The sequence below is a fragment of the Myotis yumanensis genome, unplaced genomic scaffold, assembly GCF_028538775.1.
Source record: "Myotis yumanensis isolate MYYU_CA2020_CCGP unplaced genomic scaffold, mMyoYum1.0.hap1 SCAF_1, whole genome shotgun sequence".
NCBI lineage: Eukaryota > Metazoa > Chordata > Mammalia > Chiroptera > Vespertilionidae > Myotis > Myotis yumanensis.
This window is the reverse complement of record NW_027223752.1, coordinates 112,209,119-112,452,911: the sequence shown is the minus strand read 5'-3', so window position 1 is coordinate 112,452,911 and position 243,793 is coordinate 112,209,119. Positions and strand designations below refer to the sequence as shown.

General features: G+C 44.9%; 2 protein-coding genes and 1 pseudogene across 5 annotated transcripts; 1 reads left to right on the top strand and 2 right to left on the bottom strand.

Moving 5' to 3' along the window:
* Nucleotides 1–212: 212 nt before the first annotated feature.
* Nucleotides 213–99,529, top strand: TSPAN3 (tetraspanin 3). Of its 2 annotated transcripts, none has more exons than XM_070429740.1 (7): nt 213–462; nt 54,966–55,157; nt 55,386–55,460; nt 57,538–57,639; nt 58,586–58,738; nt 61,044–61,127; nt 66,481–66,640. In XM_070429740.1, the coding sequence occupies exons 1-7, from the start codon at nt 400–402 to the stop codon at nt 66,604–66,606; spliced, it is 795 nt and encodes a 264-aa protein (XP_070285841.1). In that variant the 5' UTR covers nt 213–399; the 3' UTR covers nt 66,607–66,640. The 2 variants fall into 2 exon arrangements, with proteins under 2 accessions (XP_070285841.1, XP_070285850.1); XM_070429749.1 differs by lacking the exon at nt 66,481–66,640 and adding an exon at nt 98,630–99,529 and having other exon boundaries at nt 218–462.
* Nucleotides 44,001–44,424, bottom strand: LOC138994883 (nuclear transport factor 2 pseudogene; annotated as a pseudogene).
* Nucleotides 99,530–106,234: 6,705 nt separating the features above from the next.
* On the bottom strand, nt 106,235–158,569 carry PSTPIP1 (proline-serine-threonine phosphatase interacting protein 1). 3 transcript variants are annotated; one of them, XM_070429709.1, is made up of 15 exons: nt 158,329–158,569; nt 136,575–136,675; nt 135,554–135,628; nt 128,965–128,999; nt 128,630–128,736; nt 126,135–126,197; nt 125,405–125,503; nt 124,397–124,442; nt 123,273–123,352; nt 122,586–122,684; nt 121,386–121,482; nt 120,785–120,875; nt 115,086–115,141; nt 114,749–114,900; nt 106,235–113,650 (listed from the first exon to the last, which is right to left on the bottom strand). In XM_070429709.1, exons 1-15 carry the CDS (start codon nt 158,362–158,364, stop codon nt 113,519–113,521), a joined length of 1,269 nt encoding a protein of 422 aa, XP_070285810.1. In that variant the 5' UTR covers nt 158,365–158,569; the 3' UTR covers nt 106,235–113,518. The 3 variants fall into 3 exon arrangements, with proteins under 3 accessions (XP_070285810.1, XP_070285820.1, XP_070285830.1); XM_070429719.1 differs by having other exon boundaries at nt 114,749–114,882; XM_070429729.1 differs by lacking the exons at nt 136,575–136,675; nt 158,329–158,569 and adding an exon at nt 131,567–131,673 and having other exon boundaries at nt 135,554–135,571.
* Between the last annotated feature and the right edge of the window lie 85,224 nt (nt 158,570–243,793).

Genomic DNA, 243,793 nt, shown 5'->3' with positions numbered 1-243,793 from the left:
GCTCTATGAGGAGAATTTCCTCCAATAAAATTTCCCTCATGAGCCATTTGCATCCAAGGGTGGCCAGAGGCCAAAAGTAGCTGAGTCTTTGGCTCCTTTAAGAGGCACGGCCTCGCTGTAGCCCGCCTAGGGAGTGAATGGCCTAAGCTTCCGGTCCGGTTCAACTCGGTTGCTAGGGAGCAGCGTGCCTCCCCCTCAGCTCCCCCCACTTCCCCACTGGAGCGGCTGCGCAGAGGAGCCAGGTGCTTGCTGGGGCCCGGGCTGTGCAAGGACGCCGGGGCTGGGGGCAGCCACAGTCAAGCCTGTGCAGATCCCAGCCGGGAGGCGCCCTCGCCATTGTGGCCTTGCTGGGTGGGCGCACCCGGCTCCCCAAGCAGGGCCCCAGCGATTGTCGGCACCATGGGTCAGTGCGGCATCACCTCCTCCAAGACTGTGCTGGTGTTTCTCAACCTTATCTTCTGGGTGAGCGGAGCTGGTGGGCGGAGAAGGGTGGGGGCGCCGGCGGTGAGGCCTGGGTTGAGGCGTCTTAGGGGTCCGGCGGGGACTGCAGCAGCGACTTGGGGTCGGGGGTGACGGGGCCTATGACAGAGGGACGGCTTTGTGAGATCCCTCCTAGGCCCTGTGCCTGGAGGGCGAGGAAGGGACCCTTAGGGGCTTCTGGCGGCCTCCGCGTTCGGGCCTTAGTGCTTGACTGTCTCTGGGCTGGGGGCTTCACGCGGAGGGGCTTGGCCCAGTCTCAGGTTCTTCCCCTGGAGCAGCCTGCTGGAAAGAGAGCTTTCGATGCAGATTCGTTCCGGACCTCAGGCTGTAAAGAGGATATTTATTCCCCAAAGGGCCAGGCTCCGCTTTCGTTGTCGGCCTAAGGCTTGTGAGCAAAGGGTGCACCTATGCGGGAACGCTGCCAACTCGGTGAGGACTTTGACTTAGAGCTCTTTGTGAATGGAGAACTGGTTGCCTGGTTAGCAGCCCCAAAACTGAATGGCTTCGATTTGATAAGTCAAATAATCCGTTGACCAAGAAATTAAAACGGTTTGGGTCATGGGTGTGGGGAGCCTGAGGTTATAAACCTCTCTTAAATATGATTCGGAAGTCACAAGATTTAAAAAGTGATGAGCTCACTTTCAATAAATGGTGGCTTGTGAGTTGTTGTTTTTTAAAAACACACCCAAAGAAAGGAGTGTTTATAGCCACTTCATCTTAGTTCAAGTTGTTATCTCACCAGGGACTTTTGTAATAACCTGTATTGCTACAATCAGTCTCTCTCTACCCTCTAATCCTCTGGACCTTGCACCCGGATAAATCTTATTAAGCATTCTTCCCTCATGTCACTTTATTTAAAAAACAAACAAAACCCCTTGAAAAATTAGCAGTGAAGTAAGGTTCAATCTCCTGGTATTACAGCTGATGTCCTTAGTCACCTTTCCTTCATCATGACTGGCCATATTCTTAAACACTTGCTGCCCTGGACAGACTTCTCTTTCCACAGTCCGAGGACACTCCTGGAACATTCTCACTTCCCATACTTTTGTATGTCCCCATTCAAATTCTCCTTGCCACACACATACCTATTTTGGAAAAAAATTCTTTTCTTCTTACAACTCTCATCTTCCCCTCCCCTCTCAAGGAGGAAACTTTTTATATCCCCACTAGTGCAGCACATATAATAAGGCACCTATACACACATGTGCAATGTCATAGTCTTTTCCAGTATTTATGGTGTGATGGAAAGAGTCCTGACTGATAGTACCTATTCAAAATCTCTCATGTGACATTGGGGTTTTCATGATTTTTTGTTGTTGACACTATTACAGATGTCCCCTTACCCAACTCCACCCACACCATTCCCCCTTCCCCATCACTACATTCATGTTTTCTTTTTTAATTAGTGTTTTTCATACATTAGTTTGAGTTACAAGCCTTTTTAAAAGGTATTTTCAGGAATCCCCAAATAATAAACACTCTATTATTAATAAGATACTTAGGGAGAGACTTCACTTTGTAACCTTTAGTTTCTTGTGATTTTTATGGGCATGACTATTTAATTTTGAAGAATAATCTATCAGATGAATTCTAGGCTATTTAAGCTCAGGGACTTGAATTGTTAATGTAATAAAATATTGGAAATACAGGAGCCATTTTCTTTAAATAAATAATTAGATTTTTATTTACTCTTAATTATCAGTTAATTCTAAGTGATTGCTCATGAATCTTTGGAAATTGTGTTAGCATATGTACTTTTGGTACTTTCTTCAGTGAAAAAGGTTATGTTGAACTTCAGTTGTGCATTTCTTAGTGGGTTATTCCAGGCCTAAAGTTAGACTATGTAGTAAAAATACCCTTTATCTAGGTTAGCAAGGATAGTCAAGCTTTTGTGAGCTGTGATAAGGAAGCTAAGCAGACATGCAAGGGAAAATATTGTGACATAGAGCAGATTAGTGCAACCTTATGAGAAAACAGTATTTTTAGGTCTGTCTCCCACCAAATGTTTAGTTTAGGGACAGACATTGGAATCTGATGATGGTGGTAATGATAGCTAACATTTGAGTGCTTATTACACCTAGGCACTGTGCTAAGCACTTTACATGAAGTGTTCTCACATCACTTCAATCTGGCAGGAATATTATTATGCTTATTTTACAGATGAGGGCATTAAGGGTTACTGAGGGCATCAAGGGGTGACAGAGCCTGCGTTCAAACTCAAGTTGTTCTATACTTAGAGCCCTTAGTGTTAGAGCAAAGTGTGATTTCAAAAGTTTTAGAAAGGGAAAGTATCTCATTAGGCTATGTTAAAGTTACTTTCTCTAAAACATACTGATTTTAATTTTGTATAGAACCTATACCAGTATTTAAAATGCACTATTTAACTTGTCATTTAAAAAAAATTAGGCCATTATGAGGGAGTACATAAAACAGATGTTAACTGGTTCTCCCTAACAATTTGTAATGTATTCTTCAGTTTTAATAAGTGTATCCTTATATACTGGCTCCCTCCCTCCTTTTAAGGTCTTAATGAATAATTGGAAAAATAAATATTCCCTGCAAAGGGCTTATTAAAAGCTTATTTAGGTTGCCTTGGGAAACTTTTTAACTCTGTTGTACTGGCTCCTCACTATCAGGTGGTAATGGTGATTGTGGTTAAGTATTAAAGCTTAATTGCTTTGGCAAGATCTTTAAACTGCATTTTTAAAAAAAATATATATATTTTATTGATTTTTTTTTTTTTTTTTTTTACAGAGAGGAAGGGAGAGGGATAGAGAGTTAGAAACATCAATGAGAGAGAAACATGGATCAGCTGCCTCCTGCACCCCCCCTACTGGGGATGTGCCCACAACCAAGGTACATGCCCTTGACCAGAATTGAACCTGGGACCCTTCAGTCCACAGGCCGACGCTCTATCCACTGAGCCAAACCGGTCAGGGCGTAAACTGAATCTTTTAATATCTTGTTATCCTAGTTCATTTGGGAGTTGGTTCAGTGAGCTGTGATGTGGAAATAGTATGTTCCTGACATATGTAGGCTCCACACTACATTGACTTAGTCTACGGTATTTTGGACAGTGGAGTCTAAGAAAGTTACTGAGAAAGCCACACAATAAAAGGGGAAATAACTGTTCCTAAAACCTCAAGGTTGTCTAATGGAAACAGAGTTCCTCATTATATTCCAGAATATTAGTGCTTGTGGCATGAAAGATAATTTTGGATAAGGGAAAGGATATACAACTTAGATCTCTGTTTTTATGGAGTGGCATAGCTTTAAAATGTAAGTATATTAGTGCTAGACCCACGATGGTTTATGTAGGATGATTAGTAGTGTTTGGTACATGATTAAATATTGAATGCTATTGTAACAGTTATTAACTACACCTTTGTACCAAGGTCATACTGGATTATTACTAGGGTAGGTCACTTGCTCTGACCCAGGAGGCTTCATCTAAAACAAGTTTAAATCAGTACTTTTTAATGTTCAGGTTTTTATTCTGGTAAAGTTATTTGAATACTTAATCATGTTCCGTGTTATAAAAATTACCTTAATTTATTCTACCCTGTGTGAAAAACCAATGGGCTAGTATTAATTTTGCTCATAAGTGTCTTATACTGTATAGGGACTGCAAGAGAAAGCTTTGTCCATGCTTGTAGAATTTATACTCTGGCACATCTATTTAGGCTATTGTTTTTCATCTGTATAAGAGGTGATAGTAACAAGAAAACACCTATGGAGTAGGAAGTACCACAGGAAGGTCAGACACCTTTTAAATGCCTTTAGGAACAACTTTAGAATGTGGCACCTTCACTAATTATCATTTGCTCATATGAAATACTCTATACATACAAATAGTATTTGGAAGCTATATATAACCTTTAAAATTTATCTCATTTAAAAAGAGCTTTTCATATCATACTTCCTTCTGATACATATAATTCAGGAAAATTGTTTTGCTAAACAAATATAACAAATATTTGAGCTCCTAGTTTGTGCTTGTATTATTGATAAAATGGTGAAAAAGATAGTGAAGATCTTGGACTTATAGAACTTCTTTATGGAGGAGTAAGACAGATAACTAAAAATAAGCAAGAAAAGTGATGTGGTATGCAGAGGGTTAAAAAACAGGGTTATGTGATAGAGTGCCTTAGGTTGGTAGAGAAGGTTTTTTCAAAGAGATGAGATTTAATCTGGAGTATAAAAAGGAGCTGGTTTTGGGGTGATTTCGGGAAAATGGGGGGAATTCAAGACAGAACAGTCTATAGACCCTAAGGCAAGAATATACTTGATATGTTCAAAAAGAAGGTTTAATTATGTCTTCATGCTTTTGTTTAAAACATTTTTATAATGAAATATTTCAAAGACAACTTTTTATTAAATATATTTTTATTGACTTCAGAGAGGAAGGGGGAAGGAGAGATAGAAACACCAGTGATGAGAGAATCATTGATTGGCTGCCTCATACATACCCCCTACTGGAGATTGAGCCCATAACCTGGGCATGTGCCCTGACCAGGAATTGAATGGTGACCTTGTTGGTTCATAGCTTGATACTCAACCACTGAATTACACTGACCAGGTTCAAGGAAGCTTCTTTTCACAAATCTCCTTATACATATTTTGTGTTTCCTACACATTTGACTTGGGAATATGATACTTTAAACTGGAACCTTCATTTGATACCCTGGAAGTTGTTTCTATTCCTCTTGCATGTCTATCATTATGAACTAGAGGCCTGGTTCATGAAATTCATGCACTCAGGGGGGTGAGTCCCTTAGCCCAGATTGCGAGAAGGCGCAGGTCAGGCCGAGGGAGCCCACTGATGTACTATTAGGGCTAGGGAAGGACATGGGAGGTTGGCCAGCCAGGGAGGGATAGTGGGAGGGTCCCAGGACATGTCCAACCCATCTTGCTCAGTCCCAATCAGCTGGACCCCAGCAGCAAGCTAACCCACAGGTCGGAGCGTTTGCACTCTGGTGGTCAGTGCACGTCATAGCGAGCGGTTGAGCGGCCTTAACATATCATTAGCATATTATGCTTTGATTGGTTGAATGGCCGACCGGATGACCAGACACTTTGCATATTAGGCTTTTATTATATAGGATGGTTACTTTGACAGAGATTGTGTCATTGGAATGTACACATTTTTTTTTGTATGTACAGATTTTTTTTTGGAATGTACAGATTTTTTTTTTCCATAGCTATTTGTCAGTCACTAGAAGAAAAGCTAACATTGACAGTAAGCAAGTCATGGTACATAATAGGAAACATGTTTTTAACTTTTCTCTGACAGTTAAGAAAAGGAATGTTTCCAGTCTTACTAAGTTCTCAGTTATCTGTCCACTGACCAAGTGTCTTGTGGCTCTGAATAATCATTAACTGAAAGAACTCATAGCATTGGGAACTTGGAATCAGCTAGGAGACCATATGCAGAAAAGCTATCTTAATAACAATTTAAGGAATAGGTTAATAGCTTTTTAGAATATTTATTATGCTTTGAAATATTTAATAAATTTTATTCCATAAATTCCAACTCAGGTTAGGATTCTGCAGAAATGTATACTTGCACCAAACAAGTATACTCTAAGAATTATTCACTCAATTAATGCTTGTTCATATGCTTTATCCTTTTCTGAGGTATATTAAGAGCAAAAAGACATAGTTCCTGCTTTCCAAAAGCTCATGGGAAGAAGGGGAAGACAGACAGGCAAAATCTAATACTTCATTAAATTTAATTTGTAGGTACATCTTCCACCCCACCCCACTCCGCAGATCATACCTATGGACAGTTTCAATGTAATAATCACTTTAAATGTAAATGGATTAATGAAAAATATTTTCATTTCCTTCTCCCCTCAATCCTTAATAACTTGGTAGAATCAATATATGAGAAAAATATTTGCATTGATACATTTGTTTTTTTTTTTAAAATATATTTTATTGATTTTTTTACAGAGAAGAAGGGAGAGGGATAGAGAGTTAGAAACATCGATGAGAAAGAAACATCGATTCAGCTGCCTCCTGCACGCCCCCTACTGGGGATGTGCCCACAACCCAGGTACATGCCCTTGACCGGAATTGAACCCGGGACCCTTCAGTCCGCAGGCCGATGCTCTATCCGTTGAGCCAAACCAGCCAGGGCTATTTGTTTTTGATTTACTGAAGGGTTGGGCGGGAGAGCAGGGAGGACGGGATAGTAAATGCCAATATATTGTATTTTTGTTGCTACTACTGATTAAACACATAACCCAAGCCTGAACACACTCTAATATTATAAAGTTTAAGCACCCCAAGCTCCAATAGTAACAATGGATTCTTGTTACAGTTAGAGTAGGGTATGGAGACAGAGGGTCTCAAAAACAAACAAACAAACAAAAAACACAAAAAACCTGCAAAACTGCATGTTTAAATTCCACGCTTCTCAGATGATCCCTAGAGCCCTGCATCCTGAAAATAGCCAATTACCACACTGCTATAATAATTTGACTGTGATCTGATCTCCAATTTTAATGCCACCTGAACGTTTGGGTCTTCCAACTGTTAGGTATAAATTGGATTAAGTAGAACAACTTTGTTAACTGGATAATCAATTACTATAAAAAACAAATAGAGAAAAAGTGAAAACAGAGCAGAATTAAGGAACATGACCTAGGGGATATTATCAAAGTAATAGAGGTATAAAAGGATTAAAATATATCTTTTTAAAGAGTGATAGCAATACCTACAAGACACCTGTGGCATAAGGTCACAGTACCAACATTGGGAGACATAGCAAATGTACCTAATACACAGAAAAAAAAATACAGAGAGGCAGCCAAGATGGAGACACAAAGAAACAGACCTCAAATGAAAGAACAGGAGAAATCCCCAGAAAAAGAACTAAATGAACTAGAGGCAAGCAATCTATCAGAGACAGAGTTCAAAACAATGGTTATAAGGATGCTCAAAGAATGTAGGGGAAGAATAGATGGACTCAGTGAGAACTTAGATAGCATAAAAAAGGACATAGAAACCATAGTAAAGAATAAGTCAGAAATAAAAAATACAGTATCTGAAATGAAGAATAAATTGGAAGGAATCAACAGGTTAGATGAAGCAGAGGATCGAAGCAGCAATTAGGGGGACAAGGTTGCAGAAAATAGCCAAGCAGAGCAGCAAAAAGAAAAAAGAATTTAAAAAAATGAGGATAGTTTAAGGGACCTCTGGGACAACCTCAACTGTAACAACATCCACATCATAGGGGTACCAAAAGGAGAAAAGACAGAGCAATGAACTAATAACCTATTTGAAGAAATAATGACAAAAACTTCCTAACCAGTGAAGGAAAAATACATACAAGTCCAGGAAAAGTAGAGAGGCACAAAAAAGATGAATGTAAAGAGGCCCATACTAAGACAAATCATAATTAAAATGGCAAAAGTTAAAAACAGAGAGACTTTTAAAAGTGGCAAAAGAAAGACAGTTATCTATAAGGGAACTTCCTTAAGACTGTCAGCTGATTTCTCAGTGGAAAAATTTCAGGCCAGATGGGATTGGCATGAAATATTAAAAATTATGAAAAGCAAGAACTTATAACCAAGACTACTCTACCAAGAAAGGCTATCATTTAAAAATGAAGTAGACAATAAAATTGAAGGGGAAATAAAGTGCTTCCCAGACAAGAAAACACTAAAAGAATTCATTACCACCAAACCAGTATTGTAAGAAATGTTAAAGTTTTTTTAAGAAGAAAGAGAAAACAAGAGCATACTTATAAATTAAACTATATACTCACACACACACACACACACACACATACATACATACAGCCTGAGCAACCATTACGACCGAACAATCAAAACAACCGGTTGACCAGTTACTATGATGCGCACTGACCACCAGGGGGCAGACGCTCCACATAGGAGCTGCCCCCTGTTGGTCCATGTACTCCCACAGGGGGAGCACCGCTCAGCCAGAAGCTGGGCTCATGGCTGGCAGGCACACTTGCAGCAGCAGGAGCCTCTCCTGACTCTGTGGCAGTGCTACCAAGCAGCGGCAGTAGGTGCAGTGGGCTGGGATGAGTGCGAGCAGTGCAGCGCCCGCTTGGGCTCCTCCCTGACTCCATGCTGCTTGGAACACTGCTACATCCCTCGAGGGGTCCCGGATTGCAAGAGGGCACAGGCCAGGCTGAGTGACCCCCTCCCCCAACATGCACAAATCCGTGCACCGGGCCTCTAGTATAGAATAAAGTGGCAGTAAGTGTGTACCTATCAATAATCACTTTAAATGTAAATGGATTAAAAACTTAAATAAAAAGACATAAAGTAGGTGAGTCGATAAGAAAACATGATCCATATGTATAATCTCTAGAAAAGACCAACCTCAGAAAAAAGTAAAGGGATGAAAATAGATATTCATGCAAATGGAAATGAAAAAAACAAACAAACTGGGGTGGCTATAATAGACAGAGAAGGATATTACATAATGATAAAGGGATCAATTCAACAAGAGGCTATAACCTTTGTAAATATTTATGCAGCCAATGTAGCAGCACCTAAATACATAAAGCAAATATTGATGGATGTAAATGGCGAGATAGACACTAATACAGTTGGAGTAGGGGATTTTTAACACCCATTGACATCAATGAATAGATCTTTTTTTTTTTTTTTAAATATATTTTATTGATTTTTTACAGAGAGGAAGGGAGAGAGATAGAGAGTTAGAAACATCGATGAGAGAGAAACATCGATCAGCCGCCTCCTGCACATCCCCCACTGGGAATGTGCCCGCAACCCAGGTACATGCCCTTGACCGGAATCAAACCTGGGACCCTTCAGTCCGCAGGCCGATGCTCTATCCACTGAGCCAAACCGGTTTTGGCAATGAATAGATCTTCCAGACAGAAAAACACCAAGGAAACAGTGGCTTAAATTACACACTAATTCACTTGTATTTAATTGATATTTTCAGAGCATTTTACTCCAAAGCAGCAGATTATACATTCTCTTAACTGCACATGAAACATATTTCAGGATAAACACAGGATAGGCTGCAAACAAGTCTCAATAAATTTAAGAAGATTGAAATCACATCAAGCATGCTTTCCAAACACAGTGGTATGAAACTAGAAATTAATTACAAGGAAAAAACTGAAATTCACACAAACACAAGGAGGCTAAATGACCTTGAGATAAGTGAAAATGAGAACACAACAACACAAAATCTGTGGGATACAATAAAAGCAGTCCTAAGAGGGAAATTCATAGTAATACATTCCACCTCAAGAAACAAGAAAAATCTCAAACATTCTAACCTTACACCTAAAGAAATTATAGAAAGAACAACAAACAAAGCCCTAAGTGAGTAGACGGGAGAAAATAATAATGATTAGAACAGAGATAAATGAAACAGAGTCTACAAAAACAATACAAAAGACCAGTGAAACCAAGAGCTGGTTCTTTGAAAATATAAATAAGATTTATAAATCTTTTTTTAAAAAATATAGTTTATTGATTTTTTACAGAGAGGAAGGGAGAGGGATAGAGAGTTAGATACATCGACGAGAGAGAAACATCGATCAGCTGCCTCCTGCACACTCCCCACTGGGGATGTGCCCGCAACCAAGGTACATGTCCTTGACCGGAATCGAACCTGGGACCCTTAAGTCCGCAGGCAGATGTTCTATCCACTGAGCCAAACCAGTTAGGGCAAGATTTATAAACCTTTAACTAGACCAGTGATGGCGAACCTTTTGAGCTCGGCATGTCAGCATTTTGAAAAACCCTAACTTAACTCTGATGCCGTGTCACATATAGAAATTTTTTGAGATTTGCAACCATAGTAAAACAAAGATTTATATTTTTGATATTTATTTTATATATTTAAATGCCATTTAACAAAGAAAAATCAACCAAAAAAATGAGTTTGCGTGTCACCTCTGACATGCGTGTCATAGGTTCGCCATCACTGAACTAGACTCAGGAAAAATAAAAAAAAGAGAGGACCCAAATCCGAAATGAAAGAAGAGAAGTAACAATGACACCATAGAAATATAAAGGATTATAAAAAAATATTACAGATAACTATGTGCCCAAAATTGGGTGATTTGGAAGATATGGATAAATTTCAAGAAACATACAATCTTCCAAAACTGAAAGAAGAAGAAACAGAAAATCTGAACTGACTGATTACAACTAATAAAATTGAAACAGTAAAACAAACCAAAACACACATCCCAACAAACAAATGTTATAGACCAGATGGCTTCACAGTGAATTTTACCAAGCATTTAAAGAAAAATAACATCCATCCTTCTCAAACCATTCCTAAAAATTCCACAGGAGGGAAGACTCCAAGCTCATTTTATGAAGTCAGCATTACCCTAAATCCAAAATCAGATAAAGACACTACAAGGAAATAAAATTACAGGCCAATATCCCTGATGAATATAGATGCTAAATTCCTCAACAGAATATTAGCAAATCAAATTGAGCACTACATTAAAAATATCATACAACATGATCAAGTGGGATTTATTCTGGGAATGCAAGGTTGGTACAATATCAGCAAATCAATAATGTGATAGACCACATAAACAAAATGAAGGATAAAAATTATATGATCAGTAGATGCAGAAAAATAATTTGATAACATTTGGCACTCATTTATGATAAAAACTCAGCAAAGTGGGAGTAGAGGGAATATGCCTCAACATATTAAAGGCCATATATGGCAGACCCATAGCTAACGTCATACTCAATGGGGAAAAACTAAAAGCATTTCCTTTTTTAAAAAAAATTTTTTATTGATTTCAGAGGAAGGGAGAGGGAGAGAGAGATAGAAACATCAATGATGTGAGAGAATCATTGATTTGCTATCTTCTGTGTGCCCCTTATTGGAGATTGAACCCATAGCTCAGGCATGTGCCCTCGACCAGAATCGAACCAGGAATCTTCCAGTCTGCAGGCTGACACTCTATCAACTGAACCAAACCACCTAGAGCTAAAAACATTTCCTTTAATACCAAGAACAAGACGGGGAAGTTGACTTTCAATATTATTTAACACTAGGGTCCCGGTGCACAAAGATTTGTGCATGGGGGGTGGGTCCCTCAACCTGACCTGCACCCTCTCCAATCTGGGAGCCCTCAGGAGAGCCCTCTCCAATCCGAGAGTTTCTGTCTTTGCAATCATGTGAGCGAAATGTCTGAGACCCCAACCCAGTTTGGTTTTGTGCTCACAGAGTAGTAGAGCTCTATTTTTTTTTTTTTTTGCTCCATTGGTGGAGATTTCCTAGAAGTTGCAGGATATCTTCCTTTTAATTTTTCCTCGACACTCTGACTTTACTTATGTCTCTCACCTTTGCTCTCCCTCCATCCCCAACCTGCAACAGTAACTTGCTCCAGGCACACTTTGCTCTAGTGTCTAGGACAGCCGTGGGCAAACTATGGCCTGCGGGCTGGATCCGGCCCATTTGAAATGAATAAAACTAAAAAAAAAAAAAAAAAAAAAAGACCGTACCCTTTTATGTAATGATGTTTACTTTGAATTTATATTAGTTCACACAAACACTCTATCCATGCTTTTGTTCCGGCCCTCCGGTCCAGTTTAAGAACCCATTGTGGCCCTCGAGTCAAAAAGTTTGCCCACCCCTGGTCTAGGAGAACCCACAACGCGTCTGCCACCAGAACTATGATTCTCAGAATTCCTGGTGCCCCCCTGCGCTCTTGGATTTTGCTTCCTGTCCAGGGGCTGCTGAAACGAAAAGGACTGGGAACTTCAACTGCCCCCAGGTTGGGCTGACAGGACCACACACTCCAGTGGTGTCCCCAGGACCCAGGCTTCTCGGTGCCTGCGTGGGTAGGCCCAGAGCAGCCAGGGGGATGAGAACGCCCCCGTCCCGCCCCACTCACTGGCCACTTGGTACGTGCATGCTGCCCACAGGGCAGCCACAGTGATGCGGAGGGCGTTCCCGCCCCGCCCCTGGCTGCTTGGCGCCTGCGCGCATAGGTCCAGAGTGGCCGGTGGTCGTCCGGGGCCCAAGCTGCTCTGGGCCTATGTGCGGGCCTACAGGCTCAGGGGCCTGAGTCCCGAGGATGCCCATCCCTGGGACCCAGACTGCTTGGTGCTGGCGTGCACGCAAGAGACCGCCCTGCCCCAGGCCACTCAGCACCTGCATATGCAAATTAACCCGCCACCTTTGTTGGGTTAATTTGCATACTCACTCCTGATTGGCTGGTGGGTGTCACAAAGGCACAGTCAATTTACATCTTTCTCTTTTATTAGTGTAGATAGTATTGGAAATCCTAGTTACAGAAATCAGACAAGAAGAAAAGGCATCCAAATTGGAAAGGAAGAAGTAAAACTGTCATTATTTGCGGATGACATGATATATATAGAGAACCCCAAAGATTCTACCAAAAACTAGAAGAACTGATAAATGAATTTAGTAATTCAGAATACAAAATATTCAGAAATTATTTGCATTTTTACACACTAATGAACTATCAGAAAGGGAAACTAAGAAAATAATCCCATTTACAATTATAACAACAGCAAACATACCTAGGAAGAAATTGAACAAAGATGATAAAAGACTTGTATTTGGAAAATTAAAGAAACTGAAGAAGGAAATTGAAGAAGATACAAAACAATGGAAGCATATACTATGCTCATGGATAGAAGGAATTAACATCATTAAAATGTCCATACTATCCAAAGCAATTTATAGATTCAATGCAATTTCTGCCAAAATACCAATGCCATATTTCACAGAGCTAGAACAAATGATTAAAAAAATTTATATACAACCACAAAAGACCTCGAATAGCAACAGCAGTCTTGATTAAAAAACAACAAAATTGTAGGTATCACAGTACCTGATATCAAACTATACTACAAAGCTATAGTAATCAGAACAGCATGGTACTGGCATAAAAACAGGCAATAGATCAATGGAACAGAAATGAGAGTCCAGAAATAAACCTACACCTTAATGGTCATTAATATTTGACAAAGGAGGCAAGAACATACAATGCGATAAAGACATTGTATTCAATAAATGGTGTTTGGTAACTTGGACAGATACGCCATATACAAGAATAAATTAAAAATGGATTAAAGACTTAAAAGTTAGACTCACAGCCATACAAATCCTAGAAGAAAACATAGGTAGTAAAATCTCAGACATTTCTTGTAGCAATTTTTTTTTTCTGATCTATTGCATCAGGCAAGGGAAACAAAAGAAAAAATAAATGGGACTACATCAAAATAAAAAGTTTCTGTACAGCAAAGTAAATCATTAATAAAACAAAGAGACAACCTACTGAATGGGAAAAGATATTTGCCAATGTTATATCCAAAAGGGGTTAATATCCAAAATTTATAAAGAGCTCCTACATCTCAATACCAAAAAGAAAAAAAAAAGCAATCCAAGTAAAAAATGGGAAGAGGACTTGAATAGACACTTCTCAAAGATATATACAGATTGCCTATAGACATATGAAAAGATGCTCAATGTGACTAATCATCAGAAAAATGCAAATTAAAATCACAGTGAGATATCACCTTACATCTGTCAAAATGACTATCATCAGTATATCAACAAACAACAAGTGCTGGTGAGGATGTGGAGAAAAGGGAACCCTCATACACTGTTGATGGGAAGGCAGATTGGTGCAGCCTCTATGGAAAACATTATATAGAACTGCATATGATTGAGCAATTCCACTTTTGAGAATATATTCGAAGAAACCCAAGACACTAATTTAAAAGAACATATCTATGGAGTCAAGACAGTCTCTTCAATAAATGGTGTTGGGAAAATTGGACAGATAAATGCAAAAAGATGAAACTAGACCACCAACTCACACCATACACAAAAAGAAACTCAAAATGGATAAAAGACTTAAACGTAAGACAGGAAACCATAAAAATACTAGAGGAATCCACAGGCAGCGAAATTGCAAACATATGCTGAAGGAATTTCTTCTCTGATACTGCTCCTAGGGCAATGGAAACTAAAGAGGAAATAAACAAATGGTACTACATCAAAATAAAAAGCTCTTGCACAGCAAAGGAAACTATGAACAAAACAACAAGAAGACCCACTGCATGGGAGAACATATTTGCTAATGATATCACTGATAAGAGTTTAATCTCCAACATTTACAGGGAACTCATGCAACTTAACAATAGGAAGATAAACAATCCAATAAAAAAATGGGCAATGGACCTAAATAGACACTTTTCAAAAGAGGACATACAGAAGGCTGAAAGACATATGAAAACATGCTCAAAGTCACCAATTATACGAGAGATGCAAATCAAAATGACAATGTGGTATCATCTCAACACCCGCCAGAATGGCTATCATCAACAAATCAACAAACGTGTTGGAGAGGATGTGGAGAAAAAGGAATCCTTCTGCACTGCTGGTGGGAATGCAGACTGGTGCAGCCACTGTGGAGAACAGTATGGAGTTTCCTCAAAAAACTAAAAATGGAACTCCCATTTGACCCAGTGATCCCACTTCTAGGAATATATCTCAAGGAAACAGAAACATCAATCAGAAAGGATATATGCACCCCTGTGTTCATAACAGCTCAATTCACCATAGCTAAGATTTGGTAACAGCCTAAGTGCCCATCAGCAGATGAGTGGATTAGAAAACTGTGGTACATCTACACAATGGAATACTACGCTGCGGTAAAAAAGAAGGAACTCTTGCCATTTGCAACAGAATGGATGGAACTGGAGAGCATTATGCTAAGTGAAATAAGCCAGTCAGAGAAAGATAAATACCACATGATCTCACTCGTTTGTGGAATATAGAGAACAACGTAGACTGATGAACAGGGACAGATCCAAAGACAGAGAAACAGCGATCAGACTATTAATCCCCAGAGGGAAAGTAGGGGACGGTGGGGGTAAGGGGAAGAGATCAACTAAAGGACTTTTATGCATGCATATAAGCCAAACCAATGGACACGGACAACAGGGGGATGAGAGCATGAGTGTGGGGCAGGGTGGGGGGGAAGTTGGGGGTTAATGGGAGGATGAGGACACATTTGTAATACCTTAACCAATAAAGAAATTAAAGATTAAGAAAAAGAAAAAAAATACAAATAAAAAAATAAAGTTAAGCTGTTTAAATTTAAAAAAATAAATAAGTAAAAGAACATATATATTTCTTTGTTAATTGTAGTGATATTTACAATAGCTACGATATGGAAGCAACCCAAGTTCCCATCAGTGGATGAATGATAAACATGCTGTGGTACATATATACAATGGAATATCAGTTAGCCGCAAAAAAGATTGAAATCTTACCATTTGCAATGGCATGGATGGACCTAGAGGGTATTATGCTAAGTAAAAAAAGTCAGTTATAGAAATACTAGGGGCCCGATGCACAATATTCATGCACTGGGGGGGGCTGTCCCTCAGCCCAGCCTGCCCCCTCTCACATACTGGGAGCCCTCAGGGGATGTCCTAGTGACGGTTTAGGCCTGCTCCCTGCTCCCCTTGGGGATAGGGCCTAAGCTGCAGTCTGGCCTCCCTTTGTGGGAAGTGACCGGGCTGATCAGGGGAAGGCACCAGCCCCATCACCCCGCTGTTGCAGCCACTGCCAGTCAGGGCAGCCAGCAAGGTTTTTTCATCAACACAGACTTCAGTCCCTTCACCATGAAAAAATGACAAGTTTCTTTAGGCATTTTCAAGATGTGTCTTTCATATAATAATAATTTCTTTATTATTATTTTTTTATCCTCACCTGAGGATATGTTTCCATTGATTTTTAGAGAATGTGGAAGAGAAAGGGAAAGACAGAGAGAAACATCAAAGTGAAAGGAACACTTTGATTGGTTGCCTCCTTCATGATTCCTGACGTGGGCCCCGGCCAGAGAGGAGCCTGCAACCTAGGTACATGCCCTTGGTCAGAATTGAACTCAGACCCTGCCATCGGCAGGCCAAGGCATTATCCACTGAGCCAAACTGGCTAGGGCAAGACATGACATTTCTTAGCCCTCCAGCAGCAGACCTTCGTTTTTTTCACCAGGAGTGTGGTGAAAAACCCTAGATCACCTTTTTGGATTCTTATTACCCAAGTTACTAAGAATATTACCAGTGGCATACAGAGAGCTTAACCAATGAGCGGTCAGAAAAGGTGTTTCCTCTGTAGTTCACACCAATCGCCGGCTTGCCCCGCCCCTCCGGCCCCAGGCCTGACGCCTCTGGCTCAGGCATCAGGCCTGGGCAGGGGACCCCCATCTCCCTCCCATCACCGGCTCCGCCCTTGCTCAGGCTTGACGCCTCGCCAGAGGCATCAACCCCCATCACCCTTTGATCACCGGATCGGCCCCTCACCCAGGCCTGATGCCTCGGCCAGAGGTGTCAGGCCTGGGCAGGGGGCCCCCAGACCCCTCCAATTGCTGGCTCCGCCCCCTGCCCAGGCCTGACACCTCTGGCCCAGGCTTTAGGCCTGGGCAGGGGACCCCCATTCCCCCCCCATCACCGGCTCTGCCCCGGCCCAGGACTGACGCCTCTGGCCCAGGTGTCAGGCCTGGGCAGGGGATCCCCATCTCCCTCTATTCGCTAGCTCGGCCCCTCGCCCAGGCCTGACACCTTGGCCAGAGGCGTTGACCCCCATCACCCTCCAATCGCTGGATCAGCCCCTCGCCTAGGCCTGACACCTTGGCCAGAGGCATCAGGCATGGGCAAGGGACCCCCATCTCCCCCCACCGATCACTGGCTCCGCCCTCGCCCAGGCTGACGCCTCAGCCAGAGGCGTTGACCCCCATCACCCTCCGATCACTGGATCAGCCCCTTGCCCAGGCCTGACGCCTCTGCCAGAGGCATCAGGCCTGGGCAGGGGACCTCCATCTCCCCCTGATCACCGGCTTCTGGGGCTTCTAGGGCTGGCCTGCGGCTTGGGATGGCAGCTCGTGCTGGCGGCTGCGCTATCCTGCCCTGCCTGCAGTATGCAAATTAGCCGCCATCTTTGTTGGAAGTTAATTTGCATATTGTGCTGATTAGCCAATGGGAGGCATAGCAAAGGTACAGTCAATTACCATGTTTGTCTATTATTAGATAGGATTATAGGACACCAGGAACACCAGAAAAGATGTTATCGGATAGCCCCCTGACTTGAAGGGAGAGGGCTGTCTCCTCCTCAGTTCTGTCAGTCTTGTAGGAAAGATTTCAAACAAGTGACAGTGGACACAGCATTGTAGTAAAGCAAGCTAATTTATTAAAGAAGCAAGGCAAGCAATTTTTATCAAAATATACCTAGTATAAAGCACAGGTGGGCATTCAGCTAATCTGAGTGTGCCACTCGGTGAAGTTGCAGAGGTTGTGTTCTGTCTACAGGTTTCAAGGTTCCTTTGCAGAATATCTTGGGCACAGAGTAGATTTCAAAGTTCCCCTTTTACTTTGTTGTGGCTTTTTCCAGAATTTATAAGAACATCTAGTAAGTCCCAAGACTGCTGACTTCTTTGTTTAGTGGGTGAGATAAAAATCTCCTTTCTTCCTTCCCCCTTCCCAATTTAGTAGTTCCAGGTTGATTTAAGTTATGTATTCTCTGGTTAGAGTGGAGAGGTATTTAATAACCATTTGTTTCCAAGTGTCCTTGGTTGGGGAAGATAAGGTCTTTCTGCAAGCTGGCTGCTAGCTGCCCAATCTGTTTGGCTTTGTTTAATTTTCTTGACTTAGTTTCCCTATTCCACTTGCCCAAGAATTTTCCTAGCTTCTTACTATCTTGTTACAGAAAGACAAGTACCATATGATTTCACTTATATGTGGAAGCTAAAGAACAAAATAAATGAACAAATAAAATTGAAACAGACTCATAGATACTGAAAACAGTCTGATGGTTACCAGAGGGGAGGCAGTTTAGGGGACTGGATGAAAAAGGGAAAGGGATTAAGAAGTATAACTTCTTAGTTACAAAATAGTCACAGGTATGTAAAGTATAGGGAATATAGTCAATAATATAATAACTGTGTATGGCCATGTGAGTACTAGAAATGTTGGGGGAGCATGTTGTGAAGTATATGATTGTCTGACCACTGTGCTGTATACCTGAAACTAATACAAAATAATATTGAATGTAAGCTGTAATTTTAAAAATTAAAGGAAAAACAACAGCTGCCTGGGTTCAGGATAGAATAGGCAGAGAGCTACATTTAGCTATGGATTAAGTTTTCCCAGGGGTAAAGTTTTCCCAGGGAAATACAACTAAGTTATGGGGACAAAGGAATTGAGGGTTTATATAAGGGTGTGCTTTTAAAGAGAGACCACAGAATCTAATACAGGTAAAGGGGGAGATGAACACATGAGAGAACTGGTGCATTCTCCTCTTGGAAGTATGCCCAGGCTTTTCCCTTCTCCCTCTTCTTACCCCACACTCATGCATCTCCTAAACTCCAAGGGACTTCATGAGACTTGCAAGAAGAGGCAGCAGCAGTTTCTCCCAGGCTAACCCCTTGAACCTGTCTCTAAGGCCCCCTTTTCTCTGACTCTCCAGGGGGCTGACAGCAGCCCTGCCTTTGCTCTCACTTGTTACCCATAACATTTCTAGTCTCTCTTTCTTGCTTCTACCCTTGGTTCTTCCTTGTTTCACTGTCCCCAGCTTTAATAAATATACTCTCAAAATCACACACACACACACACACACACACACACACACACACGAAAAGAAAACACGAGGGAACTGAGGGGCACTTTGAAGGGATTAGGGGTCAGTGGTTTGTAGGTCCTGGTCGAGGTAGAAGAATCATTGGAATGTTAGAGACTCATGATCAAACAGTGGGATGTTTGAAATTGATAGTACAAAGGCTGGTAATTTTTGGTACTGACAAGATCAAAGATTTGACTTTTACAGTGGGTGGCTATGGTAGATTTCAGGGTCTGTGGTAGAGTTGGTCACAGGCTATCAGATGTCAGTATCCAAAGATGGTTTTAGTCTCAGCATGAAATAAGATATCAAAAGTCTTTGAGAGGTACATTCATTAGATCACTCCTTTCTTTTTCTTTCTTTTTTTTTTTAAATTAAATCTTTATTGTTCAGGTTATTACAGTTGTTCCTCTTTTCCCCCCCATAGCTCCCCTCCACCCGGTTCCCACCCCCCCTCCGCCCTCACTCCCCCCACTGTCCTCATCCATAGGTGCACAATTTTTGTTCAGTCTCTTCCCGCATCCCCCACACCCTTCCCCCCCCCCCCAAGAATAGTCAGTCCACTCCCTTTCTATGCCCCTGATTCTATTATAATCACCAGTTTATTCTGTTCATCAGATTATTTGTTGTATGTGTGTTTCCCCCATGTCCCACGTGGTTTAGGGTTCAGGATCTGGAAGAGGAGCCGCACACAAATGAAAGAGAAGAGACAAGAGATAATTTGGAAATATTGGGGGGCCAGGCGGGCAGGTCCAACTCAAGGGGAAGGACCTCCACTGGTGCCCAGGCCTTGCCAGCCTTTTATTCAGCTTTGGTTAAACATAAAGCCCTGGAAGATGGCGGCATAGGTAAACACCGGAGACTGCCGCCGTGGACAACCACTTCAAAAATACAACTAAAAGTCGGACCGGACATCAACCAGAACCACGGGAAGGCTGGCTGAGGAGAGTCTCTTCAACTAGAAGCAAAAACAACAGCATTCCGACGCTCAGCGGAGGCGCAGTGTGGAAAATTTAAAGGTACGGCGGTGCGGTGGTGAGGGTGCGCGCGCAAAGCGGGCTGGCGGCTGAGGGCGCGATTGTCGTTTTCACTCAGGAGTGAGTCTCAGACTCTGGGCTACAGATCTGGGCGAGTCTCTAGGGACCCAGACTCAAACGGGAGAAGCGGGACTGTCTGGCTACGGTCCCTCCGAGGTTTGCAGCGATTGCTGGGACAAAGAGGCAGAGCCCCTGGGGACGGACTGAGAGCGGCCATAGCTGCTCCCTCCCCCCCGCCCTGTTGAGCCCGCCCCGCCCAAACCCTGCGCAGAGCCATTTGCCGATCGCCTCAGGCAAGGGCTGGACTAGCACCTCCCCTGAGGACTGAAGTTTTCCCACAGCTGATTTCCACCGCCAGTCGGCCTGGTGGTCAAATCCCTCTAGTGTTAACTACAACAATTAAGGCTTGGCTAGAACAAGACTGCGCACAGAGACCACAAGGGGGTGCACCAAGAAAGCATAAAAGATGCGGAGACAAAAAAACATGACAGAAATGGAGGATATGGAGCTAAGAATCGCAATTTTGAGGGCTTGCCATAAATTTGTGCAGAGCCTCACGAAAACTAATGAGACCCTCGATGCTACGATAAAGAAATTAGAAAGTAAGCATACACGGACTGAAATAAAGAACATTATACCCAATAGCAGACCAGAGGAGCACAAGAATCAAACCAAAGATTCGACAAAAAACACCCAATTGGAAAAGCATAATGAAAAAAGAATCCGAAAGTGTGAAGATAGTGTAAGGAGCCTCTGGGACAGCTTTAAGCGGACTAATATCAGAGTCATTGGAGTCCCAGAAGATGAGAGACAGCAAGATATTGAAAACCTATTTCAAGAAATAATGGCAGAAAACTTCCCCCACCTGGAGAAAGAAATGGACTTACAGGTCCAAGAAGCGCAGAGAACCCCAAACAAAAGGAATCCAAAGAGGACCACACCAAGACACATCATCATTAAAATGCCAAGAGCAAAAGACAAAGAGAAAATCTTAAAAGCAGCAAGAGAAAGAGGCTCAATTACCTACAAGGGAATACCCATACGACTGTCAGCTGATTTCTCAACAGAAACTTTGCAGGCCAGAAGGGAATGGCAAGAAATATTCAAAGTGCTGAATACCAAGAACCTACAACCAAGATTACTTTATCCAGCAAAGCTATCATTCAGAATTGAAGGTCAGATAAAGAGCTTCACAGATAAGGAAAAACTAAAGGAGTTCATCACCGCCAAACCAGTATTATATGAAATGCTGAAAGGTATCCTTTAAGAAGAGGAAGAAGAAGAAAAAGGTAAAGATACAAATTATGAACAACAAATATGCATCTATCAACAAATGAATCTAAGAATCAAGTGAATAAATAACCTGATGTACAGAATGCACTGGTGACTATAATGAATCAGGGACATAGAAAGGGAATGGACTGACTATTCTTGGGGGGGAAAGGGGAATGGGAGATTCGGGAAGAGACTGGACAAAAATCATGCACCTATGGATGAACTCAGTGGGTGGGGAGTGAGGGTGGAGGGTGGGGTGGGAGCTGGAAGGAGGGGAGTTATGGGGGGAAAAAAGAGGAACAAATGTAATAATCTGAACAATAAAGATTAAAAAAAAAAAAACATAAAGCCCTTAGGCAGGTAATAGCAGTAGTGGACAGGCTATCTTAAAGGTAAGTAAATACTAGAAGGATTTACTCTGAGGCTATTTGGTCAGGAAATAGCTTGAGCCCCCATTGTCAGGACTAGACAATTGGTGCATAACTCAGGCCCTGCCGTGGGTACAAGGGTCACCAGCCTTCTGGGATCCTTGTTTGCACTTCTCTGCTAGTGAAGACAATGGGTGGCGTCCTGGATCTCTCGCAATTATTTTTTCACTTGATTTTTAGATTCACTTGTTGATGTGTATTTGTTGTTCATAATTTGTATCTTTATCTTTTTCTTCCTCTTCCTTTTCTTAAAGGATATCTTTCAGCATTTCATATAATACTGGTTTAGTGGTGATGAACTCCTTTAGCTTTTCCTTATCTGTGAAGCTCTTTATCTGACCTTCAATTCTGAATGATAGCTTTGCTGGATAAAGTAATCTTGGTTGTAGGTTCTTGGTATTCATCACTTTGAATATTTCTTGCCACTCTCTTCTGGCCTGCAAAGTTTCTGTTGAGAAATCAGCTGACAGTCGTATGGGTACTCCCAGGTAACTGACTGTCTTTCTCTTGCTGCTTTTAAGATTCTCTCTTTGTCTTTTGCTCTTGGCATTTTAATTATGATGTGTCTTGGTGTAGTCCTCTTTGGATTCCTTTTGTTTGGGGTTCTCTGTGCTTCCTGGACTTCTAAGTCTATTTCTTTCACCAGGTAGGGGAAGTTTTCTGTCACTATTTCTTCAAATAGGTTTTCAATATCTTGCTCTCTCTCTTCTTCTGACACCCCCATAATTCGGATGTTGGTACGTTTGAAGTTGTCCCAGAGGCTCCTTACACTATCTTGGTATTTTCGGATTCTTTTTTCATTTTGCTTTTCCAGTTGGGTGTTTTTTGCTTCTTCGTATTTCAATTCTTTGACTTGATTCTTGCGATCCTCTAGTCTGCTGTTGGGAGTCTGTATAATATTCTTTATTTCAGTCAGTGTATGCTTAATTTCTAGTTGGTCCTTTATCACAACATCGAGGGTCTCACTAGATTTCTTGAGGGTCTCATTAAGTTTATCAGTGGTTTCTAGAAAATTCTTGAAAAACCTTGAAAGTGTGGTTTTGAACTCTATATCCAGTAGTTTGCTTTCCTCCATTTCTGTCATTTGTGTCCTGTTTCTTTGTCTCCGCATTTTTTTATGCTTTGCTGTGTTGATAGAGTGGCTTTTTGTGCTAGGTGTCCTATAGGGCCCAGTGGCTCAGCCTCCCCAATTACCTGAGGTAGACACTCTAGGTGCACCCCCTTGTGGGCTTTGTGCACAGTCTTGTTGTAGTTAAGCCTTTATTGTTGTAGGTAACACTGGGAGGAATTGACCTCCAGGCCAATTGGCTGTGAGAGTCAGCTGTGTCTGCAGTGGGAGAACTTCTGTGCTGGAGACACCCCTCCGGGGCAAGACTTGCTTCAATGGGGCTTTGGTGCTCACTGAGTCTTCCCCCTGAGTGTGTCCTTTATGGATCCGAGGAGCTGCAATCTGGCTGGTCCCACTCTGACCACTGGGCACACTGGCTCCTGGATCTCTAAGGAGGTGCTAATCTAGCCTCTGCCTGAGGCTATCCAGCAGGAGCCAGCTGTGAAGCAATGCAAGTTGCCCTGGGGCCTTGGGCCAGCTACAGTTTGTTAGGTAATTATCAGATTGCAAAACGCCAGGTTTTTCATATGCAAAAGCCTCCGTGGGCAGTTTGGGCGGGGTGGGTTCCCAGGGGATCAACAGGGTGGAGCTAGTAGTCATGGATGCTCTCAGTCCTGCCCTCAGAGGCCCTGCTTCTCAGTGTCCCGGCAATCGCTGCAAGCACCCCAGAGAAAAAGCTGCCCTCAAGTTCCGACCGATGCCTGACAGTCCAGTTTCTCCCGTATGAGTCTGGGTCCCCAGAGACTCACCCGGAACTGGAGTTCAGAGCTTGAGACTGCCTCCCGATTGAAAAAGACAACCGTGTCCTCAGCTGCCAGCCCTCTTCCGCATGCACCTCTGTACCTCTGTATTTTACTTCCGCACCGCACCTCCTCTGAGTCTTGGTATGCTTTTCTCTTTCCTTCTAGTTGTAGAATTTCCACTCAGCCAGCCTTCCTGTGGTTCTGGATGATGTCCGTTCCGTCTTTTAGTTGTATTTTTGAAGTGGTTGTGTGAGGCAGCAATCTCCAGTGTTTACCTATGCCGCCATCTTGGTTTCTCCTAGATCACTCCTTTCTGCTGCAGAGTAAGCATTGTTAAAGTCTCCCCTCCTGTATCTTCCATCATCATGTGTAATCAATAAATGATTTCATATCCTCTTTAAAAATGTCTTTGAGGGAATGAGAAAGAAAGAAAGCTTATCTACAAATTCTAGTAAAGATCTTTGGGTTTGATTTACTGGCACATGGAACTAAGAAAGAAGTCAGTTAATTGCTACAAAGTTTTTTTTTGTTTGTTTTTTTGTTTTCTGGTTATAATTTATATGTTTTATTGATTTTTTACAGAGAGGAAGGGAGAGGGATAGTCAGAAACATTGATTAGAGAGAAACACCAATCAGCTGCCTCCTGCACTCCCTCTAATGGGGGTGTGCCTGCAACCAAGGTACATGCCCTTGACTAGAATCAAACCCGGGACCCTTCAGTCTGTAGGCTGATGCTCTATCCACTGTAGCTACAAAGTTTTTGAGGTATTTGTACTGCCAAAGAATTCATGAGCTAACCTGAAAGGCCTTTGTCTGTTAATATAATATTTGAGGTGTTAAAACTTGCACAATAGCAAAGTAGTTTCAAAGCTATATGGCTCAGAGAGGGCATATTTCCAGTGCTCAGCAATAGTGTGGCCTAAAGGCTAATGAACAGCAAATAACCACCCAGGTGATCAAGAGCAAAGGACTATAGGATGCAAAGGATTAGAGTGTTTCTCACAAAGAACAAAATCCAGGCCAAAAAAAGGAGGTCTCCAGTGCCATGCACCAGATACTGCTATGTATTTACCACCCCTCCCTTTCTGAATGGGAGTTTGTATTCTAATATTCTTAGTCCAATTCCCCATTGTGCATTTAGGAAAAAAAAAAAGAATAATAGCAATAATGGCAATAATGACAGTGATTTTGATAATGATGTCAGTAGTAGGTTTTTTTTTTTTTTTTTTTTTACTTGTTTCCTTGAAAGGTAAAATTTCTGGGGGGAAAAGATAGTGTATATTGAAAGAATCAGAATTGTGTTAGATAATTAGAAAACAGCTAAAGATGTATCAAAGCCAGATAGACCCAAGAAAAGTGATAAATGGAGCAGTTTGGCAGAGGGTCCTGATATTTGGGATTAAGCAGATGCCTATTTTATGTTGATGGTTAAGGACAGACATATGAGTTTATTGTGAGAGAATAACAAGGTCTCAATGTCAGACATAATTTTAAACATTACTGATTATGCAAGTGATATATTTATTTTTTTCATAACTTAGAGAATACTCTATTAGTTTCTGTAATCAAACCCATGTAGATTAAGACCTTACATATTTAACACAGTGTGTTACCCCTGTACAAATGGAAAAAATTATGTTGACATTTCTAGACCGATATGGCTGTTAATTCCTGCATAATGCCAACCCAACACCGTACAGCTGGGATAGTTTTAACAAAGTTGACAGCACAGCTAACGTTTCCAAAAATTCAGATTATTTACCTTTTAAAGAAGACATTAAAAAGTAGTAAAAAAAACCCCCACCACATTACTATAATTACACCACCCAGAGATAAACATTATTATTTTGGTGGTGTTTTGAAATGACTGTATGTGATGATATATGGGTACGGCGCGGACACTCCTTGGTGACCAGCACAGGCACAGCGACCACGCCATCTTGGGAAACAGAGCTGCTTGAGACTAGGATCCTGGCCTCAGCACCACCCAGTCTGATCTAACATACCACAAACATTGTTTTTCCTTTTTTAAAATAATTTTTTATTTTTCAGTTACAGTTGACATACAATATTAGTTTCAGGTATGCAATGTAGTGATTAGACTTATATAACTTACAAAGTGATCACCTTGATAAATCTAGTACCCATCTGAAACCATAGTTATTATAATTATTTTTTGGCTATATTCCCTTTGCTGTACTTTATATCACTGTGACTATTTTGTAACTACCAATTTGTACCTCTTAATTCCTTTCCCCTTTTCACCCATCCTCTTAAGCCTCATACCATCTGGGAATCATCAAAATGTTCTCCATATCCATGAGTTTGTGTCTGTTGTGGTTTTTGTCTACTATGTTGTTTTAGATACCACATGTAAGTGAAGTCATGTGGTATTTATCTTTCCTTGTTATTTCACTTAGCATCATACCCTTTGGGTCCATCCATGTTGCAGATGTCAAGATTTCATTATTTTTTGATGTCTGAGTCATATTCCATTGTATGTACCACTTCTTCTATAGCCATTCATCTATGGATAGAACTTATGTTGTTTCCATATCTTGGTTATTGTAAAAAACATTGCAGTGGGCAAATATCAAATCATTGGTATGTAGGAGGTGCGGAAAATGGCGACCAGCAGGAAGGTAAGGAGGGAGAGAGTGTGAGAGCGCAAGGAAGTGATAGAGGAGTGTGTGGACGTGTGTGGTGTGTGTGTATGAGCTAGGCACAATTAGATTCTGCAGGTCTTCTAAGGGGCTGCTAAACCGGGCAGTCTTAGGCGGCGGAGTCCCACTCCCGGCGCGGACACTCCTTGGTGACCAGCACAGGCACAGCGACCACGCCATCTTGGGAAACAGAGCTGCTTGAGACTAGGATCCTGGCCTCAGCACCACCCAGTCTGATCTCAGACACATACCAGGACCCTGCAGGCACTGGGGACAGAGACCTGTGACCACAGCTACAGACCTGCGGACACCAAAAGTTCAGAGATCCCCGCGGCAGATCCCTGAGTAACAGAGCCCATCCCCCCTTCCCGCAGGCTCGCGGGCAGCTCCAGAGTAACTAACTGATAGACCCACCCCTTGCCGGGGTCTCAGTGCTGCAGGAACTTTGGCCTGGAAGTGCGCGAGCACCTTGGAACTGATCCTTAGCGCACTGCCTGCTTTGGAGCCCTGGGCTGGGAGCAAACGTGCTAACGGGAATTTGTCCGCGTAGCACATGCCCAGGGAACCCGTTTCTCGAGGCAGGAGGCAGCACCAAGCACCAGTGACTTGACTGTGTTTCTTTTTTTTTTTTTTTTTAATTTTAATAATTTTTATTTCTTAAAGTATTACAAAGAGTATTACATATGTCTCCTTTTTCCCCCCCCTTGACATTCCCCCGGCCCCTACCCCCCGCCCCCCCGGCCCCGGGTCTTGTGTCCATTGGTTAATCTTATATGCATGCATATAAGTCCTTCAGTTGGTCTCTTAATCCCCCCCCCCCCCCCAACCCTCCCCAGGCTTCCCACTGTAGTTTAACATTCTGTTCAATGTTGCTCTGCTTCTGTATCTACCCCTCTTCATCAGTCCATACTGGTCCCCTTTATTTGTCCCAACCTCACTGGAGTAGTCTCAACCTCACCAGGGCCGTCTGAGCCTCACCAGGGCCGTTTCAACCTCACCGGGGCCGTCCCTACCACACCGGGGCCGTTTCAACCTGACCGGGCTTGTCCCTACCACACCGGGGCCGTTTCAACCTGACCGGGGTTGTCCCTACCTCACGGGGGCCGTTTCAACCTCACCGGGGTCGTCCCTACCTCACGGGGGCCGTTGACTGTGTTTCTTATCACCTGCGCCGGAGACCCTGATTCCCTGTGCATTTATACTAAGAGCCAGTGAATCCAATTCCTGGTGCAAGGGCACACAGGGACCCTGATTCTCAAGGTGAGTTCGCGCGAAGCAACAGAGACTCTGATACTGGTCTCTTGGGGAACTCTGACTCCTGGCGCATGCTAGGGGGCTCTGGTTTTCAACACGGTGCAGGCAGGGTCCCTGATTCTAAGGGAACGTATGAGGCCACATTGAGCACTGGCAACACTGACTCAGACCGAGCCTGGTTCCCACCAACCAACAAGAACCACACATCTTAGTGTCAGAGCTCTTCAGTGACACTAGGGTGGTGGGAGGCTCCCACTGCACACGGCCCAGGCCCACGCAACTCGACGTTTGAACCATCGGGAGATAATCAGAATGAAGAGACGACAACACCCAGAGGAAAGACAATGAGTAATCACCAAGAAAGGAAATTAATGAAGTTGAAGCATGCAACATGACAGAAAAAGAATTCAGAATAATGGTTGTACAATTCATTCACCGGGTGGATGAGAAAATCAACAACCTATGCAAGAATCAGGAAGAAATGAAAAGTGATATAGCTACAATCAAAAACACCATGGAAAGTTTCAACAGCAGACTAGAAGAAGCAGAGGACCGAATTAGTGAGTTAGAAGATAAGGCAGAGAAACAAGCTCAATCTGAACAGCAACTGGAGAAAAAAATTAAAAAACAGGAGGAGAGCCTAAGGGAGCTTCAGGACAACATGAAACGAAGAAACATACGCATAATAGGGCTGCCAGAAGGACAAGAAGAGCAGCAAGTTTTAGAAAATCTATTTGAAGAAATAATGACAGAAAACTTCCCAGATATGGGGAAGAAAAAAGTTACATAAGTACAGAGAGTCCCAGGCAAGATGAACCCCAAAAGACCCACACCAAGACACCTTATAATAATGATGGCACATGTACAAGACAAAGAGAGAATTGTAAGGCTGCAAGAGAGAAACAGAGAGTTACCTACAAAGGATCCCCCATCAGATTATCAAATGATTTCTCAACAGAAACACATCAGGCCAGAAAAGAATGGACAGAAATTTACAAAGTGATGCAAAGCAAAGGACTGAATCCAAGAATACTCTATCCAGCAAGGCTATCATTCAAAATTGAAGGGGAAATAAGAAGCTTCACAGACAAAAAAAGGCTAAGGAAGTTTATCACCACCAAGCCAGCAATGCAAGAAATGCTAAAGGGACTGGTGTAAAAAGAAGAAATAAAAAGCCCAGAAAGAAAACAGCCACAAAAAAATAGAAATGGCTACAAACAAGTGCCTTTCAATAATAACTTTAAACGTAAATGGACTAAATGGCCCAATCAAAAGACATCAAGTGGCTGAATGGATCAAAAAACATGACCCATACATTTGACTGTCTACAAGAGACCCACCTCATTAGAAGGGACTCACACAGACTGAAAGTGAAGGGATGGAAAAATATCTTTCAGGCAAATGGAAATGAAAAAAAAGCTGGTTTAGCAATAGTTATATCGGACAAAATAGACCTCAAAGTGAAGACCATAACAAGAGATAAGGAAGGCCACTTCATAATACTAAAGGGATCAATACAACAAGAGGATATAACCCTGGTAAACATATATGCACCCAATGCAGGAGCACCCACATACATAAGAAAACTCCTGGAAGATATCAGGGGAGAAATCGACAACAATACAATCATAGTAGGGGACTTTAATACACCACTGACATCACTGGATAAATCCGCTAGACAAAAAATCAGCAAAGAAACAGCAATCCTAAATGACTCACTAGATCAGATGGACTTAATTGACATCTTCAGAACACTTCACCCCAAAGCCACAAAATATACGTTCTTCTCAAGTGCTCATGGGACATATTCAAAAATAGACCATATATTGGGTCACAAACAAAGTCTCCCCAAATTCAAGAAGATTGAAATCATACCAAGCATCTTCTCAGACCGCAAAGGCATAATATTAGAAATAAACTACAAGAAAAAAAACCCAAAATACTCAAACACTTGGAAGCTGAATAGCATGTTATTAAATATTGATTGGGTTACCAATGAGATCAAAGGAGAAATTAAAAACATCCTGGAAACTAACGACAATGAAAACACAACAATCCAAAACCTATGGGACACAATGAAAGCAGTCCTGAGAGGGAAGTTTATAGCTCTACAGGCCTACCTCAACAAACAAGAAAAAATGGTAGTAAATCATCTAAATCTACAGCTCAAAGAATTTGAAAGAGAGCAACAAGAAAACCCCAGAGTGAGCAGAAGGAAGGAGATAATAAAGATTAGAGCAGAAATAAATGACATAGAGACCAAAAAAACAATACAGAAAATCAATGAAACCAAGAGCTGGTTCTTTGAAAGGATAAACAAGATTGACAAACTTTTAGCCAGGCTCACCAAGAAGCTAAGAGAGAGGACCCAAATAAACAAAATCAGAAATGATAGAGGCGAAATAACAACAGACCCCACAGAAATACAAATGATTGTTAAAAAAATACTATGAACAACTTTACTCCAACAAACTAGACAACCTGGAGGAAATTGACATAGTTCTAGAAAAATACAACATTCCAAAACTTAATCAGGAAGAATCTAAAAATCTCAACAGGCCAAAAACTATGGAAGAAATTGAAGCAGTCATCAAAAAGCTTCCAGCAAACAAAAGCCCAGGACCATACGGCTTCAGAGGGGAGTTTTTTTTTTTTTTTAATATATATTTTATTGATTTTTTACAGAGAGGAAGGGAGAGAGATAGAGAGTTAGAAACATCGATAAGAGAGAAACATCGATCAGCTGCCTCCTGCACATCTCCTACTGGGGATGTGCCCACAACCCAGGTACATGCCCTTGACCGGAATCGAACCTGGGACCTTTCAGTCTGCAGGCCGACGCTCTATCCACTGAGCCAAACCGGTTTCGGCTCAGAGGGGAGTTTTACCAAACATTCAAGGAAGAACTAAAACCTATCCTCCTCAGACTACTACAAAAAATTCCAGAGGAAGGAACACTTCCAAGCTCATTCTATGAAGCCAGCATCACCCTAATACCAAAACCAGGTAAAGACAACACAATGAAAGAGAATTACAGGCCAATATCCCTAATGAACATAGATGCCAAAATGCTCAACAAAATCTTAGCAAATCGGATCCAGCAGTACATCAGAAAGATCATACACCATGACCAAGTAGGATTTATCCCAGGGATGCAAGGATGGTACAATATCTGCAAATCAATAAACGTGATACATTACATAAACAAATTGAAGGAAAAAAAAAGCACATAGTCATATCAATTGATGCGGAAAAAGTGTTTGACAAAATTCAACACCCATTTTTGATAAAAACTCTCAGCAAGGTGGGAATAGAAGGATCATACCTCAACTTAATAAAAGCCATATATGACAAACCCACAGCCAGCATCATACTCAATGGACAAAAACTAACACCATTTCCCCTAAGAACAGGAACAAGACAGGGATGCCCCCTCTCATCACTCCTGTTCAACATAGTACTGGAAGTATTTGCCATTGCAATTAGAGAAGAATAAGAAATAAAAGGCATCCAAATTGGAAAAGAAGTAAAACTGTCCTTATTTGCAGATGACATGATATTATACTTAAAAAACCCTAAAGACTCCATCAAAAAACTATAAGACTTAATAAAAGAATTCGGCAATGTAGCAGGATACAGAATTAATGCGAAGAAATCTATGGCATTTCTATACACCGATAGTGAACTTGCAGAAAGAGAGACTAAAAAAGCAATCCCATTTACCATCGCACCAAAAAAATTAAGCTACCTAGGAATAAACTTAACTAAAGAGGTAAAAGACCTCTACTCAGAAAACTACATGACGTTGAAAAAAGAGATAGAGGAAGACATAAAGAGATGGAAGAACATACCATGTTCTTGGTTTGGTAGAATCAATATCATCAAAATGTACATACTACCCAAAGCAATCTATAGATTCAATGCACTTCCCATTAAAATACCATCGGCATATTTCACAGACCTAGAACGAACTCTCCAAAAATTCATCTGGAATAAAAAACGACCGCAAATAGCTGCAGCAATCCTTAGAAAGAACAAAGTATATGGGATCTCAATACCAGATATCAAGCTGTATTATAAAGCCACTGTTCTCAAAACTGCCTGGTACTGGCACAAGAACAGACATATAGATCAATGGAATAGAATAGAGAATCCAGAAATCAGCCCGAACCAATATGCTCAATTAATATTTGACAAAGGAGGCAAGAACATACAATGAAGTCAAGATAGTCTCTTCAATAAATGGTGTTGGGAAAATTGGACAGATACATGCAAGAAAATGAAACTAGACCACCAACTTACACCATACACAAAAATAAACTCAAAATGGATAAAGGACTTAAATATACGACGGGAAACCATAAAAATACTAGAAGAATCCAAAGGCAACAAAATCTCAGACATATGCCGAAGCAACTTCTCCTCCGATACAGATCCTAGGGCATTGGAAACTAAAGAGAAAATAAACAAATGGGACTACATCAAAATAAAAAGTTTCTGCACAGCAAAAGAAACCATCAACAAAACAACAAGAAAGCCCACTACATGGGAGAACATATTTGCCAACATTATATCTGATAAGGGCCTAATCTCCAACATTTATAGGGAACTCATACAACTTAACAAAAGGAAGATAAACAATCCAATCAAAAAATGGGCAAAGGACCTAAATAGACACCTTTTAAAAGAGGACATTCAGAAAGCCAAGAGACATATGAAAACATGCTCAAAGTCGCTAATCATCCGAGAGATGCAAAACAAAACAACAATGAGGTACCATCTCACACCTGACAGAATGGCTATCATCAACAAATCAACAAACGACAAGTGCTGGCGAAGATGTGGAGAAAAAGGAACCCTCGTGCACTGCTGGTGGGAATGCAGACTGGTGCAGCCACTATGGAAGACAGTATCGAGTTTCCTCAAGAAACTAAAAATGGAACTCCCATTTGACCCTGTGATCCCACTTCTAGGAATATATCCCAAGAAACCAGAAACACCAATCTGAAAGGATATATGCACCCCTATGTTCATAGCAGCACAATTCACCATAGCTAAGATTTGGAAACAGCCTAAGTGCCCATCAGTAGATGAATGTATTAGAAAACTGGTACATCTACACGATGGAATACTATGCTGCTGTAAGAAAGAAGGAACTCTTACCATTTGCAACAGCATGAATGGAACTGGAGAGCATTATGCTAAGTGAAATAAGCCAGTCAATGAAGGAAAAATACCACATGATCTCACTCATTCATGGATAATAGAGTCCATTATAAACTTTTGAACAATAATAGATACAGAGACAGAGTTGCCTCAAAAGACTGTTAAACTACAGCAGGAAGGCCGGGAAGGGTGGGGGTGGCAGGAGGCGGGGGGGGTAAGAGATCAACCAAAGGACTTGTATGCATGCATATAAGCATAACCAATGGACTAAGACACTGGAGGGTAGGGGAGGCCAGGGGATTGTCAAGGGTGGTGGGGTGGGGGGGGGGGGGAAGGAGACATATGTAATACTCTTTGTAATAATTTAAGCAATAAAAAAAATTATTAAAAAAAACATTTCAGTGAACATAGCGATGCATGTCTTTTCGAATTATTGTTTTAGGTTTCTTTAAATAAATGTCCAGAAATAGAATTGCTGGGTCCTTCTTTGTCTCTTACTGTAGCCTTTGTTTTAAAGTCTACTTTGACCTGAGTATTGCTACCCTAGCTTTTTAAAAATTATTATTTTCACTTGCATGAAATCTCTTTCTCCATCCCTTACTTTCAGTTTGTATGTGTCTTTTGATCTAAAGTGGGTGTCTTCTATGCAGCATATGTAAGGGTCTTTCTTTTCTCTCCATTTAGTCATTGTATGTCTTTGATTGGAGCATTTAATCTATTTACATTTAAAATAATTGTTAATAGATATGTTGTCATTCTTATTTTTTTTAAATATATATTTTATTGATTTTTTACAGAGAGGAAGGGAGAGGGATAGAGAGTTAGAAACATCCATGAGAGAGAAGCATCGATCAGCTGCCTCCTGCACACCCCCTACTGGGAATGTGCCTGCAACCAAGGTACATGCCCTTAACCGGAATCGAACCTGGTACCCTTCAGTCCACAGGCCCATGCACTATCCACTGAGCCAAACTAGTCAGGGCTGTCATTCTTATTTTATTATTATATTTTTATCTCTTATTTTTTTCCTTTTAAGGAAGTCCTTGTACATTTCTTTTTTTGTGTGTGTTCATGCATTACTTTTTAAAAAAATTTCTTTATTGATTAAGGTATTTTATTTGGGCCCTTATCTCCCCACTGCCCCCCTACTCTCCTACTCCCCACCCCCCGGTTGTCTGTGTCCATTGGTTAGGCTTATATGCATGCACACAAGTCCTTTGGTTGATCTCTCCCCCTTACCACACCCTCCCTTAACTTCCCTCTGAGGTTTGAGGGTCTGATCGATGCTTTTCTGTTTCTGGATCTATTTTTGTTCATCAGTTTATGTTGTTCATTGTATTCCATAAATGAGTGAGATCATGTGATGTTTATCTTTCTCTGACTGGCTTATTTCACTTAACATAATGCTCTCCAGTTCCATCCATGCTGTTGCAAATGGTAAGAACTCCTTTTTTACACCAGCATAGTATTCCATTGTGTAGATGTACCACGGTTTTTTAATCCACTCATCTGCTGATAGGCACTTAGGCTGTTTCCAAATCTTAGCTATGGTGAATTGTGCTGCTATCAACTTAGGGGTGCATATATCCTTTCTAATTGGTGTTTCCAATTTCTTGGGATATATTCCAAAAAGTGGGATCATAGGGTCAAATGGGAGTTCCATTTTTAGTTTTTTGAGGAAACTCCATACTGTTCTCCACAGTGGCTGCACCAGTCTGCATTCCCACCAGCAGTGCAGGAGGGTTCCTTTTTCTCCGCATCCTCACCGGCACTTGTCGTTTGTTGATTTGTTGTTGATAACCATTCTGACAGGTGATAGATGGTACCGCATTGTTGTTTTGATTTACATCTCTTGTATAATTAGTGACTTTGAGAATGTTTTCATATGTCTCTTGGCCTTCTGTATTCTTTCGAAAAATATCTATTCCATTGCCCATTTTTTGATTGGGTTGTTTATCTTCCTTTTGTTAAGTTGTATGAGTTCCCTGTTGGAGATTAAAGCCTTATCAATGACAACATTGGCAAAGATGTTCTCCCCTGTAGTGGGCTTTCTTGTTTTGTTGATGGTTTCTTTTGCTGTGCAAAAGATTTTTATTTTGATGTAGTCCCATTTGTTTATTTTCTCTTTAGTTTCCATTGCACTAGGAACAGTATCAGTGAAGAAGTTGCTTCGGCATATGTCTGAAGTTTTGCTCCCTGTGGATTCCTCTAGTATTTTCATGGTTTCCTGTCTTATGTTTATGCCCTTTATCCATTTGAGTTTATTTTTGTGTATGGTATAAGTTAGTGGTCTAGTTTCATTTTTTTGCATGTATCTGTCCAATTTTCCGAACACCATTTATTGATGTGACTGTCTTGACTCCATTGTACGTTCATGCTTCCATTGTCAAATATTAATTGAGCATAGTGGTTTGGGTTGATTTTTGGGTTCTCTATTCTATTCCATTGATCTATATGTCTGTTCCTGTGCCAGTACCAGGCAGTTTTGAGAACAGTGGCTTTGTAATACAGCTTGATATCTCGCATTGAGATCCCATCTACTTTGTTCTTCTTTCTCAGGATTGCTGCAGCTATTCGGTATCTTTTTAAATTCCAGATGAATTTTTGGAGAGTTCGTTCTAGATCTGTGAAATATGCCATTGGTATTTTAATGAGGAGTGAATTGAATCTGTAGATTGCTTTGGGTAGTATGGACATTTTAATGATGTTGATTCTACCGATCCATGAACATGGTATGTTCTTCCATCTGTTTATTCCTTCCTCTATGTCTTTTTTCATTGTCCTGTAGTTTTCCACATATAGGTCTTTTACCTCCTTTGTTAAGTTTATTCCTAGGTATCTTAATATTTTTGGTGCGATGGTAAATGGGATTGCTCTTTTAGTCTCTCTCTATAAGTTCACTATTGGTATATAGAAATGGCATAGATTTCTTGGCATTAATTTTGTATCCTGCTACATTGCCAAATTCATTTAATTAAGTCTAATAATTTTTTGATAGAGTCTTTAGGGTTTTTCTATGTACAGTATCATGTTTTCTGCGAATACGGACAGTTTTATTTCTTCTTTTCCAATTTGGATGCCTTTCATTTCTTCTTGTCTGATTGCAATGGTTAGTACTTCCAGTACTATGTTGAACAGGAGTGGTGAGAGTGGGCATCCCTGTCTTGTTCCTGTTCTTATGGGAAATGGTTTTAGTTTTTGCCCATTGAGTATGATGTTGGCTGTGGGTTTGTCATATATAGCTTTTATTATGTTGAGGTATGATCGTTCTATTCCCACCTTGCTGAGCGTTTTTATCAAGAAAGGTTGTTGGATTTTGTCAAATGCTTTTTCTGCATCAATTGATGTGACTATGTGATTTTTATCTTTCAATTTTTTTAATGTGATGTATCATGTTTATTGTTTTGTGGATATTGTACCATCCTTGCCTCCCTGGGATAAATCCTACTTGGTCATGGTGTATGATCTTTCTGAGGTACTGCTGGATCTGATTTGCTAAGATTTTGTTGAGCATTTTGGCATCTATGTTCATGAGGGATATTAGCCTGTAATTCTCTTTCATTGTGTTGTCTTTATCTAGTTTTGGTATTAGGTTGATGCTGGCTTCATACACTTGGAAGTGTTTCTTTCTCTTGAATTTTTTGCAATAGTCTGAGGAGGATAGGTTTTAGTTCTTCCTTGAATGTTTGGTAAAACTCCCCTGAGAAGCAGTCTGGCCCCAGGATTTTGTTTGTGGAAGCTTTTAAAAAAAATATATGTACATTTTTATTGATTTTTTACAGAGAGAAAGGTAGAGTTATAGAGAGTTAGAAACATCAATGTTAGAGAAACATTGATCAGCTGCCTCCTCCACACCGCCTACTGGGGATGTGCTCACAACCAAGGTACATGCCCGTGACCTTAATCGAACCTGGGACCCTTCACTCCGCAGGCCGACGCTCTATCCACTGAGCCAAATCAGTTAGGACTGTGGAAACTTTTTTGACTGCTTCAATTTCTTCCATAGATATCGGCCTATTGAGATTTTTAAATTCTTCCTGATTGAGTTTTGGAAGGTTGTATTTTTCTAGGAGTATGTCCATTTCCTCCATGTTATCTAGTTTGTTGGAATAGAGTTGTTCATAGTATTTTTTAACAATCCTTTATATTTCTGTGGGGTCTGTTGTTATTTCACCTCTTTAATTTCTCATTTTGTTTATTTGAGTCCTCTAATTTGCTTCTTGGTGAGCCTGGCTAGAGGTTCATCAGTCTTGTTTAACCTTTCAAAGAACCAGCTCTTCGTTTGTATTGTTTTTTTGGTCTCTATGTCATTCATTTCTGCTCTGATCTTTATTATATCCTTCCTTCTGCTCAGTCTGGGGTTTTCTTGTTGCTCTCTTTCTAATTCTTTAAGTTGTAGAGTTAGGTGATTTACTACCATTTTTTCTTGTTTCTTGAGGTAGGCCTGTAGAATTATAAAGTTCCCTCCCAGGAATGCTTTCATTGTGTTCCATAGATTTTGGATTGTTATGTTTTATTGTCATTAGTTGCCAGGATGTCCTTAATTTCTTCTTTGATATCTTTGGTAACGCAATCACTGTTTAAGAGCATGCTATTCAGCTTCCAACTGTTTAAATTTTTTGGATTGTTTTTATTGTAGTTTATTTCTAACAATATGCAATTGTGGTCTTAGAAGATGCTTGATATGATTTCAATCTTCTTGAATTTGGGGAGACTTTGTTTGTCACCCAATATGTGATCTATTTTTGACAACGTCCCATGTGCACTTGAGAAGAACGCATATTCTATGGTTTTGGGGTGAAATGTTCTGAAGATGTCAATTAAGTCCATCTGATGTAGTGAGTCATTTAGGACTGCTGTTTCTTTGCTGATCTTTTGTCTAGAGCAGTGGTTCTCAGCCTGTGGATCGCGACCCTTTTCGCGGGCGAACGACCCTTTCACAGGAGTCGCCTAAGACCATCCTGCATATCAGATATTGACATTATGATTCAGAACAGTAGCAACATTACAGTTATGAAGTAGCAATGAAAATAATTTCATGGTTGGGTCACAACATGAGGAAATGTATTTAAAGGGCCTGAAGGTTGAGAACCACTGGTCTAGAGGATTTATCCAGCAATGTCAGTGCAGTATTAAAGTCCCCTTTCATGTTTGTATTGTTGTCAATCTCTCCCTTAATATCTTCCAGAAATTGTTTTTTTTTTTTATTTTTTTAATGTATTTCAGTGTTCCTGCATTGGGTGTGTATATGGTTATCAGGGTTATATGCTCTTGTTGTAGCCATTCCTTTAGTATTATGAAGTGGCCTTCCTTATCTATTGTTATGGCCTTCACTTTGAGGTCTATGTTGTTGGATATAAGTATTGCTATCCCAACTTTTTTCATTTCCATTTGCCTAAAATATATTTTTCCATCCCTTCACTTTCAGTCTGTGTGAGTCCCTTATTCTGAGGTGGGTCTCTTGTAGACAGTAAAATGTATGGGTCATGTTTTTTTATCCATTCAGCCACTCGATGTCTTTTGATTGGAGCATTTAGTCCATTTACATTTAAAGTTATTACTTATAGGTACTTTTTTGTAGCTATTTTTATTTTTTTACCGGTATTCTTTCTTAGCTTTATATTTCTTCTTTTTACAACAGTCCCTTTAACATGTCTTGCATTACTGGCTTGGTAGTGATAAACTTCCTTAGCCTTTTTTTTGTCTTTGAAGCTTCTTATTTCCCCTTCAATTTTGAATGATAGCCTTGCTGGATAGAGTATTCTTGGAATGAATCCCGTGCTTTGCATCACTTTGTAAATTTCCGTCCATTCTTTTCTGGTCTGATGTGTTTCTGTTGAGAAATCATTTGATAATCTAATGGGAGAGCCCTTGTACATAACTTTCTGTCTCTCTCTTGCAGCCTTTAAGATTTTCTCTTTGTCTTGAACATTTGCCATTCTAATTATCATGTATCTTTGTGTGGGTCTTTTTGGGTTCATCTTGTTTGGGCCTCTCTGTGCTTGTGTGACTTTTTTCTTTCCCACCTTAGGGAAGTTTTCTGACTTTATTTCTTCAAATAGGTTTTCCAACCCTTGTTCCTCTTCCTGTTGTTCTGTAACCCCTATTATTCGTATGTCGCTTTGTTTCATGTTGTCCTATAGCTCCCTTAGGCTCTCCTCCTGTCTTTTAATTTTTTCTCCAATAGCAGTTCAGTTTGGGTATGTTTTGCTTTCCTGTCTTGTAGTTCGCTAATACTGTTCTCCCCTTCTCCTAGTCTACTGTTGAAAGTTTCCATGGTGTTTTATATTGCAGCTATATCACTCTTCATTTCTTCTTGACTCTTACATAAGTTTTTGATTTTTTCATCCACCTAGTTTATGAACTGCATGCCCCTTATTCTGAATTCTTTTTTTTGACATATTGCATGCCTCTGTTTCCCTTCGCTACTTTTCTGGTGATTTCTCCTTTTCTTTCATTTGGGGGTTTCTTTGTGTACCCATTTTGACCTTTCTGATGGATCTAGATGTTGAGTCGTGTGGGGGCTACTCCTTGGGTGGCAGTGGCTCCTCGGGCTGCTGTTGCTCCTTGCATAGCCACGGCAGCGGCTGCTCCTCAGTTGGCAGCGGCTCCTCTGGTGGGTGCTGTTCACAGCAGTGGTGGCTCCACTGGCTGGTGGGGGGAGACTACTCACACACCTGCTGCTCCTTGGATGGGGGTGGGCTGATCATGAGGCTGCTGCTCCTCGGATGGGGGCGGGATGCACGTGGCTGCTGCTCCTCAGATGGGTGTGTGCTGCTTGCGTGGCTGCTGCTCCATGGATGTGGGCTGGCTGTGTGTGACCGTTGCTTCTTGGATGGGGTGGGCTGCTCGTGAGGCTGCTGCTCCTTGGACGGGGGCAGGTTGCTCACAGGGCTGCTGCTCCTCATATGTGGGAGGGCTGCTCTTGCAGCTGCTGCTCCTAGGATGGGGGCAGGCTGCTCGCATATCTGCTACTCCTCAGACAGGGGATGGGCTGTATGTGCAGCTGCTGCTCCTCGGACAGGAGTTAGCTGCACATATTGCTGTTGCTCCTTGGACAGGAAGAGGCCTCTCACCTGGCTGATGCTCGTTGGATGGGTGCGGGCTGTGTGTAGCTGCTGCTCTTTGGACGGGGGCCGCCTGCTCACACAGTTGCTGCTCCTTGAACGGGGGCAGGCTGCTCTTGTGGCTGCTTTTCTTCGTATGGGGGCAGGTTGCTTGCACAGCTGGTGCTCCTCAGACATGTACAGGGTGCAGTCTTCGTGGGCTGCTGCTCCTCAGTTGTGGGCTGGCTGCTCATGCGTCTGCTGCTCCTTGGATGGATGCAGGCTGCTCATGTGGTTGCTGCTCCTCGGATGGGGGAGTGGGCCGCTCACACAGCTGCTACTGCTTGGACAGGGGCAGGCCACGTGAGGCTGCTGCTCTTTGGCCTGGAGCGGGCTGCTCACGGTACTGCTGCTTCTTAAACAGGAGCGGGCTGCTCACTTGTCTGCTGCTTGCGTGGTTGCAGTACCCTGGGCTTTCTCCAGAGGTCCTCTGCCCTTTCCAGCTACAAATTGTCTCACCAGCTGAGTCTCCTTCGCCAATTTGGGGTGGATGTTAATCGTTTCAGCTGCTCATTCTATCTGCTCTGGGACAAGTCTTGGGACACGCCCTTCTATTCCACCGCCATTTTTCCCTCTCCTAACATTTCTTATAATATCGGTATAGTGGCAATGAACTCTTTTAGCTTTCTTTTGTCCGGGAAACTCTTTATTTCTCCTTGAAAGTGGCCTTGGTGGTAGACTAAGTTTGGTTGTAAGTCTTTGCTTTTCATCACTTTAAATATTTTGTGCCAGTCATGTCTGGTCTGAAATATTTTTGTTGGGAAATCAGCTGGAAGTATTATGAGAGCTCCTTTGTAGTTAACTGCCTTTCTCTTGCTGCTTTTAAGATTTCCTCTTTGTCTTTAACCTTTGCTGTTTCAGTTATGCTGTGTCTTGGTGTATGTTTCTTTTGGTTAATCTTCTGTGCTTTCCGGGCTTGTATGTCTATTTCTTTCACCAGGTTAGGGAAGTATTTGTCATTATTCCAATTGATTTTAAATTTTTTTTCTCTCTTCTCTTTCTGGTATCCCTATGATGTGAATGCTGGTACACTTGATGTTGTCTCAGAGGCTTCTTAAACTATGATCATTATTTTGATTATTATTATTATTATTTTTTGCTGTCCTGATTAGGTGTTTTCTACTACCTTGTCTTCCAAATGACTGATTCTGTCATCTGCTTCATATAATCTACTGTTGATTCCCTCTAATGTATTCTTCATTTCTGTTATTGTATTCGTCATTTCTGTCTGGTTGTCTTTATTTTTCTATCTCCCTTTATATATTGCCCATTTTTTCTTTGAAGTTCTGTCTGAGATAATTGAGCATCCTTATAACTAGTGTTTTGAACTGCATTAGGTAGATTACTTGTCTCCATTTTGTTTTAATTTTTTTTTTCTGTAGTTTTGTTCTATTTTTCATTTTGGACATGTGTCTGTCTCCTTATTTTGGCTGCCTTCCTGTGTTTGTTTTTATGAATTAGATAGAGGTGCTATGATTCCTAGTCTTAGTAAAGTGCCCTGATGTAGTAGGTGTCCTGTGGGGTCCATTGGCACAATCTTTCTAGTCACCCGAGGCAGGAGCTTCAGGTGTGTAGGTTATGTGTAATCTCCTGTCATAGTTGAGCCTGATTGCTGTTGGCAAGTCATTGGGAAAGATGGACCCTCAGGCTGATTAGTTGTGTGGCTCAGCAGTGACTACAGTGGAGTAGCTACTGTCAGGGCCTGACCCTGTGGAAGAAGATTTTGCTGTATCAGGACTCTGGTGCCTGCTGAGACTGCCCTTTGGGTGTGTTGTTTGTGGAGGTGTTGGGTATGTGGTGTTCTCTGAAGCTGGCCACCAGGTTTATTGGTTCTGGGCCTCTTACGAGGGGCGTGGTCCTAGCCAAGGTCAACTGCTGCCTGTACCCTGCCTTGTGCAACTTGGTATGAGCAACAAAGTGACCTACAGAAGGTTGCCACTTGGGCTGGGCTTGGAGGTTCCTTTGGGAAGCTAATCTGTGAACTGAAGCCTGCTGCCACTAGTGCTGGGCTTGAGTCTGCTTAGCAAGAAGTATGGGAAACCCCAAAGCTAGATGGTGCTTATTTGGAGTATATGAACCTTTGAGAGATTTTGAAATTCTACAGCATGAGCTAAGACAGGCCTTTTGTATGGAAAAGCCACTGGAAGCAGGTTGGTGGGCCTCTGAGTTGGTTAGGATAGGGTCTTGGGGAATCACCAGGGGCCCAATTCAATCAGAAGGGGTTTTAAAGTAAGCTCCATGCAGGACTCAGTTCTCTCTCCACATGTGGTCTCAGTAAAGCTGGGGCTGACATTTCCCACTCTACCTGTGCTCCCAGTTCTCTGCAGTGTGGGTAAAAAATCCACGATATGCCCTGCCATCAACACCACAGGGTGGAGCAGTTCTTGTGGCTCCATAAGTGGGAGGAGAGACCTCACTGGATGTGGGAGAATCCATCTCCAGGTGGGAGAATCTTCTCCCCCTTCCTCACCCCACACAGTTCATTCACTCTCTGGGGCTCTATAGAAAGCCTTTCAGGAAAACAGAGGGTCACTCAAAGTCACTGCTGGGTACAATCCTCAGCCCCCCACCCCTTTTTTTTTGGAGCCAAACACTGCAGCACAGCCTTTACCCATAGTCAGAGCCCAGGGTGAATGACTTCCTCTAGGGCTGCCAACAATAGCTGTGCTCTTTGACTGAGAAGGTGAAGACCCAGCCTCCCAGGCAGACAGAGTTCCCCTGGATCTCTTTGCCCGATGCTATTCAGGCTCTTCTTCCTGTCTCTGCTGCTCTGGGTTTGGGATCCCTGTACGGGGATGGGAGTCCATACTTCCAAGGTGAGGGAGCTTTGCAGCCAATATCACTCGGGCCTCTCAGCTGAGCACTAGCTCCATGGGGGCTCCACCTTTCTACAACTCTCCATCTCTTAACAGTCTCTATATTGTTTCTTCAGTGCTCCTTAGGCAAAATATGTCCAATCAGCTATACTTCTCTTATTTTTTCAAGCTGAGTGTGCAGTAATTTTAGCTGTAAAATATTATTAGGCTGCAATTCCAGGGGTAAGCTGCCACTGTAAAATATTATTATTGCCCCTCCTTCTATATTCTTTCTGATTGGTGTTTCGGGATTCCTAAGATATATTCCTGGAAGTGGAATCATTGGGTCAAAAGGCAATTCCATTTTAAATTTTTTGAGGAAACTTCATACTCTTCCATAGTGGCTGCACCAATCTGTATTCCCACCAGCAGTGTACTAGGGTTGTCTTTTCTCCACATCTATGCCAGCTCTTGTTTGTTGATTTATTGATGGTAGCCAATGTGGCAGGTATGAGGTGGTACCTCATTGTCGTTTTAATTTGCATTTCTCAAATGATTAGTGACCTTGAGCATTTTTCATGTCTGTTGACCATCTGTATATCCTGTTTGAATTGTTTGTCTTCCTTTTGTTGAGTTGTATGAGTTCTTTATATATTTTGGAAATTAATCCCTTATCCGAAGTAATATTGGCAAGGCATTGGGAGGGGTGGACCCTAGGGCTGATTGGTTGTGTGGCCCAGCAGTGACTGCAGTGGGTTCTCTTTTCATTTTGATGATACTTTCTTTTATTGTGTATATGCTTTTTAGTGTGATATAGTCCCATTTGTTTATTTTTTGTTGTTTCTCTTGCCCTATAAGAAGTATCAGTGAAAATTCTGCTACATGAGATATCTGAGATTTTACTGCCTATGTTTTCTTTTTTTATTAAGAAAATTTTTGTGTTTTTATTGTATCATGAGGCATCTGAACAAGTCAATGTCTGGACAGTGAGGCAGCTGCTTTCTCCTTGTTACTAGAGCAACTTGTCATTAGATTTTTTTTAAAAAAGACAACCTTTTGCATTCTTAAGTCTTTCCAAGGCATGCATTGGCACAACACAAACTTCTCCTGTCAGATGTAACTAGTCTAGCGTCCAAACATCATGCACAATACCTAGATAGCAGCAGTGCACTGTGCCCACTCCCACCTCAGTCCTGCGCATTTGTGTATGCTATTTGGAGCATCTGGAGGAGTGTGAATAGTATCTGGAAGAGGGAGGAGGAAACAGCATGAGTGCCTGACTGGGAGGAGGTCAACCGAAGTTGTGCAGGGCCAGCCTGAACATGTCATTGGTGCAAACTCAAACATCGTTGATGTTCTTCAATAAGAACATTTGATGGAACCCCATGATGGGCTTTTCATCGGCCTTAAGCTGGACCACAACCATGCTGAGGAGTAGCTATCTGGTGTGGGCTGATGGTCCTGCACTGTGATGCTTGGATTTTCTGGAACTGAAGGCTAGACAACTTCTCCACAGTGGCAGCTTTCCCCTGGAATTGCTGTTCTTCCTATGTAAGGAATGATGCGTCCATGTAAATTGCGCCTAGTTGGGTTCTGTCGTTATCAAATAACTGGTAGTAATGTTGAATGAAGCTGGATCCAATCTGATCCCAAATTGGCTTGTCTCCCACTCTGGAGCTCACCCAGCCTCTGCTAGTGCTCCAAATTCTCTGCATTGTGGGTCCAAAATCTACAGTTTGCATCTATTAAAATAATCATGTGATTTTAATCCTTCATTTTGTTTATATGATGTAACACATTTATTGATTTGCAAATGTTGTACCAGCCTTGTATCCCTGGAATAAATCCAACTTGGTCATTGTGTATGATCTTTTTAATGTATTGCTGGATCCTATTTGCTAATATTTTGTTGAGGATTTTAGCATATATGTTCATCAGGGGTATTGGCCTGTAATTTTCTTTCTTTGTATTGTCTTTATCTGGTTTTAGAATTATGATGATCATGCTTACCTCATCAAAATGGATTGGAAGTCTTATTTATTCTTTAATTTTCTCGAATAGTTTGAAGAGGATTGGTGTTAGTTCTTTAAATGTTTGCTAAAACTTGCCTGTGAAGCCATCCTATCCATGACTTTTGTTTACTGGGAGATTTTTTTTTATTATTATTATTGCTTCAATTTCATCAGTTGTTATCTGTCTATTCAGGCTTTCTGATTCTTCCTGATTGAGTTTTGGAAGATGATATGTTTCTAGGAATTTGCACATTTTATCCAAGTTGTCCAATTTGTTGGCATATCATATTTTCTAACAATCCTTTGTATTTCTGTGATGCCAGTTGTTATTTCACTTCTTTCATTTTTTTATTTTATGTATTTGGGTCCTCTCTCTGTTTTTTGACGAGTCTAGCCTTGTTTGTCCTTTTTAGTTCCTTTAGGCTTATGGTTAGATTTTTTGTTTTTTGGAGATGTTTCTTGTTTTTTTGAGGTAGGAATATATTGCTATGAACTTCTCTTTTAGGATAGCTTTCACTGTGTCCTATAGATTTTGTGTTATTGTGTATTTATTTTGATTTGTCTCAAGGTATATTTTATATCATTATTAACCCATTCATTGCTTACTCACATGTTATTTACCCTTATGTATGTGTTTGTTTTTGCCTTGTAATTGATTTCTAGTTTTAGACATTTTTTGTTAGAGAAGATGCTTGCTATGATTTGTGTACTTAAATCTATTGATACTTGTTTTGTGTCCTAACATGTGGTTGGTTTTGGAAAATGTTCCATGTGCATTTGAAAGGAATGTATGTTGTGCTGTTTTGGTGTGAATGCTCTGAAAATATCACTTAAAATATATCCAATTTAATGTATCATTTAAATCTGCTATTTTCTTATTTATGTTCTGTTTTGAAGATTATCCAGTGCTGTCAGTAGGGTGTTAAAGTTCTCTACTCTGTATTAGTGTCTATCTCTCCATTTATGTCCACAAATATTTGCTTTATTTATCTAGGGGGCATATGTCTTCCAAGGTTTGTATCCTCTTGTTGGATTGATCCAACATTATCTTTATGCAGTGTTCTTCTTTTTCTCTTATTATAACCATTGTTTTAAAGTTTGTTGTATGAAATATCCTTTTATCCCTCTACTTTTAGTTTGTGTGTTTCTGAAGTGGATCTCTTGTAGACAGCATATATATGGGTCTTGTTTTCTTATCCATTCAGGTACCCTATGTTTTTGTTTGCAGGATTTAATTCATTTACATTGAAAGTGATTAAGGATAGGTACGTATCTATTGCCATTTTATTATTTATATTTGTTCCTTTACCTCCTCCCTTAAAAAAAAGTTTCTTTAATATATATTGTAATACTGGTTTGTTGGTGATCCACTCCTTTAACTTTTTCTTGTCTGGGAAGCTTTTTATCTCGCCTTCCATTTTAATGACAACCTTGCTGGTTATCATTAGTTTTTGTTATAGGTCCTTCCTTTTCATCATTTTGAATATTTTGTGCCAATCACTTTTGGCCTGGCAGTTTCTGTTGTGAAATGAACTGACAGTCTATGGGAGTTCCCTTGTAGGTAACTGTCTTTCTCTTGCTGCTTTTAAGATTCTCTTTTTGTCTTTAATTTTTTCATCACTTTAATTATGATGTGTCTTTGTATGGGCCTGATTAGATCATCTTATTTAGGGTCTCTGCACCTCCTGCACTTGGAAATTTATTTCTTTCACCAGCATATGGAAGTTTTCATTCATAATTTTTTCAAATATGTTCTAAATCTCTTGTTTTTCTCTCTTCTGCTTCTGGTAGCCCTATGATGTGAATATTGTTATGCTTGATGTCATCCCAGAGGTCCTTTAAGCTACCCTCATTTATTATTACTTTTTCCTTTTCTGATTTGGTGTTGTCTGCTACCTTGTCTTCCAAATTACTAATTCGATCCTCTACTCATCAATCAGCCTCTGAAAGAGCCTTGGGCATCACGAGTTGGATGTGGTGGAATCTCAGGGAGTCAGCAGGGTGGAGTGAGTGGTGGTCACCATATTCATGCAGATTTAGATTTGGTGTCAGTGCTGAGCTTGACGCCAGTCAGCAAGCATCTGATGGTATACCAAGGCTAACTGTCACTTGCATATGGAACTTTTTGGTGGGATAGGGTTTTGGGGAGTTGTCAGGATGAATTGAGTGGTGTTCACCTGGCTAAAGGAGATTCAGATTTGGCTGAATTGGAGAGAGTGCTAAACACAGGAAAAATGGTGCCTATTGGCCATGAGGGAGGAGGGCTCAACACAGGGACAATAGCGGCCATCCCTCCAGCACTTGCCCTGAGCCACACAACTCAGTTTCTCCCTACAAGTATCTGGCATCCCCTGAGTCATTGTCCCTATACCAAAGTCCAAGGTGAGTGTCTGCGAGCAAGAGTTTGTGTGCAGGCTCTTTAAGAGGATAGCTGGGTTTCCAGTCTTCACCCAGAGGGACAAAATCCCCACTGATTTTTAAAAAATATATTTTTATTGACTTCAGAGAGGAAGGGAGAGGGAGAGAGAGATAGAAACATCAATGATGAGAATCATTGATCACCTGCCTCCTCTACGACCCCCCACTGGGGATCGAGCCTGCATATGCCTTGACTGGGAATCAAACTGCGACCTCTTGGTTCATAGGTCAACACTCAACCACTGAGCTATGACAGCCAAGCCCCACTGATTTTTATGGCCAGATGTTGTGGGGACTTCTCTTCCTGGCACTTGTGGCTCCTCAGGGGACACCTTTGCAGCTGAGATATCCCTCTGGTTTCTCAACTGCCTCACATGTGTGTGGGGTTGGCCCATTTTGTCTCTCTGCCCCTTCTACTAGTCTTAATATGACTTATGTCTATTCTTAGTTACAGGATTTTTGTTTAGCTAGTCTTCAAATGGTTCTCTAGGTTGGTTGTTCTATAATTTAGTTGTAATTTTGATGTGGTCATGGCCTGCACCTATTCCTTCATCTTGACTGGAAACTAAAAATAATATATTTTTTAAAATTGCCTCCATTATTATAGTTGTCTTAAAAAAAAGTCTATGTTATTTAAAAAACATGTTACTTTCTCAACTTTACATAAATGTAGCCTTTTTCTACCAGATCTGATAATGATTCTAATGACCTAGTGTAAGAAAATTTACTGACGATGCCCAAGTTTACTGAGTGCCATAGACTAGACCAGTGATGGCGAACCTTTTGAGCTCGGCGTGTCAGCATTTTGAAAAACCCTAACTTAACTCTGGTGCCATGTCACATATAGAAATTTTTTGATATTTGCAACCATAGTAAAACAAAGATTTATATTTTTGATATTTATTTTATATATTTAAATGCTATTTAACAAACAAAAATCAACCAAAAAAATGAGTTCGCGTGTCACCTCTGACACGCGTATCATAGGTTCACCATCACTGGACTAGACCTAAGAAATAAACTGAGTTTTCAGGTTGAAAGGAATTATTTTGCAGTGTCATTGTGGAGACTATTTTGTAGTTTGAAAATTAATGATTTGGGTGTTAAATTTTAAAGGATGGTGAAGTAATTCTTTTTCTGTGAAAATCTCAAAGTGCTCTAATTATAACTCATTAAGCCAAATGTTTTAATACTTAGCCTCACACTGTATTTGGTTATTCACATATAAGTATTGGACTGTCAGCATTGAGTTGGTACATAATAATAGCAAAATCACCCTAGCTGGTTTGACTCAGTTGATAGAGCGTCGGCCTGCAAACTGAAAGGCCCCAGGTTTGATTCCGGTCAAAGGCACATGCCTGGGTTGTGGGCTCGATCCCCAGTGGGGGACTTGCACGAGGCAGCTGATTCATGATTCTCTCTCATCCTGGATGTTTTTATCTCTCTCTCCCTCTTCCTTCCTCTCTGAAATCAATAAAAATATATATTTTTAAAAATGGCAAAATCAACAATGCAAGAGGAGGATGTATATAAAACTGCAGCTGGAGAACGGTGGCTAGAGCAGCAGCTGAAATAAGGCATATCTGTTCCCTGACTTACTGCAACATTTTCCCTACAGGTGCTCTATAACCTTGTTAGTCAAAGTGTTGTCCAAGAATTAGCAACATCAGCATCCCTGGGAACTTGCTGGAAATGCAGAATATCAGGCTTCAACCCCAGACCTACTAAATCAGTCTATCCTATATAATAAAAAGGTAATATGCAAATTGACCGGATGGCGAATGACCAGTCGCTATGATGTGCACTGACCACCAGGGGCCAGATGCTCAAAGCAGGAGCTGCCCTCAGCCTGCAGGCCATGATCACTCAATTGGGACCTGCTGGCCAACCTCTCAGTCCCTTCCCCTGGCCAGCAGGCTCTGATCTCCTGATAGCAAACAGGGAACTGTGAGTGGGTAGCAATGGAGGGCGGGGCCAAATGCCAGCAGCTGGGGAAGATGGCCCTGATCGCAGGCCAGGCCTAGGGACCATATTTGTGCACGAATTTCATGCGCCGGGCCTCTAGTTGTTTAATAAGATCCTCAGATGATTCCTATTCACAGTAGCTTGAGAAGAACTCTTCTAAAGACTAAAGAGACCCTAAGGGTTTGCAAAGTTTGCTATAACTGAGTCCTCTGGCTTTACCATTTCACAACCTTGACTAGGACAGCAAGTTTTTTGGTAATGGGTATCATGGTTACTAGGTATTATTATTTTTTCTTTTCCCAAAGAGATAGATATCTAATCTAATAAAAGAGAAACATGCAAATTGACCACACCTCCGCTACACCCAAGCCACGCCCACCAGCCAATCAAAGCGACTATATGCAAATTAACCCAACCAAGATGGCAATCGGCAGCCACGGAGCTGGAGCAAGCAGGAGGCTTGGTTGCCCCAGCAATGGAGGAAGCCAAGTTTCCCCCCTGCCCTGGCCGGCTGTGGCCTCCGCTCAAGGCAACAAAGTTTCAATTATAGGAGATAAATAAATTCCAGATACCTGCTTCTAGCCAGCCTCCACTGGGAGCTTGGGTGGCTGGGGGCTGTGGCCAGCCTGCAATCAGCCATCAGCCCCTCACCTAGGATGGCCATACCCTCATGGGGTGAGGGTCCCCGCTGGGGGCTTGGCCAGCCTACAAACAGCCATCAGCCACTTACCCAGGCTGGCCACACCCTCATGGGGTGAGGGTACCCACTGGGGGCCTTGGCCAGCCTGCAAACAGCTATTAGCCCCTCACCCAGACTGGCCAGGCACCCCAGCAGGAACCCCAACCCTAAAGGGGTGTGGCCAGTCTGAAAACGGCCCTCAGCCCCTCACCCAGGCTGGCCAGGCACTCCAGCAGGGACCCCCACCCAAAAGGGGATGTGGACAGCCTGAAAATGGCCCTCAGCCCCTCACACAGGCTGGCTAGGCACCCCAGCGGGACCCCCACCCTGATCCGGGGCACCCTTCAGGGCAAACCAGCCAGCCTCCACCCATGCATCAGGCCTCTATCCTATATAATAAAAGGGTAATATGCAAATTGACCCTAACAGCAGAATGACTGGGAATGACTGGTCACTATGACACACACTGACCACCAGGGGGCAGATGTTCAATGCAAGAGCTGCCCCCTGGTGGTCAGTGCGATCCCACAGGGGGAGCTCTGCTCAGCCACAAGCCAGGCTGACGGCTGCCAGTACAGTGGTGGTGGTGGGAGCCTTTCCCGCCTCCTCAGCAGTCCTAAGGATGTCTGACTGCAGCTTAGGCCTGCTCCCCACTGGTAAGTGGACATCCCCCGAGGGCTCCCGGGCTGCCATAGGGATGTCTGACTGCCAGCTTAGGCCCAGTCCCCTGGGGAGCGGGCCTAAGCCAGCAGGTGGACATCCCCCAAGGGGTCCCAGACTGTGAGAGGGCACAGGCCGGGCTGACGGACCCCCCTCCCCGAGTGCACAAATTTTTGTGCACCGGGCCTCTAGTCTACACTAATAAAAGAGAAACATGGTAATTGGCGTACGACCGCTACCCTTCCCATTGGCTAATTAGCGAGATATGCAAATTAATCACCAGCCAAGATGGCGGTTAACTGTCAACAAAGATGGCGGTTAATTTGCATATGTAGGCACAATGCAGGGAGGCAAAATGGAAAACACAAAAGAAGCCCCCTGGCACTCCCAGGGGGGAGCTAAGAGCCGGAGGGCAGGGCAAAGGCGGCCCCCAGGGCCGCATTTGCCCTGCCCCCCAGCCATGATCGAGAATCCTGGCCTTTGCCGCACTGGCCAGTGATAGCAGGAAGTAGGGGTGGAGCCAGCAATGGGAGCTGGGCAGGGGTGGAGCCCGGGATCTTGGGGTGGCTGCAGCCGCCCAGAGCCCACGGAGCCCACGATCAAGGAGCGGTTGCAGCTGGGTGGGGGGGCGGCTGCAGCTGGGGGTGTCCCCTGCCCAGCCTAACTCCTCGGCCAGAGGTGTTAGGCTGGGCAGGGGCAGCTGCAGCTGGGGGTCCCCACTGCCCCGGCCTCACGCCTCAGCCAGAGGAGTAAGGCCCCAGCAGGGGCGGAGCCCACCATCTGGGCCGCTGCATCTGGCGGTCCCCCTGCCTGGGTCTAATGCCTCGGCCAGAGGCGTTAGGCTGGGCAGGGGCGGCTGCAGCTGGGGGTCCCCGCTGCCCCGGCCTCACGCCTCAGCCAGAGGAGTAAGGCCCCGGCAGGGGCGGAGCCCACGATCGGGGGGCGGCTGCAGCTGGGGGGGGGTCCCCTGCCCAGCCTAATGCCTCGGCCAAAGGCGTTAGGCCCGGGAAGGGGCGGAGCTCACGATCGGGGGCAGCTGCAGCTGGGGGTTCCCCTGCCTGGGTCTAAGGCCTCGGCCAGAGGCGTTAGGCTGGGCAGGGGCAGCTGCAGCTGGGGTTCCCCACTGCCCGGGCTTCACGCTTCAGCCAGAGGCGTTAGGCTGGGCAGGGGCGGCTGCAGCTGGGGGTCCCCACTGCCCGGGCCTCACGCCTCAGCCAGAGGCGTAAGGCCCTGGCAGGGGCGGAGCCCACGATGGGGGTGGGGGGGGCGGCTGCAGCTTGGGCTCCCTGCTGCCCGGGCCTAATGCCTAGGCCAAAGGCTTTAGGCCCGGGAAGGGGCGGAGCTCACGATCAGGGGCAGCTGCAGCTGGGGGTTCCCCTGCCTGGGTCTAATGCCTCGGCCAGAGGCGTTAGGCTGGGCAGGGGTTGCTGCAGCTGGGGGTCCCCACTCCCGGGCCTCACGCCTCAGCCAGAGTAGTAAGGCCCAGGCAGGGGTGGAGCCCACGATCGCAGGAGGCTGCAACTGGGGGGGTCCCCTGCCCAGGCCTAACGCCTCGGCCAGAGGAGGTGTTAGGCCGGGGCAGGGGCAGCTGCAGCTGGGGGTCTCCACTGTCCGGGCCCAACGCCTTGGCCAGAGGCGTAAGGCTGGGCAGGGGTGGAGCCCATGATCTTGGGAGGCTGCAGTTGTGGGGGTCCCCTGCCCAGGCCTAATGCCTTGGCCAGAGGCATTAGGCCTGGGCAGGAGCAGTGCCAGCGATCATGGGGAGCAGGGGCACAGTCGCTGATGGTGGGAGCTTGGGGTCCCCTGCCCAGGCCTAATGCCTTGGCCACAGGCGTTAGGCCTAGGAAGGGGTGGAGCAGGAGGTCCCTTGGAGAGCTGTGGGTCCCCTGCCCAGGCCTAATGCCTGGGCGAGAGGCATTAGGGCGGAGCGGTCAATTGCAGGGAGCAGGGGCCGAGTTGATGATGGTGGGGAGCTGGGGGTCTCTTGCCCAGGCCTAATGCCTTGGCCAGAGGTGTTAGGCGTGAGCATGGGCAGAGCCAGTGATCGCGAGCAGGGGCGGCGTGGGCGATCGTAGGGAGCTGGGGGTCCCCTGCCCACCCTGATCTGGGACACCCTTCAGGGCAAACCAGCTGGCTCCCACCTGTGCACCAGGCTTCTATCCTATATAATAAAAGGGTAATGTGCACATGCAATTTTTTTCCCCAAATATATTTTATTGATTTTTTACAGAGAGGAAGGGAGAGGGATAGAGAGTTAGAAACATCGATGAGAGCGAAACTTCGATCAGCTGCCTCCTGCACACCCCCTACTGGGGATGTGTACGCAACCAGAGTACATGCCCTTGACGAGAATCGAACCTGAGACCCTTCACTCCGCAGGCCGATGCTCTATCCACTGAGCCAAACCCGTTAGGGCGGTAATGTGCAAATTGACCCTAACAGCAGAACGACTGGGAATGACTGGTCACTATGACACACACTGACCACCAGGGGGCAGATGCTCAATGCAGGAGCTGCCCCCTGGTAGTCAGTGCACTCCCACAGGGGGAGCTCTGCTCAGCCACAAGCCAGGCTGAAGGCATCACATTGGCGATGGTGGGAGCCTCTCCTGCCTCCTCAGCAGCTCTGTGGATATTCAACTGCAGCTTTGGCCCGTTGGCAAGTGGACATCCCCCAAGGGATGTATCACTGCCAGCTTAGGCACAATCCCCCGGGGAGCAGGCCTAAGCCAGCAGGTGGACATCCCCGGAGTTGTCCCAGACTGCGAGAGGGCACAGGCTGGGCTGAGGGACCCCCGAGTGCACAAATTTTTGTGCACGGGGCCTCTAGTCTATATATATAAAGAGCCAGGATCTGTAACGTCCAAAACAACCAAACCAATGACCGAATGCCAGGCTGCGTGTGCAGCAGGCTCGGGTGGGCAGGGACTGGTGAGCGGGCTGAATTGCAGACATTTCGGTCCCTCCCTCCCGCCAGCTCCTGTGGGCACCATGGTGACCCAGCACTGACTGCCGCTGCTGTGGGCATCGTGGCGACCCAGCACTGACTGCCGAGGGCTCTGGGCCCTGGGACGCCGTGGCACCATGGTGAGAGGGGGCTGTGGGCCCTGGACAGCTGCGGCATGGTGGAATTCTGGGTCTCACGCGATGGGGGGCTTGGCCAGCTTTCAAACTGGACTCTGACAGGAGGGAGGAGGGAGCCCCATTCCTTGCAGAATCGGCCATTGGATAGCTTGCTGTCAGCAGTCTGCCAGCCAGGAATCCCATTATCTGCACCCTGGACCCTGATGACCAGGCAGGGGAGAGCAGTTAGGTGTGAGATCAGGCCAGCAGGGGATGGCAGTTAGGGTCGATCTGACCAGCAGGGGAGGGCATTTCGGGCAACCAGGCCTGCAGGGGAGGGCAGTTAGGGACGACCAGGCCGGCAGGGGAGGGCAGTTAGCAGTGACCAGGCTGGCAGAGGAGGGCACTTGGGGGTGAGTGGGCTGGCAGGGAAGCAGTTAGGTGTCGATCAGGCTGGCAGGGGAGCAGTTAGCGGGTGATCAGGCTGGCAGGCAGGCTAGCAGTTGGGAGCCAGCAGTCCTGGATTGTGAGAGGGATTTCCCCCAAGGTGTCCCAGATTGGAGAGGGTGCAGGCCGGGCTGAGGGATAGCCTCCCCCCCCCCACCCCCCCGCACCAGTGCACTAATTTCATGCACGGGGCCTCTAGTCCTATATAATAAAAAGCTAATATGCAAATTGACTGAATGACAGAACGACCAGTTGCTTTGACACACACTGACCACCAGGGGACAGATGCTCAATGAATGAGCTGGCCCCTGGTGGTCAGTGAGCTCCCACAGGGAGAGCGCTGCTCAGCCAGAAGCTGGGCTCATGGCTGGCAAGCACAGCGGTGGTAGTGGCAGTCTCTCCTGCCTCCGCGGCAGCACTAAGGATGTTCAACTGACGGGCCTAAGCCATCAGTCGGACATCCCCCTGATGGCTCCCAGACTGTGAAATGGCACAGGCCGGGCTGAGGGACACCCCCCACTCTCCGCCCCCGAGTGAATGAATTTTGTGCGCTGGGCCTCTAGTAGGTTATAAATTCAGATTCTGGAGTCAGATTGCTGGGGTCACATCCTGGCCCTGCCACTTGTATCTAATTTCCTTTTTTATTGAGGGCACCTGTGATGAGCAAAGGTATCTCCCTTACCACCTCTTTGATTTGTATGGTACTGTAATTGAGCTACAAATAAACATTTGGGGTGTTTGTGAGATTCATTCCTGTCATCACTACTGGATTTGTGGTTTCTTGTCCCTAAGTGAAGCAGCAATGAATGAAAAGTAGCTGGAGTTTGGAAAACTTTTCAACTTAAGTAAAGAAATGTTCTTGCTAATGAATAATAGGAGACTTTTCAGCCTCTGAAAAAAAGTGTACAGATAGATTTAAAAGTGATGGGAAATCTCACTGAATTATAACCTACTGGAACATTTTACCAGCAGCCTTTAGAGACTTACCAGCATTCTGACCTTGTTTTTCACAGGGAGCAGCTGGCATTTTATGCTATGTGGGAGCCTATGTCTTCATCACTTATGATGACTATGACCACTTCTTTGAAGATGTGTACACTCTCATCCCTGCTGTAGTGATTATAGCTGTAGGAGCTTTGCTTTTCATTATTGGGCTAATTGGCTGCTGTGCCACAATCCGGGAAAGTCGCTGTGGATTGGCCACGGTAAGTTAGTGCTTCATTGACTATATGTGTCATCGTATTATGTGGGAATATTTCATTTGTGTTACTTGCTTTGAATTAAGCATGACACTGCATAGATTGGCTCCTATTGTTGGAATAGAATTAGCACTTGTCTTAAACTTGTAACTGTTATCTTAGATAATTGTTTAACAGGAGAGTATTTAGTGTTATTTTTATTTGTATTTAATTTTTGACTATGTTTCCTTGCAGTTTGTCATCATCCTACTCTTAGTTTTTGTCACAGAAGTTGTTGTAGTGGTTTTGGGATATGTTTACAGAGCAAAGGTATGTTGTCTACTATAATTTATATGCTTTAAAAGGTGGTTTAAGTATTTCAGGTGAAATAGACCAAATTCATTTTATCAAAGTAAACATTTTCTTTTGCCATACTTCAGTTTAGCCACTGCTTTAAACATCTAAAGTTAATATGTCAAGATTTCTAGTCTTGTTTTATATAGCAAAGTGTTGATTCTACTACTGTTCTAGTTTATACGTTTTCAGTTTTCTTTAAATTACTTCAGAATGAACTACAGATGAATAATTGGTCAACTAAGAAGTTTGTTCAAATTTCCTCAGCCCATAGATTCTCTATATAAGAAGGGAAATGCTAATTTCCTGATTTCTGTTTTGTTTTTCATTGCCTCTTTTAAAAATGCCTTAGAAAAAAAGATGGTTATGAGTTGTGATCCTACCTTCTACCTCATCCTAAGGAACAAGGTGTCCTGCCAACTCGAACACCAAGGCGGCTATTGCAGCCACTCCCTTCTTGTCCCTCTTTCCTTGTCATTTTCTTTTCTTTTCTTTCCTCTTTCCTTTCTACTTTGCCTGCTTTTGCTTTCCACTTATAGTACCATTTAAGGCTAAACAGACTTCTTTAAATTGATTAATTTGGGCATAACTTTAGAGCCATGGTATAGACTCATTGTAAGGTATGGTTTTAAATCAAAGGCATGATATTCCAATTTAATATTCAAATCATTGATACATAAGGTATTGAGCAACCATGACAAAAAAAAAGAATGCAGTGGATTATGCTCCTACCTATGATCTGGTTATCAATTTTATAGTATCCTGACATCACTGATAAAATTATCAAATAAGTTTAATAATCTTAAAAGGGTAAGGGGAATCAGGTACAAAATTTGTTAAGTGACACGTTAGTAATTAGTAGGAAAGTGTCATTTCTAAAGAATGATTTATTTACCTGCTGATTACTTTTTCATATTTGGCCAAGTTTAATAATTTGTCCCAAAAGTGTCTTGTGGTGGTTTTTTTTTTCATGTGTTTTTTTTTTTTTATTTTTAATTGATTTCAGAGAGAGATAGAAACATCAATGATAAGAGAGAATCATTGATCGGCTACCTCTTGCACACCCCCTACTATGGGTCAAGCCTACAATGCAGGGATCAAACTGATGAACTCAATGCTCAACCACTGAGCCACTCTGGCCAGGCATGTGGTGTTTTTTAAATTATTTTATTTTTACCTCCTTAAGGAAAGGAAAATGCCTAGGTCTTCTGAGACTACACTGAAAACTTATTTAAAAAGAAGGCAGCTCTAGCTGGTTTGACTCAGTGGATAAAGTGTTGACCTGCAGACTGAAGGGTTCCAGGTTCAATTCCAGTCAAAGGCACATGACTGGGTTGTGGGCTCAATCCGCAGTAGCAGGGGAGGGGAGCAGGAGGCAGCCAATCAATGATTCTCTTTCATCATTGATGTTTCTATCTCGCCCTCTCCCTTCCTCTCTGAAATCAATAAAAATATATTTTTTAAAAAGGCAGTCGCCCTGGCCAGTGAGGTCAATGGTTAGAGTGTCAGCCCACAAACTGGGAGGTCGCAGGTTCAATTCCTGGTAAAGGGCACATGACTGGAGTTGCAGGTTTGATTTGGGGTGTATGTGGGAGGCAACCAGTTGACGTGTCTCTCACATTGATGTCTCTGTCTCTCTCTCTCCCTCCTTCCCACACTCCCTCCCTCCTGCTCTTCCTTACTTCCACTCTCTAAATGGAAAAAATACCTTCAGGTGAGGATTAAAAAAAAAATGAAGGAGGATGAGGCAGTCTATTTATTATTTAGGACATCTATCTCAAGGCTCAACTGCTTTCTCCCTTTTGAGTGGATTGTTAGCCTGACATTTTGCACACAATCTTTTCTTTGAAGCTTAATCTATGTGATATAAAATGTCTGAATCTTTACCTGAATATGTATAGAACCAGGAAGGGAGAAAACTTTTTCTTATAAGAAATTTACAGAGATATCTGGCAATTTTGCAAATATGCTATGTATGCATCTTAGTTAGAGCCTTGACTAATATTATTTTTACTAGTATTTTAGAGGGGCCAAATTGTTTGTTTTGATTCAGGTGGAAAATGAGGTTGACCACAGCATTCAGAAAGTATATAAGACCTATAATGGAACCAACCCTGATGCTGCTAGCCGGGCTATTGATTATGTACAGAGACAGGTGAGCTCTCTTGAGGTGAATTTGTTTTTGAGGGCCAATCACTGTTGGGTCAATATGAAACTTACTCTGCTATTACTATGTAAATTAGTCATGTACTTTCACAGTCATGGTTAACTTTATGATGTGTTCAGTGTTTTTATCTTCACCCTTGAAAAGTTGTTTTCCACCATTACCTAGTCAAAGTCAGATAAAATGTATTTGACTTTTCCCCCCAAAATCTAATTAGCCAGAGAGGTGGTGATAGAAGAGAGGTATGTGCCACAGGGAAGGTGGGAGTCCAGATGAACTTAAGAAGAGGTGGGAGATCTTCTTATCTATCTTTTAACAGCAAGACCAGAAAAGGTAACTGAAAAAACAGTAAAAAAAAAAAAAGTATGGACAATTTGAAACATACATGGAAATAGAATAGTATAGTAGATCTTTATGCTCATAAACCCATCTCCAAAATTGTCAGTGTTTTGTTTGTTAATCTTGTTTCATCTATTACCCCCACATATCTTTTGCTAGATTATCTTAAAGCAAATCACAGACATTTTAGATAAAATATTTTAAACACTCTGTCATTGGAAATAGTATTTAACTCAGAACCAGGTATTTCACATGTAAGATAGGGAGATTTTTCTTAGCTATAAACTACCTCTTGTCAGCATTGTGCTCTTCATATTGACATTCTAGAGGCACTAGCCATATGCAGCTACTTAAATTAAAATAAAAAACTCAGTTCCTTAGTCACACCAGCCGCATTCTAAGTGCTCAGTAGCCTTATGTGGCTAGTGGCTGCCATGTTGGACATGCAGTCATAGAACATTTCTATCAATGCAAAAAGTTTTATTGGGATATCACTGTTCTAGAGTAACTTAAGGTTCTTCAGTGCACAGAACTCTAAAGTTCAACAAAGGTATATGTATTTTGTGAGGAGTAATATCTCTATTCTCTTTTCCAATAGCTGCACTGTTGTGGAATTCACAACTACTCAGACTGGGAAAATACAGATTGGTTCAAAGAAACCAAAAATCAGAGTGTCCCTCTTAGCTGTTGCAGGGAGACTGCCAGCAGCTGTAATGGCAGTCTGGCCCATCCCTCCAACCTCTACGCTGAGGTAAGTCAGTTCCTTGGCTAAAACTTAAATCTAGCCTGGTAACCTGTTTTTCTCTGAATCATCTCTACCTGGAACTTCTTTTCTACCTTGTTTTGCTTGTCTTTTTTTAAAAAGCCATCTTAACCATTTTAAAGTGCACAACTCAGTAGCATTGAATATATTCACCACTACCCATCTGCAGAACTCTTTCTCTTTTGCACACTGAAACTCTATGCCCATTAAATAACATTCCATTTTCTCTTCCCCCAGTCCCTGACAACCACCATTCTACTTTGTCTATGATTTTGATTACTTTAGGTACCTCATATAAGCAATCATACAAAACTTGTCATATTGTGCCTGGCTTATTTTTTTACTCACTATGTCTTCAAGATTCATCCATGTTGTAGCATGAGTCAGAATTTCATCCCTTTTTAAGGCTGAATAATATTCCATTGTATAGATAGACCACATTTTGCTTATCCACTCGTTCATGGATGGACACTTGGGTTGCTTTACCCTTTTGGCTATTGTGAATAATGTTGCTGTGAAAATAGATATGCAGATATTCTTTTGAGTCCCTGCTTTCAATTATTTTTTTTAAGGATTTAAATTATATTATGTACAGATTGTAGTTATAGCTTTTTAAATTTAAAATTTTTTTTCAATTATAGTTGACATACAATATTATATAGTTTCGGATGTATAGTATGGTGGACATTTATATAGCTTACAAAGTGATCTCCCCAATAAGCCTAATAACCAACTGACACCATATATAGTTATCACAATATTATCTATATATATAAAGAGCCAGGGTCCGTAACGTCCGCAACGACCAAGGCTCCACTGAACACTGGAAGTTGGTGCTGAGTTGCCGTGGTGACCCAGCACTGACTGCCAAGGGGGGTGTGGACAAGCCCGGAGAGAGGCCAGCAGAGAGAGAGGCAGGGTCTGATCCACAGCCTCCATGGCAGCTGTTGATCAGCCGTTGCCTCTCTCTTTCTCTCCGGGCTTTGCCAGCAGCCACACCTCTGTTTCTCTCCGGCCCTCCCTGAGGGCTGCTGATCAGCCCCGCCTCTTTGATCAGGCCCAGAGATAGGCCTGGAGATGCTGACTGGCATAGAAACTGACCAATCAGAACCAAATCTGGGTGAAGTGCTATGAGCCAATGGCTGGCTAGGAGGCGGAGCTTTTGACCTTGATTGGCATAGAAACCAACCAATCAGAACCTAATCTGGGTGAACTACGAAGGCAGAACCTAAGGTGGGGCCTGAGGAGGGGTTTTAAGGGCAACAGCTGTTTGGTGTAAGGTGTAAGAAAGCGGTTCAATTTTTTAATGACCGCTTTAGCAGTGTAGTGCATATGGCTGGCTATCAGTCCAGATATAGGGGTTATGTCTTTTTGTTTGCCAAGAACATCTCCTCCTGCTGAAAAAGGCTACCCCCTCACCATTTAAGGAATCTTATCCTATATAATCTATCTATACTAATAAAAGGGTAATATGCTAATTAGACCGGGTCAACTGGCCATCTTCTGGATGTCAGACTTCCTTCTGGACAAAGCCATGGTGGTGGGGGCTGAGGCAGAGGCAGTTAGGGGCCATCAGGCCATCAAGGGAGGGAAGTTGGGGGTGAGATCAGGCCGGCAGGGGGTTAGGGGCAATCAGGCCGGCAAGGGAGGGCAGTTGGGGCGAGATCAGGCTGGCAGAGGAGGGTAGTTAGGGGCGAGATCAGGCCGGCAGGGGAGGGCAGTTAGGGGCAATGAGGCAGGCAGAGGCAGTTAGGGCAATCAGGCTGGCAGAGGAGGGCAGTTGGGGGTGAGATCAGGCCAGCAGGGGAGGGCAGTTAGGGGTGATCAGGCAGGCAGGCAGGCAGAGGGGTTAGAGGTGATCAGGCAAGCAGGCAGAGGGGTTAGGGGCAATCAAGCAGGCAGGCAGAGGCAGTTAGGGGCAATCAGGCAGGCAGGCAGGCAAGTGAGCGGTTAGAAGCCAGCAGTCCCAGATTGCGGTTGGACATCCCCCAAGGGGTCCCTGATTGGAGAGTGTGCAGGCTGGGCCGAGGGAACCCTCTCCCCACCTTTGCACAAATCTCATGCACTGGGCCACTAGTTGACTATATTCCATATGCTGTAGTTTACATCTCCATGACTTTTGCTTCTCTTTTAGGCTATTTTATTTTACTGTAAATTATTTTTAAATGCATGGGTCTTCTTTTTCTGTCTTTTGGTTTTTGTCATTTCCATTTCTGCCAGTGGGTGGTAGTATGTGACCGTGTAGCTTTCAGTTTTAAAAGAGACATCTAATAAGGATGACTTTGTGTTTCAGGGGTGTGAGGCTCTAGTTGTGAAGAAGCTACAAGAAATCATGATGCATGTTATCTGGGCAGCACTGGCATTTGCAGCTATTCAGGTAAGCACAGCTAGCCAAGCAGTTATGATCAGAGTGTACTGATTCTCTGATGGTTTTAATCACTAAGTGAAAGTGATTGAGATACCAGGCACCAGTTTCCAACATCTTCTATTTCCATTTTTAGATCTAGACCCAGAATGGTTTCAAGAAACCAGAGGTCTGGATGGGGGGACCATTTGTGAGAGGACTCTGCCTTTTTTTCTTTTCTTAAAAAAAATACACACACACACACACACACACACACACACACATACATATACTAGAGGCCCGGTTTACAAAAAATTTGTGCACTCGGCTGGGGGTGGTCCCTCAGCCTGGCCTGCGCCCATTTGCAGTCCAGGACCCCTTGGGGGATGTCCACCTGTTGACTTAGGCCCACTCCCTGGGGGATCAGGCCTAAGCTTGCAGTCAGACATCCTTCTGGCAGCCAGAGAGTCCTCAGGGGATGTCCGACTAAAGGCTTAGGCCCCCAAGGGATCGGGCCTAAACTGTTAGTTGGACATTCTTAGTGCTGCCACGGAGGTGGGAGAGGCTCCTGCCACCACCTCTGCACTGGCCAGCCATGAGCCAGCTTCTGGCTGAGTGGCACTACTCCTCGGTCTGACCTAAACCCTAGAGATTAGTACTTCATTTTACAACTTTTTCTTGGTCTGAGCAGCAATCTCAGACCACACAGTCAGGTATGCAAGAAATGTTGCTTTCTTTATTGTTTAGTAACCAAACCTAACTTCAACTTCAGCCCCCATTCTGCCAAGTGAAAAAACAAAAACAAAATATTATTTAACTTAGGTTCCCCACCCCCTTCTCTGGAGTTGTACTTCCATGTCAGACAGTTTATATCTCAGGCAGAGGCACCAAAGAACTGAGCAGGGTCAAGGACATCTGGACCTCAGTCTTCTGTCTGGGCTGGCCCCCACCTAGCTGCCCTTGACCCTCACCTCAGAGCTCAAGTCCATGCTGATCCCTGGTATATTCTCCTCATCTGGGCCTTGAGGACACTTGAGTCCAATTCACTCTCTCCTTCCCTCCCTGCCACCTTCTCTCTCTCACACAAAGAGGTATTGGGATTTCTGGGGTGAGGTCCTCTGATACCTCCTCAGCCCCGTTGCACGGACACCATCTTGGTGCCTGGGTCACGGCCACAATGCTGTGTGGCTGCTCTCAGACCCTCCGTCTCCTGCTGCCTTAAGGAATGACTCAGCAGGAGGGGAGGGTCACAGTCCTTTTTACATGGCCACCAACAAACACTCAGTGTTCCTTCCCTCTAGTTCTCCTTCTCCTCCTCATCCCAGTCCAGGCACATCTATGTGCAGGGCAGGGGAGGGTGGGAGGCAGGGGTGTCTCTGACCCAGCATACAGGCTTCCAGATCCACTGCCCCCCCAGGAGGCTTTCCATGCTCTGGACCTCGACATCCAGAACCTGTCCTCTCTCAGCTGCAGGTCTTTGCCCGCAATGGTCAAGTCTGTTTAGAGCAATGGTTCTCAACCTTGGCTGCACATTAGAATCACCTGGAAATCTTTTTAAAATCCTGATTTCTGGGCCTCATCCTCCGGAAATTCTGTTCCTTTGTTTCTAGTGTTGTGGCCTCACCCCATAAAAAAGAAACAGAATTTCCAGAGGATGAGGCCCAGAAATCAGGATTTTAAAAAGATTCCTAGGTGATTCTAATGTGCAGCCAAGGTTGAGAACCACTGGTTTAGTGGCTTGAAGTCAAGAAGTGCCTCTTTGTTCTCTGCTTTCTGGAGGCGGTCAGCGTGGAACATTCCTGCCCTGGATTGGGGAGGGGTCTCTGGGTGTTAAGAGTACCAGGAGGGGGAGCACAGACTCCTCCTAGAGCTCTGAGATGGGAAAGGCAGCACCCCCTCACCTCTAACCCCAGGACGTTTCTTTAGAAGCAGAAGCCTTGTCCCATGCAGGGGCCTGTGCTGGCTGCCTCAGTTTCTCAGAGACAAAGAATTTGATGAACGTCTTTTCCCCATTGCAGTAGCTGCTTCATTTGTTCGTTCTCGCATTTTTCATTTTTCATTAGCTGCTAAATCGCCCCTGTGGCTGCAAACCTGTTGTGCCTGACTCAGCCAGCGGGGGACTATGGGAGCTGTGCAGGGACAGGGGAAGGGGGAGGGGGTCCCAGCCTGCAGGGAAGGTCAGTGGTGCCTGCCGGGCTGTCTCAGAGGATGTGGTTTAGGTTAGGTCCTGTCCTTTGGTGACTTTAGGAGGGGAAGCCATGTTCTCCGCTCCCCACTTTGACTCAGGGGTGGAGGTTCTCCTTGCTCTCTGGCCTCATAACTCAGTGGATCAGGGTGGGATGCGGCAGGCAGGAGGCTTCTGCAGCTGCACACGGGCGCCGGCCTGTGGCCCAGGACCCGGATTCAGGTCCTGGATGGCAGGCAGGCGGCTTCTGGGGTCGCACACGGGGGCCTGGATGGCGGCTCGCACCAGCTCGTGCTGTCCCGCCCTGCCTGCAGTATGCAAATTAGCCACCATCTTTGTTGGTGGTTAATTGCATAGCATGCTGATTAGCCAGTGGGAGGTGTAGCAAAGGTACGGTCAGTTACCATGTTTGTCTATTATTAGATAGGATACACACACACACACACACACACACACACTAGTAGCTCGGTGCATGAAATTTGTGCACATTAAAAGGGAATTAATTGCCCTAACCGGTTTGGCTCAGTGGATAGAGCATCGGCCTGCAGACTCAAGGGTCCCAGGTTCGATTCCGGTCAAGGAGCATGTACCTTGGTTGCGGGCACATCCCCAGTGGGGAGTATGCAGGAGGCAGCTGATCGATGTTTCTCTCTCATCGATGTTTCTAACTATCCCTTTCCCTTCCTCTCTGTAAAAAAATCAATAAAATATATTTTTTTAAAAAAGGGAATTAATTAGCAGAGATATTTTAATATTGCTATTTGCTCTTTCTGTATAATAGAAGTGTGAGATATGAAAGGAAATTAGTAAAATATATATGAAAATAATATATAAATTTATTAATAAATAGTAACAAAAGGATATAACAACAACAGATGCATGATATGAAAACAACAAAAACATGATCTGAAAACAACAAAAACATGATATGAAAATAACAGAAACATGATATAAAAACAAAAGTGATGCAAACAATGACTGATAAAGTGATTAAACTTATTCTAATATCTCCCTGTACACCACATTAAGAGTGAAAACACTTTCAGAGTGCTTGACTAATTTCCCTTGTGATGAAGTATTTAGAACTTTAACTGTAATGTCACATGCTCTTCAAACTCGAGAGAAAGCAAAGTATAACTGACCATGTGCGAAAATAGGTTCAGGTAGGAATATGCCTACTCTCTCTAGAGTTTGTCCATGTGATTTATTAATAGTCATCACAAATGCTGGCATCACGAGAAACCATCATCGAATCAATTTAAATGGGAGGCCAGTGTCAGATGGGGATAAATTAATTCTTGGAATCAGAACAACCTCTCGCTCTGCAGATCCTGTTAATACTTCAGCTTCGATAATGTTAGGTCGTAATCTTTTGATAATAAATCTGGTACCATTACAAAGACCCCAATTACTATTGAGATTTCTCAATAGCATGATGATTGCACCCACTTTCAATTTTAATTTATGACATGGCATTCCCGAAGGAGTAATACTATTAAGAAATTTGATGGGAAAATTTTCCTTTTGAGCATCATCTGTGGAATCAATGGAATCATCACTCAAATATGTGTGAAAATCTCCATCGAGTATATCCAAAATTTCTTCATTTACTTTTTGAACATGCTCATTTTTTGGACAAAGAATTGCACATTTAGATATATTTTTAATATTATCTATAGCAGTGGTTCTCAACCTTGGGTGCACATTAGAATCACCTGGGAATCTTTTTAAAATCCTGATTCCTGGGCCTCATCCTCGGGAAATTGTTTCTTTGTATGGGGTGGGGCCACAACATTAGTAACAAAGAAACAGAATGTCGGGAGGATGAGGCCCAGAATCAGGATTTTAAAAAGATTCTCAGGTGATTCTAATGTGCAGCCATGGTTGAGAACCGTTGATCTATAGATATAGTATTTCCAAAGGTAGCTTCAATAATAGATTCATTACAAATCATTTCACTTCCATGCTCTGCTCTGAGGGTGGGTTCCTGCCTGAAAACTCGCCCTGAGGGCTGGTTCCTGCCTGAAACCTCACCCTGAGAATGGATTCCTGCCTGAAACCTCACCCTCCAGGAAACAGCTGGGGGAGGGCACAGCCATTTCCAAGACAACCCCTGCAGGACTGACTTCCTTCCAGTTGGTCGCGGTTCTGGCCATGATGTTACACCCAGGGTTTTTATATAAGTAGATATTTAATTAATTTCAGAGAGGAAGGGAGAGGGAGAGAGAGATAGAAACATCAATGATGAGAGAGAGTCATTGATTAGCTGCCTCCTGCATGCCCCCTATTGGGGGCACATTGCACAACCCAGGCATGTGCCCTTAACCAGAATCGAACCTGGGACCCTTCACTCCTCAGGGTGACAGTCTATCCACCAAACCAAACCAAACCAAACCAGCTAGGGCTGCCTTATTTTCTTGACTTGATTAGTGAGTGAGCTGTTCAAAATACAAACTGTTGTGATAGTATATTCTTGGAGATATTTTAATAGAACTTTATAGAATTTTAAAAAATTATATTGCTTTACTTCAGTTTGGAAATAGCTTTATTTTAGTCTTTTAAAAATATTTTTCTCCTTTCAATTCTTGTTTTTCTGTCCTCAAGGGTTTTATATGTTTACTAGAGCCCCAGTGCACAAAATTTCTGCACTGGTAAGGTCCCTAGCAGCTGCTGGCTGCCGGCTGCTAGCCAGGTACTCCCTCCCTTCCCTTGGCCACCTGCCATGGTCGGGGCTTTGCTCCCTTCCCCCAGCCGCCTGCCGCCACTGGCCTGGGCCTCCCTCCCTTTCCCCCGGCTGGCCATGCCCCCTGGTTGAACTCCTGGATGAACTCCTGGTTGAGGGGACAATTTGCATACTATACTTTTATTATATAGGATATACATAAATCAAGAACTGGTTCTACAATTCTAGTTTCTTATACTAATAGGAACAATTATAATTTTTTACAGAAAAGGCCTTAAAATAAAACAGGTTCTAACCTCTTCTGTATTTGAAACTTAGTTTTGTTAGGTGCATCTGGAAATGTACAGACAGAGTAGAGTGCATTTATGCTTTGTGCATTTTCCTTTAGTGATAACGTTTTACCCAACTATAGTATATCACAACCTGGGTATTGGCATTGATACAATTACCAATTTTATTCAGATTTCTGATGTCTATGTGTATATATTCAGTTCTATACAATTTTATGACCTGTGTAGGTTCCTGTATCGAACACCACCAACCAAGATACTGAACAGATCCAATACCACAAGAATACCACCTGGTACCATTTGGTACCCTTCTGTAGCTGCATCCCTCTCCCTTTTGTGCCTTTGCCCAGTTAACCTGGCAACCACTAATCTGTTCTCCATTTCTAAAATTTTGTCATTTAAAAATGTTTTATAAATTAAATCATATCGTATATAACCTTTGGAGCTTGCTTTTTATTTATGTTTTTATTGTTGAGAGTAATACAGATGTTCCCCAATTCCTCCCCCACCTTCCTTAACTTCCTTCCTCTCATTCCTGCCCTACCCTGGACCTTCACCATACTATTGTCTGTATCCATTGGCTCTGCATATACGTATATAACTACTTTGGTTAATCTCTTCCCATCTCCTCCATCCTCCCACTGAGATATGTATCTATGCCTCTGGACCTGTTTTGTTTGTCAGTTTATTATGTTCATTAGATTCCATATATGAGTGAGATCATATATTTGTCTTTATCTGATTGGCTTATTTCACGCAGCATAATATTCTCCAGGTCCATCCATGCTGTCCCAAAGGGTGAGAAATTCTTCTTTTTTACAAGTGCATTGTGAAAATGTACCACAGTGTTTTTTTATCCACTCTTCTATTCATGGGCACTTGGGCTGGTTCCAGATCTTATCTATTGTAAATAACACTGCTATAAACATAGGGGTTGCATATGTATTCTTTATGTTTGGTGTTTCAGGATTCTTAGGATATATTCCCAAAAGTGGAATCACTGGTCATATGACAATTCCATTTTTAATTTTTTGAGGAAACTCCATACTGTTTTCCACAGTGGCTGCATTTCCACCAGCAATATACTAGGGTTCCTTTTTCTCCACATCCTTGACAGCACAAGTTGATTTATTGATGGTAGTCATTCTTGCAGGTGTGAGGTGATACCTCATGTTGTTTTAATTTGCATCTCTCTGGTGACTAGTGATGTTGCGCATTTTTCATGTTTATTGGCATCTGTATGTCCTCTTTGGAGAAGTGTCTATTGAGGTCACTCGTCTTTTAATTGGATTGTCTGTTTTCCTGGTGTTGAGTTGTATGAGTTTTTCATATATTTTGGAAATTAACCCTATATCAAATATATCCTTGGTGAATATGTTTTCCCATATAGTGGGTTCCCTTTGCATTTTGAGGATGGTTTCTTTTACTGTGCAGTAGCTTTTTATTTTTATGTAATCCCATTTGTTTATTTTTTTTCCTTAGTTTATCTTGCCCTAGGACAGTGGTCAGCAAACTGCAGCTCACCAGCCACATGCGGCTCTTTGGCCCCTTGAGTGGGGCTCTTCCACAAAATACCCACTTCTGCACATAGGCCACGAAGTTTCAATCGCACTGTATGTGCACGCCCACACGTGGTATTTTATGGAAGAGCCACACTCAAGGGGCCAAAGAGCCGCATGTGGCTCTCGAGCAGCAGTTTGCCGACCACTGCCCTAGGAGATGTATGGGAGATTTTGTTACATGAGATGTCTGAGATTTTACTGTCTATGTTTTCTTGTAGGATTTTTATGGTTTTTGTGTCTTACGTTTAAGTCTTTTATCTATTTTGACTTTTTTCTTGTGTATGGTGTAAATTGGTGCTCTAATTTCATTTTATTGCATGTACCAATCCAATTTTCCCAGCACCATTTATTGAAGAGATTGTCTTGACTCCATTATTTGCTCTGGCCTCCTTTGTCAAATATTAATTGAGCGTAATGGCTTGGATCGATTTCAGTGGTCTCTATTATAATCTATTGATCTATATGCCTGTTCCTGGGCCAGTATCAGGCTGTTTTTTTTAACAATAGCTTTGGAGTATAGTTTGGTATCTGGAATTGTGGTTCCTCCAACTTTCTTCTCCTTTTTCAAGATTGCTGTGGCTATTCAGAGTCTTTTTTGGTTCCATATAATTTTTTGGAATATTTGTTCTGTATCTGTGAAATATGCTGATGGTATTTGAATAGGAGTTGTGTTGAATCTATAGATTGCTTTGGGTAGTATGGACATTTTAATGATGTTAATTCTTACAATCCATGAACACAGAATATGCTTCCATTTGTTTGTATCTTCCTCTATTTCTTTTTTCAATGTCCTATAGTTTTCTTTCTTTTTTTTTAAATCTTTACTGCTGAAAGTATTATGTATGTCCCCTCCCACCCCACCTCCTTCTCCTGCCCAAGACCTTCGCCACCCTATTGTCTGTTTCCAAAGGTTATGCATATATGCATACAAATTCTTTGGTTGATCACCTCCCTCCCCCGCCTTCCCTCCGAGATTCCGCACTCTGTCCATGCTTCTGTGTTTCTGGATCCACTTCATCCATCAGTTTATTTTGTTATTTAGATTCCACATATGAGTGAGATCATGTGCTACTTGTCTTTCTCTGGCTTGCTTATTTCACTTTGCATAATACACTCCAGGTCCCTCCATGCTGTCTCAAAGGGTAAGAGATTCTTTTTTTTTTACTGTTGTGTAGTATTCCATGGTATGAATGTACCACAGCTTTTGTGTAAACACGTTTATTGATGGGCACTTGGGATATTTCCAGATCTTAGTTATTGTAAATTGTGCTGCTATGAACGTAGAGGTGCATACATTCTTTCTGACTGGTGCTTCAGGTTTCTTAGGATATATTCCTAGAAGTGGGATCACTGGGCCAAATGGCAGTTCCATATTTAATTTTTTGAGGAAACTCCATACTGTTTTCCATAATGGCTGCACCAGTTTGCATTCCCACCAGCAGTGTACTAGGGTTCCCTTTTTCCACATCCTCTCCAGCACTTGTCATTTGCTGATTTGTTGATGACAGCCATTCTGACAGGTGTGAGGTGATACCTCATTGTTGTTTTAATTTGCATCTCTCTGATGATCAGTGACTTTGAGCATTTTTCCATATGTTTCTTGGCCATCTGTATGTCCACTTTGGAGAAGTGTCTATTTAGGTTCTTTGCCCATATTTTAAATCAGATTGTTTCTCTTCCTTTTGTTAAGTTGAATGATGAGTTCCTTATATATTTTGGATATTAGCCGTTTATCAGATGTATCATTGTCAAATATGTTCTCCCATAAGGTGGGCTCCCTTTTTGTTTTGTTCATGGTTTCTTTTGCTGTGCATTAGCTTTTTATTTTGATGTAATCTCATTTGTTAATTTTCTCCTTAGTTTCCTTTGCTCTAGGACAGTGGTTCTCAATCTTCCTAATGCCACGACCCTTTAATACAGTTCCTCATGTTGTGGTGACCCCCAACCATAAAATTACTTTCGTTGCTACTTCATAACTAATTTTGCTACTGTTATGAATCGTAATTTAATATCTCATATGCTGGATGTATTTTCATTGTTACAAATTGAACATAATTAAAGCATTGTGATTAATCACAAAAACAATATGTAATTATATATGTGTTTTCTAATTGTCTTAGGCGACCCCTGTGAAAGGGTCGTTTGACCCCCAAAAGGGTCGCGACCCACAGGTTGAGAACTGCTGCTCTAGGAGATGTATCCGTAAACATATTGCTACAAAAGATTTCTGACATTTTGCTGCCTTTGGTTTCTTCTAGGATTTTTATGGTTTCCTGACTTAAATTGAAGTCTTTCATTCATTTTGAGTTTTATTCTTGTGTATGATGTATTTATTCTTGGTGGTCTAGTTTCATTTTTGTGTGTGTATCTGTCCAATTTTCCCAACACCATTTATTGAAGAGACTGTTTTTACTCCATTGTATGCTCCTGCCTTCTTTGTCAAATATTAATTGAGTGTAATCGCTTGGGTTGATTTCTAGGGTCTCTTTCGTGTTCCATTGATCTATATGCCTGTTCTTGGGCCAATACTCAAGGCTGTTTTGATTACAGTGGCTTTGTAGTATAACTTGAATCTGGTATTATGAGTCCTCCAACTTTGTTCTTCTTTCTCAAGGTTGCTGCAGCTATTCTGGGTCTTCTTTGGTTCCATATAAATTTTTGGAGTGTTTGGTGTAGGTCTGTGAAATATGATGCTGGTATTTTAATAGGGATTGCATTGAATCTGTAGATTGCTTTGGGTAATAAGGACATTTTAATGATGTTAATTCTACCGATCCACAAACACGGTATATTCTTCCACTTGTTTATATCTTTCTCTCTCTCTCTCTTTCTCTCTCTCTCTCTCTCTCCTCTCTCTCTATCTTTTTAATGTTCTGTAGTTTTCTGAGTACAAGTATTTTATAACTCCTTAGTTTAAGTTTATTCCTAAGTATCTTATTTTTTGTTGCAATGGTAAATGGGATTGTTTGTTTAGTTTCTTCTTCTGAGAATTCATTATTGGTGTATAAAAAAAGCCATTGATTTTTGAGTGTTGATTTTGTATCCTGCTACATTGTCAAATTCATTTATTAAATCTAGTAGTTTTCTGGTGGAGTCTTTAGGGTTTTATGTATACAATATCATGTCATCTGTGAATAATGACTGTCTTACTTCCACCATTCCAATTTGGATGCCTTTTATTTCTTTTTCTTATCCAATCACTATGGCTAGGATTTCCAGTACTATGTTGAATAAGAGTGGTGAAAGTGGACGTCCCTGTCTTGTTCTTGTTCTTACAGAAAATGGTTTTAGTTTTTGCCCATTGAGTATGATGTTAGTTGTAGGTTTGTCAAATGTAGCCTTTATTATTTTGAAATGTGCTCCCTCTAGTTCCACTTTGCTGAGAGTTTTTATAAAAAATATGTGTTGGATTTTGTCAAATGATCAGTTTTCATCTATTAGTATGATCATGTGATATTTGTCTTTCAGTTTGTTTATGTGATGTATCATGTTAATTGATTTGTGAGCATTATACCAGCCTTGAATCCCTGGAATAAATCCCATGTGGTTATGGTGTATGATCTTTTTAATACATTACTAGATCCGATCTGCTAATATTTTGTTGAGGATTTTAGCATGTATGTTTATCAGGGATATTGGCCTGTAATTCTCTTTGCTTGTAGTGTCTTTATCTGGTTTTGGAATTAGGGTAATACTGGCCTCATAAAAAGAGCTTGGAAGTATTCCTTCCTTTTGGATTTTTTGGAATAGTTTGAGGATGGTAGGTGTTAGTTCTTCTTTGAGTATTTAGTAAATCTCCCCTATGAAGCCATCCAGACCCGGGCTTTTGTTTGCTGGGAGTTTTTTGGTTACTGCTTCTATTTCATAAGTTTTTATTGACCTATTAAGATTTTCTGATTCTTTGTGATTCCATTTTGGAAGATTGTATTTTTCTACAAATTTGTCCATTTTATCCACATTGTCCAGCTTCTTGTTGGCATATAGTTGTTCCTAGTATAATCTTATAATCCTTTGTATTTCTGTGGAGTCAGTGGTTACTTCTTCACTTTTTTTTTTCTGATTTCATTTATTTGAGTCTTCTGTTTTTGTTTCTTGATGAGTCTGGCTAAAGTTTCATCAATCTTCTTTGATTTTTAAAAGAATCAGCTCTTGGTTTCATTGATTTAATGTTATTTTTTTAGTCTCCATGTAATTTATTAATGCTCCAATCTTTATTATTTTCCTTCCTTCTACTACCAGCTTTTCTTGTTCTCTTTCTGATTCTTTAAGTTGTAGGGTTAAATAGTTTATTGTTAATATTTCTTTTTCTTTTTCTTTTTTTGAGGCAGGCCTGTGATGTTACCTCAGAACTTCCCTATCAGGGCTGCTTTTGCTGTGTCCCAAAGATTTGGGGTTCTTGTGTGTTCATTTTCATTTGTTTCCAGGAAGTTTCTTTCTTTTTATTTATTTCTTAATCCCATTGATAACTTATTGTTTTTTTTTCCAGTTTTTTTTATTGATTAAGTTATTACATATGTGTCCTTATCCACACATTACCCCCCATCACCCTCACTAATGCCCTCACCCCCCTGTTGTCTGTGTCCATTAGTTAAGACTATATGCTACCATATAAGTCCTTTGGTTGATCTCTCCCCCTTACCCACACACTCCTCTACCTTCCCTCTGAGGTTTGACGGTCTGATTGATGCTTCTCTGTCTCTGGATCTGTTTTTGTTCATCAGTTTATATTGTTCATTATATTCCACAAATGAGTGAGATCATGTGATATTTATATTTCTCTGACTGGCTTATTTCACTTAGCATAATGCTCTCCAGTTCCATCCATGCTGCTGCAAATGGTAAGAACTCCTTCTTTTTTATCGCCCCGTAGTATTCCATTGTGTAGATGTACCACTGTTTTTTAATCTACTCATCTACTGATGGGCCCTTAGACTATTTCCAAATATTAGCTATGGTGAATTGTGCTGCTATGAACATAGGGGTGCATATATCCTTTCTGATTGGTGTTTCTAGTTCTTGGGATATATTCCTAGAAGTGGGATCACGGGTAAAATGGGAGTTCCATTTTTAGTTTTTTAAGGAAACTCCATACTGTTGTCCACAGTGGCTGCACCAGTCTGCATTCCCACCAGCAGTGCACAAGGGTTCCTTTTTCTCCACATCCTCGCCAGCACTTGTCGTTTGTTGATTTGTTGATGATAGCCATTCTGACAGGTGTGAGATGGTACCGCATTGTTGTTTTGATTTGCATCTCTTGCATGATTAGTGACTTTGAACATGTTTTCATATGTGTTTTGGCCTTTATTCTGTCTTCTTTCAAAAAGTATCTATTTAGTTCCGTTGACCATTTTTTAATTGGGTTGTTTATCTTCCTTTTGTTAAGTTGTATGAGTTCCCTGTATATGTTGGAGATTAAACCCTTATCGGAGATAACATTGGCAAATATGTTCTCCCATGCAGTGGGCTTTCTTTTTTTTATTAATTGTTTTTTTGCTTAAAATATTACAAAGAGTATTATATATGTCTCCTTTTTTTTCCTCCCCTTGACCTTCCCCTAGCCTCCCATACCCCCCAGTATCTTGTGTCCATTGGTTATGCTTTTATGCATGCATACAAGTCCTTTGGTTTATCTCTTACCCACCCCTCAAACCCTCCCCGGCCTTCGCGCTGTAGTTTGACAGTCTGTTCAGTGTTGCTCTGCCTCTGTATCTATTTTTGTTCATCAGTGTATAATGGTCTTAATTATCCATAAATGAATGAAATTATGTGGTATTTTTCTTTCATTGACTGGCTTATTTCACTTAGCATAATGCTCTCTGGTTCCATCCATGCTGTTGCAAATGGTAAGAATTCCTTCTCTTTTACAGCAGCATAGTATTCCATCATATAGATGTACCACAGTTTTCTAATCCATTCATCTGCTGATGGGCACTTAGGCTGTTTTCAGATCTTAGCTATGGTAAATTGTGCTGCTATGAACGTAGGGGTGCATATATCCTTTCTGATTGGTGTTTCTGTTTTCTTGAGATATATTCCTTGAAGTGGGATCTGTAGCTGGACATTTGTAAACAAGGATCTGAAGTCCTGCCAAGAAGAAGTGAATGTTCTATCAGGAGCACAGCGTGACTTGCAAGCGAGTCACACTGGGTCAGGATTGCACACAATCTTGAGTTCCAGGAACATTTACCTCCCGGAGAAAGGCTAAAATTAAATAGTCATGGGTGTAGAGCAGAAAGGGAGGGCACAGCTGCAAGTTGTCTTCAATACGCTATTGTAATAATATAGAACAAAACAAAATTTAGTTGATTAACTGCTGACACCCTAACCTTGTAGCGAACCCCAATAAAAGCGATGGTGAGAGTGCAGTTTGCTACATGCCTGAGCAAACTGTAGCCCTCTGTCCGGCATCAATCATCCTGTATGCTCGTCTTACCTCTGGGTCTTTGGTTCGTTAAACATCCCTCAACAGGGATCACTGGGTCAAATGGGAGTTCCATTTTTAACTTTTTGAGGAAACTCCATACTGTCTTCCACAGTGGCTGCACCAGTCTGCATTCCCACCAGCAGTGCAAGAGTGTTCCTTTTTCTCCACATCCTCTTCAGCACTTGTCGTTTGTTGATTTGTTGATAGCCATTCTGACAGGTGTGAGATGGTACCTCATTGTTGTTTTGATTTGCATCTCTCGAATGATTAGTGACTTTGAGCATGTTTTCATATGTCTCTTGGCTTTCTGAATGTCCTCTTTTGAAAAGTGTCTATTTAGGTCCTTTGCCCATTTTTTGATTGGGTTGTTTATCTTCCTTTTGTTAAGTTGTATGAGTTCCGTATAAATGTTGGAGATTAAACCCGTATCGGTGTAACATTGGCAAATATGTTCCCCCATGCAGTGGGCTTTCTTGTTGTTTAGTTGATGGTTTCTTTTGCTGTGCAGAAGCTTTTTATATTGATGTAGTCCCATTTGTTTATTTTCTCTTTAGTTTCCATTGCCCTAGGACAGGGATGGCGAACTTTTAGAGCTCGGTGTGTCAGCATTTTGAAAAACCCTAACTTAACTCTGGTGCTGTGTCACATATGGAAGTTTTTGATATTTGCAACCATAGTAAAACAAATATTTATATTTTTGATATTTATTTTATATATTTAAATGCCATTTAACAAATAAAAATCAACCAAAAAATGAGTTCGTGTGTCACCTCTGACACGCGTGTCATAGGTTCGCCATCACTGCCCTAGGAGCTCTATAGGTGAAGAAATTGCTTTGGCATATGTCTGAGATTTTGTTGCCTTTGGATTCCTCTAGTATTTTCATGGTTTCCCGTCTTAAATTTAAGTCCTTTATCCATTTTGAGTTTATTTTTATGTATGGTGCAAGTTGGTGGTCTAGTTTCATTTTTTTGCATGTGTCTGTCCAATTTTGCTAACATCATTTATTTAAGAGACTTTCTTGACTCCATTGCATGTTCTTGCCTCCTTTGTCAAATATTAATTGAGCATATTGATTCGGGTCGATTTCTGGGCTCTCTATTCTATTCCATTGATCTATATGTCTGTTCTTGTGCCAGTACCAGGCTGTTTTGAGAATAGTTGCTTTGTAATACAGCTTGATATCTGATATTGAGATCCCATCTACTTTGTTCTTCTTTCTCAGGATCGCTGCAGCTCTTCAGGGTCTTTTTTTATTCCAGATGAATTTTTGGAGAGTTCGTTCTTTGTCTGTGAAATATGCAGTTGGTATTTTAATGGGAAGTGCGTTGAATGTATAGATTGCTTTGGGTAGTATGGACATTTTAATGATGTTGATTCTACCAATCCGTGAATATGGTATGTTCTTCCATCTGTTTATGTCTTCCTCTATTTCTTTTTTCAACATCCCGTAGTTTTCTGAGTAGAGGTCTTTTACCTCTTTAGGTAAGTTTATTCCTAGGTATCTTAATTTTTTTGGTGTGATGGTAAATGGGATTGCTTTTTTAGTCTCTCTTTCTGTAAGTTCACTATTGGTGTATAGAAATGCCATAGATTTCTTGGTGTTAATTTTGTATTCTGCTACATTCCCGAATTCATTTATTAAGGCTAATAGTTTTTTGATGGAGTCTTTAGAGTTTTTTGTGTACAATATCATGTCATCTGTGAATAAGGACAGTTTTACTTCTTCTTTTCCAATTTGGATGCCTTTTATTTCTTCTTCTTTTCTAATTGCAATGGCTAATACTTTCAGTACTATGTCGAACAGGAGTGGTGAGAGTGGGCATCCCTGTCTTGTTCCTGTTCTTAGGGGAAATAGTTCTAGTTTTTGCCCATTGAGTATGATGTTGGCTGTGGGTTTATCATATATGGCTTTTATTATGTTGAGGTATGATCCTTCTATTCCCACCTTGCTGAGAGTTTTTATCAAAAATGGTTGTTGGATTTTGTCAAATTCTTTTTCTGCATCAATTGATATGACTATGTGGTTTTTTCTTTCCATTTGTTTATATGATGTATCACGTTTATTGATTTGCCGATATTGTACCATCCTTGCATTCCTGGGATAAATCCTACTTGGTCATGGTGTCTGATCTTTCTGATGCATTGCTGGATCTGATTTGCTAGAATTTTGTTGAGGATTTCGGCATCTATGTTCATGAGGAATATTGGCCTATAATTCTCTTTCATTGTGTTGTCTTTACCTGGTTTGGGTATTAGGGTGATGCTGGCTTCATAAAATGAGCTTGGAAGTGTTCCTTCCTCTTGAATTTTTTGGAATAGTCTGAGGAGGATAGGTTTTAGTTCTTCCTGGAATGTTTGGTAATACTCCCCTGTGAAGCCGTCTGGCCCTGGGCTTTTGTTTGCTGGAAGCTTTTTGATGACTGTTTCAATTTCTTCCATAGTTATTGGCCTATTGAAATATTTAAATTCTTCCTGATTGAGTTTTGGAAGGTTGTATTTTTCTAGGAATATGTCCATTTCCTCCAGGTTGTCTAGTTTGTTGGAGTAGAGTTGTTCATAGTATGTTTTAACAATCATTTGTATTTCTGTGGGGTCTGTTTTTATTTCACCTCTATCATTTCTGATTTTGTTTATTTGGGTCCTCTCTCTTTGCTTCTTGGTGAGCCTGGCTAGGGGTTCATCAATCTTGTTTATCCTTTCAAAGAACCAGCTCTTGGTTTCATTTTTTTATGTATTTTTTTTTTGGTGTCTATGTCATTTATTTCTGCTCTAATCTTTATTATCTCCTCCCTTCTCACTCTGGGCTTTTCTTGTTGCTTTCTTTCTAATTCTTTGAGATGTAGAGTTCGATAATTTACTACCATTTTTTCTTGTTTTTTGAGGTAGGCCTGTAGAGCTATAAACTTCCCTCTCAGGACTGCTTTCATTGTGTCCCATAGGTTTTGGATTGTTGTGTTTTCATTGTCATTAGTTTCCAGGATGTTTTTAATTTCTTCTTTGATCTCATTGGTAACCCGATCAATATTTAATAACATGCTATTCAGCTTCCAAGTGTTTGAGTGTTTTGGGTAGTTTTTATTTTAGTTTATTTCTAATATTATGCCATTGTGGTCTGAGAAGATGCTTGGTATGATTTCAATCTTCTTGAATTTGAGGAGACTTTGCTTGTGACCCATATGTGGTCTGTTTTTGAAAATGTCCCATATGCACTTGGGAAGAAAGTATATTCCGTGGCTTTGGGGTGAAATGTTCTGTAGATGTCAATTAAGTCCATCTGATCCAGTGAATTATTTAGGATTGCCGTTTCTTTGCTGATTTTTTGTCTAGAGGATTTATCTAATGTTGTCAGTGGTGTATTAAAGTCCCCTACTATGATTGTATTGTTGTCGATCTCTCCCTTGATATCTTCCAGGAGTTTTTTTTATGTATTTGTGTGCTCCTACATTGGGTGCATATATGTTTATCAGGGTTATATCCTCTTGTTGTATCGATTTCTTTAGTATTATGAAGTGGCCTTCCTTATCTCTTGTTATGGCCTTCACTTTGAGGTCTATTTCGTCAGATAGAAGTATTGCTACCTCAGTTTTTTTTTTCATTTCCATTGCCTGAAAGATATTTTTCCAAGCCTTCACTTTCAGTCTGTGTGATTCCCTTGTTCTGAGGTGAGTCTCTTGTAGACAGCATCTATATGGGTCATGTCTTTTTATTCATTCAGCCACTTGATGTCTTTTGATTGGAGCATTTAGCCCATTTACATTTCTTGTTATTATTGAAAGGTACTTGTTTGTAGCCATTTCTATTTTTTGTGGCTGTTTTCTTTCTTAGCTTTTTATTTCTTCTTTTTACACCAGTGCCTTTAGCATTTCTTGCATTGCTGTCTTCGTGGTGATAAACTCCCTTAGCCTTTTTTGTCTTTGAAGCTTCTTATTCCCCCTTCAGTTTTGAATGATAGCCTTGCTGGATAGAGCATTCTTGGATTGAGTCCCTTGCTTTGCATAACTTTGTAAATTCCATCCATTCTTTTCTGGCCTGATGTGTTTCTGTTGAGAAATCATTAGATAATCTAATGGGAGATCCCTTGTATGTAACTTTCCATCTCTCTTTTGCAACTTTTAGATTCTCTCTTTGTCCTGAACATTTGCCATGGTAATTATGATGTGTCTTTGTGTGGGTTTTTTGGGGTTCATCTTAATTGGGGCTCTCTGAGCTTGTGTGACTTTTTTCTTCCCCACCTCAGGGAAGTTTTCTGACATTATTTCTTCAAATAGGATTTCTAACTCTTGTTCCTCTTCCTGTTGTTCTGGCATTACTATTATTCGTATGTTGTTTCTTTTCATGTTGTCCCAAAGCTCCCTTAGGCTCTCCTCCTGTCTTTTAATTTTTTTCTCCAATTGCAGTTCACTTTGGGTGTGTTTTGCTTCCCTGTCTTCTAATTCACTAATTCGGTTCTCCGCTTCTCCTAGTCTACTTTTGAAACTTTCCATGGTGTTTTTTATTGCAGCTATATCACTCTTCATTTCTTCTTGATTCTTACATAGGTTATTGATTTTTTTCATCCATTTCTTCTTGATTCTTACATAAGTTGTTGATTTTTTTCATCCATTTCTTCTTGATTCTTGCATAAGTTGTTGATTTTTTTCTTCCATCCGGTTTATTCACTCTAGGACCCTTATTCTGAATTCTTTTTCTGACATGTTGCATGCCTCCGTTTTACTTAGCTGCTTTTCTGGCGATTCCTCCTTTTCTTTCCTTTGGGGGTTCTTTCTCTACCCATGTTTGATCTCACCAACAGATCTAGATGTTGAGTCATTCAGGGGCTGCTCCTTGGGTGGCAGTGACTTCTCGGGCTGCGGTTGCTCCTCGGGCAGTTGTGGTAGCAGCCGCTCCTCAGTTGGCAGTAGCTCCTCTGGTGGGTGCTCTTCACAGCCGTGGTGGCTCCTCTGGCTGATGCGGGGAGGCTTCCACACAGCTGCTGTTCCTCAGACAGAGGGTGTGCTGATCACGAGGCTGCTGTTCCTTGGATGGGGACGAGCTACACACGCAGTTGCTACTCCTTGAACTGAGGCGGACTGCTCACATGGCTGCTGTTTTTTGGATGGGGGCTGGCTGCATGCTGCTGTTGTTCATCTGATGTGGTGGGTTGCTTGTGGGGCTACTGCTCCTTGGACATGCACAGGTTGATTGCAAGGCTGCTGATCCTCGGACAGGGGTGGGCTGCTCTCGCGGCTGCTGCTCTTCGGACGGGTCAGGGTGCTCGCGTGGTTGCTGCTCTTCGGACGGGGGAGCAGACCGCTCACACAACTGCTGCTCCTTGGACAGGGGCAGGCCACATGAGGGTGCTGCTCTTAGGCCTGGGGCAGGCTGCTTGCAGGACTGATGCTCCTTAGACAGGAGTGTCTGCTGCTCACATGGTTGCAGTGCCCTGGACTAAAGCGTTGGGCTGGTCAGAGGGGAGCGTGCTTCAGAACTCACAGGAACCTGTGCCCGGGGTGGCTAGAGACTGGGTGACCGTGGGGCCACAGCCGAGGTAGCAGGTCCCTGGCAGGAGTGGCTGTAGAGTCCCAGGTGTTACCTGAGGGCACCCTGAGTGGATTTGAGGCTGGGCTCTCAGTTACATCAGCTCTCCCCTTCAAAAAGGCGAGGCCTCTGAAGAAGAGCTGGCCTCCTGGTCCTGTTTGCAATGGTAGCAGAGGCTGCCTAGTTAGGCTAGCCCAATTAGCCTGCCCCTGAAGGTCCTGCGGGGTTTAACTGTGCCTCATTCACTCACACAACCACACACTCCTCTTTTGCTCCCTCGCTGCGGCCTTCTTCCTGCCTCTGTAGCTGTGTCTAGGGTGTAGTTGACCTGTTCATTAATGAAGTTTCCTCTCCAGGTGTCTGGTTATGTGGCTTGTCCTCTAGCACTTTAGCCAGACAGGATAAAATTGACCTTAACAAGACATGACCCAAAGGGAACAAAGCATGATGTACTCACGACACCGATAACCCCAATATAAGTGACCACCTGAGAAAAGAGAATTAGGAGAGAGAAAAGAGAGCACAAATGATATCTAAGAGAGAAAAAAAAAGACAGGAGAGAAAAGAAAAAGGAGAATGTATATATATGTGTGTGTATATATATATATATAGAGAGAGAGAGAGAGAGAGAGAGAGAGAACACCACAGAACCAATAGATAAACCAAACAAATACAAACACCAAACACCCAGTAAAGAGGGTGGTGGCAGAATCTGTAGAGGCTGAGCTGATATACAGGAAATAAGGTTAAGAATTGGATAAATATGGGGAGGACCTCAATTCAGTATAGAGCAGCCGTGGGCAAACTACGGCCCGTGGGCCGGATCCGGCCCGTTTGAAATGAATAAAACTAAAAAAAAAAAAAGACCGTACCCTTTTATGTAATGATGTTTACTTTGAATTTATATTAGTTCACACAAACACTCCATCCATGCTTTTGTTCCGGCCCTCCGGTCCAGTTTAAGAACCCATTGTGGCCCTCGAGTCAAAAAGTTTGCCCACCCCTGGTATAGAGGAAGTAGAAAAGGGATGAGTGGATAAGAAGAGACAGAAGGGGAACAAAATAATATATTTACAAAAAATTGATTTAAAAAATGGTATAAAAATAGAAAATAGAAAGTAAAAATAAAATAAAATTTAATGATGAAAAAATAATGTGAAAAGAAGTAGAAAATAAAGCAACAAACAAGAAAAGGAAAACAAAAAGGCAAAAAAAAAAGGAAAACAAAGAAAAAAGCCAAAAAAAGCTAACAAAATAATAAAAAATAAAAATGAAAAATTGAAATGTCATTCCTTTGGCTGGCTTAAGATCCCAGTTTTCTGGAATGTCAGTGATTTTTTTTTCTGTTGCTGGGACTGAAGGCCTCTCTATAGGCCAGACCCTGTTAACTTCCAGGGACTAGTCAGATTTTTTTAATCCTTCGTACCATTCAGAGTGGAATCTGGGTGTGGCTATATTCCTTGCCTAGAGACTGGAGGGAAGGGTTATATTTTCAGGAGAAAATGGCTGCCCAGGTCCTGGGCTCAGGCATGACTCAGCACTCAACTTGCTGCCACCTCTCCTGGACCCCCTTCTCTCCCCAGCCTCTCCCCAGATTCCACTCGTCCGCACCTTCTCCCGCTCCTCAGCACAGGTAAGTGTCTGTATCCGAATTGTCCTATGAACAGGGTTCAGTGAAAAAAAAAAAAAAACCCCAAAAAACAAACAAAAAACGCAGGCTGCAGAAACGGGGAAGACTGAGTCTCTCTGAGATCCTTTTTTACCAGCACTGCATGGTCTGGTCAGCGCTTCAGGCTGCCCCCTCTGGGCTCAGTCTTCCGTAATTACAGAACCCAGATCTCCAATCCCCCGGAGTCAACAGTCCTGCGGATCTCCTTTCCCCAGTCAGAGGCTGTGCCTGTCCCAATGGACACGGCTGGGTGCCACGCAGTTTAGCTCTGACCCTCTGAACTCAGAGATCTGGCAAACTTTCCTGCCCAGATCCCTGGTTTTTACCTTTCCAGAGGAACTCTGCCCTTCCTGGCTGCAAACTGTCTCACCAGCTGAGTCTCCTTCGCCAATTCGGGGGGGGGGGGGGGGGGGATGTTATTCGTTTCAGCTGCTCATTCTCTTTGCTCTGGGACAAGACTTGGGATGTGTCTGCCTATTCTGCTGACATCTTGTCTCCTCCAGTGGGCTTTCTTGTTATTTTGTTGATGGTTTCTTTTGCTGTGCAAAAGCTTTTAATTTTGATGTAGTCCCATTTGTTTATTTTCTCTTTAGTTTCCATTGCCCTAGGAGCAGTATCAGTGAACAGATTGCTTCAGCATATGTCTGAGGTTTTGGTGCCTTTGGATTCCTCTAGTATTTTTATGGTTTCGTGTCTTATGATCAAGTCCTTTATCCATTTTGAGTTTATTTTTGTGTATGGTGTAAGTTGGTGGTCTAATTTCATTCCTTTTGCATGTATCTGTCCAATTTTCCCAACACCATTTATTGAAGAGGCTGTCTTGACTCCATTGTATGTTCTTGCCTCCTTTGTCAAACATTAATTGAACATAGTGGATTGGGTCGATTTCTGAGTTCTCTATTCTCTTTCATTGATCTATTAGAGGCCTGGTACACAAAAATTTGTGCACTCAGGGGGTCCCTCAGCCCGGCTTCTGCCCTCTCGCAGTCTGGGGCCCCTCGGGGGATGACCACCTGCTGGCTTAGGCCCACTCCCCAGGGGATTGGGCCTAAGCTGGCAGTCAGACATCCCTATGGCAGCCCGAGTGCCCTCGGGGGATGTCCACTTGCCAGCGGGGAGCAGGCCTAAGCTGAAGTCAGACATCCTTAGCACTGCTGAGGAGGTGGGAGAGGCTCCCACCACCACCGCTGTACTGGCAGCCGCCAGCCTGGCTTGTGGCTGAGCAGAGCTCCCCCTGTGGGAGCTCACAGACCACCAGGGGGCAGCTCTTGCATTGAGCGTCTGCCCACTGGTGGTCAGTGTGTGTCATAGTGACTAGTCATACCCAGTCATTCTGCTATTAGGATCAATTTGCATATTACCCTTTTATTATATAGAATAGAGGCCTGGTGCATGGGTGGGGGCCGGCTGGTTTGCTCTGAATAGTGTCCCGGATCAGGGTGGGGGTCCCGCTGGGGTGCCTAGCCAGCCTGGGTGAGTGGATGAGGGCCGTTTTCAGACTGGCCACACCCCCTTCAGGGTGGGATCCCCACTGGGGTGCCTAGTCAGCCTGGATGAGGGGTTGATGGCTGTTTGCAGATTGGCCACAGCCCCTTCAGGGTGGCAGTCCCCCCTGGAGTGCCTGGCCAGCCTGGGTGAGGGGCTGATGGCTTTTTGCAAGCTGGCTACAGCCCCTAGCCACCCAAGCTCCCAGTGGAGGCTGGCTGGAAGCCGGTATCTGGGATTTATTTAGCTTCTATAATTGAAACTTTGTATCCTTTAGCGGAGCCCACAGCCAGACAGAGTGGGTGGGAAGCTTGGCTTCCTCCATCGCCGGGGCAACCAAGTCTCCTGCTTGCTCCAGCTACGTGGCTGCCGGCCGCCATCTTGGTTGGGTTAATTTGCATATACTTGCTCTGATTGGCTGGTGGGTGTGGCTTGGACATAGCAAAGGTACAGTCAATTAGCATCTTTGTCTTTTATTAGTGTAGATATGTCTGTTCTTGTGCCAGTACCAGGCAGTTTTGAGAACAGTGGCTTTGTAATACAGCTTGATATCTGGTATTGATATCCCACCTCCTTTGTTCTTTCTCAGGATTGCTGCAGCTCTTCAGGGTCTTTTTTTATTCCAGATGAATTTTTGGAAAGTTTGTTCTAGGCCTGTGAAATATGCCACTAGTATTTTGATGGGGAGTGCATTGAATCTATAGATTGCTTTGGGTAGTATGGACATCTTGATAATGTTGATTCTACCAATCCTTGAACACAGTATGTTCTTCCCTCTGTTTATGACTTCCTCTGTCTCTTATTTCAGTGTCCTGTAGTTTTCTATGTATACGTCTTTTACCTCTTTAGTCAAGTTTATTCCTAGGTATCTTAATTTTTTTGGTGTGATGATAAATGGGATTGATTTTTTAGTCTCACTTTCTGTAAGTTCATTATTGGTGTATAGAAATGCCATAGATTTTTTGGCATTAATTTTGTATCCTGCTACACTGCCGAATTCGTTTATTAAGTCTAATAATTTTTTGATGGAGTCTTTCGGGTTTTCTATGTACAGTATCCTGTCATCTGCGAATAAGGACAATTTTACTTCTTCTTTTCCAGTTTGGATGCCTTTCATTTCTTCTTCTTGTCTGATCGCAATGGCTAGTACTTCCAGTACTATGTTGAACAGGAGTGGTGAGAGTGGGCATCCCTATCTTGTTCCTGTTCTTAGGGGAAATGGTGTTAGTTTTTGCCCATTGAGTATGATGTTGGCTGTGGGTTTGTCATATATGGCTTTTATTATGTTGAGGTATGATCCTTCTATTCCCATGTTGCTGAGCGTTTTTATCAAGAAACGTTGTTGGATTTTGTCAAATGCTTTTTCTGTGTCAATTGATATGACTATGTGATTTTTATCTCTCAATTTGTTTATGTGATGTATCACATTTATTGATTTGCAGATATTGTACCATCCTTGCTTCCCTGGGATAGTTCCTAGTTGATCGTGGTGTATGACCTTTTGATTTACTGCTGGATCCGATTTGCTAGAATTTTGTTGAGAATTTTGAGATCTATGTTCATGAGGGATATTGGCCTGTAATTCTCTTTCATTGTGTTGTCTTTACCTGGTTTGGGTATTAGGGTGATGCTGGCTTCATAGAATGTGCTTGGAAGTGTTCCTTCCTCTTGAATTTTTGGAGTAGTCTGAGGAGGATAGGTTTTATTTCTTCCTCGAATCTTTGGTAAAACTCTCCTGTGAAGCCATCTGACCCTGGGCTTTTGTTTGCTAAAGCTTTTTGATGACTGCTTCAATTTCTGCTATAGTTATCGGCCTATTGAGATTTTTAAAATCTTCCTGATTGAGTTTTTGAACGTTGTATTTTTCTAGGAATATGTCCATTTCCTCCAGGTTGTCTAGTTTGTTGGAGTAGAGTTGTCCATAGTATTTTTTAACAATCCTATGTATTTCTGTGGGGGTCTGTTGATATTTCTCTTCTTTCATTTCTGATTTTGTTTATTTGGGTCCTCTCTCTTTACTTCTTGGTGAGCCTGGCTGGAGGTTCATCAATCTTGTTTATCCTTTCAAAGAAACAGCTCTTAGTTTCATTGATCATTTATATTGTTTTTTTTGTCGCTATGTCATTCATTTCTGCTCTGATCTTTATTATATCCTTTCTTCTGCATACTGTAGGCTTTTCCTGTTGCTCTATTTCTAATTTTTTGAGTTGTAGAGTAAGATGAGTTATTACCTTTTTTTCTTTTTTTTGTTTTTTGAGGTAGGCCTTCAGAGCTATAAACTTTCCTCTCAGGACTGCTTTCATGTGTCCCATAGATTTTGGATTGTTGTGTTTTTATTGTCATTACTTTCCAGGATGTTTTTAATTTTTTCTTTGATCTCTTTGGTAACCCAATCATTGTTTAATAGAATGCTTCTCAACTTACAAGTGTTTGAAATTTTTGGGTTGTTTTTATTGTAGTTTATTTCTTATATTATGCCATTTTGATCTGAGAAAATGCTTGATATGATTCCAATCTTCTTGAATTTGGTAAGACTTTGCTTGTTACCCAGTATGTGCTCTACTTTTGAGATTGTCCCATGTGCACCTGAGAAGAACGTATATTCTATGGCTTTGGGGAGAAGTGTTCTGAAGATGTCAATTAAGTCTATTTGATCTAGTGCAATGATGGCGAACCTTTTGAGCTCGGCGTGTCAAAATTTTGAAAAACCCTAACTTAACTCTGGTGCCATGTCACATATAGAAATATTCATAATTGTTTTTGATATTTGGAAGTTTTGGAGCTCTGTAACCCAGCTGCAGCTTGTTAGGTTAGGCTTAAAAAGCACAGGTGATTCTTTTGTGCAGCTTGGCACAGCTTGGGTAGGGATGTAAATTCAGTGGGGCAGGGACTCAGAATCAGCAAGGCGGAGCAAACAGCAATGGCTATCGTCAGCTGTCTCCACCACTCCGCGTCTCTGCGTCCCGAGTCCCTCTGCATCCCCGAGTCCCACGCCCCCACAGCAACAATGATCCCTGTGAGCAGCTCTGGGAGAAAGCCACCCTCGCTTTCCAAACCGCTGCAAGACAGTCCAGTTTCTCCCCATAGGAGTCTAGAACCCCAGAGTCTCGCTGTAAATTACTTCAGTGCATTTGAGAGCTTATAACCCCTTCCGATTGAAAAAAAACACGCACCCAGGTGTATTCACCTCGAGCGCGCCTTTTTACCTCTGTTCTTGGCTTCTCTGCACCTCCTACCCGGTCTCAATGAGCTTTTTTCTTTCCTTCTAGTTGTAGAACTTCCATTTGGCCAGCTTTCCTGTGGTTCTGGATGATAGCTGCTTTGTCTTTTACTTGTAGTTTTGATGTTGTTGTGGGGGGCAGCATGTACAGGTTTATACCTTTTGCCACCATCTTGGTTCTCCTAAACTTAAAATTTTCAAGTGAGATATTGAAACTAAAACTTATAAGTATTTTCCTCAGATAAAAAAGTATTTCGAGAAGGCCACTACAATGAGTGTAATGGAGTCCATACTTATGTGCCAGAATATAGTAAACTCATTATTTGAACAGTTCAGTGAAAAATTCAACCAATTTAGAAGCCTAGAACAGACCATTAAAATAATTAAATATCCGGATGTAGTTGTTTACAGTACTTTGGAATTAAAGGATTTCCAATGGATGCAAATTGACAATTTAGAGATGCAACTTGCAGATTTTCAGGGTAACATTTGGACTCGTGTTTGTTGACTTAAGGTTGAAACTTGAAAATCTGGAATGAAATTGTTTGAATAATGAAGAGTGCAACTATGAACAAGAAATTTTGAGTGCTTGGAACAGAGTACCTGACACTTTTAGTGACATAAAAAATCTAGCGAGCCCTAGCTGGTTTGGCTCAGTGGATAGAGTGTCGGACTGCGGACTGAAGTGTCCCAGGTTCGATTCCGGTCAAGGGCATGTACATTGGTTGTGGGCACATCCCCAGTAGCGGGTGTGCAGGAGGCAGCTGATCGATACTTCTCTCTCATCGATGTTTCTAACTCTCTATCCCTCTCCCTTCCTCTCTGTAAAAAAATCAATAAAATATATTTTAAAAAAAATTCTAGCAATGGCTTTGCTAACAATTTTTCTTCAACATATTTTTGTGAGACTTTGTTCTCAGCACTAAATAATATTAAAATGAACAAAAGAAACCGGCTAACAGATGAAGTTAGTGGCGCTTGCTTGGCCTTGAAGTGCACCAAGTATGAACCTGCAATCGAAGAATTAGCAGACAAACCTCAGCACCAAAAAAGTCACTAATTTCTAGTTTTCGTACCATTTAATTATCATTGTTTTTATTTTTTTTCCTAAATGTACATTGCTTTTCTGTTTTTGTTCATTTTATAGATATTTTTGGTTGATTTTTCTTTGTTAAATGGTATTTAAATATATAAAATAAATATCAAAAATATAAATCTTTTTTTTTACTATGGTTGCAAATGTCAAAAAAAATTATGAATATTTCTGTATGTGACATGGCACTAGAGTTAAGTTAGGGTTTTTCAAAATTTTGACATGCCGAGCTCAAAAGGTTCGCCATCACTGCCCTAGGAGTTCTGACTCAGGAGTTGGGACCCTGGTTTATGCACTGTAGGACCCTTATTCTGAATTTTTTCTGACATATTGCTTGCCTCTGTTTCACTTAGCTGCTTTTGTGGCAATTCCTCCTTTTGTTTCCTTTTGGGGTTTCTTTGTCTACCCATTTTTGGTCTCACCAACTGATCTAGATGTCGAGTTGTGCAGGGTCTGATCCTTGGGTGGCCGTGGCTCCTTGGGCTGCAGTTGCTCCTCAGGTGGTCATGGTAGTGGATGCTCCTCTGTTTGCTGCGGCTCCTCTGATGGGTGCTATTCGCAGCAGTGGTGTCCCCTCTGGCTGGTAGGGGAGGCTCCTCGCACAGCTGCTGTTCCTTGGATAGGAGTAGGCTGATCATGAGTCTGCTGCTCCTCAGATAGGGGCAGGCTGGGTGTGGCTGCTGCTTCTTGGACAGGGGTGGGCTGTTCACTGGCTTTTGCTCCTCAGATGGGTGCGCACTGCTCACATGGCTGTTGTTCCTTGGATCGGGGCTGGCTGCATGCTGCTGCTGTTCCTTAGATGGGGTGGGCTGCTCATGAGGCTGCCACTCTTTGGACAGGGGCACACTGCTTACAGGGCTACTGCTCCTTGTACAGGTGTGGGCTTCTCGCGTAGCTGGTGCTCCTCAGATGGGAGACAGGCTGCTTGCATGGCTGCTGCTCCTTGGGCAGGAGTGAGCTGCACATGCAGCTGCTGCTCCTTGGATGGAGGCGGGATGCTCACCCAGCTGCTGCTCGTTGGACAGGTGCAGACTGCGTGTTGCTGCTGCTCCTTTGACCAGTGTGTGCTGTGCAGGGCTGCCGATCCTCAGATGTGGGCAGTCTGCTTGTGTGCCTGCTGCTCCTCAGACAGGGGCAAGCTTCATGTGCAGCTGCTGCTCCTTGGATGGGGCGGTCTCCTCGCTTGGCTGCTGCTCCTTGGAAGGGGGAAAGGCTGCTTGCATGGCTGCTGCTGCTCGGATGGGGGCAGGATGCTCATCCAGCTGCTCCTCGTCGGACAGGTGCAGGCTGCGTGTGTCTGTTGTTCCTCAGACCAGTGTGGACTGCACAGGGCTGCTGCCCCTCGGATTGGGCGATCTGCTCGTATCGCTGCTTTTCCTCGGGCTGGGGCAAGCTGTTCGGGTGGCTACTGCTCCTTGAATGGGGGCGGGCTGCTCATGGTGCTGCTGTTTCTTGTACGGGTGTGGGCTGCTCACACAGCTACTGCGCCTTGTATGGGGGCAGGCTGCTCGTGCAGCTGCTCCTCCTCAGATGGGCTTAGGTTTCTCACACACCTACTGCTCCTCAGACAGGTGCAGGGTGTGGGCTGCGCAGCTGCTGCTCCTCGGATGGGGGCGGGCTGCGTGGGGCTGCTGCTCCTCAATTGTGGGCAGGCTGCTCGTGCGGCTCCTGCTCCTCAGACAGGGCAGGCTGCTCACGTGGTTGCTGCTCCTCAGACGGGATAGTGGGCCGCTCACACAGATGCTGCTCCTTGGACAGGAGTGGGCTGCTCACGTGTTTGCTGCTCACGTGGTTGCAGTGCCCTGGGCTAAGGCGTTGGACCAGTCAGAGGGAAGCATGCTTCAGAACTCACAGGAGCTTTCGCCCAGGGTGGCTGGAGACTCGACCGTGGACCACAACCGAGGTAGTAGGTCCCTGGCAGGGGTGTCTATAGAGTTCCAGGTGTTATCTGTGGGCACCCTGGGTGGAGATGAGGCCTGGCTCCCAATTACAGCAGCTCTCCCCTTAAAAAGGCTAGGCCTCTGAGGACGAGCCGGCCTCCTGTTACTGTTTACAACAGTAGCAGAGGCTGCCTAATTAGGCGAGCCTGTTTAGCCTGCCCCTGAAGGTCCTGCGGGATCTAACTGTGCCTCACTCACATACACACACACACATCCCACATGACCACACACTCCTCTTTTGGACCCTCAGTGACTCACACTCTCTCCCTCACTGCCGCCTTCTTTTTGCCTCTGTAGTTGGGTCTGGGGTGTTATTGACCCATTCGTGGATGGAGTTTTCTCTCCAGGTGTCTTGTTATGAGGCTCACTCTCTAGCACCTGGCCAGACAGGATAAAATTCACCTCAACAAGACACAACACAAAGGGAACAAAGCACGAATGTACTCATGACAATAATAACCCCACTATAAGTGACCACCTGAGAAAAGAGAATTAGGGGCGAAAAAAGAGAGCATAAATGATATCAAAGAGAGAGAGAAAAAGATAAGAAAGAAAAGAAAAAAAGAAAAATGAGTATATATATATATATTGTATATATATGGAAAACATCACAGAACCAATAGATAAACAAACAAACAAACAAACAAAAAATACAAGCACCAAACCCCCAGCAAAGAGGGTGGGGTCAGAATCTGTAGAGGCTGAGCTTATATACAGAAGATAAGGTTAAGAATTGGATGAATATGAGGAGGATCTCAGTTCAGTATAGAGGAAGTAGAAAGGGAATGGGCGGATAAGAGAGAAGAGAACAAAAAGAAAATAAATTTACAAAAAATTTGATTTCAAAAATAGCAAATAAAAATAAAATAAAATAGAGTGACGGAAACATAATGTGAAAAGAAATAGAAAATAAAGCAACAAACAAAAACAGGAAAACAAAGGAAAGAAAGAGATAACAAAATAATAATATAAAAATAAAAACGAAAAAGTGAAGTAATCCTTTGGCTGGCTTAAGATCCCAGTCTTCTGTACTGTAGTGTTTCTCAGGTTCCGGTTGTTGGGATTGAAAGTCTCTCTTTAAACCAGTCCCTTTGGACTCTCAGGGACTATTTAGGTTTTTTCTCAATCCTTTGTACCATTCAGGGTGGAATCTGGGTGTGGCTGTATTAGTTGCCTGGATACTGGAGGAAGGGCTATCTCTTCAGGACAAAATGGCTGCCCAGGTCCCAGTCTCAGGTATGACTCAGCACCAAACTCGCTGCCACTTCTCCTGGAGCCCCCTCTCTCCCCAGATTCCACAAGTCCACAACTTCTTCCACACTCCAGCCTCGGGTAAGCGTCTGTATCCGAAAGGACCTATGAACTAGGCTCAATGAAGAAAGGCACAAGCCACAGAGGCCAGAGAGGCTGCACTTCTGCACGCCCCTCTCCTGCCGGCACTCTTCAGCCTTTACTGACTGTGGACCCACATCTAGAATCCCCTGCGAGGGGGGAAAGGCTGCGCCTCTGCACGCTTCTCTCTTGCTGGCACTCTTCAGCTTTTCCTGACTGTGGTCCCAGATCTAGAATCCCCTGCCAACCAGCAGTTTTGCGAACCTTCTTTCCACAGTCAGACACTGTGCTTGTCCCAAGGGAAGCGGCTCAAGCTGGTGCCATGTGGATTCCCTCTTACCCTCAGGGCTCAGAGGTCTGGCAGATTATCCTTCCCAGAGCCTTGATTTTACCTTTCTCCAGGGGTCCTCTGCTCTTTTCTGGCTGCAAACCATCTCCCAGCTGAGTCTCCTTTGCCAATTCAGGCTGGATGTTACTCGTTTCAGCTGCTCTGGGTCAAGGCTTGAGACACATCCATCTATACCACTGCCATTTTGTCTCCTTTATTATTGTTTAATAACATGCTATTTAGCCTTCAAGTGTTTGAATGTTTTTGAGTGTTTTTATTATTGTTGATTTCTAATTTAATTACACTGTGATCTGAGAATATGCTTAATATTAGTTCAGCCTTCTTCAACTTATAGAGACTTGTTTTGTGTCCTAATATGTGGTCTATCTTTGGGAATGACCCATGTGTGCTTGAGAAGAATGTATATTCTTCAGCTTTGGGGTGAAATATTTTATAAATGTGACTTAAATCCATTTGATCCAGTGTGTCCTTTAGAGTCACTGTTTCCTTGTTAATTTTTTTTCTGAAAGATCTATCAAGTAAAGTCAGTGAGGTGTTAAAATCCCCTACATAACTGTATTGCTGTTGACCTCTCCCTTAATGTATGCCCTCTAGAAGTTTTTTTTTTATATATTTAGGTGCTCCTATATTGGGTGAATATATGTTTACCAGGGTTATATCCTCCTGTTGGATATTTTGTAGGGATCTTTGTTGTCTCTTGTGACGACCTTCATTTTGAAGTCTGTTTTGTCCAATATGAGTATTGCTACCGCAGCTTTTTTTTTTTTTTAATTTCCTTTGCATGGAAAAAATTTTTCCATTCCTTCACTCTTATCCTCTTATTCTGATATGGGTCTCTTGTAGATAGCATATAGTTGGGTCATGTTTTTGTATCCATTCAACTACCCTATGTCTTTTGATTGCTGCATTTAATGCATTTACATTTAAGTTTATTCATAGGTATTTATTTATTGCCATTTTATTTCTGTATGCCTAGGTTTCTCTCTCTATTACTTCTCATTACAGCAATCCCTTTAGCATTTCTTATCATGCTGGTTTGGTGGTGATGCCTTTTTTCTTTTTTCTGGGAAGCTCTTTATTTCACCATGTGTTTTGCATGATTTCCTGGCTAGATATAGTAATCTTGGTTTCAGATCCTTGCTTTCCATGACCTTGAGTACTTCATGCCATTTCCTTCTGGCCTGTAGAGTTTCTGATGAGAAATCAAATGACAGCCTTATGGGAGCTTTTTTGTAGGTAACAATTTGCTTTTCTCTTGCTGCCTTTAAAATTCGCTCATTGTCTTTAAATTTTGATGTTTTAATTATGATGTGTCTAGGGGTGTGCTACTTTGTGTTCTTCTTGCTTGGGACTCCATGTGCCTCCTGGACTTGTGTGACTTTTTCCTTCACCAGGTTTTGGGAAGTTTTGTGCCATTATTTCTTCAAATATGTTCTCTATCCCTTGCCCCATTTCTTCTTCTCCTGGCACAACTACTATGTGAATATTGTTATGTTTCATGTTGTCCCACAGCTCCCTTATGCTGTCCTCCTTTTTTTAGGTTTTTTTTTTCGTTTTAGTTCTCTGATTGAGTGGTTTTTTTATACCTTGCCTTCTAATTCACTGATCCAATCTTCAGCTTCTCCTAACCTGTGTGTATTCCTTCCAATGTGTTTTTATTAGTGCTATGTCATTCTTTTTTTCTGACTGTTCTTTTTTCATAGTTACTATATCTTTTCTCATGCTATTGAGCATCTTTACTATCATTATTCTAACTTCTATATCAGATACATATCTTATGGCCATTTCATTTATCCTTCTGGAGAATTCTCTTGTTCTTTTTTTTTTGTCTCCTCATTTTGGCTGCCTATTTGGGGTTGTGACTATATATTAGGTAGATCTGCTATGCCTCTCAATGTCTAGTGCAGGACAGTGTCAAACAGTTTCTTACTAATTAGATCTGGCAAAGGCTCAGAGCCTTCAGGGACCACTTCTGCCTATAGACTGATTAGATTCAGCCTTGAGTAGCCCTCAGGTAATTGTCCAAAAGTGCAACATGAATTTTTCCAACAGGGTGGGGCAATTGCTTCTGCCTGGAGGCTAATTGTTATTCTCAGTCTTTTAATGGGCCTCAGAAATTCCACCATGGGGCAAGGTGTTTTCCAATAGAGTGGGTCAAATGTCTTCCCCCCAGGCAAAAGTGCTTCGATAGCAAATATATGCCTGAGAAAGATGACCTCCACAGAGTGAGAGAATGATTCAGCACGTGAAATCAGGGTGTCTGCCTTCTGAGCTCTAACCCAGGAGCCTCCAACCCTCTTAACTGCTCACACAGCTCCAGTCCATTCTGCCCTCCCTCTGCTGGAGCACAAGGTGAATGGCTGCACATGAAATACTTTGTGTTGGCCATTTAAGAGGGCGCCTGCATTTCCAGATTTTTTTTCCCTGGCAGTCAATAATCCTGCTGCTTTTCTCAGCCAGATGTTATGTGGGCACCTTTTTCAGTTCTGGTGTTCACTGCTGGGGGACCCAGTTTAGAGATTAGATCCCAGAGTTCTCAGTGGCAATCCCCCACAGCTGAGATATCTCTCCGGAACTTCAGCTGCTGTCTGTGGGAGCTCAGCCTGCCCTTTCGTGCCTCTGCCCTTCCTACCAGTTTCTATGCAGTATCCACTTTCTGTCCTTAGTTATCAGGGTTCTTTCCAGCTAGTCTTCAGTTGATTATTCAGGATGTTTTTTAGTTGTAATTCCAGTTTGTTCCTGAGAGCATGTCTGTGTACCATCCACTTACTCCACCACCACTGATAATTCCCTCAATGTCCTGTACTTTTCTGAGTACAGTTCTTTTACCTTCTTGGTTATGTTTATTCCCAGGTATCTTATTTGTTTTGTTGAAATGGTAAATGGGATTGTTTGTTTAGTTTCTCTTTCTGAGAGTTCATTATTCATGTATGAAAAAGCCATAGATTTTCGGATGTTAATTTAGTATCTTACTACTTTTCTGAATTCATTTGTTAGATCTAAATTTTTTTTATGGCACCTTTATGGTTTTCTATGTACAATACCATGTCATCTATGAATAATGACTGTTTTACTTTCTTCTTTTCAATTATGATTTTTTACTTTTTCTTGTCTGATCACTGTGGCTAGGACTTCCAGTACTATGTTGAATAAGAATGGTGAAAGTGGGCAACCCTCTCTTGTTCCTGTTCTTAGGTTAAACACTTTTAGTTTTGCCCATTGAGTATGATGTTTGCTGTAGGTTTGTCCTTTAAGGCCTTTATTATGTTGAGGTATGATCCTTTTATTCTGACTTTGCTGAAAGTTTTTATCAAAAATAGGTGCTAGATTTTGTTAAATGCTTTTTCTGCATCTATTGGTATGATCATGTGATTTTTATCTTTAATTTTGTTTATGTGATATGTCACATTTATTGATTTGTGAATATTGTACCAGTCTTGCATCCCTGGAATGAATTCCATTTGGTCATGGTGTATGATCTTTTTAATATATTGCTGGATCTAATTTTGCTAATGTTTTGTCAAAAATTTTAGCATATATGTTCAACAGGGATATTGGCCTATAATTTTCTCTCTTTTTAGTGTCTTTGTCTAGTTTTGGAATTATGATAATGTGGCCCCATAAAAATAGATCGGATGTCTTCTTTACTCCTCATTTTTTTTAGAATAGTTTGAGGAGGATAGGTGTTAGTTCTTCTTTGGATGTTTAGTAAAACTTCCTTGTCAAGCCACCCAGTCCAGGACTTTTGTTTGCTGGGAATTATTTTATTACTGATTCAATTTCATTAGTTTTTATCAGTCTATTCAGGTTTTCTGATTCTTCCTGGTTGAGTTTTGTAAGATTGTATAGATCTAGGAATTTGTCCACTTCACCCAGATTGTCCAATTTATTGGCATATAGTTGTTCATAGTATTTTCTTACAATCCTTTGTATTCAGTTGTTGCTTCACCTCTTTCATTTCTGATTTTATATGTTAGGGTCCTCTCTGTTTCTTGTTGAGTCTGGCTAAAGGTTCATAAATCTTGTGTATCTTTTCAAAGAATCAGCTCTGAGTTTCATTGATCTTTTATATTGTTTTATGTCTCTATGTCACTATTTCCTCTCTGATCTTTATTATTTCCTTTCTTGTACTTACTCTGGGCATTTTTTATTTTTCTCTTTGTAGTACTTTTAATTACAGGGTTAGATAGCTTATTAGAGCTTTTTCTTGTTTCTTGAAGTTGGCCTGTAATACTATGAACTCCCCTCCCACTACTGCTTTCACTTTGTTCTATATATTTGGTGTTGTTTTATGTTCATTATAATTTTTTTTCAGGAAGTTTTTTATTTCTTCCTTTATCTCATTGGTAACCTATTCATCCTATATAATAAAAGCCCAGCGACCAAAATGGTGGAATAACCAGAATGACCAGAGACCAGAATAACCATGGCCCCTTACCCCGGCTGGCCCTATCCCTCAGGGAGCAGTTAGGGATGATCAGGCAGCAGGCAGAGGTGGTTAGGGGTGATCAGGCAGGTGAGTGATTAGGGGCAATCAGGCAGGCAGACGAGTGGTTAGGGGTGATCAGGCAGGCAGGCAGGCAGAGTGGTTAGGGGCAATCAGACAGGCAGGCGAGTGCTTAGGGAGTGATGTGGCAGGCAGGCAAGTGATTAGGGGTGATGAGGCAGGCAGGCAAAGGCAGTTAGGGGCGATCAGGCAGGTAGGTGAGTGGTTAGGGGCAATGAGGCAGGCAAGTGAGTGGTTAGGGGTGATGAGGCAGGCAGGCGAGTGATTAGGGGTTATGAGACAGGCAGGCAAGCAGTTAGGAGCCAGTGGTCCCAGATTGCAAGAGAGTGAAGGCCGAGCTGAGGCCCACACCCCACGCCCCATGCATGAATTTCGTGCACCAGGCCTCTAGTTGTTTAATAACATGCTATTTAGCCTCCATGTCTTTGAATATGTTTTAGTGTTTTTATTTAGTTGATTTCTAGTTTCATGCCATTGTGATCCAAGAAGATGTGTGATATGATTTCAATTCTTCTTGAACTTGTAGAGACTTATTTTGTATCCTAACATGTGGTCTGTCTTTGAGAATGCCCATGTGCACTTGAGGAAAATGTATATTCTATAGTTTTGGGGTGAAATGTTATATAAATGTCAGTAAAATCCATCTGATCTCGTGTGTCATTTAAAGTTGCTATTTTCTTGTTGCTTGTAGCTTGCTTTTTAAAACATTAATCACTTGCTATAGCTGCATAGCATTTCATTTTGAAGGCATACTTTGTAATTTATCTACTCAATATTAATAGGCACTTATGTAATTCCTGCTGTCACAGAAATGCAAGTAGTGAATATCTTCTGCAGGTGTGTGCAAAGTCTACAGCAAAAATTGTAGGCATAAAATTAAAGAGCCAGAAAATTAGTAACTTTTTGTTAGGTATTTCCAAATTTTCTTAGATGAGAGTGTTTCCAGTGTACAGTTAAAATAAACTTGTATAACAATACCAATTTCCTCATAATGCCACCTACATAGTTTATCATAGAATGTTTTAATCCTTAATGGTTTTTGTAATTACCATTTACCTCTGTATTTAGTAACCATGCTTTATAGTTACTGAGTATTGTATTTGGGCTAAGTGTAGATTAATTTTCATAACTTGAATATTGTAGGGGAAAATTTCAGTGCAAGAAATAATACTGGAACTAAAATATTTGTAGATATTTCCAACAGTCTATTATTGGAAATTTTCAATAATCAGTGACATTTCTCTATAGCCAAAACTTTGGAAATGGGCCTGTAATACTTAGTGATGAGATTTGATGAGTCTTGCTAAAGGTTCATCAATTATTGTGGCCTGGCCCGGTGGCTCAGTTGGTTGGAGCATCATCCCATAAATAAAAGGTTGCAGGTTTGATTCCCAGTCAGAGTACATACCTAGATTGCAGGTTTGACCCCCAGTTGGTAATCTCTGTCTCTCTCTCTCTCTCTCTCTCTCTCTCTCTCTCTCTCTCTCTTTCCCTCCCTCTCTCCCTCTCTCCCTCCCACCCTCCCCCATCCCTACCTTATTCTCTCCCTCTCTTCCCCTTTCTCTCTCTCTGAAATCAATAAACATATCCTCGGGTGAGGATTTAAAAAAAAGTTATTGTGTAGGAGACTATATTAAACTAAAAAGCCTTTGCACAGCTAAAGAAACCATCAACAACAAAAAGGCAACTTACTGAATAAGTTGAATAGGAGAAAAGATTTATTGTATATAACTTAATGTTTTTAAACAAACTCCTTTCACAAGCATGAGTAGGGTCTTATCAAGCTTTTAAAATTGTTTTTAAACCAAAATAAGTTGACCTAATTGAAATAAAAGTGAGGAAAGAAATTATACTTGTTGCAGACCCCATTTTCAAAATGCTGACCGCTTCAGTAGAAGTTAACCAACTGAAAGGAATGTGGGATGTGAAGAGATAATTTTTCCCTAGCATATCAGTAATTTCTGAGGTTAACATTTTTATTGCTCAATTTGACATTGTCTAGGAATATAATTGTGTGATTTTATAGCAGTTCTAAGAATGTTTTGCTGTACTGTGAAGAGAAATATATTACTTTAGGAATTAGGCACTAAACATGTCTAGAATTGGCTTAAGATATTTGGAATACTTTCAATATCCAGTTTTAAAATGTCTTTAAGGTGATTTGTACTAGTAAGCACTCAGCAAATACTGATGTGATACTGATGGAAGCAATAAGTAGATATCCTGAATGGATAGAATGTGAGAGTCTGTTTATGGGTCAGGTACATTGTGTTGAAATTAGATTGACCCCGTGTGTACAGAGGGCCCTGCCTTTTAAAACCAAATAACTGAGACCTTTCAGTATCAATGAAAAATTAGAAAAGGAAATTAACTTACTCATATTTAGATCTTTTGTTAGTTTATATTTTGTAAAAAGTCACCTGCCTTATATTTTGTGAGGTTAAAATTCTAGAATAGTTTTCTGTTTAATCCAGTTTAGTCACCTTGCTTATCCAAAATAATGTGGCATGACTTTATTACTATTCCAATTTGCTACTACAGAAGGATTAGGGCTTATTAAAATAAAATGATGGAGTTGTGACCTTTACAAAGTAATATGTATGTAATACATCAGAGCCAAACCTGGATTTAAAAAATAAGAAATAATTGTGAATGAAACAAAATCTGCAAATTACATTTGGGGGGGGCGGGGAGTTCGCCATAGAGCTTTTGGGCTACACATGTACTGAATTTTGTGGGCTGTTATAAAGCCTGTCTCTTCCAAATCCATATGCCTGAAAAGACCACCATTAAATTTTCTCAACAAATAGCCTTGATCATTCTAGTTTCTAGAACTTTGCTATCCAGTGTGGTAACTAGTGGTCACATGTCTAAGTTTAACTTAATTTAAATAAAATAAAAAACAATTCTTTTGTTGCAGTGGCTAGTGGCTACCATATTTGACAGCTCAAATAGAGAAGGTTTCTATCATTGCACAAAGTTCTTTTGTACAGCATTGCTCTGGATTGGGAGTGGGGATGGCAGTAGGGAGAGCCTTGATTCTTGGCTAGCTTCACAAATTGTTCTTAGATGTAAATGAGGGAAGCTAAAACTTGGTACTTAGTTCCTGAAAAGATAATGTGTTTATTACATGTTGCTTCTCTTACTCTCGTTACTGCTTTTTTGATGATTTGAAGTCACTGGACTTTGAAACAGCTTCATTGCCAACAAAGAAATATATACTTGCCATATAAAAGTTCTCAGCTTTTCTTTTCCATTGTTTTTTTCTTCCCACAGCTGCTGGGCATGCTGTGTGCATGCATCGTATTGTGCAGAAGGAGTAGAGATCCAGCCTATGAGCTCCTCATCACTGGCGGAACCTATGCATAATAGAAAACTCAAGCCTGAGCTTTTTAGTCTTGTTCTAATTTGGAAGGTGAATTGAGCAGGTCTACTGCTGTTGGCCTCCACAGTTTATTTAGTTTAAGCACACATGTCAGACAGAGCAGCTTGGTACTTCATATGCCCACTTAACTTTCCTACCCATTTAAGACTTCCTTTTCCCCTGTTCTAACGGACTCTTCACATCGCCAAGTTTTTAAGTAAAGTGGTATATGTTCTAATTTCAGAGCTATTTGCAAGTTGTGTAGTGTGGTAGAATTAAAGGAGGATGTGGACTGCTTCTGTTACCTCCAGGCAGCAATGGGACTGCTGCTGAAGTACCACTGGGCCCTTGAAGTACCACAATGGACAACTCTTGGCCAAACGTTTTTTTGGGGGGAAGGGGGGGTTAACATCAGATGGTGCCCCTCATCAGTGTCCTTTTAAAAACTATATAGCCCAATAAGACAGCAACTATACAAAATGGCTAAAATAGATTTTAGAATTATACAATGTGTACCTTAGTTCATCTTCAAAATCAGATTGATCTTTGAAACTAGAGGTTTTTAATTAAAGCTGGCTTTATAGGAGGAGTATAAAGTATGCACTACTGTTTTAAAACAATTAGAGTGTGTGTGTGTGTGTGTGTGTGTGTGTGTGTATGTGTGAGTATGTGTTTGTATGATTGAGCCCATTCATTATAAGTCTAATTTTGTTAGAAATAATGTACCATGTAGACTAGCAAAATAGTATGTAGATGTGATCTCAGTTGTAAATAGAAAAATCTAATTCAATAAACTCTGTATTACCCCTTAACATGTAGTTATGTAGTTTTTAATTATTTGGGGGTATTTCAGTGATTTATATATTGGTGCCATCTACAGTTCATCATGATTTGCATGTGTTTTATTTATATCTCTTGCCAAATTCTAAAGGCCTTGGTATTCAAAATGCACAGATGCTTTTCAGTTTCATATATCTCACAAATATGGAGCATCTACTTGTGCATGGTGCTGGGGGTACAATAATTATGCTGTCCTTGCCTTCGAGGTATGTGGAGTCCTAGTATAGCAGACATACATAGAAGCAGATAATTTTCATACAATACAGTGATTGTAGTGACAAAAGAATGGAAACCTAAAAGAGGTGCCTAGAGAAGTCAGGGGCAACTTCCTAGAGAAGAGGTCCAAGCTCAGTAGCTGGATAGGCTTTGTGGGAGATGGTACCAGGAGTGTGAAGTGGGATGGAATGTACAGGGAGCTACCAGTAGCTCATTGTGCCTGGATCTTAAAATACAAGGCTGGAAAAAGGAGTTAAAGTGGCAAAGCCTGGGTCCTCTAGAGTCTTACATGACATCCTATGGAGAGTCAGACTTTACTTATGGGTATAGGCAGTATGTGTGATATGAGTGGACCTGTTTTAGAGACCCCTGTGGCTATGGCTGTGGTGGGGAGGACAGATTGGAGGGGATATGACTAGGCTTCAGTGAGGTGGATTGGATGGTTCAGTAGAGAGCTGAAGAGCATGGAGTAGGGCACTATTGGAGCAAGTGAGGGGCTGGGTTTAGGGAATTTGAGAGAGAATGGCAGAATTTTATCATTGGTTGGATGTGGGAGAGAGAGGAAGGAGTGGAAGGAAGGTGTCTAGGATGAGTCCCAGGTTTCTGGTTCAGCCAACTAAGGAAACAGAATTAGTCACAGAGGTAGGGAGCAAGAAAGGACCACATCTAGGAGTTCAAATTCAGTTTGAACCTATCAGTTTTGAGATACTGGAATATCATGCAAGTCTGTCCTGCCTGAAAAATAGAGATGTGAGAAAGGAGAGGAGAACAAACTAACTCCTGTTCACAAAGTGGAAGTTAAAACTTTCATGATTTCTGAGAACTATAGGAGATTTCATATGTTCCACTAACCCATCCCACCTCTTGCACAGTGGGTAAGAATATTTTGCTTATCTTCATGATCTTTTACAGCCACCTTCTGCACCCAGCCCTGTTTCTCCCCCTCCCCCTTCCAGGTTTCATTATGTACCATTCCATGGCTACCCTCTCACAGGGTGGAGCTGAGGTGAGCAGTATCTGGACTGTGATGTTGATTGCCCTCAGTGATTTCTGCATGACAGAACTGAGCCTCTAGAGTAGGAAAGTGCTTTGGGAAAATGTGCCAATTGCTAGCTCACTCCTTGAACTTGTCCAAGAGACTAATTCCATATATCCCTCATTCACTAATTCCACTCTGCTTGCCTGGTGAAAGAGCAGCTTCCTCCCCTGTGCTCTGAAAGTTACACCTAAATAGACCATGTTATCAGTGAAGTCAAAAAAGATGGTTACTTTGGGACCTGTTAAACCATTCTAGATTCTGCCAGCTTTAAGTTGTGCATAATTGCTAGCATAGTCCTGGAAATGTCTTTTTTCCTTTGTCTGGGAACCACTAAATGGGAATCTGTCCATGTTGGCCAGTTCCATACAAATTCAACTTCTACCTGCTTAATGTCTCCAGAGTTTCTGCCATGCCATACAGAGCTAAGACTACGAGTCTTCATTATCCTGACACCCTGTCCCACAGTGCTTATTCTTCAGAGGGTAGAAGAGCTACTTGCTGCGTATGAATTTAATGATCGAGCTCTCCCACTGTGTCAGTGTTTCCCACCCTTGTCTGTACTTTGGAGTCATCTGGGAAACAGAACTGCAGACGTCTGGGTACTTCCAGAACGCAATGAAGGCTGAGAACCATTGCTATATCCTATTGCCTTTTTTAAAAGGTTAATTTTCTTTGGAAATAACTTCAAACTTACAGAAAAGTTGCAAGAATAAGAATTGTGTATATAAAGCTTGAATTTCTTTTTCTTAGATTCACCTATTAACATTTTGCCCCATTTGATTTTGTCATTTGTGATCTTACATGTGCTCTCAGTCTCTCTTTGTACAAATCTCATGGTGCTTTATCCCTACTATTTGAGTGGGTATTTCCTAAAAATAGTCTCTAACAACTACGGTATAGTAATTTAGTACATTTAACACTGATACAATACTTTACCCTTCCTATTCCAATTGATGTCATAAAGTCCTTTATAGCATTTTTTTGCCTCCAGTTCTGGATTAGTTGTCATGTCTCTTTGTTCTTTAATCTGGAGCATTTCCATAGTTTTGTCCCTTATGACAGACCAAGATTTTCAACCTTTTTTATCTCATAGCACACATAAACTAATTACTAAAATTCTGTGGCACACCAAAAAATATACTATAAAAATAGGTATAATTTGGATTCATTCATACCAGATGGCTATTGTATTGGCTGTTGTCATTTTTTATTTGACAATTAAGGGAAAAAAGGTAAATGCCCTTGACCAAATAATCAGGTATTTGCATATTTTAAAAATTCTTATGGCACAGCAATTAAAAATAGCTGAGGTAGACATTTGGGAAGAACATAGTCCCTTATTTTAAATAAAACATACTTGGGGATTATCTCCTCTAATTAGATTAGATTAGGATTTACATTCCAGGTGGCTGGAATACTGTCTGTGACCCATCCACTTGGGGCAGGCATCAGTCACATCAGGAGATTACAGTGTTATCTGCCCTTCATGGTGCTGTTAATTTACATAACCATGATATATCATTGAGGGTCCAGTGAGGGGAAAATATTAATACAAGTACATTGTTAACTGCATAAAGATTGGTTAGCTACTAAAAGGGGTAAAAAACAAACAAACAAACAAAAAAACACACCTCTAAAGCAGCTTAGTAGAAAACAGCAACCACCCTGAGGGGCAAGGGAAGAGAGGGCTAGTAAGGAACTTGGAAACTCAAAGGAATGGCATGGAACATGCTGCCTGCCCTGTGCTGCAGAATAAATTCACTGGAAGTGCCTGCCACCGAGCTGCAAGAGTAGAGAACCCTGGTGTGGAGAAAACTGGGAACCCATGCCATACCGAGACACAAATGGTCTCCTCTAGCCTTGCCATCCCTACCAGAGGTCCCTGTTAGCCAGCTGCAAAAGAGAAATGGAGTTTGCAGGGTCCTGGCTTTGTTCAGTGTGGTAAGGAAGGGAAAAGAAGGGTGAATTTGGAGCTAGGAGGCAACAAATTAATACTTGGCACACCTGGTCACAGTGTTTTCTGCCTCCTCCATGGATAGTTACTATTTTCTCCCAGCTCATAAGCAATCTCTGGAGACATACTTTAAGATCATATAAATATCCTGTTCCTCGCCAAACATCTCCCGATATTTAGCAGATATTACTGGCTTCATTCAATCTTTACCAAGATAATTCCTGTTTTAGATTCCAGAAATTGTCTTATTCTCTTTTTAAATTTTTTCTAATTTTTTAACAAGAATAATCCTATATAATAAAGAGGTAACATGCAAATTGACCATCACTCCAACACACAAGATGGCTACCCCTATGTGGTCAAAGATGGCCGCCACAAGATGGTCAGCAGGAGAGGGCAGTTGAGAGGTTCCAGGCCTGCAAGGAAGGGCAGTTTGGGGTGATCAGGCCTGCAGGGGAGGGCAGTTGGGGGGACCAGGCCTGCAGGGGAGGGCAGTTGGGGGAGACCAGGCCTGCAGGGGAGGGTAATTAGGGGGGATCAGGCCTGCAGGGGGGGGGCAGTCGGGGTTGACCAGGCTGGCAGGGGAGGGCAGTTAGGGGTTGACCAGGCTGGCAAGGGAGGGCAGTTAGGGGTGACCGTTCCAGCAAGGGAGTGCAGTTGGGGGCGACCAGGCCTGTAGGGGAGGACAGTTAGGGGTGACCAAGTAGGCAGGGGAGGGCAGTTAGGGGCAACCAGGCTGGCAAGGGAGGGCAGTTAGGGGCAATCAGGCAGGCAGGCAAGCGAGTGGTTGGGAGCCAGCAGTCCTGGATTGTGAGAGGGATGTCTGACTGCCTGTTTAGGCCCGATCCCACCGGGTCCCAGATTGGAGAGGGTGCAGGCTGGGCTGAGGGACATCCCCTTTCCCCCAGTGCACAAATTTCGTGCACCAGGCCTCTAGTCCTATATAATAAAGAGCTAATATGCTAATTAGACCAAACAGCAGAACGACCATCTGGACAAGCTTCCAGATGAAGCCAGGGCTGCGAGGCCTGGCTGAAGCTATGAGGGGCTTTGAAGGCTGGCCGAGGCTGCGAGGGGCTGTGAGGGCTGGCTGAGGCTGTGAGGGGCTGTGATGGCCGGCCAGGGCTGCGAGGGATGGCCGAGGCAGCCGGGCTGCACGAGCCAAGCCCCTTTCATGAATTTCGTGCTTTGAGCTTCTAGTGGTACTTTAAAAACGTAAACTATTCAGATATCTATAAAGAAAAAAATATCCACAGGTAAGCACGTTTAGACATAGTGTATATCCTTCCAGACTACAATTGATCCCTGACAACACTGAACTGACCAGTCCCCTTATATGCAGATTATCCTATACAATAAAAGGGTAATGTGCAAATTGACCAAACGGTAGAATGACTGATAGCTATGATGCACACTGACCACCAGGGGACAGACGCTCAATGCAGGAGCTTCCCCCTTGTGGTCAGAGTGCTCCCACAGGGGAAGCGCTGCTCAGCCAGATGCCGGGCTCATGGCTGGCAAGTGCAGTGGTGGTGGCGGGAGCCTCTCCTGCCTCTGTGGCAGCACTAAGGATGTCCTGCTGTGGCTTAGGCCTTCACTCTAAGCTGTCAGTCAGACATCCCCCCAGGGCTCTTGGACTGTGAGAGGGTGAAGACTGGGCTGAGGGACCACCCCGTGAGTGCACAAATCTCGTGCACCGGGCCTCTGGTCTATATAATAAAAACCTAAGCGACCATTACGGCAGAACGACCAGAATGACCGATTCCTATGATGCTCACTGACCACCAGGGGCTGACGCTCAATGCAGGAGCTGGCCCCGGTGGTCAGTTCGCTCCCACAGGGGAGTGCCTCTCAGCCAGAAGCCGTGCTCACAGCTTACCACCCACCTGTTCACTGCTCCTTACTGCTCGCCACTCCTTACCGCTGCTGCAGAGGCTGGAGAGGCTCCTGCCACCACCGCTGCACTTGCCAGCTGTGAGCACGGCTTCTGGCTGAGAGGCACTCCCCTGTGGGAGCGAACTGACCACCGGGGCCAGCTCCAGACTGTGAGATGGCCCCCCCCCTCTCTCTCTCTCTCTCTCTCTATATATATATATCCTATATAATAAAAGCATAGTATGCAAATCGACCAAATGGCAGAACAACCAGTTGGTGGGGGGCGGGGACCAGTGAGCAGGTAGCACGAGGCTAGCCAAGGCATGTGCCAGCAGGCAGAGGGAGGGGATAGCGATGGGTGGGGGGGTGGCGGTGACCAGTGGCAGGGCAATGGGGGCCAGCACCATCCCCTGATCGCCTGCCCAGCTCCTTCCCAGCTCCCGTGGATGGCGATGGCTCTCTCCCGGCTCCTGCCGGCTTCCGTGGAAGCAGCGCGGCTCCCACCGGCTCCTGTGATGGACAGCGGGCGGACTACTGTGTGCAATTTTGCACATTGGGCCACTAGTCCTATCTAATAATAGACAAACATAGTAATTGACCACACCTTGGCTATGCCTCCCATTGGCTAATCAGCACGATATACAAATTAACCACCAACAAAGATGGCAGCTAATTTGCATACTGCAGGCAGGGTGGGACAGCACCATCCCGCCTGCCCTGCCGCCATCCGGGCCTGGTATCTGCGATGTGGGGCTGCGGGTGTCCGTGTGCGACCCGACCCAGGGCGTCCGGGCAGGGCAGCAGTGATCAGCCGGCACCCCCTGGGCGTCCCGTGTGTGACCTGCCTGGGGCGTCCTGTGTGCGACCTGAACCGGGGCAGCACCCCAACACCCGGATCGGCCCTGCCTTGTCTGCGACCCGGGGCAGTGCCCCAGCCCCCGGATCGGCCCTGCCGTGTGTGCGACCTGGGGAAGCGGGGCAGGGGCAGGCACCAAGGGATCAGACCTGCCATCTGCCACCCGGGGAGCAGGCCTAAGCCAGCAGATGGTTATCTTCCAAGGGGTCCCAGACTGTGAGAGGGCACAAGTGGGGCTGAGGAACACCCCCACCCTCCCTTGCCAGTGCACAAATTTTTGTGCACTGGGCCTCTAGTTTTATATAAGGGACTTAAGCAGCCATGGATTTTGGTGTTGCAGGAGTTCCTGGAACCAGTCTCCCATAGATACCAAGGGACTATAGTTAAGTTATGGAGTAGTCAAAAATTATATGTGGATTTTCTACTGTGGGTGGCTAGGGTCCATTTCTTTTAACTCCCCTGTTGTTGGAGGGTGAACTGTACTTTCTCTACATACAAAAACAGACTTGTGGTTGTGGTATTGCTTTACTATTACCTGAATCCTCTTTTACAAGGTTCACTTTTTCTCTTCACAACATATTTTGCTACTATTTCTGTCAGACTGTAGGATTTATCATTCCTTTTTGTTTACTAGATGGGTATATTAATACCATGAGTAACAAATGTACAATAGATAATCATTCAGGTTGATTTCAACTTTGCTGCAGTGAACACCTTCATACACATACTGTCAGGCATTTAAAATTTTAATGACATTTTTATTGAGGTGCATTCACATAGCATAAATTAACCATGTTAAAGTGAACAATTCAGTGTCATTTAGTACATTCATAGTGTTGTGCAACCACCTCTCCTATATAGTTTCAATTTGCACAGGGGTTTATTGCCCTCATTTTACTGATGATGAAACTTAGGTCCAGAGAAATTGTGACTTTCCTGAGGATACACAAAGAAGTATGAGCATGGATTCAGATCCTGATGTTTTGACTTCAGAGGCTATGCTTTCCCCTGCTCCATTCTGCCTTTGAGCAGCCCTCTATCAGGAAGAGGGCTGTGATTATTTATGCACCCAGTTACAGAGGCCAGCTCCCCCTTTATCTGGCACTATCTCCTCTGTTGGGAACACTGTCCATGCGATTGGTTCCCAGAAGCTGAGGTTGTGACCTGGTGCACAGAGAGAATGGAGAAAGCTGTAGAAACTGAATCTGACTTAGGTGTGTGTGTGTGTGTGTGTGTGTGTGTATGTGTGTTTTCTCTGGTATAAATTCTCTGATTACCTGAATGAATTGCAGACGGTGTTATGAAACACGCATTGCCCATCACCTCTGGAACTCATTAACACTGCTGGCACCTGCCAGATACGATAAATATCTAGGCCAAAGTCTTGTACCTGGGTAACATTTGTGCTCAGAGCAAGCATTTTCATAGCCAGGCCTTTATTCACTGACTTTTTTCTCTCTCGCCAGGGAGGTATAAGACCAAGCATTAGATTACATTTTTTTCTCTCCAAATATCCCTTTGTATAAACCTCAGATGGGTCAGGGACAGGTGTGGACATTTGGTCAATTCTTTCAGGATGTGCTTTATGAAAGAAATGACATTTCAGGAAGGATTTAAACCTCACTATGACTTTTTTTATTAGTTAAGGTATTACAAATGTGTCCTCATCCCCCCATTAACCCTCAACCTCCCCACTCTCGAACACTCATGCTCCCATTCCCCTGTTGTCCGTGTCCATTAGTTTGGCCTATATGAGTGTATACAAGTCCTTCGGTTGATCTCTTCCCCTTACCCTCTCCCTCCCCTACTTTCCTTCTGGGGATTGATAGCCTGATCGCTGTTTCTCAGTCTTTGGATCTGTCCCTTTTCATCAGTCTATGTTGTTCTCTATAATCCACAAATGAGTGAGATCATGTGGTATTTATCTTTCTCTGACTGGCTTATTTCATTAGCATAATGCTCTCCAGTTCCATCCATGCTGTTGCAAAAGGCAAGAGTTCCTTCTTTTTTACCACAGCATAATATTCCATTGTGTAGATGTACCACAGTTTTCTAATCCACTCATCTGCTGATGGGCACTTAGGCTGTTTCCAAATCTTAGCTATGGTGAATTGTGCTGCTATGAACATAGGGGTGCATATATCCCTTTCAGATTGGTGTTTCTGGTTTCTTGGGATATATTCCTAGTAGTGGGATCACTGGGTCAAATGGAAGTTCCATTTTTAGTTTTTTTGAGGAAGCTCCATACTGTTCTCCACAGTGGCTGCACCAGTCTGCATTCCCACCAGCAGTGCAGAAGGATTCCTTTTTCTCCACATCCTCTCCAACACTTGTTGTTTGTTGATTTGTTGATGATAGTCATTCTGACAGGTGTGAGATGATAATGCATTGTCGTTTTGATTTGCATCTCTTGTATAATTAGTGACTTTGAGCATGTTTTCATATGTCTTTCGGCCTTCTGTATGTCCTCTTTCGAAAACTGTCTATCTAGGTCTGTTGCCCATTTTTTGATTGGATTGTTTATCTTCCTTTTGTTAAGTTGCATGAGTTCCCTGTAAATGTTGGAGATTAAGCCCTTATCGGTGGTATCATTGGCAAATATGTTCTCCCATGTAGTGGGTCTTCTTGTTGTTTTGTTGATGGTTTCCTTTGCTGTGCAAAAGCTTTTTATTTTGATGTAGTCCCATTTGTTTATTTTCTCTTTAGTTTCCATTGCCCTAGGAGCAGTATCAGTGAAGAAATTCCTTCTGCATATGTTTGCGATTTCGCTGCCTGTGGATTCCTCCAGTATTTTTATAGTTTCCCGTCTTACGTTTAAGTCTTTTATCCATTTTGAGTTTATGTTTATCTATGGTGTGAGTTGGTGATCTAGTTTCATCTTTTTGCATCTATCTGTCCAATTTTCCCAACACCATTTATTGAAGAGACTGTCTTGACTCCATTGTATGCTCTTGCCTCCTTTGTCAAATATTAATTGGGCATAGTGGTTTGGGTCGATTTCTGGGTTCTCTATTCTATTCTATTGATCTATATGTCTGTTTTTGTGTCAGTACCAAGCTGTTTTAAGAACAGTGGCTTTGTAATACAGTTTGATATCTGGTATTGAGATCCCACCTACTTTGTTCTTCTTTCTCATGATTGCTGCAGCTATCCGAGGTCTTTTTTTATTCCAGATGAATTTTTAGAATGTTCGTTCTAGATCTGTGAAATATGCCATTGGTAATTTAATGGGGATTGCATTGAACCTATAGATTGCTTTGGGTACTATGGACATTTTGATGATGTTGATTCTACCAATCCATGAACACGGTATGTTCTTCCATCTAATTATGTCTTTCTCTATCTCTTTCTTCAGTGTCCTGTAGTTTTTCGCATATAAGTCTTTTACCTTCTTAGTTAAGTTTATTCCTAGGTATCTTAATTTTTTTGGTGCGGTGGTAAATGGGATTGCTTTTTTAGTTTCACTTTCTGTAAGTTCACTATTGGTGTAAAGAAATGCCATGGATTTCTTGGCATTAATTTTGTATCCTGCTACATTGCCGAATTCATTTATTAAGTCTAATAATTTTTTGATGGAGTCTTTAGGGTTCTCTATGTACAGTATCATGTCATCTGCAAATAAGGACAGTTTTACTTCTTCTTTTCCAATCTGGATGCCTTTTATTTATTCTTCTTGTCTGATTGCAACGGTTAGTACTTCCAGTACTATGTTGAACAGGAGTGGTGAGAGGGGGCATCCCTGTCTTGTTCCTGTTTTTAGGGGGAATGGTTTTAGTTTTTGCCCATTGATTATGATGTTGGCTGTGGGTTTGTCATATATGGCTTTTATTATATTGAAGTATGATCCCTCAATTCCTATCTTGCTGAGAGTTTTTATCAAGAAAGGGTGTTGGATTTTGTCAAATGCTTTTTCTGCATCAATTGATATGACTATGTGATTTTTATCTTTCAATTTTTTTATGTGATGTATCATGTTTATTGATTTGCGGATATTGTACCAGCCTTGCATCCCTGGGATAAATCCTACTTGGTCTTGGTGTATGATCTTTCTGATGTATTGCTGGATCTGATTTGCTAGGATTTTGTTGAGGATTTTGGCATCTATGTTCATGAGGGATATTGGCCTATAATTCTCTTTCATTGTGTTGTCTTTATCTGGTTTTGGTATGAGGGTGATGCTGGCTTCATAGAATGAGCTTGGAAGTGTTTCTTCCTCTTGGATTTTTTTGTAGTAGTCTGAAGAGGATAGGTTTTAGTTCTTCCTTGAATGTTTGGTAAAACTCCCCCTGTGAAGCCGTCTGGCCCCGGGCTTTTGTTTGCTGGAAGCTTTTTGATTACTGCTTCGATTTCCTCCTTAGTTATTGGCCTATTGAAATTTTTAGATTCTTCCTGATTGAGTTTTTGAATGTTGTATTTTTCTAGGAATATGTCCATTTCCTCCAGGTTGATAGTATTTTCTAAAAGTCCTTTGTATTTCTGTGGGGCCTGTTGTTATTTATCCTCTTTCATTTCTGATTTTGTTTATTTAGGTCCTCTCTCTTTGTTTCTTGGTGATCCTGGCTAGAGGTTTATCAATCTTGTTTATCCTTTCAAAGAACCAGCTCTTGGTTTTGTTGATCTTTTGTATTGTTTTTTTGGTCTCTATGTCGTTTATCTTCCGCTCTGATCTTTGTTATTTCCTTCCTTCTGCTTACACTGGGCTTTTCCTGTTGCTCTCTTTCTAACTCTTTGAGTTGTAGAGTTAGGTCATTTATTCTCATTGTTTCTTTTTTCTTGCAGTAGGCTTGTAGAGCTATGAACTTCCCTCTCAAGACTGCTTTCGCTGTGTCTCCTAGGTTTTGGATTGTTGTATTTTCATTGTCATTTGTGCCATGATGTTTTTTATTTCTTCTTTGATCTCTCTGGTAACCCAGTCATTGTTTAATAGCATGCTATTTAGTCTCCATTTGATTTTTTTGGATTGTTTTTGTTGTAGTTGATTTCCAGTTTTATGCCTTTGTGATCTGAGAAGATGCTTGATATGATTTCAATTTTCTTGAATTTAAAGAGACTTTGTCTGTGACCCAATATATGATCTATCTTTGAAGATGACCCGTGTGCACTTGAGAAGAATGTATATTTTGTGGCTTTGGGGTAAAATGTTCTGAAGAGGTCAATTAATTCCATCTGATCTAGTGAGTCATTTAGGATTGATGTTTCTTTGCTGATTTTTTGTTTAGAGGATTTGTCCAGTGGTGATAATGGGGTTTAAAGTCCCCTACTATGATTGTATTGCTGTCAATCTCTCCCTTGATCTCCTCCAGAAGATTTCTTACATATTTGGGTGCTCCTATATTGGGTGCATATATATTTACCAGAGTTATTTCTTCTTGTTGGATTGCTCCCTTTAGTATTATGAAGTGGCCTTCTTTATCTCTTTTTATGTCCTTCACTTTGAGATCTAATTTGTCAGATATAAGTATTGCTACCCTGGCTTTTTTTTTCACTTCCATTCGCCTGAAAAACCTTTTTCCATCCCTTCACCATCAGTCTATGTGCGTCTTTTTTTCTGAGGTGGGTTTCCTGTAGACAGCAGATATATGGGTCATGTTTTCTTATCCACTCAGTTACCCTATGTCTTTTGATTAGGGCATTTAATCCATTTACATTTAAAGTTATTATTGATAGAAACTTGTTAGTTGCCATTTTTGTTCTTTACTGCTGTGTTCCTTCTTTGTTTCCTATTTTTTTCTTTTTACAGCAGACCCTTTAGCATTTCTTGCATTGCTGGTTTGGTGGTAATATCACTATGATTTTTGTTTCAGAGACCCAAAGCCTTTTCCCACCCTGTCTGCCACACACCCTCTAGTGAAAGCAGTGGTAAGTGACAGTAGCAGAGGACTAGCCTGGTTCTGCTTCTAGGACCTACCATGGGGCAGTCTGTGCCTTTTCATCTCTACCTGGCCCCAGCTTGAATGCTTTGTTGACTTCTGAGGTGCCCACACACTTGAGACTGGGGTGAGAGGATATAATCCAAAGGCACATTTCCTCCTGAAAGAAGAAAGCCCACCCTCTCCTGTAGCATGATTGTTTGCTTAATCACACCCATTTTTTTGCTCAAGTCATGAAGATGAGGGCACAAAGATAGTCATCTGCTGTAAACATAAGAGTAGCCTCCTTTACCAGCTCCCTCCTTGCCTTCTTCCTAGGGCAGAGCTTGCCCCTGTGGCATCTGGAACTTGCCTGGGCATGTGGGATGATCCTTCATAAGGCTGCCAGGTAGATGGCCATCCAGGCAAAGCCAGGACCAGTAGGAAGCCACCGGTCCACTGCAGACTTCCATGGTTATCTTGATAACCCTGTCATCAGAGATGTTGAAGCCAACTGGGGTGCCCAGTGCCCAGTCTTCAGGAGTGACAGGGAGGGCATCATGAAGTAGGTTAGATTAGTCCTTTCAGAGTCTCTTCTAATTCTAAATCCTGAGGAGTTCCATTGATGACACTCACTCCCTTCTCTGTTACATACATGAACCTCCCTGCCCTTTGTGGGGTTACCAGAAGCAGGCAGGAATGGAAAAGAACCCTCCTTTCCTCTCTGGGAACAGCTTTCCTGTTTCCTTGGTTTATTTCAGGTCACCTGTTCCAGAAGCCTCATGACTACTCTACACATCCTGTATCATCACTAACTTTCTGGGCTATTTTGTCCCCTTCACTGAGTCAAGAGCTCTTTGAGTAAAGCAAGAGACTGAGGCTTTATTCATCTTGCTTTTGCAGGGGGCAGGCCACAAAGGTTTATGAATAAACAAGCAAAGTAACTTACAGTTCCAGAGAAAGATGGTCTATAGGGGACAATAACACCCTCAACAGTGTCTTTCAAGGTATGTCCAGTAGAGAGAACCACATGTGTCCCACCCCATTCCTTAAAGTCTCTCTGGCTCTGAGTTGGGGTGGGCTGCTGGACTATTGTGCTGGTAGAGTGTTGGGGCTCCCACAGGTTAGTGCAGGGGAGGCCCAGGACTGCAGAGCTACCAGTTCCCACAGGCTCTATCCGCACACCAATTCCTGAAGCCTTTGACATGGATGGAGGTCACCATGACTGGAGCATGACTTTGCCAGGTCTTGGCCAACAGTAGAAGTTATGTTTTGGGGGCCTGGGTCCAAAGAAAGAAAGGCCTGAGAGCATCAAGAACCAAAGAGGAGCATGCCCACCTCTGCCCTGGGTCAGCCTGCACAGGCTGTGAGCCCCTGTCTGGGCAGGATTGCCATGTTTGAGAGGGAGCAACACAGGCAGCACTGGCTTCCCTGGGCCCCAGCTGGGTCAGGGAGACAGTGAGGATCCCTTGAACTTTAACCCTCTAAGCCTGCCTTTCCAATTTCCCACCAAGGCCCTTCCACCTCCAGTGGTCCCATCTACTGTTTCCTACCCCAAACCGAGCATGGCTTGTCCCTTGAATGTTCCAGGCATTCCTGACTCCTCCTTGTGCTCACATATCTGTCTGGCCCTGATGATTTTCTCTTCTTTGTGTCCTGTCTGCTACTGCCCACCAGAGGCCCTGCTCCAGCCCCTCTGCTCCCAGGAAGCCTGGTTCCCCCATCCCAGCTCTCCTGAGCCCCTTTTTGCTCCTCCTCCCTCCTCCCTGATCCCCATGGTCTTCTCCCATTTGCCTGAGTGTGAAAGTATCTTTCTGGCAGTCTGGGAGTTTCCAGGGACTGTGATCAGGGCTCCTTTTCATCCCTAGCCAATCCTGGCAGAGCCTCACTAGAAGTGGGCAACTCTGCTCTCCCAAACTTCTCCCTTCACTCATTTGTCTCCTCTGAATTGAGCACTTGGACACGGGACAGGGTTAAGAGAGACATGGACCTCCACAGACCAAGGAGGAAGAATGTACTCCTTTATTCCCTGTATGAGAGACTGCTATGGGAGCAGCCAGCACTAATGGGGTAGGGGGGCTGGCTTGGTCTTGGAGACTCAGCCTTGCAGTGACAAAGACACTGCTGGCCCCACAGATAGGGCAGGTCCAGGTGGGGGCTGTTGCCCCTTCTTCAGAGCTTCTCCAGATAGGAACCAGGTACAAAGCCACGCTGCCCATTCTGTTCCACTGTCCACCAGCCATCCTCCCCTTCTAGGATGACCTCCAGGATGTCCCCAGCAGAGATGTCCAGCTCATCAGAATTCTTGGCAACAGAATGAAAATGCATCAAGCTTGGAGGGGCCTGTTGAGAGGGTCTGGTCGGGCAAACCCCCACCCCAAGCCATAAATTTGAGCTTGTTCCTATGTGGGCTGAGTTAGTTGAGACATGCCCATCCTCCTGGGGCTGTAGAATAAGGCCTCTCTCTTGGCTGGAGCAGCCCTTGGAGACATGGGGTGTGGGACATGGGACTCAGCCACCTGTCCACCCCAGCCTCCTGGTTTGTCATTGCAGGCCTCCCACAAACCCAGCTTCTTTCCTGTTGTCCCTTCTCTCAGTCTGCTTTAGGCACACAGTGACCTTAGTAAGTCAGGGGCGAGGTGTACTGGTCATGACCATGCCCAAGGGGTACCTTACACAGCCTTCCCTCTGCTGGTGAGCTCCCTTGAGTTTCCTCAGCTCTGCTTGCCCCTATCACAAACACACAATCCTTCTTCTGGCCTGTCTTCCCTGCCAGGGACAGGGTTTTGGGAATCAGTCCAGACTGATTCGGCAATCTACTATGCAGCCCACCCAGCCTGAGTGGGTGCTTGGCCTCAGTCCAGACTGATATGGGGTCTGTCTCTATATCCTTCACCCCAAAGCAGGGAACAGTTCAGACTCTATGGGGAACTCGGCACAGCTGCCCTGTGACTCCTTGACCCATCATCTCCTCATGGACCTCACAAAACCAAACCCAGCACAGTTGTGGGACTTATTCTGGCCATGTTTTTGGCACCCAATGCCATGGAGAACAGAGCCCTAACCTGAGGGTGCAGAGCTTGAACCTTTGACCATTTTCTGCAGGTAGCTCAAGTTCTGTCAATCTGACTGTACATGTGTACATGGATGCACACAAGTACACGTACAATGTCAGTATCTGGGCACCACGTGTGTGTGTGAGCAGATTCAGGGAGACACGGGCCCTGGTACCCTATTCATCAACATTCACTCAACAGATACTTACAGAGCCCCTCCTAAGTGCTGGGTGCTACTTTAAGAACAAACACACAGAGCATACTTAGAGTTCATGTACCTACGTATGAACTCACCCTTGGGTATCCCTGTGCCCTGCTGAGAAGGAGAGGAGGGCAAGGGCCTCACCTGGGCTTTGTAGTCGTAGACCACCCTGTAGTCCCGGGCTGGCAGGGTCGGGGGTCCTGGTGCCTCCTGCACTGCGACAGCAGCGTAGACACCCTCATTCTGATTGGGGGTGGGAGTCAGGGTGTCTGTGGAGGCTGAGAGCAGAGTGAGGCCTGGAGCCCACCCCTTTCATAGGACATTGGTCCCTGGAGGCCTCCCTGCATGGAGCGTCCCCAGAGTGGCTTAGCCTTTTTCTCCCCATAGTAGTTGGAGGGCCCGTCTGGGCATGTAAAAGTCCTCTCCTTCACCCCCAGATCACAGTTGTTTGGAGGTCCCCACATCACACCCAGCCAGTTACCTGCAGAGGCTGCCGACTGTGCAGTCTTGGGACTTCCATGTAGCAGTCCAGAGAATCTAAGGACAAGGAAGAAAGCAGGTAGGTCCTTCAGGGAGGGAATGAGGCAGGGAGCCCTCAGAGCTCTAGTGGTGGGGCTACTTCCAGCCTCCAGACTCAGGCATGAGGGTTCCCCAAAGGGTGGTCCCAGTGGCCTTTTCCCAGCAGCACCCTCTCAGAACCTCACACTGTAACCTCCTCTCAGCACCTAGCCCCAGCAGGTCCTTGCTCTAGCCTCCTCTGATGGGCAATAAGCCATCCCTCAGAGGCTGGCCAACTCACACCCACTATGATTATCATCTGCATGGGTCTACAGCCTGCCTCCCTGAGGCCCCATCCTGATCCAGCCCACCCAGCTACTCCCCATGCAAAGTGGTACTCACTGTACACGTGAGTTCTAGTACAAGGGGGAGGGGGGAACCTTTTCTTTTTTAAATTGATTTCAGAGAGGAAGGGTGAGTGAAAGAGAGAGCGATAGAAACATCAATGAAGAGAGATTAATTGATTGGCTGCCTCCTGAACGCCCCACTTGGGGAGCAAGTCTGCAACCTGGGCATGTGCCCTGACCTGGAATGGAGCTGTGACCTCCTGGTTCATAGATTACACGCAACCACTGAGCCACGCTGGTTGGGCCTTTTTTCTGCCAAGGGCCATTTGGATATTTATAGTATCATTCAAGGGCCATACAAAATTGTCAACTTAAAAACTAGCCTTCTATATTTGGTCAAACATTTAATTAACTCACCCCTAATGCCTTGACAGGGCCACACCAAATGATTTTGAGGGCCTTATATGGCCCACAGGCCGGACATTCTCCATCTCTGCAGTAGGCAGTGTTGGGCTAATTCACCACTCTCCTGTGCCTGGCTCAGCCCTGGACTGAGCTGGAGTTATGAAGGTTCAAAAAAGAAATGGAACAAGCAAGAGGCAGATACTGGGGTTACCCCATGAAGCTAACAGTGCTAAAGGATAAATAAGTAGAGGCTGATGCTATGTACCTGCCTCAGGAAAGGCTGCCTGGTGGAGTCAAATTTTGAAAGACTTAGCTTTAACAGGCAGAGACTGGAGTGCAAGGCATTGCCAGTGAACAGGAGAGGGGATGCAAAAGTGCAGAGCAGGGACTTGACAGGGGGAGAAGTTTGGGGAGTGGAGGCTGGAGAATCCAGTGCAGCGCTGTTCCCCCCTCCCACCCCCAAATTCCTCCCCCCCGCCCCCCCCCCCTTCCCCGGCCCCACACACAAACATGCAGGATTTGTGGAGTAATGGCTTGGGAGTAGACAGGCAGGCCCACCTGGCACACATTATAAGGCCTTTTGCTAACACAGGCTGTGCAGGCATAGCAACTATGGCACACTACTGTTCTATGGGTGGGAGTGAGGACACTAGGGGAGGGGAGAGAGGTTAAATCCAGCAGGGTAGTGGCTGGAAGGAGCAGAGCTCATTGAGGCTGGTGTGTGCCCTGCCTCACTGCCCTGCTTTCCCAGAGTTGTCTACACTTGCAACTCCAATTCCTCCCTTCACTCACTTCCCAGCCACTGCTCCCTGCTCCTCCCCACCCTGCCTACTTTTTGACTCTCCAGACAGCAGCCCCTCCCACATCCTACCTCTCCTCCACCCAGTGGGGCCCCCCTTTCTCTCTTTTATTTTAACGGAGCACTTCTTTCTGTCCTTTCTTTTTCAATTTTTAAATTACAGTTGACATACAGGTGTACAAATAGTGATTAGACATTTATATACCTTATGAAGTGATCACCCTGATAAGTCTAGTACCCATCTGGCACCATATATACGCATTACAATGCTATTGCCTGTAGTCCCTATGCTATACTTTACATCTCTGGTGAGTATTTTTATAACTGATAATGTGTGCTTCTTATTGCCTTCACCTTTTTCACTCACTCTCCCAACTCTCCTCCCATCAGACAACCATCAATTTGTTCTCTGTTTGTATGAGTTTGTTTTTGCTTTGTTTGTTCCTTTATTTTGTTCTTTAGAGTCCACATATAAGTGAAACTGTATAGTATTTGTCTTTCTCTGACTGACTTATTTCACTTAACATATGCCCTCTAAGTCCATCCATGTTGTCGCACATAGCTGCTGGAAGCTAATTCCAGCATGTCATAAATGCAAGAAGTTTCATCAAAAGGTTGATGGAACCTTGAGGATTGCCTGCTGGAAATAGCTAAGGGCATTTCCCCACACCTAAAGATTTGCATAGATGATTGCTTGCTGCCAGACAGCTGAGAGTATTTTAATTTACATGTTATTGCCTCGTACTGGCCAAACACATGAACAGCTGTAGGCAGTTCCCCCAATCTGACAGTGGATTCTGTATACTAACCCTTGCCTTTGATATGTATATCTACCTTGCTTTAGGACAATTTGTGTTAATAAAAAGCAAGGGGTCCTGAGACAAGGAGGACTTGGTTTCTTTAGCTAAGTCTGCTCCCCAAAATGCCTTTGAAAATTATGTTTTGTCTCTAGACCAGTGATGGCAAACCTATGACATGCGTGTCAGAGGTGACACGCGAACTCATTTTTTTGGTTGATTTTCTTTGTTAAATGGCATTTAAATATATAAAATAAATATCAAAAATATAAGTCTTTGTTTTACTATGGTTGCAAATATCAAAAAATTTCTATATGTGACACGGCACCAGAGTTAAGTTAGGGGTTTTTCAAAATGCTGACACGCTGAGCTCAAAAGGCTTGCCATCACTGCTCTAGACTCATAATAATTTACCACAGCCCCTTCTCCATGAACCCTTCCTGAACCCTTCTAGATGCTGGACAAGACCCCCAGCACATAGCAAGATTTCATTATTTTTATGGCCAAGTAATATTCCATTGTATCTAAATACTGCATCTTCTGTAGCCAATCATCTATTGGTGGGCGCTTAGGTTGCTTCCATATATTGGCTGTTGTAAATAATGCTTCAATGAACATAGGGGTGCAGATAACTTTTGAATTAGTGTTTTGGATTTCTTCAGATAAATAACCTAGAAGTGGAATTCCTGGGCCATATGGGTTCTATTTTTAGTTTTTTGAGGACACTCCATACTATTTTCTACAGTGGCTGCACTGACCTGCATTCCCACCAACAGTGCATGAGGGTTCCCTTTTCTTCACATCCTTAACAAAACTTGTTGATTATTAACATAACCATTCTGACAGGTGTGAGGTGGTATCTCATGTGGTTTCAATGTGCATTTCCCTGATGATTAGTGACATTGAGCATCTTTTCATATGAATATTGGCCATCTGTAGGTCCTCTTTGGAGAAATGTCCACTGCCCATTTTTAAATCAGATTGTTTGTGGTTTTGTTGTTGAACTCTGAGTTTTTTATATATTTTAGATATTAACTCCTTGTCAATAGGTTGTGTTTCCCTTTTGTTGATGATGTCCTTCATAGTACAAAAACTTTTAAGTTTGACATAGTTACATTTGTCTATTTTTGCTTTTGTTTCCCTTGCTCGAGGAGACATATTTAAAAAAAATATTGCTAAGACCAATGTCAAAGAGTTTATTGCTTATGTTTTCTTTTGGGAGTTTTATGGTTTCAGGTCTTACATATAAGTCTTTAATCTATTTTGAGTTTATTCTTGTATATGGTATAAGAAAGTGATTTAACTTCATTTTTTTGCATGTATCTGTCCAATTTTTCCCAACACCATTTATTGAATAAACTGTCTTTACCCCTTTATCTTTAATCTTGCCTCCTTTGTCATAGATTAATTAACCATACAGGCATGAGTTTATTTCTAGGCTCTCTATTCTGTTTCATTGACTTATGTGTCTGTTTTTATGCCACTACCATGCTGTTTTGTTCACTATAGCCTTACAGTATAGAGTGCTATCAGGTAATATGATACCTCCAATTTTGTTTTTCTTTCTTAAGATTGTTGTGGCTATTTGGGCTCTATATGGTTCCATATAAATTTCTGGATTATTTGTTCTAGTTCTGTAAAAAATGCCCTTGGTCTTTTGATAGGGATTGCATTGAATCTATAGATTGTTTTGGGTAGTATTGGCATTTTAATGATATTAATTCTTCATGAGCATGGTATATGCTTCCATTTATTTATGTCTTCTTCAATGTCTTATAGTTTTCTTAATATAGATTTTTTACCTACTTGCTTAAATTTATTCCTAGGTATTTTATTCTTTTTTATGCAATTATGTATGGATTTGTTTTCTTAATTTCTCTTTCATTATTGGTATACACAAAGGCAACCAAATTCTGAATATTAATTTTGTATCTTGCTATTTTACTGAATTCATTTATTAGATCTAACAGATTTTTGGGTGGAATCTTTGGGTTTCTCTCTACATAGTATCATGTCATCTGCAAATAATGATAGTTTTACTTCTTAATTTCCAATTTGGAATGTCTTTTATTTATATTTCTTGTCTGATTGCTGTGGCTAAGATTTCCAACACTATATTCAGTAATAGTCTGAGTGGGTATCTTTGTCATGTTTCATTTCTGTCCTTTGTTGACACTGTCCCAGGTAAGCTTTTTCATCCATTTTTTTTAAATGACCACCTATGATGGGATACAGGTCTTCACTGTGGGTGCAGGGAGACCTGAATACCCCAAGATTTTGGGTAACATTGTGAGGTTGTGAATGTCCTTTTTCTGGGGTCACTGCCTTGTCGAAGTTCTCAGAGGAGTGTGCTGTGCTCCCTGCTCTGAGCTGAGGTGGTTCTCATGAGCCTCTGCTTCCTGGGGGCTTCCTGCATGGGGCTCCTGAGGTCTTGGAAATGAGCAGTCCTCAGAGGGCTGGGAGCTCCATCGACAACCCCCACCCCAACCCCGCTCCAGCCCCTCCCCATTTCCCATGTCTACTTCCCAAAGGCAGGGCCTTCTCTGCACAAGGTTGGATGGAGAGAGGAGGTCATGACAGCCTCAGGCTGAGGGTTGGGTATAGGTACCATGTGAACCCCACAGATGCTCCTAGATGCCCATAGACAGGGTATATGGGCCCCTCCAGAATCTGGCTGCTGGGGGTGCTCTCTGAGCAGGCTAGGGTGCTACAGTTGCCTGTTATCCAAGGCCTAAAGCAACAGGATCCTTTGGTTCTGAGTCTGATCCCAACACTCATGGGCCCTAGACCTAAAGAAGGAGAGTGACTTGTGCAAGTGATACACTGAGACATGGCACTAGGATCTTATCACAGCTAGGCCAGGGAAGGGCTCCTGAAGAGCCTGGAGAATTTTCCAAAAGTACTGGCTATAAGGCCTGCTCCTATGCCCTGATCCTGCACCAGTGGGAGAGTGTCTTCACTGCAGCCTGACAGTTCAGGGCACCAACCCAAGCTAGCAGCAGGGTCCCCCACCAGAGAAAATGAAGTCAACCCAGAGGTTGAAGCTTAAGGTGTATGCTGGGACTCCCTGGAGCTCTCAGCATTCACTAATGAATAAGTTGGATGTGATTATTTGTTTAATGCCTGGGCCCCCTTGAGGTGAGGGTGTCATGAAGTCAGGTTGAAGCTGTCTTGTTCCCAGAGAGTACTCAGCACTTGAACACTGCATCAGGCACATAGTAGATGGTTAATAAATACATGTGAAACAGCCAGGTGCAGGAGGAGAGTCTGGACCTGCTTCTCCCCACTCCCCCCCTTGTATCCCCCCACCTCAGCATCAAAGTAGGTGTCTCACCTTTTTATCATGCCACAGGAAGGTTGTATGCCAGGGCTGCCAGATGATATGGTGACTTCCCGATCATAGTAGTTCTGGTAGGGTACTGGAGCTATAGGTAGTAAGCTGTGAGGTCCAGGGTGGCCGAGGGCAGGGCAGGAAAAACCTCTGCCACCTGATACCCCAACCTGTCCCCATCCAGAAAACCAGACTGGGGCCCCACTTTCCCATCCTTGGCCCTGGCCTGCCCTTGTATTTGAGGAACAGGCCTGTCTCACTTTCATGAGAGGCCCCACTGTGGGCACCACCAAGAATGAATATTCTGGACTCATAATTTAGTGGAACCAAACTGGCTGGGGTAGGGGCTCTGAAGAGGCTCTCCACATCCACTCCCTTTCTGAATATTATAGTGTTATTAAGCTCTGCTCATCCTCTGCCTTAGGGGACCATACTATCCTTGGCCCCTCCCTGAGATCTGGCCACATCTCCTCCACCCAGAAGGGATCTATGAACCACCAGAGTCCTGTCTTGGCAGTTGAGGCTCAGAGAATTTGGGCAAGGCTTCCTAGGGACAGGCAGGCCTGGACCCAGAGGCCATGCTGCCTGTGGGTCTCGGTCTTACCTGGGGGCTCAGTGCCTGTACTCTTGGCCTGGATGAAGCTGTTGATGTCGGCTTCCACACTGCAGCCTTCCAGCGTCACCCGAACCTCTTCGTAGAGCTAGAGGTGGGAAAGAACAGAGGCTGAGGGGCCAGGCTTCACCTCAACGTCCATCCTCATCACAGTCCTCTTTTTCTATGACTCTGAACTCTGGCCAGGGGCTTCCACCACCTCACAGGCCTTCTATGCACAGCTCAGTGCCTGAATTCAGAGGGGTCTTGAGGTGTATCTGTCCCAGGCCTTCCTGAGGGGTCAGAGCCCTGGCTGATAGCATCTCCTGGTTCCTGAGCACCTCCTAGGCACAAGACCCTATGCAAGGGACTTAACTCACTTCTGTCTTCTATGGTAGATATTATTCCCTCCATTTTAGAGATGAGGAAACTCAGAGAAGGAAAGTGACTTGCCCAATATCACAGAGCAAGAATTCAGTGCAGCTGAGCTTTATTCCAGTATGGCAGGATAAGAGCCCACCTTTCTTCCTCTGCCACAGGAGGCCACTCAGGTGGGTTCAAGTCATTTGGGTGGAGGGAGGGACCCAAAACCCTACAGCTCATGGCAGAGAGATCAGGTAAAGAACAGCAGTGAGCACCAGGGAGTCAGAGCTGTCTCAAGAGAGCTCATGGCTCTGGAGCTATATTAACAGTGGTCAGAGACCCTGGTAGAGAGGTATTGGCCCCTTTCTGCTGGGTAGGACCCACCCCAATCACCGAGCATCTTCATCTAGCTAAGTAAGGGAACCAGAATACCCAAGAGATGTCTGGGGGACAGAAAAGGGACTGGACCTCAGTTCCTACAAAGGGGAAGCCTAGAGCAGAGCAGCCCACCATCCTCCAGCCTTTCTGCAGACCTCTTTTCACCTCTCTTCTTAACAAGGGCAGAAAGAGCACATACTCAGAGTAGAGTCAAGACATTGGACTAGGGGTGAGGAAAGAAGGCAGATGCCAGGGTAACCACAAAAGCACAGTCTTCCAGGCAGCGAGACCATAACCCTGGGCAATACTGACTTCCATGTACTTGGGGTCCTGGGAGCACAGATTGAAGCCTAAGGTGTTTGCTGACAGACCCAGAGGGACCTGGGCATACTGTTGCCCAGAAGTTGCCCTTTCTTTATGCCCCTCCCCTACCAAATCACTCTGTACCCTCCCTGTCCTTGGCCCCCTGACCTCATCATCCTTGACGCATTGCATGGAGAGCTGGTTGCAGTGCACCCATAGGGCATTTCGGAGGATGGTCAGCCTGTCAAACTCTTGAAGCTGGAAGGCCTGGTTATGGGAGGGAGGGAGATGAGAAGTGAGAAGGGAGCTGCAGAGCCAGGCCAGGCTGGGCCCCACTCAACAGCTCAGCTGGGACTGACAAGCCAGACTCACTCTGCTGAAAGCCAAGTTTAACCAAAAAACCCTTCCTGGGGGTCTCCACCCCCACATCTGTGCCAGCACCTCAGGCTTTTGGTAAGGAGGTTGTGTTCCTTGTGGAGTTCCTGCCTCCATCCTCTTTCCAAGCCCTACCACACACTGGAAAGGCCCCAGGAAGATGTCATGAGAGAGGCAGTCCTGAGGGGCCCAAGGAAGCTATGGGTTTTGTCTGAGTCTCAGTTTTGGCTTCAACAAAAAGGGATGAAGGATGCCTGCCTGAAACAAAGGAAGCCAGTACATAAAGCCAGGCAGTGAGCTCCCTGGGTTAGGGACCCAGCAGGGGACTGGAGAGTGAATGCATGAGTGAATGAATGAAGGAATAAGGCCTTTCCCCCACCCCACTGCCTTATTTCCCCCCCCCCCCATGAAGTGGCTGGAGCAGGGACGAATGTCTTTCCTATTTTGTAGCTGGGGAAACTGAGGCCCAGGGTAACTCACCTCACAGGTGGTTTGATGTTCCTGCTCCCACTCGCCCCGCACCTTCTCCAGATGCTCAATGTTCTGTCTGTACACCCGCTCTAGAAACACAAGTAGCCCTCAGGGAGGCCAACAGCCTAGACACCTGCTTCCACTGCTCACCCCTTGGTTCCTGCAATGCTCCTGCTCAGAGTGCCCTCTTCCCCAAACAGACCTGCCCTGGCTGCTGGTTTCTCATTTGGACACTTGTCAGGGCCACCTACTATGGTACTGCTCCTTTTGGGGTGACTCTTAGCTCTCCGTTGTGCTCTGAGTTGCCCAAGTCTGGAGTGGAGCCCATATATCCAAAGCCAGAGTCCAGCTGTTTTGCCATTCCTGGGTCCCACCCTCTCACTTTCCAGATGAGAAACTGAGGGCGGTACTGAAGGAGAGTAGAGAGGAGTATGGTAGCTGTTGGGCTGGGGACCCAGCAGTCTTGGCCATGACCTGTCCCCAGAACTCTGGGGTTCACACATCCCCTAGCCATGGGAGCAGCTGGGTCCTGGGAGAGGCAGAGCAGAAGGGAGACACTTTTCAGGAGAAGGGAGCAGGGTAAAGTTTCTGACCTAAGAGGTATGCTGGTAGAGACAAGTGGCGTTGGGTTTTTGGCATCAGGTGAAAGACAGAGGAGACAGACCCAGAGAAGGCAGTGTGTGTGTGTGTGTGTGTGTGTGTGTGTGAGAGAGAGAGAGAGAGAGAGAGAGAGAGGAAAGAGATTTGAGTGGGTCTGTCTACCATGATGGTGACTGTGAAAGTACTGTGCTCTAGAGCCTGATGACTTTGGTTGGAATGTAGTCAACACCACTATTGACTCCGTGACCTTAGGCAAGTTACTTAACCTCTCTGTGCCTCATCTGTTAAAAAAAGGGGATAATAATAATAATATCAGTCACCTCATAGGATTGTTGTGCAAATTAGTTAAAACATGCAAAGCACCAAGAATAGTCTTGGCAATTGAGAGAACATGAATATGGAAGTGGGAGTGATGACTTATGACACTGTAGTCACCTGTGAGTTTGTACATCCCCAGGGTAGGAAAGTGTGCAGTGTTGGGAAGGTCTGTCCAATCCACCGCCTAGGTCTAAGGAGGCAGGTGGGCCACATACCTGCCTCCATGGCTGAGTCCTTGCACTGCTTGGCTTTATTCTGGCTCTGAGGAGGCAAAGGAAAAACAGTGCTGAGCCTCTGTCCTGGAGACCACCCAGCCCCAGCTTAGGACTCCCAGCCTCCTGGGTGACTGAAGTGCCTCTGTCACAACCCTCCCTGACCACCCAGGGGACACTCAGGAGCCAACTTGTGAACAAGTTCCATCATTTACTCCAGCTTCACCCCACAAAGGACCACAATAAAAAAGGTTTTAATAAAAAAGAAGTAAAAACAGAAACTTGCAGCCCATGAAAACTAGATATCAGGACCTAGAAAGAGAAATATAGATCAGGAGCCAGGACCTGAGGCTCCATGTGGCCAGTGCTGAATCTACTGGTTGGGACTTGGGCTCTGGTTCCCAACTTGCTGCCCCCAAATTCACCCCCAACCCCCTGCCCTCTCTGGGCCTCAGTTTTTATGTATATGCAATGGGCAAAAGGTGTTCTTGGGCTCTGGTAGCTCTGCTACCCCCACTCTGGCCCAGAGACCAGAGTAGTCATGAGCTTGGGCTCTGGATGACTTAGGTTTGGATCCTTTCTCTGTTGTTTCCTGGCCCTGAGACCTTGGACAAGCCACTCACCATCACTGGGCCTTAGTTTCCTTTCTGTGACATGGGCCCACTGTGCCCCTCTCCAAGGGTTATGAGAGTTAGCATCTGCTCTCATTGCCCTGTGATCTCTGGGCCTGGGCTGCAGAGGGCTTGCTTTGAAGAATTGGTCCTTGGGTGTAGCCAGGAGATGGCAAAAGGGGATCAAGCTGACCCTGTCAATTCATGCCCCGAGATTCTAGGAAACCCATTTTACAGATGGAAATGTGAGGTTCAGAGAGGGGTGGAAAGCTATTATGTTCCATATGCAGACCTTGCCTGGTTGCGGGGGGGGGGGGTGGTCCTACAGCACCCCTTCCCTGCCTTACTTACCCTGCCCCAGCTCTGGGAGACAGCATATGGCCTCAGTGGCCCCACAAACCTTTTCCACCTGTTTCTGTTGGCCATTGATGCTAATACGCTCGAAGGCCTGCTCGGCGTCATCTGCATCCCGGCACTTCTGCTCATATGTCTTCTTGGACTGGACATGTGTAAGGATGTGACTTGCGGGGGCCCAGAGTGAGGCTCCCTGAGCCCAGTCTCCCTTCTTCCTGTTGGGGGCTATGAATGGAGAGGGGGCCTCCTCCCCAGGGACAAGGATCTGAAGGTCCAGAATAAGAGGGAGAGGGAGTCTTGTTCCCATACCCCTACCCACTGGGGACATTGTAGCCCTGCCCAAGGCCCAGCCTTTTCAGAGGGGAGATCACATTAAACCACCAGTAAGTCCCTGAAAATACCATGCATCCTCATGATACTAGTAGCCTCTGCACATGCTATCCCCTCTCATGGAGCCTTTTTCTCCTCACCCAGTATCCTAAGAGACACAGCTCAGGGGTCCCTTCTCCCTCCACCCTTGAAGTCTACAGCTGACAGCATGGATCACACTGTGGGCCACTGTCTGACACTGACCACCTTCCTATCAGTCAAGAGTCTCCCATGAGCAGTGCCAGGGCTGATCCATGTGGGGCTTTGGTACCCAGTGCAGCCCTGAACACATGGATGTTCCTGGATAAAGATCTGAGGCAAGCCTTCTCCCAGGTGCCCATCCCAGGTCTCCTGGGGTCCACACTTTGGGCTCTGCATCCTTCATGGCCCAAGAGCCTTGCACCCACCTCCATGACCTTCTTATAGAGTGACAGCTTGCTCTTCTGAACACGGTCCATGACAGCCTCGTACTGCAGGGGACATGAAGCTCTTAGTCGAGGGAGGGGGGGGGGGCTGTGGCCTCTGGACAGTCCCCTAGGCCAAGAGGATGGGGCTCCCCTGGGATGAGGTGTAGCACTTTCCCCCCTCACCCAGCTCTGAAAGGCATAGTGACAAGATGTCCTCCCTCTCCTATTGCCTGTTCTTTTACAATTGCTGCTCAGAACAGAAAGCTAGAGAAGCCCAGGACATGTGTATGTCCACCGTGTCCTCTCATTGGCTGCAGACTCCAGCCAGGACTTGGTCTGTAGCTGGAGAATATCCAACTTACATGTGTATACATACATACATACACACACACACACACACACACACACACACATACACAGAGTCCTCACTCACAAGCCTCTGCACGCACTCACAGCTGTCACACACTGTGTACCCACGTTAGTTCCACATGACACACATGCAGAAGTACACACTAAAAGGCCCCCATGCTCCTACTGCTTCCACTGCTCCATTGCTCCCACTGCTCCTACTTGCACACACAGGCCTTCACATACACACTCACAGAGTGCCCATAGACACCATTCACAAGTATACACAAGCACACTCCTATGTTCCCCTTGTACAGGCCTATTCACACTTAGTCATGGCCACCGCAGGTACACAGGCCATTGCGCCCTCAACTCTCCTCCCAGGCAGCTTGTTCAAATAGAGAAGACAAAACTCAGCCTAGACAGAAAATTAGAATAAGCTGTGAGAAGAATCAGAAATGAAATGACTCTTGTGTTGGGGCTAGAGCCATTTTGTGTCTGAGGTCACAGTAGGGCATGTGCCAGTGGAGAGATCTCAGGCAAGCACCTGGTCACATATAAATACACTGAGACACACGAACATGCTCATAGGTGTGCACACATGTGTGCCTACACACCCACATACACACACACATACAGGCCCACATACACACATGCCCAAGCAAGCTTCCCCTAACACTATATCACAGCTCTCAACTTGTGGAGGTTCTGGCCGATCTGGGGAAGGTGTTGGTCTGTCCAAAACAGCTTTTGCAAGCATATAGACCTTCTGGCCACAGGAGAGCTTAAAGTAGCCAGCCTGGGGCCTCACTGTCACAGCAAGCTCTCTGCATGCTCTACAGGCAAGTCCCCTCTCCAAGAGGTCACCTGTTCCAGCATCTCAAGGTAGCACAGGCTTCTGGAGCTAGCTTTGGGGACCCACTGTCTGCTTAGGAACCCAAATTTAGAATCCCAAAAGCCTGAGACCTTGCCTGGCCAGATGGGTAGACAGGGAGGGCAGCCACATTGCATTTCTGTGGCCAGAGCCACTAACTAGAGCTGGTGCCCTATCTGTGAAGACTAATGGGGACCTGGTCTGGGATGGATCCCCAAAGCTTAGGCAGTGGGCATAAATGTCCCATCCTGCAAGAAGAAAACTGAGGCACAGAGAGGGGAAGTAGCTGGGTAAGGACACCCAAGCCCATCCTAGCCCCAACAATAAGCTGACACCTTTTTCTCCTTTACAGCTCAGTTATATGGACTTTTCCATTTTCATTTTTTTTGGATATTTCACAAGAATCCTTTCTCTCCAAATAAGAAATATTTCTGTGTGCTGATGTCTCCTTCCCTGTCCAGAGCAATACCCTTATCACTAAGACCCTAGAGTCTGAGCATGTGTCCTCACTTGTCCTCCCAGCAGGCCATATACTCAGCCAATCAGTCTCAGGTTTTGGGAGGGGAATCTGGGGCAAAGAGATCACCAAGCCCACCTCCCACTCCACCACTGCAGCTTTCCTGACACATTGCCTTCAACCTCTGCTTGCACATTTCCCATGAAAGAGCCTCACTTATTTTCCATGCAGTTCCTCCATCTAGAAATAGCCATGCCCTACACCTGGGTGAGTATTGTGGATGCTGAAATAAGCGTAACACCCCCTACTACCAGCAGGCTCTGTTTCCCCCCTCAGCCTTGGGCAGCCCTGCAGAGTGGCCAGTGACTGGTTCCAGGTCTGCTTTTCTCCCAGAAAAACAGCTTGGATCCTTGGGTTCAGGACCAATCTTTGGTGACTCCCCAATTTAGTTTTCTTTCTTTGGATAATTCCAAGCTGTCATTGTCCCTCTACAGTCTGCTGTGATAGGATGGTCAACAAGACTGATGTCTTCTCCTCTTTCTGATGGCTCAGGGAAGGACCCCCAGGGGGGCTCCTAGGCCTGTGAGCTGAGCCCTTCCCTTTTTTCTTCAAATCACCCTCACCCCCAAACCTGGGGTACTTCCCCCATACTCCATGGGACCACTGGCCCCAGGGACTTTATTTTGGTGGGAAGGCCCTAGGTCACTCACTCACATACACTGACGTAGGATCCATCTCCTCCCAACTCCAGAGTGAAGATGGCCACCTCCCACTTGGGGTCTTGGTGATGGAGGAACATCCCAGCACCTGCTTCACCTTTTTTCTCTGCTCCTTCTGCCTCTCTCGGAAGTCCTCAAGGCTGCGGAGCTCCTCGCGCAGGGCCAGGGCCAGCTGCATGTGGGAGTTGCCAATGTCTTCCATTTCTGAGGGCAGAGTATAGACGTTGGTCTCCCACATCAGACAGATGGGTGTCAGCCACATACACATTCACCCCACCTAAGCTAGTTTCTGTCATCCCAAATCCTCCGTTAGTCCCTCAGACCTGTGTGCAGCCTAAACTCCTCTCCTGGCCAGAATCCATCCACCTCTGTCTATGTTCCCAGAAGGTCCTGTTACCCTACAGCCTGGGGTAGAAGACAGTTGGGACTTACGCTGCTTCAGGGAGTCAAAGGAGGCCCTCAGGGAGCTGCAAAACAGAGAGGCCAGGGTCAGCAGGAGGATAATGCAGTGGAACCTGAAGTCCCACCAGGCCCCAGGAACTTTATTTTGGTGGGAAGGCCCTAGGTCACTCACTCACATACACTCCCAATGGAGCTGGGATTTCTAGAAGGCAAAGCTTTTTCTTTGGAAATTATAAAGCAATCAAATCTCCCCACTGGGGCAGAATGCTCCTGGCTTCTGCATGTCCTCAGGGCCCCTTTCCTCCCTCTTTGGAGCCCCTTTCCTGGCTGAGGTAGGAGAAGGCAGAGTTTAGACCTGGATTTAGGCAGGTGGCCTGGAGGATATTTTGGAGGAAGCTGGATGAGAGGGGGCAAACAGGGAAGGGGTGAAGGAGGAGAGAAATGGGGGGAGGGCAACAGGAAGAACAGGATGTGCAGGTGAGAACAGTGGGAGACTATTTCTGGCCCCTGGCTGGGGTGGCTCAGTGGACACTGGTGACACCTCTAAGGGGGACCCAGGAGGGAAGATAAGGAGTTTACTTCCCTGAGGTGTGCTGAACCTGAGGTGCCTGAGAGAAACCAGAAGAAGGAGTCATAAGGCAGCAGGGTGGGCAGCAGGGAGAGCAGGAAGGGAAGAGGCTGGCACCTGGCCTGGAAGGTAGGAGAAGACACCAGAGGGTAGGGGTTGCCAGACGGAGCAAATAAAAATACAGGACTACAATTAAATTTGGACTTAGATCAAACAACTAATACATTTTTAGTATGTATTCCCCATTAATATTTGAACGTACTTACATTTAAAAAGCTCTTGTTATTTATCTGAAATCCAAACTTAACTGGGAATACTTTATTTTATCTGGCAGCCCTGCTGAGGGGGCTTGTACACAGAACCATGAACCAAGTTGAGGCCTAAGCAAAGATGTTGGAGCCCAGCCAGGACTCAGTTCTGTTGGCTGATAGATAATGTGGCACCATGAGGCAGAGTGCTCTTTGGTTCAGAAACAGCATGGGTGGGCAGAGTGCCCATCAGCTTTCAGAGGGGTGAGCTCCCTGTTTTGTGCAGGAGAAGTGATTTGGAATCCCAGCATAGGAACCCAGCAGGCCCTGGATAGGGGCTCCTGTTCTGGATTCCCACATGCAGATGCTAGAGCCAGGCAACCTGGGTTCAGTCCAGGCTCTATGTAACCTTGGACAAGTTAATTATACTCTTTGTGTCTCAGTTCCCCTTTTGTAAAATGGGGATAATAATAACACAAACAGGATAATTGTGAGGATTAAATGAATTTATATGTACAAAGCATCTCTGTTGGGATCCAGATATTGTTGTGCAGCCCTTTCCTGAGTCCACAACTGCACACCCCCCAGTCCTGGGGGTCACCCAGGCCCCTGAACCTAACCTGAGCTATATCTCCAGTGTTCCATGTAAGAGTTTGTCCATTCCCAGGGGTAAAATTCTCTGCCTGTGTTTGTAGCCTCTTAATCAAGGAGGCAAAATCCACTGTGGCTTTCCCCTCACCAGGATGCCTGAGGAGCCACAGTGAGTGGAAGCAGATAGGGAAACTGAGGCCAGAGCATGGCAAGGCTTATTGGGGTCATGCAGAGGCAACAGGGACATGTTCTGTCCTGGATGCATCTGGCAGCTGCCCTTGGCCCAGCCTTTCTGCAGAGCAATGCGCAGGTCCCCTGGTAGCCACATGGCCACACAACATCTGCCCACGACACCCCAGGGCTCCTGCCCTCTTGCCTGCATCTCCTAGCAATCCATGCAAGGCAGGCTTCCAGGGGACTCCTTCATCCCATTGGACAGTCAGGGAAACTGAGGCCAAGCAGATGCAGCACCCTGGCAGGACCCACAGGGATCCCAGCCTAGAGAACTGTGGGGGGGTCTACTCAATGCCAGACCCCTAGCCCTAAACTAAGTGAATTTCAAAGTGTAATTTGCACATTGGCAGCATCAACATTATCTGGAGGTTTGTTGGAAATGCAGATCCTCAGGCTCCACCCCAGTCCTGAAATAGAAACTCACAGTGGGCCCAGCATATTGTATTAAGCCTCAGGTACTGCTGATGTCCATTCAAATGTGAGAGCTGCTGGCCTAAATTATTCAATTCTCACAACTCTCATCAGGGGAATGGCCTTAAACTCTTGCAGAGGATTTGGGGACCATTTGAAGTCTTTCTCTGCCCCATGAGACCCAGCAAAGATAGTTTCTCTTAGCTTTTCTATCATCCCCAGGTTCTTCCCCTTTGCCATTCAGAAAAACTGTTTCCAAGATCTTGAACTCACCTCTGTTGTGTCTTCTTTGCATGTCAAGGGCAGGAACCCCGGGCAGACCTCTACCCTCTGCTATTAGTCACTGCTATCCTTGTGTATATCTCATCCAGATGCCCCTTTTGACTTGGATCTCAGGATGCTCAGCCTGAAATTCTATGCTCAAACACAGCCTACATTTCCAATATAAATATTTTCTTTTGTAACCTTCCCACCATGTGGCATGACCCACCTCAGGCCCCTGCTTTGGCCTCCCTACCCACTGCCCACCGGCTCACCAGGAGGCTGCTGCCTCCCAGCTGATAGGAGTGGCTCCTCTCACCTCCCTGTGCTGGAGGCTGGGCCTGAAGTGAGTTGGTGTCAGAGGACCCCTTCTGGTAACAGGGCCCGCCTGTCTCCCTCCAACATCCTTAGTGATGTCTTCATTCTCTGAGCTCAGAGGAAGAGAAATTATGGAAACAACAGCAACAACAAAACCCTCTCCTGGTAGGAAAACCACAGCATTTTAGGCTATGACAAGTGGGGGTGATGTGGGAATGTAATGGTGTAAGTCCATCCTCCTTCAGGAGATGTCCTTGATTGAGGTAACCACAGAGGGGCTTACAAGGAAATTGGCTCCAACCCTGCCCACCTTGATTCTTTTTCATTTCCTGAACCTCTACCCTTTGCAGCTTCTGGAAGCACACGCCCAGTACCCAGGATGAGCAAGTGAGTGAGGAGGTGCAGCTTTTGGGGGGAGGTGATATTTCAGCCGAAGCTCAAAGTGCAGGTACACTGGAGAAGGAAGAGATAGGGGGCAACAGTCAGAGTAAAGGCCTGGCAGTTGGAAGGGAGAGTCCAGGTGAGCTTTCTGCAGGGCTAGAAGCAATAGTGATACAGTCCTCTGCCTTCCTAATGTTGTCTTTAAAATGCATTGAAAGGGCTTATGGGGTCTCTTGAGTGTGGGGACCAAGTCTTATTTGTGCATTCTCCATTGCCCAGTGGATGTTTGCTGATTTAATATGGGAAGGAGGTGAATGAGAAAAATCATTTGAAGACAGGAATAACCTCCCTTTAATGTATGTGGTTGATCCTCCAGACCCCAGTGAGGTTTCTGGCCAGTCTGAGGGCAGGGCTGACGCAGAAATGCTTCATTTTCAGGCAGCAGAGGCGAGGGAGGCCAATCAGCTCTGCCCTTTTGGCTCTCGCTGGGCTATTTCTGGGGTCACTTAACTTCCTGGCTTTGTTGTCTCTGTTTGCCTCCACCAAACCTGTGCATCCCCTGCCCTCTGCCTGCCCTCCAAGGGGCTGAGAATGAGCATCTTGTGGGACCTGGGGATCTTGGCCATGGGGAGGCTAAGGGCTCCCTCTACAGGAAGAGGTCCCAGCCCCCAAGCTAAATAGTCAAGCCACCTTTCCCAGAGGGGCTAACCCCAAATATACTTCCACAAATGTCCACAACACAGAAGTGACCCAGGCTGTCATTCACTCTTTCCACAAAGAGCCCTCCAGGTTGGTGTGGGAATGGGGTGATCTGATCAAAGCCAAGACCCTGATAGTTAGGCAAAGCTAGAGTGTCTGGGAGAATTTCCTGGAGGTGATAGGCATTAGAGGGTTCTAAAGGGAGGGAAGATGAAATCACTCTCAATGTACTAGACTCTGGCTTCAGGATGGTGGGGCCCTTTATTTTATTTATTTTTAAAATTTTTAATCCTCCTGACTTAGTGTGGGGAGATTCATAGTAGGTGCTCCATACATGCTTGCTGAATAAATGGATGGGTATGGGTACTTGCTCCATAGTTAGAGAAAGGAATAACGGAATGGTCTCACTAACCCTGGTACAGGCCATGCGATTCAACAGCAATACTTATTAAGAACCTATTGTGTGCTGGGAGCTGCATGGGGCATGGCTCTAAGGGAGGCAGCCAGTGAGCTGAGATTATTCCATTCCTGCCTCTGAATGTGCCTTGCACTTTCCCACCTCCAGCTTTTGTCCATGTCAGTCCTTTGGCAGAAAGACACCTCCGCTCCATTTCTACATCTCCCAGGGGGTTTCCTCCCTAGTCCACCCTGCTATGCCCCGCTCCTCTGGTCGCAGCAGGTTGATAGGGAGTTGGAGGCAGTGCTGGTTTGCACACACTACTCCCGGCCTGCTCTGGACCCTCCATGGCTGAGCTGTAAAGGCCCCTGCAGGTTTTGTTTCTGTCTCTCCTGCTGCAGGTTCAGCATACCCAGCCCAGGCTCCAGCTCCTCCCTGTGGGCAACAAGGCAGACCCAGGCTCTATTCCCTGCCCCAGCCTGGGGCTCCCATGTTGGATGAAGGCTTTCCCTCCAGGGGCTCACAGTTTCCAGCATTCTGGGCCAGAGAGGGGCTGGGTCCCAAAGAAATGGTTGAGGCTGCCCAGTCAGGCCTCTCAGCCCCAAACTAAGCAGGGTGACCCCAATTATCTGACTTATTGAACAGCCTGTGAAATTGTTAAGACCTCATATTTATTAGACATTCCCATGGGTTGCTGCTCTCTGCTCAACATTGTGACTGCCCAGAGCAAATCTTGAAAGTGACTGACCACGTTCATAGTCTAGAACCCAGGACTCAGAGTGGGAATGGCCATCCCAGGTTCACACATTAAATAAGGCAGGGCAGACCTCGCCCTACTCAGCCTCCTATGACCACACGGGAGATCAGGCCCTCAACATGGCTCTGGCCACTTCATAGTTCTAAAACCCAGACAAGATATTGTGTACCTCTCCATCCTTCCAACTGTCCACCCTGGCTCCACTTTCATTTTATGCTCCTCCTTAGTGGCTTCTTCTTCCTGTTTTAAATCCCCTGTGACTCACAGCTCCTTAGCCTTGGCTCCATCGTGACCCTGCCTGGAACACCCTTCCAACTCCTCTTTTTCTGGGAAAGTTTTCCTTTTACAGCTGGCCTAGGAAGCCAGGAGGCAGGCAGGGACTCCTTCCTGGTCATGCTTCCCCTAACTGGGACAGACAAAGAAGGGCCCCAAGAGATTTCATTCATTCATCACCATGTCCTCAGCCCTCCTCTGTGCCCAGCCTGTTTCCAACCTCGGCCCTGCCCCTGGAAGACCCTCAGCCCATGTTCCTGTTGATCTTCACAATAGTCCCCTAGATTGGGCAGATGAGAACCAAACTCAGAGAGGTTAAGCAACTTGCTCATAGCCACACAATTCACAAAAGCTGAGTGAGGACTAGAGCTCATGAATTCTTTCTTTGCATTCATGTTTTTTTGGTCCAATGCACAAACTGAGCATTTATCTCCTCTGGTTCATAACATTTTAAAATCTTTCTTTAGGTTTTCCCATGATTTTTCTGGATCCAGGTGGGAAGCAGGAACCAGCCAGGGTCCCCTAGATCTTTAGAAGACCTAGACTAGAGAGTGTTCAGGGCACTGAAATGGCTTTGGAGCTGACAGGTTTTGGGGTCACTTTCCTTGAGCAGAGCCAGGCACTCACATGCTTGATTTCCAGGGAGCAGGGGTTGCTATGGCAGCTGCAGGCTAAGGTCAGGTCTTGGGGCTCCTGGGTAGGAGAAGGACTCATCAGAGCCCTTTTAGAACTTAGAGTCCAGTGTTTTGTCTTTTAGGCTGGCTCAGTCCTCACCCTGGAGAAGAGTTCACATTTTCCCAAGGTAGCCCCTCCACTGTTAGAAAGTTCTCCTTCAGCCACTCTCAAATTATTACTCTTTCCCCATCTGCTCCTCTGCCCAGCTGTCTGCACACAGAGACCCAGGTTTCAAGGCTCAAAAGCCTGGCTGCTTCACCCCAGCAGCTGCCTTTATTGCCTCTCCTGGTAACTAGGCCTAAGCTGAGCCCCTGGACTCCTTTAATCCTTTGAGGAAGGTTGCATTATTATCCTGACTCACTGATAAGGAAACAGGCACAGAGAATGTCAGTGACCAGACCATGATTACACAGCTGGTGGGTGAGGAGCTGGTACTAGAGTGCATGTGTGTCCTCACCTTGCAGCCTAGGCTGAGCCAACACTGTAAGGGACTCAGCAGCTCTTGGAAGGCCTGTCACCTGCCCCTCAGGGCTCTAGGACTTTGGGGGAGGTTGTATGGCTATGCTGCAAGTGCCTGAGGACAGATGGCCCCTGCCCTCCTGCCCAAGATCTTCCCACCACCCAGACCACTGGATTTTCTCCCATACACAGAATCTGATCTCTCAATACCCAAGAGAGCTGTCCATCCCTGCCCTGGGAGCCACCCAGACCCTTCCTGGCCATGCCCAGTCCACCCTAAACCCTATCTAAATGCCCAGAAAGTGCCTGGTAATGGAGGAGGAAGCCCAGGCTCTGGGACCTCTTACTTGATCTCTGTCTGGCCACCTGCTTTCCGGGCGATCTGTACCAGCTCCTTCCCGTACCGCTCCTCTGCTTGGGCCCTGCAAGAACAAAGCATGGGCATTGCATCTCCTCCAGTTCTGTTGGCCATGGCTCCCTCAAATGTCTGCAGATCCCTCAAAAGTCTGCTACAGGACCAGAGAAGCCACCCTCTTAGCATCTGGGAGCAGGTTGGTTTTCCAGGCTCCTTCTTCAGAAAGTTAAGCCCCCAGCACTTTCTCCAAATCAGGGGTGGGGAACATCCAGCCTGCAGGCCATATCATTTGGTCTGGCCCTGCCAAGGCAACCGCAGGCAGGAGTCAGAATTCAATAAATCTAGAAGTTTTTTTCATAGCAATATAATTTTAAGTTGATAATTTTGTATGGCCTACAAATAATGTTATAAATATCCAAATGGCCTTTGGCAGAAAAAAGGTTCCCCACACCCATTCTAAATAAATGTTGGCCAAATATAGGTACATCTGAAGAGTCTTGGTATTATTTGCCCACTTGGGGAAGGCCCACATCTGGGGAAACACAGGAAAGCCACAGTCATGACTTTTTTTTGTAAGGAAAATAACTTTAATGTATAAAATATGCTATAATATAATATAGGAAAAGGCAATACGTTTTAAGAGAAATGGTCCAACTTTCTGAATATTTTTTTTATGTACTCATATTTTCAATATCAGGAAAAAATGGTTGTCATTTTATTTCTTTTTTTACTTTTATATTTTTATTGTTGACACTATTACAGATGTCCCCCATTTTCCCCATCCTTTGCCCACCGTCACCCACCTTTACCCACCTTGGCCTTCATCACACTGTTGTCTGTGTCCATGGGCTATACTTATATGTTCTTTGGCTAATCTCTTCACCTTCTTTATCACCACCACCCTCTTCCTGACAGCAGCTTGGCTGGGATGGGCAACCTCAGTCATTTTCCAGAACTAGGTGGAGGGTAGCCTCCCTCCTACACCTACCCTCGCCGACCCTGTTGGTGCTCACCTCTGCCTCAGAAGCTCTTCCATGTCCTTGCACATCTTCCTGCCATCCAGCAGCCGCTGCAGCAGCATCTCGTAGCCTGTGTGGGCTGTGAAGTCCCTGCACTGTCACACAGAACATAGGGATGTGAGAGGACCATACTAGAAAGTGCTGGGTGGAGAGCATAGCCTGGCAAGTACCCCTCTGACCACCTCCCCTTCTGCCTCTATCTCCCTCATTCAAAAGCTCTTAAGATTCAGGACCTGGCTTCAAACAGGCACACAGAAGGCCCCACCTCTCCCCATTGCTCCACATGTAAAGATACCAGGTATGTAAGTGAGACCTACCTGGAATCAGAGCTTACAGTCCAGGGAGCAACAACTCCCTAATGCAGGACAGCCATGGGAAGAGCCACTACCAAGGCCCCATGATGACAGCCTTTACAGGGTCCCCTGCACTGCTCGCTCCTGTCATTATTTCAATAACCCTATTATCTCAGCTGTGTATGAAAACTGAGTCACAGATGGGTGAAATGTGCCCAGGGTGACACAGCTTGAAAGTCATCTGGGTCAAGTCCATGCTCTTAACCTCTACACTATATGGTCTCTGCACTATATGGGCTGTCTGTATGGACTCAGGTAATCCTCTCATGCCCACCAAGTAAGGTAGGCTCTGAAGGTGACTTAAGTCAGGACTGGGCACACCGACACACATTTAGAACACAGGTAGGACATTTCACACATCTAGGACACGTAGGGCACATCTAGCACACCTAGCACATTTGGCACAAAACCTGGTTCACCCCAGGTCCACCTCTTAACCAGGACAGTTGAGGAAGTGCGTCTTGGAGAATTCAAGACACAGATCCTATTTTACCTTCCACCCAGCATTTGGTGGCTGTTTCTGAGCCATCTAATTCTCTTTTCTCATCCCTGGAGTGGACTCTGAACTTTTGGTGTAGGAAGTTGGGGAGGGAGGTCATATTCAAGGACTAGGAAGGGACAGAAGTTCTCCTAAGACATCTCTAGGTCTAGGGAGTGGTTCTTGGGGTCAGGCTGCCCCCTCAAAGCTCACTGACTGCCAGGGGAAGAGATGATGAAATGTCATACTGAAAACAGAGGCTTTTATGTCTCTGGCCCCAACATACATTCATATTATATATATGTTTTATTGTTGAGAGTATTACAGATGTCCTGCCCTTTGTTCCCCTCCTCGTTGCTCTCCTCCACCCAGATTCCACCTTACCCCAGGCCTTGACTACCCTATTGTCTGTGTCCTTGGGTAATGCATATTTGCATATAAGTCCTTTGGTTAATCTCTTCACACTACCCTGCCCCCTTCCCTCAGAGATTCATTACTCGATTCCATGTTTCTATGCCTCTGATTCTATTTTATTCATCAGTTTATTTTATCCATTAGATTCTTTGTTCGTTTATTTTGATTTTAGATTGAATTGTTTGTTTTTTTGTTTGTTTATTTATTTATTTATTGTTAATCCTCACCTGAGGATAGTTTTCCATTGATTTTTAAAGAGAGTGGAAGGGGGGAGGGAGACAGAGAGAGAAACACCAATGTGAGAGAGACACATCGATTGGTTGCCTCCTGCACATGCCCCAACCAAGGCCGGGGATGGAGCCTACACTGAGGTATGTGCCCTTGACCAGAATCGAACCCAGGACCCAGGAACCAAAATGGCTAGGGCTATCCATTTTTTTTAAAAAAAATTCTTTATTGATTAAGGTATTACTTATGTGTCTTTATCCCCCCATTCCCCCCTATACTCCCCCATGCCCTCACCACTCTGTTGTCTGTGTCCATTGGTTAGGCTTCTATGCATGCATACACATCCTTTGGTTGATCTCTCCCCCTTACCCCCACCCTCCCCTACCTCCCCTCTAAGGTTTGATGGTCTGATCGATGTTTCTCTGTCTCTGAATCTGTTTTTGTTCATCAGTTTATGTTGTTCATTATATTCCACAAATGAGTGAGATCGTGTGATATTTATCTTCCTCTCACTGGCTTATTTCACTCTCAGCATAATGCTCTCCAGTTCCATCCATGCTGCTGCAAATGGTAAGAACTCCTTCTTTTTAACCGCAGCGTAGTATTCTATTGTGTAGATGTACCACAGTTTTTTAATCCACTCATCTGCTGATGGGCACTTAGGCTGTTTCCAAATCTTAGTTATGGTGAATTGTGTCGCAATGAACATAGGGGTGCATATATCCTTTTTGATTGGTGTTTCTGGCTTCTTGGGATATATTCCTAGAAGTGGGATCACTGGGTCAAATGGAAGTTCCATTTTTAGTTTTTTAAGGAAACTCCATACTGTTCTCCACAGTGGCTGCACCAGTCTGCATTCCCACCAGCAGTGCATGAGGGTTTCTTTTCCTCCTCATCCTTGTCATTTGTTGATTTGTTGATGATAGCCATTCTGACAGGTGTGAGATGGTACCTCATTGTCATTTTGATTTGCATCTATTGGTTGATTAGTGACTTTGAGCATGTTTTCATATGTCTCTTGGCCTTCCTTCTGTCTTCTTTCGAAAAGTATCTATTTAGGTATGTTGCCCATTTTTTGATTGCGTTGTTTATCTTCCTTTTGTTAAGTTTCATGAGATCCCTGTAAATGTTGGAGATTAAACCCTTATCAGTGATAACATTGGCAAATATGTTCTCCCATGCAGTGGGCTTTCTTGTTTTGTTGATGGTTTCTTTTGCTGTGCAAAAGCTTTTTATTTTGATGTAGTCCCATTTGTTTATTTTCTCTTTAGTTTCCATTGCCCTAGGAACAGTATCAGTGAAGAAATTGCTTCAGCATATTTCTGAGATTTTGCTGCCTGTGGATTCCTCTGTTTGTGGTTTCCCATCTTATGTTTAAGTCCTTTATCCATTTTGAGTTTATTTTTGTGTATGGTGTAAGTTGGTGGTCTAGTTTCATCTTTTTGCATGTATCTGTCCAATTTTCCCAACACTATTTATTGAAGAGACTGTCTTGACTCCATTGTATGTTCATGCCTCCTTTGTCAAATACTAATTAAGCATAGTGGCCTGGGTCGATTTCTGGGTTCTCTATTCTATTCCATTGATCTATATGTCTGTTCCTGTGTCAGTACCAGGCGGTTTTGAGAACAGTGGCTTTGTAATACAGCTTGACATCTGGTATTGAGATCCCACCTACTTTGTTCTTCTTTCTCAGGATTGCTGCAGCTATTCGGGGTCTTTTTTTAAATTCCAGATGAGTTTTTGGAGAGTTCGTTCTAGGTCTGTGAAATATGCCATTGGTATTTTAATGGGGAGTGCATTGAACCTATAGATTGCTTTGGGTACTATGGATATTTGGATGATGTTGATTCTACCAATCCACGAACACAGTATGTTCTTCCATCTATATCTTTTTTTCAATGTCCTGTAGTTTTCCGCGTATAGGTCTGTTACTTCCTTAGTTAAGTGTTGATAGATATGTATTTATTGACATTTTATTATTCATATTTTTATCTTTCTCCTCCTCCTTCTTTTTTTAAAATATATTTTTAATTGACTTTTTACAGAGAGGAAGGTAGAGGGATAGAAAGTTAGAAGCATCAATGAGAGAGAAACATTGATCAGCTGCCTCCTGCACACTCCCCACTGGGTATGTGCCTGCAACCAAGGTACATGCCCTTGACCAGAATCGAACTCAGGACCCTTGAGTCCATCGGCCAAGGCTCTATCCACTGAGCCAAACCAGTCAGGGCTCCTCCTTCTTCTTGAAGACCCTTCAACATTTCATGTAATACTGGTTTAGTGGTGATGAACTCATTTAGTTTTCTGTTGTCTGTGAAGTTCTTTATTTGACTTTCAATTCTAAATGATAGGTTTGCTGGATAGAGTAATCTTGGTTGTAGGTCCTTACTTTTATCACTTTAAATATTTCTTGTCAATCCCTTCTGGCCTGCAGTTTCTGTTGAGAAATCAGCTGACAGTTGTATGGGTGCTCCCTTGTAGGTAACTGCTTTTCTCTTGCTGCTTTTAAGATTCTCTCTTTGTCTTTGGCATTTTAATTATGATGTGTCTTAATGTGAGCTTCTTTGGGTTCATCTTCTTTGGGACTCTCTGTGCTTCCTGGACCTGTATGTCTTTCTTTCACTATATAGGAGAAGTTTTTTATCATTATTTCTTCAAATAGGATTTCAATTTCTTCCTCCCTCACTTCTCCTTCTGGCACCCCCATGATGCAAATGTTGGTATGCTTGAAGTTGTCCCAGAGGCTCCTTACACTATTTTTATGTTCTTGGATTCTTTTTCTTTTTGCTCTTCTGATTGGGCGTTTTTTGCTTCCTCATATTTCAAGTCACTGATTTGATTCTGGGCATCCTCTACTCTACTTTTGATATCCTGTAAATTATTCTTCATTTCCATTAGTGTAGCCTTCATTGCTGACTGGTCCTTTTTCATGTCTTTGATGTTCTCACTATTTCCTTGAAATTCTCACTAAGTTCCTTGACATTCTCACTTAGTCCCTTGATGCTCTCATTAATTTCCTTGAGCAACCTTATAATCATTGGTTTGAGCTCTGTATCTAGTAATTTGCTTGCCTCCATTTCATTTAGGTCTTTTTGGAGATTTCTTTTGTTCTTTCATTTGTGACATGTTTCTTTGTCTCTGCATTTTGGCTGCTTCCCTATGTTTGTTTCTATGTATTAGGTAGAGCTGCCATGTCTCCTGGAATTGGTACTATGAGCTTGTGTAGTAGGTGTCCTATAGGGCCCAGTGGCTCAGCCTTCCCAGTCCCACCTTAGCTGGGCACTCTAGGTGTGCCCTTTGTAGGCTGTGTGCATTGTCCTGTTGTAGTTGAGCCTTGATTGCTCTTGGCATCATGGGGAGGAATTGACCCCCAGGCCAACTGGCTGTGAGGACCAGCATGTATACAGTGGGAAAGCTACAGTGCAAGAGATATCCCTATGTAGCAGGACTGGCTTCAGTGGGGTGTTGGCGCTTACCAAGTCCATCCTTTGAGTGTGTCACTCGTAGATGTGGTAGAGTTGTAATATGATGTGGTCTGAAGCTGTCCACTGGGTGCCCTGGCTCTGGGGCCTTCCAGGAAGTGCAAAGTCAGCCACTGCCTGTGCCCTGCCTGGAGCCAACCTGCAGATGGCTGCTACTTGTGTTGGACTTGGAGGATCCCAGAGAGGCCAAGCTGTGCACCTTAGCAAGCTGTTGCTAGTGCTGGGCCTGGGGCCACTTATTGAGAGGTCTGAGGCACACTGAGTCCAGCTGATGCTTGTTTGGGAGATTTTAGAAAAGTCTGAAGCCTGAGCCAGAATAGGCCATTTGTATGGAAAAGCCACTATAAACAGCTTGGGTGGGGCTGAAAATTGGGTGGGGTGGGATCTCAGGGAATCATCAAGGTGGGTTGAACAGTGTAGACCAGATTGATGGAGACTCAGATATGGTGCCTGCCAGTCAGCTCTGTTGGGGGGAGGTGCCAACACTTTTGTCTGGGAGAAAGCTGCCCCCCGAGTTCTTGCCCTCATGCCACACAAGTTAGTTTCTCCTTGTATGACCCTGGATCCTTTCAAACTGCTACCCTAGTGCTGGCGCTTAGAGTTTGAGTAAGTCTGTGCACTAGCCCTTTAAGAGGAATTGCCTGAGAGTCCAGCAGCCTCTGTGTCACTCAGCCACAATCCCTGCTGGTTTTTACAGCCTGAGATTATGGGGACTTCTCTTCCCAACAATGGACCCCTGGGCTGGGGATCTGGTGTGGGGCTGGGACCCCTTGCTCCTCATGGGGGGCCTCTGTGGCTAAGATATCCCTCCCAATTAAAAACACACCACGTGTGGGTGTCGGACCAGCCTGTTCCATGCCTCCACCCCTCCTGCCAGACTCGGTGTGGTTCCTTCTTTAATTCTATAGCTGTAGGGCTTCTATTCAGCCATATTTGAGGTGGTTATGAATGAAAGTTGTTCTGTATTTATTTATAATTTTGATGTGGTTTGGGGAGGCAGTGAGTACCAGCATTTACCTTGGTTTCTTGTCCATACATCCATTCTTGAGGAAGGGTCCAAAACCCTTGAGGGCACTCAGCCAGGTAATTGGAAATCAGGTCAAGATTCAGCACCTAGTGTCTTCTTTTCTTTCTTCAAAGACCCCAAGATAGCCTCAGAAACTGGGAAAAAGAGCTCCATTTCTCTGATCTCACACACCATATCCCCATCTCTCAGAGCTCAGAGAATCAAGGAAGCTTCCACACTCTCTTAGAGGTGGAAGTCTACTGTCTTAAAGTCAAAGCTGGTGGTACTCCTGAGGAAAGTCAGATGTAGTAGGAAAGGGTAGAGGTAGCCCTAGTTATACTAACTGGCCCTGTGTCAAACCCAGTCCACACTCAACAAACTCAGAATAGTGGTATCTTTAGGCCTGTAGTAATTAGGACCCCAAGCTTATTCTTTCTTCCGCATTCCTAGAAATTCCTTAGGCCTAGGCTCCACTGCCCACAGGGTGACAAGCAGGGTGTCTGGACCTTAATTGGCCACTCAGGGCACCAGAAGAAAGAAGTTGTACCCCAAACCCTCTGCAGTCCTAATCTGGGGCCTGGGACAGCTTCAGTGTCCAGGCTGATGTTTCTGGGCTGAGCTGGGCCAGACTTCCATTTCTGTGGCTTTCATGGACAGCAATTTGCCCACTAATTAGCAAGGAGACTATGGCTTCTTGCACCTCAGTCTCAGTCTCTTCCCTCCCTCGGGACCTACAGGGCAGAAGGAAAATTAATCTGGAGGCCTCCTGCCCTCTCCCCATGAGGATGTCACTCTAAGCTGGACATCAGCATTCAGGTCTGAACTCCACAGATCACCATAAGGGAGGCATCTTGTCTAATGCCCTCTCCCCAATCCTTGGGGAAACTGAGGTCCAAAGAAGTGAAGGGCCTAGCTGAGATCACACAGACAGAAGTAGGACAAGGGACCTATTATTACTCCACAATGTGTCTGGGAGTGATGGCAAGGAGTTGAACAGTGAACTCTGACAGGATTCTAGCCCTGCAATAAGACACTCTCCTCTTTCTTGCCAGTCCATGCTCAACTTGACTCTCCATAGGAATCCCTGTCCTTATTCTCAGAGTAGAAAGAGAAGCAAAACCAAACCTACATTGGCTGTTCTGGAGGAAGCAGAAGGCAGTAGGGGCCTTGCAGGTCGAGTCCCTAGGAGCTCATGTCCCCAAAGTGCCACAAGCTCAAGAATCTTGTTAATCGTCTGCTTGGAGCCAGAGGCACTAGCAGGTGGTACTAGCAGGTGATACTACCATCACAAATGACTAGCCTATTATAAGAAAGTGCCTGACTCCCCAGGAGCTGCAGCCTCCCTGAGACTGCACCCTCAGCTACCTCCTCCAGGAGGTGAGTTCTGATTCATTGTTCAGAGCTGGGAAGTATGCTGTTGAGGAAATAAATGTACCAATCATTCAATCAGTTAATCAGTTAATCAGTTGGTTCTCCAGGTCCACAGTGCAAGACCCAGCACCAGATCACTCCATCCATAGTCCACCCTGACTTTCTCTTCCTGTACCCTACCAACTTCACCCTCTAAATATCAAGAGCTCCTTACTCGTCCTCCTCACTTATGGGCTCAGGCTGACATTTATAGAATGCCAATGCAACCAGAAGGAAGGTCTCTTACTTCTTTCTTTCCACCCACTGCCTCTGTCACCTGAAACCTGCCCATGGCTTTGCCCTTTGTGAAATTTCTATTTGTGGAGTCCACCTGCCACACACTTTACCAAAAACATCACAGCCATTATCTAATTGAAAAAACACACCCAAGGAGGTAAGGATGGTGACGAGGAGGCCCAAAGAGGGGAGGTGACTACCCAAGGTCACTCACCTGATAAAGGTCAGAATCTGGGATACGAACTTAGGTTGGCCTATTCCCAAAGCTGCATGCCTACACCAGTCATTCAATCCCATGAACTGTTTTTTAAAAATTTGAAACATCAGAAAAACTGATTTAAAATTATTTTTGAAAATGATCATTCAAATTCCTCTTCAAATCAAAGCTGTACTTCAGGTTATTCAGTTGAGGAATGCTGTCTTGGAGAAGGGCTGTGCTGGCTCTTCAGACAAACCACTGACAACCAGCAAGTAGCCAGAAGCCCCATAATGTGGCATCTAGGGTAACCCACCTTGAGATAGGATGCCAGGTGGCCAACAGATGCAGTTCCCTCCTTTGAGAGGCTTGCTCAAGCCATATGTGAATACAGGACTGCCATCTATGCTCTGTGGGTGGCCACTCTGGGCCTCACATTCCCCATGGAGGGACCAGATCAGGGCTGCAGGCTATCTCTTGAGGCTTCCGGAGGAGGTACTCAGGAAAGCTCTGGGTAGGAGGAAGCATATTCCTGCCTTAGCCTTAAGACAGTGTAGGAAAGGCCTAAGTATTATCCTGTTCTGCTCAGGGACAGCCCACCTGCTTCCCACTCTAGGTGGATCTGGGTGTGAACCATTGTCTAGGCCTGTGAGGTGGCCATGACCCTGCCATGCTCCTATTGGGTAGAGAAACATTTTCTGTACCCCCCATCACTTCCTTCTTTTCCTGCCCATATCACTCTTGGTAGCTCCAGAGACCCGGGCTCTGAGGAAGTTATTTCCCTTCTTGGAATCTAGTTTCCTCATTGAAGAAGTGGTGTCAGAGGCCAATCTCTCTCCTGACCCTGACAGTCACCCCTCTAGAGCACAAACCCATCAGGACAGACTGGCTTCCAAGTCAGGGAGGGTGCCCAGGCTTTTTCTGACAGACTGGACAGAGTTCAGCAGACTAGATATGGATTCACATCCCATCTGGTGACCCTGGTTGTTCTCAACTTCTACTCTCTACTCCGACCCCCAATCCTGGAAAAATGGTCCTAATAATTACTACCACCTAGGGTTAATCTGAGAAGCCAATGAAATCAGGTGAGAATAGTGATCAGAACTTTCTCTGAGGCAGATACTGGCCTAAGATGATTAGCCCCATGTAATAGCTGAGGACTAGGGAACCCAGAGAGGTTACCTAACCTGCAGGGCACAGCTGAGATTTGAACCCAGCTCTCCCAGACCAAGATCTTGGCTCTTAACCTCCCATTCCTTTACCTCTCTTCAAAGCCCCAAGCTCAGTGACTGTTCTGCAAATGGTTGTCCCCATGCCCTGCCCCATCTCTGCCTGTTGCACCACCCCCACCAGACAGAGCCTTCCCCCAGTGTGGCCAGCACCATCTACCCACCACAGCCCACACACTATCCCCTACCAGAGGATCCATTTAAAAGGCTGCATACTCTTTTTCAAGTGCTCCTTTACATGGAATTTCAGAACATAAAGTACATCAGAGAATAGCTAAACCTCTAACCTTGGAGGGAGAAGCCTGAAATTTGGTTCTCATCTGCCAGGACTAAGATGGGTAGCGTTGATAAAGTCCCTTGCCCTCTCTGGGCCTTTCTGGCTATGAAATGGCTATAAGGGGAAGAGGTGACCTTCAATTGACCTTCTAGTAGGGAGTTTCATATGTGTATGCTGGCTTTTGGAAGCCATGGCAACCAGTGGCAGTGTCTTACTTAGAGAAATCTGAAGTCAGGAGATGGGCTGGAGCTGCCTGGAGGCTGAGGGAAGAGTGAGGCTGGGTGGCTGGCCTGTCCAGGGATTGGCACTGATATTTTACTTTGGAACTAAGTGGGGGCCACAGAAGGTAACTCAGAAGAGCATCCTGTAACTCTACCCTTGAGAACTGCCTGGCAGGGCGAGAGGAGGCACCAAAAGAAACTGTGTGGAGTGAACTGTTGGATATGATTATGAGGGGTCTAAGGCAGACAGCAGCAGAAAACGGGCAGATACTGCCGAGGGTACTACTCCAGGGGGGCGGGTTGGCAAAGAACCTACTAAGGTATCCAGAAGAGGAAGAGCTGATCTGTGGACACCTACCACCTACTACACTTTCACCAGTTACAACAGCACCAGGAAAACAAATCTTTCACCCTTTTAGAATCCTGTTCATGGAGATGTCAGGAGCAGCTGGAAGTGGGTGCTGGAATTAGCCTCCAGCATGCAGCAAGTATTCCAGCAAGTGGGTATGTGTAGAACATAGCAAGTGAAGAAATGGACCCTATTCTCTTTTCCCATCATAGGCTTCAAACACACAGATGAAGCCTGGGAAGCTTTAAACTGAATGAGAGTGAAATTCTGATCTTAGTTTGTTGAACTGGAGTAAGTTATATCTGAAAAGAACTAGAAAATCTCTAACACATGCCTCAGGGAGACTCTTGAGACAATGTGGCTTCCTGACTGTTGGCTTCTGAGGTGCCCCATGGAGGAAACCATACCATTTGCTTGCAGATTCAAAGGCTCATTACCCAGCACCTTTAAATAAACCAGACAGACTCATTCCCTCTACTTCTTATAATAGTTACAGAAATATGGAAACTGAGGCTCTGAGAGAGCAAGTCAATGAATAGCAACCAGGCTCTTTCCCCTGCCCCTCGCCTATTACCCCACAGTGGGTCTCGCCTTCACTGTTTTTATTCAGCAAACTGAGGAAGCCGAAGGACCAAACACTGCCCTGGATGGATGGATGGATGGATGGATGACGTAAGACTTCAGAAGAGTAGGCAAGCTGGTTCCTTACCCAGAGTATCCCAGGAGGAGGGTTGGATGAGGAGAGGATCCCAAGCCAAGGCCCTTGAGGAATCCTTGAGGAATAATGTAACCTGTAGATCTTTGTGGGGCCATTAGAAACAGAGGTTGTGTTCTTTTAAAAAAATTTTTTTTAAAAAATCGAAGAGCTTATAAATTCAAGAGCATGTCAGACATTAGAAAGATTTTGTACAAGAATGGTAGGGTGAAAGCAGGAAACAATTTTCCTTTCTTCTACTTTCCAAAGCCATTATTAGATCTCTCTTCCCCACTGCTCAGCATGTGTTAGAGCTTTTCTAGGGAGAGATCTGTGGATGATGTCCTTAGAGCCCTAGGCAAGACTCATGGGGATAGACAGGGAGGCCAACTCCAGTTCAATACAAGGAAGGGTTTCCCAAGAGCTTAAGTGACCCCAGTTATTGAATACAGGGCAAGCTGCCTCAATAGGTGACAAGCACCTCTTCACTAGTGGTCTGTGAGCAGTTGGAGGTTCCACAGAGAAGACCTGTCCTTGTACTAGGTGTTTTCGGTCTAAATGTGTTCTGACCCAAGGATTGGAAGGAACCATGAATAAACAGATAATTGTGAGATGATTTGCAGCTTTTCTAAGATAGTTCAGGATAGGTGTCACAGGGAGAGAATTGAGAAGGCATAGACAGACATTTATTTTTTAAGAACCAAATGTGATGTGGTTAGATGAGCTATTCTGGTTTTAGCTGGGCTGACAGGAGCTTGAGATTAGAAATGTATTTCCACTGACCACCTTCCCTCCCCCCAGTCTGACAGATGGCCCTGCAGGGCCTCCCAGGGCTCCTCACCAGAGTAACTGAGCAGCCCAGCTGGCTAGTTCCCTAACACATCTGGGTCCCCTTGCCTTGGGTCCTCGCTTGGTCCCAACATGCTGGGAAGCCTGCAGGCCTGTGTCTGACAGTACCTTGCAACCTTCTGGAGACCCTGTGAGACTCTGTGAACTTTCAGGGCCTCCCAGGAATCCCACATACCTAGATGAGGTTGGGGTGGGCAACACAAGCACCAAAAGAGGACCTACTGTGTGCATCTGGTGTCTCTTATCTCGGTAAGAGTGACTGAAGGGTGCTATTGTTTGAGGACACTGAGGATGAGAGAAGTTTTATAATTTTTCCAGGACCAAACAGCAATTTTATGGGTGTGCCAGACTTTAGACCAAAGTCTGTCTGGCTTAAAAGCTTTGTTCTTTTAAATAAGCCTCCTCCATTATCAGGAAGGCAAAGTCTCCACTATCACAGTCCCCTCTCCACCATCTCAAATCTTAAAGGCCCAGCTCAATATCCTACTTCTTCCTTCTGCTTTATGAAACCAAAATGTATTGAAAACATAGAACAAGGAGGGGTTGGGGTTGGGGGTGAGCACAAGTCCAGGCAGAGAAAATGAGCCCCTCAGGTTTAAGAGCCTGGAAGTGTGATGCTCAAAACTGTAAGTCTGAGTGAAAGGCAGCAATGAGAGATCTGAGGGGGTTGGACAGGTGTCTGAAGATGTGGCTTGAGGCCAGCTGAAGGAGAGTCCTGAGTCAGGCAGAAAAAGGTGTGGGGATTTCCTAGGAGCTTAATAGGAGCCAGGGCCAGGTTCAGGGAAGGGAACTGGGTAGGATGTGTACAGGGAGAGGCCAGTGTTCTTGATATCTTATCACCTCTAATTCACAGAGAAGTCCACTGTGCTGTTATTGTTCCATGTTACAGATGAACAACTGAGGCTCAGCAAAGTGAGTGAAGAGTGTTCAGTCATAAAAAGGAATGAAATTCTGACACATGCTAAAATATGAATGAACCTGAAAGACATTATGCTAAGTGAAGTAAACCAGATTCAAAAGGACAATTATTATATGAGGTTCCTACTTAGGCAAATTCATAGAGAAAGAAAGTAGAAAGAAGTAGGAGAAAAGGGAATGGAGATGGAGAATTATTGTTTAACTAGAGGCCCAGTGCATGAAATTTATGCACAAGTAGGGTCCCTAGGCCTGGCAGTGATCAGGGCCTTCCAGCTGCTGGCCCGGGCCTCCCTTCATCCTGTGCCACCACCTGGTGGTCAGCGCATGTCATAGAGAGCGATCAAACCCCTGGTCTCTCGGTCGAGCTCCCACAGGGACACTTGGCTTATTAGCCTTTTTTATGTATAGATGGGTACAGAGTTTCTGTTTGGGATGATGAAATGGTCCAGAAATAGATAGTGGTGATGCTTGTATAACATTGTGAATGTACTTTATGCTACTGAATTGCACACTTACAATGGTTAAAATGGTAAATTTTATGTTCTGTATATCTATAATAATAAAAGCATAATATGCTAATTAGACTGGATAGCCAAATGACCTTCTGGACATCATTCCAGATGTCCTTCCAGATGAAGCTGCAGCAGCAGGGATGGAGGCAAAGATGGTTAGGGGCAATCAAGCAGCAGGCAGGTGAGCAATTAGGGGAGATCAGACAGGCAGGCGAGCAGTTAGGAGCATCAGGCAGGCAGAGTTGTTAGGGGCATCAGGCAGGCAGGCAGAGGTGGTTAGGGGCTATCAGGCAGGAGGCAGAGGTGGTTGGGGTGATCAGACAGGTAGGCAGAGTGGTTAGGGGCAATGAGGCAGGCAGGCAAGCAGTTAGGAGCGTTCAGGCAGTCAGGCAGGTGAGTAGTTAGGGGCATCAGGCAGGCAGGCAGAGTGGTTAGGGGTGATCAGGAAGGCAGCCGAATGGTTAGGGGTGATTAGTCAGGCAGGTGAGTGGTTAGGGGCAATCAGGCAGACAAGCAGAGTGGTTAGGGATGATCAGGCAGGCAGGCAGGTGAGTGGTTAGAAGCCAGCAGTTCCGGATTGTCAGAGGGATCCCGGATTGTGAGAGGGTGCAGACCAGGCTGAGGACCCCCACCTCCAGTGCATGAATGTCGTGCACTGGGCCTCTAGTTTACTAAAATAAAAAAGTAATTGTATAAGATTATAAGGTTAAAAAAAACAAAACTAACCTCTACCCTCTACTCATTCACAAGGGAGTAAAATGGAGTCATGTAAATGGTAAAAGCCAGATGTCTGTTCCTTAGCAATGGCAGTGCATCCAGGATCACCACTGTTATCTACACCAATGATTCTCAACTCTGTCTCACTTTGGAAACACTGGAGAACTTTAAAAAATATTGATACTCAGTCCCCATCTCCAAATTCAGAGGTAATTGGCTTGGAGTGTGGCCTGGACATTGGGATTTTTTAAGAACTACAGTTCTACAAGATCTGGCTCCCTGTTACATTTCTGACCTGATCTCCAATTACTCTTCACCTCATCTCTCTACCCCAGTCACACAGGCCTCTTTGTTGTTCCTTGAAGCACTCTCCTGCCTCAGTTCATCACTTCCTCTTCTCATCTCCTGTATGGCTCAGCTTTTGTTTTTTCATTTCCATAGCTAGGAAGCCCTGAGCATCAACTGGCCACTCCATCCCCACCCTGACTGCTACTTGAGCTCCAGCTAGCACTTCCTGTTACCCAATAGTAGGTGGCCTGTCAACATCAGCAGAAGTGGCTGTCACTCATCTGCCTGTATGGTCATCAATTGCTCAGGGTTCTAAGTCTCAGCAAATCACAACACCCTCCCACTAACCCCAAAGGGCTCTCTGATCCAGGCCTGAGAAGATAGCAGCCAGGCCTGGCCCATTAGCCCCAAAATCCATCTGGGTGGCATCCCCAGGCACACATCCCCTTGGTTTTCTCTCTGTAAAATAGAAATAATACCAAACTCACAGGGCTGTTGTTGGAATTAAATGCATCTTGTCACTTGAAGCCATGGGGAGGGTCTCTAATGGTGAAATTTAATATGCAATGGTGAACAGAGTTGGAAAGGAATTCTGAGAATAGGAGAATCCACATATGAGGCTCACCCTATAGTGCAGGGGTCCTCAAACTTTTTAAACAGGGGGCCAGTTCACTGTCCCTCAGACCGTTGGAGGGCCAGACTATAGTTTAAAAAAAAAAACTATGAACAAATTCCTATGCACACAGTGGTGGCAAAAACACCCGGCGGGCCGGATAAATGTTTTCGGTGGGCCGCATGTGGCCCGAGGGCCGTAGTTTGAGGACCCCTGCTATAGTGCATATTCAATTATAAGTCTGGGTCCCTTGGGACCTGTTCTATGAAGGGCAGCAGAAGGTAGTCCCTTTAGCACTGCCCTGAGCCTCCCCATCTTCTTAGGTGAACATCACTCTGACATCCTACAGATATGGAAACTGAAGTTCAAACAGGGGAAATGATTCTCCAAGGCCCCCAGCAAGTGAGGGTGAGGGCCAGGTGAGGCTTCAAAGAAGCTTGTTCCCTTCTGAGCCTCAAGAAGGGGAATTACTGAACCTGTAAGGAAGGGATCTTCTGGAGCTATCACAGTGGGGAGCTCTGGTGTGAGCAGCCCACAAGGCACAGGGCACCACTGTCTCTTGCTGGAAGCCAAAAGCGGTTTTAGCTTCCACACCAAGTTCCTTTCATTGTGCAGTTCATAGTGTTAGTTAGGCTCTGGGTGAGGAGGGAGGGTATCCTGCCCACAACTTGTAGCCTTCAGCCCCCTTTGCAAGAGAGGAAACATCCACCACAGGAGAGGTTGCAAAAAGACAGAAAACAGTATCTCTGTCACCATCTAAGTCTTGTCAGGACTTTTCACAATCCAGCTGGGATCTTCCCTTCCTACTCTGAACAATCCTCTAGGCCAGAAAGCTGTCTCCCAAACCCACTGTGCCCACTCCCCCTCCACACCTTTGCCCATGTCATCCTTCCACCTGGAGTGTCACTTGTCCTCCTGCCATTTCCCAAATCCTCACCCACTCTTTGAAAGCCCAAGCAAGGCCCTTCCTTTCCTTTTCAGGGGCTACCTCAGTTGTGGATAGGTATTAGGAGCAGCAAGAAAAAGCCCCCAGGTTCCTGGAAATTACAGTGCAAAGAGGGTCATAGAGAAGCAGATCTTGTTTTCCACCAAAGATAAAATCAAAGGTATGGGCTACAATCTTGACCCAGGACACTACAGCCAGTAAATCCTATAGGTGACTGTCTGCAGGCATTGCAAAAGCAGAGCAAGCACAACCACACACCTCTGCAATCTACTATTACCATCAGGCAGTTGGCCACGTCCTGTGGAATGAGAACAGATGAGCCAAGTTCTCAGGTCCTCTGGCGGGGGGTGGGGGGATGGGAGGAGGATGAGGGGTGGGGAGGGGTTCATATACTACAAAGTGCACAGAGCATGTGAAAGAAGAATGCTATTGAACCACAATTTTTGCCTAAAATTAGCATCTCGGCCTTGCAAACAGGACTTTCTTAGTTTTGTTTTCAGATATTTTTTCTTTAATGACATATATTATCTGTGATCACTTGCATTAAATTAGAGGAAAAATGAAAAAAAAAAATCACCCTGCTTCCAAGACCATAGAAACCAATGCCATCCTTTTATCCTACAGGAGTTATAATTGAACCAAGAACAAACTAGCCAATTGCCTTGAATTCAGTTGCAGAGCATGATGGCATCTGACAGACCTTCATGAGAGCCCTTGCTTTGCCCTAGACATGTGATCATAGAATAGCCTTTGACCTGCCCATGGCTCTGTGTAGGAGATGGAAGGGCATTGACAACCCTTCGGTGCAGGGTGGGTTTGGATACATGTGGAGTGACTGCCACAGTACCTGGCTTTTATTAGGTACTCAGCAAACAGGCACTGTTGTTACTCCTCTGGGTTGATTTAAGTAGCTGGGACTTGGATAAAAATATATTCATGGAACTTGAAATAAATGTCTCCCTTTTCATTTTTATTTTAATTTAAAATTTTAACTAAGTAATACATTTACATAGTCTAAAAATTAAACAGTATAAAAAAGTGAAAGCACTCACTGCCACCAGCCCTGTTCCCCACCAATTTCTTTTCTTTCACTTCCCCAAAAGGTTATCACTTTAATTAGTTCTCTGTGCGTCATTCCAGAGATTCTCGTTGTTAAAACAAGCCTAAGCTAATATAAATGCTTATTTCCCCCAGTTTTCACAGCAGATTGAATACCAGACACACACACAGTTTGGCTCTGTGCTTTTTAGACAAAACACCATGTCTTGAAGAACTCTCCTAAGTAGTACAGAGAGAACTTCTGTCCTCTTTCTTTCTAACAGCCATGACCAGGGAGACACTGACAAGGCAGTTGGAAAGGTGGAATAGCCAGGCTTCCCTCTCTCGCCTCTAAGTCCCTATTGCTCCGGGAGGACCTGCTCCTCAGCCACTGGCCTCCTCAGCCTTCAAGGCCATAGGGCCTGCCCTACTGCAAGTCCTCGTGCAGTGTCTGAGTAGACTTTCATTCTCAGCAGAGCCCCTCTCAGCTTGGTCCTCCAGCTCCTATCCAGCCAGAGGAGTATGAGGGGTTCCAAAGGGTCTGCTAGTGCCAAATGCTAGAGAACCCCCACTTTCTTACTCAGGAATATCTCCTCTTCTGGGAATCTACCCAAGGAAGTAATCCTCAAATGCAAACTTTGATACACAAAGATCTACCCATTGCATCACTGTCTAGAATAATAAATAATTGGCAATAACCTAAATGTGCAACAATAGAGGATTGAATAAATAAATCATAGCATGTCCACCAAATCCACAAGCTGTAGGACTATACAGTCATTAGCAATGTTGTTTTGAAGACAAGGAAACCATATCCACAACCATATGTTCAAAATGGAATTATGTTGAAAGGGTGAGGGGGCAGGTCTTATAACAATGTGAATGTAATTACGGATCTGGACTGGTTAAGATGGTAAATTTTATGTTAGGTGTATTTTTCTATGATTAAAAATAAATTTTAAAATGCAAGAAAATTAGCTTGTACCTATGTTAAGAATCTTAGAGAAACACGGCAAAATATTACCAGCTATCTCTGTGTGATGAAACTACTAAGGCTGTTTTATTCCTGTTTTATTTTTTCTATTTTTCCACTTTCCTTTTAGGATCTTATATTTTTTGCTTTTAAGGTATGTTCATAGCTTTAAGTGTCCAGAACAGAACAGGTACCCAATGAACATCAACCTCTCCTGATTTTCCATGAAGTCCTGGGGCCACTATTGGCAGGTCCTGAGGTAATGGACAGGCAGCTTTAGAACAGGTCAAAAATGGGGTCCTTCTCTGTAGTCTCCTAAATGAGGAACCTCAGAATCTCAAAACTGGGAAGGGGAAGAAGCTACATCAGCTGAGTGGACACATGGGGGAGGGGTGGGCCCAGCCTCAGTCCCATGTGCTTCCCTTGTAATTCATGCCCCCATCCAGGGAGTAGTACTTTCCTCTGTCCTCTGTCTCTTGGGGTCCTCAGACCCTCCACGCTTGGCACAGAGCTTTCCAGATGAAGCTGGACACCAGCTTAAAAGGGGGGAGGTGTGACCACAAAGCAGAAGCAAAATTTCAGGCCTATTCTCAGTCCCCCGTGGTGGCTTCTGCCTAAAGGTGGGTAACAGTGGTGGTGAGAGGTTACTGTTGTAACTCTGGCCTAGCCTCCTCAGGTCCTTATTTTTCCTTTTAATAACCCCAAAAGTGGTAGGATGTAGATATCAATAAAACCTGGTCCAGGACTAGAGCTTTTCTCTTAAAACAATATCCAGTGACGTTTTTTGCAAAAAGTAGATATATAGGTCTGGGAGAGAGTGAGACAGTGGGAGGGATAAACATATCTCAGAAGCCCTGCTCCACTTGGTACACAAGGCCTGGCCCAGTTATCAGGGAACCTGAGTTTCCAGCACTGGATGGTGACTTCCTTGAGGGCAAGATGGTCTCATTCATCTGATTGGATGTAGGGGTAAGGCTGAGCAGTATAGTTTAAACCACCTAGTCAAGAACCCTGCTTAACAAATATTTGTAAATATAACTAAAGTGTAATGGAGGAGAAAATAGGTTCAGGAAGGCAGGTGGGACCATGTAGATTCATTTATTCTACAAACATTGACTGAGTATATACCCCACTTGTTAGCCCTGTGCTGAGGATGCAGACAGATGTTTCTTGCAATGCAGTTTGGTTGTCTGCTGGGAGCACAGCCACTGGAGAGGAGAGCTGTGTGTATGGGAGAGGTGAGGGGAAGCATCCTGTCTTCTCTAGGCTTCTATGCCCCTCTGACTTGGTGCTGAGGCAGGTTATTGGAGATCTAAGGCCTTCTCAGCTTGGGCATTTGTATTCTCAGCCTCAGCTTTGTTTCACTGACAGACCCTGCTCTGAGGCTCAGCCACAAACTTTGTGCAAAGCCATGATGCTCTTTATCCTGGTGTGTGTTTAATATAAATCAAATTATCCCTTTCCTCCCTACATGGCTAGCCCTACTCTCACGTCATTCCCACAGCAGCCTGCATCTGAATGCTCTGCCACAGATAAAAGAAGGCTATAAATACTGTGTGACAACACTGATAACTTTACAAATACAGGCCCACTGAGGGATAGAAATTTTCTACTCCTATGCTGAAATTTTCCACCACTTATGAGCCATTCTGTTTGCTTTTCATACTTTTTTTTGTCTCTTCTCTTGATATCAGGCTACCCGATATTTGTGTAACTATTTCTAAAAGTTCAGGTCCACCAATATTTATCAATCACCAATATATATCAGGTTCCATGGAGAACCCTACTAATTGCTACATATATCGGTTAAAAAAAATCACATGACTGATCTTGTAAAAATTATGGGTAAAATCAGAGTTTATAGGTCCTACTTAAAAGCTATGGGCCATCTAGTATAAGTAAAGTATATGGGCTTTAGTTTAAGCTCTTAGCTCCTTAAAAATGACTTTTGTTTCTCTCCTTACTATTAGCTAGTGCCAGAAACAGGGCTGGGGACACCTGTGTTCTAGAAAGTTGAGATTGCCAGATAATTAAAGTACTGTGGTGTTGGAAATGATTTTTCTAGGGCTTCCTACCACTATGAAAGACTAGTCATTTTTAGTATGCTGCCAAGCTGCAGGGTTTAATGGTATTGCCTTGGGCTGGGGTAGGGGGAAAATAGTAGAGGGGGCAGGCTGTGCTCTATCCCTAACATCCCGTGGCAGTTAGATCAGTATGCCTTTTGTGTTTTACAGATTTATGTATAAATGGAACTCCAAAATACTTCTATAAACCTTGTATTATCTCCCTACTTCTCTGAGAGGTAGGAAGGACAGATTTTTTTTGTCCATTTCACCAATGTGGCCCCAAAATTTAGTGATCTGCCATGTTGATAGAGAATAATGAAGCACCCTGGGTGAAAACCCGGGCACTGGAGCCAGCCTGTTGGGTTCAATCCAAGCTTTGTGATCTTGGGCAAGTTACTTAAGCTCTCTTAATTTTCCCCCAAGTAATGTGGAAAACAAAAACTACTTCATTTGTTTAAAAGAGTGAATTGACACATGTTTCTGTGAGTGTTAGATGTCCTCATGGTCTGAGGGTCAGGGAGTGGTGCTAGAATTCAAAGACCTGGGAACAATGAGGATGACAGTGAACTTTTGAGGCATTTGCCAGTGTCAGTCAGTATGACAGGCTTCCACAAATCACTTCTCTCTCAGATCTGGCCTTCCCCAGGGAAGCTGTACCCAAAGTCAGGCCCAGAGAGCCAGCAGTAGAGGACAGGAGGCACCTGGAGGCCATGAAGCTCACAGTGGCTCAGAGGTGCGGCAACTGCAGAGTGTGGCAGGATATGGCTCAGGAAGCTGCTTTCTTGCTGCTGATTCTGTTGCTGCTGCTACTGCCACACCCTGCTTCCTCATACACTATCTCTTACTGCCCAGATCTCCTTTCCCCAGCTCTGCCCTAGGGAAGGTGGGGCCAGGCACTCTGATGTGGGATAGATGTCCTGGAGGGAAAACAATCAGGGTATCCTGGCCACAGAGCAACCTGGATTTTCAGGCCTTACCCTTTTCCCCAACCTTATACTCCAAGTCAGAGCAATGATGTGGTGACTCACCACTCCCTGCCTCCCTCACTGTAGCCACCTATCCATCCCCTTTTGTAATCCCCAGCTGCCAACCTGGTGGTGGGATTGGCTAAGCCAGGTCTGTCTCCATTGACTCCTCTGGGTTGGTCCCACTCCTTCTTTGTAGAGACGGGGAAACAGAGGTCCAGAGAGGCACAGAGTGCCCTACCCAGGCAGCCCTCTATCCACTGTGTGGTCAGAGTAGGCACAAAACAGGTCACTCACATGCTGGTCACAGGTCCCAGAAAAGGACCCAGAGAGGGGAGGCTGTTGACTGAGGCAAAGGGCCATGGAGTCCTCTATGGGGCTGAAAGGGTGGCTCTTGGGACAATCACATTCCTCAGCTCTAACCAAAGAGGTCTCAGCTTTCCCCCTTGAGCACTGGGGACAGCCCGAAGTCCAGGAGCAGAGGAGAAAGCTGAAAAACAGCCAGAAAAATCAGAGGGCATTTGAGGCCCAAACGGCTTGCAGGCTATGTGGCCTGGGCCAAGCCACCAGCCGGGTGCCATTCTCTCATGGAAGAAAAGATTTGATTTACCTCTGCACTGAATTTAAGAAAGTGAGCAAGGAATTGACCAGCCCTCCTGCCTCTTCAAAAGGTCCCTAAGGACTGCAAGGAAGGGGGTTTAGGTGAGGGAAGAGAATTACTATTTGAATGCCAGCAACGTACTAGAGACTTTGTTACATTTGATTACCATGTTTAATCCTCCCAGTAGACTGGTATATTTATTAATATTAACCTCCACTATGTAGGTAGGGAAAATGAGGCTTAGAGAAGTAAAATAACTTATCTAGCCCTTAAATAGCAGAGTCAATATCCCAATTTGTTTGGTCCCCAAACCTGTGACCCATTCCCTTCTTTTCTTCATTTGGCCTCCTCAAATTCCCACCCACATATTGGACTCTCTTCTCAAAATATTCTGCTTTGGGGAGAGGGTCACTTGGAGGAGAAACCAGTCCTGGGGTACAGGGGATATCTCTCACCCACTGTCTTGAAGCTTGCAAAGAAATCATACCCCAGGCTGAGGACCCCCTTTATCTTCCAACTTAGAAGGGATGGTGGCCCAGGCTACCTTCACAAATACAAAATACAACCACTATTTTTATGAGAAAATCTTTCTCTTCCCTTGACCACATCCCAATCAACTACCTTGGGGAAATTTCAGCCAATCTTCCCATTCTACTTGTTTAACTCCCTGACAGTCTTCACTCACCCAAAAGGCATCTCTGAATTGAAGCTGGGGCATCATCCTCAGGCTTCCACGACAAAGATTTCTCTCCTCCCACAGACAGGGCTGAACGAGATCCAGGAACCAGGCACACTGTCCCAATCCTGACAGTGTTGACCCAGTCTTCCCCGACTTGGCTGATGCTGTCTGCAACACCTCAGAAGACACCCGCAAGCTAGAGATGAGCTGCCAGAGGGAGGAAAAGAGCTCAGTCTATTTTGTTTGGGGCTAGAATCAGCAGCAAAATGAGGAAGGAGCAGTGCCCAGTGATGTGAGGGCGGGTTCTGGTTTCCGGCCCAACCCCTTTCCAGCCCCATGGTGATGGAGGACACAGTCCAGGCTGCAGGACTTAGCAGGGATGCCAGCCCCAGGTGGGAGGCAGTGGCCAGGGGGAGAGGCAGGTAGGTACATAGGCTAGGTGGGCAGGCAGCCTGTGCAGAAAGGTTTGTGCAATCTCCCCTTAGGTGCAGGCATCAGGCCCCTCACCCACAGGAAGTAGAGCTGCTGTGCTCCTGTGTGCAGCTCCGCCTGCCACTTGCCTCCCTCCTGTTCTCCTCCACTTGCCGCCTTCTGATGTCCTAGTTGAGCCATTCTCAGAGGCCATAAACTTAGGGAGCCTGAAGTCACAGAAGGTGAGGGAAAGGAGGGGTCAGAAATCAGGGGTGCTGTTGCCCACCATCCCAGCCTCACTCCAGACCAGGTACATAAATGCTAGATTCTCCAGCCCTTACCAGCAAACCATTTGGGGGAGGAGGGCTTCCCTAGGACTAGCACATCACTATCATTCACCAAATCCTGGCTACATGGTGTCCCAATCCATATCCTACCCTCAAGGAGTCTGGGGGCAAATGCAACTGCATTCTAGGGGACCAGCTATAGGGACACCAAGGTGGGGTGAGTGGGTAACTAGCCAATGGAGAACAGCTTGAGGCTTTAAGGACACTGACCTTCTGCCCCCCAAGTCTCCAGATTAGACACTTTCTGGGGCAGGAAACCCCTCTAAAGATGTCTTCAGGCCAGAAGAATGTAGTTGAACCAAGAGAGACAGCATTATAAAGGTACAGATGTTGGAGTTCAAAAACTCAGATTGAGGCCCACTTTCTTTTTTGTCTGGGCCCTGGTTGAGGAAACTTAATTGACCCTCTAACATCTGCCACCCTCAATTTTTGGAAGGGAGAAGGTGTTGAGACCATTACTGGTGTTTCTGCTTTGGCTGGACATGTGCTGGGGCACTGTCAGATACCACCTTGAGAAGAGCCCTGGGCTGGAACCCCAGACACAGCCTCAGGAGCTATGGCTTGCCCACTAAGCAGAAGATGCTGGTGTGGGGCCTAAGCCCAGGGCCAGTTGGCAAGAAGGGATGAGTCAGCTTCTTCACAAATCAGCACCCTCATGGGTTAGGTTAGAGATGGGGGACACCCAAGCTTCTGAAATAGCCACCAAGAGAGACTAGATCTGGGAGAATTGCAAAGCAGCAAGATTGACCCTGGTAGCCCCCACCTCCAGAATCCTTCAGTTTGAGCTAATAAACATTTTCAGCATTGAAGGTACCCCAGTTGCTTGCAACTGAAGACAGCTGTGAACCCAGAGAGGTTAGACACCTACTAAGAAGGGCTCTTTATGAATAACTGGACTCAAATTTTAGAAAACAGAGCCCAGCAGCCGTTTCTGCACAGGGGCCTCTTACACAAACTGCACTTCACAAAGAAGCTTGCACTAGTCTGCCTGCCTACACTATGTTTCTACCATCTGAGCCAGCTCTTATAAAGGAGTTCCTGGAATCCCATTTCAACCAATATGACTGAGGCTTTCTCCATCCAATCAGAGCTGTGTAACTCTGACCAAACAGAGTGGCTCTATTCTGACCAATCAGGACAGTGCTTTTGGAGCAATCAAACTGTGAGGATTTGGAGTCCTCATTTACATGAGGATGAACCACTCAGGAACTAGGGGTGGGGACTCCTGCCATATAAGCCAGCTTCCCTCTGGCTCAGGGAGTGCACTTTCCCTTTCCACTGAAGACTGAGTTTCCCTAGCTGAGCTGAAACTCTGAATATGTCTCACCAGAGCAGAGCAGAGCTGCCTAGCTGAAGAGAGGCCTGCCTCTGGGATAGTCTCACAGCTGTGTTGTTTTCATAGCCACAGTGCCTCAAATTGAGCTGTTCCAACGCAGTGCTGTTTTCACAGCTATGCTGTATCACTGTTGAGCTGTTTGTACTGAATAAAATTTCTTTCTTCATCACATCCCAAATTGGGGAATCCTGTTGGTGTTTGAATTGGTGGGACCATTGGTTAACAGCTGCCATAATAGAAAAAAGAAAGCAACAGCTTGAAAGGATGGGTGTGGGGGAGAAATGATGTTGTGGTTGGGAGGTAGTTACACCCTGCCTTCCCACTCGGTGTCATTGTGTCCCACTGGGCCTCAGTTTCCCCATCTATAAAGTGAAGTAGTAAGGCAACTGCAGCAGTGTGGGTCTGATTCACTTATGAAACCTAAAAATTATGCAGCTTGCCTGACTCCCATACAGTTTATAGGTCTAAGTTGGGGCCTGACCTTAAGTTTTTCTACAGTTTCACCAGGCTCTGATAGGCTCATGTAGATGGTCTCTGAAGGCCCTTTCATCAGTGCAAGCCACCTCCCTTTGACCAGTGAGCTGGTGGTGAGGTAATTCTTAGTCCTCACTGAAGGAACCCTTCCCCCACATCCACTGGACCTATGTTTCAGTTACTCTGCTGACTGCCTATTCACCATGTTACACCTCTTTGGTGTCTACCCTAGCATCTAAAGACTGACTGTGCTTGGAAACTCAGAATCACACTCTTGTGGTTGAAAGTTAGTAAATCTGAAAGCTCCCTGTCAAATCAGAAGAGTTGTGTGCTCTATTTTTTTCAACCCTTTTTCCAGGGCAAACTGAAAAACAATCTATATCACATCCTGAGCACTGAGTGCCACGCCCTCGATATCAACCAAGGTCTGGGGCTGGGATGTCTCCTGGTGTCAGATTTACCATGTGGTAGCCCCACCCCCACCCCACATGGCCCCTGGTCTCTGCACTTCCTAGTCAGCTGAGATCAGAAGAGGTTGTATGTCCCTAAGAGATAGATGAGGCCTGGATGGGGCAGCCTGGGTGTGTGTGTTGGGGGTGGGGGTGGGGTGGGGGGCGTGAATTGGTGGGACATCAGAGAGGTAGAAGATCACCCCTCAGAAAAGAGAACTGTTCTTAGGCCTCCCTCTGTCATCAGACCCCCAGGGTTGAGAATTCAGTCCCCAAAATTACAGCTTTTTAATGAGTGTCCTAGCTGCTTCAAAACACAATGTGCCTCAGGCCAGTCTGTGGCTCCTCATTTAAAGGGAAACGCCCCCCATACACAGGCAGAGCCCCATACCATTTTGCAGGGTATTTGAAGAATTCAAGAAGCAGTAGGTCCAAGGATTGAATATAAAATGCAAAATCAGTTGTCACAATATCAATTGTCACAGCCTGGCAGGTTTTTGTGAAGATAGAAAGTATTGGGTACAAATAGCTCATCAGTGGTACAGCATAGCTGTGAAAACAGCACTGCTGTGGAATAGCTTAATAGTGCTGTAGCACAGCTGTGAAAACAGCATGGCCATGGAACAGTTCAATTTGAGGCACTGTGGCTATGAAAACAGCACAGCTGTGAGACTATCCCAGAGGCAGGCCTCTCTTCAGCTAGGCAGCTCTGCTCTGGTGAGACATATTCGGAGTTTCAGCTCAGCTAGGGAAACTCAGTCTTCAGTGGAAAGGGAAAGTGCACTCCCTGAGCCAGAGGGAAGCTGGCTTATATGGCAGCAGTCCTCACCCCTAGTCCCTGATTGGTCCATCCTCATGTAAATGAGGACTCCAAATCCTCACAGTTGCTCCAAAAGCACTGTTCTGATTGGTCAAAATAGAGCCACTCTGATTGGATGGGGAAAGTCTCAGTCATATTGGTTGAAATAGAATTCTAGGATCTCCTTTATGAGAGCTGGCTCAGACGGCAGAAACACAGTGCAGGCAGACTAGTGCAGGCTTCTCTGTAAAATGCTGTTTGTGTGAGAGACTCCTGTGCAGAAATGGCTTCTGGGTTCTGTCTTTTAAAATTTAAAAGACAGTCTTTTAAATTTTTAGAAGTCCTAGTTAGTCTAAGGAGTCCTTCTTAGTAGGTGTATTTTTTTACATTTAAGTATTTCATCCATTTTGAGTTTATTCTTGTGTATGGTGTAAGTTGGTGGTCTAGTTTCATTTTTTTTTGCATGTACCTGTCCAATTTTCCCAACACCACTTTTTGAAGAGACTCTCTTTACTCTATTGTATGCTCTTGCTTCCTTTGTCAAATATTAATTGAGCGTAATAGCTTGAGATGATTTGGGTCCTCTGTTCTGTTCCACTGATCTATATGCCTATTTTTGTGCCAGTACCAGGCTGTTTTGATTACAGTGGCTTATTTGGTAGAGCTGCTATGTCTCCTGGACTTGGTAGAGTGACCTGGTGTAGTAGATGTCTTATAGGGCCCAGTCACCTGAGCTGGGCACTCCATATGTGCCCCTGTGTGGGCTGTGTGCATTGTCTTACTGTAGTTGAGCCTTGATTGCTCTTGGCATCACTAGGAAGAATTGATCCCCAGACCAACTGGCTCTGAGGACCAGCTGTGACTACATCAAAAGAGCAGCTATACAGGTGTTAACTTGTATAAAGAGCAAGACTTGCTTCAGTGGGACTTTAGTGTTCACCAAGTCCACCCCTTGAGTGTTTCTTTTGTGGAGGTGGTAGGGTAACAATTTGGCATGATGTGGGGAGCCAATATAGGGTTAAGCCTCGGACTGACCTGTTGGCAAAGTCACAAACAGGTCTTCCAAGTCTTAAACAACCCAATCTGAGAGGTGGCTGCTGATTTACACGCACTATCATTTAAAAAATAAAAAATGGGGAATTTGTCAGAAGCCGGTCCATCCTTGCTGCTTGACACAGTCGCTGCAGGGAAGAAACATCTGCACAGCATATGTTTCAAGGGACCTGGGGTATATGGCATACTGTTCTTAATATGTTTGCTCCCCTTCTTAGTGCTATGTGTTTTAACCAAGGTCACCTCTCTGGGAAAGGATGTTTCCCCAGGTGGGGATTTTCCCCTGGAGTTAGGGATTAACAGGACTAAGTAAGGGAATCAGTAAAACCCCTTAACTAAGTGCCAGGTGGGTAGTTAATCACTTTAACTACAAACAATCACACTTAAGCTACATAATCTTTACTTAGGATAATCTCCTTCAGTTACTTCCTTGTAGCTTAGCAGAACAATAGAGTAGTGACCTTGGAATGGAGATAACAAATGCCCTAACCTTTGGAATAGAATGGATAGGATTAAAATCAAATGGTATAAATACAGATGTAACAGAAGAATAAAGGAGAACCTCGCTATGCTGATCAGCTGAACACTGTATCCATGTCCTTCATTCTTCGTCGACTCCGTCCACACCTTTGGGAACCCTGGACCTGCTGGGGCTGGACCCCAACAGCATGATCTGAAGCTGTCTACTGTGTGCACTAATTCTGGGTCCTCCCTGGAGGTGCAAAGTCAGCCACTGCCTGTGCTCTCCCTGAGTCCACTGAGCATGAGCTACTGAGTAATATGCAGATGGCTGCTACTTGTGATGGGTTAGGAGGTGCCCAAGGGAGGCCAACATGTGAACCTGCTAGTTCTGGTCCTGGAGCCACTTAGTAAGAGGTATAGAGCATGCTGAGGCCAGCTACTGCTTATTTGAGAGATTTTAGAAAAGTCTGAAACATGAGGCAAGAGAGGCCTATTGTATGGAAAAGCCACTAGAAATGGCTTGGGTGAGCCTGCAAGTTGGGTGAGACAGGGTCTAAGGGAATCACCAGGACTGGAGAACAGTGTGAGACAGGTTGATAGAAGCTCAGATATGGAGCCTTTCTGTTGCTGCTGTGACGGGGAGGGCTCAGCAAAGGAACAATGGCTTCTGCCAGCACTTCTGTCTCGGAGAAAGCTGCCCCCACCCCACAGCTCTTGTCCTATATAATAAGAGAGAAATATGCAAATTAAGCTGGGACATCATGACCAGCTCAGGAGGCTGTGTCACGACCAGCTCAGAGCACGCTCCCAGCCCCAGCGGACACACACCACACACTAGGGCTGGGGGTGGGTTCTGAGAAGCTGCGGCGCAGCTTGGAGCCTGTCCTCAGCCCCAGCACCACCCAGCTCTGAGGCCATTCCCACCAGGGTTTTGCAGGCAGGCACACCATGCAGCCTGCCCTGGGAGCAAGGCCCCGGTGGGAGTGCAGCATCACCCAGCTCCAAGGCCACTCCCGCCCAGGGGGGCGTGCTTCGAGCCACTGCAGCCAGTGAGCCTAAGCTGTCAGTAGGAATTCTCTGAGGACTCCCAGACTGTGAGAGGGGGCAGGCTGGGCCGAGGAACACCCACCCAGTGCACGAATTTCATGCACCGGACCTCAACTATATATATAATGACTGAGGCTTCCTGCCAAGATGGTGGCATAAATAGATGCAGTACTTGTATCTTCCCACAACCATATCACATTGCTGCTGCCCATCTGGAAGCAAAGATGAGGAAGGAATAAAAGGTAGAGAGTAGGCAGGATGATAGACACGGATGGGGGGATAGAAAGTAAATGAATCTTCTACTTTTTGAGTTATAAGCACAAGGGTAAGAGAAAAAAAATTTCCAATGATCTTCCTTTTGTTCCAGTTTCCCAATTACTGGTTTCCCTTCTTACTTTATCAAGGAATTTATTGAATTTAGAATTATCTTTTTCAGGATCTTTAAAAAAATTTTATTCATTGATTTCAGAGAGAGATGGAGGGAAACAGAGAAGGGAGCTACTCAGCCAAGGCTAGAATTATTGCTTTTTTCTTAAGGGAAGCAATTGCATAGGGCCATTTTACACTTTTGAATGTATTTACTGTTAGGTTTGACCAAATAATTGAATTGATATTCTTCCTCTGGGAACTGACCTTTAGGCCACTTCACAATGGACATTCCCTTTCACATTCCACTTGCTAAGACCATTATCTCTCTTCTTGGGACCTTCCCAGTATCTAGACCTACCCAGAGAATTCTCCACCCAGAAAAAGCCCACCTAGAATCCTTTAAAACCTCTGACTCCCCATCTCAGGGTCCTGGCACCATTTTGGGCTTCACCCCACCTGGTTTTCATGTAACCTACCATTAAATTCTTAATACCTACCACTTTGACCTTGTGTGTTTCTCCTTTGGTGACCTTAACATTTGGTGCCAAAATGGGGATGGGGAGCCATCACCCTGGCTTTGGTCACTTTGAGTTTGCTAGTTGGAGAGCAGTAGGTAGCAGCAGCTCAACCTGGGGTTACCTCCAAATCCTACTTGAGTGACTGGACTACTTAGGCTTCAATTAGTCCTCCCTCCCTTATGAACCATTCTGAACCAGCAAAGGAGGATGCCAGATCAGGAACCTGTCCTTCTCCATTGCTGACCCTCCATCCCACACCTGCCAATCTTCTCTAGGTGAGTGACGTTTCACAAATTCTCTTGTCTCAAGTCTTCTGCCCACTTACTCTCACTCTAAAAAGTCCCTTATCTCGAAAGTTCTAGTGTGAGGCCAGAAGACTTCAACCATTCAGCTTTGGGCCCTTCTGGATTGGGTACACCCAGGTGATTTGTTTAGCAGTGGGGACACCTGCCCTAAACAGTCAGCTTTGGATTTGTGATCTGTCACTCACCCTTCTCTCTTGTGAGCCACACTACATTCCCTCTGCACATTAATGGGGGAGATCATGCCCAAGCACCTCATTTACTTTTGTAACACTGTTTAGCCACAATATAAACTAAATAATAAGTCTCAATGGCCTGAAAATGGCACTTTCAATTTTAACACATTGCATGATTTAGATCAGAGGTCCTCAAACTACAGCCCGCAGGCCACATGCGGCCCACCGAAAACATTTATCTGGCCCGCCCGGGTGTTTTTGCCGCCTCTGCCTGTTGCTTAGCAGCTGACTCAACCCAGGCCCGCAGTGCGCATGTATGAAATGTGCGCTGCACTCTCCGACTCCCCTCCTTCTCTCTGTCTCTCGACTCCTCCTCTCAGTCTCAGAATGAAACATCTGAAATCTCCAACCAGATCTAGACTAACTGATGCACACTTGCATCACTTGTTATGACTAGCAGTGACAAATATGGAACTGGACATTGGCCATCTCATTAGCCAAAAGCAGGCCCATAGTTTCCATTGAAATACTGGTAAGTTTGTTGATTTAACTTTACTTGTCCTTGATTTTAAACATTGTATTTGTTCCCATTTTGTTTTTTTACTTCAAAATAAGATATGTGCAGTGTGCATAGGAATTTGTTCATAGTTTTTTTTTTAAACTATAGTCCGGCCCTCCAACGGTCTGAGGGACAGTGAACTGGCCCCCTGTTTAAAAAGTTTGAGGACCCCTGATTTAGATCATTGTTGTCACTGCAATGGAAAATGGTTAGAAATTCCCTATATCTGGGCCTTTTCACCCTCCAGTCTCAAACCTCTGTCAGTCCTGCTCTACCTATCAGATACTACTCGTTCACACAAATAGCATACCCCTAACACTTCTGATTCTGAATCTACTTTTGACCCAGCAGACCACCAACCTCTACCTCCTTAAGCGCCTCCTCCCTCCCCTGCAGTAGATTCCCAAAACCCAGGCCCTCCTAACCAGCAACCACCCTCCCCCCCATCACCTGGCTCCTGAGAGCCCAAATCCCAAGAATGAGAGCTCCAATACAGACTTTTCCCCACCTAACACTTGCTATGGGGCCACCCAAAGACTGCCTTCCTCAACAGCCACTCTATTCCCACACCGGTTCTACCCCTGAGGGAGGTAGCAGGTACTGTGAATACTGTCTGGGTACACATCCCATTTTCCATGTTCAACCTCGCACAGATTGAGAGGCGTCTCAGGTCTCAGGTCTTTTCCCACTGACCTGACCACCTTTATCAAGGAATTTGAGAACTGACCCAGTCCTGTGACTTGACCTAGCACGACATCTATGTTATTCTGTCCTCCCCTCTAACCCCAGAGGAGAAGGAGTGCATCTGAGTAGCAAGCAGCTCAGGAACATGCTAATGCCCTCCATAGACAGGATGTGGTGGTTAACCTGATTGGCACTGATGCGATTCCCTGAACTGATTGGAGATAAGACTATCACGTGGTGGTCAACTATGACAAACTTAGTAAATCACTCAGGGTCCTAATGAAAACCCAGCTAGCTCTCTTCTCCCACCTCAGGGAGGCTTTACAGAAATTTACCACCTTAGACCCCCACATCCTCAGAGGGAATGCCTTCTGAACACCCTTTTTATATCCCAAGCAGCCCCCAACATATACCACAAACTTTGAAAAATAGATACAGGTCCACAAACCCCTCAAAAAGACCTTGTTGATCTGGCCTTTCAGGTCTTTAATAATAGAGATGAGGAGACCCAAGTCCAAAAACAAAGGCAAGATCAGGCCAAGGCTGAGGCCCAGAAGGCGGCCTTCCAGCTCCTAGCCACTGCTCTCATGAACCCCAGACGAAGTACCTGTCTTCCAACCAAGGGTAAGTCAGGGGCTAAAACCTGCTCTGGGCCCATACTTCAAATGCAACAAGGAAGGACACTGGGCCAAGTCCTACCCAAACCCGAGACCCCCCACCTGGGCCCTGCCCAAGGTGTGGAAGGGAAGACCACTGGAAATCAGACTGTAGTCTGGCTTCTCCAGATTGGACCTCAGCAAAGCCACCATCTCAGACCTCCTGGGACTGGCCACTGAAGACTGAAGCTGCCCAGACCCTGACAAGGCCCCACAGACTTACATCACCAGGACAGAGCCTTGGGTAATGATTGTGGTGACAGATGAGCAGAATTCCTTTTAATTGACAGTAGGGACACTTATTCTGCCCTCCCTAAATTCCTTGGGACCCTTGTCCCCTTCTTAGTCTCTATTATGAAGGTTGATGGACTAGTCTCACAGCCATTAGCCACCTCACCTCTACACTGAATCTTACTAAATACCCCTTTTATCCACTCTTTTCTCGTTCTATCTCAGTGCCCAACCACCAGAGCTAATAGGCATCCCCTGATAAAGACCAGTTGTCCCAAACCACATTCATCTACCTTAGTTTCACTTTCACCCCACAAAGCTGAGCCATATATTAGACCGTAAATGCCTTACCTCCTCCATGACTGTCTCCTCCTCTAGATAAGAAATACTCTTTTTGTTCTCAGGCTCGCTGGGTACTTTTGCCTCTGGGTTCCCAACTTTAGTCTTCTCGCAAAGCCCCTCTATGACACAGCAAAGGGACCCCTCACTGAGTCTTTAGATCACAAAGATTCTCACCCCTTTAAGGCTCTGAAAACTGCTTCTCACCCCCCTTACCAAAGAACAACCTTCTTTACTGCAAAACTGCAAATGCTTACTATCAGAAGCTGAACTCATTATTACACAAACCTTAGCATGTTATCTCTAAGGAAAAATGTGGCAGTTTTAAATTCAAGTGGCTGGAGGCCTGGAAACTGCAGTCCCAGAACAGGCTGTGGGGCTTGTTCCCTTCTCCCCCGACCTTTTCTTCAGTTTCATAGGCCTATTCACAAATTTCCAAAGTCTTTGGTAACTTAAAGGCTTTGGAGCATTGCTGAGTTAAATGATAAACATCTAAATATTTTAAAATAACATAAAATACTCTAACATTGATTGCTAGACAAGTTTTAAACTCCCCTGCTCATAGCTTTGATTACACATGGTCTCTTGTACTTTGTTGAAGGTATCTTTTCTTGAAAGTAAGAGAGTGTTTAAAGTGTGTTCATAAATGTAAATACTGGTTGTTTACTTTTTGGCTATTTGTGAATGGATAGAAGGTTTATGAAAGTTGCAGAAAAGTTTGTCCAGTGAGTCATGACCTGATGACCCTGACTTCCAAAGGGACCCCTTTTCTCTTAGAAAGCTAAAGCAACCCTGCCCAGGCTCTCTCCTGTTACTTATGTCCTTAAATTGGAGCCTAGAATTCTTTATTTTTACTGCTCATTCACAGTCCTTGACACTATAATTAAAAGCCTCAACAGGTCTTCCTGCTTAGTATTTAGGAACTTCTCTTCCCTTTTCTAGCCTTCTTAAAAATCATACACTGCAAAGGACACCAAGTCAGAAATGATCCCATAATATGGGGAAATAACAGAACAGACCAGGAGGCCAAGGCAGCAGCTCAGAGGAAGCTTCCATCTCCCAAACTCTTAGTTATACCTCAAAAAACACCCAGAGGGACTTCAGTGCTATTAGTTCTTGGGGTCACTCAGGAAGATCCACGGTTAAAATTTCAGGGAAGTCCTAACTGGTTTTGCTCAATGGATAGAGCATCGGCCTGCGGACTCAAGGGTCCCAGGTTCGATTCCGGTCAAGGGCATGTACCTTGGTTGCAGGCACATCCCCAGTGGGGAGTGTGCAGGAGGCAGCTGAATCGTTGTTTCTCTCTCATCAATGTTTTGGACTCTCTATCCCTCTCCCTTCCTCTCTGTAAAAAATCAATAAAATATATTTTAAAAAAATTATTTTTCAGGGAAAGTAATCCTTCCCCAGAGACGGGCCTGCAATATCTTACAGGCCATGCATAATTCCATACACATAGGATACAGACTACTTTTACAATTCCTAAAACCCCTCATGACATGTCCTAGACCCCCTACTGCAAGATATCACCAAAACCTGTTCTATCTCCCCAAGAACAGGTTAGACCACTTTCTTTCCCCACTCATCAGGCAAGGGGCCAAATCCCTGGGCAAGACTGGCAAATTGACTTCACTCACATGCCCCTTATTAAAAGAACCAAAAATCTCTTAACCCTAGTAGGTACCTTCTCAGGCTGGGTAGAAGCTTCCCCCACTATATCTGAAAACTCTCTACTACTGCTCAAACTCTCATTTAGCATATCATTCCCAGATTCGTCCTCACCTCATTACAATCAGATAATGGACCTGCTTTCATATCTCAAATAACTCAACAGGTTATATCTCCTCTACTCTGAACATCCAGTGGATCTTATACACCCCTACTGGCCCCAACCTTCAGGCAAGGTAGAAAAAGTGAATCCCTTAATTAAGTCTCACCTAACTAAATTAACTCTTGAATCTAAAGAACCTTAAACTACTCTCCTACCTCTAGCCCTAAGTACATCAGGGCAACCCCCCGTGCACCCTCCTTTCTTAGTCCCTTTGAACTCATGTATGGAAGACCCTTCTTATTAGAAAACTTCCCTTCCACAGAGACCCCTCTAGGAGATTATGTCCCCATTTTAAATCTCATCTGACAGTTACTGAGAGAACATGCTGATCACATCCTCCCTCAACCTTTTACTGGAGACATCCTTCCCTACTCCTCTACAGCCAGGGACCTGGGTCCTCCTAAAGGAAAATCCATTTGTCAAATAATTTACATGGCAAGGCCCTTATCATGTACTCCTAACTACCCCAACTGTGCTAAACTATTGGGCATACCCCATGGTTCCACCTTTCCAGATTAAAACCCATCCCAGGAACACCTTTATCACATGAGCTAGAGTCCCCTAAGTATTATAGCCACCAGATCAGGCCCACCAAACTCCACCTTACCTACATCCCAGAAGAAGAGGACAAATGAGTGAACAATCCCGCATTTGTCCCCTATGTATTGACCCTAATAACTCTGACCTCCCTGAAAGCTTACCTCCTCTCCCAATGCAAACCCTCCAGGTCCTAGCTACTGCCCCCTCTCCCTTTGCATCAGGACTCTCACCTTTCTATGGGGCTCCCTTCTACAAGGGGACTTCAATTACCCATGGGATGATATTTCCTTCTTTCTAGATCCCAAACATACCCTTTCCACCCCTTGGAACAATCCCAACCTTGGAAATGGGGATTAGCTCTCCTTCTAATCCTATCCCAACCCTCCTCTCTTACACCCATAAAGAACTTTCTCACCTTCACTCATCTAGAACGAACACTTAACCTTACCCAGACCAATCCAGCCTTAGCCAGGGATTGCTGACTCTGCCTTTCTCTCTCTTCTTCAGTATATACCACTATCCCTATACCAATCAAGAGATGGAATCAGGCAAAAATAACTCTCACTTATAAAAAGGAAAAGGGAACTATATTTCTCAAAAAGGCAGACACCCTCTAGGTAATTATCCTACAGCCCAGGCAAATCAAGCCTCCCTTCTTTTCTGTACTTATATTCAATCTCTTGCTAAGGTAACTCCTTTCTCCATCCCAGTCACAGGTCTACAACAAGCATGTCAAACTCGCGGCCCACAGGCCACATGCAGTCCACAACAAATATTTTTGCAGCCCAGCCAATATAACTGTATGTAAGAAACGTTTTAATAAAAATTTCATAACTTAATTTTTACACTATCCTGTTGTACATAATTATTAATAATGAACTACGTTTGCTAGTGACTGATTACTATAATTATGTTGTATTCATTTCCCTTATGTGCCTTATGCATAGGTCCACCATTTCTCTCCACTAATACTAGCAGTGAATATTTTAGCAGCTGATTAGTCTTATAATGACTTTTTTGGTGTGTTCAATAGGAAATATTTTGCTTTCAGAGAACAAGAAAAATAGGTTTATTTGCGTTATGCTTATTAATTTGTGCAGTTATTCAGTGTCTGGTAAGTTAATGTTCAGGAAAAAATATTAATTTTTATTAAAATGTTCTATTATTTTATGTTAACAATTACTCATTTATTTCAGCTCTTTGTATTCAGCATGTCTCTATCGAAATAAACCTATGTTTCTATGAAAATTGAAGCTTTTGTTTTTTTTTTACGGCCCACATAAACTTAAACCTTGTTTATTTGGCCCATGTTAGCCTTTGAGTTTGACATGCTTACTTTACACACTCCACTAATTGCCCAAGCCCCTTTATGCTTTACAAGGTCATAGGGCAATATATCAATAGGCCATCTCCCATCATAAGCTTGCAACACCACAATTAACCTAGAACTACTGAATGGCCATTGGTCCCATGAAAGCCAATGGTTATTTCTTAACCAACCATTCAGGCCCGAGGCTTCAACTGCTCCTTTCCTTCCCTTTCTCTTTTCCTTTGGATAATGGCCCAATCTAGTGTTCCTGCCTACTTTCACTGCAATAGAATTTCAATCACTCATCTGTCACCCCTTCTTGGTAGAACCATGGTGATTACCCTCTTGGTTTGGATTGTGGAACCAGGATAAAGGAACCTCATACCCTTCAGTCCACCTCTTCTCCCTACATCTTTCAGCTCATCTGCATGATAAGGGACTCTTCTTCTGTGGGGAAAACACATACATTTGCCTCCCCACCAACTGGACAGGAACCTGTGCTCTCATCTATCTCTCACTCAATGTAGATCTAGCACCCAATAATCAGTCTTTACCTGTCCCCATAACCCATCATATCTGGTACAAAATGGCAGTCCTGATAATCCCTTTCATAACCCTCAGCATCACAGCAGGGTTTGGAACTGGCATAGGAGGCTTAATCACTGCTCTATCATACTTTGAAATCCTGTTTCAGGACCAACAAGAAAGCTCTGAATACCAAGGAAAGGGCAAAACTAGGAAAACAAGAACTTCACCCTCAGGTTAACCTATCCTCCTTTTCCATATCACTAGTCAGGCAACTTAGGCCCCTGATCTTTTCCTTACTAAAGATAACATCTACCTCCCAAGTCACACAACAGGATTGCTTTAGAGCCTTCACCAACCAGACTCTTGGGGAAATCATGCTGCTGCAACTCCTCACTCCAACCAGGAGTAATCTATACAGTGTTCCAGCTGACTACAATCAAAGTCCATCCCCTGTGATCTCAACATCCCCTCTCAGTAGGAAGTAACTACAGAAGATATGATCTTCATCCCTATTCCATAAACCAAAAAGGCTGGAATGTTAGGTTTGATCAAATACTTGAATGGATATCCTTCCCCTGGAAACTGACCTCTAAGTCACTTCACAATGGACATTCCCTTTCACTTAGACCACATTCCACTTACTAAGACCACATTCCATTTTCTTAGATCATAATCTTTCACCTTGGGACCTTCCCAAGATCTAGACCTGCCTAGAGAATTCTCCACCCAGAAAAAGCCTGCCTAGAATCCTTTAAACCTCTGACTCCCCATCCCTGGGGGCTGGCACCATTTAGGGGCTCAGCCCATCTGGTTTCCATATGACCTAATAAATTTATAATCCCCTACCACTTTGGTCTCATGCGTTCCTCCTTTGGCGACCCTAAACTTACAGTTCTTTAAGGTACCAGTTTTTTTTTAAAGCTTCCCATTGTTTCTGGGAGGTACAGGGTTTTTTTTGGTTGTTATTATAATTCAGCATGCAAATAAATAAGCTTTGGGGCCGGGGACGTCGCAAAGGAACCTCCTCATGGCCAAAAAAGCTTGAAATTATCTTGTGTAATTTAAAAAAAATCCTTACCCCAGGATATGTTTCCATTGATTTTGAGAGAGAGAGAGAGAGAGAGAGAGAGAGAGAGGGAGAAAGGGAGGGAGAGAGAGCAACATCTATCAGTTGCCTCCTGTACCAGGGATCAAACCCAAAACCTATATATATGCCTTGACTGGGAATTGAAACTGCAACCTTTTTTTCTTTGATGTATGGGACGATGCTCCAACCAACTGAGCCACCTGTCCAGGACCATCTTATGTGACTTTTGTCCAGAGGTCCAGCCAATTGCAATTCTCTAGACCATAATTCTGGTACATGCAATTAGCCAAAGTCTCAAACAGTGTCTGAATAGCATGTAAAAATTTAAAGCATAGGTTACCCATTTTTCACTTCCCCCTATTTGACCATTAGTGTGAACTTCCTCACAAACCTTGTGGACAAGGCCTAGTCCCAACCTGGAGCATATCATCTCCCCGCCTAGGTGCAAACCTGATGGAGGAAAGCCCTCCCTGGAGGATACCCTCCTAGGTGCCAAGCACAACTGAGGGATGCCCCTCCTAGGCACCAAACCAGAATCTATAGAAGAGCCCTCTCAATCCAAACATTTAAACCAAGATCACAGGTGAAGGTCCCCTATCTAAACAGAGTGAAGTCTCCACCATAAGCATGGGAGGTCTTGGATATAAGAGAACTTACCTGAGATCCTCAGTTGAACTTTGGAAGACAGGTTGATCACAGGGGGGTTTTCAGCTATCAGAGTTGGTTTCAGACCATCGCTTCAGGGCTCCATATAGGGCACCATGGAATTACAACCAATGGTCATTGGTGCCAATTAAAATGTCTACAGAAATCTCCAATGTGGGGTACAGTGAAGAAGGAAACTTTATGCAGTACAAACAGCATGGAACAGTTCAATTGTGATGCAGCATGGCTGTAAAAGGCATGCCTTTAGATAGGCAGCTGCACTTTGCTCTGTTCCAGTAGGGGGTCTTCAGTATTTCAGCTCTAAACTCAGAAATGCAGATTGGTAAATGCAGTCTTTGATGGAAAGTGCATTCCCCCATCTAGAGGGGAGCTGGTTTATATGAATAAAAGTCCCTGCCCCTGGTCACTGATTAAACTCCCCTCATGCAAATGAGGATTCCAAATCCTCAGAGTTTGATTGGCCCAAAGGCACTGTCTTGATTGGTCAGAATAGAGGCTCTCTGATTGGTCAGGGCTATACAGCTCTGATTGGATGAGGGAAAGTCTCAGTACTTTGGGTTGAAATAGAAATCCGGGAACTCCTTTATAAGTGTTATAGGCAGTTAGCAGACACGAGCAGAGCAAGGATCATGGGCCAGGTACAGAAACTCACCAGGGCAGAAAGCCCCAGATGCCTAGCAAGGGGCAAAACTAGGAAAACAAGAACTTCAACCCCAGGGTAACCTATCCTCTCCTAGCATATCACTTGTCATTCAGTTTGGACCCCTGATCTTACATATTGCTGGTCATATGGTTTAGACCCCCTGACCTTTTCCTCCCTAAAGATAACATCTAGGCCTCAGTTGTATTTCAGTTCCAGGCTCAGAAAATCAGCAAAACCAGATAAATGATGCTGTGGCTGCTTCAGGACCATTGACTAATAATGTTGCAGAAGACCAGAGAAAAACCAAGCAACGCTTCAGAGAAAAGGAGTGACACTATTTATTTACACTGCGGACTCAGGGAATAACTTTCCAAATCTGAGTAAAATAACATGCAGGGGGCTTCTCTTTTATATCTTTCTGGGGTCTTTGTCCTGAAAATATGGATTATGCTTCCATATTCCTTTTCATGAGCTTTGCAAGAAGGCCCCCAGGTGTTGGGGGTCTCCAGGCCATATCTGATGGCCTGGCCTGGCGCCAGCGTTAATAACAACCCCCTCTGGGGCAGTGCACTGTTCACAGTTTTATGGCCTCTGTATTTAGATAACAAGTTCTGCAAGATAAGTTTCTGGGAAAGAGGCAATTACTTAATTATAGGTTATCAAGAATGTACACTGGGCTTGCTGGCACAAACCCAGATTGCTAGCCCCCCCAAAAATCAAGGTTACATTAGAATTAGCCCTTTTTAGCCTTCTCAATAATGCCCTGCCCTGGTACCGACCAATCAGTGGAGACCATGGCCCTGAAAGAGCACACCTGGAAAGCTGCTGAATGTTCTATTGAGACTCTCCATTAGAACTCTCCTAAGATTTTCACATGCAAGAGAGAGATAAATAATCTCAGGATGAAGAACCCAGCAAGCACTCTCTCCCAGGGAAGCATGCCTGTGCCATTCTCTTCCCTCCTTCTCCCCACTAAGGGACCCCATGAGACTTGCAACCAGGGGAACAATGGGCAGTGCCAGCTTATCCCAGGCTAACTCCCTGAACCTGTCTCCAAGGCCTCCTTTTCTCTGACTTAGTGAACCAGAACAATCCAGCCTCAGCTCTCTTGTTACTTCTTCTATGTCCTTCCTTATTTCTCTATCCTAAATATATTTTTGCTGCAGCCAATAAATTCTTACTTACTTTACTACACTTGGTCTCTTGTTTGAAATCCTTCCTTCAAAAAACAAGAGCCAAAGTCTCGTCATCTCACTGGTAACATAAGGGCTGGCTCAGATGATAGAAATGCAGTACAGGCAATTTAGTACAAAGGCTTCTCTGTGAAGTGCAAGTTGGTGAGAGGCCACTATGCAAAAATGACTGCTAGGCTCTGCTTTTTAAATTTAAAACCAGTTTGCCACTGGGACCCCTTCTTAGGTGTCTTTTTATTCCCCCTCATGGTTTACACAGCTGTCTTTTAAAGGAGCTTCAAAACAATTTTCAGCATACTATCCCAGTGGGATTGGTTTTAATTTAGTTCATGGTTAGGCAAAGCTTGATTTCAACCCAGTTAGTGTTTAATTATCACAATGCACCTGGGATTCAGAGGCAGGAACCCTTGATGTCAGTCTTTACTGGGCCAGAAAATCACTAAGTTAAGATATGAGGAGGGGACCAGAGATGCAGACAAAGGAAACGATGTGTGCCAAGGCATGGAAGCAGGAAAGTCCCGGGCAAATCTGGGTGAGGGTGGGGGATGTGAGGATTAGACTTGGAGTTCTAAAGCAGGGTTAGAATCCGGTTCCAGTTTTACCTATACAGGATGCAGGTTCCTCATTAAGAAAACAGGGATGATGAGCCTAAGTATTTAACAGGGTTTCTCTAAACTTTAAAAATGTTTCTAACATGCTTAGCTCAGTGTTTGAGAACCTGAAAAGGCACCTAGCCCAGATCCCACACACAGCAAGCTTTTAACCCATGGTGATGATGCACTCTTAGACCTAGAACTGTTTCTACTGACAGCCCCCTTGCTCTTAGGACTTCAAATAGCAGAACCAAGTCAGTGGAGTGACTGGCAGCCTGAGCAGTGCAGGGAGCTTCACAATAGACTCTCATCAGGCCATGAGAGTCCACTTTCTCGAGGTATAGGTGCTCATCTTCCCAGTTTACTCCAAAGCCCAGCCCGCTTTGGATCATATGTAAGAGTCATGTTTTCTCATTTTTTTTGATAAATTTTTATTTTGATATAATTTTAAATTTAGAAAAAAGGCTACAAAATACTTCTTGTACCCTTTACCCAGGTTATTAGATGTTTAAATTTTATCCCAATTGCCTTATTGTTGTTTCTATTTTTACATATGTATATTAATTTCTTACATTACTTGAGTAAGTTTTTATCTCTTCACCCCTAAATTATGCAGTGTATTTTCCTAACAAGAACATTCTCTAAAATAACCAAAGCACAATTTTCAAAACTAAGAAATATAATTGATACAATGTTCTTGTCTAATTAGCACTCCACATTCAAATTAAATTCCATTTATTGTAATGTCTTTTAAGTCTATTTTTTCTCCTGGTTCCCTTTAATCTGTGACAGTTCCTCTGATTTTCCTGATTTTCATGACCCTGACACCTTAGGAAATTGTAGGCCAGTCATTTGTAGAATGTCTGTCCATTTGGGTTTGTGTCTATTCTTTTTCTCATAATTAGATTTTGATCATGCATTTTTGGCAGAAATACCACATAAGTGATTTTGTGTCCTTCTCAGTGTATCATATCAGGAAGCATGTGATGTCAACGTGTCCCATTATTGGTGATGTTAATTTTGATCACTCGATTGAAGTGGTGTCCACCAACTTTCTTCACTATAAATTATTGTTTCCCCCTATGATTGTTAAGCATTTTATAGGAAAATTCTTTGAGACTGGGTATCCTGCTCCTCATCTCACCTTCACCCACAAGTTTTGGCATCCACTGGTGATTTTTTTAAATCTCTATCATTCCATCTACATTTATTGGCATCCTATTGAAAGGAAGACTATTCCCTTCTCCTTATTTATTTATTTATTTACTTATTTATTTATTCATTTACTATATTAAGGAGGACTCCAGGAATTGCTATTTCATTCAATGGATTATAATCTGTTACTATTATATAATTTGATGCTCAAATTGTCCCAGATTTGGCCAGTGTGAGTCCCTTTAGAGAGGTCTCTGCTTCTTTTTATATATTCCCCATTATAGTTTGAGTACTTCCTGACTTTCTGGAACAAGATGTTTCAAGCTGATCTTGTATGTTACATGCCCCCACCTCTAGAATCAACGTTTTTTCAAGGATCCCTGGTTCCTTCAGTGGTGAGTTCAAGGATTTTGCTCTTAACTCATTGATTTTACCTCTTATCTCCCAGAAATGGTTGAAGTAGACTTTGAGGAGAGAGTCAAGGTAAGCCAAGAAGTTTTAGGTCATTGCTAATAATAATCCCCTAAGAGGTACCATGGTTTGGTGGGGCCTAGAGAAACATGGTTCTTTTATTATTATTACCACTACTAGAAGCCCATTGCAGGAAGATTCCTGCAAGAATAGGGCTTCTCTCCTGTCTTTACCGCTGCTACCCCGCCCATCTCTGCTGCTGCTACCCCGCCCATCTCTGCTGCTGCTACCCTGCCCATCTCTGCTGCTTCTCTCCTGCCCATCTCAGCTACCTGTGCTCCATTGCTTGGCTTCCTTCTACGGTGTCTTCAGTCTTTGCCCCCAGCCGGTATATGCAAATTAGCTGCCATCTTTATTGGTGGTTAATTTGCATATCATGCTGATTAGCCAATGGGAGGCATAGCGAAGGTATGGTCAATTACCATGTTTGTCTATTATTAGATAGGATCTACACTAATAAAAGATGAACATGCAAATTGACCATACCTTCGCTACGCCTTAAGCCACGCCCACCAGCCAATCAGAGCGACTATATCAAATTAACCCAACTAAGATGGCAGCTGGCAGCCACAGAACTGGAGAAAGCAGGAGGCTTGGTTGCCCCCATGATGGAGGAAGCCAAGCTTCTCGGCTGCCGCTGCCTGCTCTGAGCTCCACTCAAAGCAACAAAGTTTCAATTATAGAAAATAAGTAAACCCCAGATACCTGCTTTCAGCTGGCCGTGGCCATGGAGCTGGAGCCTTGGTTTGCCCCTAGCGATGCTTCCCTCCCACCCACCCTGGCCAGCTCTGAGCTCCACTCCAGGCTACAAAGTTTCAATTATAGAAGGTAAATAAATCCCAGAATAAAAAAAGAAAAGAAAAAAAGAAAAGGCTGGGAGCTTCCATTGCGAGGGGAGGTGGGGGGCTTGGCCAGCCTGAAAACGGCCCTCAGCCCCTCACCCAGACTGGCCAGGCACCCCAGTGGGGACCCCCCACCCTAAAGGGGGTGTGGTCAGCCTGGAAACAGCCATCAGTCCCTCACCCAGGCTGGCCAAACCTCCATGGGGTGAGGGTCTCCACTGGGGGGGGGGGGCTTGACCAGCTTACAAACAGCCATCAGCCCCTAACCCAGGCTGGCCAGGCACCCCAGTAGGGACCCCTACCTTGAAGAGGGTGTGACCAGCTGTGAACAGTCATCAGTCCCTCACCCAGGCTGGTCAGGCACCCCAGTGGGGACCCCCACAGTGAAGGGGGTGTGACCAACTGCAAACAGCCATCAGCCCCTCACCCAGGCTGGCCAGGCACCCCAGTGTGGACTCCCTCCCTGAAGGAGGTGTGACCAGCCTGCAAACAGCCATCAGCCCCTCGCCCAGGCTGGCCAGGCACCCCAGCGGGACCCCCACCCTGATCCAGGACACCCTTCAGGGCAAACTAGCTGGCCCCCACCTGTGCACCAGGCCTCTATCCTATATAATAAAAGGGTAATGTGCAAATTGACCCTAACAGCAGAACAACTGGGAATGACTGGTCACTATGACACATACTGACCACCAGGGGGCAGATGCTCAATGTAGGAGCTGCCCCCTGGTGGTCAGTGCGCTCCCACAGGGGGAGCTCTGCTCAGCCACAAGCCAGGCTGACGGCTGCCAGTACAGTGGTGGTGGTGGGAGCCTCTCCTGCCTCCTCAGCAGGGCTAAGGATGTCCAACTGCAGCTTAGGCCTGCTCCCCGCTGGCAAGTGGACATCCCCCAAGGGCGGGCTCCCGGGCTGCCAGAGGGATGTCTGACTTCCAGCTTAGGCCCAATCCCCCGGGGAGTGGGCTTAAGCCAGCAGGTGGTCATCCCCTGAGGGATCCCAGACTGCAAGAGGGCACAGGCCGGGCTGAGGGATTCCCCCCCCCCCCCCCGCCCCACAGGTGCACAAATTTTTGTGCACCGGGCCTCTAGTTTATAATAATAACCATTTCTATTCATTCAGTTACACAGAGTCCCTACTCTGTGCCAGGCTGGGAAGAGGAGGTCAACTTATGCAGGTATCACATGTCAGATTGAGGGTTTACACTTCAAGCTAAGGGCACTAAGAGGCCACTGAAGACCTTGGAGTCAGAGGGTCTCATTCCCCCTTCCCTTGAAGGCTCAGGACATGTCTCTTTCTAGGGCTGCCTCCTCATTCTCCAATGTCAAGTCCTCATAGCCTAATCACACAGAAATGAGAAAATAAGAGAAATTGTTCTTTGCCTTACACAAAACTGACATCCTCTTCCAGCAGAAAGCATATTACCAAGCTCATGAGTTGGCACAGGGGAGGGGACGGAAGTGGTGAGATATGACATCCTGGACATTTCAAAACTGCCATACCAGGAAATCAGGAACTAGCATGCTCATAGGCTCTGACTCTCCTGACAGAGACTTCCTTGGTACAAATACAACTATCTGTTACTTGATTTTATTTTCCTTATCTATAGTTTTTTTTCACAGCATCTGGACAAGGCACAGGTCTGTAAACTCTAAAATTTATCTCCCACAGGGCTGTCATGTAAAGTGGAGCAGGTGTTTCACTGCCCAAGATGTGGTAGATATTAAGGTGTGCTTTAAGGAAGAACCTGTTGCCCAGCTGCAGGGAGAGTGGTCAGCAGACAGTCTCCATCTGTCAGTTCCTTCAGACCTGCCTCTGCTGCAGAGAGCTGCCTTACCTGAGGTCACATGCTTCTTGGGGCAGTTTGAATCTGGTGATGATGGAAGCAGGAGTATAAAGTCCCCTCCATTTAGATTTGATGCTGGAAAATTCTAATGAGCAGTACTTGCTCTGGTGCTGGGTTAGCTCAGACTTGTTCGAGACTGAAGAACAAGTTGACTTCCTTCTGCCCAATTCTGCTTTCTTCCCCCTGGATCTCTACTAAACGTCATGCACTCTAAACTCTGTCTCAGTGTCTGTTCTTACTAGTGTCTGTTCTTGCAGAACCCCACCTACAATATAAGGGTATTCAGCCAATGGGATGCATGAGGGCTGAAAACCAGAGCTTGTTCCTTCAGCCAAGTGGTATGAAAGCAGGCACCATTTTCTAATTATCCTTGTGTCTGCCTTGGGGCTCCCCTGTCCATTCTGCTCTGGCTGTGGTTTCTCTACCTTCGCAAGACCATTCCCTCTGACTTCTGCCCTGCTCCTTTCCAATACTCTTCCAGAAAAGTCTTCCATTGTTCCAAGAGACCCACGGCAATTCTTATCTCCTGTCTGCAGCAGAGAAACTGTTTGGTAGTTATTTAAATGTACTCAAGACTAAATGGAAAGTTATTCATCTCTTCAGGGAAATGCCAGGCAAGAGGATGTCCAAGACAGAAGAAAACCAGACAAAAGTAAGGTTCTTGTCCAGGATTATGCAGTGAATTAGTTGTAGAACCAGGTGCGGGGAAGCCTGTAAGAGCCCCTGCTGCCTACTCTTGCCCTTGGGCCAGCCTCTGGATACCTGGTACCTGGATTCACTGTATATCCTGACATTAAATCAGTTTTTGCTTTTGGATCTTACTCACATTTGTCTTAACTTTTCCTGTGGGCTCATCCCCTCCCTCTCCTTCCCAGCTCCCTTTCTCAGGCTGCCTATAAATCACCTCCTCCGTCTGCTCTTCTCCTAGAGCCCTTTGTTTACTTTCTCTGTCCTCTGGCCTTAGCCTCTGCCCCTGCCGTGCTGTCTGTTGAGCTCCTAGGGCACATGTGGTTGGGTTGGTAAAGGCCTAAACCTGCAGCAGCAGCTTCCAGTCTTGACTAGGGAGTGATCATACTGTAGCAGTACCAGTTACTGTGCTCCTATTGTGAGCCAGGCACTGAGCTGAGTTTTATATTCACCATCTCTAATCCTCATAAAACTGCTTAAGGACAGTATTGTCACCCTTGTCATACTATGCTCAGGTAGGAGAACTGATGTGGCCAGGACTATGTGATTAGTAAATAAAGGAGCTGGGCCCTAGTCAGTTTTGCTGAGTGGTTAGAGCTTCGGACTGCAGACCAAAGGGTCTCAGGTTCAATTCTGGTCAAGGGCATGTACCTCAGTTGCAGGCTCCATCCTGGCCCAGGCCCTGATCAGAGTGCATGCAGGAGGCAACAAATCTATGTGTTTCTCTCACATAGATATTTCTCTCTCTCTTCCACTCTCTCTAAAAATCAATGGAAAAATATCCTCAGGTGAGGATACACCAAGAAAATCATTTCAGAAAGTCACTTGGCAGTAAGTGTCATATGTAATTGAGGAACTTTTTTAAATTGTTGATTTTAGGAAAAGAGGAAATGAGAGAGAGAGAGAGAGAGAGAGAGAGAGAGAGAGAGAGAAACATACATCAATATGTTGTTTCACTTATTTACACAATCATTTATGGATTCTTGTATGTGCCTTGACCAGATATCAAACTGGCAACCTTGGTGTATTGGGACAACACTCTAACCAACTGAACCACCTAGCTAGTGTGAGGTGCTATACTGGATCCAGGAATTCCGTGAATAGAAATCTACCCCAAGCAAACAACAAGATCTATGAGGAACAATTTATGTACAAAGATGCTCATAAGAGTATTATTTATAACTAGAGGCCCGGTGCACAAAAATTTGTGCACTCGGGGGGGAAGAGGGGGTCCCTCAGCCCGGCCTGTGCCCTCTCGCAGTCTGGGACCCCTCAGGAGATAATGACCTGCTGGCTTAGGCCTGCTCCTGGGTGGCAGAGAGCAGGCCCAATCCCTAGGTGCAGCCCCTGGTGGGGCTCAGAGCAGGGCTGATTGGGGAGTTGGGGCGCCGCCCTGTAATGCACAGAGCAGGGCGGATTGGGAGGTTGCGATGCCACCCTCAGTCATGCTCAGGATAGGGCTGATTGGGGGGTTGGGGCACCACCCCCTATCACACTCAAGGCAGGGTCAATAGGGAGGTTGCGGCGCCACCCCCTGTGATGCACAGAGCAGGGCCAATCAGGGGGTTGGGGCGCTGCCCCCTGTCACACACAGAGCAGGGCCAATCAGGGGGTTGGGGCAGTGCCCCCCCCCCCCCGCGTCACGTACAGAGCAGGGCCCATCAGGGGGTTGGGGAGCTCCCCCCTGTCACTCACAGAGTAGGGCCAATAGGGGAGTTAGGGCACCGCCCCCTGTCACACACACAACAGGGCGGATCAGGGGGTTGGGGTGCCGCCCTCTATCACCCACAGAGCAGGGCCCATCAGGGGGTTGGGGCGATGCCACTGTCACACTCAGGGCAGGGCCGATGGGGAGGTTATGGCTCTACCCCTTCACACACAGAGCAGGGCCTGTGGGGGGGGGGGGGTTGGGGCGCCACCCCCTGTCACACACAGAGCAGGGCTGATCAGGGGGTTGGGACGCCACACCCTGTCACACACAGAGCCGCAGGATGATCAGGGGGTTTGGGCGCTGCACCCTGTCATGCTGATCTGGTGCCAGGAGGCCTTGCGGCTCCGCTGATCCCGGTGCTGGGAGGCATATTACCCTTTTACTATATAGGATAGAGGCCTGGGGGGCGGCTGGTTTGCCCTGAAGGGTGTCCTGGATCAGGGTGGGGGTCCCCACTGGGGTGCCTGGCCAGTCTGGGTGAGGGGCTGAGGGCTGCTTTCAGGCTGGCGGGAAGCTCCCAACCACTCCTTTTTTTCTTTTCTTTTTTTCTTCTGGGCCAGCTTTAGCTCTGGCTCTAGCTCTGAGGCTTCCGCTGCTGGTTTGTTTGCCGTTCTATAATCGAAACAATGTATAACTTCAGCTCTGAGATCCCAGCTGGCTATATTTGTTAGAATGTTTCAAACTGCCAGCTCAGAGGCCGGGAAGTCAGGCGGGGAACGTTGCAGTCTACAGTCCCTGGAGGAAGCAAGCCTCACATTCGCTTCCAGCTGCCTGGCTGCCGGCCGCCATCTTGGCTGACAGTTAATTTGCATAAGGATACGCTGATTAGCCAATGGGAAGGGTAGTGGTCGTACGCCAATTACCATGTTTCTCTTTTATTAGTGTAGACTAGAGGCCCAGTATATAAGGCCTCCTCCTTCGTGCACGGGTGGAGTCCCTCAGGGTGGCCTGCGGGGATTGGGCCCCAGCTCGCGCCCCCAGCCTCTCAGCCCCGCAGCCCTGAAGCCCCACCTTGCACCCCCTGTGGCCTGGCACCGCCCCCTCACCTGCTCTACAATTCCACCTGTGGGAAGATCAGCTGGGGCCAGGGTCCACCCAGCTCCCTCAGTGCCTGGGAGCTGGGTGGGCCCTGGACCCTGCCAACACTGGTTGCCATCTGCAGGGCGGCTGGTGGGATGATTGGGCCCCTTGCTCATACCCTCCTTGGCCTGGCACCACCCGCTCTCCTGCTCCATCATCCCACTGCATCTCCACTGCCACCCGCTGCCAGCACCACATCCTGGAAACCCACCATTTTTCGCACAACCCCCTGGTGGTCAGCGCACATCATAGCGAGCGGTCGAACTTCTGGTTGAACTTTCAGTCCAACAATTTGCACATTAGGCTTTTATTATATAGAACTAGAGGCCCGGTGCACAAAAATTTGTGCACTCGGGGGGGAGGGGGCGTCCCTCAGCCCGGCCTATGCCCTCTCGCAGTCTGGGACCCCTCGGGAGATAACAACCTGCTGGCTTAGGCCTGCTCCCAGGTGGCAGAGGGCTGGCCCAATCCCTAGGTGCAACCCCTGGTCGGGCTCAGAGCAGGGCCAATTGGGGAGTTGGGGCACCGCCCCCTGTCATGCACAGAGCAGGGCGGATCGGGAGGTTGCGATGCCACCCCTAGTCATGCTCAGGGTAGGGCCGATTGGGGGGTTGGGGCACCGCCCCCTGTCACACTCAAGGCAGGGACAATGGGGAGGTTGCGACGCCACCCCCTGTCACGCACAGAGCAGGGCCGATCAGGGGGTTGGGGCGCTGCCCCCTGTCACTCACAGAGCAGGGCCCATCAGGGGGTTGAGGAGCTCCCCCCTGTCACTCACAGAGCAGGGCCGATCAGGGGGTTGGGGAGCCACCACTGTCACACTCAGGGCAGGGCCGATGGGGAGGTTATGGCTCTACCCTGTCACACACAGAGCAGGGCCCGTGGGGGTGGGGGGGCACCACACCCTGTCACACACAGAGCAGGGCCGATCAAGGGGTTGGGACGCCGCACCCTGTCACACACAGAGCCGAAGGGCGATCAGGGGGTTGGGAGCTCCCCCCTATCAGGCACAGAGCAGGGCTGATCAGGGGGGTGAGGCGCCTTCCCCTGTCACGAACAAAGCAGGACGGATAGGGAGGTTGTGGCCCCGCCCCCTATCACACACAGAGCCGCAGGGCGATCAGGGGGTTTGGGTGCTGCTCCCTGTCATGCTGATCCCAGTGCCAGGAGACCTCGCGGCTCCGCTGATCCCGGTGCTGGGAGGCATATTACCCTTTTACTATATAGGATAGAGGCCTGGTGCACAGGTGGGGGCTGGCTGGTTTGCCCTGAAGGGTGTCCTGGATCAGGGTGGGTGTCCCGCTTGGGTGCCTGGTCAGCCTGGGTGAGGGGCTGATGGCTGTTTGCAGCTGGTCACACCCCCTTCAGGGTGGGGGTCCCCACTGGGGTGCCTGGCCAGTCTGGGTGAGGGGCTGAGGGCCATTTTCAGGCTGGCGGGTGACTGAAGCTCCCAACCGCTCCTTTTTTTCTTTTTCTTTTTTATTCTGGGCCAGCTTTAGCTCTGAGGCTTGGCTCCAGCTCTGAGGCCTCAGCTGCTGAAAGCAGGTATCTGGTTTGTTTGGGTTCTATAATCGAAACACTGTTTCAACTCCAGCTCTGAGATCCCGGCTGACTGAAAGCAGGTTACTGGGGTTTTGTTTAGCTTCTATATTTGTAACAATGTTTCAAACTGCAAGCTCAGAGGCCAGCAGCAGCAGGCGGGGAACGTTGGCTTCCTCCGTCACTGGAGCAAGCAAGCCTCCCATTAGCTTCAAGCTGCCTGGCTGCCGGCCACTATCTTGGCTGGCAGTTAATTTGCATATCGCCCTGATTAGCCAATGGGAAGGGTAGCGGAGGTACGGCTAATTACCATGTTTCTCTTTTATTAGATAAGATAGGAAAAAACATGTCTAAAAGCAAGCTAAATGTCTAAACCTAATTAAATTATAGCATTGTTCTACTGAAAATATGCAGCAGCCATTGAAAATACTTAAAGAGCTTAATAATAACATGGAGAAAATGATTATGTCCTAATTTATACTAATAAAAGGGTAATATGCTAATTATACCAGGAAACCTTCTGGAGACCTTCCGGATGTCCTTCCAGACAAAGCCATGGTGGCAGGGCAGAGGCAGAGGCAGTTAGGGGCAATCAGGCTGGCAGGGGAGGGCACTTGGGGGCAAGCAGGCCAGCAGAGGGAGGCAGTTGGAGGTGATTAGGCTGACAGGGGTGGCAGTTGGGGGCGATCAGGCTAGCAGGGAAGGGCAGTTGGGGGAGATCAGGCCAGCAGAGGGGGGCAGTTAGGGGGGCAGTGGGGGTGAGCAGGCCAGCAGGGGGGACAGTTGGGGGTGAGAAGACTGGCAGGGGGCAGTTGGGGGCAAGCAGGCTGGCAGGGGGGCAGTGGGGGCGAGCAGGCTGGTGGGGGGGGCATTTGGGGGCAATCAGGCCAGCAGGCAGAATGGTTAGGGGCAATCAGGCAGGCGGGTGAGTGGTTAGGAGCCAGTGGTCCTGGATTGTGAGAGGGATATTCAACTGTCTGTTTAGTTGGGCATCCCCCAAGGGGTCCGAGATTGGAGAGGGTGCAGGCTGGGCTGAGGGACACCTCCCCCCCCCATGCACGAATTTCATGCACTAGGCCACTAGTACCAAATAAAAGTAGCAGGTTATAAAATTATAACATGCTCTGCAATTAAAATAAGAAAATGAGGAAGTTTAAGCATTTAGCACTCCATTTCCACAGTGTTCTCCTGCTTTGTGCACATGACTCCAGCAGTAATTTCCACTCTGATGGTGTCTCCTTATTTTGTCTCTTTACTCACTAGATTGTGAGCATTTCAGGTGGGGAGCAACTCGTCTTAGTCCTGTCTTATTGTTCTTGAGTAGACTCTCTATCCAGATCTGTGGAATGAATGAACAAATGAAGGAAAGGAAGGGTTGGGAAGGTTGGCCCAGGTCCCAAGCCACTTATCTCTTTGAATCAGTCTCCTGACTGGCAGGATCTTAGGTTTGTCACCTGTTGCCCCATGCCCAAAGATGACCTGATTCTTTCCTAAAGCCTTTGGCAGTTTTGTCATCTGAGAAACAGAAACTCTTTCTTGTGAGTAGTCCAGGATGTTGAGGAGTGAGTGTCTACATCACTCTGGGTGGGGAGAATGGATTACATGCCTGAGCTGCCACTCAGGAATAAATATACATTGTTCTCTTTAGTTCTCACAGCTCTAAAATGTTAGAATTGTAACCCTTCAATAACATTTACAGAAAATAAATCTTGGATTGTGATTTGCTCCAGCTCTTATAGCTAGTAAATGGTAGATCTGGGGATTCAACCTTCTCTGTCTCCAAAATCTACAGGACTATAAAAATGACCTTAGTTAAGTCCCTTCCCCTGGGTGAAACCTGACTTCCTCTCTGGTCAATGAGGCTTCTGCTTCTTCTCACCATCACAGATAATCCTTGATGATAAAATGCCCCCTAAAACTCTCCTCCCCAAGTCCCTGGAGACAGCCTGGAGTCTTGGGGACTGTCAGGCTGTAAAACAGCCAAGTGAAGTCAAGTCTGCTGACTCCTCACAGGCAGCCTTGGGCTAAAGAAGAGCTCTAGTCTCTCCTTAGACATTGGCAGAAATAGAGGAGCATAGGAGCATCTCACCCACATCCCTGGGCTGGCATATAAGTGTCATGGGGGGTTGGGGCGGTGTGGGGCTCACGCTGCCTTTTCTCAGCTTAGCTCTTGTGGCCAAGGGGCTTCAAAATACACAATCACCTCCCTCTGTCCCAAACACACAACCTTCCTGCAAGGGAAACAATGGTGATAATAGTTTATACCTGCTCAGAATCTCCCATCCACCTTAGCCAAACCAGAGCCTGTGTTTGTCCCATTTAAGTGACTCACGCATATTAACTCCTGCCACAAAAAGTGCACTGTGAAGTTGTGAAATGGGAAGATAGACTCTGCTCTTAAATGATTTATAGTTGGATGGAGCAGGAGAAGAAGGGTAAAGTCTCATGTAGGAGGTTAATACATGAGGGATGAAGATATAATAGTATAAGGGATGGAGCTTTTTAGGGCTCTGAATTCCAAGCTGCTGTGGTCAAGCTGCTTGTGGTTCCAAAGCCAGGAACCACCTGGCTCCATGTAGGCTTGTGTCTCCCCCATGCAGGTCAGCGAAGCTGTCTAGGAATGGCCAGCATAGGGTGAGATGCCTAAAATATCTGATGAATGAAAGGTTGACTGACTGAGTTGGTTTATTAACTTTATTAAGATGGAGAGGGGAGGCAGGAATAGCAGAGAAACAGCCTGAGCCAAAGTGTGGTATCAGGAATGAGCAAACACTATTTGACATCTGTGGGATCCACATCTGAAAGAAAGGAGAAAAAAGCTGAAAAAGTTTACTAGTAGTAGGGCCACATTTTTGAACTACTTTAAATGCCAGGTCAGGAAGTTTCAAAGATCCTTTGTAGATAAAAATTGCCATTATAAAACACATTTTCCGAATTTGGCAGCAAAACAGGGAATAATCAGAAAAACAATGGCAGCTGTGGTGGATAGGTGTGAAGTGTAGAGCTAGAGACACAGAGGCAGGTGAGGATTCTGAAGAGGTATGAGGAAGCTGGGCCAGGGCCAGGCTGAAATGCAAGTGGGTTCCTGGGCCTGGCTCCTGACACTGCCTTCCTCTGCTCCTAACAGCTAGGACTCGCTGCTGGCCAGCCTCAGCCTCACCCTATCCTGGGGGTAAGTCCTGACCCATAAAAGGATAAGAAGGATTTTATCAGCAACTCTCATGAGCTCTGGCTGTTGGTCACTTTCCTGAATGGATAAAAAACAGTAACAGGGAAGTGCCTAGCTTGGTACCCGGCACACAGTGGCATATGGCATATAGCCTGTGGGGCTAACTCTAGACCCTGCTGCACCCTTCAGACCCCATAAATGCTACTTCCTCTGAATAATGGACTGCACTGGCCCCAGTACACTGGAGCTATTTAGGGCTCTGAATTCCAAGCTCCTGTGGTCAAGCTGCTGTGGTTCCAAAGCCAGGAACCACCTGGCTCCATGTAGGCTTGTGTCTCCCCTGTCCTCCACCTTGTTGGCTCTGCATGCTGAACCACACAACACCCTAGCCTGGAATAGTAGGAAGAGGGATAAACCTGGGTGTGAATTCAGCTCTGTCCTTCACCAGCTGTGTGTTCTTGGCAAGTTAACCGCTTTTTGAGAATCATTTTCCTCATTTGTAGAAAAGGGCCAATACTCATGTAATATAATGTGAAATGGGATTTTTCTGTTATCTTAGAGTTTTGGCTAATGCCCAAAGGTGAAGATAAAAAATACCTTAGGAAACTCCCTGTGCTTGTAGAACCTACTAAGACAGGGCTCCAAATATGCCTTGCACTGTGACCCAGGACTTACCTCCAGCTTTATATAGAGTTTAGGGCAGAGAAGAGACTGTGAAAGAGGATGATTTTGAAGAAACTTTGGGGGAATGCTAATATTTCTCTTCCTCTTCCCTCCCTTCAAAAGGCTTGCTCAAAAGATCTTTCCATCCCTTTCTCATTCTCTCTCTCTCTCTCTCTCTCTCTCTCTCTCTCTCTCCACTTGTTAGCTTTGCTTTTGTTGGGGTTGGCTCTAGTCTCAGCAAGCTATTTCTATGTGACCACCCCTGGTTGTTCAAGGCTTAAACCCTCATTTAGCATCCTCAGGCAAAAAGGGATATGCTTCTTGTCCAAAGGCCCAGGCAAAGATTTTAGCCTGACTGCCCTTCCCCTGATTTGGGTCATGTGCCCATCGCTATGGCCAGGGTAGAATGGGGTGCCCTGATTGACCAGATCTGGATATCATATCCTCTCCAGGAGTCCATGTGGATCAAGAATAGAGAAGGGAACTAGAATGCTGTACAAAAAAGAGGGAAAGGGATTCTGGCCAGGGGAACCTCCCATAATTCACTGCCTCAGCCTCAGGAAAAATACTTTCTCAGCACTTTCTTTCCTGATCCACCATATCTAAAGTAGTGCCTTCCTCCTTGTTATTCTCAATCTCAACACCCTCCCAATTTCCATTTTTCATATTGCAATTTATAATTATGTATTTTACTTTCTGATTGTTTTTGTCCTCTGCTCTCCAATGTCAGCTCCATGAGAATAGTAACCACATATCTCTTTCTAACTTTTGTATACTGTAACTAGCATAGTGCTGGACATAAGAGATGCTTAAAGAATAGTTGTGGAATGAATGAGCAAATGTTACCCTCATACTGAGTTCCCTTTCTCCAGGCAGGAACCATGCTTATATCCTAAAGGTCTTCCACCCATTACCATCCTAGGCTGCCCCAGAGGCACTCACACCCCATGGGTTCCTACCCCTACACTCCTACCCCCATTCTCACTGGCCTTGCTCCATGCTGTTTTTAACTGACAAAGTCGTCCCCATGGGCCAAGGTCCAGAAAGCAAAGTCCTCCCTATGCCACCTTTCCACTATTTACTGTTTGGTGGTATCTATTATATACCAAAGTTTTGTTTGTGTATTCCTGAAAAAAGACCATCTCGGTGCCCAACCAAGAAAGTTCCCTGCTCTCCTGCTAGAGAGGAGAGGAGGCAAAAAATGAAACTGCAGGATTAGGTAGGGTCAGGTGGAAGGACTCAGCCTCTCTTGGCTTGTATTTGGAATGGTCTAGAGCAGTGGTTCTCAACCTTGGCTACACATTAGAATCACCTGAGAATGTTTTTAAAATCCTGATTTCTGGGTCTCATCCTCCGGAAATTCTGTTTCTTTGTTACTAATGTTGTGGCCCCAACCCATAACAAAGAAACAGAATTTTCGGAGGATGAGGCCCAGAGATCAGGATTTTAAAAAGATTCCCAGGTGATTCTAATGTGCAGCCAAGGTTGAGAACTACTGATTTAGATGAATAAGAGATACTCTTGGAACAAGGGGAGAAAGACAGTGTTAGTACAGAGTCAATTAAGGGAGCTCTCAGCCATGGAGGGGGGGCCCTGTCCTCCTTCACTGGGGAGTGAGACCTTCTCTCTATGGGAGGACCCTTGGGCAACAAGAGGGAAAGTCCCTGATCCCCTCCCCGTCGCACCAGGGAAGGAGCTCCCCCTCCCCCATGCCCCACTCACCACAGAGAGAGCTCAGGGCCAAGGAGGGAGCCTTGGTCCAGGGAGGTGATATCCTACTCCCTGTGCTGGGGAGGGAGCCCTCTTGGCCATGGAGAGAGCCCCAGCCCAGGAGGAAATTCTGGGCCATGAAGGCCATTGAGGAGGGCCCCTGGACGCTGCTACCCACAATGGGGAGTGAGCTCCCCTGACCATGGAAAGAGGCCCAACCCACAGAGATAGTGGAGGGCCATGGAGGGATCTGCAGCCACAAAGGGATTCACTATCCAACCTTGCAGGGGAAGGCACCCCTGACAATGGAGGGAGCCCCTGGCCTTGATGGAAGCCTTGCGACACAGATGGGGGTCCTCCATAATGGACAAGGAGCCTCCTTAGCCACTGAGGAAGCCCCAGGCATGGAAGGAGTCCCATGCCACAAAGGATGTGCTCCAATCCACCCACTGGGGAAGAAGTTTCCCTGTCCATGACGAAAGCCCTGGGGTAAGGAGGGAGGGCACCTTCCTGTCCTGCTGTGGAGGAAGTCTACCTGACAATGAAGGGAGTCCCTGACCATGGAATGTGGGGGCCCCTGACCCCCCCTCCGCCCCCATGCTAGGGAAGGACCCCCTGGCCTCATAAGAGGTTTGTGTTATGGAGGGGGCCCCATCCCCCTGTGCTGGGGAGGGAGCCTCCATGCCTATGAATGGAGCTCAGGCTACAAAGGGAGTCCTGAGCCACAGAGGGAGCCCCTGGACATGGAGGTTCCTTGCTGCTCTGCACTGAGGAGGAAACCACTCTGGCCATGGAGGATTGCCTTCACCCCCTAGAAATGAGGAGGGTTCCCCTAAACATAAAGGAAGCCCCAGTCTATGGAAAGGGTCCCCTGCCATCTAAAACAGGGGAGGGAGCCCCAGGTAATGGAGGTAGCCTCTGACTATGGAAGGATCCCCCAAGCTGATCACAGAGGGAGCCCCAGGCCACTGAGCACAGGCATAAGCTCCCCTCCCCCACTGGGAAGGAAGATCCCTGACCACCAAGGGAGACCCAAGCCATGGAGGGAGCCCCAGAGAGAGGTCCTGGCCAATAATGAGGAGGTATCCTTGTTGGCCTTGAAGGGAGCCATGGGCCATGGAAGGAGCCCTGGGCCATAGTTGTGGTGTGTTCCCATCTCCCCTCTAGAGGAGAGAACCCTGTGCTTTCTAGAGAGCTCCTGCCACCCCTCCATGGGGCGGGAATCCTTGTCCCTAGGGGGTGGTGCCGGGGTTCTTGATCAAGCATCTGGAAGGGTTCAGCAATCTGGAGAAGAGCTGTGTATAACTTAATAAAGAGTCCAGAGACAAAGCATAATTTTGAAAGGCATTTGGGAAGTCAGAGGAGCCTAGCTAAAGAAACTAAGTTTTCCTTGTCTCAGGACCCCTTGCTATTTATTAACACATGTTGTCCTAAGGCAAGGTGGAGATATACACTTCAAAGGGTATACACAGTCCATTGACAGATTTGAGGAAATGCGTCCGGCTGTTCAGGTGTTTGGCCAGTAGGAGGCAATAACATGTAGATTAAGATGCCCTGAGCTGTCTGGCAGCAAGCAATCATCCTTTTCAGGTTTGGGGAAATGCCCTTGCCACTCCAGATGATTCAGCCCTTGCTGACATGCTGGAATTGGCTTCCGGCAGGGTGGAGTTCTAGGCCATTGAAACAATGCCTCCTTTCCTTCTGCTAGACAGGGAGTTTCCCTGGCCATGAGGGAGTTCTGGACCACAAAATTGGGCCCCAATATTTACACTGGGGAGGGAGTATTGGGCTATGGAGGGGGTACTCCCACCTAGTGCTGGCCAGGAAGATGCCCAGGCCATTGAGGGACCCTTAGGTCATATAGGGGGATTCCTGCCTCCATTTTGGGGAAGGAGCCCTCCTTCGTAGGAGGGAGCCCTGTGCTATGGAAGGCACCCTTCACTGCATTTCACTGTGGACAGAGCCCTTCTCACTACAGAGGTTCCCAGGGCCATGGAGAGAATGCCCCTGTACCCTGGTAATCCCACCTCTCTCCCCTCACTGGGGAGAAAAACCCCTGGACAAGGAGGGAGCCCTGGGGCAAAAAGGGGAGCTGAGCTCACACCCTGGGGAGGGAGGCCCCTTGGCTATGGAGGGAATTCCAGCCCATAGAGGCCAGGACCTTAGAGGAAGGTTCCTCTTCCTCCCCCTTCCCCTCCCTCACCGCTGTGCTGAGGAGGAAGCCCCCAAGACTACTTTGGGAACCATATGCCATGTAGGATAAGCACCGCTCCCACACCTCCGCTGAGCCACCTGGGCTATTTTAGGAAACTGGACTTCCAGAAGGGGGTCCCTGCCTCCCATACTGTGGAAAATTCAACAGTCCAGATAGCACACTTCCCCCCTCCCCTACTGGGGAGGGTACCCCCTACTTTAGAAATCCCAAGCCATGGGGAGAGAGTTTCCATTTTGGGAAAGATGCCTCCTGGGAGGGTACCTGTGATCCATAGGTGTGGCTCCCACTCCACTACAAGGGGAGGAAGTCCCACCTTGCTACTTTGGGAACCCTATGCCCAGAGGGGGACTCTGCCCCTTGCCATGAGGAAGGAGACCCCAGACTACTTTGGGAACACCATGCTCCAAAAAGGGGGCCCATGCTTCCCCTCATAGGAGAGGGTGTCCCCAGAGCTACTTTGGGAGCCTAGTACCAGGGGAGTGGGCCCCTGCCCCATCCCCTCTTTCCCCCTGCCCTGAAGTAAAAGCCCTCCCCCACTACTATGGCAAATTGACAAGTCAGAGGGCCACCCCCTGCCAACTTGCCACCAAGGGAGCCCCAGAGAGAGATTCTAACCAGTAATGGCCACGGAGGTATCCTTGCTGGCCACAGAGGGAGGCCTGGGCCATGGTTGAGGGTTGGGTCCTCATCTCCCCTTCAGAGAAGAGAACCCTGTGCTTTCTAGAGAGCCCCTGCCACCCCTCCATGGGGAAGGAACCCACCACCTACTTTGGGAACCCTATGCCCCTGAGGCAGGGTTTTTACCACACCACAGCTAGGGAACTGCTCTCCCCCCACCCCTCACTACTTTGGAAGCCTTGCACTCAGGAGCAACCCCTGCCCCTGCCGCCCCATGCTGGGGACAATGACCTGGGGAAGGTGTGAGGGTGAGCTGGGGAAGGTGCCTCCCACATAACTTTTGTAATAGGCAGTTAAACAGATAAAACAGAGCAAGGGTAATGGGCCAGGTACAGAAGGTCACCAGGGCAGAAAGCCCTGGGTGTCTAGCAAGGGGCAAAACTGGGAAAGGAAGGACTTCACCCAAGGGTAACCTTTTCTCCCCTAATCAGGCAGTTTGGACACCTGACCTTTTCCTCACTAAAGATAACATTTAGGCTTCAGTTGTATTTCAGCTACAGTCTCAGAAAATCAGCAAAACTAGACAAGTGATGCTATGGCTGCCTTAGGACCAGTTGCATTGACTAATGATCTCCTGCCCTGGAGCTGACCAATCAGTAGAGACCATGACCTTGAAAGAGCATGCCTGGAAAGCTGATGCAGATTCTATCAAGACTGTTCCTGAGACCTCCCCTAAGATTCCCACCTGCAAGAGAGGGATAAATATTCTCAACAGAAAAGACCTAGCAACCTCTCCCTCCAGCAAGCATGCCCTTGCCATTCCCTTTCCACTCTCCTTCCTCCACAGACATGCATCTCTTAAACTCTATGGGACCCCAGGAGACTTGCAACCAGGGGTGCAATGGGCAACAGCAGCTTGTCCCGGGCTAACACCCTGAACCTGTCTCCAAAGCCTCTTTTTTCTAACTTCCCAGTGAGCCAACGCAGCCCAGCCTAGGCTCCTGGTGCTTCTTCTAAGCCAGTGGTTCTCAACCTGTGGGTCACGACCCCTTTGGCGGTTGAACGACCCTTTCACAAGGGTCGCCTAAGACCATCCTGCATATCAGATATTTACATTATGATTCATAACAGTAGCAACATTACAGTTATGAAGTAGCAATGAAAATAATTTTATGGTTGGGTCACAACTTGAGGAACTGTATTTAAAGGGCCAGAAGGTTGAGAACCACTATAAACCCTTCCTTGTTTCACTGTGTTTTTGCTGTGGCCTATAAATTCTTGCATGCTTTGCTGCATTTTGTCTCCTGATTGAGATCTTTCCTTCAAGAAGACAAGAACTGAGATCTCATCATCATCTTGCAGGTAACAGTTTAGGAACCCAGTGCTCCAGAGGGCCCCACCCCCATGTTGAAGAGGGTGACCCCAGTGCTACCTTTAAAACCCTGATAAAACTCTTACCCCCTTACTCGAGAGAGAAGGTCCTGCGCTGGGTGCTACTTTCTGTGTGCCCCAGAGAAGGGTCCTTCCCCAAACCTAGAACTAGGAAGTAAGACCGCACCACCCCTGTGCTACTTTGGGGTCACACAACACTCCCTTTGCCTCTCTCCCCTTACCCCTGCCTTCCTGCATAGAGGAACCTCCCATACCCCAGCACTAGGGAGGGAACCCTGAGATCTGGAGGGATGGCCCAAACATACCCTCTTGCATTGAGGAGAAAGTCTGAGTGGTACCCCTGCCAGGAGGGTGGTCAAATCTGCCTCTCCCATGATGGAGAAGGTACCTCCCTTGCTACTTCAGATACCTATGCTCCAGAGGGTGGAAGCCCACACTGGGGAGGCCTCAGAAGGCAAGCCCTTAGAAACCCCACCTTGAAGGGGAGTCTCCATCCAAAACACATAGGGCAAGAAGCACCCCTGTTACTATGTGAACCTTGTACTCCAGAGGGTGGGGCCTACCCCCACACATGGGAGGGAGCCCCCCTACATGCTACCTGGTGCTCTGGAGGGGGGCAGGGGCACAAACCCCAATGATGCAAAGGGACACCCTATACTACCTCTGCCGCAGAGTACTCTCCTCTGCCTCTCGCTGTGAAGGGAGCACCCCATGATACTTTGGGAACCTTGAGCCACAGAGGGTAGGCAGCCACTCTACTGCACTGAGGCTGGTGTCTTCTGTGCTATTTCCTAGAGAATGGGTCCCCACCACCTGTGCTGGGGAAATAGCCCCCTGGGGTACTTTGGGAGCCCTGTACCCCTGAGGGAGGTCCCAGAAACCCTGGGTTGGGGAAGACCCCCACATACTACCGTGGGGACCCTGTCTATAGAGGGGCCTCCATTCCTTTGTGCTGAGGAGGGAGCTCCTGGATCTGCTTTGGGAACCTCATGCCTTGGAGAAAGGCTTCTCCCTCCTCCATGTACCCCATTGCTGGGGAGGGTGCCTCCCTGTCTACTTTGGTAGCTTTCTACCCAGGAGCTGTCTCCCTTACCATTCTGAAAGGCAGCCCTTTTGTGCTATTTTGGGAACCCTCCAACTGAAGGGAAAGCCCCAACCCTCCACACTGGGGAGGGAACCCCCCATGCTACTTTGTGAACTCTACCTCTGGAAGGGAAGCCCCCACCTCCTAGTGCTGGGGAGGGTACCCCCTATGATGTTTTAGGAATTTCATGTCTGAGAGGCTCCACACCTCTGTGTTGGGGAGGCTAATCTCAATCTACTTTGGGTACCCCATGCCCAAGATGGGGGAGGGTCCCCTGCAAATGTTGCACTGGGAAAGGAACCCCATGTTCTACTTTGGGAACCTTATGCCCCCAAGGGAGGTGCCAGGACCCATAGCAGTGGGAACATAACCCCCACATCACTAGCTGGCTACTTTGGGAACACAGTGCTTAGGAGGGGGGAATCTTCACCTTCCCTAGCTGGGAAAGGAGCCTCCCCTATAACTGTGGGATGCCTGTTTCAATAGTGAGGACCACCACACTGTATGCTGGGGAGGGTTCCCTCATATCTACTTTGGGAACCTTGTGTGCTGAGGGTGAACCAACCTCTGCTCTCTACCCTGTGCTTCACCAAAGGGAATGCCTCTGCCCCTTCATGTTGGGAGTCCCCTGCCTTTGGGAACCCCATCTCTGGAGGTATGGAGGACTGTTCTGCCTCACCAAGCAAGGAAGGGTGCCCCTGGGCTACTTTGGGAAGCCCTAGGCTCTGGAGGAATGGCTCTAGCCTCCCAACCCCCAAGCAGTGGAGGGAGCCCCATGCACTACTTTGGGAAACCAAGATTCTAAGAAGGTCCCCCACCCCATGTGCATGGGAGGATGTCCCCTCTGCTACTTTGGAAACTCCAACCCAGAGAAGATCTCCCACCCCCACACTATGAAGGAAAACCATACTCTGGAAGAGGTCTCCTGCTGCCTCAGGCTGTAGAGGCTGGGGATAGCTTACTCCTTGCTACTTAGGGAACCTTATGCCCCAAAGAAGGTACCCTACCCAGTTAGGGTACTCCCTGCAGTACCTTGAAAACCCTGTACCCCAGAAAATGGGTCCACATCCATCTGTGCTGGGTAAGGTGCCCCCTGTGATACTTTGGGAACCCTGCACTCTGGCAAGGGAGCCATCTACCGTACAGAGAGAACCCAGCAATACAACAGGGATACTGGAAACCACTCATCCTGAAACAGGGCCCTGCTCGGCCTCCCAAACCCCCCTCCTGGGTTGGGAGTGTTTCCCTGTTGCTACTTGGGAGACCCATACCCCAAAGTGAGGTCCTTGAAACTATGCAATAAGGAGGCATCCCTTAACCTATGTTAGGAATCCTGCATTCCAGACATTATCCTTCCCTGGGTGTTACAGAGGAAACCCCTTACTCTAGAGGAGACCCAGCATCCTCTCCATGTTTGGGATGGTACATCCACGTTATTTGGGAACCCAGGCTGGAGAAGGGTCCATGAACCCTCCAGAGATGGGAGCCTGCATTCCTGAACTAGGTAGGGTGCCTCCCAGACCACTTTTAGAACCCCATGCTCAGAGGGAGGGGCTTTGCCCTCACCTCCCCACTGCCTTGCCCTAGCTGGGATAAAAAGCCTATGTGCTACTTTGGGAAACCCCCATCCCAACTGTGTTATGAAGGGAGCCCCAGTGCTATAGAGGGATCCTGGCATTCTGCAAGGGAGGGAGACCCCTTCACTACTTTGGGAACTTTGTGTGGGACACCTCATGCTAGGGAGAGAACCCCTGGTCTACTTTGGGAACTCTAGGCCCTGGAGGGGAACTTACCACAATCCTGCACTGGGAAGGGTACCCCCTATTTACTTTGGGAACCAAGCACCATCTATGGGAAGTCCCTGCCTCCTCCCTTGAGCTAGGAAGGGAGCCTCCCTGTCTGAATTTATACTAATAAAGGGTAATATGCTAATTAGACCAGACATCCTTCTGGACAAAGCCACAGTGGTGGAGGCCGAGGCAGAGGTGGTTAGGGGTGATCAAGCTGGCAGGGGAGGGCAGTTACAGGCAATCAGGCCAGCAGGGGAGCAGTTAGGGGACAATCAGGCTGGCAGGAGAGCAGTTATAGGAGAGTCATCAGGCCTGCAGGCAGAGGTGGTTAAGAATGATCAGACAGGCAGGCAGGTGAGCAGTTAGGAGCCAGTGGTCCCAGATTGGAGAGGGTGCAGGCTGTACTGAGGGACCCCCCCACCATGCACAAATTTCATGCACCGGGCCTCTAGTTTGAAATATAACCTCAGAGGGGTTGCAAAGGCCCCCTGATGCTGGGAATGGAGCCCAGGGGCTACTGAGGGAACTCTGTGATCTGGAGCAGTGGTCCCTCCTCCACATGCTGGGGAGAAAGACCCCCATGCAGTTTGGGAACCCTGGAGTGTGGGTGCCTGCCCCTTCTACCTCCAGCAAGGGAAGGTGCCCTCTGTGTTAATTTGGGAACCCTGTGCTTCAGAGGGAGGGGAGGCATCCCCCACCCCATGCTGGGGAGGGTACTCCCTGCACTATTTTGAAACCCATTGCCCCAGGGGGTGGGTTCCTATCCCTCCTGCTATGTAAGAATCCCCTCTTCCTATTTTGGGAACCCCATGCCCTTGAGCAGGGCTCTACCCACCTGCATTAAGGAGGGAGCTGGTAGGCTAAAGCAAACAACAGCATAAAAAAGAGACATTGTGGAAGGCCAATGGACTTTGATATTCAGCAGCTGAATATCAGCACTGCCCTGCTGTGATTGCAATGGCTCCAGGCTTTTTCCTGACCTGATAATCTTTACATTGTATACCAAACTTTACCTTTGATCTGCCTGTATGCATTGCTAAAAGGTAAATGTGTATTCAAAGTGAATAATCAGAGATGGGACCTGGTCTCAGTGTGCCTTTTCACAAAAGAGGTTTCCACCTGGCCCACCATGCCTTCCAAATTCATATTTTTTATATAGTGTGTTTATTGTGTTGTCAGTCCTCCTTCAAGTCATCCTGAACCCGCCACGAAGTTTGCGACAAGGGAGTCCCTTATACACTTTGGAAACTCTGCACCCTGGTGGGCTGCCAGATCCCCCACCCCTGCACCTTTGCCCTGGGGTTGTGTCTTCATCCTACTTTGGGAACCACGAGCCACCCTGTGCTGGGGAAATAACCCCTAAGAGTACTTTGGGAATCTGAGCCCCTGAAGGAGGTACCTGAAACTCTGCTTTAGGAAGGAACCTCCCTTGCCCTGGGGAAGGTGCTTTCCTATCTACTTTGGGTGCACCCCAGGGTCCTGCCCTCTGTACTGAGAAAGAGCCCCTTGTGCTAATTTTGGTACTCATTGCTCTGGACTGGAGCTTCTGCCTCCCCAACACTGGGGAGGGTACCCTCCACATTACTTTGAAAATTCCTGCAGGGAGTACCCCCATCCACATTTCCCCCTCCTGCTTCCCCACACTGGGGAGAGAGGCCCCATTTGTTCTACTTTGGAAACTGTGGCCCAGAGAGAAGGCACCTGTCCCCTTCATTGGAAAGAGTGCCCCCCTCCTCCATGATTCTTTGGGAACCCCATGCCACAGAGGGGTTTCCCATGCCACCTCCATTCTGAGGAGGGAAACTTGCTATCTACAGGAGTTGCCCCTGCATCCCTTGTTGGGGTGGAAGACCCTCATTCTACTTAGGGAAACTCTTGCCCTGGAATGTCTGGACTCTGGCCTTCTGAGTCTGGGGTCTGAGTTTCATCTTCAAGTTAAGGGTCTGGAATCTGGCTCTGGCTTCTAGTGTCTGGTATCTGGTGTCCGTGGCCTCAAATTTGCCTTTGGGTCTTGGGTCTGGAGACTGACTAGGCCTTCATGTCTGGAATCTGGTTTATGGGGTCTGAGGTCTGATTTGGGCATATGAAATCCTGGATTTGACTTTGAATCCAAGATCCAAAGTCCAGTTCTGGCATCTGGTGTCTGACATTTGGTATCCCAGGTCCATGGTCTGGTTTTGGGTCTAGAGTCCAAAGTCCAAGTCTAGTTCTGATGTATGGTGTCTGGCATCTGGTGTCTGGGGTATACGGTCCAGTTTTGAGTCCAATGTTCAGTGTCCAACTCTGGTGTCTTTTGTTTAATACATGGTATTCAGGGTTTAGTAACCGAATCCACCTCTGGCAACTGGTGTTTGACAACTGGATCCTAGATTCTTGCATTGGGTATGGGGTCCAGAGTCCAGGTCCATTATCTGGTGTCTGGCATCTAGCATTCTGGATCTGGTATTCAGCTTTGAGTTAAGAGTCCAGAGTCTGACTCTGGTATCTGCTGTCTTACACCTGGTGTCCTGGGGTGGTGTCTGGCTTGTGGTCCAGGGTATAGAGTTCAGCTTCAGCACCTGGGGTCTGGTTTTGGTTCCAGGATCCGGCCTCCAGTGCCTGGCATCTGGTGTCTGGCATTTGGCATCGGGGTTCATGGTATGGCTACATTTAGTTCTGGAGCAGAAAACCTCAGTTTAGCTTTGGTGTTCAGTCTCTGGCATCTGATGTCCAGGATCCAGAAAATAGCTCTCAAATCAGAGTCTGGCAACTAGTGTCTGGAGTCCTGGCTTTGGCTTTTGATACAACATCCAGAGTCCAGCTCTGGGGTAGGATGTTTGTCACATGGTGTCCTGGGGTGGTGTTGGCTTCTGGTCTTGGGTCCAGAATCTGGCTTCAGAATCTAGTGTCTGGCATTTGGTGTTTGTGGTCCAAGGTTTGACTTTGGGTCCTGGGTTCAGAGTCTAGCTCTGGCTTCTGCTGTCTGGAATCTGGCATCTGGGATTAGGAGTCTGGCTCTGGTGTCTAGTGTCTGGCATCTAGATTATAGGATCCAAAGTCTGGCTTCTGCATCTGCTGTCTAGCATATGGTGTTCGGGGTCTGGCTTCAGATCTGGGATCATTGTCTGTTTCTGGCATTTGGTGTTTGGCATTTGGCATTCAGGGTCCATGGTATGCCTTTGGGTCTGAGGTCCAAAGTCCAGGTTTAGCTCTGGTGTATGTTTAGCATATGGCATCCGGGGTCCAGAGTATATCTCCAGCACCTGGTGTCTTTCATCTGGTGTCCTGGGTATATAGGGTCTGCCTTTGGATCTGGTGTCCTGTGTCTGGCTCTGGCATCCTTTGCCTGGTATGTGACATTCAGCATCTGGGATCCAGCCTCAAGTCTGAGGTAAGGAATTCACCTCTGGCATATGGGATCTGGGGCCTGGAGTATAGCATCAGGTTAGGGGTACAAAGACCTGCTCTGGTGTCTGGCACATGGCATTCTGGGTCCAAAGTCTGGCATCCAAAGTCTGGCATCTGGAGTATGGGGTATAGTGTCCATCTTTGGTATCTGGTTTCTGGCATTTGGCTTCTATAGTCTGGGGTTTGGTTTCTTGTCCCTTGTCCAGAGTCTGGCTCCATCATCTAGTGTTTGGCATCTGGTGTTCTGGTTCCAGGGTCTAGCTTTGGGTTAGATGTATGGAGTCTGGCTCTTGTGTCTGCTGTCTGGCATGTGCCACCTGAAATCCTTGCTCCAGGTTTGGTTCTAGAGTCTGGAGTCCATCTCCAACATCTGGTGACTGCACCTGGCATCTAGGGCCTGGGATCTGAATTTGGAACTGGTGTCAGGCTCCAACATATTTTGTCTGGCATCTGGTGTTTGGCATCCAGGATCTGGTTTCAATATCCAGCATCTGATGTCTGGTATCTGTATCCAGGGTTTGACTTTGAGTCTAGGTACTTGAGTCTAGGTATCTAGCATCTGGCATCAGGGTCCAAGGTCCAGAGTCTAGGTCTGGCATTTAGTGCCTGGCATCTTGCATTTTGGGTCCAAGGTTCGGGTTTTTTTGGGGTTTACAGTCTGGTCTATTGCCTGGTACCAGGCATCCAATATCCTTGCTTTGGGTCTAGGGTCTGGAGTATAGCTCTGCCTACTGGTGTCTAGCATCTGGCATCTGGAGTTCGGGGTTTGGCTTTGGATTCAGGATCCAGAGTTCATCACTGGTGTCTGTTTTCTGGCACCTGGGGTTCTGAAGTGGTTTCCAGCTTCCAGTCCAGGGTCCAGGATTTAGCTCTGGCATCTGGTGTATTACATCTGGAGTCCAGGATCCGGAATCTAGCTTTGGACCCAGGTTCTGGCTCTGGTGTCTAGGGTCTGAAATCTGGCCACTGGTGTCCATTATCCTGCTTTGGTTTCAGGGTCTGGTGTCCCATCCGACAATTGGTATCTGGCATCTGACATCCAAATTTGGAGGTCAGCTTCAGTTCTGGGGTCAAGAGTCCAGCTTTGACTTCTAGTCTCAGTGTCTGGCTCTGGAATCTGGTCTCCGGGGTTCAGGGTCCAACTCCAGCATCTGAAGTCCGGTATCTGGTGTCTGTGGTCTGCTGTTCAGCTTTGGGTGTGGAGAGTGGTTTTGGGATCCTGAGAGTGGTTCTGGCGTCTGTTGTCTGACATCTGGTATCAGGAGTCTGAAATCTGGCTTCAGTATTGGGGTCCAGAGTCCAAGTCCTACATCTGGTGTCTAACATCTGGTTTCTGGGGCCTGGCTTCTGGTATAGTGTGTGGTGTCTGGCTCTGGATTTTGGTGTTTGGCATCTGACATCTGTGGCCTGAGGTATATTTTGGGTCCAACATCTGGAGTACAGTTTTGGTGTCTGGTGTCTAGATTCTGGCCTTTGTGATCTGGGATTTGTTCAGGTTCCAGATCTAGAGTCTGGATTCCATTTCTGGTGTCTGACATTTACTAGTGGATTATGAGGTCTGGGGTTTGACTTTGGGTCCAGAGTAAGGAATCCAGCTCTGGCATCTGTTATCAGGGGTCAAGTATCAGTTCTGGGGTCCAGAAACTGGCTTTGGCATTGTAAGCTGGCATCTGTAGTACAGGTTCTGGAGTCCAGAGTCTGGCTCTGGTGTATGTTTTATGGCATGTGGCATCTGGGTTCAGGGGTCTGGCTTTGGGTCTGGGGTTCAGAATCTGATGTCTGTGTCCAGAGTTCGACTCCAGTATCTGGTATCTGGCTTCTTCAGGGTTCAGAGTCCTGTTCTGGTGTCTGATTGATGACAGTTGGCATTTAGGTTATGAGGTCTGGCTTTGGATCTGTGGTCCAGAGTCCAGCTTCAGCATCTCGTGTATGATATCTTTGTCTGGAATCTGGGTTCCAGCTTTGGGTCTGGGTCCAAAGTCCATCTCCAACCTTGTTATCTGGCTTCTGGCATCAGGGATCCAATATCCAGCTCCAGCTACATTTTTTTATGGCATCTCGCATTTAGCGACCTAAGTCCAGGATCTGGTCTAGAGTCTGATGTCCAGTTCTGGTGTCTAGTGTCTGGCACTTGAGTTTGGGGTCTGGTCTTGTGTTTGGATCTGGAATCTGCCACCAGGGTGTGTTGACTAGCATCTGGCTTCTGGGGTCCAGTTTTGAGCCTGAGGTCTAGTGTCTGGCACTAGCATCTGCTGTCTGAAGCTTGGTATCTAGTGTTCAAGTTCTGGCTTCAATTATGGGGTCCAGAGTCCTGTTGTGGCATCTGGTTTCACATCTGGCATCCAGGTTCATGGACTGGCTTCAGGTCTGGGGTTTGGATTCTGTCTCTGGCATCTGTTTTCTTGCACATGGTGTCTTGGAGTGGTGCCTGGTGTCTGGTCTGGGGAGCAGAATATGGTTCCAGTATCTGGTATCTGGTGACCATGTTCCAGGTTTCTGCTTTTGTTTTCTAAGGTCCATTAGTTCCACATTGGCTTAAATTGTCTGGCTCCAGGCATTCAGGGTCCAAGGTCCAGCATTGGTTTTGAAGTACAGAGTCTGACCTTAGTGCCTGGTGTCTGAGGTCTGGTTTTAAATTTCAAATCCAGAGTCCAGCACTGGCATCTGGTGTCTATTACCTAGTGTCTGGGGTATGGTTCTTCCTCTGGTTCAGGCTTTGGAATCCATATCAGGCTTCTGGTGTCTGGCATCTGGCTTTCGGGGTCTGGGGTCTGACTCTGGTTCAGGTTTTGGAATTCAGATCCAGTATCTGGTGTTTAATATCATCAAGGTCTGAGGTCCAACTTAGGGTGTTGGGTCCAGAGCAGCCGTGGGCAAACTACAGCCCGCGGGCCGAATCCGGCCCGTTTGAAATGAATAAAACTAAAAAAAAAAAAGACCGTACCCTTTTATGTAATGATGTTTACTTTGAATTTATATTAGTTCATACAAACACTCCATCCATGCTTTTGTTCCAGCCCTCCGGTCCAGTTTAAGAACCCATTGTGGCCCTCGAGTCAAAAAGTTTGCCCACCCCTGGTCCAGAGTCTGGCTCTGGTGTCTGTTTTCTGGCATTCTGCCTCTGGAGTCCAGGCTCCTACTTTAGTTCCATGGTTTGAGTCTAACGCTTGCATATGTTGTCTGGAACATGGCATCCTGGGGTGGTGTTCAGTTTCTGTTTGGGGTACAGAATCTAGATCCATAATTTGGTATCTGGCATCTAAAATTCAGGGTTCAGCTTTGGGTCTAGAGTCCAGATTCAACATCTGTTGTTTAATATCTGCTAAATGGTATCCTGCTTTGGGTGTGGGGCTGGAGTTTTGGTCTAGTGTTTGGTGACTGGTATCTGGTGTCCTGCTTCCTAAATCCAACTTTGAATTGGAGATACAGAATCTGGTTTTGGTGTCTGGTGTCTGGCATCATGGTCTGGGGTCCAGGTTAGTGTCCCAGGTCTGAAATTCAGTTCTGCAGTCTTGTGTTTGGCATCTGGTGTTTGGGTTCAGAGGTTCAGCTTCAGTTCTGGGATCCAGAGACAACTCTGGTATCTATAGTCTGGTATCAGGTGTCCAGGTTTCAGCTTTGGTTCAGGGTCTAAAGTCAGGAGTTTGACTCTGGCATCTGATTTCTGGCATTTGGTCCATGTTTGAGATTCAGATCTGCAGTCCAAAGTTGAAGTCTAGCTCCTGAATATGGTATCTGGCATCTGGCATTTTGAGTTCAGAGTATGGCTTTGGCATCTGGTGTCCAGGGTCCTAGGTTAGGCTCCATGTCTGGCATCTGGAGTTCAGCTCCTGCATCTGGTACCTGGCATCTGACATATGGGGTCCTTGCTCCAGCACTGGGTCCTGGTTATGGAGTTTGACTCTGGTGTCAAAATTTCTGGCATTTGGCATCCAGAGTCCAGCTTCAGATCCTGGTCTGGAATCCTACTGCAGAGTCTGATATCTTGCATCTGGCATCCAAGGTTTTTGGTTCAAATTTAGTTTCTAGGTTAAACATATGGCTCTGGTGTCTGGCATCTAAAATTTGGGGTCTAGTTTCAGGTCCAGAGTTTGTAGTCTGGATTCAGCATCTGGTGTCTAGCATCTATGTTCTGGGTTAGTGTCTTGGGTCCAGAATTGGGCTCCAGCATCTTGTGTATGGCATCTGGCATCCATGTTCAAGTGTATGGCATTGGTTTCAGTGTCAGGAGTCTGGCTTTGGAGTCTGTTGTCTTGCATCTAGCATCCAGGGTCCTGCTTCAGGTCCAGGGTTCTCAGTCTTGTCCAGCATATGGTGTCTGGCATATGGCGTCCCAGGTCCAAAGTTTGGCTTTGAAATGGCCTGGCTTCTGGCTCTGGTACTTGTTGTCTGGTATCCATAGATTGGGCTCCTGTTGTGGTTCTGGGGCCCATAGTCTGGCTTTGGCCTCTGGTGTCTGGCATTTGGCTCCAGGGCTCTTGCTCTGGCTTTGGTCCAGGGTTTGGAGTCTGGTTCTAGCAGTCTGGTGTTTGTCATCTGGCTTCCGGGATCCTATTTGAATGGGAGCTTCTGTGAAAGTGCAGAATTGGATTTTGAAAGATGCTTGGTTTCTCTTAGGACCCAAAAGAGTGATTCAGACTCTCCTTAACTGAGTCCTGGGCTGGTTCCATGTCTGGGCTGGGACTTGTATCCCCTTGCTCTGAAGAACTGTGAAGAACCCAAATATGCAGTTCCATTCAAGATTCAGGCTTTCACAACAAGAATTTCTAGGTCTCTATTATTGGAATCATGTGAAATCAATCATGAAATTATCATTATCCCTAGATACTCTCAACTAAGTATAATGCACATGTATAGTAGGCACCCCTTCAGAAGGACTTGGGCTATGAGTCTCTATAGGCCTGTCCCTTGGCCTTCCAAATAACCTGGATATTATCCTTGGTTGGGGGTTTCACCTCACAATACAATTACATACCGGGGCTACAGAGGTGGAAATTGGCCCTAATTGACCAAGCTCTGCTGGGGTCCTGTGCCTCTCCAGCACCACAACTTCAGGAGTTTTCCATTTCAGATGTCCCCAGTATCACTAATCAAGCCTTCAGAGTTCCAGGGATATTTGGCTTGTGAGTAAATAGGTGAAGGATTGAACATTGGCATATTATTTCTCTCATTATGCTCAGAGAGTGACCTGCCACTCTTGCATTTAGTCTTTGACTAAGGTTGGGTCAAAGACTATTTCCCTTTGTCTTGGAGAACTGAAATAAATGGGCATATGCAGTTTAACTCCCAACCCAGGCCTTCAGCTGTAGCTCTCTAACAAGGATTTTCAGATGTCTATTCTTGGAGGATACTCTGCCAGCCTGTTCCCACTACAATGTGGAAATATTTTTGGCTTCTCCCAAGCCATTTCTCAGGGGAATAGGGATTGAAATTATGGAGATACCTTGGATCTTTCATGAACCCACACCAGTGAAAGGTGCCTCATGACCCTTGAACTCTCTTATTCCTGGCTACCCTGAGCTGCTTGGCATGCACATTAGGCATGTGTACAAAAGACTTTGAGTACCTGAAGCCCTCCAGGTCTGTGAGGCCATTATCACCCCAAATTCCCTGATTATTTTTTTAAATAAATTATTTTTTATTTTTCAATCACAGCTGACATACAATATTATGTTAGTTTCAGGTGTACATCCCAGTAATTAGACATTATAAAACTTAGAAGTGATCATCCCCCAAAATCTCATACCCATCGGATACCATGCATAGAATATTTTTTACTAAAAAAAAAAAGAATATTTTTTACTATATTTCCTCTGCTGTACTTTGCACCCCCATGGCTACACTATAACTACTAATCTGTACTTCTAAATTTCTTCATATTTTTCACCCATTTCTCCAACCTCCCTCCCATCTGGCAACCGTCAAAATGTTCTCTATATCTATGAGTCTGTTTCTGATCTGCGAGTTCATTTATTTTGATTTTTAGATTCAATTGTTGATAGATATTTATTTATTGCTATTGTGTTGTTTATATTTTTGATATTTCTTCCTCCTCTTCTTCTTCTTCCTCTTCCTCTCCTCCTCCCCCTCCTCCTCCTCCTCCTTCTCCTCCTCCTCCTTCTTCTTCTTCTCCTTCTTCTTCTCCTTCTTCTTCTTCTTCTTCTTCTTCTTCTTCTTCTTCTTCTTCTTCTTCTTCTTCTTCTTCTTCAAAAAGACTCTTTAACATTTCATGTAATACTGGATTGATGATGATAAACTCCTTTAGATTTTTCTTGTCTGGGAAGCTCTTTATCTGACCATCAATTCTAAAACTTTTCTGGGTAGAGTAATCTTGGTTGTAGGTCCTTCCTTTTCATCATTTTGAATATTTCTTGCCAATCCCTTCTGGCCTGCAAAGTTTCTGTTGAGAAATCAGCTGACATTTATATGGGCAGTTGTATCTCTCTCTTGCAGGTAACTAAATGCTTCTCTTTTGTTGTTTTTAATATTATCTCTTTGTCTTAAACCTTTGGCATTTTAATTATGAAGTGTCTTAGTGTGGGCTTCTTTGGGTTTATCTTGTTTGGGACTCTGTTTCCTCAACTTGTATGCATATTTCCTTCACCAGGTTAGGGAAGATTTCTGTCATTATTTTTTCAAATAGATTTTCAATTTCTTTCTTTTTTTATTATATTTTTTAATCTTTAATTTCTTTATTGGTTAAGGTATTACAAATGTGTCCTCATCCCCCCCATTAACCCCCAACTCCCCCCACCCCCACTCATGTTCTCATCCCCCTGTTGTCCATGTCCATTGGTTTGGCTTATATGCATGCATACAAGTCCTTTAGTTGATCTCTTCCCCTTACCCCCACCCTCCCCTACTTTCCCTCTGGGGATTGATAGTCTGATCGCTGTTTCTCTGTCTTAGGATCTTTCCCTGTTCATCAGTCTATGTTGTTTTCTATATTTCACAAATGAGTGAGATCATGTGGTATTTATCTTTCTCTGACTGGCTTATTTCACTTAGCATAATGCTCTCCAGTTCCATCCATGCTGTTGCAAATGGCAAGAGTTCCTTCTTTTTTACCCCAGCATAGTATTCCATTGTGTAGATGTACCACAGTTTTTAATCCACTCATCAGCACTTAGGCTGTTTCCAAATCTTAGCTATGGTGAATTGAGCTGCTATGAACATAGGGGTGCATATATCCTTTCTGATTGGTGTTTCTGGCTTCTTGGGATACATTCCTAGAAGTTGGATCACTGGGTCGAATGGGAGTTCCATTTTTAGATTTTTGAGGAAACTCCATACTGTTCTCCAGAGTGGCTGCACCAGTCTGCATTCCCACCAGCAGTGCAGAAGGATTCCTTTTTCTCCACATCCTCTCCAACACTTGTTGTTTGTTGATTTGTTCATGATAGCCATTCTGGCGGGTGTGAGATGATACTGCGTTGTCGTTTTGATTTGCATCTCTCGTATAATTGGTGACTTTGAGCATGTTTTCATATGTCTTTTGGCCTTCTGTATGTCCTCTTTCAAAAAATGTCTATTTAGGTCCATTGACAATTTTTTGATTGGATTGTTTATCTTCCTATTGTTAAGTTGCATGAGTTCCCTGTAAATGTTGGAGATTAAACCCTTATTGGTGATATCATTGGCAAATATGTCCTCCCATGCAGTGGGCCTTCTTGTTGTTTTGTTGATGTTTTCCTTTGCTGTGCAAATCTTTTTATTTTGATCTAGTCCCATTTGTTTATTTTCTCTTTAGTTTCCATTGCCCTAGGTAGGAGCAGTATCAGTGAAGAAATTCCTTCGGCATATGTCTGCGATTTCGCTGCCTATGGATTCCTCTAGTATTTTTATATTTCCCATCTTACATTTAAGTCTTTTATCCATTTTGAGTTTATTTTTGAGTATGTTGTAAGTTGGTGGTCTAGTTTCATCTTTTTGCATCTATCTGTCCAATTTTCCCAAAACCATGTATTGAAGAGACTGTCTTGACTCCATTGTATGCTCTTGCCTCCTTTGTCGAATATTAATTGGGCATAGTGGTTTGGGTCAATTTCTGGGTTCTCTATTCTATTCCATTGATCTACATGTCTGTTCTTGTGCCAGTACCAAGCTGTTTTAAGAACAGTGGCTTTGTAATACAGCTTGATATATGGTATTGAGATCCCACCTACTTCGTTCTTCTTTCTCAGGATGCTGAAGCTATTCAAGGTCTTTTTTTTTATTACAGATGAATTTTTGGTGAGTTCATTCTAGGGCTGTGAAATATGCCTTTGTTATTTTAATGGGGAGTGCATTGAATCTATAGATTGCTTTGGGTAGTATGGACATTTTGATGTTGTTGATTCTACCAATCCACGAACACGGTATGTTCTTCCATCTAATTATGTCTTCCTCTATCTCTTTTTTCAGTGTCCTGTAGTTTTTCGCATATAAGTCTTTTACCTCCTTAGTTAAGTTTATTCCTAGGTATCTTAATTTTTTTGGTGTGATAGTAAATGGGATTGCTTTTTTGGACTCACTTTCTCTAAGTTCACTTTAGGTGTAAAGAAATGCCATAGATTTCTTGGCATTAATTTTGTATCCTGCTACATTGCCGAATTCATTTATTAAGTCTAATAATTTTTTGATGGAGTCTTTAGGGTTCTCTATGTACAGTATCATGTCATCTGCAAATAAAGACAGTTTTACTTCTTCTTTTCCAATTTGGATGCCTTTTATTTCTTCTTCTTGTCTGATCGCAACAGCTAGTACTTCCAGTACTATGTTGAACAGGAGAGGTGAGAGGGGGAATCCCTGTCTTGTTCCTGTTCTTAGGGGAAATGGTTTTAGTTTTTGCCCATTGGTTATGATGTTGGCTGTGGGTTTGTCATATATGGATTTTATTATGTTAAGGTATGATCCTTCTATTCCCACCTTGCTGAGAGTTTTTTATCAAGAGAGGGTGTTGGATTTTGTCAAATGCTTTTTCTGCATCAATTGATATGACTATGTGGTTTTTATCTCTCAATTTTTTTATGTGATGTATTACGTTTATTGATTTGTGGATATTGTACCATACTTGCATCCCTGGGATAAAACCTACTTGGTCATGGTGTATGATCTTTCTGATGTACTGCTGGATCCGATTTGCTAAGATTTTGTTGAGGATTTTGGCATCTATGTTCATGAGGGATATTGGCCTATAATTCTCTTTCATTGTGTTGTCTTTATCTGGTTTTGGTATGAGGGTAATGCTGGCTTCATAGAATGAGCTTGGAAGTGTTCCTTCCTCTTGAATTTTTTGGAATAGTCTGAGGAGGATAGGTTTTAGTTCTTCCTGGAATGTTTGGTAAAACTCCCCTGTGAAGCCATCTGGCCCCGGGCTTTTGTTTGCTGGAAGCTTTTTGATTACTGCTTTGATTTCCTCCATAGTTATTGGCCTATTGAGATTTTTAGATTCTTCCTGATTAAGTTTTGGAAGGTTTTATTTTTCTAGGAATATGTCCATTTCCTCCAGGCTGATAGTTTTTTCTAACAGTCCTTTGTATTTCTGTGGGGTCTGTTGTTATTTCTCCTCTTTCATTTCTGATTTTGTTTATTTGGGTCCTCTCGTTTTCTTGGTGAGCCTGGCTAGAGGTTTATCAATCTTGTTTATCCTTTCAAAGAAACAGCTCTTGGTTTTGTTGATCTTTTGTATTGTTTTTTTTTTTTTGTCTCTATGTTGTTTATCTCCACTCTGATCTTTATTATTTCCTTCCTTCTGCTTACACTGGGCTTTTCTTGTTGCTCTCTTTCTAACTCTTTGAGTTGTAGGGTTAGGTAATTTATTCTCATTGTTTCTTGTTTCTTGCAATAGGCTGTAGAGCTATGAACTTCCCTCTCAAGACTGCTTTCGCTGTGTCCCATAGGTTTTGTTTTGTTTTTAAATTAAATCTTTATTTTTCAGATTATTACAGTTGTTCCTCCTCCCCCCCCCATAGCTCTCCTCCACCCAGTTCCCACCCCACCCTCTGCCCTTACCCCTCCCACTGTCCTCATCCATAGGTGTACGATTTTTGTCCAGTCTCTTCCTGCACCCCCACACCTGTTTCGACCCAAGAATTGTCAGTACACCCCCTTTCCATGCCCCTGGTTCTATTATATTCACCAGTTTACTCTGTTCATCAGATTTTTTATTCACTTGATTTTTAGATTCACTTGTTGATGGATATGTATTTGCTGTTCATAAGTTTTATCTTTACCTTTTTCTTCTTCCTCTTCTTAAAGGATACCTTTCAGCATTTCATATAATACTGGTTTGGTGGTGATGAACTCCTTTAGCTTTTTCTTATCTGTGAAGCTCTTTATCTGACATTCACTTCTGAATGATAGCTTTGCTGGATAAAGTAATCTTGGTTGAAGGTTCTTGGTATTCATCACTTTTAATATTTCTTGCCACTCTCTTCTGGCCTGCATAGTTTCTGTTGAGAAATCAGCTGACATTTGTATCGGTACCCCCTTGTAGGTAACTGAGTTTTTTCTCTTGCTGCTTTTAAGATTCTCTCTTTGTCTTTTGCTCTTGGCATTTTAATTATGATGTGTCTTGGTGTGGTCCTCTTTAGATTCCTTTTGTTTGGGGATCTCTGTGCTTCCTGGACTTGTAAGTCTATTTCTTTCACCAGGTAGGGGAAGTTTTCTGTCATTATTTCTTCAAATAGGTTTTGAATATCTTGCTTTCTCTCTTCTTCTGGCACCCCTATAATTCGGATGTTGGTATGCTTGAAGTTGTCCCAGAGGCTCCTTATACTATCTTCATATTTTTGGATTCTTTTTTCTTTTTTCTTTTCCGGTTGGGTATTTTTTGTTTCTTCATATTTCAAATCTTTGTCTTGATTCTGGGGATCCTCTTGTCTGCTCTTGGATCTCTGTATATTATTCTTTATTTCAGTCAGTGTATGCTTAATTTCTAGTTGGTCTGTTTTCATATCATCCAGGGTCTCACTAAATTTATTGGTGGTTTCCAGAAAATTCTTGAAAAACCTTATAACCGTGGTTTTGAACTCTATATCCAGTAGTTTGCTTTCCTCCATTTCTGTCATTTATGACCTGTTTTTTTGTCTCTGCATTTTTTATGCTTCCCTGTGTTGGTAGAGTGGCTTTTTGTGCTAGGTGTCCTATAGGGCCCAGTGGCTCAGCCTCCCCAGATACCTGAGGTGGACACTCTTGGTGCACCCCTTTGTGGGCTTTGTGCACAGTCTTGTTGTAGTCTTGTTGTAGTAAAGCCTTGATTGTTGTAGGTATCACTGGGAGGAATTGACCTTCAGGCCAATTGGCTGTGAGAATCAGCTGTGTCTATGGTGGGAGAACTTCTGTGCTGAAGACACCCTTCTGGGGCAAGAGTTGCTTCAGTGGGGCTTTGGTGCTCACTGAGTCTGCCCCCTGAGTGTGTCCCTTACGGATCTAAGGAGTTGTAATCTGGATGGTCCCACTCTGACCACTGGGTACACTGGCTCTTGGATTTAAGGAGGTGCTAATTTAACCTCTGCCTTAGGCTACCCAGCAGGAGCTATGAAGAGATCTGCAGATTCCCCTTCTTTTTTGGGTGTTTGGAGGTGCCCAGATGAGGCCCAGCTGTGAAGCAATGCAAGCTGCTGTGGGGCCTTGGGCCTTCTCTTGGAAGTTCTGGGTCTGTCTGGCCCAGCTGTAATTTGTTAGGTAATTTTCAGATTGCAAAGGGCCAGGGCATTCATATGCAAAAGCCTCTGAAGCAGCCTGGGTGGCGCGAGGTCTCAGGGAATCAACAGGGCGGAGCAAGCAGCTATGGCTGATCCTCAGCCCTGCCCTAAGGGGCCCCCTGTCTCAGTGTCCTGGTAATTGCTGCAAGCACCTTTGAGGGAAAGCCGCCCTCAAGTTCCAAGTTCTGCCCGCTGCCAGACAGTCCAGTTTCTCCACGTAGGAGTCCTGGGTCCCGAGAGACTTCCCGGAACTGGAGTTCAGAGCAGTCGGGAGTTTGTGGCTCCCTCCTGATTCAAACAGACAGCCGTGTCCTCAGGTGCCAGCCCTTTCCGCGTGCGCTCTAGCCTCTGTACCTCTGCACTTTACATCCACAGCTCCTCTGAGTCTCAGTGTGCTTTTCTCTTTCCTTCTAGTTGTAGAATTTCCACTCAGCCAGCCTTCCTGTAGTTCTGGATGATGTCCGTTTTGTCTTATTTTTGAAATTGTTGTGGGAGGCAGCAATTTCCGGTGTTTACCTATGCCGCCATCTTGGTTTCTCCCCCCATAGGTTTTGGATTGTTGTGTTTTCATTGTCATTTGTTGCCATAATGTTTTTTATTTCTTCTTTGATCTCTCTGGTAACCCAGTCATTGTTTAATAGCATGCTATTTAGTCTCCATGTGTTTGATTTTTTTGGATTGTTTTTATTGTAGTTGATTTCCAGTTTTATGCTATTGTGGTCTGAGAAGATGCTTGATATGATTCCAATCTTCTTGAATTTGAAGAGACTTTGCCTGTGACCCAATATATGGTCTATCTTTGAAAATGACCCATGTTCACTTGAGGAGAATGTATATTCTGTGGCTTTGGGATGAAATGTCCTGAAGATGTCAATTAATTCCCTCTGATCTAGTGTGTCATTTAGGATTGACTTTTCTTTGCTGATTTTTTGTTTAGAGGATTTGTCCAATGGTGATAGTGGGGTGTTAAACTCCCCTACTATGATTGTGTTGCTGTCAATCTCTCCCTTGACCTCCTCCAGAAGATTTCTTATGTATTTGGGTGCTCCTATATTGGGTACGTATATGTTTACCAGAATTATCTCTTCTTGTTGGATTGCTCCCTTTAGTATTATGAAGTGGCCTTCCTTATCTCTTTTTATGTCCTTCACTTTGCAATCTAATTTGTCAGATATAAGTATTGCTACTGCTGCTTTTTTTTCGCTTCCATTCCCCTGAAAAGCCTTTTTCCATCCCTTCACCATCAGTCTGTGTGCATCTTTTTTTCTGAAGTAGGTTTCCTGTAGACAGCAGATATATGGGTCATGTTTTCTTATCCATTCAGTTATCCTATGTCTTTTGATTGGGGCATTTAATTCATTCACATTTAAAGTTATTATTGATAGATACTTGTTTGTCGCCATTTTTATTCTTTACCCCTGTGTTACTTCTTCATTTCCTATTTTTTCTTTTTACAGCAGACCCTTTAGCATTTCTTGCATTGCTGGTTTGGTGGTAATAAACTCCTGTAGTCCTTTTTTGTCTGTGAAGCTCCTGATTTCACCCTCAATTTTGATTGATAGCCTTGCTGGGTATTGTATTCTTGGATTCAGACCCTTCCTTTGCATACTTTGTATATTTCATTCCATTCCCTTCTTGCCTGATGTGTTTCTGTTGGGGGATCCTTTGTAGGTAACTTTCTGTCTCTCCCTGGCTGCTTTTTTTTTTTTGTTAAAAAATATATTTTATTGATTTTTTACAGAGGGGAAGGGAGAGGGATAGAGAGTTAGAAACATCGATGAGAGAAAAACATCGATCAGCCGCCCCATGCACACCCCCCACCGGGAGTGTGCCCGCAACCAAGGCACATGCCCCCGACCGGAATCAAACCCGGAACCCCCCAGCTCACAGGCCGACGCTCCATCCACTGAGCCAAACCAGCTAGGGCCAGAATTCTATTTTCTCCAAAATTCACAGTTCAGATCAAAATTTCTTGTACGAAACTGTAATTCTTTTGTGTGCAAGCTTCTTTTCTTGTTAAATTACAATATGCTTAAGGACGTAGACCTCATTTTATGCTTGTTTTACATCACAAGGCAGCGAATGAGGACCAGGGGAGGCGATGCTTAAGCAACATAGGTTAGTATGGGCTTTGGTAAGAATCAGATCCGGCCCTAGCAGGTTTGGCTCAGTGGATAGAGCATCGGCCTGTGGACTGAAGGGTCCCAGATTCAACTCCGGTCAAGAGCACACGCCCGGGTTGCTGGCCCAATCCCCAGTGGGGGGCCTGCAGGAGGCAGCCAACCAGCGATTCTGTCTCATCATTGATGTTTCCCACTCTCCCTTCCTCTCTGAAATCAATAACTAAGTATGTAAAAGAATCAGATCTGTGTTCCAATTCTTAGTGGACACTTTCTAGTTGTGAAACCTTGGTTAAATAATTTTCCTTTAGGAGAAAATTTAAATCCTTTCAAGAAATACTTAAGCTGTGTCAAGTACATAAGAGAGCCCTAACCGGTTTGGCTCAGTGGATAGAGCGTCAGCCTGTGGACTGAAAGGTCCCAGGTTCGATTCTGGCCAAGGGCATGTACGTGGTTGCAGGCACACCCCCAGCAGGAGATGTGCAGGAGGCAGCCGGTCGATGTTCCCCTCCCATCGACGTTTCCAACTCTCTATCTCTCTCCCTTACTCTCTGTGAAAAATCAATAAAATATATATTTTTTTAAAAAGTACATAAGGGATTTGGCTGTGAACAAAGTTGGCAGTATTACAGGCCCAAAAGACAGAAATTTGAAAAAACGCGGAAGATCTCTGCCAAGCTTTGTGCATATTAAATGAGATAGACTTAAGCCATTACTTGGTTCAGTGCCTAGCACATAATTAACGCTCAGTAAGTACTAGAGACAACTTTGCAAAACGATGCAGACTGAAGTTTGGGTTTCACCTCCTTATCACGTGACGACCGCCTCTTACACAGTGGGCTCCCCAGGCCTTTTCACTCAGGACTCAACGAGCGTCTACAAGCGGGACCCAAAGCCCAGAGAGGCAGGCAAAGCGCTGGCCCACATGTAGCCCCTGCGCTGCCGCCTCTCACCTCCAGCAACCCGTTATCTCTAGGTCCGGACCTAGGGTGCCAGCGCCCGCCCTCCGCGGCCTGGCGGGAGCTCTCATTGGCTAGTATTCCTCGGAAACGCACGCCTTTCCTCGCCCCCTCACGTTGCTGTCCAATGCACGCCTATCTACTCCACCCCGCCCTCACTGCCCAGCCTCCCTGGCGAGTTCCCGCCATTGGTGGATGTCCCGGTGCGCGTGCGCGCTAGCTCCCGGACCCTGGCGAGCGAGTGGGGCGAGCGGGGCGAGCGGGGCGGGAGGAGGCCCACTGTGCTCCGCCCCGGTGAAAGGGTGGTGGCGCCACTGGGCGGGGCCGAGGTCAAGGGCTGGCCGCTGGGCTGCTCTGGGGCCTGTGAGCTGTTGCGGAGCTGTGTGCTGCTGAGGCAGAGCGGGCTCCGCCGCGCGCACTCCGCGCCCGCCCGCGCCCGCGCTGAGCTTCCGGCTCGGGCGGCTGCGCTGCTTGCCCTCCCTGGCTGCTTTTAAGATTCTTGTTTTGTTGTTGGTGTTTGCCAATTTAATTATAATGTGCCTTGGCATTGGTCTTTTGGGGTTCATTTTGTTTGGGACTCTGTGAGCTTTTTGGATTTGTGTGAGTTTTTTCTTCCCTAGATCAGGGAAGTTTTCTGTCATTATTTTTTCAAACACGTTTTCTATTTCTTGCTCAGTTTCCTCTCCCTCTGGCACCCCTATTATTCGGATGTTGTTTCATTTTGTGTTGTCCCAGAGTTCTCTTAGGCTCTCCTCCTGCTTTTAAATTTTTTTTCTAGAAGCTGCTCTGCTTGGGTATTTTTTCCTACCTTGTCTTCTAGCTCACTGATGCGGTCCTCTGCTTCTTCTAGTCTACTGTTGATGCTTTCTATTGAGTTCTTTATAGCAGTGATGTCATTTTTTATTTCTTCTTGGTTTTTCTTCATTTCCTCTTGGTTCTTACACATATTGTTGAATTTTTCTTCCATTCTTTTCATCCACCTTAGGGCCATTTCTCTGAATTCTTTCTCTGACAGGTTGCTTGCCCCCATTTTGTTTACTTCCTTTTCTGGTAATGCCTGTTTTTCTTTCATGCGCAGGCTGGTTCTTTGTTTCACCATGATCTCTCTTCTCCAGGTGTTTGGTTATGTAGTTCTCTCTCTGCTGCATTGATTTAAAGGTGACCATCCGAGCAAAGAAAATTAGGGGATAAGAAAGAAAGAAGAGAAAAAGAGAAAAGAGAAAAAAAAGTGTGCAAAAATGAAATTGGGAAAAGGGAGAGAAAAAAAAAGTAAGAGAGAAAAGAGAGAGAATGAAATAGAAGAGGGGAAGAGACTATTTATACGGGGAGAAAACTCCAATAGAACTGCCACTAATCCCAACCAATTCCAGCAACAGATCCCTGGAGATGAATGCAAACTACAAACAACCTATCAAGTGAGGCGAGGGAAAACAGAAGCACAAAAATAACCAGAGGAAAAAAAACCAACAGAAAAATAAAAAGCAAAAGCAAAACAATCTCACAGACAAGCATAAAAAACCCCAATATACTCAATAATCAAGCAAACAATAACAAAACAACAGAGAGAAAAAAAATTTGGATAGTGAAGAAAGATAAGAGAGAGGTGTATATGGATTTAGAGCAGGGGATTGGAAATTAGATATATAAGTAGGGTGAAATTTAGACAGGGGGTTAAAAAGAAGGAATAGGGAAAATCTAAAGCAGGAATAGGGTAAGAGAAACAGGACAACAAAAGGGGAAAAGTGAGGAAGAGAGTTCTGGCATAAAGGTAAAGTTGAGATAGAGAAAAATGATGCTAAAGGAACAATGAAAATAGAATGTAGAACACTAATCACAAAATAAAATAAAGAGAAAATAAAATGACACTTTAAAAAATGATAAAATGGTAGTAGTAAAATACTGGTTAAAAATAAAAATGTAGTAATTCAAAGGATAAAATCAGGTGGTGAAAAAAGAAAAAAATTGGTTTCTTAATTAAAAGGTGAAAAAAGAGTTTAAAAAAATAAAAATAATAATGTACAGTAGTGAAGTTCCTTCAGTTCTTCTACTCTTCTGTCTGGCATGCCTTAGTCCTGCCAGGTATTCAGGAGAGTGTTAAATTTCCCTGCGATACACTGTTTCTCCATGTTGTAAACCATGGTCCTGATTTTAAAGCAGGCCATATTTGTTTCCCAGACTGCCTTTATTTGTGTTTACAGAAGAGTCAGTTTTTGGTTCTGCCTCTCGGTGGCAGTGTGTCTGGATTGATTTCCGAGGCTATAAGTCCTCTCTATCCAGCAGTTAGGGTTTATTTTCTCTATTGTACTTAAAACTGGTTTGGGAATGTCCACTGCCCAGAGCTGGTTCTTTAATCGTTACTCCCCACTCTATTTCCCAGGTTCCACAAAAACAACTTTCCCCTACCGTCTCTGCGAGTGTCCCGAACTGGGCAATCCCATGCACTGGGTTTAATAATCAAACTCAAAGATTTAAGGGGAAGCGAATAAAACAAGAGCCTGAGAAGTTGCACGAATTCATAACCCTCTACCTTCCAGCAATGTGGGCAGTCTTCTCCGGGAGCCCTCTCTCCCCTGGCACCAAGCAGCCGGCACACTGGCAAGATCCGAGGTTGCCTTTTTGCATCCAGTCCAGCTATGGGCTTATTTTTAGAGTTCCCTTCTGCCAGCAGCCCTGTGGGAGCCCTTCCACATTCGCGGTTCATGCTGGCCCCAAAGTCTGTGGACTTTGTGGGGCACAGACCTCCCTGCGCACGTTCCTCTCCCCAACGTGAATTGCAAACTGCACCTTCAGGCAAATTCTGACCTTTCCATGAGGAGAAGCAGGGCTCCACGTAGTCGCGCTGTCCCAGATCTGCTGTTTCTGGGTTAGCAGCTGATCTCTGGATGCCGGGTCTTTGGATGTAAACACTTCCAGTAACAGCCACTCAAGATGGCGCAGTCTCTGAGGCTGAGCCGGCGCTCTGGGAGAGATTCCAGACAATGTCTCCAACCGTCCACTTTCTCTGGGAGTCCTCCGCCTTTCCTGGCTGCAAACTGCCTCTCAGCTGAATATCCTCTGCTTATTCGGGCTGTATGTTACCCGCTTCAGCTGCTCACCCTTATCTGCTCTGGGACAAGGCACGGGACACGTCTGTCTATACCTCCACCATTTTTTTCTTTTCTGTTGATTTGTTGATGATAGCCATTCTGACAGGTGTGAGATGGTCCACAATGGTTTTGATTTGCATCTCTCAGATGATTAGTGACTTTGAGCCTTTTATATATATATAGATATATTTTATTGATTTTTTTACAGAGAGGAAGGGAGAGGGATAGGGTTAGAAACATTGATGAGAGAGAAACATTGATCAGATACCTTCTGCACACCTACTACTAGGGATGTGCCCGCAACCAAGGTACATCCCCTTGACCAGAATCGAACCTGGGACCTTTCAGTCCACAGGCTGATGCTCTATCCACTGAGCCAAACCAGTTAGGGCAAAGGGATTGCTTTTTTAGTTTCTCTTTCTGTGAGTTCATTATTCTATACTAGAGGCCCAGTGCACGAATTCATACATGGGTGGGGTCCGGTTGGCCCACCTCTAATTGGGGTGGATTGGGGCCAGGCCTGTCGGGAGGAGGAGATGGTGGGAGGTTGGTCAGCCAGTCCACCCTGATCAGGGCTGATCAGGGCCAGGCTGGCTGGGGAAGGGGCTGTGAGCAATTGGCCAGCCGGCCTTGCCCCTGATTAGGGTGGGGGGCTGTTGGGGGTGGAGCCAGCTATGGAGAGGGACTGTGGGTGGTAGGCTGGCTGGCCCCAACCCCGAATGCCGTGAGAGGGATCAATTGTGGCTGGGGAAGGGGCTGTGGGAGGTTGGCCGGCCAGCCCCACCCATAATCAGGGTGGTGGGACCCATTGGGGGAGGGGCCAGCTAGAGGGAGTAGCTGCAGGAGGTTGGCTGGCCGGCCCCGCCGGATTGGGGAGCAATCAGGGGCGGGGCTGGCCAGAGGGAGGGCTAGTGGGAGGTTGGCCGGCAGCCTCACTCCCTGATCAGGGTAGGAAGACCAATCAGGGGCAGGGCAGCTGAGGGGAGGAACTGTGGGAGGTTGGCCAGCCGGCCTCACCCTGATTGGGCAGTTTTGCTGCAGTGGGCATGTTAGTGACCGATTGTTCTGGTTGTTACAGCTTTACAGTTGCTGGCTTTTTATATATATAAATAATAAAATCCTAATATGCAAATTGACCAAATGGCAGAATAACCGGTCACTATAATGTCCACTGACCACTAGGGGGCAGACGCTCATCGCAGGAGCTGCATCTTGGTGGTCAGTGAGTTCCCACAGGGGGAGTGCCACTCACCCAGAAGCCAGGCTCGCTGCTCCTTAGTGTTGCCTTGGAGGTGGGAGAGGCTCCCGCCACCACTGCTGCACTCAACATGGCTGGCGGGCTCATGGCTGGCAAGTGCAGTGGTGGTGGTGGGAGCCTCACTAGCCTCCATGGCAGTGCTAAGGACCCCTCTGGGGATGTTTGCCTGCTGGCTTAGGCAGACATCCCCCGAGGGGTCCCAGACTGTGAGAGGGCACAGGCCAGGCTGAGGGAACCCCACCCCCAGCCATGCACTGGGAACAAATATGCACTGGGCCTCTAGTTGGTGTATAAAAATGCTATAGATTTCTGGGTGTTAATTTTTTATCCTGCTACATTGCCGGATTCATTTATTAAATCTAGTAGTTTTTTATGTAGTGTTTAGGGTTTTCTATGTACAATATTATGTCATGTGACTAATGATAGGTTTACTACTTCTTTTCCAAATTGAAAGGCTTTTATTTCTTTTCTTTTTTTCTTTTTTTTTACTTCATCATAAATATATTTGTTGGTTCTGGAAATCTTTTTTTGGGGGGATGGATTTTTTTTTCTTTTATTTCTTCTTGTCTGATCGCTATGGCTAGCACTTCCAATACTATGTTAAACAGGAGTGGTGAAGTGGGCATCCCTGTCTTGTTCCTGTTCTTAGGAGAAATGGTCTTAGTATTTTCCCACTGAATATGATGTTGGCTGTAGGTTTGTCATATAAGGTTTTTATTATGTTGAGGTATATTCCCTATATTCCCATTTTACTGAAAGTATTTATCAAAAAAGCATCTTGGATTTTGTCAAATGCTTTTTCTGCATCAATTGATAGGATTATGTGATTTGTGTCTTTCAACTTGTTTATGTGATGTACCACGTTTATTGATTTGCGAATATTGTACCAGCCTTGCATCCCTGGAATAAACCTCACTTGGTCATTGTGTATGATCTTTTTAATGTATTGCTGGATGAGATTTGCTAATATCCTTTGAGAATTTTAGCATCTATATTCATCAGGGATATTGCCTGTAATTCTCTTTCTTTGTACTAGTAGTGTCTCTATCTGGTTTTGGAATTAGGGTAATGCTGGCTTTTAGAAAGAGTTTGGAAGTGTTCCTTTTGCTTGACTATTTTGAATAGTTTGAAGGGGATAGGTTTTAGTTCTTTTAATGTTTGGTAAAACTCCCCTGTGAAGCCCTCTGGACCAGGGCTTTTCTTAGCTGGAATATTTTGATGATTGCTTAAATTTTTTTACTACTGCTATAATTTCATCAGTAATTATCAGCCTATTCAGGTTTTCTTATTCTTCCTCATTGAGTTTGGTTGATTGTATTTTTCTATGAATATATCCATTTTGTCCAGGTTGTCCAGTTTTTTGGAGCACAGTTGTTCGTAGTATTTTTTTTTACAATCCTTTATATTTCTGTGTGGTTGGTTGTTATTTCAATTCTTTCATTTCTGATTTTGTTTACTTGGGTCCTCTCCTCTCTCTTTGTTTCTTGGTGAGCCTGGATAGAGATTCATCAAACTTATTTATCCTTTCAAAGAAACAGCTCTTGATTCTATTGATATTTTATATTGTTGTGTTGTTGGTTTTTTTGGGGGGTGGGGGTGGTCTATATGTCACTTATTTACACTCTGATCTTTATTATTTCCTTCCTTCTACTTACTGTGGGCTTTTATTGCTGCTCTCTTTCTAATTCTTTAAGTTGTAGGATTAGATAACTTATTTTGCAGTTTTTCTTGTTTTTTGAGGTAGGCCTGGAGTGCTATGAACTGCCCTCTCAGGACTGCTTTCAACTGTGTCCCATAGATTTTGAATTGTTGTATTTTCATTGTAATTTGTTTCCAGGTTTTTTAATTTCTTCTTTGATCTCTTTAGTAACCCAATCAATGTTTAATAACATGCTATTTAGCTTCCATGTGTTTTTATTGTAGTTGATTGCTAATTTTATGCCATTGTGATCTGAGAAGATGCTTGATATGATTTCAATCTTCTTAAATTTGTAGAGAATTAGCCTGTAGTCTATCTTTGAAAATGTGTACCTAAGAAGAATGTATATTCCATAGCTTTGGGGTGAAATGTTCTGAAGATGTCAATTAGTTCCATCTGATCTAGTGAGTCATCTAGGATTGCTGTTTCCTTACGTTTTTTTTTGTCTAGAAGATTTATCCAGTGATGTCAATGGAGTATTAAAGTCCCCTGCTATAATTGTATTACTGTCGATCTCTCCTTTGATATCTTTCAGAAGTGTTTATATGTATTTGGGTGCTCCTATATTGGGCACATATATGTTTACCAGAGTTGTATCCTCTTGTATCAATCCTTTTAGCATTATAAAGTGGCCTTCCTTATCTCTTGTTATAACCTTCACTTTGAGGTCTATTTAATCAGATATAAGTATTGCTACCCAATTTTTTTTTTCATTTCTATTGGCCTAAATATTTTTTCCCATCCCTTCACTTTCAGTCTGCATGAGTTCTTTGTTCTGGGGTAGGTCTCTTGTACACAGAATATATATGGGTCATGTTTTCTTATCCATTCATCCATCCTATGTCTTTTTATTGGAGCATTTAATCCATTTACATTTAAGGTTATCATTGATATGTACTTGTTTGTTGCCATTTTTATTCTTTATATCTGTGTTTCTCCTCTTTCTATTCCAACTTCTTACACTAGTCTCTTTAGGATGTCTCATATTGCTGGTTTGGTGGTAATAAACCCCCTTAGCCTGTTTTTTCTTTGAAGTTCCTGATTTCACCTTCAATTTTGAATGATATCTTGCTGAATAGAGTATTCTTGAATTCAGTCCCTTGCTTTTCATTACTTTGTAATTTTCGTTTCATTCCCTTCTTGCTTGATGTGTTCCTGTTGAAAAATAATTTGATAGTCTAATGAGAGTCCCTTGTAGGTAATTTTCTGTCTCTCTCTTGCAAACCTTAACATTTTTTCTTTGTCGTTAATGTTTGCCATTGTAATTACCACATGTCTTGGTATGGGTCTCTTTTGGTTCATCTTGTTTGGGACTCTCTCTCTGCTTGTGTGACTTTTTCCCCAAGTGTCAGGTGGAGCCAGAGCACTGCTCATCACTGCTGCTCTGAGTTTCTCTGAGTCCATATTTTCTTCTAAATTATCCTTGACTATGCCAACTATCAGGACAGGTTCCTTCTCAAATACTGCCCATTGCACTAACTGTTGGGTCTGGTCCCCTCTGCCTAGGGACTGGACCTTCTTGGATGCTGGGTCTTAGATGGAGAAGCCATGAGAAGTTGCAGGTATGTAAGAATGCATCTTTATTGCAGGAGCCAGTGTCCATATGGCCATCAAACAAAAACTGTCCTTCACAGCAATCTTGTATAGACAGCCACACACTGGCAGGTGAACAAAATACATCTTTCTCACAAAGCAACATCAGTCTTTGTACCCACAGTTATTATCTGAGAAGCTGCATGCTTCCCTCTAGACTCACCTCCTCACATAGTAGCAGCATCGAAGCTCTCTGCTTCAGCAGTTTCTCCTGTCTCTCCTGCCCAGCACACTGGCTGGTCTCTGTAGCCTCACATAGTAACCACCTCCAAGCTTTTCTCTCTCAGCACACTGTCTGGTTAATATGGTAGCTAGATCTGAACTCTCTATGAGCTCTTAGCCTTACATTGTAGCAGTACCAGCTCTCAGCTCCGTCTGAGCTCTCTAGCCTTAGCAATATAGTTTTAGAATTATTTACACAAAAGAGGCTAGTTGCCAACAGTGACATCAATCATTTGGGTTATAGAAGGGAACATTGTACCGTGAGATTGCTGTGGCCTTGCAGCTGTGTTCAGAGTGGTCTTGGCCATTCCAGCATATTAACAACAAGGCCTTTCACACTGTGAGTGGCCTTGGCTGTCTGGCAACTCTGGTATGGTCCTCACACTAAGTCAGGGGAGTTTTATGTCATTATTTCTTCAAGTAGTTTATCTATTCCTTGCTCAGCTTCTATTTCTGGCATCCCTGTTATGCAGATATTGCTTTGTTTCATGTTGTCCCAAATCTCCCTTAAACTATCCTCCTGCTTTTTATTTTTTTCCCAATTGCTGTTCAGATTGGGTGTTTTTTTTAACTTGTCTTCTAACTCACTGATTCAATCCTCAGCTTCTAGTCTACTGTTGAACATTCAATTGTGTTCTTTATTGCAGCTATGTCATTCTACATTTCCTCTGGATTCTTACACACGTTGGTGAATTTCTTATCCAGATGTTTGAGCATCCTTATAACCATTACTCTGAATTCTTTATCTGAAAAACTAGAGACCTGATACATGAAATTCATGCAAGGGGCTTGACCCTCACTGCCTCAGCCGGCCCTCACAGCCTTGGCTTCATCTGCAAGGTCATCCGGACAGTTGTTCTGCTGTTCAGTCTAATTAGCATATTAGCTCTTTATTATATAGGATTGCTTGCCTCCATTTCATGTGGTTCCTTTCCTACCTTGAGTCTTTTCTTTCCTTTGGGAATTGTTTTTGTCTCCCCATTTTTGTTGTTTCTTTGTATTTGTTTCTGTGTAATGTGAGTTGCTGTCACTTTCTGGCCCTGGGTAACCTGTGTGAGATCCGAGAAGTTGAAGTCCCTAGTGGTCCAGTGGTCTGGGACTCCTTAGCCCAGGAGCTGGGTCTGCTTTGAGTCTCACGCCTTTATTGTCTCTGCTCTGAGTTGTACTCCCTTCCCCCATGGATCTGGTGCCTTAGTTGTCCACTGCAGATGCTTGAGGTCGGTGGGGGTGCATGCACAGTTCCTCTGGTGTGCAACTCCCTGTGAGGTCCCAGAGTCCCCTGGCATGCAATTCACTGCACAGCCCTGGCACCTGAGACAGGGTGGTACCCTAGGACCCTCTAGCTCACACTGTCAGAGTGGTCCTGCCTAGGCAGGACACCAGGCCAGGTGCCCTTGCCTCACACCATCAGCATGGTCCTGGGGGTTGGACAGGTAGGAGTGAGGTGTCCCTCTGGCTTGCACTCACAGCATGGGGTCCTGGGGTGCATGGTCCTGGAGCATAGGGTCCTGGAGGCTGGGTGGGGAGGCATGGTGCAGGAGGTCTCTGGCATAAGCTCACTGTGGACATCTGGGAGTCCACAGGGAGGTAGTGTGCCACTCACTGCAGGAGCATGGTGGTGATCCCTTGAAAGTTATGGCTGGTGAGTGTCTCACTGCATGGGTTCGGGGTGGTGTCCAAGGGCAGTGTGGGTGTTGGTGTGGCCACTCTCCTGGCCTCTGCTGCTCCCCCCTTCAAGATGGTGTGGGCTCTGTTCTGGGAGTGCCTGTGGCAGTAGCAGGGACTCCTTTTCCAGGAGAGCCTGATCCACAAGTTCCCAAGATTCCTGCGAGTTCTAACTGTCCCTCACTCCCTCTTCTTCCCCAACACACAAACATACATGTCCACACACTTTCATCTCACTGCTTTACTCACTCTCTTTTCCTCACTGCCATCCTGCTGGCTTCCATGTTTGAAGATTGTTTCTTTAGTTTCTCTTTCTGAGAGTTCATCACGGGTATTGACCTGTAATTTTTTCTAACTTTGGAGTTAGGATAATGCCGGCCTTGTAAAAAGAACTTAGAAGTCTTCTCTCCTCTTAAATATTTTGGAATAGTTTGAGGAGGATAGGTGTCAATTATTATTTGTATGTTTTGTAAAACTTGGCTATGAAGCCATCCGGTCCAGAACTTTTGTTTGTTTGGAGCTATCTACACTAATAAAAGAGAAAGATGGTATGACTGCTACCCTTCCCATTGGCTAATCAGCATATCCTTATGCAAATTAACTGTCAGCCAAGATGGCGGCAGGCAGCCAGGTAGCTGGAAGCAAACATGAGGCTTGCTTGCTCCAGTGACTGCAGACTCCAATGTTCCCCACCTGACTTGTCGGCCTCTGAGCTGCAACTCTAAGAAACTTTGTAACAAATATAGAAGCTAAACAAAACCCCAGAAACCAGCTTTCAGCTGGCCGGGATCTCAGAGCTGGAGTTATACATTGTTTCGATTATAGAATGCAAACAAACCAGATACCTGCTTTCAGCAGGAAGCCTCAGAGCTAGAGCCAGAGCTAAAGCTGGCCCAGAATAAAAAAAAAGAAAAAGAAAAAGAAAAAAAGGAGCGGTTGGGAGCTTCAGTCAACTGCGAGCCTGAAAGCAGCCCTCAGCTCCTCACCCAGACTGGCCAGGCACCCCAGTGGGGACCCCCACCCTGAAGGGTGTGTGACCAGCTGCAAACAGCTATCATCACCTCATTCAGGCTGGCCAGGCACCCCACTGGGGACCCCCACCCTGATCCAGGACACCCTTCAGGGCAAACCAGCTGGCCCCCAGGCCTCTATCCTATATAGTAAAAGGGTAATATGCCTCCCAGCACCAGGATCAGCGGAGCCGCGAGGCCTCCTGGCACCAGATCAGCGTGACAGGGGGCAGCCCCCAAACCCCCTGATCGCCCTGCGGCTCTGTGTGTGACAGGGTGCGGCGCCCCAACCCCCCGCCCACAGGCCCTGCTCTGTGTGTGATAGGGTAGAGCCATAACCTCCCCATCGGCTCTGCCCTGAGTGTGAGAGTGGTGGCGCCCCAACCCCCTGATCGGCCCTGCTCTGTGGGTGATAGAAGGCGGTGCCCCAACCCCCCCCCCCCCCACACACACACACAGGCCCTGCTCTGTGTGTGATGGTGTAGAGCCATAACCTCCCCATCGGCCCTGCCCTGAGTGTGACAGTGGTGGCGCCCCAACCCCCTGATCCGCCCTGCTGTGTGTGTGACAGGGGGCAGTGCCCTAACTCCCCTATCAGCCCTACTCTGTGCGTGACAGGGGGGAGCTCCTCAACCCCCTGATCGGCCCTGCTCTGTGCATGACAGGGGGGAGCTCCCCAACCCCCTGATTGGCCCTGCTCTGTGCGTGACAGGATATGGAGCCCCAACCCCCCTGATGGGCCCTGCTCTGTGCGTGACAGGGGGCAGCGCCCCAAACCCCTGATTGGCCCTGCTCTGTGTGTCACAGGGGGTGGCACCTCAACCTCCCCATCGGCCCTGCCCTGAGTGTGACAGTGGTGGTGCCCCAACCCCCTGATCCGCCCTGCTGTGTGTGTGACAGGGGGCAGTGCCCTAACTCCCCTATCAGCCCTACTCTGTGCGTGACAGGGGGGAGCTCCTCAACCCCCTGATCGGCCCTGCTCTGTGCGTGACAGGATATGGAGCCCCAACCCCCCTGATGGGCCCTGCTCTGTGCGTGACAGGGGGCAGCGCCCCAACCCCCTGATTGGCCCTGCTCTGTGTGTCACAGGGGGTGGCACCGCAACCTCCCCATCGACCCTGCCTTGAGTGTGATAGGGGGTGGTGCCCCAAACCCCCAATCAGCCCTACCCTGAGTGTGACTGAGGGTGGCATCACAACCTCCCAATCCGCCCTGCTCTGTGCATGACAGGGGGCGGCGCCCCAACTCCCCAATCAGCCCTGCTCTGAGCCCGACTAGGGGCTGCACCTAGAGATTGGGCCTGCCCTCTGCCACCCAGGAGCAGGCCTAAGCCAGCAGGTCATTATCTCCTGAGGGGTCCCAGACTGCGAGAGGGCACAGGCCGGGTTGAGGGACCCCCCCTTCCCCCCGAGTGCACAAATTTTTGTGCACCGGGCCTCTAGTTATAATAATAATAATAATAATAATAATAATAATAATTGCTTCAATTTCATTAGTTGTATCAGCCTTTTCAGGTTTTCTGACTCCTTCTGACTGAATTTTGGAAAATTGTATGGTTCTAGGAATTTGTCCATTTAGACTAGATTGTCCAGTTTGTTGGCATATATTTGCTCAAAGGATTTTCTTACAATTGTTTGTATTTCTGTGTTGTCAGTTGTTACTTTGCCTCTTTCATTTCTAATTTTATTTATTTGAGTCTTCTATCTTTGTTTCTTTATAAGTCTGGCTAGAGACTCATCGGTCTTGTTTATCTTTTCAAAGAACCATCTTTTGTTTCATTGACCTTTTGTATTAGTTTCTATACTTTTTATACCTGCTCTGATCTTTATTATTTCTTTCATTCTATTTTGGGCTTTTCTTGTGATCTTGCTAATTATTTTAGTTGTAGGGTTAGAACAGATGTTTGACCCCTTTCTCATTTCTTAAATTAGGCCTGTAATGCTATGAACTTCCCTTTCAGGATGCTTTCACTGTCTCTCATAGATTTGGAGTTGTGTGTATATTTTTGTTTGTTTCCAGAGTTATTTTTATTTCTCCCTTAACTTTGGAGTAATATATTCATTGTTTAATAACATACTATAAGGTTAGCTTTAATATCTAAAGCTATTAGTGTCTGGGTCCTTCCATGCACATTGTAATCACCTGGAGCGTTATGATTAGGCTTATGATTAGGTAAAGGTAGTTTTATGTCAGGGTTAGCATTAGGATTAGGGTTAGGGTTAGGGCTATGGTTAGGATTCAGGTTATGGATGGATCTAAGGTTAGAGTTAGGGCTAGAGCTATGGTATGGTTAGGGTTCTGGGTAGGACTGGGGTTTGGGTTAGGGCCATATTTAGGGCTAGGGTTAGGGTTAGGGCTAGGTTTAGGATTAGGGCTAGGTTTAGGTTTAGGGTCAGGGATAGAGCCAGTGTTAGTGTGATGATTAGGGTTATGGTTGGGGTTATTGCTAGGGTTAGGTTTAAGATTAAGTTTAGGGTTTGGGTTAGGGCTAGTTCTAGAGTTAGGGTTCATGTTAAGGTTAGGGTTAGGCCTAAAGTTAGGCTTAGGGATAGGTTTGATGTTAGGACTAGAGTTGGGTTATCTTTAGCGCTATGTAACCTAGGGCTAGTGTTAGGGATAGGTCTAGGGTTAGGGCTGGTATTAAGGTTAGTGATAGGGCTAGAGTAGGTTAAGATTAGGTTTAGGGCTAGGTTTATGTTTATGTTTATGTTTATGTTGGGGTTTTGGCTAGAGTTAGCATTAGTGTTAGGGCTAAGGCTAGGTTTAGGGTGAGGGTTGGGACTAGGGTTAGAGTTAGGGTCAGGGTTAGGGTTAAGTGTAGAGTTAGGATAGGGTTCTGACTGGTTTTAGGGTTAGAATTAAGTTTAGTGTTAAGGTTAAGAGTAGGGTTAGGTTTAGAGTTAGGGCTAGGTTTTGAAATAGGGTCAGGGTTAGGGTTAGGGCATGTCTAGGGCTAGGGTTAGGGTTAGGGTTAGATTTGTCTTAGGGTTATGTTTAGAGTTTTTGTTAGGGCTAAGGGTAGGGTTAGAGTTAGGTCTAGGATTAGGGTTATGTCTAGGGTTTTGTTAGGGCTAGGGCTATGGTTATATTTCAGGTTTGGGTTAGGGTTAATGCTGGGGCTAGGTTTAGCTTTAGGGTTAGGGTCAAGGTTAGCTTTAGGACTAAGGCTAGGTTTAGGTTTTTGTTAGGGCTAGGGTTAACATTAGGGCTAGGATTAGGTCAAGGCTTAGGGTTAGAGTTAGTTTTAGAGCTAGGAATAGAGCTTGGGTTAGCATTAGGACTAGGTTATGGTTATGGTTAGGATTAGGGTTAGTTTTAGGGATAGCTTCTCAGTCCTTCCAGGCACATTGTAATCACCTGGAGTGTTAGAATTAGGGTTTGTGTTAGGTTAAGGTTAAGGGTTGGTGTTAGGTCTAGGGTTGAGTGTTAGATTTTGTGTTAGGGATAGGGCTTGGGTTAAGATTACATTTAGTGACATGTTTAGAGTCAGTGTTAGGGTTAGGGTTAGGGTTGGGGTTAGGATTAGGGCTAGGTTTAGGGTAAGGGTTAGGATGTGGGCTAAAGTTAGGACTAGGGTTAGGGTTAGGGCTAGGGTTAGTTTAGAGTTGGACTAGAGTTAGGGTAAAGGTAGGGTTAGCATTAAGTTTAGGGATTGGGTTAAAATTAGGGTTAGGGTTAGAGTTAGGGTTAGGTTTAGGGTTAGCTTTAGCATTAGGGCCAGGGTTAGGGTTGGTGTTATTGTTAGGGTTACGGCTAGGGTTTGGATTAGAGTTAGGATTAGGTTTAGGGTTAGGGTTAGGGCTACAGTTAGGGATATGGCTAGGGGTAGGTTTAGGGTAAGGCTAGGGTTAGGTTTAGGGTTAGAGTTAAGGTTTGGCTTAGGGCTAAAGTTTGGGTTAGGTTTAGGGCTAGTATTAGTGTTAAGGTCATGCCTAGTGTTATGGCTTGGTTGTGGGTTAGGGTTAGTGACAGGTTAGGTTTAGGTCTAGTGTTAACTAGGTTTAGGGTTAGTGTTAGGGTTAAGTCTAGGGTTAGTCTTGGGGTTAGGACTAGGGCTGAAAGTAGGGTTAGGATTTGTTTTAGGGATAACTTTGGGTTAGGGTTAGCATTAGGGTTAGGCTTAGGTTTATGGTTAGAGCTAGGTCTGGTTAATGGTAAGGGCTAGGATTTGCATTAAGATTAGGGTTAGGGCTAGGTTGAGGATTAGGGGTGGGGTAGGGGTAGGGTTAGGGCTAAGGTTAGGACAATGTTTAGGGCTAGTGTTTATGTTAGGGTTGGGCAAGCGTTTGGGTTAGGGATAGCATTAGAATTAAGTTTAGGGGTAGAGTTACGGTTAGGTTTGCTGTTACAGGTAGGGTTAGGTTTAGAGCTAGGATTAGTATTGGGATTAGGTTTAAGGATATGTTTATGTTTAGGGTTATGGTTTGTGTTAGACTTTGAGCTAGATTTAGTGTTAGTGTTAGGGCTAAGGCTATGGTTATGGTTAAGCTTAAGGCTAGGATTAGAGTTATTGTTAGCATTAGTTCTAGAGTTAGGTTTAATGTTAGGGCTAAAGCAAGGGTTAGGTTTAGGGTTTGGTATAGGTTTAGTGGTAGAGTTAAGGTTAGCTTTAGGGATAGCATATAGGTCTCTCCATGCACATTATAATCATCTGGAGCATTAGAATTAGCCTTAGGATTAGAGTTAGGTCTAGGGTTAGTGTTGGTGTTAGATTTGGGATTAGGGCTAGGGCTAAGGGTAGGATTAGAATTAGGGTTAGGCTTAGGTGAGTGTTAGAGCTATATCTAGTTAATGGTTAGGGTTAGGGCTCGCATTATGGTTAGGACTAGGGCGAGGGGTAGTGGTGGACTAGGGTTAGGGTAGAGCTAAGATTAGGACTAGGGTTAAGGCTAGTGTTTATGTTAGGGTTGGGCAAGTGTTTGGGTTAGGGATGGAGTTAGAATTAAATTTAAGGGTAGGGTTAAGGTTATGGTTAGGTTGAGGGCTAGGGTTAAGGTTAGGGTTAGGGCTACGGTTAGGGTTGGTGTTAGAGTTAGGGTTAGGGCAGTGATGACGAACCTTTTGAGCTCAGCGTGTCAAAATTTTGAAAGACCCTAACAACTCTGGTGCTGTGTCACATATAGAAATACTCATAATTTTTTTAATATTTGCAACCATAGTAAAAAAAGATTTATATTTTTGATATTTATTTTATATATTTAAATGCCATTTAACAAAGAAAAATCAACCAAAAATATCTATAAAATGAACAAAAACAGAAATACAATGTACATTTAGGAAAAAATAATAATAAAAACAATGATAATCAAATGGTACGAAAACTAGAAATTAGTGACTTTTTTGGTGCTGAAGTTTGTCTGCTAATTCTTCGATTGCAGGTTCATACTTGGTGCACTTCAAGGCCAAGCAAGCGCCACTAACTTCATCTGTTAGCCGGTTTCTTTTGTTCGTTTTAATATTATTTAATTCTGAGAACAAAGTCTCACAAAAATATGTTGATGAAAAAATTGTTAGCAAAGCCATCACTAGATTTTTTATGTAGCTAAAAGTGTCAGGTACTCTGTTCCAAGCACTCAAAATTTCTTGTTTGTAGTTGCACTCTTCTTCATTATTCAAACGATTTCATTCCAGATTTTCAAGTTTCGACCTTAAGTCGACAAACACATGAGTCCAAATGCTACCTTGAAAATCTGCAAGTTGCATCTCTAAATTGTCAATTTGCATCCATTGGAAATCCTTTAATTCCAAAGTACTGTAAACAACTACATCCAGATATTTAATTATTTTAATGGTCTGTTCTAGGCTTCTAAATTGGTCAAATCTTTCGCTGAACTGTTCAAATAACGAGTTTACTATATTCTGGTACATAAGTATGGACTCCATTATACTCGTTGTAGTGGCCTTCTCAAAATACTTTTTTATCTGAGGAAAATACTTATAAGTTTTAGTTTCAATATCTCGCTTGAAAATTTTAAGTTTACTTTCAAAGGATTTGATGTATCCAAACATAACGTCAGTACTTTTGCCAAAACCTTGTAACTTAAAGTTCAGTTCATTCATATGAACAGAGAGATCTGTAAAAAACATCAAATTGCTGACCCACTTATGATCATTGATCTGAGGAAAGTTTGCCAGATCCTTATTCTCAATAAATACCGTAATTTCTTCAAAGCACTCCACAAATCGCTCAAGTACTTTACCTCGACTCAGCCATCTCACATTATTGAACATCAGTAGTCCACTGTAGGTTGAATCAACTTCCTGTAAAAGTGCAGAAAATTCTCGCTTGTGAAGGGGTCGAGAAGCTATAAAATTCACAATTTTTGTTACAACTGACATTAAATCATTCAATTCTGAGAATCCCGATTTGGCACACAACACCTCCTGATGGATAATGCAATGAAAAGGTACAAGTGAATGTCTAATAGCTTCCATAAACAGTTTCCAGAATCCCACATTTTTCCCCACCATATTTGGTACCCCATCTGTCGTGACTGACACAATTTTAGAGATATCAATGTTTAGGTCACTGAATGTTTTTATAATAACCTTACATATTTCATTTCCTGATGTACTTATTGGCACTGATTCTAACTTTATCAACTCTTCTCTCATTGTGAGACCATCAGAATATCTAGCAATAATGGCCAACTGAGCATTTGATGTGACATCAGTAGTTTCATCAAGAGAAATCGAAAAATATTTACAACTATTTAAGTCTTTTTTAAATTGATGTTGTATGTTTTTGTTAAGATCCATTATTCTGTCTTTGATAGTATTTCTACTGAGTGGTAACTCAGAAATTCTTTTAATAATATCATCTTTATCTTTCATATCGTGAAATAGAGCTGGTGCACATCTTAGAAATGTTTCCTTAATAAATTCTCCGTCACTGAGGGCTTTTCCATGCTGAGCTATGGAGTGAGCAATACAGTAACTTGCGGATGTTAAATTTGTAGAGCATCTTAAAAATTTAATGATGGAATTTGATTGACTTTTATAGAGGTGTAGCTGCCTAGAAATGTATTCCTTCCTTTCATCGATACTTTTTTTCAAGAGCTGACAATGATTAGTTTCAAAATGTCTCTTTACATTCCTCGTTCTGCTTACTACCATTTCATTACACAGTATGCACAATGATCTGTTGTTTCTGTCAACAATCCCCCACATCTCGGTCCATATGTCTTGAAAGGGTCGGCTACTGCTTCTTCCACTTCCTTTATCATTCAATCTTGCTTTTTTATTTTTTTGATTCTCCATTACAAGGCTGCAAAATTAAATAAATATAAATCATGGCGTTTTTTATAAAAGGTTGATAGGTTTCTTACCTATTAACTTTTTGCAGCGTTGTTGCACTGACTCCTGGTGCAAAACAATTCAAAGATAGTATGTATAACCAACAAATATATGGTGCTGTAAGCAATTATCCGACACTCAGAATGTCTCGTCGAGCACTGTTGCACTGTATATCTTTTTCTTCTAACCCTCCCACTCCTGTCTCCTAATGAACATGGCGAGCAAGTGAGTCTGTTTGCTGAATGCACCCAAACACACGGGAAGCTTACCTGAGGCATATGATGACAATAACGAGGCCGTTTCCAGATTTGGGCATTTTGTCACTTGAGTAAAAATAAAATGTCATGAGTAAAGATTAATCTCTTTATAGTGCAATTCTTAACCTTTTTATATTAATGTCAATATTGGAACAATGTATCTTGGATGTTTTCACTATGTATCTTTGCTACGCAACACTGATGTACATGTTTACATCTGGTTTTAGAATTGCATTATTGATCATGAGTAACGTGAGTAATAATATTACTTGATTGATGCCCAACTCTGGCTGTTGCGAGAGACAAATATTTGAATTATGCCATTTTTTGTCTCTGTTGATGCGTGTCACCCAAAATGAGTTCACGTGTCACCTCTGACACACGTGTCATAGGTTTGCCATCACTGAGCTAGGGCTAAGGTTAGGATTAGGTTTAGGACTAAATTTAGGGTTAGGTTTAGGGATATGGTTAGGGTTAGCTTTAGGGTTAGGGCTAGGGTTAGGGCTAGGGTTATGGTTAGGGTATGGCTAGGGTTAGGGTTAGGGTTAGGGTTAGCTTTAGGAATAGCATATGGGTCCTTCCTTGCACATTGACATCACCTGGAAAGTTAGGGTTAGGTCTAGGGTTAGGTTTAGGGTTTGAGTTAGACTTAGGGTTAGCATCTGTGTCCTTGGCTGCACATTGGAATAACATGGACAGTTAGAATTAGGGTTAGGGATAGGGCTTAGTCTAGTATTTAGGTTAGATTTAGGGGTAGGACTAGGTTTAAGGTTAGGGCTCATACTAGGGTTAGGATTAAGCTTAAGGATATGGTTAGGGGTAGGGTTAGGGTTAGGACTAGGGTTAGCAAAAGTGTTAGCGTTAGGATTAGGGTTAGGGGTTGTGTTGGGGTTTGGGTGAGGATTAGGGTTAGGTTTAGTGTTAGAGCTAGTGTTAGGGTCAGGATTAGGTTTAGAACTAGGGTTAGGACTAGGGCCATGGTTAAGGTTAGGGTTAGAGTTAGCTTTAGGGCTAAGGCTAAAGTTAAGGTTAGGATTAGGTCTAGGACTACAGTAAGTATTAAGGTTATGGTTATGGTTAGGTTTAGGGTTATTTTTAGGACTAGGGTTAGAGCTAGCATTAGGTTTAGGACTAGGGTTAAGGTTAACTAGATTTAGAGTTAGGGCTAGGGCTAGGGGAATGGTTAGGATTAGATTTAGGGCTACATTTAGGTTAGGATTAGGGTTAGGCTTTGGTTAACGTTAGGGCTAGGTCTAGGTTATGGTTAGGCTTAGGGCTTGCCTTAGGTTTAGGGCTAGGTTGATGGTCAGGGTTGGGCTAGGGTTAGAATTAAGTTATGGAATAGAGTTATCATTTGTGTTAGGTTTAGATGTAGGGTAGTGTTAGGGTTAGGGCTAGTTTAGGGTTGGTGTTAGATTTAGTTTGGGGCTAGGGCTAAGTTTGGATTAGTTTTACGGCTAGGTTTCAGGTTAGAGTTAAGGCTAGGTTTAGGGTTAGGGTTTATGATATGGGCTGGATTTAGCTTTGCTGTTAGAGCTAAGGATAGAGTTAGAGTTAGGACTGGGGCTAGGATAATTGTGAGGGTTCAGATTAGGGCCAGGATTAGGGAATGAGCTACCTTTAGGGTTAGGGTTAGGATTTGGGCTAGAGTTAGGTTGAGTGTTAGGGCTAAGACTAGGATTAGAGTTAAGGTTTGGGTTTTGTTAGGGTTACAGTTAGGGTTAGGATTGGGACTAGGGTTTGGGTTAGGGCTAGGGTTCAGGATTGGGGTAGGGATTAGGGCTAGGATTAGGGTTAGGGTTAAGTGTATGAGTAGGTTTAGGTTTAGGGTTAGCTTTAGGGATATCATCTGGGTCCTTCCAGGCACATTGTAATCAGCTGGAGAGTTAGAGGTAGGCTTATGGTTATGGTTATGGTTATGGTTATGGTTATGGTTAGGGCTAGGGTTCAGGACAGGGTTAGTGTTAGGGCCTAGTTAGTTTTAATTTTATGGTTAGGGTTAGCTGTGAATTCCCTGTTTTGAAACAGATTCCTACATAGTTTCCAGGCTTTAGCAGTGTTTCACAAGTGTTTTCAAACTCTTTCCTAGAGATTTTACAATGCTGTGGCAGTAAATTCTAAGTGTATTGAAACAGATTTTTATATAGTTTGCCATTTGCACCTGTGATTTCCAAGTGTTTTCAAACTCTTTTCTACACTGTTTACACTTCTATATCTATGAATACAAGTGTTTTCAAGCACTGTCCTACAGTATCCATGTACTAGCAGTGTTTTCCAAGTGTTTTTGTTGCAGATAAGCTGCCAGGCAGCACGGGAGAATAATCAGCCAGGCACTCAGAGGATTCAGAAGAGGAGCCTTTAATGCAGAATTGCAGATGCACTAGTGCGGTGACTCAGGGGACTTAACCTCCAAAGCATGTGTGATGAATATGGAGGAAGCCTTCCTTTTATCCCCTTAATTTCTTTGTCCCCCTCCCAATATGAATCAGGCTCTTGGACTTTTCGTGGGCTTTGCAGCCCCCCATGGGTTGGGATGAGGGAAGTGAGATTACACCCAAAGTCCTGGCTTGGCTGGCACCAGTGCTGACAACCCCCTCTGGGGGTTGTATACGTTCATGTTTTATGGCCTCTGTAAAATGGGAGTATTCTGGGAAACAGGTTCTGCAAAACAGGAAAAGCATTACAGATAAGAATGGAGCTAATTATCTACTAGCAAGAATGTGTGTCAAAATACTGATTACTGGCACAGATTCAGATTGCTACCCCTCCCAATTGTCTTATATCCCCCTTCATTCCCCTGTCTTGACCCTCAAGCTAGCCTTAGCCTTGGGGATTATAGAAGACTCAGGAATTGGGGATAGGGTCACCGACCACTCTAGCTGCTTCCTGCTGCGGAGGAGCATCATTATGGGGGTTCAGTAGTTTGAGTCTTCTTCACCTTCCCCAAGAGGGTTGTAATTGTAGTTCAGTGTCCTGACTTGTAACACCATCTGGAGTTTGAAAGTTTCTAAGCAAGAGGAAATAAAGCAGGTGAGAAAGTTAAGGATGCAAGGACCAAATAACAGTGCAAGGCGAAGCATCAGGAGGGGGCCGGCTAACAGGAGTGCCCATGATGCCCAATTCCATATATTATTCTAGGAACTCCAAGATTCCAATAATTCCTGTCTTCTTTTTGAGGCCCGATCAGCTAGTTTCTGGGCCCCATCCCTTACAATGCTGGACTGGTTGGCATAAAAACAGAACTCTTCCTCAAGGAACATACATAATCCCCCTTTTTCTGCTGTTAGAAGGTCTAGTCCTCTTCAATTGTGGAGGGTAACTGCTGCCAGTGAGTCTATCTGATTTTGAATTGCAATAATACTCTTAGATATTTCCTCTAGCTGTATGCAAGGTCTTTGGGTAGGCTTTGATAATAGAAAAGGGAAGTTGCCAACCCCCCTATCCCAGTGCCCAGGCCTGTAGTTATTCCTAGTCTGACAAGGAGGGGGTAGGGGGTGATGGCCCTTCTGATTCAAGCATAGGCAGTGAATGGAACCTTAAAAGACTGATTGTTAGGGGCCATGTCTATTTCGGGGGCTAGGTAAACCAGAGCACAGGTCCCAGTCTAGTTGGCAGGTAGACAGAGATAGGTATTGGTGCCACAGAGGAAGAAAATTCCCTGTGTCTCCAGACAAAAGGTATTCTCAATAGTAAAGATGTGTGTGAGCTTGCCGTTCTGCAGTTCCCAGACAGAGAGAGTTCCTATCAACATTGCCCCTGTAAGGGGCCTTGGGGATTATTTGTTGTAGCCCGAGAGGTAGAGTTTACAAAGAAAATAAATTTCCTGTCAGTCTCGACCCAGAATTTAGAGTGTGTGAGCCTGTGGGAGGGAAGGCAATGGCATGAGGCCTGTCAGTTCAATGTGCAATCCTGCCATGGCTGAAACCTTGAGTAGCTGTGGGGTCTGCTTGAACAGAACTGAGAGGTGTCAGTGGTTGGGAAGACTGCTGAGATGATGGGCCCTGTTGAAAATCTAACAGGGTTCCAAAAGGGAGCTGTTTGGGTGACAACATAGTTAGCCCAATTAGAAGCAGTTTTAAGGTCGAGAGTAAATTTGCAGAGGTGTTGATCAAGATGACCCAAAACATTTTTTTCAGGGAGTTCTCTTCTGATGCAAAGGGGTGACTGAAATACTAAGGCAGAGTTAGTGGTTACTGGTCCAAGGATAGGAACCTTGTTGGATCGGTGTGGTGTTATATCATTTAAATAAGTTTGGAGCAACTGAATGGCCCTGTCTGTAAGTGTTCTTTTTGTCATCTCTGTGATTTGGAAGTCATAGAGTTCATCGAGGCACATAAGTTGGAATGGAGGTCCTCTGTGTACCTTATAATGGAAGGACAGGCTAGAATCAGACCATGTGTGCAGGGAGGTGGGGGCTGCCATGTAACTCATAGATGAGAGGAGAAGGCAGAGCCAGCAGTCTTTAGCCAGCCCAGTGTTGGTCAGGTTGAGGAGGCGATGAGTTAAGTTGAGGCTTTGTGAGAGAGAGTGAGAACTTAGAAGATCCTTGAGAGGCAGAGTGTAGACTTGAGAGTGGTCAAGAATAAGAGAGTTTAGTAACAGTAAAAGAACCAGCCTCATCTTGGTTGGGGACAGCAATAAATTCCTTTACTGTGGAGGAGGTAGTAATTTATAGTGTTCATGTGTCCCAGCAGGGGAAGAAGAGTTCTCCTCCTGGTACTAGTCTAGGGTTCTGGCGACACTCATCAAAAGACATTAGAAAGATAAAAACAATGATTATCCAGAAATACCAGAGCATATTACTTTTAAGGATAGATAAGAAAGAAATGTTAATGTAAGGAAGAATTCAGCAGGGTGTTATCTAAATTCCTTGGAACAGGTCGATCAGCCAAGTCCACCATCTTCTTGAGGGTGATATGTATGGGGTGTTTCTGGTCAGAGGTCACCTTCCACTCAGGCTGGGCATCACTCCACTGGTGGACTGTTTTCACTCTGGAGTGGTGGATCCAGGTGTTCAGTCCTGCAACCCTGAGAGCTGTAGGGGTGGTTAGTATGACTGGATAGGGTCCCTTCCAAGTTGGCTTAAGGGGCTCTTTTTTCCAATCCTTTACCCAAACCTAGTCTCCAGGCTTATGAGGTTGCACAGCCATTCCTAAAGAGATGGGCAGTAACCCATCTGTGGACTTCAAAGATAGTTGTCCCAAGTCTTTGTAATTGCTTCTGAATTTCTAAGTTTTCTATTTCCCCCAAATCTCCCTTTGGTTGAATTAAGGGAGGGGGTCTTCCATATAGAATTTCAAAGGGAGAGAAACTTATCCTGGCCTTCCTCAGGGCACAGCATACCCACAGGAGTACAAGAGGCAAGATATCTGTCAAGGGTAAGGTTGTCTCTTGACATAGCTTAGCCATAGCCTGCTTGAGAGTCTGGTTCATGTGCACTACTTTCCCTGAGCTCTGGGGCCTATAAGCTGTATGTAAGTTCCACCTAATTCCTAAGGCCTTAGCTACCAGCTGTACTACTTCAGCTACAAAAGCTGGGCCATTATATGATCCTATTGTTAAAGGCATTCCATATCGTGGAATTAAGTCCTTAGACAATGTCTTAGTGACTTCTCTTGTCTTCTCTGTGTGAGTAGAATATGCCTCGACACAGCCTGAAAAAGTGCAGATAAAGACTAGGAGATATTTGTTCCCTCTACTAGGCCCTATTTCTGTAAAATCTACCTCTAAGTCCTCAAAGGGAGCTTGCCTGCAGTACTGTACTCCCATCGGTCCTACAGGACCCTGTTTGGCATTGTTTGGTGCATAGAGAAGGCAGTACTGAGAGACTGAGGCACATAAGGTGGGAAGATGGGCAATTAGATAGTATCTGCTTAACAAAGCCTCTATGGCAGTCTTCCCTAAATGAGTAAGTTCATGCTTCTGCTAACTGTTCATGGGCTAACTGTTCTTAGACATAGACCCTATGATCTGGGAGTGTCCACCAACCTTCCTTCATCCTCTTACCCCCTTCTTTCTGTGCCCATTCCTTTTCCTGAGGAGTGTATTTCAGAAGTTCAGGTAATTCAGGGGCCAACATGATCTGTGATGGTGCTACTTGTTCTTTAGCAGCCAGCTTGGCTGCTGCATCTACACAATGGTTTCCTTCTGACACTGAGTCCTTTCCTTTCTGGTGACCTTTACAGTGGTGATGGCTACTTCCTTGGGCTCCAAGACCACTTCTAGTAATTTTAGGATTTCATTCTGTGTTTTTTTATTTATTTATTTTTCTCCAGAGATCAGAAGTCCTCTTTCCTTGTATATAGCCCCATGGATACACAGGGTGGCAAAGGCATAGCATAAGTCAGTGTAAATATTAGCATGCTTTTCCTTGCTAAGTTCTAAGGCTCTGACCAGGGCCCAAAGTTCTGCCCTCTGCGCTGACCCTCCTTTGGGCAGAGCCTGTGCCTCTACTGTCTCAAAGTCTGATACTACTGCATACCCGGCTCATCTTTTCCCTTCATCTAGAAAGCTTCTTTCATCTGTGTAAACTATCAGGTCAGGATTCTGCAGAGGCTTGTCTGTTAGATCTGGCCAGCTGGTGTAAACCTCCTCTACAACTTCTAGGCCAGGGGTGGGCAACTTTTTGACTCGAGGGCCACAATGGGTTCTTAAACTGTACCGGAGGGCTGGAACAAAAGCATGGATGGAATGTTTGTGTGAACTAATATAAATTCAAAGTAAACATCATTACATAAAAGGGTACGGTCTTTTTTTTTTTTTAGTTTTATTCATTTCAAACGGGCTGGATCCGGCCCGCGGGCCGTAGTTTGCCCACGGCTGTTCTAGGCAATCATGCTCAGGGGCTCCCTCAGAGATGGGTAAGAAGGTGGCAGGATTAAGAGTTCTCACTGCTGCCCTAGCCTGTTTGGCTCAGTGGATAGAGCGTTGGCCTGCAGACTCAAGGGTCCCAGGTTCAATTCCGGTCAAGGGCATGTACCTTGGTTGCAGGCACATCCCCAGTAGGGAGTGTGCAGGAGGCAGCTGATCGATGTTTCTCTCTCATTGATGTTTCTAACTCTCTATCCCTCTCCCTTCCTCTCTGTAAAAAATCAATAAAATATATTTTTTTAAAAAAGAGTTCTCACTGCTTCTAATCTTACTTACAGATTTTCACATAGAAGCTCTTGGTATTCAGTCATTGGAGCATGAGTTAGCCAGTGCTGCCCCCTCGCTTCCATTAGGGTGATACCAGCATGAGGTACTTTAACATTTATGTTTTGTCCCAGGGTAAGCTTACCCACTTCTTTGACCAATAATGCCTTGGCTGCAAGGGCCCTGAGACATAGGGGCCACCCGGAGGCTACTGGGTCAATCTGCTTGGAGAGATAGGCTACCAGTCTTTGCCTGTTTTCAAACTATTACATTGGGTCCAAACTCCTGGATTAGAACTCCTAGGGCTACCCCGTTGTTTTTGTGAATGAAGAGGTTAAAGTCCCGTGTCACATCTGGTAGCCTTAGTATTAGGGCCACAGTGAGCTTTGCCTTTATGGTGGTGAAGGACTTTTCCTGCTCAGGATCCCAATTGATGGGTGCCTTCTCCTCTCCTTTTAAAGCTTCATAGAGAGGCTTAGCTAGATCTGAAAACCCTGGGATCCAAATTCGACAATACCCTGCTATTCCCAGGAATTCCCGAATCTGCTGCCAGGTGCTGGGGACTGAAATAGCACATACTGCCTGCTTCCTTTCAGTCCCTAGTCTTCTTTTCCCTTGGGTGATTCAGAAACCTAGGTACTTGACTTCTCTCTGAGAGATTTGTGCCTTTCTCTTGAATACCTGGTAACCTGTTTTGGTTAAGAGTGTTAGAAAGGCTCATGTTCCTTCCCAACACTGAGTTTGTGTGGGGCTAGCCAGTACAAGATCATCTACATATTGGAGTAGAACGCACCCCAAGTCCTCTCCTGGAAATTTGAACAGATCAGATGCTAGTGCTCTGCTAAAAAGAGTCAGGGAGTTCTTGAACCCTTGTGGCAGTCAGGTCCAGGTGAACTGTTCCTTGGCCCCCATAGTTGGGTTTTCCCACTCAAAGGCAAACAGGGGCTGACTAGAGGTTGCCAATAATTGAAGGCAGAAAAAAGGCATATTTCAAATATAGACACATAAACCATTCCACCTCTGATGTAATGAGTCCCAGGAGAGTGTATGGTTTCAGCAGCGCTGAATGCAGGATTATAACAGTCTCATTAACAGCCCGCAGGTCCTGCACCAGGTAGTAATCATTAGTTCTAGGATTTTTGATAGGCAAGAGAGGGGTGCTCCATGGAGACTGACACCACTTAAGAAGTCCCCATTGAAGCGGCTGGTCTAAGTGGGCCTGGATTTCTAGGCGTGCATCTCTTGGAATTGGATTTTGGCAGATGTTGACAGGTGGTGCCCAGACTTCAGGTCAATTAGTACTGGGATATGGTTTTTGGCCAGGCCAAGGGGATTCCCTTCTGCCCAGACCAGCAGGAATTCTTCCTCTAATTCAGGCTTTAATGGTGAGTCCTTTGACTGGGATGTATAAAGTCTCCATTCTTCCTTCCTGGGCACTACTATGGACAGGATCATTGGAGATGTCTCCTCCCCTAGGCGACACTGTGCTGAGCCATCTGGGGCAAAAGTGATCTCTGCTCCCATCTTGAC

What these genes read in the sequence shown, in the direction of transcription:
- TSPAN3 (XM_070429740.1), top strand. Translation starts at nt 400, where the DNA reads ATGGGTCAGTGCGGCATCACCTCCTCCAAGACTGTGCTGGTGTTTCTC. An exon ending in TTCTCAACCTTATCTTCTGG is followed by an intron (nt 463 to 54,965) that starts GTGAGCGGAGCT and finishes TGTTTTTCACAG; the next exon opens with GGAGCAGCTGGCATTTTATG. An exon ending in GTCGCTGTGGATTGGCCACG is followed by an intron (nt 55,158 to 55,385) that starts GTAAGTTAGTGC and finishes GTTTCCTTGCAG; the next exon opens with TTTGTCATCATCCTACTCTT.
- PSTPIP1 (XM_070429709.1), bottom strand. Translation starts at nt 158,364, where the DNA reads ATGATGCCCCAGCTTCAATTCAGAGATGCCTTTTGG. An exon ending in CTTTGACTCCCTGAAGCAGC is followed by an intron (nt 128,737 to 128,964) that starts GTAAGTCCCAAC and finishes CTCTGCCCTCAG; the next exon opens with AAATGGAAGACATTGGCAAC. An exon ending in TCCTGTGGCATGATAAAAAG is followed by an intron (nt 115,142 to 120,784) that starts GTGAGACACCTA and finishes CCTTGTCCTTAG; the next exon opens with ATTCTCTGGACTGCTACATG.